Raw genomic sequence first — 280,561 nt, 5'->3', positions numbered from 1 at the left:
ATTTACTGATAGGGAAATGAGCTTCTTCAGAATTTACTTCAGCACTGAAGGGTTACTAAACCTTGTAGGTAAGACATGTCCAAGTCAACATCCCTCAAGCATTGGTCCTATAGTTTCCTTCACATAAGGGCTGGAGCCATAGCACAGTGGTCGGGCATTTGCCTTGCGCACTGCCAGCCCAGCCGACCCGGGTTCAATTCCTCCGCCCCTCTCGAAGAGCCTGGCAAGCTACCAAGAGTATCTCGCCCGCCTGGCAAAGCCTGGCAAGCTCCCCATGGCGTATTTGATATGACAAACACAGTAACAAGTCTCACAATGGAGACATGACTTGGCAGCTCGAGCACATCGATGAGCAATGGGAAGGCAGTGTGACATTGTGATATTAATAAGATGCAAAGAGAAATATTTCTTAGAATCCCAGAGAATGAGAGATAGGAAGGAAAAAAAAGCTTTATTGACAGTACAAAGGGTTAGGGAAACTTTATTTCTGTTTTTGGCAGGGCTGGGGCCACGCCCTGCGGTGCTCAGGACTTACTCCTGGCTCTGTGCACGGCATCACTCCTGGCAGTGCCAGGGATTCTGAGCAGGGTCGGCCACGGCCACGGCAAGTGCCTGGCCTCTGGTGCTTGCTTTCCGGTGCAAGGGAGATCTTTGTTTCATCAGCTCTTCACCTGCAGTCCCTTGGGCTAGAGCAGATGTTAAATTTATCTTTATTAGCTTCATTAGAAGAAAAAGCAGTGAGCGAACAGCAGCCCCTTGGTTGGTCTGTCCAGCTATTATAGAACAGGACTACTTTTGGGGGGCGGTCACCCCCGTGTGTGCAGGACTTCCTCCTGGCTGCACGCTCAGAGACCAGTCCTGGCAAGGCTCTGTGGGGGCCCTCTGGGGTGCTGTCACATTTCCACATTTCTGTATTTTCTTTAGAAATACAATTGTATTTGTTAATTCTCTTCTTAGTTGTTTTCTCATCATTTTCAATGTTTTTTTACTCTGTTCCCAGAGTAATTTTCAGATATGTCACTACACTTGCTTTACTTCCGTGAAAACCCGCTTTCGAATGCCTCCGACTTCCTGGCTACTATATTTAGGTCTACAATGCACTCAGGTTGTTGGGGGGAGGGGCAAGGGGTGGTTGGGTGACACCTGGCAGTGCTCAGGGCTAGCTCAGGGCTCTCTGCTCGAGGATCATTCTTGATGGGGCTTCGGGACACTAAAGTATAGTACTGGGGTGCCAGGGATGGAACCCGGGCTGGCCACATGATGGGTGAGCCCTCACCTGCTGTGCAGTCTCTGGCCCCAACATTGAATTCTTGAAACTCTTCCTGGTCACATCAGGGTTTGTTTAATGAAATAAAATCATGGGGGCTGGGGCCGTAGCACAGTGGGGAGGGTGCTTGCCAGGCATGCGGCCCATCTGGGTTCAATCTCCGGCATCCCATATGGCTTCCTGAGCACTGCCAGGAGTAATTCCTGAGTGCGTGAGCCAGGAGGAACCCCTGAGCATCACCAGGTGTGACCCAAAAGCTGAAAAAAAAAATACACTGTGACTTTCTCTTTTTTTTTCTAACTTCTGAATTTTTTTGTTTATTTTTGTTGCAAAGCCTGGCAAACTCCCCGTAAAATATTCTATATGCCAAAAACAGTAACAAGTCTCACAATTTGATGTGAGACGTTACTGGTGCCCGCTGGAGCAAATCGATGAACAATGGGAGGGCAGTGAGTGTTTTTGTTTGGGGGGCCACACCCAGCTGTGCTCAGGGCTGGACTTGGGTTACCATGTGGAATGCTGGGGCTTAACCCTCTTGACCATCCCTCTGGCCCCCTTTTTCATTTTTAGTTGCAGTTCTCTTTTATGAGCAAAACACATTGATTCCTGATAGATTGGGAAGAAGAAAAGGAAGAAAATGTAACTAATCCACCTCTCAGGAATGAACATAATTCACATTTTGGGAGGTTTTGCTTGTGTTTTGTCTTAGTGAAGTAAGATAGTTTGTATTGAACGAAACTTATTTATGTAGATTTTTTTTTTCTTTTTTGGGTCACAGCAATGCTCAGGGGTTACCCCTGGCTCTGCGCTCAGGAATTACACCTGGCGGTGCTTGGAGGACCATATGGGATGCCGGGGATCAAATCCAGGTCGGCCACGTGCAAGGCAAACGCCCTACCCGCTGTACCAACGCTCCGACCCCTGAACGAAATTTACTGAGATGTGAGGGGGCAGAAGTAAAAGGAATGTATGTTCAAAAGAGAAAAACAGAGGAACTTATCAAGCCAGATCCGGGTTGACAGAGAAGGAAGCGACTCGAGAGGGCCAGACTGTTCTGGTGCTGGGCGCAGAGAACTCAGGACCTGCGCATCAAAGCACGTTTGGTGCCCTGAGTTATGAGGCCTGTGTCTTGCCGCAGTTAAGATCTGATGGACAGACCTCAAACCCTCTCTTGAGTACCAGGGCTGTGGCTTAAAAGGGAGAGCCTGTTCCTCCCACGCGTGAGGCCTGGAGTCGGGCCCCAGCACTGTCCGGCCAGGCTGTAGTGTGACTGTAGCTATAACTGACACCTGGAGGAACAGCCTTCCCTAAAGGGGGCCGGGGGCCTCCCCTTCCGACGGCCTCACTCTACAGCCTCCCATTTACCCAGTTTCCCCAGCTGCCTCCAGTTGCAAGTCTGCTGCGAGGCTGCCGGTGAAGGCGTCCTCCCGTTCTCACCGCAGCCTTGGTTTGCGCCTCCGCAGCCTCCTTTCTTTCGGGCCCAGCTGAGTTAGTGGCCTCAGTTTCCAGGTCTCAGTGGGTCCCTCTGCCACCCTGGGGGCCCCCAGCGCTTTGGGCCAGGCTGGCTGGGGTCAGGGTCGCCTGCCTGCTGGAATATGACTCAGTCTGGGCCCTTCTCGGTGTCTGGGCGCAGTTTTCGCAATGCCTCAGGGAATATCATTACTTGTTTGGGCCCTCTGCAAGTGATCCTCCAACTTCTCTTAACTGAAATAGCAATGGAGGAGTGGCCAGAGGACCCCTGCCCAGCCCCTGGCACTGCATCTGGTCCTCTGAACACTGCCTGGGGGGTTCTGATTATCGTTCCTCCACCAGGAGTTCTCCAGCAGGGAGCAATTTAAATCACCCTTTAAACTAATGAATCCTCGGTTCCTGAGGCAGGCTCAAGAGAAAGTGGCGTATGTAGGGCCCAGGGGGCTTCTCAGTGGCAGCGACTGAGGAGCTGCGGGTCTGCCCAGAGACCACTGGGCCCAGGTGACCAGCGTTGCCACAGTGGGTCCCTTTTCGCAGTCACCTGTGGCCACCAAGTATCACTGCAAAGGGGCAGGGCTCACTCCCAGACCCGCCTGGCCAGCTGGAACCCACAACTGATTCTTCTCTGCCTGCCCTGTGCCGTGACCTTTCCTCTCACGAGTGAAGTTACTGGATCAGAGGTTAGGAACGTTTTCCTCTCCAGCTGCGACTGCGTGCCAGTCTGGCGCCCGGGGCCTTGCCACAGTCCCTCTGACCAGCCAGAGGGCTTCATGGGAACTGAGACACAGGGGGGTCCTGAGCTTTTGCCTGCCTGGACAGAGCAGGACGCGGCTTCATTCTGGGTGACTTCCCCCCGCCACCATTCTAACACGTAACCCACACCAGAAATTCTAACCTCTTAATTGCAAATGAATCATCACACAGATGGTTTCTATTCATAATTCGGAGTCTTCTTGTGAAGGCGATTTCCCTCTCTAAGTGTTGCTGGGAAGTAGCAATCACTTTTTTTTTGGCTTTTTTGGGTCACACCCGGCGATGCACAGGAGTTACTCCTGGTTCATGCACTCAGGAATTACTCCTGGCGGTGCTCTGGGGACCATATGGGATGCTGGGAATCGAACCTAGGTCGGCTTCGTGCAAGGCAAACGCTCTACCCGCTGTGCTATTGCTCCAGCCCCAGCAAATCACTTTTATGTCACTTACAGCGTGGCAGAGTTTAGGAGACCGACTTGGGGCCCGAGCGATAGCACAGTGGGGAGGGTGTTTGCCTTGTGTGCGGCTGACCGGGTTTGATCCCCATCATCCCCCAGCACCTTCAAGAGTAATTCCTGAATGCAGAGCCAAGAGGAACCCCTGAGCATCGCCGGGGATGGCCCCAAGCCAAAATCAAAACAAGAGACTGTCTTGCTCCTTGAAGGGGTCGTGAGAGCAGGTGTCATGGCCTGAACCCCAGTCCTGAGCGCAGCCCCTACACCGTTCACCCCACCCCACCCCCCACCACCAAATGCTCAGGATAGAAATTTTCAGGTTGAACTTTTTGAGGGAACTTTTCAGTGGAAAGACGACAGACGTGGTGGGAGGAGCCTCCCCCTGCCAGCCGCTGACCTGCCCTGGGGGCTCCCTGCTATCCCCAACACCCAACCTGGGAGGAAGAGTCACCCCGTTTTAAAAGCCCCCGCTCATCCAGGAGCGCGAGCTAACTCCAAGCACACAGGTATGGTTTTTGTGGTGGTTTGGTGTGCGGGCGTCGCCCGGCAGTGCTTGGGGCTACTCCTGGCTCTGTGCTCAGGGATCACTCCAGGTCATGCTTGCCAGGAACCCGACCGAGTCTGCAGTGGTCAGGGCACGTGTCAATCCCTGGACTTTCTGATCATTTCAAATAGTAGCAGCCGGGTCTGGCCGTCTCCCGGGTCTGCCCCTCTGACCTCCCCCGAGCCTGTCCCTTCCGTGCGGACACTAGACTCTCGTTCTCGCTGTGCCGTGGTCGGCCCCCGTTTGCTGCCCCTAGACGGAATGATTTTGCTAATAAATAGGTCAGTCCTGAACACGACCGTGCAGACTTCAGCCCTCCATCTGACTGAGCAGGCATGTGGCTGGGCCATGCCTGAATTCGTAAAACCTACATCAGACAGTTTCACCCCGTCAGGTCATCTTTCTCCCAGGACAGAATGCAGGCGGCTCGATTGTGTCAATTTGAGAGGAGAAATGGGAGCACAGAATCGAAGAGTTGATGGTGCTGCATGGTGATGGCTACTCTTGCCTCTTGGTTCAGTCCTTCACCAGTTCACTAGAAAAAGTCGCGGTGCCTCCCAGGTACCCCTGGGGAAGCAGCTGTACAGGGGTGGGGGCCCTGCTGGCGGGGGCCTCCAGCTCACAGCCCCAGCCAGGGCTAGAGCACAGTCCGTCGCAACACCTCCCCCCACACACCCGCCCGCGGGAGGCTTGCAGGCAGTTCCTGGGGTCAGCCCTCTTGGCCATCCTCATCACCTTGGCCTCCATCCTAACGTACTGCCCTGTGGTCCTGAGACAGGCCATGCCCCCAAGACAGAGGGAAACCCAGCATGCCTCAGCTTTTAAAATCCCAAGGGACCGGGGTTTTGTTTTTTGTTTTTCACTTTTTTATTTTTTATTTTTTGGACAAACTGGCCGGCTACCGAATGTAACCCGCCCACACAGCAGAGTCTGGCAAACTCCCCGTGGCTTACCCAATATGCCAAATACCAGTAACAATGATGGGTCTCATTCTCCTAACTCTGAAAGAGCCTTGAATATGGCACTTTTTAAAAAAGTTCAGGGCTAGGATGAAGGAGACATTTCTAGGGCCTGCTCGAGGCAATCGACGAATAACTTTTTTATTGAATCACAGTGAGATAGACCCTTACAAAGCTGTTCATGATTGGATTTAAGTCATACCGTGTTCCAACGCCCATCCCTCCACCAATGTATATTTCCCAGCACCAGTGTCCCCAGGTTCCCTCTCGTCACCCCCCAGCCCCCAGTCTGCCTCCATGGCATAAGGTTTTCTTCTCTCTGTCTCTGTCTCTGTCTCTCTGTCTGTCTCTCCTTTAGTGGTTTGCAATATTGATACTGAAAGGTTATGAAAAAAAAATATCCCTTTACCTACTTTTAACACTCAGATCTTGTCCAGATGATCATTCCCAGCTATTATTGTCATACTGGTCCCTTCTCTATCCTACCTGTCCTCCATTCCACACACTTGTGGTCGATTCCAACCATCGACCAGTTCTAGAAGGGGCCGTATTTTAAAGCAGGGAGAGTCACCGACACCACATCTGGTCCTCCAGGAGTGGTCTCTGAGCACAGAGCCGGGAGTAAGCCCTGAGCCCTGCCAGGTGGGGCCCAAACCTAAATAAAGGTAAAGGCCCTCCCGTTGATCGTCGATTTGCTCGAGCGGGCCCAGTAACATCTCCATTGGAGACTTTGTTGTTACTGTGTCTGGCATATCGAATACGTCACGGGGAGCTTGCCAGGCTCTGCCGTGCGGGCGAGATACTCTCGGTAGCTTGCCGGGCTCTCCGAGAGGGATGGAGGAATCGAACTCGGGTCGGCCATGTTGGCTGCGTGCAAGGCAAACGCCCTACCGCTGTGCCAACATGGCCTACTGCAGCCAACATGGCCGACCCGAGTTCGATTCCTCCGCCCCTCTCGGAGAGCCCAGCAAGCTACCAAGAGTATCTCGCCCGCACGGCAGAGCCTGGCAAGCTCCCCGTGACGTATTCGATATGCCAGACACAGTAACAACAAAGTCTCCAATGGAGACGTTACTGGGCCCGCTCGAGCAAATCGATATAGATATTAATCTGCTGAAAATTTCGGTATGCAGGTTTTGTGACTGAAATCTCCAGGCTTTTTTAGGGTCAGAATAGGTTACCTCCCCCCACCTCTCTGTACTTCTGGAAGCCTCGGCAGTCACATCTACCCCCCCAAAGCTGCCACACAATAGAAAAGCTACTTAGAACTGCCTTAAACCTCACAGGCGAGGTGACACCGCACTCGGGCAAGGGACTGAGGAGGGTCACGTGGGAGCAGCAGCGCGGCCGTAAGAGAAAAGAGGGCAGGCATCCTGCAGGACGGAGATCAGGCACAAGAATACTGACGTGCAGACCAGGACCCCAGGATTATGGTGAGGGGACTTACCTTGCACACAGCAACTGGGGTTCAGTCCCCAGCACTCCATAGCCCCCTGAGCACCACCAGGAGTGATCCCTGACCAATGCCAGGTGTGGCCCCTAAACCAAAAACATGCTAACAAACTATTACCTTATGGATATATATGGCTACAGAGCAAGGATATATGTGTATGTATGTATGTATGTATGTATGGAGAGAGAGGAATGAAATTAGCAATATCTAACAAGGTTAATCAAACACTCAAAACTTCGATCAATTTAAGTCACCGTAGGAACAGACTAGAAGAGAGAAACATCAAACAGGTGTGCAGAAAATTGTTGGGCAGATTTGAATACACAGTCACCATAAAACTCTCCACAAACCAGAAAAATACAGACAATCCTTCTACAATGAGCACAGACTTGCAGGTCAGGCGTGTACACGCATCACACACATGAGGCCCCAGGCACGAACATCTCAACCAAAGAGAAATATAAGGATGTAGAAGTAGAGAGACTAGCAAAATGTACTGCCCTCTCCCCACTCGCCCACCAAAAAGTTGGGGACGAGGGCTAGGAAGATATCTCAACTCAAGTGGATATCTTAGCGCATACGCCTGACACATACTAAACCCCAAGTTTGATCCCCTGCACTTCAGAGACTGACAGGGACTGGATGTAGCCCGAGAGTCCCCTAGGTACGAATAAAACAAAATTGGGAACAAGGAGAGAATATCCATTTGGGGGCTGGACAGATGATAAGGCACTTGCCTTTACAGACTGTGGACCCAGGTTCTGTCCTCAGCACCACGCATGGACCCCTGATCCCTGAGCACAGTCAGGAGTAAGCCCTGAGTACTGCTGGATGTGCCCCCCCACCCGCAAGAAGAAGAAGAAGAGGAGGAGGAGGAGGAGCAGGAAGAGGAGCAGGAAGAGTAGGGAAAGGAACATACACTTTTAGTTTTCTGTTTTAGTCCTGTGCATTACTCTCAGGAGTGTGTCAGGCGTGGCGTCTGATGGTGTTTGGGGGACCAAGTGTGGTGCCGGGATTCTAACCAGGGTCTCGGCCACTGCAGGGACTTCCTGCATCGTTGTTCCTGCCCTACCAATCCTGGCCGATATTTCCTTCATGGTGCACTAAGAAAAATAGTAGGCATAAAGGAAGAAGTAAAATGATTGCATTTAAGACACCGTGACTGTGTACATAAAAAAAAAAAAAACCTCATGCAGTCTTAAAACACACAACTATTGATTTCCACCAAGGTATAGGAAATATATCAAGCAACTCACATTTTTGTCCATAAAAATCAATTTTTAGGGATTGGAGAGATAGTATGGGGTGAAATCACCTCCCTAGCGTGCTACTGACCCTGGTTTGAGTCCCCTGAATCACTTGGTTTTCCCTCTTCTCCCAGAGCAAGGAGGAAGCTCTGAACAGTGTTAGGTGTGACCCCCCCCCCCCAAACCAATACATTGATTAATTTAAAACTCAAGCAGTTGGGGGCCAGAGAGATAGTGCAGTGGGTAGGGCACTTGCCTTGCACAAGGTCTATCTGGCATCTCCTGTGGTCCTCTGAGCCAGCCAGGAGTGAACCGTGAGTGCAGAGCCAGGAGTAAGCCCTGAGCACCTCCTGGGGTGGAGGTGCTCAGGGCTTACTAAAACAAAAGAAAAACTAAGAAGAACTAAGTCCTTCATGTGAAGTCCTCCCCCACACTCCTCCCCCCCCCCCCGCAACCCCCCAAGAATAATCTGAATTACGCCACAGGGTTATTATTCCTTAGGTAAAGGTAAAGGTAAAGGCCCTCCCGTCGTTCATCGATTTGCTCGAGCGGGCCCAGTAACGTCTCCATTGGAGACTTTGTTGTTACTGTGTTTGGCATATCGAATACTCTCGGTAGCTTGCCGGGCTCTCTCTTCCTTATCCATTAAAAATCTGACAGGACTCTGTGGTCCTAACTACATTATTCCAGGAGGTGGTGCTCTGACCAAGAGTTTTTCTAGCGCAGTTCTCAACGTCTCAGCGTGAGGCCTCGCTCTGGAACTTGTCCTGTTTGTTCCTGGTGCCACGTTAGTTAAATAAAACGCCGCTGGAAACTACATGTTTTATGATTAAAGTATTAATTAGAATAATTGAACTTCATTTGGGTTTCAGAAGTATTTTATATCAAATACATTCAGTTTGTATTGGCAAAAACGTGTGATTTCCTGTTTCATAAATGTCTACACTTAAGGTTTACACTGAGTATCTTTAGATGCTCTCTTTTAGATATCGCTGAGTATAAGAATTCACAAAGCTTTATAATGGATCTAGGGGCTGGAGAGATAGCACAGCCGGTCAGGCACTTGCCCTACACACGACTGTCCTGGTTCAATCTCCAGTACCCCAGATGGACTCCCGAGCCTGTCAAGGAGTGACCCCTGAGTGTAGTGCCAGGAGTAAGACCTGAACCCTGCCAGGTGTGGGTCCCAACATTAAACAAAAATATATCATAACATCTTTATTTTCAAAATCCTTTTGTGTGATTTGGGGCCACACCTGATGGTGCTCAGGGCTGACTCCCGGCTCTGTGCTCAGGGATCACTCCTGGTGGTGCTTGGGGGACCGTAGTGGGTGCTGGGGACAGAACGTGGGTCAGTCGCATGACAGGCAAGTGCCCCGCCTGCTGCACTCTTAGAACCAAAGTACAGCCATTTTTGACGTGAGCCAAAGTGCATCCATTTTAAGGGCTGGAGCAATAGCACCGCGGTTAGGGCGTTTGCCTTGCAACCCGGGTTTGATTCTCAGCATCCTGTATGGTCCCTTGAGCACTGCCAGGGGTAATTCCTGAGTGCAGAGCGAGGAGTAACCCCTGTGCATCTCCAGGTGTGACCCAAAAAGCCCCCCCCCCCAAAAAAAACCCAAGGTGCATCCATTTTAGTTTTTAGAAGCTGTTTTGTGCTTTATATGTTTAGTAACTGACAGCTGAACTGGGCATGAACCCTAGACCATGTCCTGGGACACACCCTGGAAAGAGGGGTAGGAACAGAGGAAGACCAGGTAGGGTAACTCCTTGCAAGACTGATAAGGGGTAGCAGCCAATCAGAATAGGAGTGGAAGTAACCTGCTAGTCAGCCAAGGTTGCGGTTTTGGGGTGCTTAAACCCTTCCCCACGGTTGGAGGGGGTCGTACCCCCAACTGCCTTTCTATGGGATCGGGCCTGGCTCATCCGCGTGTAACAACTCTCCTTAATTAAAATCTTTCAACTTTTTCCAGGTGTCCCATATTTGAATCATGGACCCTAACAATACTACCTCTCTGGCCCCTAAAATATATAAGATCTAAAATTAACCCTTAGCTCCATGACCTTTTGCCATGTATATATTTTAAGGGCCATGCACAGATACTCTGGAAAAGCGTCTTCAAAAGCAAAACCCAGCGTCTTCTTTCACTGTACTTTAATTTTGTTTTGTTTTGTTTTTTTAGCCACACCCACTGGTTCTCTGGGGCTCCTCCTGGCTCTGTGTTCTGGGATTGCTCCCACGGTGTTCTGGGGACCACGCAATAGGGGGTGTCCTACAAGCAGAGCTTGGGGTGCAGTGTTTTGAGATTTTTCCAAGGCCTCTACTTGCTTTTTTTTTTAATTAAATACATTTTTCTTCTTATTTTGATGTGTTATTTTACTGTGTAGTTCTGTGCGGTTTTTTTTTTTTGGATTTGATATAAGATATATTTGATAATTAAAAATTGTATACATGGCCAGAGAGATAGTTCAGTGTTGTGGCCCAAAACCCAAAAATTTAAAAAAAATTAAAATTGTATAGTTTGATGCATTTCATAGGCATACACACTGTTATCACTATATAATAAACATTAATAATGTTTAATAATTAATAGAGAATTTATTGAGAAGGTAATAAACATTACCTTCTCTTCAGAGAATTACTTCAGATAATTACTATTTTTGTTTGTTGGGGCTACACCCGGTGGTGCTCTGGGCTTACTTCTGGCCTGTACTCGGAATCACTCATGACAATGCTGGAGGGACCATGTGGGACTGGAAATCCAACCTGGGTCAGCTACATGCAAGAAAAGCGCCCCCCCTGCCCCCCCCCCCCCCGCACTGTATATCACTCGGGCTCTAATTACCATTCTAGCAAGAGTCATTTTAAATAGATCTAATCATTCCTGGGGTGAAAAATAAGATTATTTGAGGTTACAATGAATATTTCCCAAGCCTCAGTTTTCTACTCTGTGGACCACATAGGTAACGGGTTCTGTTTGATGTTGTTCTTTTTGATGTTGGGGAGGAGGGGGAGCACAAGCAGAAGTGCTCCCGGACCATGTGGTGCTGGGGATTGAGTCCTGGGCTCCCTCGTGCAGAGCACACGCCTCAGACTTGGAGCTGCCTCGCCAGCCTGTCCTATTCTTTAGGCTCATTGTATGCTGCCAGCATTCAGAGGTTTTTGCCTTTTGTCATTGATCTCACAGGTGCCCTTGAAGAGCTTGATGCAGAATCAAGTCAATGAAAGGGGACATCTCTCACTCATTTCAGGTTGCTAGGCAACCGGTCTGTCTGCCTCAGCACCTCTTTCGTTGCTCAGGAAATACGAGGGGATACAACGCTCGCGGTACAACGTGAAAATACACTCCACGAAATCTTTCCTGGGAAAGTGTCCAGTTTGTGAAGCTTGTATTGTCTTATTCTTCCAAGCCAAATTTCTATTCCATCTTTCTGTCTTACTAAGACAAATAAAGTTGGAATTCTACCTTAAGTGAATGACAATCTGTGTTTTCTTTCATCTGAAATTTTTCATACATAATCTGATTTTAAAACTCATATCAAAATGAAAAGATTTTTGATTAAGAACTGTTTTGAATTGTAAACGTAACAGTAAAAAAAAAACATGAAAAAATGTTATCAAAGGATTTATGGGCCTGAGTGATAGTACAGCGGGGAGGGCATTTGCCTTGTGGGCAGCCAACCTCTGTTCGATCCCCAGCATCCCATCTGGTCCCCAGTGCACTGCCAGAGTAATTTCTAAATGCAGAGCCAGGAGTAACGCTGAGCATCACTGGGTGTGGCCAAAAAAAGATCAAAGAATAAAAAGAAAGACAATTTAAGTCTCATGTTCCTATTTGGGTTTAGCTTTTGCTGCAAGGAGTATGAATTTCTAACAGATTTGGGTGGATCAGTGGTGACATGAAGGGGCCAGCGGCTGGTATATCGTACTCATCCTCGCTATTCTTGTGACAGCTCCAGCACCAATGGCCGCACATGGTGCTCCAGCTTCCGCTTGGACATAAGGTTCACTGTTCTGTCACTGGTTGGTCCTAGCGTTCCTTAAGCGTTGTGGCTGGCATGAAAATGGAGAAGAGCATCGACACAACTCAGGTCAACTTGGGGATCTCTGATCTGTGCTCTGTCTTGAAGTAGTTGAGTCATTTGTTTTGTTTTGTTTGCTTTTTGGGTCACACCCGGTGATACTCAGGGGTTACTTGCTCAGGGGACCATATAGGTATTGGGAATCGAACCTGGGTCAGCCTTGTGCAAGACAAATGCCCTCCCCACTGTACTATTGCCCCAAGTTGAGTCATTTTTTCACTATTAGGCTGCAGTCCCTGTATCTCACAGTGACCCCCACAGTGTCCGTTCCTGGCTAGCACACTGAGAGAGCAGGGCGAGGGGTTCAGAGAGGCCGGAGAGAGGAAGCGCTAGTTCTATGAAGCTCTTCTTACATGATTCTGGCTTTTGGTGTTCCTGAACCCCCTTGCACAGCTGCAGACTCGCTGGGCTGTTGCTGCTGTTATCGTGACCATGGCTGGGATGATCTCCCTACTGTCAGGTTGCTCTTAGGCCGGTCTGCAGGGCAATGTTGAAATTCTCTGCACGAAGGCTGCGTGCGGCCACAATGAAATCACAAGACAGTTGCTGTCACCCTCCTTTTCAAAGCAGGTGGGGTCCATATTAAACTCAAGGCACTTCTCTGGACGGGGCAGTGTAACCTGGAGGTCCAGCCGGCTGCTGTTGTGAGAAAGAGAGATGGAGTGGAGTTGAGAGATGCTTAGAGGGAGATGTGCGGAGAAGTACGTGCAGTAGTGAGTGCCAACGTGTACGCAAGAGAAGGGAAGTGAACCAACTCACTTGGTGAAAAACACCCTTAGCATGTGGAAAGCACCGAGTTTTGTTTCATGACTCACCAGAGTGCTGGCTGCGGCTCCGGCGGCCCTTGACCACCGCTACGTGTTATCATAGTGGCTTCCACTACCACTGGGCCCAACTGCCTCATTACGCCATACTGCTGGGCTGAGCATTGAGCTATCCAGCCCATACTACTGCCAATGGAACTGGGTGTGCATCTGGGTCGCAGGGGAGTGGAGGAATAAGGCTCCTGTCAAAGCAGTGTTTGCAAATAGAAGGAGACAGAAGAAAATTAGGGGTATAAACAAGAAGGGGGAAAGGCGGCAAAAAAGAACCAAGGAGCAAATTAAGACAGAGTGAATGCTAATGTTTTCTACCCCAGATAAATGGATCTGGCAGAAAACAGAAAATAATAAAAAAATAATTGTTTTTTTCAACCTGAGTGCCCGAGAACAGATGATTGGTTAAAAAAAAAACTTTGGTACATTTACACAATGGAGTACTACGTAACCGTTAGAAAAGATGAAGTCATGAAATTTATATACACGTGGTACTACATGGAAAGTATCATGTTAAGCGAAATGAGTCAGAAAGAAAGGGATAGACATAGAAAGATTGCATTCATCTGGGGGACATAAAGTAACAAAATAGGAGACTAACACCCAAGAATGGCCGAGATTAGTACCAGGAATTTTACTCCATGGCTAGGAGGCCAACCACACATGCTAGGGGAAAAGGCAGCTCAGATAGAGAAGGGAGCACCAAATAAAGGGTGTTGGGAAGATCCGCCCAGGATGGGAGATGCATGCTGAAAGTAGACTACAGACCGAACATGATTGCCATTCAATGCCTATTTTGCAAACCACAGCACCCAAAAGGAGAGAGAGAGAGCGCAAAAGGGAATGCCCTGCCACAGAGGCAGGGTGAGATGGGGGGGGAAATAGGGGGTGGGAGGGATACTGGGATCCGTGGTGGTGGGAAATGGGCACTGGTGGAGGGATGAATATTTGATCATTGTATAACTGAAACCCAAGCACAAAAATTTGTAAATCTACAACTGTACCTCAGGATGTCTCACTAATAAAAATTTAAAACATTTTTTAAAAAATAATTGCTTTTTCTTCTTGCCAAAGCAATTGGTATTCATTATTTTGTGTTTAGGGCGGCAAGGTCAGAGTTCCAGAAGCTGCTATTCTCTGATGGGGTCTGTTGTCTAAGATCCTACATACCGATTTGTCAGTTTGTTTTGTTTCATCGTGTTTTGCTTTGGGCCACATACGATGATGCTCGGAGGACATGAGGCTTTGGGGATGGGACCCGGACTGCCACACGGGAAGCCTGTTTTTCCAGCCCTCTGAGCAGTTTCCCTCTCTACTGATTTGAGAATTGGTTCCTTTGATGTGTGGTCTGAAAGCCACCGAGAAGTAAGAATTTCCAATTTCACAAATTTTTGCTTCCAAATATAATTCAAAACCCTTTTAAAGTACTCATTATTGACACTGCTACATACGACACCCTCAGCCACTGGCTCTAATGACTTTAGAAGGTCAGAGAAGAGGTGGCTGGAGAGACGGACACTTGCCTTGCAGGCTTGCTGGTCCGGATCGGAACCCCGGCCCCTCTTGGTCCCCTGAGCACCATGGGAGCAATCCCCAAGCACAGAGCTGGGAGGAACCTCTGAGCCTCACTGGGTGCGGCCCCGCCCCCTAAATTATGTAAATAAATAAAGAAGAAGAGCCCCGATGTGGGTCAGTGCTAAATCACAAGCTTTTAAACAAGAAGCCTGGGTTGAGTCGCCACAACCTCACACCCTCCACACACACTCAAATCCGGGAGGGGGTCTGGGGATGGCAGAGTTGCAGCCTTCCAGGTCCTGAGTTTCATCCCCAGACCCCGGCAAAGTCTGGTGTGAGCCCCCATCACAGCCAAGTGTGTGGCCCCCAACACTAAAAACAGCAAAGGAAGTGGGGATTGAAAGAGAACAGGGCGAAGAGTCCAATTTCCTCCCTCTCTCCTCCCTCCCTCCGTCCCTCCCTCCCTCCCTCCCTCCCTCCCTCCCTCCCTTCTTCCCTTCCTCCCTCCCATCCTCCCTCCCATCCTTCTATCCTCTCTCCCTTCCTCCTTCCCATCCTCCCTCCCATTCTTCTATCCTCCCTCCCTCCCTCCCTCCCCCCTCCCGTTTCCATCCCTTTCTTCCATCTTCCCGCCCTTCCTACCTCCCATTCCATCCTCCCTTACATTTATTTTTTGGGCCACACTTAACTATATTCAGGCCATATTCTAGACTGTGCTCAGGGGTCATTTCTGGCGGGTCCCAAGAGACCTTCTTGGGTGCCGTGGGAAAGCAAGCACCCTGTCCGCTGTGCTAACGCTCTGAATCCTCACCTATCCAAGCTGAACCTTCCCCATCACATCTGTCATCTAAGGGAACAGGGGTCAGATGTGGACCTCCCGGGAATCCATAATGTGATCGGTCCCCCAAGACCTTCCTGCCCACGCGGCTGCAGGTGTCTCCCTACCTGGTCACCAGGGGGCAGCAGCGCGCCGCCTCCGCGTCCTGCCCGCCCGCAGGAGCCGCTCCAGGTCCTGCCAAAGGCTTCCCGGGACTCTGCACCGTGAAGATCCCAAGGAGGTCCCCCTCCCCGGGTCAGCCCCCGCTTGCTTGTTTGTTTGTTTGGCTATTAAAGAACTGTGATTTACAAAGTTATTGATGAGTTATTAACGAAGTTGAGTTTTAGGCATGCAATATTTCAACCAAACAAAATTTCAACACGCAGTTGCTATTTCAGTGTCCTCTTGGCTCCACCAGTGTTCCCACATTCCCTCCCGCCCCATCCCCGCCTGTCACTTCGACAGGCACATCACAGAGTTCCAGTGGCTGCCGCTTAGAGCTCACGTTTTCCGTGTTGCAGAGTCTGTGTTTGGATATACGAAGGTACCGCTCACCCACATCACCAGTCTAATGAAACCCTGATGCCTGAACCCATTACTTCCCTTCTCTTCTTCCCCCTTGATTTCTTTCCTTCGCTGTCCTTCTCTTCTTTAAACACTGGGTCGAGGGTGATCTACGCATGCCCCCTTGACTACATTTTCACATCCAGTAGTCTATAGGCCACAGAGAAGTGAGATCATCCCGTGTTTATCTTTTCTTCTGGTTTACTCCACTCAACACAATATCTGCCAGTTCCAACTACGTTGCAGCGAATTTCATCATTCGTTGCAGCTGCATAGTATTCCACTGTGCATATATACCGCATCTTTATGATTCATTCCTCTGTGTTGGACACCTAGGTTGATTCCATATCTTAGCCATTGTTGGGAGTGTAGCAGTGAATAATGGTGTGTGTATGTCCTTTTGAGAGAGTGTTTTTATGTCCTTTCCCAGGAGGTTTTTTTTTTTTTAATTTTAGCGTGATCACATCTTTTCTTATAACCCTTATAAAAGTTAAAAACAGAAAATATGCTTTTTGCTTTGGGATCACCCCCACTGTGCTCAGAGATTACTCTGGCTTTGTGCTCAGGAATCATGCCTGGTGGTGCTCGAGGGAATGTTTGTGATGCCAAGGAAGCTGAACCGGGGTTCCTGCATGCAAGGCAAGCGCTCTACCCCTGAATTTTCTCTCTAGCCGGCCTTGTGGTTTGCCTGGGGTCAGACCCCTTAGCGAGGCTGGGGCAGGCCCCCTGTGGCCTGGAGCATGGTCTGCCCCACGAGCTCTCCTCTAGTCCCTCTGTGTTTCCTTTTCTTTTTTGTGCCACGCCTGGTGGTGCCCAGGACTTACTCTGGACTCTGCACTCAGCATCTCTGCTGGCGATGCTGAGGGGCCCAGATGTGGTGCTGGGGATTCAAACCAGGGTCAGCAGCATGCAAGGCAAGAGCCTTAACCCCTGTTATATCTCTCTGGTCCTCTTTGTGGCTTTCATTTTTTTTTTTTTTAGAGCTAAGAAGTCATTGTGAAAAGTTTCCCTTGAAAACTGCCCTTTTCAGCTGGACTAGACAGGGGGTCACTAAGGAAATGATAGTTGGAGGGATCGGTCAGGATGGGAGATGTGTGCTGAAAGTAGATAAAGGACCAAATATGATAATCTCTCAGTATCTGCATTGCAAAAAATAATGCCCCAAAGTAGAGAGAGAGAGAGTAGGAGGGAAATTTTCTGCCATGGAGGCAGTGGGAGGGTGGGAAAGGAGGGGCATACTGGGGACAAGGGTGGTGAGGAATGTGCACTGGTGGAGGGATGGGTGTTTGATCGTTGTATGATTGTAACTCAAACATGAAAGCTTGTAACTGTATTAAAAAAAAAACTGACCCTTCCATTTGACTGGTGGGGATCCCGTATTTCCTTTTGGGGGTGGTGGGTATTTTTTTATTTTTATTTTTATTAGTGAGACATCATGAGGTACAGTTGTAAACTTAGAAATTTTTGTGCTTGAGTTTCCGTTGGGCTGGAGCGATAGCACAGCGGTAGGGCGTTTGCCTTGCACGCAGCCAACATGGCCGACCCGAGTTCGATTCCTCTGCCCCTCTCGGAGAGCCCGGCAAGCTACCGAGAGTATCTCGCCTGCACAGCAGAGCCTGGCAAGCTCCCCATGACGTATTTGATATGCCAAACACGGTAACAACAAAGTCTCCAATGGAGACGTTACTGGGCCCGCTCGAGCAAATCGAGTTTCCGTTATACAATGATCAAATACCCATCCCTCCACCAGTGCCCATTTCCCACCACCACGGGTCCCAGTATCCCTCCCACCCCCCATCCCCCCATCCCACCCTGTCTCTGTGGCAGGGCATTCCCCTCTGTTCTCTCTCTCTCTCCTTTTGGGTGTTGTGGTTTGCAAAAGAGGCAATGGGTGACAATCATGTTTGGTCTATAGTCTACTTTCAGCATGCTTCTCCCATCCTGGGAGAATTCTCGGGTGGTGGGTATTTGGACCATAGCTAGGGGTGTTTTTCTAGATTATTGAGTTTTTTGGATTTATTTGGGGGGGAATTCTTGTTTGATATTTATTTTGCTCTGCTTTGGGGCCATACCCTGTGTTGTTCAGGGCTTACTCCTTGCTTTGTGCACAAGGGTGAAACCTGGTGAGGTACGAGGGGCCTTATGGGTCCACATGAGCACAGAGACAATCACACGTGTGTGTGCATGCACTCACGCACACATGCACACACATGCACAGAGTAAAGGCAGTGCTTAGTGCACAGCTGAACAACATCTCTGCTGCTTAGTCTTTTTTTAAATTTAATTGCTTTGGGGCCTCACTGGGCTATGCTCAGGGGTTACTCCTGAGTAATTTTTCCTGGTGGTGCTCCGGGGACCCTATGAGATGACTGAGCTCGAGCCCAGGCTGGCCACTAGCAAGACAAGACCCTCCGCGCTGTCCCATTGCTCTGGCTCAATGCTGCTTTGTCTTGCCTGTGTTGGCTCAGTCATTTGGGGGGTTTGTATTATTTCAGGGGGCAGACCACACCCTGTGTGCTTAGGGGCTCAGGGCTACTCTCAGCTCTGTACTCGGGCTTGAGGTGCCAGGGAATGAACCCAGGCCTCTGGCATGCAAAGCACATGCCCCGGCCCTTTGAGCTCTCTCTTTCTGGCCCTTGCTTAAATCATTTTTATAGGTTGTACTTGTTAGGTCAAGAAGTTCTTCCTCTGCATGTTTTTATCTTTAATCCTTTCCCTAACCCTTTAAAGTCTGACCATAAGGGTCTGAATTTCCAGCTTGTTCCAGTTTTTATCGCAGTTCAGTGTGTGTGTGTGTGTGTGTGTGTGTGTGTGTGTGTGTGATGGGGGGGGGAGAGAGGAAAGAGACAGAGGAGAGAGAGAGAGATTTCATTGAGGGGCAGAAGGATGTAGAACAGAGGTTAAGATGCGGGCCTTGCAAACAGGTTTGATTCCACAGCACTGATGGGTGTGGTGCAAAGTCCAATTCTGTGGGCCTGGGAGTGACAATGGGCATCATCCTCCGTCTTGCAAGGCTGAGTTTGATCCCAGGCAGGAGTGTGACACTGGGTTCGTTGGCCTGTTCTGGCACCAGTCGAGTGTATGGTTCCTTCCTTGGTTATCGCCATGACAGCCAGAAAACCAAGGGAAGGGGGAACAGTATCATGCCGTGTTACAGACCAGTTGTGCTTCCAAGGGTGTCAACTTTTAAGGCAAGAGCCACGGTTCCCATTTGAGCGCCTAATATTGGGCCTCGGCTGATGCAGAATACTTCTTACACCGACTCAGCCGGGGCGATCTTTGTGTTAGGGTACTCTGAGCCCGCGACTTGCGACCTTGCCCAGCGACATCCACCGGTCCAAACAAGCCGCCCTGGGCAAGACCGGATTGTCGTTTCATTTGCAAAAAGCAAGTTTCAAGATTCATGTTAGGGACGCCTATGCGACAGTAGAGCCGCTACGTCAGTGCTTCTGCTTCCTCGACGGCACGCACGTGATTTCCAGGGCACCCGCACGGGAGGCAAACGGCGTGCCAGGAGGGCAAAAAAAAAAAAATCACCTGTTGGCACCAACGCTTTCGGACAGGGGCAGATACGCTGGAGCGGGGCTGCGCGGCCGCGAGCGGCGCCAGCGGGCCGCAGGCGGCGTCCCGACCCCCGGGGCGGCCGCGGGGACCCCGGGGAGGCCGGCGCCGTCGGTGCCGCGGACGACACACGTGTCGGCGGCGGCGCCGGCGGCCTCGTCGCCGCGGGCAGGGCCGGCGACGCCCGCGGGCCCCGAGCGGCCCCGAGCGGGCCCCGAGCGGGCGAGCGTCCCGGGCGGCCGCGGGCTCCGAGCCCCGCGGGCCGGGGGCGGCGGCGGCGGCGGCAGCTCCGGGGCGCGGGCGGGCGCGGGCGCGGCGGGCGGGCGGGCGTTAACGGGCGGGGGGCGGGGCCTGCGGCGCCGGGTCACGTGGCGCGGTCACGTGGCGCGGAGCCGGGCCCGGCGGCGGCGGCGGCGGCGGCGGCGGCGGCGGGAGGCGGAGACTCGGCGGGGACGCGGCTGGGGGGCGGCGGCGGGGCGGCCGGAGGCGGAGGCGGAGGCGCGGGGGAGCCGCCGCCACGGCCGCGCGGAGGTGAGGCGGGCGCGGGCGGCGCGGGCGGCGGGGGCGGCGGGCCCGGGCGGGGCGGCGCGGCGCGGGGCCCCGGGCGGGCGGCGGCGGCGGCGGCCACCGGGGGCGGCGAAGGCGGCGGCGGAGGCGGCGGGGGCGGCGCGGGCCGCTCGGAGCCTTTGTCTGCGCCGGGAGCAAACGGGCCGGCTGCGCGCGCGTGAGTGTGAGTGTGTGTGTGAGTGTGTGTCTCTGTGTGTATCTGTCCCTGGGTGTGTGTGTGTCTCTGTGGTGAGTGTGCGTGTCTGTGTGGTGAGTGTGTGTCTGTGGTGAGTGTGTGTGTCTGTGTGTGTCTGTGTGGCGAGTGTGTGTCTGTGGTGAGTGTGTGTGTCTCTGTGTGTCTCTGTGTGGCGAGTGTGTGTATCTGTGGTGCGTGTCTGTGTGGTGAGTGTGACCGTGTCTGTGGTGCGTGTGTGTCTGTGTGTGTCTGTGGTGAGTGTGTGTGTGGTGAGCGTGTGTGTGTGTGTCTGGTGAGAGTGTGTGTGTGTCAGTGTGTCAGTCATTGTGCGTCTGTGCGTCTGTGTGTGTGTGTGTGGAGAAGCAAGCAGGAGGCGTTTGGCTCGGAGCCATTTTCCCCCTTCCCTGTGGGGCCGGAGAAGCCCCCGCGGGCCGTGTCCCCGGGGCGCCCCCCGCTGCCCCCCGGCGGCCTCGCCGCGCCCCTGGGCCGCCCGCCCGCCGCCCGCGCGCGCGGTCACCTGTCGTGGCAGCTGCGGGCCGCCCCGGGCTGTCCCGGGGGAGGGGACGGGAGGGGAGGGCAGGGGAGGGGGCGGCTTCCCAAGTTTGGCCGGCGGGGCACCCCCGCCTGGCGCGCCGCCCCAAGGTTGGCGAGGGGAGGCCGCGGGGGGTCACCCTGCCCGGGCGGGACCGCTGTGTGTGTGTGTGTGTGTGTGTGTGTGTGTGTGCGTGTGTGAGGGGGGCTTCCCGCAGGGGCTGGGGCCTCCCTCCCGCCGCCCGCGTTCTGCGCGGGGCCACCATCAGGCGGATTATTATTTTTTTTTTTTAAGAATCGGAGAATGTAATGTCCGGGGGTCGGGTGTAGACGTGCCTCTTCGCGGGGTCCCGAACCCAGCGCCGCCGTGGGAGTGGGCTGGGCCCGCAGAGTCGCGGGGGGAAGTGGAGGCAGGCGGTGGTGACCGGCACCTTACGCGACCCTCTCGGGTCCTCGCCTCCCGCGCCTCCCAGGGCCCCACGCTGGGTGGCGACCGCCGCTCTCGGACAGGGAAGGAGCCCGGGGGACCCCTCTTGGCCCTGGTCAGCTTGTGGCCCCCGGAGGAGTCTGGGGCGAAACCGTGTGGTTCCTCAATTTCACGAGGAGCACCTGACTTTGTGGCCCCCGGGCTCCTCGAGACTCCAGCGTGAATTTCCTTGGGGAAATTGCAGAGCTCAGTTTCGGGGGCGGGGCTGGGGGCTTGGAAGTGGCGAGCGCTTTGCGGCGAGTGGAAAGGCGGTGCCGACCCCCCAGGATTTAGACACCGAGTTGGGGACTTAGAAAAAGGGTCAGCGCAGTGGAGTTTTCCGACAGGGGAGTTGAGTGGAAAGCCAGAGTGACTTCCTGTTACTAATATCTCGCATTTGCTACTGTACATTATTAAACAATGACTTCTGGGTTTAGAAACGACATGCATCATATTCCATTTGTAGTTCTTATGTCAGTCTCTAAGTGGCAGTTTGCTTATTCACAATCTCGCACTCCCAACCAAAATTTTGAATAGAAAAAAAATTATTTTAGCCCATGAAAAGATGCTTCAGTTGATGCTGAGAAGGCAAGTGATGAAAGAACGCTTAAAAAAAAAAACTGGCCTTCTTCAGGCCAGATTTCGCCTCTTTCACTACCTGGTATTAGGACAGAACTTTTGCTTTTTGGCCACTCTAGGCAGTGCTCAGGGCTTCTGGCTCTGCATTCAGGGATCAGTCCTGGGCCGGGCTCTGAGGACTGTATGTGGTGTCCGAGATAGAACCTGGGTCAGAAGTGTGCAAGGCAAGCCCCCTGCACTATCTCTCTGGCCCTGGAACAGACATTTAGCACGGATTGATAGGCTGTCCAACTTCAGGTGAATTCATTGAATGCCTAAGGTGTTCACAGCCCAGCAGGGACATTGTTTCCTCTCTTCACTGAAGTTACCATGTCAGTTGCAGTCTCTCCCCTGTTTTCTGTGGATGGAGAAAAGATTGAAGATTAAAAGATTGAGTAGCTCAACTATGTGTGTTGTCATAAAATGCATCAGAAAATTGAGTAAAACTTCTGAAATGTGTCCTGTGACTGCATTGGTTATTATTTAGGATTCTGTGAAGTATTTTCAGTATTTCCAAAAGCTTAACAAATTGTATGTTTGCCCTTAGACTGAAGGTAATATGTATTTATTTTGATTTAGCAGGGATAGCACTAATCTAGTCACTAAATTTCAACATGTTAATTATATTGTTTTTGTGATAACATAACCATAATATAAAATCTACCATTTTAAGTGATAGTTCAGAGATGTTAAGTACATTCACATCCACATCTCCAGAACTCTTTATCTCCCTAAACCGAAATTTTGTATCCATAAAACAATTTTTCATTCGCTCTATCCTTATCCCCATTCTGCCAGCCACACTTCTACTTTTTGTTTTAAGATTTGATTAATCTAGGTCCCATGTATAAGGTGAATTATAAATTTGTTTGGGGGCCACACTCAGCAGTGCTCAGGGCCAACTCCTGGCAGGGCTCTGGGGACCATATGGGATGCCGGTGATTAAACCTTGGTGGGCCACGTGCAAGGCTCCCTGTTTTTACTATCTCTCCGGCTCCAGTGTTTGTACTTATGCCTGTTTTATTTTAGCATGTTTTTAGGAGTCATCCATTTATGTTAACATATGTTTGCATTACCTTCGTATTAAGACTGAATAATATCCTGTTATATGTATATACTACCTTTTGTTGTAAACATCCAACTTTCTGGTGGTTGTTTTTGGGCCACATGCAACTGTGCTTTGGGCTTACACCTGGCTCTGGCTCTGTATTTAAAGATCACTCCTGGTGGGATTCGGGAAACTAAGTGGTGCTGGAGATTGAACCCCGGTCAGCTTTGTGCAAGACAAGTGCCCTTCCCACTGTGCTCTCTCTAAATTTAGGTCCCACCTAAATTTTATTTTGTTTTAGATTTTGAGCACAGCTGGCTGTGCTTGGGGCTTTACTCTGGCTTCGCTGAGACATCACTCCTGGTGGGCTCCAGGGACCATATGTGGTGCAAAGCATCTTATCACCTGTATTCTCTCTGACCTCCATCTACATTTTAATGTTAACAACCTTGGAAATTTCCAGGAATTCTCACTGGAAATTACAGGTTACAGAAAAAAGAATCGTTTCTATTTAGTGCATAGTAGCTTCTTAATCCGTTCAGTGCACATTAGTCTTAACTGTGGGAGGTGAGACTGATGCAGTCTCAGGTGGTAAAGTTCATGCCTGCATGTATGAGACATTTGATCAGTTTTGATCCTCAGCATTGTAGCCCCTGGAGCTATGCTCTGTATAGCTCTGGTGATTGGTGGTGGTGGGTGAGAAGGGGGCGGCACCTCCATTCCAAGCCCCTAACAAACCAACTCTCAGGCTCTGATTTGCATTCTGGATGTGGCCCTATCCCTTACCACTGCAAACAGAAACAAAAACCCTCGAGCCCCCAACTTAAATAGTATAGAACCTACGCATCCCACCTGACAGTGCGCCACTCTCTTCAGTGCTTGTGGGACCAAGCAGTGCTGGGGTGCTGTTAGTCAACTGGAATGCACCACTTACAAGGCAAGTGCCTAAGTCCCTGTAATATCTCTTCCTCCTTACATGCTAGTTGTTTTTCCTCATTTATGACAATACTATAATGGTATAATTTGTACGTTTGACAATGGAAGGTTAGCAATAATACTTGTAATAATATACTTTAATAAAAGTTACTGTGAATGTACACTCTCAAAATTTAGCACACAGTATTTATTGGTCCATGATTGACGTACAGTAACAAAGGAGAGTGTAGTCACAGATAAGGGGACTCCTGTATGTCCTTGTCTGTGTCCTTGCTGCGTCCTCATTTTCCTCCTATGTAGATGGTGACCCCAGTGCAGCTTCCTGACAGTTGCAGCAGCTGTTGCGGCTATGGTGTTTCCCAGTGCATGCTGTACTGCGATGTATTTTGCTGCATGAAGAGTTCATAGGACTCACCCTGAGGTACAGATTGTCTAGGAGGGGTGAGAAAAATACCTGATTATTTCACTTTGGCACTTCACACAATCTTGTGCAAGTTCCCTAGCTTCCTCTTCACAATGATAAAGGTTCTTTTTTCTTTTTTGAGTATCACTAACTCATACGACACGTATCAGTCCATTCCAGTTTCTATCCATTGGATGTCCAGGTTGCTCCACCTTTGTGCAGAGAGGCTTATTCAGTTTTGCTCCAAGTCCTTCTGACATGGGATGGATTTACAACAGCTTTCTGGCCCTCTCGTCTGAAAAGATGTTCTTGGCTTATCCTGTATCCTTTCTCTCCCAGATTTGGGTTCAAAGTAGACTTTTTGTTTTGTTTAGTTTTTGGTGGTTGTACCTGCCAGTAGTTAGGGGCCACTCTTAGATCTTGTGCTGGGGACTCCCATTGGTGCTTAGGGGGCTGTGTGTTGTGAGGAATAGAACTGTGGTTGGCTACATGCAGGGTGAATGCCTTATATCTCGCTCTCCCCAGTAGACCACTTATTTCTTTTGCTTATTTTTTGTTTTGGGCCACACCTGGCATTGTTCAGGGCTTACTCCTGGCTCTGCACTCAGAGATCACTCCTGGCAGGCTCACAGGACCATATGGGATGCCAGGTATTGAATCTGGGTTGGCTGTGTGCAAGATAAATGCCTTACCCACTGTACTATCACTCCCCCTTTTCAAAAAAAGGGCAAAATAAACAATGAATAAACACCAAAATCTATTTTTCTAATGAAATTAAGGCAAAAATGAGATGTCATTTGTTCTGGACTAAACGTGCTGCTCCGGTGAGATGGTATTTTGAGATAGGGCTTTTGGAATATAATCAGAGTTCATCAGAGTGGAGACACATTGCTGGATGAGTGTCCTGATGAGTTTGGCTGCCAGTGGGTAAGGCGTTTGCTTGCTTGCAGCCGACCTGGCCGACCCAGGTCCGATTTCTCCACCCCTCTCGGAGAGCCCGGCAAGTATACCGGGAGTATCACGCCCGCACGGCAAAGTCTGGCAAGCTATCCGTGACGTATTCAATATGCCAAACACAGTAACAAGTGTCACAATAGAGACATTACTGGGCCCGCTCGAGTAAATTGATGAACAATGGGGGGACAGTGACAGTGACCCTTCTCCCCAAGGACTGCATTAGAAGAAGAGACTGAAGGCGGCACTCCATCTGAGACAGGAGGTCTCACAATTAGCCTGTCTTGCTGCCCTCTCAACTTTAGACTTCTCTGCCTCCATACTTGTAAGAAATTAATTTCTGTTATTTTTTGAACCAGTGCCTCTGAATGTGGGGGAGCCATATTCTCTCCTGTGGGCTCCCAGGATATTCCACCGGAGCCACAAGTGAGAAGTGTATAAAAGGGGTGGGTATGGCTCTCAGGACAGAGACCACAGGAATGAAACAAGGTTGAAAGGAGGACTTGTATCAGTTGTATCACTTGTCATCCCTTTGCTCATTGATTTGCTCGAGCGGGCGCCAGTAACATCTTCGTTCGTTCCCATCGCATGCTAGTGTAGCCCAATGGTGTCTGCTCGCTCCAGGAACACGAAGAGCATCAACCCGTTCGTTCAGGGTCTTGACGAAGAAGTCTGACTATCTTGTAGATGGGCAGCCAGGCATTTTTGAAAGAGTGCACAATTGGAAAAAGGTTGAAAAGCGTTGGCTTAAACCTCACAGTGGTTTGTTACTGCACTGGAGACCAATAAGCCACCGATTTTCAGTTACTGGTAATGTAATTTAGATCTTATTAAAGGTAAAGTTTGCTAAAGCTTAAGATTGCATATTAATACAACAACACACTATTCCTTCTCTTGGTAGTTTTATTTGGGCATCTCTTAGTTGGGAATGGAAGTTAGATTTATTTATTCATTTATTTATTCCCAGTGCTCATGAATATAAAGGGAGTTGTATACTTGGCCTCTTTGATGCACTCATATATATATATATTTTTTCTGGGTCATGGATTGAACACAGGGCCTTAACACATGCTGGGCAAGTGCTCCACTGCTGAACTGTAACCCGGGTCCATTGCACTCAATTCTAAATAGCTGCTATTGTATCAGAATGTGAAATCCTTGTAACCTTTCATTAGCAAGTGCATTTATAGATTTACCCTAAAGAAATAGTAGGGGGGCTAGAGAGATAGCCCAGCAGGTAGGGTGCTTGCTTTGTATGCTTATGACTTGGGTTTGATCCCTGGTACCCATATGGTCCCTTAAGCAATGCCAGGGTATTCCTGAGTGCAGAGCCAGGAGTAATTACTGAGCATCTTCAGGTGCACCCCTTCCCTTCCCCCCTGCCAAAAACATTTAGGAACTGAGGAGCAGAGAGCAGTCAGGGTGTATGCCATGCATGTGTGGAAACTTTGATCCCCTTCCCCAGCACTACATCCCGGCATAGCTGGCTGTGACCCTGGTAGTGTCTGATGCCCCACACCCGGAGCACCACTGCATCTTTGGACCCTACCATTGAACCACCTGGCCCAGTTCGCCAAGTATTGCCAGGAATGGTCTTGGGACCCTATGAGCAGAGCTTGTGAAATTCTTCCCTGCTCCCTAAAGATTGGAAAATATTAGTAAAGAAAATGTATGAGAACTTACTTTATGCATTTACAGGGTACATAATCTTAAGTAAGGAATTGATGAAATAGGTTATGATGGTGTGCCTTCATTGCATTCAACCACTGAAAATAGTGATAGGAATAAAAATCAATCAATCTGGAGAGATACCTGCAAGGTATTACTGAGTGAAAAGGAAGTTAACAAAGTTATACTTTGGTAACAAAGGACCACCTAAAGTGTAATCTGTTGTAGGAGTGCCATGATCTTGGATAAGCCTTTACTTGGAAGGTGGAGTAGGGTGGAGGGTGTTGATGTTCTTGACCTTCCATATTATTCCTCAGTAAAAGGGAGAATATGGAAGGTACTCTTTCTTGGGGATGGGGGCACACCAAACTGTGCTCCTGGCTCTGCGCCCATGATCACTCCTGGTGGAGTTCTGGGGATCAAATGGGGTTCCAGGGATCAAACAGGTCACCTAAGTGGGGAGTGAGTTCCCATGCCCACTGTACTATAGCTCTGTTCCCCGAAGGTAACTTTTGAGTGACAAATAGATGACTATTGCCTATTTATATTCTTGGCTCAGAAATGTTGAAGAATCATTTCATTTTCAGAAATGAGTGCAAATTCTAAATGCTTTCCCCCCACCCTTTTTTTTTTGCAAGATAGAACTTTTGCCAGTAGTTTTACTCTGTTTTCATTTCTTGTTTTCATAGAAAACCAAGGGTCGTAATGGTAAAGGTAAAGGTAAAGGCCCTCCCGTTGATCGTCGATTTGCTCGAGCGGGCCCAGTAACGTCTCCATTGGAGACTTTGTTGTTACTGTGTCTGGCATATCGAATACTCTCGGTAGCTTGCCGGGCTCTCTGAGAGGGGCGGAGGAATCGAACTCGGGTCGTCCATGTTGGCCGCTTGTAAGGCGAACGCCCTACTGCTGTGCTATCGCTCCAGTTCACAAGGGTTGTAATGAAAAATATGAATTATTCATGAATTTAAACATTTTTGTTGTAGGAGGGTGTGGTGGATAGGATGTTTTTGGATCCTCAGCATCCTTTTGATCCTCCAAGCACTGCCAGAAGTAATCTCTGTGCTGGGACCAGAGAGTACCAAATCCCTGGATCCATGTGTGGTGGTGCCCTGAGCTCTGCCATAGGTCACTTCTGAGTACAAAGTCAGGAATAATTCCTAGCACTGGCAAGTATGGCCCAACATCCCCAGTTCCCTCCCTCCTAGTAAAGAAAAAAATTTTGCTCTTTCCCCTTTAAAAGTGATTAGTGTGTTTTACTTTTTAATTTTTGGGCCATACCCTGCAGTTTTCTGGGCTAACTCTTGACTTTGTGCTCAGGAATCGCTTCTGGAGGTGCTTAGGGAACTATATGGGGTGCCAGGCATTGAACTGGCTACATGCAAGGGGAAGCACTCTACCTGTTGTACTATCCTTCTGGCCCCCAAAAGGGAATAGTGTATTTTTCTGATGTCAGAAATGAGGAATGAAAATCTTTGTACTTGTGTAGTATCAAGGAAACAAACCCTTGAGAGGAAGAATGGAACTGAAAAGTGTTTGTGGAACCCTTTAATGGTGTAATGGGTGGTAGGCTGCAGAGTGTAGAAAATGATTCTGTAGGTGTAGAGAGGTGCTATGCAGAAAATATAGACTTATTTGAACATCTTTCTTACTGCTGTTATTTTAGTCAAAAGCACAGTCAAAATGTATGTGAAAGAGCTTTGAGAAGGATAGCATACACTACAATTTAAGATATTAATTTTACTTTCTTAAAATCAAAGGTTCAATTTAGACTGTAATGAATATGAAAGGAATTGGAAAGGTTTAGTAATGTAAGATATTATGTTGTTAGAAGTTTATGTGCTTTTCCTTCTTTCCATAATCTTAAGACCTGAACATCTTTCAGTTTGAAATGGCACTCTAGAGCCAGTGGGTTCAGGTTTTTGTATTGCAAATAAATATATATATATATATACACACACATATACACATACACACACACACACACACACACACACACACATATATATTATTTTTTCTTTGTGTTTGAGCAACACTTGGCAGTACTCCTGATGGTGCTCGGAGGACCATATGGGATGCTGGGGATTGAACCAGGGTCAGCTGAATGCAAGGCAAGTACCCTGGCAGCTGTACTATTGCTCAGACCCACCCCCCGTCTATTAATGAATATTTAAAACTTGTGTTTGTTTCAACCTTTCCTTCTGGGTCTCAGTTGTTTATCCGTCTCTTTTATAACTGGTGCCGAGTTTTTTTTTTCCCCAGCTACCCTGGACCTTGCTCAGGGCGTCCTCAGAACATTTCACTCAGGGGTTGCTCCTGGTCTGCATGGACGGTTGGAGCCAGGGGGTGTGGTACGGGGATGGAGATAGGACAAGGACACCACGCAGTGCTGGGAATTGAACTCAGCCCTCATACATATGTTCAGCATGTGTAGTTTCTCTTTGATCCTTGATAAATTTTGTTGAGGGCTTGAGGCTACACCCAGCAACACTCAGGGCTTACTCCTGACTCTGTGCTCAGGGATCACTCCTGGTGGGTCTTTGTGGGGATCATATGGAGACCATTTGGGGTGCCAGATATCAAACCAGGGTCTCCCGTGTACAAAGCAAACACATTATCTGCTATGCTATCTTTCCAGCCCCTAAAATTTACTTCTTAAGGATGTTGTGTATGGAAGTTCCCCAGTTCAGGGTTTTACTTTTTTCATTCTACAAAATACTTCTTTTACCAGTATTTTAAAAAAGATTATTTTAAACAAGTGATAAAAGGACATTTGGTTCAAACTTCTGAGGTAGTGACGTATAATTTGTGATATGCTATGATAATGTAGCAGTATCCAGGTTCTCAGTGAGTGGCAGACAGCTGTTATTGGGTCAGTTTTAATATTCCTGAAAAGTTGATCTGTGGTGATGTACCATATGTGGGGAACATACAGGATTACATTTGTACACAACTAATTTCTTAAGCTTTAGCTAGCCCTTTTGGCTACAAAAGAAGAAATTCAACTCCAAGACTAGAATATAAAAGTATTCATTTTGAAGAAGTTAGGCCTGTGCTCTGTATATAAAACTATAGAGTTCCTGTTTAAAATTTTGAATGGAAAGTTCTTATATTAACATTTGTCACATTTAGACAAGGATAGAGTAGAAAGTGACACCAGATCTGAATTTATCTGAAAGAATTTTGAGGAGGTTTTGTCACAGGAACTCAGACAAATGGACGAATGTGGCTCAAATTCAAGGCACCATTTTCTAAGTTCTTACAGAGTAATTCGAAATTTTTTTTTTCATTTTTAAGCCTTTCATCTCATAAAATAAGAAAGCCAGTTTTGTGTATTTCATATATAGAAAATTAATTTTCTGAATTAATTTTCTGATTGTTGAATAGTAAAATTTGGTAATATTTGAAATGCTTGTAATAATTCAATAAAACATAGAAAACTCACTGTTAAGATTCTTAACTTGTTCCTTACTAATGATTTTTAATACTGTAACAGTGAAAGAAAGCATTGCAGTGTGCTGTTCTCTTATCAAGTCTTAATTCTTTTTTTTTTTTTTTTTTTGCTTTTTGGGTCACACCCAGCAATGCTCAGGGGTTACTCCTGGCTTTGCACTCAGAAATTACTCCTGGCGGTGCTTGGGGGACCATATGGGATGCCGGGGATCGAACCCTGTTGGGCTGCGTGCAAGGCAAATGCCCTACCTGCTATGCTATCACTCCGGCCCCTCAAGTCTTAATTCTAAGGGTACTTGGAATAAGTGTTGGATTGGGTGCTGCCCAGGACCTATTCATTATTGCTTGCTAAAGCATCAGCTCCTAGGCCCCCCATTTTTTTTTAATATATATAATGGGATCCTGTTAGTGTTTCATTTTTGTATCTCCCTTTTCTAAGATCTTCATCAATTAGTTCCTTGTAAACAGTGGAAAGTGCTGATATATGAATTCTACAAAGTATAGCCATAATTCTGTTATCTAATTATTTCATCCTATAATCTATCTTAACTAATCACAGCCAAAACTCTTTCTGGACCATTAACAAGCTGGTATGTGAAATTGTCTTATTTAAGTTTTGGATTAATTAAAATGCTTTGAGTTATTTTTGAGTATAGTGTGTAGTGAATTTATATCTTATATGAATTTTTGTGTAAGAAATGATAGAGAAGCAATACCTAATTATAGCTTCTTCCTAGGAAAGGAGGGAGTGAGGGAGGCAGGGGGAGAGAGAGAAGGAGAGAGAGAATGAATTTGAGTTTCATGTAGCCACTTCACCCATGACCCGGCACTATATATGGTTCCTGAGCCCCATCAGGAATGACCCCAGCACAGAATCAGAAGTAAACCCTTAATACCCCTGGGTGTAACCCCAAACTCAAAATAAACACGAAACACAGAAACAAAAAAGAAATGTCATATGTGTAAGTTTTAATTCTGAGGGCCACGTGGAATATCATGTTGTCTTTACTTTCTTGCACACGACTGACCCAGGCTTGATTCCTCCATCCCTCTCGGAGAGCCTGGCAAGCTACTGAGAGTATCTTGCCCGCACGACAGAGCCTGGCAAGCTCCCCGTGGCGTATTCAATATGCCAAGCACAGTAACAACGAGTTTCATAATGGAGACATTACTGGTGCCCGCTCAAGCAAATCAATGAACAATGGGAGGACAGTGCTACAGTGCGTACTTTCTTAGCTCACTGTGTTTTGCAGGTGGTCTCCCTTAACTGACTTACTGGTCATATAAACGGTATCTTGTTTTTGTGGGGGGGGCAGGGGACGGATACACCCAGCAGTGCTCAAGGCTTAATCCTGGCTCTGCCATCAGGGATCACTCCTGCTGAGGCTCGGGAACCATATAGGGTGTCAGAGGTAGAGCCACGGTCTGCTGTGGGCGAGGCAAGTGCCCTATCTGCTATGCTATCTCTCCAGCCCAGAAATGAATCTTTTTGGCTCCCAGGTGAACCTCTTTTTTCTCCCTTCTTTTTTCCAGTGACAGAAGCGTGTCATGTTCTTGGCTTTTGGGGAGTCTCTGTATGTGTACAAGACAGCCAGAATGTTTTGTGAAAGACAAGGGAAGAAGCACTGTCACACGGAGCATCTACCCGTAATCTCTGGAGGTCCATTTAAGCGAATTACTTCCACCTTTTAATTTTAGTTATTACCAAACGTTTTACTAGACTGTTAATGACTAGAAAAATTGGTTTGAGTTGAACCTCCTTTGGTGCTAATGAGCAGTAAGTGGACCCAAGGTGAATTGTCTAAAGGAGGAGTGTGCTGGGAAGTCAGGAATCACTCACAAATTAGATCATAAATGAGCTTTTAGAAATTAAGATTTGGTTTCATTTCTTTCCGCTTCATTTTTATGTCTACCTGACCTTCAGTACTTTCTCTCACCACATCATGTATTTTTTGAGAAGTGAACTGTCTCCTGATTTAGAAAGTCCCCGACAAATAGGGCAACAGAAATATGTCTAGGCTGTCGGATGATTTCTAATCAGCTTGATGCCATTTTTTAGTTACTGAGTTTTAATTTATTTATAGTTATTTTCTGATAAATATTTTGTTTCTTAGCACTGATAACAATTTATGTATGGAACTTAAGCATGGCATGGGATCCATAACCCTCTGCTTTTGACCTTTTAACATACGACTAGTCTCAATTTGGTTTTAGCTCTGTACAGTGTAAAACTAGGGACCTGGAGCCATAGTACAGCAGGTAGAGTGCTGACTTGGGTTCAATCCCCGATACCACATATAGTTCCCTGAACCTGCCAAGAGTGATCTTGAGTGCAGAGCCAGGAGTAAGCCCTGAGCAGGGCTGGGTGTGGCCCCAGCACAAAAACCTAAAACAAGCTTTACTTACTTACTTAATTTATTTATTTATCTTTTAGCCACATCTGACAGTATTGAGGGGCTACTCCTTGCTCTGGTCAGGAGTAATTGTTGGTGATGCTTTGCTGACAATGCCGTGATGGCTATTGAACCAGTGTCTCCTGCATGCAGAGCATATGCTGCACCTATCGTGCTAACTCTACAGCCCGGAAACTATTCCTGGTTTGTTGTTGTTGTTGTTTGTTTGAGAACAGATGGCTTGTGTAAGATTGCCCAAGACAAAACACTGCCTGCTGCACTACTGAATGGAAGGCTGGAGGGAGAGAGAAAGGCTTGAGAGGGAAAGAAAAAGAGATAGAAACGGAATTAACCCCGTTTGCCTTGGTGGATGATGATGACAAAAATGGCAAACTCCTGGCTGTCTTTCCCCAGTGTTGTAGTGGGTTCTTGTTCTCAAGCAGACAAAATTGAAAGCCAGGGACCAGAGCAAAATGGAAGAATCCAGAAGATTTTTACTGGAAATAGGAAGGGAGTAAGACAGGGAAGCTCCCAGACAATGGGGGACGGGGTCTTCTAAAGCTGTACTTCTTACTCTGTTTTGTTTTTCCTTTTTTAAAATGTTTTTGGTGGGGGCATACCTGGCAGTGCCCAGGGCTTATTTTTTTTCTTGATTTTTATTCAATTTATCTGTGCATTATTTTAGCATAAACAGATACATTTTCCCCCCTAATTTTTATTAGTGAAACAGCATGAGGTACAGTTGTGGACTTAGAAATTTTTGTGCTTGGGTTTCAGTTATACAGTGATCAAGTACCCATCCCTCCACCAGTGACCATTCTCTACCACCAGTGATCCCAGTATCCCTCCCAGCCCCCTCCCCCCCATCCCTCCCCGCCTCTGTGGCAGGGCATTCCCTTTTGTTCTCTCTCTCCTTTTGGTTACTGAGGTTTGCAAAAGAGGCATTGACTGGCAATCATGTTCGGACTGTAGTCTACTTTCAGCATGCATCTCCCATCCTGGGAGGATCCTCCCACCACCCTTTACATGGTGCTCCCTGCTCTATCTGAGCTGCCTAGGGGAAAGGGGCTTAGTCTTGATTGTTGGTTTTCAGACACATTTGCTTTGGTATTTTGACAGTGGCATTGTGCGTGCGGGACTCCAGGGAACTTGGGACTTAGATAGACTTCTTAGATTGTCAATCCAGCCTGTTGGTGCTTCGGTTTCCTCTTCATTGTAGATCCTTAAGACATCTTTGCTCCTTCATTGTTAAAAATTATGTCTGGACCATAGTGAAAAAACAGAATAATTTTGGTGACTAATTTTTCTTTTTGTTTGATTGGTTGGTTTTTGGCCACACCTGGTGGTGCTCAGGGCTTACTCCTCCTGGTTCTGCACTCAGGGATCACTCCTAGCAGGTTTGGGGGGTATCATACAGAGTGCCTGGGAATCAAACCTGGGTTGACTGCATGCAAAGCAAGCACCCTACCTGCTGCACTATTGCTCTGGCCCCTAGTGACTGATTTTTAAGTTAAGAGAAGGGTACCCTATTCTAAGGGTGCCTGTGTGTGTGTGTGTGTGTGTGTTGGCGGTGGGGGAGGGGTGGTTTGGATCACACCTGACTGTGATCAGGATTTGGTCCTGACTGTGCTTGAAGATTACTCTTGGTGGTTCTTGGGGAAACTTATGTGGTGTCAGGGATCAAGTCTGGGCCTGCAGAAAGCAGTGCAGCTGTACACCTGTGGTACTGTATCTCTCTAATCTCTGTGAGGAAGTTTTCCTAATCAAAGTAAAGTTAAAATATCACTACTTTTGCCCTTTAGAATCTTGGTGGTGGTTATGCCTGTTTTGTAACTTTTATTTTTTAGGTGAAGTATTTTGTAAAGTGTCTTGCATTGATAAATGGTTATGTGTCTTTAGATAGGCTTGAAAATTTCTGCAGCTTTGTTAGCCTGTGGTTAGCCCTGCTTTATGTGAAGATCCATGAATGAAACTTGGTGGAAGAGGTGGCACAGTTATATAGAACAGAAGCCATGTTGGGTGGTTTTACATGTAGATAACCTGGTAAAAATTCCAGCTTTGGGTGAGGGCAGGAGGCATGGTTGTTGCTTAGTGGTAAAACACATACTTGGTGTGTATGAGAACCTGCATTTGATCCTGCAGGTTCTCCCAAGCACTGAGTTAGATAGAATTATTAGCCCTTCGGTGCCAAGCCTGGTATGGCCCTCAAACCAAAACCCTGTTCCCTCAAAAATGCCAGCCCAACTCAGCAAGAGTCCTTAGTGCCTTGGTGCCTACTATCTATAATAACACACTATCTATGGCAGCTCACTCATTAATGTGGGTTGCACCGAGCTTACTCATAGGCACACATTGCTTCTTGTGCGTTGAAATCTGCCTTCTTTTCCCAACCAAAAATACTTGAATCTTTAACCTTTTCTGACTTGCATAGCACTTTCAGATTGCCTTCCATGTAGAAAATAGAATGTGATTGCATTGCAACGTCTGACTGAGACAGTATCTGGAGTTGCTGTGTGTAGTCCATCCCAACTCTTAGAAACTGTAGCTCATTGGAAAGCCTCCAGCTACTGTGACTTTTAAAGCAGCTAGATGTCCATTTATAGATTGTATCTGGTATCTGATTTAGTTTGGTCAGAATAGGAGTCAGTCTTTTTTCTTTTTAATTCCCCGAAGGAATTTTTCTCTGTAGCTTGTGACTTTTCCCTTGTAAGTACTAATCATTGGTTACACATCCCTAACATTTAGTTTACAAAGTATATTCTCCTAAATGCCATTTTATTTGGTCTTAAACATTGTATCAAGCACATACTCTTGCTTTCCAGCTTAACAAATTTGATAGTTGGTTCTTGAACACTATGACCTTTTAAAGTGAAACAATGTATAATAAAAGCAGGTTTTTGAATAAAATAGTTTCATTTCATTCAGTTTTAACTGAAATTTTACTTTTTCCTTACCACCAATGACTGAATGATACAATACTATTTTTTGTTTTGTTTTGGGCCAGACCCAGTGGTACTCAGGGCTTACTCCTGACTGTTCACTCAGGGATCACTCCTGCTGGTGTTCAGGGAACCATAATGGGTGCCAAGGATTCTATCCAGCTCAGCCGTGTCCAAGGCAAGCACCCTACCCGCTGACTATTGCCCCTTTCCCAAGAAACTATGTTATTTGGGACATGCTGTGTAATCTTAAAAGAGAAAACCAAAGTCAAAGGATTTGCTTATAGTTCTTTCACTCTGAAGCAGAGTGTTGTGGAAATAGTACAGATGTCAAGGCACTTACTTTGCTGCTGACTCGGTTCAGTCCTAGCCGTCTGATTCCCCAGTACCTGAGGGAGCCACCCCGAGCACTCTGAAGCATTGCTGGGATGTAGTTTTTTTTTTCTCTGTTTGCTCAGTAAAACTTTATTTGTGGGCTAAATATATATTAATATTTACATATTACGTATTTCAAAAAATTTTCCCCAACTATTAACACATGTAAATGCCTTTTTTTCCAACTACATTTAGCAATTCTTTTTTAAATAAAGAACTTGATTTGTGAAGTATTTGATAGTTGAATTTTAGGCATACAATATTTTAACACCAGTCCCACCACTAGTGTCAACTTTCTAGTGTCCCCCATATTCCCTCCCCACTTTAACCCCTGCCCCATCCCTTACTGTCAACTTGACAGGTACATTACCAAGTTCCAGTGCCATAACTGCAGCTTAGCTCTCATGTTTCCAGAGTTGCGGAGTCTGTTTTTTGAATATGGAGGTACCACTCTCCCATATTATCAGTATACTGAAGCCCTGATGCCTGTTCACCCATTACTACATTCTCTTTTCCACCTGCTTGATTTCTTTCTTTCCCTGTCTTTCTCCTCTCTAAACACTGGGGTCAAGGGTGATTTAGGCATCTCCCTCCAACCCCCCTCAACTGCAGATCACAATCGAGTTAGAACCTGCAGATTTAAAGCCTTGTGTTTCTTATCCCTTTGGCCTTACTGCTGAACTGTTTTTTTTTTTTCCAGACTTGCTGGAGGTTTTCTTCTGTAGACGTAGGTAGTGTTGAATGTCCGTGGAGAGATCCCAAGCGGATAGCTGGGTCAACCTTTGGAGTGCATGGCTAATGTCTTTTTCCTTTTCTCATAATTGAACTGGGATTATGTTTACATATCCCTCTGGTCTCCATATAACTCCAGAGAAGGTAACTTATGCCAGGCTAAGGGTAAATCCTGATTTGTTTCAGCCAGTCATCCCTTATGTAGATGGTTGTTGGAGGGGTAGGTTAAGACCGAGTTTTGGCTATGAGGTTGTGAGGAAGGAGTGTAGCAGGTTTTAGAAAAATTCTCAATTGTAAAAGGATAATACTGGGAAAGAAAGTTTTTGTCTTGAGCCCATTCCCACCAGGGAGATGGCTCAAAGGACGGGAGCACCTTCTTTGCACATGGAAATGCACTAGATTCAGTCCAAGACTCTGTGTGGTCCTCTTGTGTACTGAGATGAAGGAAGCCCCTAAGCACCACCAGGTTTGCTGCCCCCGCAAAGAAATAGAAATCCTTTCCCTCTGGAAACTAACACGCGTGGATGTGGTACCTAAAATTGTTCTAGCCATTTCTACACTTGATCACAAAGCCAAAGCAGGAGACAGGAAATGACTAAAAAAACTCCGTAGAGCTTAGCACCCATGCTGCTCTTAGATTTGTTCTGTGAAGCAGCTTTCTTATTACTTTAAAGCAGTTTGAGTTTGAGTTATTTTGCTATTTGCATTTAAGGAAAGGCATGCTAGGTGATGCAGTAGCTGTCAAATTCATTCACACACAGCACATACAGCACACATGCAGACATATATACAGTGAAAGGTGATTATCATCTGTCTAGTCAGACTTGGCTCAGAGACGGCTTTCCGAAAGAAACCTAAGGGCTTAGTGAGGAAAGTGCCTCTTTATGCTTAGTCTTATGTCTCACACAGAAGGATTTTGGTGTTTCCTAGACAAGTAGTAAAGCTACTACACTTCCTTTTGGTGCTAGCAGTGAGGGCGGGGGAGGTGGATACCCAATGGTTCTCAGGGGCTGACTCCTGACTTTGCGCCCAGGAATCAGTTCTGGCAGACTCCAGGGACCAAAAGGGATGTCAGGGATCAAACCCAGGCTGGCCACATGCAAGCAAATGCCCCACCTGCTGTCCTCTATTCAGTTCTGTCACTACTCGAAAAGGATCAAAAACGGAGTATGGCAGGAGGACAGTTAGTTTTAGCCGCACCTGTTAAAGAATACTTTGGCTGATGTTCCAAAGAGTTGAATTTGACTTCTTGAGCAGGCCAGGAGTGTGGTAAGGCCCTGGTGTTCAGTAAGTATGTCTAGAAAGCACAAAAGAGCATTTCATCTTGGAATCTGATGAAGTAAACAATGTAGATTCTTTCCTTCCTCGTTGTATATACACACACACAGCGCTTTCATGCTTTTTAACAGTCATGATAAATAAATACTTCATCTTTTTAGAGTTTGATCATTTAAATTAAAAAAATTTGCATCCAGGAAATCTAGGTTGGGGTAATAGAAACAGCATAGATAGTCATAAATAAAATTTCCAGGATGTATTAGTGTGTCTAAAGTGGAACTTTTAGCATCTTTAAAGATTTTCCTGCAGGTTTGTAATAAGAAAACCTGCTCTGATTCTCATACATATGGATGTATTAGCAGAGCTGGATAGCATCCCAGTATAACTAGGTGGGGAGCCTGCTCGCACACCTCTGAGTGGAACTGCAATGAAAGCTGCAGTATTCCTGTGATTATATTAGGACGTGATGTGGTCCCTCCTGTGTTTATTAATTAGTGGAGTTGTAATGAGACTTCTCCCCCAGGCGTTTAAGGATGCTGATCAGTGGGCACCTGGGCAGGAGTTTAGTTATGTTTGGGAGCCTTCTGTATACAGGTGGGAAAGGATCCATGTTTTAGGTGGCAGCAGGTGAGCCTCCTGCCAAGTTGGCACAAAGGGAACAGGACTCTTCTGGGCTGCCATCTGTTTGTATCTGATAGGAAACCGGCAGTACTTCTGAAGAAATTTGTTAAAATACTCAGGAATTAGTAGTGCTAAGACCATGCTGATTGAGTGTTAGGAGGTAGTGAGAAATAGATTGTGTGGAATGAGTTTTCATTATTACTGATTTTAGGAGACTTGCCTGGATTCAACTGTCCTGTTCCCGTTCCCACCAAAATAGCACTTCTTTTTTTGCCCACCCAAACTCCCATTTCCATTAGCCCAGTTCTCTGCTGAATTTCCCATGGCCAGGGGAACTCATTATTTACAAGTTAGTCCCCTGGAACCCTGGTTGGTGCCTGGTATTTGCTGCCGGGGAGGTTCAGGCTTGTGTCTATTTTATGTGTCTTTCTTTTTGTTACATTAAAACTGGTAAAAGGGGCTAAAGACAGTATAGCAGGTAGGGCACATATCTTGAAAGTGGCTTTGATCCCCGAAACCATAGATGATCCACTAGGTACCTCTGGGTGTAGCCCGAAAATAAAAAGTAAAACATAGGCCTACTAAAAAATATATATATACAATAAGAGCTGCTTTATTAGTGATTTATGAAATTTCATTTTAGGGTTAGGGACATAGTACAGTCTAGCACATGTTAGTGTGTTTGTTTTCTCTGAAAATAGTGAATGCTGAGGCCCATGAGAAGTACAGTGGGCAGGGCACTTGCCTCACACACTGCTGGCCCAGCATCGATTCCTGGAACCCTGAATGCAGAGCCAAGATGTAAGTAGTAAGCACTGTGAGATGTCGCCCCCAGACAAAAATAATGTGTAGTATTTGTACCTGGGGCTGGAGCAATAGCACAGCGGGTAGGCATTTGCCTTGTAAGCGGCCAACATGGCCGACCTGAGTTTGATTTCTCCGCCCCTCTCGGAGAGCCTGGCAAGCTACCGAGAGTATCTCGCCCACATGACAAAGCCTGGCAAGCTACCGGTGACGTATTCAGTATGCCAAACACAGTAACAAGTCTCAAAATGGAGACGTTACTGGGCCCGCTCGAGCAAATCTATGAACAACGGGAGGACAGTGACAATGACAGTGATTTATACATACCTTCTGTGTACTGAGTGTGTTTAAAAAATAAACATACTATGTCTAATGTTCCCTTTATTATTTTGGGAGGTTACACCCTGCTGTGCTCAGTGATCACTCCTTGTTCAGTGCTCAGGGTATCTTATGGATGCCCGGGATTGATCCCAGTTCAGCTTACAAGCCTTATCTGCTGAACTATCTTTTCTGCCCTTTCCTTTTTTTTTTCCAGGCCTGAATTTACTTTTTTTCTGTATTGGAATTGACTTGGTGAAATGGGCATTGCTCTGCCCCCATTTTCTGGGTTTGCTTCATTTCTCTCCCACCTGGGAAACTGTTCTTTAGTCATAAAGTAATTTTTGATGGTGTCCTGGGAACTTTGTTGTATGTCCTACGTTGTATTTTAAACAACAGTGTGAAACAACTGCCCATTTCCTCTTTAACGTGGCATGACTAGAGACAACTAGAGTTGTGGCCCTGTGGGGGCCTTTTGAGAGTGCCTGTGGTTGGATTTCTCCTGCTCAACCCTTTCTCTGTGTTACTGCACATAGATTTCTGTCTTGCTGTTTTCAATCTGCAGAAAGAATTGAATAGCCTTTGGTTCCAAGTGAAAGAGACACATTGGATGACTTAGACAGAAAGGGAGTTCATTGAAAAGATTCAAGGGTGCCTACCAGAACTCTTCAGGGATGTAGCTCCCCTCAGGCCAGGCCTTAGAGATAGATTACTTCACAGATGGGACTTCTCTTTGCCCATCTTCCCATCTTTTGGTGTACAAAAAAATCAGTATCCTCTACTCCTCAGCCTTTGGGTCAGGCATTTGTGCCAACACACAGTATGTCTTGTATCTAGGGAAGAGTCTATTTTCTATTGGCTAAGAATTTCCGGGATGAATGGTTTCAGAACATGGTGACTCCCCTGGTAACTGGAGAGGATGGAGAGTACTGTGATTCAGAAAAGACGTCTTTACTGTAATTTACAAGTGTTAGGTTCTCCCCACTCAAAGGTTAAGTAGTATGAAAATTTCTAGGATGCACCTACATTTTGCATTACAAATTAAAACAAAGGCTAGAGAGATAAGTCAGTGGGCTGGGAGCACATGCTTCGCATCCAGGAGGCCTGGGTTTGAGACCTGGATTCCATCTCGGGCACTGCATGTCCCTCAAGTACAGCAGAAGTGTGTATCCTAGCACTGTGCCAGGATAAGCCTCTGAGCACTGCTAGGTATGGCCTCCAAGCAAAAAGCAAAAAAAAGCAAAGCAATAGAAAAAACAAAAGGGTGTCCTACTATCAAAAAAAAAAAAAAAACCAGTAAGTTGATGGGATAAGCCTGGTAAATTCTGTATTTTTTCTAAATTTTCTTTTAAAATAAAAATAATTATAGCCTATTTTCACATCAACATTATTTCAGCTTGGAGAAATTGTGACCGGATTCTAAGCAGGGCAGCTTGTGAGATAGATCCCTGAGGACCTGAGGATAAATAATGATTTTAAGTTGAACTTTATATATCTTTTTGGCCTCTCAGGCAATGCTCAAGGGTTTGGATAGTTGCAGGCCTCATAGTATGATACTCCTTGGGCCAAGAGGTGATGAGGACTTCCAGAGCCACCTTTGTAATGCTTGGGGGTTACTCCGACTATACCCTGCTGTGCTCTGGGGCCAGAGGTGCTTGGCATTCAACTTGGGCCTAGTGCTTACCAGGCACGTACATTAAGCCTTTGAATTTTCTCTCTGACCCTTAAGTTGAATGATTATTTAAAATGATCATGCAGTGCTGGGAATTGAATCCAGGGCCTCACAAGGTAAGCGCTCTGCCACTTGAGCTCCCTCCCTGGCCAAAATAGGACTGTTTTTCTTTCTTGCTGTGGGGGCAGTGCAGAGACCTCCCTCCCCATCTGTGCTTGTGATACTGGAGGCCTCTCCTGGTGACACTTGGCCTGGCTCTGGGGGCCTGAAGACTCTGCACTTGAGTCTCATGGTATGCTGTCACTCGGGGCCAGTTGGCCACTGCAGTCATGCTTCATACAGTTATAGAAATTGAATTTGGGGGCCTCATATGTATGCTAGGCCTAGTATTTGGGGCCTAGGCCTATATACTCTTTAATCATCTCCCTGGCTCAGGGTTCAATTAACATTATTATTATTATTATTATTATTATTATTATTTTGGTGGTGGGGAGATGGGTGCCTACACCTAGCAGTACTAAGGGGTTACTCCTGGCTGTGCACTCAGGAATTACTTTCTGATGGTGCTAAGTGGACCATATGGGATGCTGGGGCTCGAACCCAGGTTGACCAAGTACAAGGCAAACACCCTACCCACTGTACTACTGCTCTGGCCCCCCAGTTCAGTTACTTTTAAATAAGCAAAGAGTTTGGCTGTTTTTGTAAAGTTTTCCACAACCTGCTAATTTAACTTTGCAAGCTTGAGTCTTCCAGTGGCACATTCACTTAATTCTAGATTATAGTGGGAGATTTTTTCTCTCTATACATATCTACGAGATGGTCAGACTTCGTCAAGACCTTGAATGATCGGTTTGAGGCTCTTCATGTTCCTGGAGCGAGGAGACACCATTGGGCTACACTTGCACAAGACAGGGACGAATGGAGACATTACTGGTGTCCGCTTGAGCAAATCGATAAGTAACGAGATGTCAAGTGATCAAGTGATAGTGGGAGATTGTTCTTTCTTGTCATTATCTTGGTTCATGGCACATGGCAGAACTCACAGATTTCTTAGGTTATGGAAATTACCATTCCTTTATTCTTTTTTTCTATTTGGTTTTTGGGCCACATCCAACTGTCCTCAGGTTTTACTTACTCATGACTCTGCTCAGGAATACTCCTGTGGGCTTGAGGGACCACCCAGGACTGTATGGGGTGTTAGGGATAGATCCTAGGTCAACCACTTGCAAGCTGACTACCTGCCATACTATCTTCTGTTCCTTTTGTTGTTTGGTTACACACACGAATAATCTGTATGGTTTTGTGAACCCTTTACGATTTATGATTGGGATCAAATAGTCTAGATGAATTGTGAATCTGTGCAATAATCTAAGGGGATTTAAATATGCCCCTGGATTGCAAGGTGAAGAAAGTATAGCTTAATGGTTCTGGGAGTTAGTGCCACTTAATTTGAGAATTTATAAATTTGATTTTTTTTTTTTTTCTTTTTGGGTCACACCTGGTGATGCACAGGAGTTACTTCTGGCTCATGCACCCAGGAATTACTCCTAGTGGTACTCTGGAGACTATATGGGATGCTAGGAATCGAACCTGGGTCGGCCGCGTGCAAGGCAAACACCCTATCTGCTGTACTATCACTCCAGACCCTATAAATTTGTTTTTTGTCTTCTCAAATGATCTACTTTATTTTCAAATTATTTGTAAAAGTGAATTATTGTCCTTTTGACCTATTTCTATTTTTAAGCTTAAAACAGACAGTTTCCCTCTTCTCCTTCTCATAACATGTAGATCTGTGGAGTTTGACTTACTGCTTGAGTTGAGGTGAAAGGCACCATCAGCACCTGTATAAACATTGCTTCAATGGCAGGCACTCTGAAGATTGTGGGGCATGCTCAGTGCTCTACTCAGTTTCCTACCTTCAAACTGTTGGAAGCATTTATTGCTACTTTAAAGGATTTGGAAACCAAGTGCTATTTTAAAATAGTGCTGGAAGAACCCTGCTGTTGAATGAAAATCAGGAGTGCTGCGTGTGGGTTATGGGAATCCCTTTATCCTATATGACCTTACTCGTTCTCTGGGCCTCTTTCTGCACCACCCACCCCCAAACTGGGATGCCCTGAAATGCCACATCTTCAATAAAATACCTTGAACTATACTTCACTCATAAAAATTGCAGAGCCAGGGAACTCTGAGAACTGGGACGGTTGATGCTCGCCTGCTAGAAGGAAGACTGGAAGTCAAAGCATAGCTGAACTAATTGCAGGTGGTAGCTTATAAGAAAATAGAAAATCCAATTAATACTATAAATTTGACAAGTCATGTTCTTCTAGCTCATAAAGTATATTACATTTATTCAGGGATTTTGTAAATAGAGGTGGTCTTGGTGGTGATACTAACGAAGGTTACCCAGGCTTGAGTGTGTCATCTTTCCAGTTTAGGGTGGAGCAAGGGAGTTTAGGTGCAGCTGTGCGTGGCTGCACACTTGGAGCTTCCAGAATGGTTTGCTGAAAGGACTTTTTCCTGTTGTACTTTTTATTTATTTTTTTTTTTAGGGGGGAGTACTTCCTTCTGAAAAGAATTTTTTTGGAGGGCGGGCACATTGGGCAGTGCTCAGGGGTTACTCCTAGCACTCTGAAGTTACTCCTGGGCATTCTCAGGGACGATGTGGGATACCTGAGATTGAATCCAGGTCACCAGTGTGCAAGGCAAATGCCTGCTCAGTACTATTGCTCTGGCCAATGTTCTTTTAGTTTTATTATGCCAATTTTGGAAATAATCACAAGTGCATTTGTAAAATGCAAAAATTACTTGATTGTCCCACTATTTGAACATTTATTGTTACTGTTGTTAATCCCCTTTCCTTCATTGTTACTGTTGATGTTGTGATGACTGGGGATCCCACATATGGGAAGGCACACATCAGGTGGTGGTGCTCACTAAGATTTGTGCTTTTTATTTGTGTTACTTGCAGACCTGCTTACCATGCAAACTCTTACTTTTGATGCGGTGCTCACACATGTGCTCACGAGGGCTGGTACTTCCTGGCTGTGGCACTTGCACATCTTTTTAATTTTTTTGATTTCAAACACTCTTGTTTACAGTACAATTAATGATAATGGCTTCATGAAATCACTGTTCTCAGACCTCACCCTCCACCAAGTGCCCACTTCTTTTTTTTTTTTTTTTGCTTTTTGGGTGATACCCGGTGATGCGCAGGGGTTACTCCTTACTCCTGGCTCATGCACTCAGGAATTACTTCTGGCGGTGCTCAGGGGAACCATATGGGATGCTGGGAATCGCACTCGGGTCAGCAGCGTGCAAGGCAAACGCCCTACCTGCTGTGCTGTTGCTCCAGCCCCATGCCTACTTCTTTCTGCACATCTCTCTAGTTGTCCTCGTTGAGGGTTTCACCCCTTCTGTGGTTCTGGCACATACCTGACTGTAGTGTGACTGGAAGTCATTTGCTGCACCAGGGGACTGGTGGTAGCAGAGCTACTAGACCTCGACAGCAGAGCTACTGAGATCATATTTGGCACATGTGGGACATCGGGGATTTAAACTCAACCATATGCTTGCTAGACATGTGCTTTAAGCCACTACACTGATCTTCTGGACCCCCAGTAGTGTAACTGTCAAACTCAGCTTTCTTTTGAATTCTTTTCTTGTACCTTTTTTTTCCATTGTCAGACTACAAAACAACTGTGTTCTTTCAGGAACTTCACATTACAGAAAACAAAAGAACTTGTGCTTCTGGAAAAGATAATACAGGGGTTAAAGTGCTTGCTTTGCATGTGACTAATTCTTTGCATGTGACCAGTTCCCTTCTCCACCCCCCTTCCCCTTATTAAATTCCCAGTAACTACAAAGTTCTAGAAACCATGCGATTGTAAGGATAGAATCTCGGGTTCCCTTGTGCAAAGCATGTATTTCATGCAGCCTTTTGAGTTACTCGAGCACACCTGCTGGGTGTGACCCCAAACCCAAAAATAATCAAGTAAGCAGTTCATTGACATTAAGAACACTAACATGTTTTGTAACATTTAACATAATCCACTGCCAGTTTCCCCAAACTAATATACTATTAAACCAGAATAAAAGTGATTTGAAGGCTTTTTCTGGTCCTTTTTTTTTTTTTAAAGTAATTTTAACCTTAAATTTGTGTTTGGTCATTTGTTTCTCATAGAAATTTTGGCGTTCAGAGTTGGCCTTCATGCATACATCATCTTGATTTCATTAAATCATTTTACACAGCTTTCCCTCCCTTCCAAAGCAGCATGGGTGAGGAGTAGAAATTTTTATTGTTAATCCTGGCAACTATTTGGTGAAAAAAGTTGGGTCCTTGTAGTTAGATATCAAATTAGCTCTGCCACAGATAGCAAGGTGAATTTTGGCCAGCACTTTGAGCCTTAGTTTAATCATTTGTAAAAATGGGACTTTTGCTATATGCTTGGGAGGCTGTGCATGTGAAATAGATGTAGAGTGCGACCCCGAGAGAGGCAACAGTCATTAGTTTTTTCTCCAAATCGCATTTCTCCACAGGGCCCATTTTCACTAAGGCCAGTTAGCCAAAATTGTGGAAGATTTTTGTGGACTTTCATTTTTTAATTTATTTTAAACATTTAAATATTGCCTTTCTCTCTGATTATTTGTTCATTATACTTTTCAAGTCAAAAATCAGTGTCCGGCCCCGGGAGGGAAAGGGTGTTGCTCCCTTCTGCCTTTTTCCCCCCTGGCAGCAAGGTGGCCACTGCCTCAGAGCTTATAGAAAGCCAGGTACTCCTTCACACCCTACAGAGGTCACGAGTTACCCCCCCATGAGCGGCTCTCCAGCACGGCCATAACACCAGACACAGAGAAACCAATCTCATAGTTATCTGGCTCTTTGCAGAAATTCAAAATCGTGGCCACGTGACATTATATGATTCTCATAACCAGCTATAGAAAACAAAATATTTCACAATGCCTTTTCAGCAATTCTGATTGTTTGGGGAGAAATTCTAAACAATAATGGTGCATCTTTTGTCGAAATAATGAATGTAATCAATGTAGAGAAGAGTTAAGTAGAAATCATCTGCCTCACAGGCATTTGGAGTTTGGGGAGGGGGGGTATACTGGGGTTCTTGGTGGTGAAAAATGAGTACTGGTGAAAGGAAAGGTGTTTAATCATTGTATGACTGAGACTTAAACCTGAAAGCTTAGTAACTTTTCCCACAGTGATTTAATAAATAAATATGGCCCTCCCGTTGATCGTCGATTTGCTCGAGCGGGCCCAGTAACGTCTCCATTGGAGACTTTGTTGTTACTGTGTCTGGCATATCGAATACTCTCGGTAGCTTGCCGGGCTCTCCGAGAGGGGCGGAGGAATCGAACTCGGGTCGGCCATATAAAAAGAAAAAAAAATTAAAAAAAATTAAGGTGGAGTTCATGCCCAATTCAATCAGCTAATCAATGGCTGAATAAATAGCAGTACTCCTACAAAAAAAAAAATCAGTGTCCGGGAACCAGAGTGATGATACAGTGAGTAGGGCATTTGCCTTGCATGTGGCTGACTCGGGTTCAATCTCTGGCATCCCATATGGTCCCCCAAGCACCACCAGAAGTAATTTCTGAGTGCAGAGCTAAGAGTAACCCCTGAACATCACCAGGTATGACCCAAAAAGTAAAAACAAAAAATCAGTGTATAATTATATTTACATGTCCTTTCAATAATTTGCTATACCACATTTTAAAAATGGACTGATGGGTAGATTATAAATAAAATTACAACAGCAATGTGTAACATTTACTGAACAGTTATAACTATTTGATAGGTAATTAAGATACTTAGCATAAATTTATTTAATCTTCCTGCAGTCCTGCTTCAGAGGGAACTGAAACACAGGAGTTTTCCTCAGGAGTGAGACTGAGGCATGACTCATCCTGGCAGCCTGATCAGAGCTGCTGCTGCCCCCATGCTCAGGTGACTGTCCCAGATCAGAGGGCTTTGTTCTCAGTGTAGATAATATGTGTGTGCGTGTTTGTTTATGTGTATATATAGCTGCCAGGGAAAGATGATCTTGTTTTTAAAAAATGAATTATCATTACATTAGATAGCAAGTGTCAGCTGCAGACCATGTATATATATTATATATATATAACATATATATTGTATATATATATATAGAGAGAGAGAGAGAGAGAGAGTGTGTGTGTGTGTGTGTGTGTGTGTGTGTGTGTGTGTGTGTTTGTTCATTATAATCTGTAACCAGGCTACTGAATGTAACCTGCCCACATGGCAGAGTCTGGCAAACTCCCCGTGGTGTACCCAATATGCCAAATACCAGTAACAATGATGGGTCTTATTCTCCTAACTCTGAAAGAGCCTTGAATATGGCACTTTTTAAAAAATCTCAGGGCTAGGAATGAAGGAGACGTTACTGGGGCCTGCTCGAGGCAATCGACGAATAACAGGATGGTCGTGATTGTGATCGTGGAACCATTGAGACTTTCCCTTATTCAGGCAATGTAATTTAATTTTTCTTCACTGGAATTGCATTCCAGGTCAGATACCCCCTACTAAAGTATTTTGTAACCATCTTCCAACTCTGGTCTCCCTTCTGGCCTTTTTCCTTCTTCTGGCCCTCTTGTTTACTCCAAATCATGAATAAAGGGCCACTGATTACGAACTTTTAATTTGGGGCTGGAGTGATAGCACAGTGGTAGGGCGTTTGCCTTGTACACAGCTGACCGTGCCGACCCAGTTTCGATTCCCCCTCCCCTCTCGGAGAGCCCGACAAGCTACTGAGAGTATCTTGCCCACGCAGCAAAAGCCTGACAAGCTCCCCTTGATTTATTCGATATGCCAAACACTAACAACAAGTCTCACAATGGAGACATTACTGGGCCCGCTCAAGCAAATCGATGACCAACGGGAGGACAGTGAACAGTGACGGTAAAATATATTTCATTTCATTTCATTTCATTTCATTTCATTTCATTTCATCATCCTGTTATTCGTCAATTGCCTCGAGCAGGCCCCAGTAACGTCTCTTTCATCCTAACCCTGAGATTATATTCAAGGCTCTTTAGGAGAATGAGAACCATCATTGTTACTGGTATTTGGCATATTTGGTACGCCACGGGGAGTTTGCCAGACTCTGCCCTGTGAGCAGGCTACATTTGATAGCCTGCAAGTTTGTCCAAAGTAGGAAGGAGATAATAAGATGTCATAAAAAGATGTCCTGATAAGATGTTGCGCGGCCCCGGAACCCGCGTGGATTCGTCCCTCTGCCAGTACCTTCATGTGTGTGGAGAGTGGTCTCAGCATGGTGGTGGCTGGTCCTGGAGGTCTTCGGCTGCCGGAGCTCTGGTCAGGGCGGGGAGGAAAGCTCAACCCGCTCCCCTCCAACGGGCCCCGGTGAGGAACAGCCAGGCGCGGGGGCAGACTGCACTGTTCTCGTCCGGGAGCTGGATTTTATAGTCTCTGAGTCTTGGCCGTTGATGGGATTACACGGCGCCAGGGGGCCAGGTGGTGGGTGTGACCCCCGCCTACTGGAATTTGGAGGATCTGGGTGGAGGATGCTCGGCCCAAATCCGAGTAGGCTTGGAGATCTCGACCCCAGAACCCGCGTGGATTTGTCCCTCTGCCAGTACCTTCATGTGTGCGGAGAGTGGTCTCAGCATGGTAAAATATATATGCCTAATAAAAAAATTTACCATATTAACTGTTTTGAAAAAATACTGCTCAGAGGTACTAGATGCATCTGTGATATTGTTTTGCTATCACCACTATCCTATTTAAACAAGACCCTGGGGCCAGAGCAATAGTCCAGTGGGTTGAGAGTTTGCCTAGCATGTGGCCAACCTGAGTTCGATCCCCAACACCTCATGTGTTCAGTCCCCTGTGCACCACCAGAAGTAATTACTGAGTGCAGAGCCAGGAGCAACCCCTTAATGTTGCTCCTATGTGGCTCTAAAATCAAAACCAAAAGAAAAACCAAAAACCAAACAAAAATACCCAATTGAAATAACTTTAGAGGCTTAAGATGGAGCTGCTCCTGTCTGATTGGGAGAGATGGACATGCACATCAGCAAATGGACACTTCTCTACCTTCCATGTGATCCCATCCCCAAGTAGCAGGCCAGCTCTGGGTCTTCTCAGCCCATGTAGGGTGGATTGTTCGCAGCTAATCAAATATTTCTTCCTTTATTGCTCTCTATTCTTTATCCTATAAAAGCTTCTTCCCTTTGGTCCCATTTTGCAGATCTGCAGAGAGACTGTTCACTTCAGAAAGAGTTAAAGTTTGTATCATCTAAATTGACGTCTTTCATAATTATTAACACCTCTCTGCCCGACCTCTTTTTATATATATATTTTTTCCTTTTTTTGTAGGAGTACTGCTATTTTATTCAGCCACTGATTAGCTGATTGAATTGTGCATGAACTCCACCTTACTTTTTTTTTCTTTTTCCATTTTTTATAATTTTATTTATTGAATCACCGTGAGAGCAGTTACAAAGCTTTTGGGTCTAAGTCTCAGTCATACAATGAAACACCCGTACCTTCACCAGTGCCCATTCTCCACCACCAAAAATCCCAGTATACCCCCATCCCACACCCTCCCCCTGCCTGTGCGGCAGATGATTTCTATATTACTCTCTCTCTACATTGATCACATTCATTATTTCTACACCAGACCCACCATTATCTAAGATTTTACCCCAACACTCAGATCTGCTGAAAAGGCAACAATAGACAATTTGTGTTCTATTGCTGGTTATGAATAACATATGATGTCGTGTGGCTGCAGTAGGGCCATGTGGTTTTGAAGTTCTGAAATTTTAACACTTAAATCTGGAGGGATTTCTGCCCAAATCCACTGGGTTTAGAGATCTGCTCCTGAGTCTCTGGGATCATGGCCATTGAGCAGCTTGATGAGGAGCCAAAGAGGCCATTCGTGGGCGATGACTTGGGGTCTCATTGGGGTGGGGAAGACAGGCCCGGCTCTACCTCCCCCCCCATCCCGTGAGACCCAACAAGTTTTGTCACTGCGGGCCCAAGCCTGACTGTCCAATGGCCTCTGGAGGATGACAGCCACCAAGTCGCCAAGAGGGAGCAGGCGGAGGGACAGCACCCATTCCCCCCTGGGGTGGCCCGGCGTCAGTATCCTACTGCAGGGTCCGGACACATTTCTGCCAAAAGCCGCTGGGTTTCGAGATCTGTTTCTGAGTCTCTGGGGTCAAGGCCGTTGAGCAGCTTGATGAGGAGCCAGAGAGGCCGTTTGTGGGCGATGACTTGGGGTCTCGTTAGGGTGGGGAGGACAGGCCCGGCTCCACCTCCCCCCCCCATCCCATGAGACCCAACAAGTTTCGTCACTGCGGGCCCAAGCCTGACTGTCCAATGGCCTCTGGAGGATGACAGCCATCAAGTCGCCAAGAGGGAGCAGGCGGAGGGACAACACCCTTTCCTCCCTGGGGTGGCCTGGCGACAGTAACGTACTGTGGAGTCCGGATGCATTTCTGCCAAACGCCACTGGGTTTTGAGATTTGTTTCTGAGTCTCTGGGATCATGACCGTTAAGCAGCTTGATCAGGAGCAGAGAGGCCATTCGTGGGCGATGACTTGGGGTCTCGTTGGGGTGGGGAGGACAAGCCTGGCTCCACCCTCATCCCGTGAGGCCCTGTGTGTCTCGTCACTGGGGGCCCAAATGTGACTATCCAGTGACCTCAGATGGATGGCGGCCACTGGGCCGCCAGGGGGAGTAGGCCAAGGCACGAAACCTATTCCCACCTGGGTTGGCCCAGCACCGGTAGCCTACTGCAGAGACCAGACGCATTTCTACCTAAAGCCACTGGGTTCTGAGATTCGTTTCTGAGTCTCTGGGATCATGTCCATTAAGCAGTTCAATCAGGAACCAAAGAGGCCTTGCCTCCAATTATATAGCTGAGCCGGAGGTGGTTTGTGGGTGTGTTTCCCACATACCTAACTTTTGGCCGTTTACTTTCTTGGTAAACTTTGCCCCAGGTTTTTGGGGTCTGGCCAAAGGCACAGTAGCAATTTTGGGGTATCTGGAAGTCTGAAGGCACCATGAAGCTGCTGATGCACTCGCCTCACAGGTACAGATTGACCTGCTGGTGGCACCATATCCCCCTTTTTATATTTTTAATTTATTTATTTTTCAATTTTATTTTCATAAAGTTGTTCACAATAATTTATTACATTTAATATTTCAACACCAATCCCACCACCATTATTTCAAATATTCCCAACATCGCTCAAGCCTGCCTCACGGGCAGATGCTAAATAATTTGTTTTGTATTGCTTGTTATGAATAGTATGAGATGTTCCTGGAATTCTAAAGTTTTATATAAATGGGGTCTGGAGAAATCTCTGCAGCATGCTGCTCTCTTCCAAGATTCATTTGTGAGTGTCTGGATCATGGCTTTTAACATGCTTAGATGGCGTCTAGAGGGAGTTTTTGGGTGTGACTGCCAGGATACCAGAAGGGCAGGGAGATGGGAGAAGGCGACCCATTCCCGACTCTGTGAAGCCTGGAGTTTTCAGTCATGGGTATTTCCCGCACACCTGGGTATTTCAGCAGTTCCATTTTCATGCATGGGGGCCCGGGATGAACCTGTGAAGATTGGCCATGAGCATGACAGCAATTGGGTTCTGGAGGTTTGTGGCTACCACCACCCAGTCTCTTAACCTGTTGGTCTAGGTGGGTCACTGACCCACCCATGATGACCTGAAGGTCCCTGGGTACGTTTGGGGCCGATCACCATTCCCCAACCCCAGCTGGCTGATGATGACTGATGAACGAAGGAGGGAATGGGGGCCACCAGGCTGGTTGGTCATCAGTGGCCCTTCATTCAAGTCTCACAGCATTATAAAGAAATCATGAAGGGTTGGGGGTGGCAGTTACACATACGTATGGTTGAACATTATCATACACAATGAACAGATGTAAAGCCTTTCCTTCAGGGAAATTTCTAGGAGATACTCAACGACAAAAATCACATTGTAAGTGTTCTGCACTCTTGATTCCAGCTAGGAGATCCACCTAGTTCCATACAAGGGTGTATTGCTTTCCCCTTTCCTTAATATCCATTTAAACTGTCATCTTAAATTCACTTAATATTTCTAGTCATTTTGTATGGACACAGTAAGAGATACGTTAAGCGTAAAGGGTGGCTCTTCCTGGGGACCCCTTGCTATATATTCGAGACTATTGTCCTCAGGCCAGGTTCGTCTTTCCTAACCCCAGCAGGCTCCTTATTCAGTTACTTCTTTTTGGCTCATGACAGAGTTTGTTCCATGACTGTGCTCTTTAACTTATTATACTTTTTTTTATAGTGCTTAACCTGTCTTTTTTTTTTTTAAATTTTTTTATTAGTGAAACACCATGAGGTACAGTTGTAGGCTTATGAACTTTCATGCTTGGGTTTCAGTTATACAATGATCGAGTACTCATCCCTTCACCAGTGCCCATTCTCCACCGCCAATGAACCCAGTAGCCCTCCCACCCACCTATCGGACCTCCCCCACCCTGCCCCATCTCCGTGGCAGGGCATTCCCTTTTGCTCTCTCTTTTCTTTATGGTGTTGTGATTTACAATTAGAGGTATTGAGTGGCCATCATGTTTGGTCTATAGTCTACTTTCAGCACGCATCTTGCATCTCGAGCACGTCCTCCAAACACCCTTTACTTGGTGTTTCCTTCTCTATCTGAGCTGTCTTTCCCCTCAGCATCTGCTTCCAGATTCCACGTCATGGAGCAGACCTCCTGGTACTTATCTCAACTATTCTTGGGTGTTCGTCTCCCATTCTGTTACTTTATATTCCCCAGATGAGTGCAGACTTTCTACGTCTGTCCCTCTCTTTTCTGACTCATTTCATTTAGCATGATACTTTCCATGTAGAACCACTTGTATGCAAATTTCATGACTTCATCTTTTCTAACAGCTGCATAGTATTCCATTGTGTGGATATACCAAATTTTCTTTAACCAGTCATCTGTTCTCGGACACTCGGGTTTTTTTTCCAGATTTTGGCTATTGTGAACAGTGCAGCAATGAACATAGATGTGTAGATGTCATTTCGACTGCACTTTTTTGCCTCTCTGGAATATATTCCCAGGAGTGGTATTGCTGGATCAAATGGGAGCTCAATTTCTATTTTTTTAAAAAAATTTTTATTAGTGAAACACCATGAGGTACAGTTGTAGACTTACAAATTTTTGTGCTTGGGTTTCAGTTATACAATGATCAAGTACCCATCCCTTCACCAGTGCCCATTTTTCACCACCATGGGTCCTAGTATCCCTCCCACCCCCATCCCCCCATCCCACCCTGCCTCTGTGGCAGGACATTCCCTTTTGTTCTCTCTCTCCTTTTGGTGTTGTGGTTTGCAAAAGAGACATTGAGTGGCAATCATGTTTGGTCTGTAGTCTACTTTCAGCATGCTTCTCCCATACTGGGAGGATCCTCCCAACGCCCTTTATTTGGTGCTCCCTTCTCTCTCTGAGCTCCCTTTTCCCCCCAGCATGTGTGGCTGGCCTCCAAGCCATGGAGCAAAATTCCTGGTACTCATCTCGGCCACTCTTGGGTGTTAGTCTCCTATTTTGTTACTTTATGTTCCCCAGATGAATGCAATCTTTCTAGTCTATCCCTCTCTTTCTGACTCATTTCACTTAACATGATACTTTCCATATAGTACCACTTGTATATAAATTTCATGACTTCATCTTTTCTAATAGCTACATAGTACTCCATTGTGTAAATGTACCAAAGTTTCTTTAACCAGTCATTTGTTCTCAGGCACTCAGTTTTTTCCCAGATTCTGGCTATTGCAAAGAGTGCTGCAATGAACAAACAAGTGCAGATGTCACTTCGACTATACTTTTTTGCCTCTCTGGGATATATTCCCAGGAGTGGTATTGCTGGGTCAAATGGGAGCTCAATTTCTAATTTTTTTTTTTTTTTTTTTTGCTTTTTGGTTACACCTGGCGATGCACAGGGGTTACTCCTGGCTCTGCACTCAGGAATTACCCCCTGGTGGTGGTCAGGGGACCATATGGGATGCTGGGAATCGAACTCAGGTGGGCCGTGTGCAAGGAAAGCACCCTACCCACTGTGCTATCGCTCCAGCCCCTCAATTTCTAATTTTTTGAGAATCGTCCACACTGTTTTCCAAAAGGGCTGAACCAGTCGGCATTCCCACCAGCAGTGAAGGAGGGTCCCTTTCTCGGCTCATCTGCACCAGCACCGGTTGCTTTTGTTCTTGTGGATGTGGGCCAGTCTCTGTGGTGTGAAATGATACCTTATTGTTGTTTTGATCTGCAACTCCCTAATGATTAATGATGTAGAGCATTTTCTCATGTGCCTTTTAGCCATTCAGATTTCTTCTTTGAGAAAGTTTCTGTTCATTTCATCACCCCATTTTTTTTTATGGGGTTGGATGTTTTCTTCTTGTGGAGTTCAACCAGTGCTTTGTATATCCTTGATGTCAACCCCTTATCGTATGGATATTGGGGGAATATCCTTTCCCATTCTGTAGATTGTGTTTGTATTCTCATCACTGTATCTTTTAAGGTGCAGAAGCTTCTAAATTTAAGATAGTCCCATTTGTTTTTCTCTGTTTCCACTTGGTTGGTCAGGAGAGTGTTTTCTTTGAAGATACCATTTGCTTCAATATCGGGGAGGGTTTTGCTGACCTTGTCTTCAATGCACCTCATGGATTTTGGCCTGATGTTGAGATCTGTCGGAGATGGACCATCTCCGAATGCAACAGCTATGTGTACCTAGGTCGAGAGGTCAACATGACAAATGACCTGGCACCCGAGCTGCGCAGGAGGAAGAGAGCGGCTTGGAACGCCTTCAAGAACGTCGAAGAAATAGCTAAGAGGACGAAGAACCTCCGGCTCCGGGCACATCTCTTTGATTCCACTGTTCTTCCTGCATTAACATATGCCTCAGAGACCTGGGCCCTACGCAAACAAGATGAGAACGCCATTCAGGTCTCCCAAAGAAGAATAGAAAGAGCTATGCTTGGAATATCACGTTTCACTCAAATGAGAGAACGAATCCGGAGTTCTGACATCCGTCGACGATCAAGGATCAGGGACGCTGTCTCATTTGCCAAGGTGTCTAAAATCAGATGGGCTGGTCACGTAATGAGATTTAAAGACGACCGTTGGACTAGAGCTGTTACTGATTGGATTCCACGGGATGTCAAGAGACCGCGTGGCCGCCCACCTACCAGATGGTCAGACTTCTTTGTCAAGGTCATGAACGATCGGTTTGAGGCCCTCCATGTTCCCGGAGCGAAAAGATGCCATTGGGCTACACTAGCACGCGACAGGGACAAATGGAGACGTTACTGGCGCCCGCTCGAGCAAATCGACGACTAACGGGAAGTTAAGTGATTAAGTGAAGTTGAGATCTGTAATCCATTTTGATCTGACTTTTGTGCATGGTGTTAGATGGAGGTCTAAGCCCATTTTTTTCTTTGCATGTGGTTGTCTAGTTTTGCCAGCACCTTTTGTTAAAGAGGATTACCTTGCTCCACTTCACATTTCTTGCTCCCTTATCAAAGATTAGATGTTTATACATTTGGGGTTGTGTGTAGGGATATTCCACCCTGTTCCATTGGTCTGCAGCTCTGCCTTTGTTCCAGTACCATGCTGTTTTAATTGTTACCACTTTGTAGTAGAGTTTGATTAACCTGTCCCTTTTCGATGCCAGGGTAGCTTATGGCTTTCTTGGTCCATCCTTGTCCCTCAGAAGGACCCTCAATTTGCAGAGTTAGGAACTAAGGACAACTGAGGCTTAAGTCAAGTAAATATGATGGATGCCGAGGAGTAAATACTATTTGGAGTCAGTTGACTCCCGTGTTATAAAAACATAGCATTAACTGTCTTCTTGTGTCTATACAAGAAGGACATTGCACTAAAATAAACTATGCAAAGGACATAAAGGAAGGAAAAGCAATATTTCACTTTCATATGCAAAATCCAGACTCCTCAGAAGAATTAGACTTTACAAGCCACAGGGTCTGACTTGGGGATAAAAGTGATTAACAGAGGGGAAGAAGAGCACAAAGGAGAGGTTAAACGTAAACACAGAGGATTGGGTGCGCCTGGGAAACACTGTGGTGGGAGTTACTCAGTAAACCTAAGCTTCCTGGTGGGGGAGCAAGGACAAACCAGTGTTATCCAACAGAACAGTCAGTCACCATTCTACATTCTGACTGTCTTGACTGTGACTGTTGTAATCATGTGGTATGTTATTTTGGCATCTGACTTTTAAAAAAAATATTTTTTTTAACGATTGAAACAAAACATTTAAAACTGCAGCTTCGGGGCTGGAGCCATAGCACAATGGGTAGGGCGTTTGCCTTGCACGTGGCTGATGGGGGTTTGTTTCCCAGCATCCCATATGGTCCCCCGAGCACCACCAGGAGTGATTCCTGAGTGAAGAGCCAGGAGTAACCCCTGTGCATCGCCGGGTGTAGGGGTTTGTTTCCCAGCATCCCATATGGTCCCCTGAGCACCACCAGGAATAATTCCTGCATGAAGAGCCAGGAGTAACCCCTGTGCATCACCGGGTGTGACCCAAAAAAGCAAAAAATAAAAAAACTGCATCTCCTGGAAGAATCATTTGTTCTTGACAGTCTTTTTTTTTTTTTGAAATTTTTATTAGTGAAACACCATGAGGTACAGTTGTAGACATATAAATTTTTGTGCGTGGGTTTCAGTTATACAATGATTGAGTACCTGTCCTTCCACCAGTGCCCTTTCTCCACCTCCAATGCTTCCAGTATCCCTCCCACCCTCCCATCTCCCATCCCATCTAACCCCTATGGCAGGGCATTCCCTTTTGTTTTTTCTCTCCTTTTGTATGCTGTGGTTTGCAAAAGAGGCATTGAGTGGCAGTCATGTTCGGTCTATAGTCCACTTTCTGCATGCATCTCTCATCCTGGGAAGATCCTCCCAATACCCTTTATTTGGTGCTCCCTTCTCTATTTGAGCTGCCTTTTCCTCCAGCATGTGCAGCTGGTCTCCAAGCCAGGGAGTGAACCTCCTGGTACTTATCTCGGCTGTTCTTAGGTGTTAGTCTCCTATTTTGTTACTTTATATACCCCAGATGAATGCAATCTTTCTATGTCTGTCCCTCTCTTTCTGACTCATTTCATTCAGCATGATACTTTCCATGTAGTACCATTTCATGAAATTTACATACAAGTGGTACTACATGTTCTTGCCAGTCTTTTATCTCTTCTTTGAACTTGACCTTGGCCTCTCCGGGCCTTCTGTTAAAGAGTTGGGTCTCTGAAGACATCTTTTTTATTTATTTATTTTTTTCTTTTTGGGTCACACTAGCGATGCACAGGGGTTACTCCTGGCTCATGCACCCAGGAATTCTGGCGTTGCTTGGGGGGACCATATAGGATACTGGGAATCGAACCTGGGTTGGCCGCGTGCAAGTCAAACGCCCTACCTGCTGTGCTATTGCTCCAGCCCTGAAGACATCTTTTTTGAGGATGGTTTTGTTAAGGGGATGTCTATGAATTACCTTGTGGGCATGAGGTGATTATAGTTATGAACTTCCACAAAGGACTTGATCTTGGACTTTTTGGCGGTTTTCTTTTTGCCCTTGGCAGCTGTCAAATTGCAGGCATAGTGGTCAGTCCAGTCACCAGGGCATGACTATAGGGGCAGTCTTGAGTTGCTGTCCTTAGTGTTCTTTATGATGACTGCTTTGTGTCTTGAGTAGTGTCCAGCCAGGACCAGCACCACCTTCCTGAATTTCATGAACTTGTTCATTTTGACAGGCAACCACTCAGTCTTACAGCAGAAAGCTTAATACAGAGTCCTCAAAGTACATCTAAGTTGTACCTTGTGTCAGAATTTCCTTCATTTTTGTGAATGCATAACATTTCTTTGCATGTGCATACTGTATTTATACAAGTAGTGAACTAATAATGATCACTCAAAATAGGAGCTGAGCCTGAAAGTTGTGGGCAGTGCCCTCACATAAGACCATTAAATAAGATGAAATTTAAGGCCCTACTTGTGTTCTGGCACCAATTTTCAGTGAGTGTGTGAGTTTCTTCTGCTGGTAAGCAGTTTTCAGATACCAGCAAGTTGTTTCAACTCTGCTCCATATAATCTGATGTTACTGAGCATTCATTTCCACAGGGAAAGAAATGACTCAATTCTGAAAGTCTCCAATTCAGATGCCTGGTGTAAACCCAGGTTCTTCCTTTTAGAAATTGGAGGTTCCTACCGCCTGCTTGAACTTGGATGTCAATCTCAAGTCCAGGTTCAGAAGTTCACACATCCTCCTCTTTAGGGTAGATTAATTTGTTAAGAAAGTTCCCTGTAGGGGCTGGGTTGATAGTACAGTGCATAGGGTGCTTGCCTGGTGTATGGTGGACCTGGGTTCGATTCCATTTGGTTTCCTGAGCCCACCATGAATGATTTCTGACTACAGGGTCAGGCATAACCCCTGAGCACTGCGAGGTGTGGCCCTAAAATGGAAACAAACAAAAGGGAAATATTGGTTTTACTTACAAAATATAGATGATGGGTAAGTATCTTTTAATAAGAAGAGAATTTGATGTAAAAAATCAACTGAGTAGACATAGAATGAACAGTCAAAATAAAACACAAACTCATTATTTAAAAAGTATTGAAACTCTTAGCAAGCTAGGAATAAACGAACCTCTCTTAATCTAGTAGAGGGCGGCCATATGCCCATGAGCAAATGACGAAGCATTGAGAAGTTTGTCTTTTATTTCACTTTATTTATTGTTACTTGAAACACACCTGGCAGTGCCCAGGGCTTACTCCTGGCTCTGTGCTCAGGGTCTGCTCCTGGCAAGGTGGTGGGCCTATTGTACCATCTCTCCAACCTCTTGTCTTTTAAAGTAACTTCTTTAATTTTGTTTTTCTTTCTTTCTTTTTGGTCTTTGGGCCACACCCAACAATGCTCCAAGATTACTTCTAGATCTGCACTCAGGAATTGCTCCTGGTGGCACTTGTGGGACCCTGTGGGATGTTAGGGATCAGACTCAGGCTGGCCGAGTGCAAGGCAAATGCCCTACACTCTGTACTATTGCTCTGACCCCTATTTTTTTTTTTTCCTTTTCGCAAAACTGGATTCAAGGCTATGAAGTACCTGAGTTCTTGCTCGTCTCCGTGAAGCTTTGTATCATTTTAAATATGGCCATGTCAGCTTTTTAAAGAGAATCGTTTGTCCCTAAGATTGTTTTCCAGCCTTTAACTTTGAGCCTATATTAAGCCTGCCTGTGCAGATGTGTCTTTTGTAGGCAGCAGAAAGTTAGGTTCAGTTTTCTCACCCCTCCTGCCAACTCTGTGTCTCTCGTGGCTCAGGAGCTGTGAAGCTGCGCCTGTTGATTGGCAGAGTTGGGTTTTGGAGGCTTCCTGGCCTCTCCAGAAGGGAGGGCCTGGAGTCTTTTAAATGCACAATGAGCCAGCTTTTGAGCTTACATTTCCAAAAGATGTTTTTATTGTTAGAACTGAGTGTTTATGTTTAAGTTGATTGAATTGATTGAAATGCAGTCAATTTATGCTTAGCTCTTTTCTAGGAAAATGGATTTGTGCTTTGATAACATGTTTTTTGTCTGATTTAATTGGAGAAAAATTTTATATCATGAGTTTAAAAGAACAATTACTTGAATCCTTGAGATTTTTCTTCTTAACTAATTTTCCTGTTTTGCTATTTTTGTTACTTATAAAAACTGGTTTATGGGTACAGTAGTACTACACCTTTCCCATTACCAGAGTGTCAATATTCCTCTATCATGGGCCAATGAATTTCCTTCCCCACCTTTAAAATAGATGCCAAAAAGTACCTCTTTGATCCTGATTATCTTTCCACTTAATTATCTAATTAATACTTCTAAAACTGCATTTCTCAGCCAAGGGCCATATGGATCCCTGTGAACTTCCAGCATATTCCAAGAATGCCACAGGTTGAAAAATAAGATAATTCAGGCCAGTGGGAAGGATGGGGGTGGGAGGGTACAAGAAAGAAAGAAGGTCAGAAGAGGACCATGGTCAGAAAAAGATTGAAACACTATTCAAGAGCAGAGGAGTACAAACTGTCCTTCTTATTTGAATCACCTCGAGAACTTATAAAATTCCTAATGTCTTTCTAATATTCCGAGTAACATGTTTGAGAGCCAGACTAATTATGTTAGAATCAACTCTGAACCAGGCTTTAGTATAGAGAGTTTGTATGAAGAATTTGTTGAGAGCACTCCAGTGTGCAGTTCACTTTGAGATACACTCTTTCAGAAGACCTGCTCTCTGCAGTGTACTGTTTGAAAGTGAGACCTAAGTCATGGTCTTTGTATTCCATGTCATGTGGGTAGGGGTATAGCTTCCTATGGGAAGGGTCCAGAAAACTGGACTTGGATTTTGTTAATGTCACTGTCACTGTCCTCCCATTATTCATCAATTTGCTCGAGTGGCTCAGTAATGTCTCCATTGGAGACTTTGTTGTTACTGTGTTTGGCATATCGAATACGTCACGGGTAGCTTGCCAGGCTCTCCGAGAGGGGCGGAGGAATCGAACTCGGGTCGGCCAAGTTGGCTGCATGCAAGGCAAATGCCCTACCGCTGTGCTATCGCTCCAGCCCTTGTTAATGTAGAACAATTAATAATTGTCAGAAGTTCTGTTCGCTGTCAGCTAATTGGAATTTGTTAAAGATATTACTAAATTTATATATAGCCTACCTTATAATTTACAACCTACCTTGTAGTTATAATGCCTTATAATTTATAACCTACCTTGTAGTAGTTATAATTTAACTTAGGTATATCAGAAAAGTATTCTCTTTTTCTTTTCTGCTATGTTTTGATATTAATGTTTAGGGAAAATAATAATACAGAGTTTAGTACTGATTTATTTGGTATGAGGGACATACCTGATGGCATACATGGCTTACTTCTGGTTCTGGCCTCCAGAGATCACTCAGGAGAGTTCAAGAGATATATGTTGTGCCAGGGATTGAACATACTCAGCCACGTGCAAGGCAAATGCCTTAACCCTGTACTTTTTCTCTAGCCCAACTAATATTTTTAGGAAATAGTTGCTAGCTGAGGAGATGATATATACATATATAAAACATATATAATATGACTTATTTTAATTGAATCATCTTGAGATACACAGTTACAAATATTTTTTGTAAAGGGGAAGACAATCAGGATCAAAGAACTCATCTAGTTTTCATGGCTGGATTTTAGTCATACTATATTCCAACACCAATCCCTCCGCTAGTGTATATTTCCCACCACCAGGGAATATCCCCAGTTTCCCTTCTGCCACCCCACCTCCTCTAGTCTGGCAGGTACTCCCCCACCCTTTTTTCCTTTGCCATTATGGTTTGCAGTATAGGTACTGAGAGGTTATCATGCTTGTTTCTTTGCCTACTTTTTTTTTCTTTTTGTGTCACACTCAGCAATGCACAGGGGTTACTCCTGGGTCTGCACTCAGGAGTTACTTCTGGTGGTGCTCAGGGGACCATATGGATGCTGGGCATCGAACCTGGGTCGGCCGCGTACAAGGCAAACACCTTACCCCCTGTGCTGTCGCTCCAACCCCACTTTACCTGCTTTCAACATGCAGTTTATTATTATACTAATTAATTAATTAATTAAATTATTTTTGGGCTAGAGCCATAGCCCAGCGGATAGAGCGTTTGCCTTACATGCCGTAGACCCGGCCGACCCAGGTTTGATTCCTCCACCCCTCTCGGAGAGCCCGGCAAGCTACCGAGAGTATCTTGCCCACACGGCAAAGCCTAGCAAACTACCCGTGATGTATTCAATATGCCAAATACAGTAACAAGTCTCACAATGGAGACATTACTGGGCTTGCTCGAGCAAATCGATGAACAACAGGAGGACAGTGTTACAGTGCTTATTTTTTTTTATCGAATTACTGTGAGATTCCTCCGCCCCTCTCGGAGAGCCCGGCAAGCTACCGAGAGTATTCGATATGCCAGACACAGTAACAACAAAGTCTCCAATGGAGACGTTACTGGGCCCGCTCGAGCAAATCGACGATCAACGGGAGGGCCTTTACCTTACCTTTTACTGTGAGATAGACCATTGCAAACTGTGATTTGGTTTCAGTCATAAAAGGATCCAACACTCATCCCTCCACCAGCATACATTTTCTACCATCAATGTCCCTAGTTTTCCTCTCACCAACCCCCAACTCCCTCACCCCCAGCAGGCACTTCCCTTTCCCTAATCCTCTCTTCTCTGTTCTTTTGTGCATTGTGGTTTGCAATGCAGGTACCAAGAGGTCAGTGTGTTTATTTAGGAAGTTTAGTATTTTTATCGGTAAGGTACAGCTGGAGTAGCTTTTTTAACTGGATGGCAACTTTGGGGTGCGGACATGACTGCCAGGGCTTCCAGAAGTACAGGGAGGTGGAGGAGGTAGCCCATCCTGACTCAAATTGAAGCCTGGAGATTTCAGTCACAAAACCCAGATACCTGCATTTTCAGCTGATGTCTCCGTGAGATCTGTCATGAAATGGTGAGTCTGGTCAGGGGCATGGCAGCGATTTTGGATTGTGGAAGCAAGTGGCTGCTGGGGTTTCTGGGTGGACACTGGGGTAACTTGCTCCCCTCCACTGTGCCCCAGGTTATTCAGTCTGTGCAGGTCCAAGATTTACTGTGGCTTTTGATCCCTTTTGAGATTTATTTATGGGTTTCTGGTGGAAAAGCTTACATGATAGTGCTGCAGTTGGTTTGTGGGAGTGACTGCCAGTGCTTCTGGGAGTATAGGGAAGTAGGGGTAGGTATCCTGTCCTGACTCCGAGGAAGCCTGGAGATTTTAGTCATACCCTGACTTCTGGTAGGTTAATTTCTCTGTGAAGTCTGTCTCCAGACAGTGGGGTTCAGTCAGGAACATGACAGTGATTTTGGGTTTTTGGAGCAAGTAGCTGCTGGGAGCTCTATTTGGGTGGGCACTGGTCTAACCCGTCCTCTTAGATATGCCCCAGATTATTTAGCCATGTACATGTCTGAGAAGATGTACTGCATCTTTTTTATCTCCTGAGTCTCTGGAGCATGACAAATATATGAGCTTATATGACAGAGCCCAGAGGTGCATTGTGGGTGTCTCTCCTGTGTACCTAAATATTGGTGGTTTAATTTCTCAAAAAATTTGGTCCCAAGTTTTGTTAAAGTCCTGTCAGAGGCATTGAGGTGACTTTGAGGTGTCTGGAAGCCCATGGGCACCGTCAAGCTGCTGATGCTCTTACCTGTCGGGTCCAGGTTGACCTGCTGGCCATGTGGCACCCTCTGGGCCTCAGTGGTGATGGCAGCAGCGGCCCAGCAGGGACTAGGGTCAGGGTCAGGGTGGCTGCATGCACAGCTCTGGCCAGGTAGCAACCACCAGTCCAGCAGAACCTGATGGGGAGTGGGGGGGTACACACCCGGGCCCTGGGGTCCAGTCTCCAGCCAGTTGGTGCTCAGGGAGGTTATCCTCCAATATAGACTGTTAGCAGAGCAGCACTCTTTGTGAGATGTGCTTGGAGCGCCACAAGTGCTCTGAGCCGCGGGCACAGCCGCGGGCTTTCTCAGTCTTGGCATGGCTTCTTCTGGGCCCAGCGTGGTTGCCTAGCTGTGGCAAATTTCTGGAGCTGCTCAGCCACCCAAGCTGGCTGCTCATGGCGGGTACTTGAGGTCCCGTGGGAGCCAGGGCTGAGGTGTTTTAGTCTGGGTGCGGGGTCTGGGACTGCCCAGCTGCCCAAGCTGGTTGCTCATGGTGGAAAATGGGCACCACAGCAGTTCCAGACGTATGGCTGGTCTTGACAAGTGCCTTTTAAAAAGAAATCACACATTAATTCCTGCGAAATGATGCAGAGTTCTCAGCTGTTGTGTCCTGCAGTTCAGAGTTCCAGAGCTGCCACCTCTCCACTCATCACGGTACCTGCAGCTCACCACCGCCCTTGACTCTCCTCAACATGCAGTTCTTATCCAAAGTGATCATTTCCAACTATCATTGTTGTAGTGGTCCCTTCTCTGTCCCGAATGACTCAGTCAATATTAACTTCAGATAACTGAAAAACAAAAAATCAAAATGAAAGAAATAGTATCTTCTTCCAGTTGTCATTTCACACTAATGTGGTAGGGATTGAGCCTGACATATGGTCCTCTGAGCATAGAGTTAGGAGAAAGCCCGGAGTACTGCCAGGTGTGGCCCCAAAACCAAAATAAACAAAAGCAGAAACAGTCCTACTAAATGGAGACTTGACTTAATCCTCAAACTCAGATCTACCTTCATTTTGAGTAATCTGGAAAGAGTTTACTAATTTTTAAGTCTCTTTGTCAGAGGCAGCTCCAGGAAGCCTATTATGAAGATGGTTCTTCGTAAGGTATTTCTTGGTAAGATAGCTCTCACATCTTTTAGAAAACAACTCTGATTTTAATTCCTTTTTTGTTTGTTTTTGTTTTGGGATCACACCTGGTGGGGCTCAGACCATATGGGATCCTGCTCACTTTATTATCTCTGCCCCCTGTGATTTTGTTCTTGAAGTGTTTAATGTGAATAATGTTCCTGAGATTTCCAGGTTTTCCATGACTAACCTTTTTCCATAGAAACCTCAAAGTTTTGAGTCAGAAAATTCCATCTTCAGGGCTTGAGAGATAATACAGTGGGTAGAACACTTGGCTTGTACTCTGCTGGCCTGAAGTTGATCCCTGGTACCCCATGTAATTTCCTGAGCCCTGCCAGGAGTGATTCCTAAGCACAGAGCCACGAGTAAGTCCTCAGCACTGCTGTGTGGGGGCCAAAAACCAGAAAAAAAAATTTCTATCTTCTATAGGATGAGTAAGATGCCAATTAGATTTCCAGGTTGCTCTTTTAGGCTTCTTGTCTTTTTGCAGTGCCATGTTGGAGTCTCAGCATCAGAAAGATTGAGCCAGTAGAGTTACCAGAATGCCAGTCTCCTGCCACTCTCCTGTTTTGACCCTCTACCCCAGCTCCAGTCTCAACCTCACCTAGCAAACTCAGTTCTCTTGGCAAAATCTATTTGTTTTCATTGGCTATTGTTGGCTTCTTCCTTTACTGTGTTTCCTTATACTCCATTTATTGAGAGATCATCCAGTAGTTGTTTTTCTCTTTCTGACTTACTTTGCTTATTTTCTGATTCCATTCAAGTTGTGGCAAAACATGAGATTTCATTTTTTCTTATGTCCATATTTCACACAGGCAGTATTTTTATCTACTCCCCTGTTAATGGGCACTGGTTGTTTCCAGATTTTGGCTGTTGTAAATAGTGCTGCAGTGGGTATTGATCGCATGTTACCTTTTTGGAAGTAGGCCATTCTCACTGATAGGACGTGATTTGTACTTGGCAACAGTTAATGATTATGAACACATTTTTTTGCTTTTTGGGCCACACCCAGTGTTGCTCAGGGGTTACTCTCTGGCTCAGCACTCAGGAATTACTCCTGATGGGCTTGGCGACCATATTGGAATGCTGGGGATTGAACTCGGGTCTGCTGCATGTGAGGCAAGTACCCTACCCATTGTACTTTCTCTCTGGCCCCTGATTATGAACACTTTAATATGCTTGTTGACCGTCTGCATTTTCCCTTTGGGGAAAGTAATTTCCCCAAATAATTCAGCTCCTCTCTCCAGTTTTGATGATGGTTGTTTCTGTTGTTGATATCAGATTGACTTTCCTTTTCCTGCAAAGAGAAAATTCTCCAGCCTGGGACCATAGCCATAGCTCCCAGAGAACAGGGATGATGGGGACTAGTTCTACGTTGTGAAGATCCAGTGGGCCTCTGGTGCAGCTTGAGAACTCCCATTGGGGCTAGTCGGATTCTCACGTCCATGCCAGGTAGGTGCTTGTTGCACTTTGCCATATCAGCCCACCAGACACTTCCCTAGGGAGACGAGGTGGGTTGAGCAGGAACGTAGTAGTACTATCTTGAGACGATTCACCCCCTTGCTCCCCATTTCACCGAAGTCACCTACAGCATTAGGCATGACAGCCAGGACTCAGATGAACATATGAGTCATAAGGCCCTCCTTGTACTTTTGCTTCCCTCCCCCCTGCCTTTTTTTTGGTGGTGAGGGGAGGTAGGGTGGGGCACAACTAGCAGTGCATAGGGCTTACTCCTGGCTGCACTCAACTATCACTCTTTTTTTTTTTTTTTTAATGTAGGAGTACTGCTATTTATTTCAACTATCACTCTTGGCAGGGTTTCGGGTACCATAGGAGGTGCTGGGAATTGAACCCAGGGGTTTGGGCACCATATGAGGTGCCGGGAATTGAACCTGAATTGAACATACAAGGCAAACACTCTGTCTTCTCTACTGACTCCAGCCTCTGTTTTATTCTTGTGATATTTTTAAAAACATTTTCTCAAGTTACAACATTAGTTTATTTGATATTTTAAATTTGTTTTTTTTTTTTTTTTTTTGCTTTTTGGGTCACACCCGGTGATGCTCAGGGATTGCTCCTGGCTCATGCACTCAGGAATTCCTCCTGGCGGTGCTCGGGGGATCATATGGGATGCTGGGAATCAAACCTGTGTCGGCCATGTTGACTGTGTGCAAGGCAAACGCCCTACTTGCTGTACTATTGCTCCAGCCCCTTAAATTTGTTTTTGTTGTTGTGTTTGGGTCACGCTTGGTAATGCTCAGAGGTTACTTCTTGCTCTGCACTCAGGAATTACTCTTGACAGTGCTCTAGGGACTATATGGGTTGCTGGGGATCAAACCTGGGTCATCTGTGTGCAAGGCAAGTGTCCTACCTGTTGTACTATCGCTCTAGTTCAAGACGTTTTACTGATATAAGATTGCATAGCTATTAACTTCGTTGTTAGAATAGTGTTAGCTGTGTCCTATATGATCTTTTGATTTTCATTTGTTTGAAGAATCTTTTTATTTATTTATTTCCTCTTTTGACCAACTGGTTGTTCAATAGTGAGTTTGTTTGTTTTTAGTAGTATGTTGTTTAGTTTCAAGTGTTTCATTTTGCCCAGCGTTTTTTTTTTTTTTTTAATAATTTATTTCTTTATTGAATCACTGTGGGAAAAGTTACAGAGCTTTCGGGTTTAGGTCTCAGTCATGTAAGTATCAAACACATTTCCCTTTACCAATACTTATTTTTAACCGCGAACCCCAATAGAACCCCACCTCCCACCCCTCCCAATTCCTGTGAGGCAGATAGATGAGTTCTAGTTAATACTCTATCTACTTTGACTAGATACATTGTTTCGATAGAAGATGCACAATTATTGTTTAGAGTTTACGACCCCCCCCCCCCCCCCAATCAGATATGCTGAAACAGCGTTGTGAAATGATTTGCTTTCTACAGCTGGGTTTAAGAATAAAATGATGTTGCGCGGCCACATCATTTTGGATTTCTGCTGTTTCACTTATTAACCCTGGAAGTATTTCTATTAAAAGTTAGATAGTTAAGAGATTGGTTTCTGTGCTCTGGAGTCGTGGCCGTGCCAGAGAGCCGCTCGTGGGGGGCAGCTGGTGACCTCGGTCGGGCGTGAAGGACGGCCCAGAACGCCCCCCTTCCCATGAGGCCCCTGCCGCCCCCCACCCCCGGCTCAAACCTGCTGTCCACAAGGCTCCCGTGTGGCCGCCATCTTTCTTTCCAGAGAGGAGCGGGCGAGTGGGTCAATACCCTTTCCCCTCCGGGCAGGCATGCTGGCGCGGTTTAACATATAGTCCATTTGCTTTTCTGCTCCAAGCGGGTGGCTCTCTGTGCTAAGTCCTTGTGCCTCCGGGACCGTGGCCGTGCCGGAGAGTCGTGGGGGGCAGCTGGTTTGCCCAGCTTTTGTTTGTAATTTCCACTTTCAAATCATTGTGGTCTGACAAGACAACTGATTTGATTTCTATCATCTTGATATTAGGGACACTTGTTTTGTGTCTAGCATGTGATCTGTCTCTCTGGCCCCTGATCATATTTTATTTTTGACCCCTGTACTTGGATATCTGCCTGTTATGAAGCGTACAAATTCGACTTGTCTCTTCTGGATTATATCCTCTAAGTATATTTTTTGCCTTGAAATTACTGTGTAATTTTCCTCTGTAGTTTTAGGTTTGTATTTTCTCCTAAATTCAAAGAAAACTTTGTGAGTGTGTGTGTGTGTGTGTGTGTGTGTGTGTGTTTACAAGACTGTTATTTTTCTCTGCTTTCTCCTTCTGTGTTTTTAGTATCATATTACTTGTAAGTTATGTTTCTTTGCTTCTCAAGGAGAACCATTTTGTGCTTGTTGTAAAGCTGGTTTAATGACTATTAACTTACTTAGCTGTTCTCCCCGCCCCGCCCCCTCCAATGCTTTATGCCACTCCTTCAACTTGGAATAGAGTGTTCTTGTTGAGATGCTTAATTTCATCCAAAATGTTTGCTATGACCAACCACTCTCTCTTCTAGCCTGTAGAGTTTTATTTGATGTGATGTGAGTGCTGTGGAGTTTCTTTATGTTTAAGTTCCTGTTTTGCTCTTGCATCTCTGAGATCTGTCTTTGTCTTTTGTCATTTTAAGTAGAGTGTCTTGGAGTTCTTCTCTTGGGTTTATTTTGTTTGGAACGCTAAGTTTCTTGAATCTGGATATATGACTTTATCTTCAGACTGAGAAAGTTCTCAACTATACTTCTAAAAAATTTTATTATTTTTATGTTTTAATCACCGTGAGATATAGTTACAAAGCTTTCCTGTTTGAGTTTCAGTCATATAATGATCGATCACCCAACCCACCACCAAATGCACATCTTCCACCACCAAGGTCCCAAGTATTCCCCCTCATCTCTTCCCCTCCCCCTGCCTCTATAGCAGACAATTTCTCCCATACTCTTTTGTATTGATTGTTATGAGTAGCATAAGATGCACATGCTCCTGGAATTCTACAATTTTAGATAATTAGGGTCTAGAGAAATCTCTGCTGTGACTTGCTTGGTTCTGAGATTCTTTTGTGTGTCTCTGTCTCTGCCGGAGGCAGTTTGTGGGCATGACCTCCAGGGTCACATGGGGATGGGGTGCGGGGGGGGAAGGACCAGCCCATCCCCTCTCCCTTGAGGCCTGGGGTTTGCTGTCACTGAACCCACATGCCTGCACTTCTCATTGGATTCTGCAAGTTGGCGGCCGACAACTATACTTTTGACCAACTTTGTTTCCCTGCTTTCAGGGACTCATGCAATTCAGATTTTTTCCTCTTGAAATTATACTATAATTTCTGATGTTACCTTTATTATTTTCCCTTCATCTGCTCTTTATCTTATCCTCTACCTTACCTTCCAGGACAGAGATTTGTTCCCCTGGTCCATCCAGTGAGTTTCCTAATTCTCCTGTTATTCTTGCACTTTTGTTCATGACCCTTTTTAATACATTCTTTGTTGCAGATCTGTTCTGTTGTTTCCTTCAAGTCATTAAATAATTGACCTCCCATCATTTCAAGTCCCCATCTGAGAGGTCACATGGCTCTTAACCTGTAGGGTTTTGTCTTCACCCATTAGTTTGGGTGGGCTCCTCTACTTCTCATTGTATCTGCTGCACTGTGAGGGTTAGGGGTGGTGAGGGTTGGTTTGGCGCAGACTTGGATAGCAAGCTGAAGTTCCCATTCACTAGTTGTAGACATAACTTGTGGGGCTGAGTTTGTTTTATTCAGCAGCTGTAAAACCACCCAGTGCTGCCTCCCTCAGTCCTTGAGTTGGGGCAACCACACCATAATTCAAATAATAAACCTACCTTATTATTTGAATTAAAATTTCCTCTGTCAGGCTGGAGTGATAGTACAGCGCTTGTCTTGCACATGACTGACCCATGTTTGATCCTTGGTACCCCCTATGGTCTTCTGAGCCCCACCGGGAGTGATCCCTGAGTGCAGAGCAAGGAGTAAACTCTGACCACCACCAGGTGTGGCCCCCAAACAAAAAAATCCTCTATGGGTCTGAGTGAATGGCATGGGAAAGGGGACAGTTTTGTTGTCAACTCCTCTGGCAGCTGTCTTTTGTCATTTCAGATTTGAATGATGGGTTTGGTTTTTTGGGTTACAGATGCTTACCACTGCACATACCAGCCTGGGACCCAGTCAGACTAGTACCTTTTCCTCCCCCACCCCCCCACCCCCCTTTGCCCGTTGTCAACCGTGGGCCATACCACTCCAGTGTGAAAAACTCCCAGAGCCATTTGCATTTCCTCTGTGACAGCACTTGCAGAATTCTTTGGTCACTACTCTGCTGTATTGCAGCTTAGACCTGACTGTGAATCACAGGTCACCCTTCATTTTGGCCCCAGAATGCTTTGCTTATTAAAAGTGCAATTTATCAGACTGGAGTGAGAGTACAGCAGTTAGGGTGTTTGCTTTGCATGTGAACAGCCAGGGTTTAATCCCCGACACCATATGTAGTCCCCCAAGCCAGCCAGGAGTGATCCCTGAGCACAGAGTGGGGAGTAAGCACTGCCAGGTGTGGTTTCCAAACCAACTAAATAAATAAAAGTGAATTTATATTTTGGACTGGAGTGATAGCACTGTGGGTAGGGCGTTTCCCTTGCACGCAGCCAACACGGCCGACCCGCGTTTGATTCCTCCACCCCTTTGGGAGAGCCTGGCAAGCTACTGAGAGTATCTTGCCCGCACGGCAAAGTCTGGCAAGCTACGTATTCAGTATGCTAAACACAGTAACAAGTTTCACAATGGAGACGTTACTGGGCCTGCTCGAGCAAATCGATGAACAATAGGAGGACAGTGACAGTGACAGTGAATTTGTATTTTGAGGATTTGGGTAAAATGGCCAAAATATGCAATGGAAAGAGGAGAAACAAGTTTTTTCCATTTTTTCTGAAAAGGTTGATTCTGGGGTTGGAGCAGTATTACAATGTGAAGGGCATCTGCCTATGTGTGCAGCCAACCAGGGTTTGATCCCTGGCATCCCATATGGTCTCCCAAGCATAGCCAGGAGTAATTTCTGAGTGCAGAGCCAGGAGGAATTCCTGAGCATCATCAGGTTGTCCAAAAACAAAAACTCCATCAATGCTGGGTAAATAACTAGGCAAACATTTTACAAGGAAACAGTGGCCTTGATGGAAGAGATTGGTCTAACAGGCATAAAAGTTGAGTACACATTCTTTAGTGCTGAGACGTTCTCAAAGTTACATAACATGCTGGATCACAAAATATAATACATAATAGAAATCATAGCAACTATCCTCAGACCTTTAAATCACAAACCAAAATGGGGAAAAAACTTAAACACTTGACAATCAAAAAAATTAAAAAATATTTTCTTATTCAAAAAAAGAAAAACCCAATACACATTATGATTGCACCCGATTTAAAAAAAAGAGAAACATGGTAAAGAAGCAACAAATGGTTCGAGGCAACATAACTAGAGAATTGGTCTAGGGAAACAAGCTTTCTAGGGTAAGGACGTGGGTGGGTGAAAGTGGTCCTAGGAACCTGGGCGGGGGTGGGGGTGGAGGGTGGAGGAGGGGCAGTAGACATTCTGGTGGGTGTGATTTTTAAACCATGTATGCACGAAAGTCTCATTAAAAATAATGTAAATCACACGGTATCTTAATAAAAACCGGAAAAAGTAACATATTACTTGGTGTTGGCTATAGGAAAAGATTGTCACTCTTGTTACAAATTTGTGTGATAGTTTTGGCATCTTTTTCTGGGCTGCGGATGACATACCTAGCAGTGCTGAGGGCTTATTCCTTGTGGAGCTTGAGGGATGACCAGCTCACCCACTCATAAGTGCCATACCTGCTGTACTAGCTCTCAGTCCCTTGACTTTATCCTAAATTTAGAGCATAAAATTTCTGTTTTGTAGTGTTTCAATGTAGTAATTATTTCAGAATTCATTTTTAAGAAACTAATCTTTCCCTGGATAATGTAACAACTTTCGCATTTCTGATAATGAAATTTACCTTAGCTGTTCTGTTTGCATCTCCTTCTGCCTGGATTGCAGATGTTAAAATTTTACTGCCTTTTTTCTTAACTTTTATTTTAAGAAACACACACATATCTTCCTTGATGAATCTTATTCCATATCAACTCTTAACCACTTTTTAATTTTTTTTTTTAATTTAGTTTTTAGGGGCTGGAGAGATAGCACAGTGGGTAGGGTGTTTGCCTTGCATGCGGCTGACCCGGGTTCGATTCCCAGCATCCCATCTGGTCCCCTGAGCGCTGCCAGGAGTAACTCCTGAGTGCAGAGCCAGGAGTAACCCCTGTGCATCGCCAGGTGTGACCCCCCCCAAAATTTTTTTTTAACTTTTTAAAGAAAATTGCTTACCAGTCTGTTCAGGGCCACACCTGGTGGTGCTCAGGGCTTACTCAGGCTATACACTCAGGGATCACTCTTGGCTGGGCTCAGGAGACCTTCTGTGTTGGCAGGGATCAAACGTGGGTCGCTTGCATCCAGGGTAAGTGCCCTACCTTCTATGCTATTGCTCTGGCCCCTCAGTTTTGAATTCTTTTAGTGATGTTAGCATTGTAGACCCTGACAGTCTACCTCAGAGGGGTGCATCCTTCAGTGCTGAGGCTTGGGAGGTACTATGCCTTTTGTGCCAACTTCTCAGAGCATCAGTTGTCCTAGGTGAAACTATCTCCCATCTATTGCTATTGTTGCAAGATGAGGAAACTTCTGTAATAAATCGAACCCTAGTAATCAGTGTTTCCAAAGCTTTGTTGTTGCCTCTTTATTCCCCAGCATGTAGAACCAAATTCCACTGTAAAACAGTTCCTTGATACAGACTGGGATAAAGTTGGACTCATTCCCTGAATCTTAATAGCTTCACAGGAACACAGCACGATTGATAGTCTGTTTTCAAAGTGAAATGCCCATTTCCTTTTCTTGTTCCTTATACATGGCGTTCTCTAAGTGATATTTATTACTGGGATTTGGTTATGTTTTTCATCTGAAGACTTGGGGGTGGAGTAAGTTATATATACAACAATGATGTCCCCTAATTATCCTCTTAATTGGTAGCACTCATAAAGGTGAGCATTCTGTTCTTCATCATCATCCTTTACAACTAGTTTCTGAAGTTATTATCAGTGTTCTTCTTTTTAAAATCTTATTTTTAACTTTATTAAATCATCAGTTTAGTTACATTCAATATTCCAAAATCAGTCCCACCATCATAGCACCTTCCCACCACCATTGCTTTCAAATTTTTCAACCACCCCTTAAACCTGTCCCCATAGCAGACTTTCAGTAATTTATTTTATATTGCTTGTTATAAATGATTGGCTAAAAGGATGATCAAAAAATATTTCTTTAGAAGAAAGTCAGTGAAGACAGTTGTATCTCACCGTGGAGTTATTAAGCCCTTGTATGAGAGATACTAAGATGTTACTACCTGTTAAGCTTTCAGTGTTGATCAAGATTGGTTGGCTTCTACATTCCATTCTATCCAACCTGATGTGCTACTTCTGGTTTATTAGTGTTATAGAGCTTGAGATGTCACTTTGGAAGTCCAAAATTTTTAATGGGGTTACAGAACATTACATTTTTAACTGGGTAGTGGTTTGGGGGTATAAGCATGACTGGCAGAGCTTCCAGAAGTATAGGAAGATGGGGGAGGTGGCCCATCCCTGATTCCATGAACTCTTGGAGATTTCAGTCACAAAACCCACATACTTAAGTTTTTCAACAGATTTCTGCATGAGGTTTTGACCCCTGCCTTTGTGGGATCTCAGTTTTCCCACCTTGAAGTTTGAGCAGAGTTGGGCTCTCTGGTAGGTAGAGTGACCAGCTTGCTCAGAGTGAGTGAGGTGCTGCTTTGAATGTGGGATGGGATTTCTGAGACTGAGAAAGGTCTGGGCACACTGGCATGACTATGCCTTTTCATTCTGATTTCTGTGCATCTGTCAGTATTTTGTCAAGACACTTCTGAACAAATGTGATCTTACCATCAGTATTTGATAGATAATGTCAGCTTTTTCCTTTGTTTATTTGTATGTATATGCTTCTTGGAAATTTCTGTTCCTGCAAGTCCAGCTAAAATCGTATTTGTTGACATTTACCCTAAGTTTCCTTACATAGTAATGTGATGCCCTCCAGAGCATTCTGGAAATATAATCCATAATTTCACTTTGTACTTAAGGTATTGATCACTCCAAAGTGACCAATGGTACCATGTCACTCCAAAGTTTACAATGTAATTACTAGTGGTTGCATAACTAAGACATATATATATATATATATATATATATATATATCTCCACATCAGCATTTACTGAACTGATATTCCATTTTAGACATAAAGGTTATATCCTATTTTTTATTTATAAAACTGTGGTGGAAATTTTTTAATTGATTCACTGTGAGGTACAGTAACAAAACTTTCATGTTTCAACTTCGACCATACAATCATCAAACACCCATCCCTTCACCAGTGCAAGGGTTTTCGTTTTCCACCACCAAAATCCCCAGTATCCCATCCCCTCGTTCCACACCTCTCCCTGCCTGTGTGGCAGACAATTTTCCCAGTACTCTCTTTCTCTAGTTACCTTTGAAATTTCGAGACCAGTCCCATTACCACTCATACCTGCCGAAAAGGCAATGCTAGACAATGTGTTTTGTATTGCTTGTTATGGATACAATATAATGTTGCATGCCACAAGAGCAGCCGCGCACTCTAGGAATTCTACAAGTTTTAATAATTAGGGTCTGAAGAGATTGCTGCAACAAGTTGCTCAGGTCTGAAATTTGTTTGTGTGTCTCTGGATTGTGGCTGTGTGAGAGCTTAAGTAGATGGTGGCTGGATGTAGCGTCATCCTGGAGTTCCATCAGGGTGGCGGGGGGAAGGAGAAGGCCCATTCCTCCCCTGTCCCCCAAGTCCTGCCGTTTGCCGCCACCGCCACTCATACTTGGAGCTCGTTGCTGACTTCTAGAAAATCGTGGCTGCCGGGACTCCTAGAGGGCAGGTGGAGGGACGGCACCTGCCCCCGTCTGGAGTAGCCCAGCAGAAATAGCCTGTTGCAAAGTCCAGAGCCATCTCTGCAGCAAGTTGCTTGGGTCCGAGATTTCTTTCTCTCATTTGAGTGAAGCGTGATACTCCAAGCATAGCTCTTTCAATTCCTCTTTGGGAGACCCGAATAGCATTCTCATCCCTGTTTTTGTAGGACCCAGGTCTCTGAGGTGTATGTTAATGCAGAAAGAACAGTGGAACCGAAGAGAGTCGGAGGTTCTTCATCCTTTTAGGTATTTCTTTGACGCTCTTGAAGGCATTCCAAGCTGCTCTCTTCTCCCGTGCAATTCAGGTGCCAGGTCATTCATCATGTTGACTTCTCAACCTAGGTACACATAACTGTTGCATTCAGAGATGTTCGTTCCGTTGAGAGCGAATGGAATTTCAGGAACAAGACCGTTTCTCATAAACATTGTCTTCGTAAGATTCAGCTGTAGTCCGACCTTTCCACACTCATGGTCGAAGTCTGCCAGCATTTGTGCCACTTGCAAGGGCGATTAGAGTTGTCCTAAAAGCCTCTATTCCTCTTGGAGAGCCTGGCAAGCTACCAAGAGTATCCCGCCCACACGGCAGAGGCTGGCAAGCTATCTGTGGCGTATTCGATATGCCAAAACCAGTAAATACAATGGGTCTCATTCCTCTAACCCTGAAAGAGCCACCAATATGGCAGCATTAACAAGGATGAGGAAGGAGAGGTTGATAAAATCTCAAGGCCTAACTAGGCTGCCAAAACATAGAAGGACAAAAATGACTGTACTTTCAATGCACCATATTTTCATAGTCCATTTTTTTATTGTTGGACACCTAGGTTGAATTCCATATCTTAGCTATTGTATGAAGTACAGCAGTGAGTAAGGGTGGATATATGTCCTTTTGAATGAATGGTTTTAACTCCTGGGTATAGCCCAAAAGTGGAATCGATGGGTCATATAGTAGCTCATTTCTAAGTTTACTGAAACCTCTTCAAACTGTTTTCCACAGGGGCTGAACCAGAGGCAGTGGAAGTTCTTTTAGTTAAAATGAAGCAATCTCAGATGATTCCTTCATAGTCATTTTCAGAAATAGAATTGCTAGATCAAAAGTTTGCAGTCATTTTTAAGTCTTTTGAAGTATATTACCAAATTGGTATCTTATTTCTTCACACTCTGCATGACATGGCAAATTATCAGTCCTATCTGTCTTTCTACTTTGAAGATAAAATGCTCTCTCCCTCTATAATCAAGGCACATGATTTGGTACTAGAGATTCCTTCCCATAGTACCATAGAATTTTAACTTCTAAATTTCAGGTGTAAATTCAATCTTAGTCTTTATTTAGTTTAGTTTCTGTCTCTGGGATATTTTAGATTTTGGAGCCCTATCTGGCAGTGCTCAGGCAGCTATATGCAGTGCTGGAGATTCAGCTGGGATCAGCTGAAAGCCCTCTGTACAATATTTCTGGTCCAGGATCTCACACTTTCAACCTAGTAATTAAGCTGCCTATTTTGTAGCATCCATGATCTCTCTTTATAAAGATAATTAGGTATTCAAAATATTTTTTGGTGAGGGGATGGCCCACACCCAGTGCTGTTCAGGGGTTACTCCTGGTTCTGCAGTCAGGAATTATTCCAGTGGTGCTCCGGGGACAATATGTGATGCCTGGGATCCAACTCAGGGTGACTGCATGCAATGCAGTCTCCCTACCTGCTGTACTGTCACTCCATCTCCTAGATGCTCAATTTCTTAGCTCTTAACTGTTGAAATCAGGTACAGAAAATTAATAGGGGTGCAGGAGAGATATTATAGAGGCTAAGGCACTTACCTTGTACATGACAGAGCCCTGTTTGATCCCTAGCACCACATATGGTCCCCGAATACCACCGGGTGTGGTCCATACCCTTCTCTCTCCAAGGATAAAACCCCCAAAAATAAATAGGGAATACATTTCTCTCTAAATGTGTCTTCTTTTTTTGTTTCTGAACACAGCAGTGGATGTTGGTTTTTCTTGGCTGCAGTGCCTTATCAGACTTGGCTTTTAAGGAGACCTGATTCTGAGTGGTTGGTGTTAACCTGGGCGTTTCAAAAACCTCATTCCATTAGTATTTCTTGTTTCCCATTTTCTTAGAGGGTCACATGGTGTTTTGTACTAAACTTAATATGTTATTGAAAACTTAATTAAATGTACTCTTGGAGGGTACTGCAAGTTTGATAAAAAAAATTAGTAATCATGTTGAATTAAACAGAAAAATGGCTCTTCCTCAAACCAAAGAGAACCTTGCTTTGTGAACTGGTGTTCACTGCTCGACACCTGAAGGAGCTGGTAATATTTGGAAGAGTTTTTCTGTGGAATGCACTTCTAAAATTCATAGTGCAAGTCATTGAAAAATGGTTTGAAACAAACATAATTGCTGTCAGGATGCATCTTTTGAGTGATCCTGGGTGCCATCCATCCATTCTCTTTGCAGTGTCATTTAAAATTTTCAAGGCTATAGTTGTTTCCATGTGTAGTGACAGGTGATTGTCAAAGAGTATCCCTACATTATGGGCAGTCTAAAGTAAGGAAAAGTAAAGGCCCTCCCGTTGATCATCGATTTGCTCAAGCGGGCCCAGTAACGTCTCCATTGGAGACTTTGTTGTTACTGTGTTTGGCATATCGAATACGTCACGGGGAGCTTGCCAGGCTCTGCCGTGCGGGCGAGATACTCTCGGTAGCTTGCCGGGCTCTCCGAGAGGGGCGGAGGAATCGAACTCGGGTCGGCCGTGTTGGCTGCGTGCAAGGCAAATGCCCTACCGCTGTGCTATCGCTCCAAAGGCAAATTTATTGAAGTTCTTTTTTTTCCATTTGTTTTGGTTTGGTTTTGGGCTACACCAGCTGTGCTCAGAGCTTATTACTAGCTCTGCACTCAGAAATTATTCCTGGAGGTACTTAGGGGACCATATAGGATGCCAGGGATCAAACCCAGATCAACCATGTGCAAAGAAAGCACCCTAACCTCTGTATTCTCTCTCCAGACCCTAAAAAATTTCTATATTAATATGTTGCTATGCTTTTGTTTACAAGCCACTTCCAGTTGTGCTCAGGGCCTACTCCTGGGTCTGTACTCAGGGATCACTACTGGTGGGTTTTGTGGGGCATATGGGGTGTCAGGGATCAAAACTGTCAGCTGCATGCAAGGCAGGCACCCTACCCTCTGTTCGATGTCTCTGGCCCTAAGGCAAATTTGAAGTCATCTCTAGGCAGCAGTAGAAATGAACCACCTTTATGCTCCTTGGGTATTTTCTGGTTGTAGAAAAGATTCGTTATATCAAGAGGCAGGCCATTGCAGCTTAGTTAAAAAGGGATGCTAGGGCAAGGGACATGACTCAGGAGTGGAGCAAATGCTTTGCACACAGGCAGGATTCCTAGGTTTGATCCCTGGCATTGCATTCATCCCTGAACACTGCCAGGAATGACTCCCTATGCATCTATCTGGGAGTAGCTCTCAGCACCACCAGGTGTGGTCAAACCCTCCTTTCACCCCCAACCCCCCAAGACAAAAGAGGATAGATAAAAGGATGGTTGACATTCCATAGAAAGGTTGGTGGGAGGGCAGCCATCCAGGGAGCTATACTGCGCAGTACAGTAGCCAGTCAAGGCAGTAGTCGTTGTATGTAATTTGTCACCAGTTAGGAAAAACTCATCTTTCTTTCCCTTCTTTCTACCTTCCTAAGAAAGTCTATAGTCAAATGTTCAAATAACTTGCATCAAATGTTCTGCTTTGTGTCCTTCACCATCTGCTGTTTTCCCTCTCCACTGCCTTTATTTTCATTGTTGAAATGTCTGGGGGTTTGCACATTTGATTCTGGAGCCCAGGGCTCCCTGCAGTAGTGCTGCTGGGACTGCATTCAGCATGCAGGGTGGAACTAGGGATTGAACTTCTGGCCTCAGGCCTGTACGTCAGGTCCTCTGCTCTTAGACACACTACTGTAGCCCCCAAGCCTACTTTTTAAATCTTCTCTCTCTCTCTCTCTCTCTCTCTCTCTCTCTCTCTCGACCCAGAAGTGGTCAGGGGTTATTTTTGGCTCTGGGCTAAGGGATCACTCCAGGTAGACTCAGGAATTGAACCAGGGTCTGCTGCATGCAAGGCAAGTAAGTGTCTTGCCCTTCTGTACTCTTCCTGAACTGGCCTCCACTTTAGATGTATTTTTAAATTTTATTTTCCCATTTAAACACCATGATTTAAAAAGTTGTTCATGTTCATACAGACATTCAGTATTCCAGCAACAATCCCATCACTGCTGTGACCTTCCCATCACCACTGTTAGATATATATATATATATATATATTTTTTTTTTTTTTTCTTTTTGGGTCACACCCAGTGATGCTCAGGGGTTACTCCTGGCTCTGCATTCAGGAATTACTCCTGGTGGTGCTCAAGGGACCATATAGGATGCTGGGAATCAAACTTGGGTTGTGTGTGTGCAAGGCAAACGCCTTACCTGCTGTGCTATCTATTGCTCCAGCCCCAGATATATTTCTTATGTACACTTTTTTTTTGTTGTCAGGGCTGGGACTTGAACCCATGATTTACATATGCAAGGCAGGTGCTCTGCATTCCAGGCTCTGTAGTTTTTCTTTTTCAAGTTTGGGCTCTGCAGGAATGCTTAGGGCACCTAGGGACTATTTGTAATGATTTCTGGTGGCCTGGATCTGACATTTCCTATGGGGCCCAAGCCATGCTGGGGAACCTCCAAGGCACCCAGAGCATCATCAGGAGTCAGTCCTAAGCACTGCTGGATGTGTCCCTAAAACAAAAGCAAACACACAAAAGAATATAGAAAATGCATCTGGATGTCTTTGCACAGTAGGTATTCAATGAAGATGTGTGCTAGAATATCTACATGAATGAATGAATCTCATCCATGAATATCTACATTTTTAATAGGAATTTCTTTTTTCACTCTACAAATTTGTCCTTACATGATACTTTTCTAAATTCCGTTCCTTCTTATTTGCCACTAAACTCAGCAGTGTAGAAAGTCTGACAAGCATCTTAGAAGTTTGCTTGTTCCTAGACTACTGTCATACTTGATCTTTCGCGCTTGTACTATCAGGTCCTCGATGGATGCATCGGATGCCAGTGTACGTGCATTGAAAGTACAGACAGTCATTTTTGTCCTTCTTTGTTTTGGCAGCCTAGTTTGGCCTTGAGGTTTTATCAGCCTCTCCTTCCTCATCTTTCTTAACACTGCCATATTGGTGGCTCTTTCAGGGTCAGGGGAATGAGACCCATTGTATTTAATGGTTCTAGCATATTGAATATGCCCCGGATAGCTTGCCAGGCTCTGCTGTGTGAGCGGGATACTCTTCGTAGCTTGCCAGGCTCTCCAAGAGGGATAGAGGCTTTTAGGGCGGCCTCTGATTGCCCTTACAGGTGTTCCCATGGTTCAAACCATATTTGAACCCTATCAAATATGGTGCGGTAATCTTGGAAGATGGGTATTAAGTGTCTTATGATGTGTCACGGCTGTGTGGTCCAGAAAGCGACCTGGAGCATGGCGGTGGCTGGGTAGTGGAGGTAGTGGAGGTCTGCCAATGAGATATTTATCTGGTACTGGTAGGGTGCCCTCTTCTGTGTGTAATCCCTGGGTGGCTGGAGGTTGGTGGAAGCAGACAGGGCAGGGTAGGGTGGGGCTTCTGATTTTAATCCCTTGGCCTCCAGAGATTGGTAGGAACAGGCAGAGTTTCTCTGTTGGAATGGGAAGGAATGGGAGTGAAGATAGATGGTCCGCAACTACACCACCTCTGCTTTGCTGATGACATCATTCTAATAACACCAAACATTAGCCAGGCGGCACAAATGCTGGCCAACTTCAACCGTGAGTGTGGGAAAGTCGAACTACAGCTGAATCTCACGAAGACAATGTTTATGAGAAATGATCTCGTTCCTGACGTTCCATTCACTGTCAATGGAACAAACATCTCCGAATGCAACAGTTATGTGTACCTAAGTCAGAAGTCAACATGATGAATGACCTGGCTCCTGACTTGTGCAGGAGGAAGAGAGCGGCTTGAAACGCCTTCAAGAGCGTCGAAGAAATAGCTAAAAGGATGAAGAACCTCCAGCTCCCAGCACATCTCTTCAACTCCACCGTTCTTCCTGCGTTAACATACGTCTCAGAGACCTGGGCCCTACGAAAACAGGATGAGGACACTATTCAGTTCTCCCAAAGAGGAATCAAAAGAGCTATGCTTGGAGTATCACGTTTCACTCAAATGAGAGAAAGAATCTGGATTTCTGACCTTGGTTGACGGTCAGGAATCAGGGATGTTGTCTTGTTTGCCAAGGTGTGGAAAATCAGATGGGCTGGACCCGTAATGAGATTTAGAAACAACCTCTGGACTAGAGCCGTTACCAACTGGATTCCACGGGACGTCAAAAGACCGCATGGCTGCCCACCTACAAGATGGTCAGACTTCTTCCTCAAGACCCTGAACAATCGGTTTGAGGCTCTTTGTGTTCCTAGAACAAACAGATGCCATTGGACTACACTAGCATGCGACAGGGATGAATGGAGGCGTTACTGGCGCCGGCTCAAGCAAATTGATGAGTAACGGGCTGTCAAGTGTCAAGTGCGTCAAGACTACTCTCGGGTTAATTCATTAGTCACACGTATTATTAATTTCAAGATGTTACTATCTTACATGAAGGAAATGAATTGTTTCAGTGACTTGGAAGAATAATTTGAAAATTAGCTGTGCCTAGTGGTACCAGGGTCAGGCCAGAACTGAGAGCTTAGCATTGTTACTCTTAATGCAAAGCTCCAGGGATCATTCATGGGCCGATTCCTAGAGGGTGGCACTGTAGTCTCATTGTTCATATATTTGCTTGAGCAGACACCAGTAATGTCTCCATTGTGAGACTTGTTACTCTTTTTTGGCATATCAAATATGCCACAGGGAGCTTGCCAGGCTCTGCCATGCGGGCAGGATACTCTTGGTAGCTTGCTGGGCTCTCTGAGAGGGACAGAAGAATCGAATCCGGGATAAAAACTAAAATGCAAGAATGAGGATTATTTACCCTCTTTGTTTGCTGGGTCGTACTCTACAGTCTTCATTGGTGACTCCTGGCCCTTGGCTAGGGGAATCACTCTAAGCATACCATGCCATGCCAGGGCCAATCTGGACTTGGTACATGTGAAGTATGTGGTCAGCCTATTGAACTATTGAACTATCTCCCTGGCCCAGGAATATTTGCTTCCCATTGTTAAGAAGGCTCTGTATGAACAGTGGCTTTTCTTAATTTAACTAATTTTTAAAATTGAATTGAGGCATACAAAATAAAACTTTTTTTTATTATTTTAACTATAGTTAATTGCCTTAAATTGCATACAATATTTTGCAGCTCTCATGACATTTTTAAAAATCATCCCAAACTGAAACTCTACATGTTAAATAATAACTATATATTTTGAGCCTAGGAAACCTTAATTTTCATTTTTGCAAAATACCTTTATGTCCGACTTACCGAAAGTTAAATCAATCTGAGTCAGTTTCTGTGCATTCATTATGTTGGAATACACCCAAGACCTTTGGCTTGCTGCTCCACCATCCTGTGTGAAGCTTGCCTTTTCCTGACGTCCCTGTACCTATTCCGGATCTGGAGGCAGAGCCCTTCCCTACCCAGTGTGTCTCAGCAACTTCCATATTTGACCTGCACTGTATTAAGCACCCACACCACATAAGCATAAGCATAAGCGACTGTGCAATGGTTCTACTCAACAAATTGCATGCTGCTCAAAGTTAATTCTTCCTGTTTTTCTGTTAGTGTGGGCAGAGAAGACATAGAAACCTCTAACTTAATCCCTCAGAACCACGAAGACTCATCCCCAGCAATGGGGGAAAGATGTAGAAGCCCACCAAGCTTAATGAAGAAAAAACAGTATCACTGAAAACATAAGCATTGCCAGTAAATCCTCAATATCTTTAATGACACTATAAACAGGATTTAAAGACGACCGCTGGACTAGAGCTGTTACCGACTGGATTCCACGGGATGTCAAAAGACCGCGTGGCCACCCACCTACCAGATGGTCAGACTTCTTCGTCAAGATCATGAACGATCGGTTTGAGGCTTTTCATGTTCCCAGAGCGAACAGATGCCATTGGGCTACACTAGCACGCGACAGGGACAAATGGAGACGTTACTGGCGCCCGGTCGAGCAAATCGACGATTAACGGGAAGTTAAGTGATTAAGTGATGAACAGGATGTTCAATTAGTTCAAAGAAATAATAGTGTAGGTAGTCAGCAAAGCACAAGAAAGTATGAGAGTCAAAATGAAAAAGTTATTACAGTCAGATGGGAGTGGAGGAATAGCACAGCGGGTAGGGTGTTTGCCTTGCACGCATGCAACCCAGGTTTGATTCCCAGCATCCCATATGGTCTCCTGAGCACCGTCAGGGGTAATTCCTGAGTGCAGAGCTAGGAGTAACCCCTCTGCATTGCCAGGTGTGACCCAAAAAGCAAAAAAAAAAAGTTATTGCAGTCAGAAATTGAAATGAAGAACATAGACGATGATATTAAACTCAATAGAAGCTTTGAACAGCAAAATAACAGAAGCTGAGCAAAAGATTGAGAAGCTTCAAGATAAGAAGGGGAAAATTTCTAGGAAGCAGTAGAAGGTGGAAAATCATCTGAAATGAAATGAAGAGCATACCAGAGAACTATGAGGTGAGTTAAAGGCGAACAGTAGAGGAGTCATCGGAGTCCCTGAAAAATCGGAAGGCAAACGTGGGAGAGAAACAGTAGTTAGGAGCTCGAAAGTCCCAGAAGAAGCTCACCAAATGCTGAGCCACGCTGGGGAAGCTGGCTCCATCCAAAGGTCAAAAAGCAGTGCTGTGGTCACCTGTGGCAGGGGCCACTAATGAACCTCAGGTTAATCTTCCCACTTCAGTAGAGCTCCTCCAGAGATCATCCTGGCAGTGGCCCCGTGAGAGTGAAATGGGAAAGGAGCACCCCCAGACTACAAAAGGAACCATGGTAAAGCAGCTCGGCACAGTGTGCAAAGATTGTAATCCTGAGGACTCAGTCAGTATTATCCACTTATATAAGCTCTTTGAAAAGGAATTCAGAGTAGAAATAGTAGAAATACTTAGGATATTTAATGAACTCAAACAATGGAAAGGGCAACCAACAAAACACAAGGGATATGATAGCAGAAATGAGAAAACTACAAACAGAAATGACAAAACTGAAAAACTTGGTAGTTGAAATGAAAAACTCACTGGGAGGCCTCAGAAGCAGAGTAACAGCTGCTTAGGACAGAATCAGTGAGCTCTGATCAAGAGTAAGTACCAAAAAACCTCCAGAAAATAGCAAAATGGTTTTCCTCTACTTGATTAAGAAAAGTTTAAAACACATAGCAATTATTTACCACAAATTTTTATTGATTTATTTTCTGATAATTCTGTTTGTCAGTTCTTAAAGTTTTATTGGACCAAGGGGGGGTCCAGTATGAAATTTGTTATATTCCTGCCCAGGACACAGGCTGGAGGATGAGAGGGAACCTAAGGATATTGTTGGAGGGAAGAGAACATTGGTGATGGGATTGGTGCTGGAACATTGTATGCCTGAAACAAGTCTATTATAAACAACTTTGTAAATCAGAAGGTCTCAATAAACACTTCTTAAAAAAAACTGATTTTATATAGATAATATATTTGGGAAAAAAAGGAGGTGTATTTTAATTACATTTAATTAATCATGAATATTTCCTTTGATACTGTGTCAAAATAAAACAAGTAACAGTAAATGTTAGTAATGTAGAACTTAGAATACATTGACTAATGCATGGTGATACAAAGCTTTTTTACTTGGTTATGTTAAAACATTGCTCACTTTCTGGCACTTTAGATAGATTTTCACTCAAGTATAATGCATTTGTCATTTAGAAAACTGGTTCATCTGTCAAATACCCAGGTTTAAATTACTATAATCTTTTTAATTTTTCCAGCATATTTGGTGTTTCATGAAAAAGGCAATGTAAATTATCACAAATTTATTGTTTTTCTTAGATTTGTCTTACTAATAGAAGTATTTTGGGCTTTTGCTCTTCAAAATGCAGAATATTAAGCAGCTTTCTGAGTAGGGTTGCGATTTAGTAAAAATTGTTTTTTTTCTTCTATCAAGGGCAATATATTTCTGTTTCAGTGACCACACCTGGCAATGTTTTGAGGCTCACACCTCTGTGCTTGGGGTTGGCTCCTGGCAGTTGTGGGAGGCAGTTGTGGAAAGTGTATACTCAGCTCATTGAGCTATTAGACCCAAGAGTAGTTCTTTTGGGGAGAAATAGGGGCTTGGGTCACACCCAGTGATGTTCACTCAGGACTTACTAAGGGATCACTCCTGGGGACGCTTGGGGGACCAAATGTTGGTGCCAGGGATTAAACCATGGTTGGCCTCTTAGAGGGTAAGTGCCTTACTCCCTGTACCATCTCCCTAGCTCTATTTTGCAAATAATTGGAGCCATATTAACTTACTGTGAAGGCTTCAGAGAATTGATAGCTTATTTTTTTGTTTTTATTTTTTAATTTAATTTTTATAAAGTAGTTCACAATATTCGATTCCTTTTAATATTCGAACACCAATTCACCACCATTACACCTTCCCACCACCAAATTTAGAATGTGTCCATCCTGAACCCCAACTCCTGCCCCAAAACAGAACCAAAATAATATATGTTGTATTGTTTGTTATAAATAAACCACTGAAAATGCTCCAAAATTTTTTTCTTAGAGGAAATTGTGTGAAGATTTTTGTTACACCCTGAGGCTATTGAGCCCTTCTATAAGAGATTAGTAACATGTTAAAGATTGAGCCTTGTTTGCTTATCTGTATAGATATCTGTAAAAATATATTTTCCCCTAAGATTGGTTGTCATCTGCTTTAAACCCCATCAAATGTACTACTCTTCGTATCTTAGTGGTGTAAAGCATGAGATGCAGCCTCGAGGTCAAGGAATACATTCAGTCGTGGCTGGATCTGTGTGGAGAGTGGCTGTGAGCATGGCTGCTGTTGAGTTCTGGAGGTTTTTGACTGCTGGGGCTGGGTCCTTTGGGGCAGGGAGAGGCCTCACCCCTCGCCTCCCTCCCAGGTGCCTCGAATGAAACAGCCTGGTGAATTGTCCAGTGGCATGGCAATCGTGAGTCATTTTATGCTTTCTTCCAAGAGGAGAATCAGTAGTTTATATGATTAATGTGCATGCTTTAATCATGGATAATGATTATTAAATAATTCAAAATTCTTCTCTAAATGGCTGTCTCTTGTAGTAGGCTTTTGAGAATTCGTTGCTACTTTTTTGTCTTTGATATTACCTGCAACCCTGGGTAGGAACAAAAATAATGTTCCAGAGTGAAATTCAGAGAGAAATCTTTATGGTCTTTTCAACTTGCCCTCTCCTTCACCACTGTCTCCATCTCCAGACTGTTTCACAATAAGTCTGGAGAAAGAATATAGTTGAATTTTATGGCTTTAGTTTTAAGGGTTTTGTTTTATTTATTTATTTTTCAGGGATTGATCAGCTACTAGTGCTTTTTGAGTGAATTTAGAGTTTAGATTCCTAAGTACATTGTGTTTTTATATATCATGACTCGTCAGAATGATCAGAATGAGGGCATCTCATGGAAATCATGGATAGCTGATTTGCTCTGGTCTGCCTCCTCATACAACTTTGATGGAGTACTTAGCAAATGCTCAGTTTTCAGCAGGAATGAGGAACTGGGTTCCCAGTCAGTGACTGTTGTGAGGAGCCTTCCATAAAACGCAGTATGATGAAGACTGTTAGAGACATTAGCATCGAGTCTGGGAAATTTTACTGGAGAGGTGCCCTGTGGGTGGGTTTCTTTTTTTCTTTTTCTTTTTTTTGTGAATGGGTTTCTAAGGAAATCTTGGTGCCTGGTTTGGGAAGGGAGCCGCACAGTGGAAATCAGGCAGTTCTTTAGGGGTCAGAGAGAAACTTACTGTGAAACAGTAAGGACATGGGGGAGGAGAAGGCAAGTTGAATCAGCCCATAAAAGGTCTTTACTGCCACTCTCGCCCATAGACCAGGTCTTCTGAAAGACTGGTGCCCGGTGAGTGCTGTTAACATTCACTGAAAACTCGTTAGAAAGGCAAGTATCTGGACCTTGCCTTAGACCTTCCTCTCTGGAGGGAACTGGGAGAGTTGTTATCCAGCTAGGAGGGGGAGTGGACTGGAGGACAATCCAGGCTCTTTTGCAGCCTTGATTTTTTTCAGAAGGTTGCTTTGAGGATCCTCTGGAAATTGGGGTAATGTGAGGCAGCAAGGGGCTTCGTTGTACAGTGTTTTTGTGAATGTGGCAGGCGGAGTGGATTTGCTGGAGATAAGTTTTCTGAGACTTTAGGTGACTAGAAAACTAGAAGATAAGCTGAGAAAACAGCTGTGCTTTGCTCTGTGCTCTTCAGTAATCGGGATGGTGGAGGATTGTGCTGTCTTCTGTCTTCAAGGAATACCTTCTGCCACCAGCAAACTTAATTTCGTGAACTTGCCTGAGCCTTTCCGGTCTCCCTTTTGAGAAACTTTCCTATCTCCCTCGAATGATAGCCTTGGAAGGGGAGGTGGTGCACCCAGAGCCCAGAGTCTTAGATACAAGGCGGGTCTTAGACATAACCATGTGGGGGAGCAGAGCCAGGAATTTCATCTGCATGTACCCAGCTACTGGCAGGTTGAATCAAGTGTGGTGAATTCCAGCGCCATATGTGGTATGTTGTGTGTAAGTGGGCGAGCTGCACCCTTTGACTGTTTGAATTTTCAAGTTTTTATTTTTTATTATTATTATTTTTTATCCTGTTTTGTCTTACAGATTTGTAGGACTCCTGGGCCTTCAAGCTGTGATTAATCAGATGGTTCCTGAAATCACTGGTAAAACAGACACTTTGCATGCCAGTTGAAGAGTGTATATCTGTGTTCTTCAAACTTTTTTAATAGAAACACATTTACACATTTCTGTGCATACTTGGAGAGGTTTACAACTGATGAAAATTAATTTGAGAATCAGATGGAGCAGCTTGACACCACTGGGCTCAGGAGCCCTGGAAGGAAAATGCATCACTAATGGCCAACTCTCCATACGGTCTTCACGGGTAAAGAAAGTTTGCAAAAAGAAGAAAAAAAAATCACATAGATCAAGCCTCAAAAGTACCTTTCCAGTTTAAAGAAGGAACCTAGAAGGTGTCAGAGGAAGAAGTGTGATTTTGAGCACTGCTCCTGGGGGATCATGCAGTGTTTTGCACTTTATTTTTCAGTGGGATCAGTGATTTGAATAGATTATAAGTTTCTCCTGAAAAGGAACTCTCGCTCTGTGGTTAAGACTGGGAAAAGCAGGTGTGATGGAACTTGTTTGAACAGTGAACTGATTCCTTTACCTTTTTTGGTTAACTATTCAAGAACTTTTAATTTATTTATTTTTTTCTGTAACTGTAGGCTAATATATTAAGGTGGTAATTGAAAAGGATAATTTACAAAATACAGATCCAGGAGAAGCCAAGCAAAGAAGCTTTTCCTTGGGCCTTAGGTGTGACTATTGGAAAGTTTCTGAATGTGAAACAAGAAAGCACCCGGGAGCCAGACATGCCAATTCTTTACTGACTGCTGGGAAGAATTCAACTCTTGCCTCTGGTGTTTTCACTTTAAAGGATTCTCTTTGTTGGGTCCATGAAGACTTACATGTGAGAGAAGAATTACTTAATGAACTTAACTGAGGTTAATTTTTTCCTTCAAGATGAAAAAAACAGGTGATTATTAGGAACAGGAAAGGAACGAGTGACTAGGGAGAAAGAAGACATAGAATTCTACAGTGTGACTTCATTTGTCAGAAGAGGATTTAGGATTTACTCAAGGCAAACACTTGGACCACTTTCAGAGCTTTAGGACATCCTGGCGTTGTGTGGTGAAAGGGCTTTCTCTCTGCCTCTATGGCACTGAGGGGAGCAAGAGCCTGTGGAGGGGCAGTCAGATGGGGCCTGGTTCTCCCTGGGGACAAAGCGATCTGCTGGGAAACCAGGTCAGGCTCTGACGGGGGAATTTTCTGATTTTGAAGGGTAGGGACCATCTTTTTTTAATTATTATTTTTCTTCTAAAATTTGACTGCTGTTTGCACAAACTCTGGTCTCTTTTGCACAGTTTGTGTGCCTTTTTTCCCTTTATGCAATCTTTCTCAGCTTTAGTGTAGAGATTTGTCTAGTTGAGAAAACATGCCAGAGGGTAGCTTCAAAGGGAAGATGTTCCTATGTATTCTGTCTCTGCATCTGAACTTTTGAAGAGAAATGTCCAGCTTGAGGGAGTCTTAAAGCCTTAAGTTACTTGAAATCTATGTATTTGCAACTATTTGTCTCTGGAATCATATCAACTAAACTGGAATCTCAGGCTGAATGAGAATAACCAAGTTGAATAAAAAGAAGAAAACTCCTGTGTTGTGATGGCCACTTATTAACAAGTCTCTTTCTCAAAGGGTCAGCCCGTTCTTCCTCTAAGGACTTGAAAATAAAAATGGACCCCACGTGTTTTTTTAAAGCAGTACCTTTTCTTAGCAGCCTGCCATCGTCTTTTATAGAGGAATTTTTTCACTATGCATTTGGTGGATCTTTATAAAATACTGACCTTCTAATTAAAGTTAGGTCAGTCTTAAGTAGAGGGAATTGGGGAAGAACGCAAGCCAACGGCAAAAATAAGATCAATCAGTGAGAGAAATTGGTTTAAACTTTCCAACATTCAACATTACCATTTAAGTCAAACAGTTCATTGGAGAAAAGTATGTTTGCAGCGGTGGAGCATGGGCCGGTTCTTTGCAGTGACTCCAACATCCTCTGCCTGTCCTGGAAGGGACGCGTTCCCAAGAGTGAGAAGGAGAAGCCGGTGTGCCGCAGGCGCTACTATGAGGAGGGCTGGCTGGCCACAGGCAATGGTCGAGGGGTCGTGGGAGTGACTTTCACCTCCAGCCACTGCCGTCGGGACAGGAACACGCCCCAGAGAATAAACTTCAACCTGCGGGGCCATAACAGTGAGGTGAGTTGGGGTCCTCTCTTTCGTCTCTGGTCACTGCTTCAAAGGGCAGTTGGAGTGTGCAGCACCTCTCCTCCTCCAGTCTTTCCCCTCCATGGACTCAGTTTCTTAGACTTGATGCTAATTGAGTCTTTGCAAACTATTAATATTGTCTTGTGTGTTCCAGCAGGAAAGTGTGCCCAGTGGCAGGTGTCCTCGGGTGTTGTTTTAGGTGTCCCTGGTCCGCCTTTTCTAATATAGAACTGTCCTTGGCAGGGACACCATGGCAGCTTTCTGACCAGAGTGGGAGTTGGGATCATACGTCCTCTCACCAGCTTGTCACATACTGAGCCTTTGTGGTCACCCTGTCTCCATCACCTCGGGTGATTACCCTGTGTCATAGTGGCAGTGAAAACTGTGACGAAGGTGTTATCTTCCCTTCACAATTACAGCTCCCTTGCAATGGTGAGATGCACCCTGGAGTGTATTTCTTGTACTTAGAGGAGGACAGAGCAATTAATTGGACAGAGGTGACAGAAGTAACTGTGTGAACAGGAGTTTTCTAATTGGTATCTGTTGGGTATACTTTATTGAGACTATTATGGTTACATGAAGGTTTCTCTGGGCTTCTAAAATTTGAATAGTGTGATTGCCTGTGAAATTGATTCAACCAAAATTTACTAAGCAGTGCTTACATGATGGGTGTTTGAAAAGAGAATTGCCTCTATCCTCTATGCTCCTACAGCTGTGATTTTTAGACTTATGAATGCTTGCTTGTTTGCTTTCTTTAGGAGGAATCACTTTTTTGGGGGGAGGGGGTGGTGGTGAGGGTTTGGTTTAGAGGGAGTGAAGTTGAGTCAAGCTGGGGTTGAATGTGTACAAAGCAGAAGCCTTAACTCCTGTACTGTCTCTCTGTCCTCTCTGTTCTTTTGCTTTTTTGTTTTGTTTTGTTTTCCCCTTCTGTTTTTTGACTCAAATCCAGCAATTCTTGAGGGTTCCCCCAAGAAATTCTTGAGTGCTTGGGGGTAGTTTCTGGTGGTGCTTGAGAGATCATGAGTTGCTGGGGATAGAACTTACACCTCTTGCATTAAAACATGCATGCAGCCCATCAAGCTCTCTCCCCAACCCTGGAATCAGCCCTTTAGAAATGGTTCTTTTGATCATTGTATAATCGAAATCCAAGCACAAAAATTTGTAAGTCTACAACTGAACCTCATGGTGTTTCACTAATAAAAATTAAAAAAAAAAGAAATGGTTCTTAAAAATCATTGAGATGATAGTTTACAAAACTGTGTATGTTTTAGGGATGCAGTTTCACACCTCTTCTAAATATATGCCAGGTCACATGAAGAATGTTATACATGGTTATTGAGTAGCTGTTGTAAAGTAGCAAGAATGTATTTAAAATATAACAATAAAATGCATTCATCATAAATCCAGTGACCCAGTTTACTGTGTGATCACCCATGTAATCTATGAGATTAGGACATGGAACTTTCTCAACATCACTCACAGATATTGGGTGTGCCTCTGAAGGTTCTGCTCCCCACTAAAACTGACATCTGTCACCACAGGTACTCATTTTATACTGTTCTGGCTTCTTTCACTCAGCAGACTCCCAGTGACGTTCTGCTGGTCAGGGTTTACTCCTGGCTTTGCACTTAGAAATTAATCCTGCTCGGGCTCTGGGACCATATGTGGTACAGGGAATTGAATCTGGTTGGCCATGTGCAAGGCAAGCACCCTAACGTGCTGTACTATCTTATACCCACTCCCCCACTTCGTTCTTTTTAATTCATGTCCCTTTTCCGTTAAAGGGAAAAACAGCTCTTCCATTGTCCTATGATTGGACATTTGAATTGCTTCCCATTGAGTGTTATTATAGCTTTGTTTGCTATGGAGAGTCAAGTGCATATTTTTTGGTGGCTCTTTCTTTGTACTCCAAATAAGACTTCCCAGTAGACCAGTGAGTAGAAATTGCATTTTCCAAAGTGATTATACTATTATATACTCCCCCTATGATCAATATATGAGAGTTGGGTTGTTTTTTAAGAAACTTTATTTAAATTTGAATATTTAATATAAAAAGTAATTTTGTGCAAGGAATTGTGTTTATAAATACTTATATGCCAACTGCAAGGTTCCGTCCCAATGGAAAACCAGCAGGACCGTACTACTGTTCAAGAAGGGAGACATCCATGACATTGGCAACTATCGCCCGATCTGCCTATTGTCTGTCATCTACAAGTTGTTCATTCGAGTCATCCTAAATAGGATTGGCAGAACACTAGATGAAGGACAACCATGCAAGCAATCCGGGTTCCGCAAAGGATTCAGCATCATCGACCATATCCACACGATAACCAAGCTCATTGAGGTTTCTCGGGAGTTCAAGATGCCACTCTGTTTAACGTTCATTGATTTAAAGAAGGCCTTTGATTCTGTTGAGACGGAAGCGGTCATTGAAGCCCTAGCCAATCAGGGCATTCAAGCCCAATACATCAGGATCCTCCGTGAGCTGTATTGCGGATTCACTACCAGGATCTCACCATTCTACAAAGAAGTGATCGTTGATGTCAAGAGAGGGGTGCGGCAGGGTGATACCATTTCACCGAAACTCTTCAGTGCCACCCTCGAGAACGTCATGCGACGACTGGAATGGGAAGGAATGGGAGTGAAGATAGATGGTCGGCAACTATACCACCTCCGCTTTGCTGATGACATTGTTTTAATAACACCAAACATCAGCCAAGCGGCACAAATGCTGGCCGACTTTGACCGTGAGTGTGGAAAGGTAGGACTACAGCTGAATCTTACGAAGACAATGTTTATGAGAAACAGCCTCGTTCCTGACGCCCCATTCGTTCTCAATGGAACGACCATCTCTGAATGCAACAGCTATGTGTACCTAGGTCGAGAGGTCAACATGACAAATGACCTGGCACCCGAGCTGTGCAGGAGGAAGAGAGCGGCTTGGAACGCCTTCAAGAACGTCGAAGAAATAGCTAAGAGGACGAAGAACCTCCGGCTCCGGGCACATCTCTTTGATTCCACTGTTCTTCCTGCATTAACATATGCCTCAGAGACCTGGGCCCTACGCAAACAAGATGAGAACGCTATTCAGGTCTCCCAAAGAAGAATAGAAAGAGCTATGCTTGGAATGTCACGTTTCACTCAAATGAGAGAAAGAATCCGGAGTTCTGACATCCGTCGACGATCAAGAATCAGGGATGCTGTCTCATTTGCCAAGGAGTCGAAAATCAGATGGGCTGGTCACGTAATGAGATTTAAAGACGACTGCTGGACTAGAGCTGTTACCGACTGGATTCCACGGGATGTCAAAAGACTGCGTGGCCGCCCACCTACCAGATGGTCAGACTTCTTCGTCAAGATCATGAACGATCGGTTTGAGGCCCTTCATGTTCCCAGAGCGAACAGATGCCATTGGGCTACACTAGCACGCGACAGGGACAAATGGAGACATTACTGGCGCCCGCTCGAGCAAATCGACGACTAACGGGAAGTTAAATGATTAAGTGATTAAGTGATATGCCAACTGCACACAAACATAGGCACATGCATTATGTATTCAGATACAGCTTATATTTTGAGGGGAGGAGGGCCACGTCTGGTGGTACTCAGGTTTACTCCAGGCTTTGTGCTCAGGAATTAGTCCTGGCAGGCTCAGGGGTCCATATGGGGTGCTGTGGATCGAACCCTGGTGGACCATGTACAAGGCAAATGCCCTCTACTATTGCTCCAGATCTCTACTTTTATTTTTTACTAAAACTTTTGGGGACTCATCAGGCGATGTCCTGGAGACTTGAAGTAACTTGAGGGGAGACTTGGAGGCCCCTCTCCAGCGGCCCTCAGAAACTGCACCCAGTGGTGCTGCAGGGCCACATCTGACATTGTTCGGGGGAGACAGGTGGTGCTGGAGTTTGACCCCAGGTAGTTGCACTCAAGACAAGTGCCTTCACCCTTCTGCTATCTCTCTGGATTCTCTCTCTTACAGTTTTGAAATAGGAACTCTTTTGAAGATAGGTTTTTTAATGCTATATAACAAACTCCTTCAGACTCAGTGGCTTAGAACAATACCCACTTCCTATCTATCTCACAGTTCTCTTGGTCTCACGTTCTCGCTTCGGATAACGTGATTTTTTTGGTTGGGACCAAGTCTAGGAAATGGGATCAGTATGTTCAGGTCTCATCTAAGACTTGGGTTATTCCTCTGACTTTTCACATTGTTAGAAGAATTTAGTAGCTGCTGGTCGTAGAACTGCCCTTGCCCATCACAACTCCCACAGTCCACCCACAGCTTGCCATGGAGCAGGAACAGATTTCTGCAGTTGTTGTAGTTTATGTCACCCTCGACTTGTGTAGGGTGGTAAAGCTCACAGAAGATGCTCTTTTCTTGTTTTTAACTTTCTTTTCTCTCACAGTTGAAAGCATTCCTTATTTACTAGAATTTTCTTGTTGGTTCACTTCAGCGTGGTATCTTTTTTCTGTGACTCTGCTAAAGTAGTCATTTTGCAGTGACCTCCTATTGCTCAGCTTATAGGTTAGCTGTCTTCCTTTTCAGGGTCTGTGCTTTTCAGGCTTTCTTCTCACTTGTTGGCCTCTATTTACCACTGTTTTATTTTTTTTCGTTTCTTTTCCTTATTTATTTATTTTTGGAGGGCACGCCTGGCAATGCTCAAGGTTTACTTCTTGCTCTGCACTAGGAATTACTCCTGGCAGTGCTCAGGAGACCATATGGGGTGTCAGGGATTGAACCCAGGTTGGCTGTATGCAAGGCAGATACCCTACTTTCTATATCTCTAGCACTGTTTGTATTTATTTTTATTTTATTTTTTTACCTCATCTTTAAATGTTGGAAGACCCAGATTGAATCTTTTCCTAGATTATCTCAAGATTGGCTTTAAGTTCATCTATATGCTGAGGACTTTCAAATTTCACCTCCTGCCTGCCATCTTTCTGTGTTTCAATTGCTATTTATTCTTTGATTTGGGGTGGAGTTAGTGACCCTGGGACAGTGATGAGGAAAGTGGACACGTGGGTGAGAGGGTGTGGTGCTGAAATAGTTCATGTATAAAATTGTACTAATAACAGTTTGAAAACCCAAAATGTTGCCCAAAATACATATATATATTTTTTGCTTTTTGGGTCACACCTGGCGATGCACAGGGGTTTACTCCTGGTTTTGCACTCAGTAATTACTCCTGATGGTGCTCAGTGGACCATATGGGATGCGAACCTGGGTCAGTCACATGCACGGCAAACACCCTACCTGCTGTGTTATCTCTTCAGTCTCTCAAAACAAAAAATTTGAAAAATATATAAAATTAGATGTCAATCTCTGTGTATCTCAGACTGTAAGACACTCCAAGAGAATGCATTTTCCTCTGCTTCATTAGTCACCAAACTTTTTCTTTCCTTTTCACTCAGTCGATTACCCCAAGACCAGACACTCAGGATTTCAGAAATCTGCACTCACGAGACCACCCCCCGCCCGTTTGATTTCCAAATGATGACTGAAATATGTTTCTGCGCATTCAAGCCTCCAAACTTGTCTTTGTGCATTCTGCTCTATGAACCACTGTGAGAGTTCCGTAGCAAGGTTTTTTTAGCTTCTCAAGAGTTGCCGAAATGTTGTTAAAAATTTATATCATATGCATATATGTATGTACATGTATGTGTGTATGTATGTCTTTGGGTCACAGCCAGTGGTGTTTAGGGCTTACTCTTGGTTCTGTGCTCTGGGATGACTCCTCATTGCAGGGCTGGGACCATATGGGATGTCAGGGGTCAAATCTGGATCAGCTGTATGCAAGGCAGGCACTTTACCAGCTGTACTCTCACTCTGGTCCAGATATTTAATATATTTTGGTGATCTTTTACCCTACCCGCTGTGCTATAGCTGCCTTGCACGCAGCCGGCCTGGGTTCGATTCCTCCACCCCTCTCAGAGAGCCCGGCAAGCTACCAAGAGTATCTTGCCCGCACAGCAAAGCCTGGCAAGCTACCCGTGACATATTTGATATGCCAAAAACAGTAGCAACAAGTCTCACAATTTGTTGTGAGACATTACCGGTGCCCACTCGAGCAAAATCGATAAACAACGGGAGGACAGTGACAGTGACAGATCTTTTGCCATTCCTGAAACATTGGCTGACCTAAGTCAGAATTCCAGAAGGAAAAGGACTCTCAGAATCGGTGGCACTGTTGTAAATGATTCTAGTGATCTTGCAGTTGAATCCTAGGTTTCCATTGCATAGCTCTATGGAGAGTCAAAAGGTAGACTTCACCCTGTTTTCTTGAGTTCCCCTTTCTGGAAGATCCTCTCTACTGGGTCACTACTGAGTCTGGGTGTATCATTGCATTACTGAACATGATGTTGATTAACTTTCTTCAGCTTTGGAGAGATGGGAAAACCCTTTTAATTTCAAATGAATATAGGATTTAACATTTACAGATTTATACCTGTTTTAGTGAAAAACTTTGGCGAAGTTTGAATTAAATTCAGGGAAAAGTGATTATACATCTTTTGTCTGCCTCATAAATTATTGATAGAAAGAATTTGGTAGGTTTGTGTAGGTTTATGTTTGCTAGGTTTGTGATCTCTGTGATAGCACCATGATAAACGGAATGAAAAGGCGGACTGAGTTTTACTTTTATTCCTTTGGTGATGGTTTGTTTCTTTACTCTCTCTGCTGCTGTGTTTTCATAGCTCCGTTCCAAAAAGTTTGAGCTACAACTCACATAACTAGCTGGTGTGGTCCTCTCCAAGTCATTCAGTTCATTAGTTTATTCACAATCTAATTGAAATAGCTCCTTTCTTCTGGATTTATTGTAAGAATCTATGAGAATATATTTTGGAAAGGACTTTGGAAATGAACGCATATATATAGATGGGTGATGTGAATTCCTCATACCCTCTTTACACAACTGTGTTCTTTCTAATTCTTAGAGTATCAAATTCAGTTCTCATTCTAAGTCATGAGACCAGAGACTGTCTTTTAAAATGCCTATTTCCACAATTAAGACATAAAACCTATATGCAATCAGCAGAAGGATTGCTTCTCTGTCCTGTGCCAGGCATCTAGAATTTAATCTGCAATGTGAGATTTGTATCTCTACCTTTTTTTTGTCTTTTCAATAGTTTACTTTATTATTTTTTATTTTTTTATTTCGAATACCCCTCCCTCTACCAGTGCCCATTTCCCACCACCACGGATCCCAGTATCCCTCCCTACCCCCAACCCCCATCCCACCCTGCCTCTGTGGCAGGGCATTCCCCTCTGTTCTCTCTCTCCTTTTGAGTGTTGTGGTTTGCAAAAGAGTGAAGCCTGATTTTCAGGAAGAAACGTTGGATGATTTATTTTCCATTGATCACTTTATATATATAAGGAGATGTCGCGCGGCCACTTATGCAGCCGCGTGGTTTGGAAAAAATGTCCTGGTTCCCACGTGCCCAAGCTATGCTTGTAGAGACTCATGGTCACTGGGCTTCCATCTGGAGAAGGCAGGTTGCGGCACCTACCCCATCTGGGACATCCCGGTGAGATTGGCTCTGTTTGGGACTTGGAGCATTCTCTGCGAGCTGTGGTGCCCTCCAGCAGTGTTCTTTGCTGCTGTGTCTGTATCTCTACCTTTTGTTGACCATTTGTATTTTCTTGGTAAACTTGGCCCCAAGTTATTGGGGTCTGGCCAAAGGCACAGCAGCAATTTTGGGATATCTGAAAGTCTGACGGCGCCATCAGGCTGCTGATGCACTTGCCTCAGAGGTACAGATTGACCTGCTGGTGGCAAACTCTTCTAAGTTCTAACAAACTCTTTAAACTGGATTTTATTATCTATGCTATCACGATCACGATCACGATCATCCTGTTATTCGTCGATTGCTTCGAGCAGGCCCCAGTAACGTCTCCTTCGTCCTAGCCCTGAGATTTCTAAAAAAGTGCCATATTCAAGGCTCTTTAGGAGAATGAGACCCATCATTGTTACTGGTATTTGGTATATTGGGTACGCCACGGGGAGTTTGCCAGACTCTGCCATGTGGGCAGGTTACATTCGGTAGCTTGCCAGTTTGTCCAAAGTAGGAATGAGATAATAAAATGTCGCACGGATTTGAATGCAGCCGCGCTGTTCTCTTCCGGAAGCTGGGTTTTATAGTCTCGGAGTCTTGGCCGTTGATGGGATTACACGGTGCCAGGGGGCCAGTTGGTGGGTGTGACCCCCCCTGCCTCCTGGAATTTGGAGGATCTGGGTGGAGGATGTTTAGCCCTGATCCGAGTCGGCTTGGAGATCTCAGCCCCGGGACCCGCATGCCTTTGTTCCTCTGCCGGTACCTTCATGTGTGTGGAGAGCGGTCTCAGCATGGTGGTGTCTATGCTATACAGTTGAAGAACCTCAAAGTTACAGAAATTTGAAAGTTGGAGCTAGATGATGATGCTAGAAAACCTTGAGTCTGAATTCATGTCCCATGTGATTTTTCTTCTGTAAGATTATATATAGAGTGAACAAATGAACACTCATAATGTGTGTTTTGGACACTGAAGAGATGTTGGAAATTGTTTTTTTAAATTTATTTTAAAAAATTAGTTAAGACCTTTATTAACAGGTGCTTGCAGTTTGTAGAGTTTTTTTTAAACTCAACTTGTAAAATTTTTATTACAAATTAAAAATAAGATTCTTAAAAATCTCAACTTGACTAGCTATAAAACAATTTAAAAAGCCTTTAAAGGCATATTGAAAAAAAAATAGGCTTCTTTTTTTAAAAATTTTTTTCTTAAAACATGTTTGTCATTACCAAAAAGAAACATCTTTCAGTAAAATAATAAAAATCCCATGCTGCACAGATAATGCAGAGTTCTGTTTATCTGGCTAATGGGCACAAAGGAAGCACTTAAGATCTTCAGCTCCAATCTTTTGTTTGTTTCTTATTGCTGAAATTTCATGTTCGTTTCTTCTTGTTGAGAGACTAAACCCGAATTGGTAAGGGTGAACTGGCATTTGCTCAGCCCCGCCCTGCTCAACCTCAGGAGTGGAAGGATTCTTGGCTGGTGGATCAGCTGCTTTTGTCTCTTTGCCATCGTGTGATTTAGGGTTTTCTGGGCATCGTGCAGTGGCACCGACTTTGAGGTGGCTGCTGACTTTGGGTCTCATGACTTCCCTTGTCTACATTGCCATCTTTAGGCGAGGAGGCCCCTGTGGAATCCTGGTGTATAACCTTGATACATATGTTGCCTCACTGCCTTGTCTGCCTTGTTCTCCTGCACCTGACTTGTTAGCACTCTCCATCTCTTCTCTGTACAGGAGGGTTGGAAGACTGTGGTCGACAACCATAGGGTCTCAGTAAAGTGAGACCATCACCTGCGAGATGGTCTGTGCTGTTGTGCCTGGCCTTTGGGAGCACTTTCAGTTCCCTTGCTCTTTTCCCCGTTCTCAATATTATGGTAATTGCGTGGAGGACCCCTGCAACGTGGATAGCGTCTATAACGGGTACTGCCTGCTGCAGATTTCCTGTCTTGCTCTGGAACTCCACCAGCGCCTACAACGTTTACTGTCTCTGCACCCTTTTCTCCTTCAACAACATCCAACCCTCGTCTTCTACAGCACGAAGCTACTTCCTGGGGTTATTCTTTATAGCAATGTGGTGTAAAATACATCTAACTCGCTGTCATTCCTGTTGATGAAATCATATCTATTCCTTACATGGAACCATTTTTCTGTTCCAAAACCATCATTGTGTTGGCTTGGTGTTGGCAGCACTAAGGGGGCAGGCAGGGAGCAGGGAGAGGATGGAATGGGGGGTGCAGCTGGCAGCTGCTGGGTCTCAGCCTCATGGTTGCAATGATGGTGACTGGGGTCGGCTGTGGCATCTTTGGCTCCTCCCAGGTGTGATGGTAACTAGGCCAGCGGTGGTGGGACTGCTTTATGCTCTCTGGGGTCTGCTCTCCACTTCCACTACCGATTGAACTCTGGAAATTATTGGGAATGTGAAATTTCTTGGGACTGCTGGGACCAAAAGTTAAGTCATGATTAAAAATAAATAAATAAAGGTTCAAAGTCATGGAGAGTTCTGCCTGCATTTTTCTGTTTACCTTATGGATTCAGGTCTGATATCAAGCTCTTAAGTCCATTTCTATTTGATTTTTGTGCATGCCATTAGAAAGAGGTCTGAGTTGATTTTTCTTTTGAATGTGGCTGACCAGTTTTTCGAGCACTTGTTGAAGATGCCTTTCTTGCTCCACTTAATATTTTTTGCTCCTAAAAATAAAAAACTTCATGCCAAAGGCCTCTTCAAGGATAAAACAGTTCTGACCAAGCAAGTGGAAGCAAAGATAAACAATTGAGACTACATTTAACTAAGAAGCTTCTGCACTTGAAAGGAAACAGTTATCAGAATACACACTAGTCCAGGAATGGGAAGAATAATTTATACTTATCTGAAAAGGGGTTAATACCTAACATATATAAGGCACTGGTAGAACTTTACAAGAAAAAAACATACAACCTATCAAAAAATGGGGTAAAGAAGTGAATAGAAAGTTTCTTGCAGAAGAAATATGAATGGCCAAAAGGCACACGAACAAGTGCTCTATATCACTGATTATCAGGGAGATACAAATCAAAACAATGACATACCATCTCATGCCACAGAGATTGGCACACATCAAAGAGAACAAACCAGTGCTAGCACTGATGCAGAGAGAAAGGGACTTTAATTCATTGCTGATGGAAATGCCGATTGGTCCAGTCTTTCTGAAAACAATATGGAGATTTATTAAAAAAAAAAACCCTAAAAATTGAGTTTTTGTTTCACCCAGAAAGCCTACTCTTGAGAATGTACCCTAGTGACCCCCCATAATATCTGCACGCCTATGTTCATTGCAGCACTATCTACAATAGCAAAGACAATGAGAGCTGTCAGCCAGCTCAGTGGGCTGAGCACATGCTTTGCTTGCAGTAGCTCCAGATTCTGTCCCTGCCACCACATACTGCCACCAAATTGTGTCCCAGTAGGGTTTAGCTCTTGAGCACAAAGCTAGAAGCAGTCACCAAGCACCACTAGGCATGACCCAATCCTTCCTTTCCTCTTCTGCCCCCTTCCTTCTTCCAAAAGAGACAATTTTTTGGATTTGATTAACACACTGTCCTCCCGTTGTTCATCGATTTTCTCAAGCGGGCCCAGTAACGTCTCCATTTTGAGACTTGTTACTGTGTTTGGCATATTGAATACGTCACGGGTAGCTTGCCAGGCTTTGCTGCACAGGCGAGATACTCTTGGTAGCTTGCCGGGCTCTCCGAGAGGGGCGGAGGAATCGAGCCCGGCTTAGCTGGGCTGGCTGTGCGCAAGGCAAATGCCCTACCGCTGGGATTTGATTGTACTACAAAATTAGAAGAGTGTCATATTCAAATAGAAGTGTTGGGGTGGGGGGAATGTGAGTATAAACATTGTTACTCAGTTTAGTGCTTTTCCCTACCAATGGGAGTTACAGAGTCCACAGCATTGATCATAATTAATTTTATGGAAATAAAGGGGCTGGAGTGATAGTAGATAGGTAGGTTTTTGCCTTATATCTGACTGACCTGGGTTTGCTCCCTAACATCCCATGTGGTCCCCTGAGCACCTCCAGGAGTATAAGTTTATGAGTGCAAAGCCAGGAGTAAGCCCTTAGCAGGCCTGTGTGTGACCCCCAAACAAAGAAAAACCAAAAAAAAAAAAAGGTAGTGTCTGAGCATCAGCCACCATAATGCTGTGTGTATGAATGAACTGGCCTCACTCCTTGGTTCAGAAATATAGTTAAATGTAGCACTGTAGCACTGTTTTCCCGTTGTTCATCGATTTGCTCAAGTGGGCACCAGTAATGTCTCCATGTGAGACTTGTTAACTGTTTTTGGCATATCGAATACTTTACGGGTAGCTTGCCAGACTCTGTCGTGCGGGCGGGATACTCTCGGTAGCTTGCTGGGCTCTCCGAGAGGGGCGGAGGAACGGATCCCGGGTTGGCCACGTGCAAGGCAAACGCCTTACCTGCAGTGCTGTGGCTCTGCCTAATTAAATGTAGACTGAGGTATTTGAAAAAAAAGCTCTTTAAAATACGTCTTAAGGCCCCGAGTGATAGTCCAGCAGGTAGAGAGTTGCCTTGCATGTAGACAACTGAGGTTTGATCCTGGCATCCCATATGAAGCACCATCAGGAGTAATTAATTACTGTGTGCAGTAACCCATGAGCATCACTGCGTGTGTCTCCAACCCCTTCCTCCACACCCCAAAATATCTTAAGCCAGGGCTTCTTAAACTTTTCCCACTCTTATCTCTTTTTCTTTAAGAATGCAATTTGGGGGCTGAAGAGAGAGTACAATGGGGAGGCCACTTGCTTTATATATAGCTGATCCGGGTTCGACTCTGTCATCCCATATGGTCCCTCAAAGCACCACCAGGAGTAATTTCCTGAGTGCAGTATCAGGAGTAAGCCCTGAGCATTTCCATGCGTGGTCCCCCAAACCAAAGAGAGGGGTGGGAGGAAGAAATACAATACAAGTGACATCTGCCAAACACCTAGGATTCATTATGTAGTTGGTCTCTGAATTAATTTTTGGGTCTTGCATGTTTGGAAATCTTTTGCTGTTGCCAGATTCCTCATGACCTCGACAGTTAGTTCTCTGATCCACATGGGATCCACAGTTTAAGAAACTAGAAGTTATGGGACTGGGAATTTGCAAGGCCCTGATTCCACATGCCCCACTCTAGGGCTGTTGGGTGTAGCTCTGGTTGCTCCCCCCACTCCCTGATCCATTCACTGCTAATAGTGGTTTCTGCAAAATAATGTGTCTTATGAGTTCTTACCTTGAACAGAAGATTGTTTGAGCAAAGAGGAAGAAAGTGGAGGGTTTTTTTTTTTAAAATCACGTTATTGTCAGATTTTTCATTTCATTTAAATTCACACTTGTTTTTATACAAGCTTAGTATTTAGGTATTAGTTATATCAGGGTAATATTTTATACATGGTAAGTACTAATAAGGAATAATAGCAATGATACAGTTCCTTTCTCCTTCCCATCAGCGGAGGCTTATATTAACATCTGTTTGATGAATCTGTTTTGTTTTGAATCCTATTGTTTCTTTCCTCTTGGTGTAGGTGGAGATGTAGCGTTCTTCTTCGCCCTGCTATCTAGTCATCTCAGTGTTTCTGGATCAGCGTAATTGCTTCACTCATTATTCAGTGTTTATGTTACTTAAACCGTGTTAGTGTTGTGCCCAGATGAGTCATGGAGGGTAATATGATTATGCTCTCTTAGTTATCCAGTCTTTTTCCCCTCATGATAAAAAATTTTCTCTTTTGGAGGGGACAAAATTCTATCTTCCTCACATTTCTACACATTTATTTGCTTGATTTTTATTGGGTATCATGTTTGTATAGTTAGTATTGTTTTAGGAACCCGCTGTTGCTATACCTACATGCAGTAAGATGATTTTTCAGTTCTTCTTGTTATTTTCTTCCACCTGTAGGTTTTCTGTCCTCTGGGTTCTTTCTGACTCAGTGGCTTAGTGGCTGTGCTTCCCAGCTGCCCTCCTGGACTTCCCTTTACCCACTGCGTCTTAGAAATTCCCTTTGTCCCTTATTTTGCTGATCTTTTGTCTTGTGTATCTTTGTCTTTCTGTATTTAACTCTTTTTATATTTGAGTATAATCTCCAGTATCTTCCTAAGAAAGAATTTGTAAATTGTGAAATTTAAGACTTGTTTGTCTTAAAATGCCTTAATTCTCCCCTCACTCTTGATAATTTATATCTGTATAATTTCTACATTGGTTCTTTCAGAATTTGAAGACATTTTTGTATTTTTAAAATTTCTCTCTGCAGCATTTATTTTATCTTTCTGCAATTTTATTTTAAATAAAGTTGTTCACAATAATTTATTACGTTCAATGCTCTAACCCCAGTCCCACCACCATAACACCTTCCCACCACCATTATTTTGACTTTTCCTCTCACCACCTAAGCCTCCCCCAAAAGCAAGTCCTAAATAATTTATTTTGTATAGCTTGTTACAGGTAATGAATTAAAAATGATCCCAAAAAATTTCCTTAGAGGAAAATCTGTGAAGCGATAGCACAGCGGTAGGGCGTTTGCCTTGCACGCAGCCAACATGGCCGACCCGAGTTCGATTCCTCCGCCCCTCTCGGAGAGCCTGGCAAGCTACCAAGAGTATCTCGCCCGCACGGCAGAGCCTGGCAAGCTCCCCGTGACGTATTCGATATGCCAGACACAGTAACAACAAAGTCTCCAATGGAGACGTTACTGGGCCCGCTCGAGCAAATCGGCGATCAACGGGAGGGCCTTTACCTTTACCTTTATTGTATCTCACCCTAGAGCCATTAAGTCTTTGTATAAGAGATTACTAACATGTTGAGCCTTGTGTACTAATGTTTATTTATTTTTGGATCGAGATTGGTTGCTTTCTACTTTAATCCCAACAAATGTGGTGTGCTACTCTTGGTACATCAGTGGAGTGGAGTATGAAATTTCCAGGGATTCTAAAATTTTAAATAAGGTGATACAACTGGAGATTACTTTGGGGTCCAGAAGCATATCTGCTTCTTGTTGCTCTCTTCTGAGTTTTTATTCTTGAGTCTCAAGATTATGCTGTTAATGAGCTTATATGGCTCCAGGGGTAGTTTGTGTGCGTGACTGCCAGGCTCCCAGAAAGATAGGGAATTGGGGGAAGTCTCCCCTTTCCAGTTCTGCTGGAGCCTGGAGATTTCGGTCACAAAAGCTGAATACCTGAGTTTTTCAGCTGATTCATTGTCACGCGTGAGGGGCTCGTCTTGAGCCTGTGGAGATTGGCCATGAACATGGCAGCGATTGGATTCTGGAGGTTTTTGGTTGCTCGGACTCTACTGGGACTGGTGCTGGACTTACCCGCCCTGTTCCGGGTGCCCCAGGAATGAGGTGGCATGTCTGGTGTCTGGAGACATCTCTACAGCTTGTGTCTCTCTCTGCCTTTACTGCTTTTACTCCTCTCACATGAGTAGTAGTTCCCTCATGATGCTTGTTAGAATTAAATTGTTGACATTTGGTTTTCATACACACACATATATATAAATATGTAAAATATATGCATACATATTTTACTGTAGCAATGTTGTCTGCTCTATCTACCTCCTGTTTTCCTCTCCTGTTATTATTTGTGAAGCAAAATAATTGCTTGGTACATCATGAAGCCTTTGTATAATTAGCCAGATTTAAAAATTATTGATAATCTTTATATATAACATTTTATAGAATATGGAAGTTTGGCAGCTGATTTATCTTAGATATCTGAAATTTCATTATGATGCTTAAAAATATTGTACCATAGAACTATTGGAAACTTCTGTTTGCAAGTGTGTACTGATGGTTACATTTCAATTAATAGGTTTTGTTGTGGAATAATTGGGGAAGAATTGTTTTGTTGTCAGTGCTCAGATGTTCATACCCAAACATATTCCTCTTGGTTGTTCAGATATTTTTTTAACTTTTTCTATTGGTTGATGTTACTCTTTTACAGTACTGTTAATATGGTCTCCCATGCATATAACTCCAACACTGCACCCATCATCAGTACACCCACCTCTCCCCTAAGGATCCCAGCACCCTTTCCTGTCCGCCATCCTTCCCCTCAGCTCAGGTGTATGGGTCAGTTGTGTTGCCTTTGTGCCTTTCTACTATCTTAAAGTCCCAAGTCTGAAGATCATTCATTGCTGTAGATATGGTGGTTCCAGTTGGATGCCTGAGAGATTATTCCTGCTGCTAGCATTCCTAGAGCAGAGAACGTGAGAGGGTTCATACTGTACTCCACAGAGTAGTGTACCACACTTGGTGGGATTAAGGTAGAAGGCAACCAATCTCGATCCAAAAATAAATGTAAGTGCTGGGCAATATAGGTAATGGTAGTAGAGGGGGAGGAGGAGGAAAAACAGGTGTTTTGGAATGATTACTCTGTGCTAGACAGCATCTTTAGAGTGTTAACTCATTTAATCCTGACATCTGCTCTGTGACTTTGAGCCTATTTTTATCTTCACCTTATAGATGACTTAACTGAGGTACAGAGATGTTAAGTAACTTAATCAAGGTAACATATCTCAGGCTGGAGCAATAGCACAGTGGGTAGGGCATTTGCCTTGCATGCAGCCAAGCATTCCACATGGTTCCCTGAGCACTGCCAGGGGTAATTCCTGAGTGCAGAGCCAGAAGTAACCCCTGAGCATTGCCGGGTGTGACCCAAAAAGAAAAACAAACAAAAAAAAGATAACATGTCTCTGCTAGACAGACCTGCACCCGAATCCAGAATCCCTCAGATTACATGTAACTTCTCAGAAAATCTCCCACTGGTCTTGTCACCTTCTTCACTGTGCTTAGTGTTTCCAGGGCTGGCTCTTAGCTTCACACTGCCATGCTTCAGTGTCTGGTACCGTGGGGAAGGAGTACTTGGTACCAGCTCCTTAGTCTCTAAAGGCAGCGTGCTCTGGGGTGTGGGTAGATGTGCGGGTCCTGCGTGACTGGACTGACCTGTCACCTGTGACTTTTTTCACCTAAGCCCTGGTTTTAGCCAAATTCTGCGCCTCTCCCAGAACCTGGAGCCTCATTCCTTAGCTTCCCCAGCCTTCTCCCCAGCTTGGAAATTCATCTGGACATCTCCTCTGTGAAATCAGTTGCCTTCTGTCCATTTTCTTTCTTCTTGTGCTCTTCATCGAATGTGCTTGTATTTATGCGCCTTGTGAAGGGTGACCGCTAAGAAAAGGATCATTTTTATGTAGACATTTAACATTAGAAATCTTGAGATTGAAGTAATACCACAGTGGGTAAGATGCTTGCCTTGCATGCGGTCAGTTCTGGTTCAATCCCCAGCATCCCATCAGTGCCCTGAACATTGCCGGGAGTGATTCCTGAGTGCAAAGCTAGTAGTAAATCCTTAGTATCATAGGGTGAAAACCCCACATGGCCCCCAAACCAATAAATAGCTAAATTAAATAAAATCTGAAATCTCAAGATAATTTAATTAATTTAATGTCTTTTTTGTATCTGGGCTATACCTGGCTGTGCTTAGGGCTAACTCCTGACTCTGCTGTCAAGAATTACTCCTGGTGGACTCAAGGGACCATATTTGGTCCCAGGGGTTGTACCCACATCAGACACTTTCAAACAAACTCCCTTCTGTTGTACTCTCTTTCCAGCCCCTCAAGATATATATTTCTTTTACTTTTATTTATTTATTTTTTAATTTTTATTTTTTATTTTTTTATTAGTGAAACACCATGAGGTACAGTTATAGACTTATAAATTTTTGTGCTTGGGTTTCAGTTATACAATGATCAAGTACCCATTTCTCCACCAGTGCCCATCCTCCACCACCACGGGTCCCAGCATCCCTCCCATCCCCCATCCCCCCCATCCCACCCTGCCTCTGTGGCAGGGCATTCCCCCTTGTTCTCTCTCTCTTCTTTTGGGTACTGTGTTTTGTAAGAGAGGCATTGAGTGGCAATCATGTTTGGTGTATAGATTACTTTTAGCAGCATGCTTCTCCCACCCTGGGAGGGTCCTCACAACACCCTTTATTTGGTGCTCTCTTCTCTGTCTGAGCTTCCCTTTCACCTAGCACGTGTGGCTGGCCTTCAAGTCACCCTCAAGATATTTTTGAAGGACTTTGAAAGCATTAAGTGTAGATTTATTTTCCCTATGCAAACTCAGAACATAATAGAATTATCTTTTATTAAGAAAATGGGATTTACCAAAAAATAATAGCATTGCTAGTGTTTGTCTTCTAAGAATTTATTTAAAATTTTTTTTCTTCTAATAGGAATATTATTTATAGGAATATTATTTTCCTGTGTGAAAGTAACTTAGACCTCTGGGAAAAGATTATCTTTCAGGGCGTGTTTTTGCCACAGAAAAAGAAGGATGTAGCTACAAGGCAGTGTATATATATATATATAATTATTTATTTTTGGTAATAGCAGCTTCAAGGGAAGCAGCCTCAAGCTGTATCATGTCAAAATGAGAGCAAAAAAGATTATTCCTGTAGTCCTCGGAAAATAAATATTCCCCTCACTCTGGAATCAGTGCTCCTGATTTATTATTAGGCGAATCTGTGGATTCTCGAGCCCCTTCCTCTGTGATGCGGACCTCATTGCTTGTCTTGCAGTGACTTTATCTGTCAGGGAGCATTTGCTATCTGCCTCCTGCGCACTGTGTGCATCAGAGGTCTCTCCAAGTGGCCTTTTGTCTTCATCATTCCACACAGCAGCATCCTGGAGGGGATTCAGCCGCCTTCTCAGGCAGGCCCCTTGAGTCCTGGGGCCTCTGCTGCAGGTAGCAGGAGTACATCATGGGGGAAAGGAAGGCAGGATGACTTAAAGGCAGGGTGGGAGTGGCTTAACTGTGAGGGAGACCAGCCTTGGGCCGCAAGTGCTCTGATAGGTTTGTAGTTCTGGGCTGGTCGGCGCTGAATCTGTGTTGATTCCATACCAAAACAGAGCTCCTCATTCTGCCCACAGTCATGGAGCCCAGGACCTGCCTTCTGGCCTGAGGTGTGCATGCAGGCCGTGGGTGGTCCTTCTGCTGGGAGACTCTGGAGTCTTCGAAGGAATCTGTAGTGTACTGGGCAGTGGACATCACACTCTAGTAGGATGTTTTTATCTGAAGTCAGTCTAAGTCATAGCTGGGATAAAGATTTGGGAGAGAGAGTAGGAAAATCTGTGTGCAACGGTTTGGTATTTCTATGGGGGAGCCACCCACATGCTTGATTCCAAACTTCCAAAACAAATAATCCTGTGACTTTTGCCCAAGTTTAATTGTACCTCTGGCAACTTTCATTTTATTTGATTCTTTTTTGTTGGTTATGTTTTTGAAGTGTTACTGGCATTTTGTGTTTTTTTCTACTTGGCTTAGTTATATGTGGTCTACTAATATGCAGTATCTATCCTAGAAATCTTCCTTGTTCAAGTGTAGATTTCTGTCACATTTCCAGCCTTGCTTTCTCTTCCCTGTAGGTAATCCATAAGGTACTGAATTGAACAAAAGCCGAGTTTGTCTGTTTTAGCTACATTCTTTTTTTCTATTTAGATTTTAAGAATTGTAGGAAGAGTTTGTTAATCAGAATATTAAAATAGAAAAATAACTTTGGAAAAACCATTTTGGGTAAAATCTCTTTTGTAAGTTTTTTGGCAGCAGAAATAAATAATTGGTAGTTTTGTTTAAAAGTTTCTATAAGTAAAACCTAGGAATCTGATTTTATTCACGTAGAATTTGAAAACAATGTCGTAAAAATGACCTATTTCCTTCGATTCACTTGCTATTTTCACAATTTTAAGTTTTAGATTTTCCCCCTTTCAGAAAATTTTACTACAGATGGCACTTGGGCTAATTAGGGAATCAATTAAACAACATGAACAAAGAGCTCTTTCTTGTCTTCTAGGCGCCTTAAATTTTAATTTTCCTTAACTATGTCTTAAAAAAACCCTAATTACATAGTTTACTTCCAAGTTGAAATTACCTTAGGGGAGTCAGATTCTGTCTATTATGTAAATTGACATTTTCCCCTAAAAAAGTAGTACTTGTTTAAGGAATCAGCCACTCTTAAAAAGCCTTTATTATATTTTAGATAACCACTGTATAATAAAATAGAATATGAGCTACATATTATTAAATAATTTCTAGAATCTACAACAAAAACAGATGAGCTTTTAAAATTTTTTTTTTATATAATCAGTGTATCATTTCAGCCTGTCATCAGTACAAAAAACTACTACTGTTATCATTTATACATTTGTCAGATTAAGTGTTTGGAACAAAGATTGACTTAACCACATCACAAGTGCTCAGTTGTTACACGTGGCAGCTTTGGTAACTTGTGACATTTTGACACTGTACAGGTTACTGTGTTGAACTGTATAGTTTGGACAACTTTCTTTTTGAGATTGTGGGTGAGGTGCCTGCTTACCCACAGAGGGTTTGTCATTGTGTGTTTTAGAACATTTCAAAATATTTTAAGCATTTTAAAATGTTTTTGTTTGGGAGTAACTTTAAGTATACATTAAACTTGCAAGGGTAAAAAGACAGTAAGACTACGTAAATCACTCTGATGTTGACATGGGCTTGCTTTCCCTCCTCTTTTTACATTACGTATCTTCTTCGTTCAGATGATTTGAAATGATCACCACTTGGTCTTTGAATACTTCGGTGTGTTTCCCTGAGTTGGAGACGTCCTTCCCACATGCCGCAGCAGTATGGTTCCAGCTGTAGGAAATCTTATGTGATTTCAATACTTAGGGTCCACATTCCACTTTGGTTAGGCTTCTTTTTCTGTAGTTCAGGATCGCATTGTGCATTTAGTTGTTATCTTACACAGAGGTGACATTTGGGGAGAATGCCCCTTCCCCTCTTCAATATGGTATTCACATGGGAATTGTGTGACCGTTATTATTGGGATGATGTTATTAATAACTTATTAATAACATTATTAATAAGTTCAGGCTTCTCATCCCCATTTGAATGCTCCCTGAGTGGGGTGTGTGCTGGCATCCTGTTAAGGTAGTCTGTGGCAGCAGTGTTCATCTGTCCCAAATGGTGCCTTTCTCTGCCCTTGAGTCACTGTCTTCCCCTTGGTTATTACAAGCAGCTAGTGGAAGGGAACTTTAGTTTTTAGTCACTGTGAAATTACAAAGTTACTTGTGATTAGGTTTTAGGCAACTCCGATCCCTTTGCCAGTGTTCACTTCCTTCCACCAGTGCCACCACACCCATATTTGCCTCCCATTCACCTGTCTGCTTCTCCCATTCTATGGACTGTCTTTGTATCCTGGTCATCATTTCCTTTGAGACGTAGAAGCTTCTCAATGTAGTTCTATTTTTTAATCTTTGCTTCCACTCGCTTGGTCAGTGATGTTTCCTGCTTTAAGATGCCTTTAGCTTCAATGTCATGGAAAGTTTTTTCCTGTGCCTTATGGATTCAGGGCTGTTGTCAAGGTCTTTAATCCATTTTGATTTGACGTTTGTGCATGGCATTAGAAACAGGTCTGAGTTCATTTCGTTGTATGTCGCTGACCTGTTTTCCTAACAACACTTTATCCACTCCATGTTTTTTGCCCGTTTATCTAAGAGCAACTGATTCTATACCTGAGGTCCTATCTTAGGATATTTAACTCCGTTCCATTGATTTGAGCTGGAAAGGAACTTTACAACTATGCAGTTTTCTCTTCCTTACCTTTACTTGAACCACTCTTTACTGCAATAGTTACAAAATGGTGATTTTTTTTAAAACTATTCAGAACTCCCTGCACAACGTCAGCTGACATTGTATGTAATAAGAACTCCCATTCTTACGGGGGTGTTCCCGGCTTGTCCTTCATGCCCTACCAAGGTCACGAGTTGCCCCCCCACGAGCGGCTTTTCAGCACGGCCACGGCTCCAGAAGCACAAGGACTTAAGGCAGAGCCTGGCAGCTTGCGGCAGAAAAGTGAATGGACTATGCGTTAATCCACGCCACCATGCCTGCCCGGAGGGGAAAGGGTGTTGCTCCCTTCTGCCGTTTTCCCTCTGGAAAGCAAGATGGCGGCTGCCTTGGAGCTTTTTGGAGAGCCAGGTATGAGCCGGTCATGACGGGGTGACTGAAACCTCATGGGAAGGGGGGGCGTTCCTGGCTCGTCCTTCACGCCCTATCGAAGTCACAAGTTGCCTCTCACAAGCCACTCTCCTGCACGGCCATGGCTCCAGAGCCACAGAAACCAATCTCATAATTATCTGACTCTCAGCAGAAATACTTCCAGGCTTAATAAGTAAAATATCAGAAATCCAGAACCCCACGGCCACTATTGCGGCCACTCGACATCATTTGGTTCTTGTAACCAGCTGTAGAAAACAAATTATTGCACATTGCCTTTTCAGCAGATCGGATTTTGGGGTGTAAACTCTAAATAATAATGGTGCATCTTTTGTTGAAACTGAATCTAATCAAAGTAGATAGAGTGTTAACTAGAATTCATCTGCCTCACTGGCATTGGGAGGGTTGGAAGGGGGGGTAGATTGCGGTTCTTGGTGGTGAAAAATAAGTACTGGTGAAGGGAAATGTGTTTGATGATTGCATGACCGAGACTTAAACCTGAAAGCTTTGTAACTTTTCCCACAGTGATTCAATAAAAAAAAAAGAACTCCCATTCTTCCCTGTTCATTTTTATGTTAATTGATCCATTACCTATCTATAAAATGTGCTATATTAGTTTTAGATGTGTATTTGTGTGTCTATTGTACGCGCACGTGTGCACACACATATGAACACAGTCTCTCTCTCTCTCTCTCTCTCTCTCTCTCTCTCTCTGCTTTTCTGTTTTGTTTTGGGGCTACCACAGTGTACAGGGCTTATTCCTTGCTCTGTGTTTGGGGATCACTCCTGGTGGTGCTCAGCAGACCACCTTGGGTGCTGGGGGTTAAACCTTGTTGGCTACATAATACTGTACTATCACACTTCGGCCCCACAAAATGATTTTTTTGCACTTTAGCATTTAACATTTAGAAGGGAGTCCATGTGAGCTCCTGCAGATGATCCTCATCCTTTGTTATAGTACACAGTTTGTTCAAGCTTTATTTAAATACTCTAAAGCTTCAATATACAGGGAGCTAATTTTTTCATATTATATATAATGCTGCAATGAATAATATATGCAGATGTATTTTTGCATTGGTGGAAATATATCTTCAGGGTAAGTTCTTAAATGTGGGGTTTCTGTTTTCAGTGAGAAAACATATATAATTTTGTTAGATATTATTGCCAGACTGCTCTGTTCATAATGATTGAACCATTTTGCACTTCCATTAGAAATGCATAAAAATACATTTTCCTCCCACAGCTTCTCTAATAGAGTATTATGAAGCATTTGGATTTTTGCCAATGTGCTAGATGAAAAATGACACTGGTGTTCTAGTTCTGATATAAAAGTGTATTTTATTTAGAATGGAACATCTTTCTAAGTACTAAAGGGGGCTTTTTTGTGTGTGGGGGTGGAGGTGTGGGTGTGGGCCAAGGCCTCTCCTGTAGCCTTGGTTTTATTTTATTAATTTCTTTTTTTTTATGTAAAAGTATTGCTATGTATTCAGCCATTGATTAGGCTGATGGAATTGGGCATGAACTCCACTTTACTTTTTTTTTTTTAAATAAATTTATTTATTGAATCACCATGAGAGCAGTTACAAAGCTTTCTGGTTTAAGTCTCAGTCATGCAATGCTGAAACACCTGTCCCCTGACCAGTGCCCATTTTCCACCACCAAAAATCTTAGTATACACCCTATCCCACACCCTCCCCCTACCTGTGGGGCAGATGATTTCCACATTACTCCTTCTCTCTGGTTTCATTCAATATTTCGACCCCAGACCCACCATTATTATTTGGGATTTAGATCTGCCCAAAAGGCAACCGTAGACAATGTTTTCTATTGCTGGTTATGAATAGAACAACATATGATGTGCAGCCACAGTAGTGGCTGCACGGTTAAGGAATTCCAAAATTTTAACAATTAAATCTGGAGGAACTTCTGCCCAAACCTGCTGGGTTCTGAGATTTGTTCCTAAGACTCTGGAATCATGGTCTAATGTTAAGCAGCTTGATCAGTAGCCAAAGAGGCCGTTCCTGGGTGGCGACTTGGGGTCTCGTTGGGGCGGGGAGGAAAGGGCTGGCTTCACCCCCATCCCAGGAGGCCCCATGTGTATCGTCACTGTGGGCCCAAACCTGACTGTCCAGTGGCCTCTAGAGGATAACGGCCACTGAGCTGCCAGGGGGAACAGGCCAAGGCATGAAACCTATTCCCACCTGGAGTGACCTGGTGCTGGTAACCTACTGTGGGGACCGGACACATTTTTGCCAAAAGCCGCTGGGTTTCGAGATTTGTTTCTGAGTCTCTGGGATCATGGCCGTTAAGCAGTTTGATCAGGAACCAGAGAGGCCTTGCCTCCAATTACATAGCTGAGCTGAAGGTGGTTTGTGGGTGTGTCTCCCGCATACCTAACTTTTGGCCGTTTACTTTCTTGGTAAACTTGGCCCCAACTTGTTGGGGTCTGGCCATAGGCACAGCAGCAATTTTGGGCTATTTAGAAGTCACCATTTATTTTAGAAGGCACCGTCAGGCTGCTGATGCACTTGCCTCACAGGTACAGATTGACGTGCTGGTGGCACCATACCCCCTGTAACCTTGGTTTTAAACTCGCCTGCATATTGATAAACTGAAGAATCAAAGGGATTACTTTCAGGAAAAAAATTTTTTAGTTAGTGACTCTTATTTTTATTTTGGTTCGGGGACCACACCCGGTGGTGATCAAACTCAGTGATCACTCCTGGCAGTGCGTGGGGATGGTGCTGGGCATCTAAGCTAGGTCGGCCACATGCAAAGCAAGAACCCTGCTCACTGTACTATCACTCTGGCCCGTATAACTCTTCCTTTAAGCATAGTGAGCTAACCCTTAAGACTGATGCTCTAATATCGAACATGATTGCCACTCAATGCCTCTTTTGCAAACCACAGCACCCAAAAGGAGAGAAAGAACAAAAGGGAATGCCCTGCCACAGATGCAGGGTGGAAGGGGGTATGGGGGGGGGGGGGAGGGATACTGGGATCAGTGGTGTTGGAGAATGGGCACTGGTGAAGGGATGGGTACTCGATCATTGTATAACTAAAACCCAAGCACAAAAATTTGTAAGTCTACAACTGTACCTCATAGTGTTTTACTAATAAAAATTAAAAAAAAAAAGACTGATGCTCTATTGATTCTTTTGTTTGTGTTGCTTTCTTGTTGATTACAAAGCATTTACAAGGAATTGGAGAAATGTGCCTTATGCACAGCCAGGAGAGTGATCCCTGAGCACAGAGCCAGGAGTAAGCCCTGAACACTGCAGACTGCAGCCTCTCACTCCCACTCCCCACCCCACCCCGACAAAACAAAGCATAGCATTTGCCAAATCTCGTCAATATTTTGGCGCTCTTCTATTTCACCACAAGGCCTCGGGTTTCTAGAACGAGATTATAGTCAGGGACATTTTTTATCCTGTTCTCACTGACCCTGACTGAGGAGAGACTTCATATAGTGATGACATCTATGTGTGGAACAGGCAGAGAGGATTGAAAAATAGCTCCCCAGGCCCTTGTCTGTGCCAGAGATTTGTGTGAAAGGGCCCCTCCACTAAGGAGCTAAACATGCGAGAGGCTGGGAGTTGGCAGCTACCCTCCAGTATTAAATAATTGAAAATAATGTAGTGGTTCCTTTTCATGCAGTGAAGAATGACAATGGGGCCTGCGAGCTCTGAGCTGATGCTGAGCAATGTCTCTGAAACTCCCAGTGGGTAACGAGCTGAAGTGGGCGAAGGTTCCCGGGTTCTCTTGCAGATTGAGCCAAAGCTTTCCTGACCTTTGTTTCTCTTTGTTTATCTCAGTGTTCAGGTGGTCTCAAACATCTTTTCCAGTTCTAAGACTCCAAATTCCTCTACTTTGTTTTCTTTATTACTTGTAATGTTTTTTACATTCCTCAAATTACTAAGCATTTTGGGTCTTTTTTTTTTTATCTAAACATCCACTGAAAATTTTAAATAAAGTTTCACAATCATGATCATCCTGTTGTTCGTCAATTGCCTCGAGCAAGCACCAGTAATGTCTCCTTTGTCCTAGCCCTGAGATTTTAAAAAGTGCCATAATCAAGGTTCTTCCAGGTTTAGGAGAATGAGACCTATCATTGTTACTGGTATTTGGCATATTGGGCACACCACAGGGAGTTTGTCAGACTCTGCCGTGTGGGCAGGTTAAATTCGGTAGCCTGCCAGGTTGTCCAAAGTAAGAATGAGATGATAGGATGTCTTATAATTTGTGGCCGCGCGCTTCCGGGAGCTGGGTTTATAGTCTAAAATAAAATAAAATAAAATTTTAAAATTTCATTTAACAGTAAAATGATTTTGTTACTAAATGGATATTTAATGACATTAAAGCTTTTTATTTTTGGCTTTTGGGTCACACCTGGCGATGCACAGGGGTTACTCCTGGCTCTGCACTCAGGAATTACCCCTGGCGGTGCTCACGGGACCATATGGGATGCTGGGAATTGAACCCAGGTTGGCCGCGTGAAAGGCGAACGCCCTACCCGCTGTGCTATTGCTCCAGCCCCAATGACATTAAAACTTAATTCAAATTATTAAGGTAACATAGTTTACATTAGTGTTAGTTTATGCTTTTGACATTCAGGGTTACTGCATCATCATCACCAGAGCATAGTGACCCTCCACCACAGTTCTTAGGGCCATCCATTCATCCACCATGCATACCAATTCCTGCTCCCCAATCCCTGCTCCCCAATCCCTCATGTCTCTTATGAGAGTCCACATGTTTATTTTTGTTGAATGCTGACCATTGCTTTCTTTGTTTCTTTACATACAACACATCCTTTGGTATTTGTCCTCCTTCCTCTAGCTTATTTTCCTTAACATGACACCTTTCAATTTTATTCAAGTTGTAGCAATATCAAAATTTAAACCTTTCTTTATAGCTGAGAGTTTCTTTTTCCACACATCTGTTGTGGGCATTTGAGTTGTTTCTATCTTGGCTGTTGTTAGTACTGAAAGGAACATGAGTGTGCATATATCTTCTCCAACTTAATGCTTTTGTATCCTGAGCATCGATACCAAGGAGCAGAATCACTGGATCAGATGATTTGGTTTCATCTCCTGAGTGGTGCTCAGAAGGCCCAGGGGATCCCCTGAAGGTTCTGAGCCACCCAGGCCTGAGGATGTGATACTGCCTGGGACCTGCAGTGTTGGCAGTGTTTGGGGGCTTCCAGGGTTGCGCCTAGCAATTAAATGTCATTTGTAATATTTTTGGAAATGTTCATAATGTTTTCCATTGAGGCTGAACTAGACATTCCCAGCAGCAGTAAATGAGGGTTCCTTTTCACTGTAGTCCCACCAATAATGCTTGCTTCTGGACTTTTGGAAACCATTCTCCCCATTGCTTTGATTTGCATTTTTCCCTCCAGTCAGTAATAAAGAATGCTTTTCCATATGCTTGTTGACCATCTGCATTTCTTCTTTGTGACATGTTGTTTGATAAATAACACTCTCCCCATTTTCTGATGATGGTGCCTTTTTTTTTTTTGGCTGTGAACTGTTATATACCCAAGTTACACATCTTGGGTATTAGTTCTTTGTGAGATATATGGTGAGTGAATCTTTTTTCTCAGTAGGGTGTCGAAGGTGTTTTATTTAGCTGTGCAAAGAGGTTTCAGTTTCATGTAGTCCATTTTACTTTTGCCAGTGGAGTTGAATCATTGCCGACAAATCTGAAGTCAGTATCATTAAGAGTTCTGTTTTCCTTGGTAAATTTATGGATCCAGATAAATTATTGAGGACTTTGATCAGTTTTGAATTATTTTTTGTGTATGGTGTGAGTTAGGGTGTGTGTGTGTGTGTGTGTGTGTGTGTGTGTTTGTGTGTGTATTTTTTGTGACTAACCAGTTTCCCAATACCATTTGTTGAAGAGACTTTCCTTCTGTCACTTAATTTCCTTCTTCCACTTAGTTATTTTGTCATAATTTAATTTGTGCATACATTAGAGGGTTTAATTCCAGGTTCTCATTTCTGTCCCATAGGTCTGAGTATATGATTTTATTCCAGCACCATATTCTTTTGATTACTATTAATTTATAGTATAAAGTCAGAGAATGCAGTGTCTCTCATATTCTTTGTCTTCAGAATTGCTTTGGGTATTCAGGGAGTTTTATGGTCCTATACAAATTTCAATAGTTTTCCTTCTTTGTCCTTGAAATGTAACATCTCCATTGTGAGACTTTTTGTTACTGTGTTTGGCATATCAAATACATCATGGATAGCTTGCCCGGCTTTGCCATGTGTTTGAGATACTTTCCGTAGCTTGCCGGGCTCTCCAAGAGGGACGGAGGAATCAAACCTGGGCCGACCAGGTCAGCTGCGTGCAAGGCAAATGCCCTACCCGCTGTACTATCGCTCCGGCCCCATTTTTTTTTTTATGAATATGTGTTTTTACCTCTTTTGTTGTTAAGTCAGTACCTAGGTACTTATTTTTTCTGGACACAATTGTAAATGAATTGTTTTCTTGATTTCTTTCTTTTCGAATCCATTATTTACACGTAGAAATTAAACAAATTATTGTCTTTATATTTTGCAGTGCCAAGCTATCCTTGGTCTTGAGTTTGATTTGCTATTTTGCTGTATAGACTTTTTGTTTCTAAAAGTTTTGGTGGAGATTTTATAGTTTTCTACATATATTATATCATCAGCAAATGTGATAATTTAACTCTTTCTAATTTATTTTTATTTTATTTAAAAATTTATTGCAATAGTCTAGCCTCACATATGAGTAAACATATTCCTGGATTACAAAAGTGGCCATGCTACACATCATAAGACACTCCCTACCCATTTTCCATAATTACCAAACCATATTTTTTATTATTTATTTATTGAATCACTGTCAGAACAGTCACAAAGCCTTTCAGTTCAAGTCTCAGTCAGTCATACAATGATCAAACACCCGTCCGTTCACCAGTGCACATTTTCCACCACCAAGAACCCCAGTATACCCCCCACCCCCACCTGTGTGGCAGATTTCCACTTCACTCTCTCTCTCTATGTTGATCACATTCAGTATTACGACAAAGGACCCAACATTGTTATTTTGAATTTTCCCCAACTTTCAGACCTGCTACAAAGACATCATTAGATAATTTGTTTTCTATTGCTGATAATGAAGATCATATGATGTTGTGTGGCCACAGTAGTGGCCACATGAATTTGGATTTCTGATATTTTAGTAATAAACCTAGAGGGATTACTGCCAGAAGCCCCAGTGTTCCGAGATTGGTATGTGTCCCTCTGGGTTCATGGTCGGTCAGAAGCCGGAGGAGGCGTTTGAGGGTGGCAACCCGGAGCATTGTCATGGTGGGGAGCAGGGGCGGCCGATTCCACCCCCCATCCCATGAAGCCCCACGTGCCTCGTCAATGCTGTCTCATACCTGGCTGTTCATTAGGCTCTAAAAGATGCAGGCCACTATGCCACCACTGCAAAGGGGGACAGGTGGAGGAACAGACACCCTTTCCCTCCCAGGGCAGCATAGCACCATAGTTAAATACATAGTCCAGATGCATTTCCGTTGGGCATTATATTTTGCTCAGATTTTCCCACAACCATTCAAACCTGTTTTTCAGAGACAAATGCTAGATCATTTACTATCCATTGATCACTTTGCATATCAGGTTCAAAAAATAGTCCTGGCACCCGCATGCCAGAGCCATGCTTGTAGAAGCTCACTGGGATTCCATCTGGAGAAGGGGGGCAGACAGCACCTACCCCATCTGGGACCTCCCAGTGATATTGGCTCTGTATGGGGGCCCTGAGAATTCTCCGGGAGTTGTGGAGCCCTCCAGCTGGTTTTCTTCTTTGCTGCTGTGTGGTGTAAGATGGCGCCGGGGGCGGGTTGTGGGTGTGACTTCCAGAATCAGAGGTTGCCTGGGAGCTGGGGCAGCCCCATTGCGGTTCAGAAAATTGTTTTGCATGGCAAAACCTGGCAAGCTCCTTGTGGCGTATTTGATATGCCAAAAATAGTAACAATAACCAGTCTCATTCCCTGACCCTGAAAGAGCCTCCAGTACATTGGGGAAGATGAGTACGGAGAGGCTGCTAAAATCGCAGGACTGGGATGAATGGAGATGTTACTGGCTCCCACTCAAGTAAATCAATGAACAATGGGATGACAGTGACAGTGATACAGTGATTACAATACTTTGATATGCAAAGTTGTTCATAATACAATTGTTTCAGACATTTAGTGTTTTAATCTCAACAGTGTGACCTTCCAGTTTCCCTCCCAGCTCCAACCTGCCCCCTTAGATGCATAAGAAATTTACTTTATATTGCTTTGTTCCAGCAAATCTTAGAGATGTAGCAAATAAAATGATCAGAAAATATATCAGTAAGAGCCAATTTGTGATTGTTATGTGCTTTTAACCCATGTAAATAAGAAAATTAAAACCATTTAATACAGTAGAATAAAATGCCAATTCTCATTTACATAAGTAAATTTTAAACTCTGGAATTTATAGTATATTGCATTAAATTTTCTTCTTAGATTTCAGTATGGTAATAATTATGCCTAACCTGTCATTCATAAATTTTTAAAACGATTCTTTTCTAATAGATTTTTTGAATTTACATGAAATAGTAGGGCCTACATATGTAAATCCCCTCCCCCCACATACTTTATTTAAACACGGTGGTTTAAAAAATTGTTCATGTTGATTTGTTGCAGGTATTCAATATTCTAACACTAATCCCACCTTCACCATCACCTTCCCTCCACCATTATCTCCAATTTCCCCAATCACCCCTCAAGCCTGTCTCCCTAGCAGTGCACAATAATTTATTTTATATTACTTGTTACCAATAAAGACTGGAGCGATAGCACAGCAGGTAGGGCATTTGCGTTGCATAGAGCCAATCCAGGGACCCGGGTTCGATTCCTCTGTCCCTCTTGGACAGCCCAGCAAGCTACCGAGAGTATTCTGCCCACATGGCAAAGCCTGGCAAGCTACCAGTGACGTATTCGATAAGCCAAAAACAGTAACAACAAGTCTCACAATAGAGATGTTACTGGTGCCTGCTCCAGCAAATTGGTGAACAATGGGAGGACAGTGCAGTGCTACAGTTACCAATAAATTGCTAATCACGAATTACGAATCACGACCATCCTGTTATTCGTCGATTGCCTCGAGCAGGCCCCAGTAACATCTCCTTCATCCTAGCCCTGAGATTACATTCAAGGCTCTTTAGGAGAATGAGACCCATCATTGTTACTGGTATTTGGCATATTTGGTACGCCACGGGGAGTTTGCCAGACTCTGCCCTGTGGGCAGGCTACATTCTGTAGCCTGCAAGTTTGTCCAAAGTAGGAATGAGATAATAAGATGTCATAATAAGATGTTCCGGTTCCGGGAGCTGGTTTTTATAGTCTCTGAGTCTTGGCCGTTGATGGGATTACACGGCGCCAGGGGGCCAGTTGGTGGGTGTGACCCCCGCCTACTGGAATTCGGAGGATCTGGGTGGAGGATGATCAGCCCCGATCTGAGTAGTCTTGGAGATCTCAGCCCCCGGGGCTTTCTTGCCTTTGTCCCTCTGCCAGTACCTTCATGTGTGCGGAGAGTGGTCTCAGCATGGTGGTAGCTGGTCCTGGAGGTCTTCGGCTGCCGGAGCCCTGGTCGGGGCGGGGAGGAAAGCTCAACCCACTCCCCTCCAAGGGGCCCCGGCGAGGACAGCCAGGCGTGGGGGCAGGAGAAAATTGCTAATGAATGACCAAAAATATTTTCTTAGAAGAAAATTAGTGTTAAATTCTTGTATCTCACAATGGGACATTTAGTCCTTATATAGGTAAACATTACTAAGATGTTATTACAAGTTAAGCCTTCTGTGTTAGTGTGTTTTAGTTGAGATTGGTTACATCTCAACCAGTCTGGTGTGCTTTTACTGCATTATCAGTGTTGTAGAGTTTGGAGATGTCACACTGCTGCAAATGTGACAATACACTTCAGAAAGCCCAGAGTTTTTTATTTTTATATTTTTTATAAAGTAGTTCACAGTATTTGCTTACATTTATTTTTCAAATACCAACCCCTCCACCATTACACCTTCCCACCACCATATTTCAGATGTAAATATACTGAACCCCAATCCCTGCCCCAAAGCAGAACCAAAATAATATATATTTTTTGTTATGAAAAAATGCTGAAAATGCTACCAAAAAGTAAGTATCCTTAGAGGAAAGGGTGTGAAGATTGTTGTATTTCACCCAGGAGCCATTAAGTCCTTCTATTAGAGATCACTGACATGTTAGAGGTTGAGCCTTGTGTGCTTTCATGTATATATGTATGTGTGCGTGTGTGTGTGTGGGGGGGGGGGGACTGGAGTGATAGCACAGCAGGTAGGGTGTTTTCCTTGCACGCAGCCAACATGGCTGACCCGAGTTCGATTTTCCACCCCTCTTGGAGAGCCCAGCAAGCTACCAAGAGTATCTTGCCTGCACAGCAAAGCCTGGCAAGCTACCCATGACGTATTCGATATGCCAAACACAGTAACAACAAAGTCTTACTCACAATGGAGACATTACTGGGCCCACTCGAGCAAATCGATGAACAACAGGAGGACAGTGACTCTGTGTGTGTGTGTGTATAAAATATATATTTATGTGTATATATACATTTGTAAAAAATATATATTTCCCTCTAAGATTGGTTCCCTCCTACTTTGAACCCCATCAAGTGTGGTGCTATACTCTTGGAATATGGCTAGGGTGTGTGTGTGGTATGAAGTGTCCAGGAATGGGTTCACTTGTGGTTGAGGCTTGGCTTGAGTGTGTGGAGAGCAGCCATGACCATAGTGGCAGTTGAGTTCTGGAGGTTTTCGGCTGCCAGGGCTGGGTCTCACCTGCCCCCCTCCGGGGCACCCTGAGTGAAACAGCTTGGCATGGGGTCCAGTGGCATGGTTATGGCAAGTGTCATGCTATGCTCCTTCCCAGAGAGAAGGACATGTGATCTGAATGGTGGCAGATAATCTGGCACTAGCCAGAGGTGGAAGCCCAGAATTTTTAACTGGGCATTACAGCTGGAGTTTAATCTTTAACTGGACTGTGGCTTTAGGATGTGGATTTGACTACTTGGGCTTTTGAAAGTACGGGGAGGTAGTGGGAAGTAGCCCAGCCTGACTCCAAGAAAGCTTGGAGATTTCAGTCACGGAAACTTGGCTATCTGAGCATATTTTAGTTCTCTGTGGGTTAATTTCTCTGTGAGACAGTGGAATCTGGTGAGAGGCATGGGGTGGCTTTGGTGTGTGGGAGTGAGTGGCTGCCAGGGCTTTGTTTGGGTGGTCCACCCCTCTCTGATGTGCCCCAGATGTCTCAGCCATGAATGTGTGTCTGAAAAGAGATTTTGAGATTTTTTTATGAGTCTCTGGAGCAAGGCCAGTAGATGAGCTTGCATGGCACTGGGGTGGTTCGTGGACCATTTTTCCTGTTTTAATCCTGGGTTTGCTTGCCTAAAGGCAAGGACTTTCAATACTAGATTAAGTAATCACTTGATCACTTGACTTCCCGTTATTCATCGATTTGTTCGAGTGGGTGCCAGTAACGTCTCCATTTGTCCCTGTCGCATGCTAGTGTAGCCCAGTGGCGTCTGTTCATTCTAGGAACACAAAGAGCTTCAAAATGATCATTCAGGGTCTTGATGAAGAAGTCTGACCATCCGGTAGATGGGCGGCCACACGGTCTTTTGACATCCCGTGGAATCCAGTCGGTAACAGCTCTAGTCCAGCGGTTGTCTCCAAATCTCATTACGTGTCCAGCCCTTCTGATTTTTGATGCCTTGGCAAACGAGACAGTGTTCCTGATTTTTGACCGTCGATGGAGGTTGGAACTCTGGATTCTTTTTCTCATTTGAGTGAAATGTGATACTCCAAGCATAACTCCTTTGATTCCTCTTTGGAGACCTGAATAGCATTCTCATCCTATTTTCATAGGGCCCAGGTCTCTGAGGTGTATGTTAATGCAGGAAGAACAGTGGAATCAAAGAGATGTGCCCGGAGCCAGAGGTTCTTTGTCCTCTTAGCTATTTCTTTGACGCTCTTGAAGGCATTCCAAGCCACTCTCTTTCTCCTGTGCAACTCCGGTGCCAGATCATTTGTCATGTTGACTTCTCAACCTAGGTACACATAACTGTTGCATTCGGAGATGTTCATTCCGTTGAGAGCAAATGGAAAGTCAGGAACGAGATTGTTTCTCATAAACATTGTCTTCGTGAGATTCAGCTGTAGTTCGACCTTTCCATACTCACAGTCGAAGTCGGACAGCATTTTTGCTGCTTGGCTGATGTTTGGTGTTATTAGAACGATGTCATCAGCAAAGCGGAGGTGGTGTAATTGCCGACCGTCTATCTTCAATCCCATTCTTTCCCATTCCAGTCGTCGCATGATGTTCTTGTGGGTGGCACTGAAGAGTTTTGGTGAAATGATATCATCCTGCCGAATGCCTGTCTTGACATGGATGATCACTTACTTCTTTGTAGAATGGTGAGATCCTGGTAGTGAATCCATAATACAGTTCACGGAGGATCCTAATGTATTGAGTTTGAATGCCCTGATTGGCTTGGGCTTCAATGACTGCTTCCGTCTCAACTGAATCAAAGGGCCTTTTTTAAATCAATGAACGTTAGACAGAGCGTCATCTTGAATTCCTGAGAAACCTCAATGAGCTTGGTTATCGTGTGGATATGGTCGATGGTGCTGAATCCTTTGTGGAACCCAGCTTGCTCGCATGGTTGTCCTTCATCTAGTGTTCTGCCAGTCCTATTCAGGATGACTCGAGTGAACAGCTTGTAGATGACAGACAATAGGCAGATCGGGTGATAGTTGCCAATGTCGTGGATATCTCTCTTCTTGTGCAGTAGTACAGTCCTGCTGGTTTTCCATTGGGACGGAACCTTGCATTCAGACAGGTAGCATTTGAAGAGCCGAGCCAGCGTATTGATTAGTACTGATGGCAGGTTCTTCAGGTGTTCAGGTCTGACCTTGTCTGGGCCAGGTGCTGTTCGTTTCTTTTCTGACGAAATGGCGTGTCGGATTTTGGAAGGGAGAACATTGGGAATGACATATCCATCCTGCGGAATTTGATATGCGGGCAGGTGGACGTGGCTATCAGAGAGATCTGAGTAGAAGTCATGGATAATCTTCTCCATTGCCCATCTGGAAGATGTGATCCATCACAACGTCGGAGGGCAGTCATCTTGGTCTTGTAGTTAGTGAAGGACAGGCGGGCGTTATGAATGCTTTTCCTGGCTTCTGCTGCATCTACCAGCACTGCTGCTCTTCTCTCTTTGAGGTCTTCCTTTATCCCATCTCTGCACTGCTTTGCGAGCTCGGACATTCGCTTGTGGTTGCCTGAGACATGTGCCAAAACACATTGGCGAATAAGCTCAAGGGTTTTCAAATACAGGCTTTTTTTTTTTTGTGGCTATCTCTTGGTGTTCCTCGCATAATCATGGAGGTGCTGAACCAGTCGATCGTATTCTTCGTTAATGTTGTCAGTGACGGCATCTTCCCATATTGTAGCAAAAGTGCCAAAGAGCTCCCAGTTGGTGGTCGTTCTGGGAGTTCTCTTCTTAAACTCTGCAGCCCTTTCTCCCCGCTCTGTGAAGAAGTTTGCACAAAGGAGACAGTGGTCTGATCCTGTTTGGAATTTTGGGACAACAGTGACATTGGTCAGGCAAAACCGTCAATTGAATATGATGTGGTCAATTTCGTTGTGGAACCGTCAACCAGGAGACTCCCATGTCCAACGTTTAGATTCGGCCTTCTGGAATCTTGAGTTACCATGGATGGTCTTGGTCGACATGATGAACTCAGACAGTCTCTCACCCTGTTCGTTCCATTGTAGGCCATGGGTCCCGATGTGTAGTTCCTTGGCTGTACTTCTTGGTCCTATCTTGGCATTAAAATCACCAACAATCATCTTGTAGAAGGTGTGGTCTTCTTTTATAGAACTTTATAGATTAATAGTTGGGAAAATGGGTATCTTTGCCTTCTGCTTCATCCTAGAGGAAAGGCATTTCTATATTGGATGAGTTTCTTTATACACATTTTGATCATGAATAGATGCTAAATCTTGTTTAAAGTTTTCCTTATGTTTGTTGATAAAATCATATGAATTTTTTTCCTTTTGTTGATGTGTCTATAAAGTTAGTTGTCTTGCACATATGGAACTATCCTTCCATTCTTGAAATGAATACCACTAGATCATGGTTATCATCCTTCTGATGTATTGCTGAATTCTGTTTACTAAAATTTGTATTCAACAATGATATTATTGAACAAGGATATTGTTCTATAGATTTTTTTAAAAGTCGTGTCTATTTTAGGTATTAGAATACAGTTCACTTTACAGACACTTTTAGGAGAAATTTCTTAGTTTTTGATAGTTTGATCTTTCTTGATGAGAATGGATTGTTAAAATCTGCTGTTATGGGTAGGGGTTTGAATAAAAAAACTACTGTTGCTATTTTATTAATCAGTGTTTCTCCTCAGATCTATTATTAGTTGTTTTAATAACTTTAATTCCCTGGGGCTGGAGCCATAGCACAGCAGATGGGGCATTTGCCTTGCACATGGCCGACCCAGGTTCAATTCCCAGCATTCCATATGGTCCCCCAAGCACCGCCAGGATTAATTCCTGAGTGTAGAGCCCATGTGCAACGCCGGTGTGACCCAAAAAGCAAAAAAAGAAAAAAAATCTTCCCCTTCATTTCGTACATATATGTTGATAAGAACTAAGTCCCCTTGATGTATTTATCTCTTCCTGTCCTGTCCTGTCCTCCTGTTGTTCATCGATTTGCTCGAGCGGGCCCAGTAACATCTCCATTGGAGACTTTGTTGTTACTGTGTTTGGCATATCGAATACATCACGGGGAGCTTGCCAGGCTCAGCCTTGGGGGCGAGATACTCTCGGTAGCTTGCCGGGCTCTCTGAGAGGGGTGGAGGAATCAAACTCGGGTTGGCCATGTTGGCTGCGTGCAAGGAAAATGCCCTACTGCTGTGCTGTCGCTCCAGCCCATTTATCTCTTAATATATAATATTCATCCCTACTTGTCTGATCTTTTTAGTCAGTTCCTAGTGATAGAGGATTTGGCATGATAGAGGATTCTTGATTGAATGTTCTCTTCATTTAGGACATCAGGTAGGGCTGGAGAGATTGTACAGTGGTAAGGTGCTTGCCTTATACTTGGCCAATTGGGTTCAATCCCCAATACTCCAGATGGTCTCCTGAGCCCTACCAAAAGTGATCCGTGAACAAAGAGCAAGAACTAAGCCCTGAACATTGCCAAGTATGGCCACCAAGCAAAATAAACCAATCCCAAGTCATAAGATATACCTTTCCTTTGAACTGTGGCATATCATTTGACAAAACTGATGTCTTTGCTTTTCTCTTGCTTCCTCATGTAATGTCTCTCTTTAGTTCTTGCTTTTTTTTTTTTTTTTTTTGCTTTTTGGGTCACACCTGGCAATGCACAGGGGTTACTCCTGGCTCATGCACTCAGGAATTACTCCTGGCAGTGCTCAGGGGACCATATGGGATGCTGGGAATTGAACCCGGGTCGGCTGCGTGCAAGGCAAACTCCCTACCCGCTGTGCTATCACTCCAGCCCCAGTTCTTGGCATTTTAATTACAGTGTGTCTTGGTGTTTATTTTGGGTTTATTTTTGTTAGAACATTTTGGGCTTCCTGAATCAGGATACATGTCTTTGTTCTCAAATTGAAGTTCTTTTTTGTTTTGTTTTGAGTCACACCTAGTGAGGCTCAGGGCTTACTCCTGCCTCTGCACTCAGGAATCCTGCCTGGAGGTCCTTGGGGGACCATATGGGATGCCAGGGATTGAACTAGGGTAAGCTTTGTGCAAGGCAAGAACCCTACCCTCTTTACCATTTCCTAGATCAGATTGTTGAAGTTCTTGACTGTTATTTTTACCACCAGCAATTTGTCTCCTTTTTCTTTCCCTCGGGAACTCCTATGATGCCAGCGCTATTCTCAAATATATTTTCTTCACTTTAAAAAATGCTCCACTTAAAAGAAAAGAACACAAGTTCCTTGTATCAGAGAGAGTACAAAGATTAAACTGCTTGCCTGGCATTTCTTCAACTCCAGCCAACCCCTGTTCTGATAATCCCTGGCATCCCCTCAAGCACTGCCTGGGTTTGCTTCTGATCACCACCTGGTGTGGCCCAAATCCATCTCCACGTACCTCCAGTCCACCCCCAAAATTATTTTGTCTGTTCTCTTGCCTCTTGATGATTTTCTCTGATTTCTTCTTCAAGTCACTGCTTCAGTTTTCAGTTTCTTCCATTTTGTTGTTGATTCCTATAAAATTGTGTGTGTGTGTGTGTGTATGTGTATTTTTGTCATCTGCTCTTCTTATTGGTTCATTTACATCTTATTGGTGGTCTCATACTGATTTCTTCATTTCATTGAACATTGAGACTGCTGTTGTTTGGAACAACTGTGGACAACTGTGGATGTTTAGAATGTTCTAGAGTATTTGAGGAACTTCCTGGGTGTTTGTCCCCATCTACTGATAAGACTGATTTTTTTTTCCAGTTTCTGGATTGTACTGTTTGGTCATTCGGGATGGAGATTTGAGGAAGAGCTGACCCGAGCAATAATCAGGCACTCGTGCTCACAAATAAGTCAGTGTCTGTGACCATGAGATAGTGGGGGTCTGGAAGCCCATTGGGTATTTGTGGTCACATGTACTCTGTAACAAAATGCTGTTGTATAGAAGGCCTGGGCTCTGACACAGTTGCCACTGTTTAATTTCGGATATGAAGTGGAAGTTTTGCCCACCCAAGCAATGACCTGGACTTCTGGCCATGTATACCTTGGGTGACTGGGTTCAGATCATATTAGCCTCACAGTCAACCCATAAGCACTTGGATTGCGAGGTCCTGAGTGGCCGTTAGGTCTCTGAATTGCCACGACCTGCCAGGAGCTGTGTTCTCACAGGTCAGTTTGTGGGCAGATAACTTCTGTGGGGACATAACTGGCAACTGGCGCCATCATCACTGCTTTTGGCTTTTAAATCTCAGCTCTTGCTCCCTGCCTTCTGAAGATGCTGTGGCTCTAGCATCTGAGAGTGGCTTAAGCAGGTCTGAGGCTGTTGGCTTGGCCAAGCAAGTGTCAGCTGAAATTCTGCTCTGCTCCTGGCTTTCGATGTGTGAGTTGGCCTCAGGAATGCTGACCCCCAGCAGACTGCCAGCAACAACAGAGACCGTGCCCAGCTCTGTCTCTAACTAAAGCTTCTAGTTCTCACCCACTTGCTTCCCAGTTCAGTAGAAGCAGAGCTGAAACGATGGTCCCGGTACTTTAGCATCTTGCAGCTGAAGTCTGTTTCCTGGCCATTGGGGTACATTTTCCCTCCTGTACTTCTGTTGCCACCACCACACTCTCTGTCTTATATTTACTATTGTAGTCACTTGTAACTCTGTAGTGAAGTCCCTCTCATAAGGTGCTACCTGTATGCAGTGGTGGTCTCTGCTGGAACTCTGGCAGGACTCACTAAGCTGTCAGAGTAACACTGCTTCTTATTCCGCTGTGGGCTCTCTGCTAGAGATGGTGACGCTTCTTTAGTGAGCGCGCTCAGTTGGGCCTGATAGAATTCTGAAATTGTCGAAGATCTGGCATGGGCCTCAGCATCCCTCTCAGTTCCCTCTCCTACCAATCTTCACCTTGATTTTTATCCTTGAAACTCCTCTCCTCCTTTTTTGATTATTACTTGCCACATTGTCGTTTCTGTTAAGTATAAAGTTAGCCAAAGGAAAGCCGAAGGAAAGGAAAAAGGTAAGTAGTTGTCTTACCTCTCTTCTTGCTTCTAGAAGGAATGTTATTCTGTTTAAGGATGTTAGTGACATTGAAGTAGGTCTTAATGATTCGAGTTTGAGTAGATAGGTCAGTATTTTGACTTAATTTTATGGTCATAACTAGTGCTATTTGGTTACTATTGGCCAGAGAGCTTAAAAATTTATTGTTGTGTGCAGAAAGGATTGGGTGCAGTATGGCTTGATCCTTATAGATGCACCTCAGAGACCTGGAAGTGAACTCAAGCAACAATGATAACGAAACCTGTTGAGTATTAGCCCCAGCATTTTACTCAGCTGTTTTACATCTATAATGGGATTTCATTCATGTCTGAAGAATGGAGAATTTAATTTTTTAAAGGAAAATGAGTCCACAGCTGATAAACATTTTCCCCTGTTGTTGAACAGGTATTTTAGTCTGTGTATGTCTGTCTGTCTCTCTGGTTTTGGACCACACCCAGAGTACTTGGAGTCCTGTGTTTAGGGGTTAATCCTGGTGGTTTTTGGGAGACGAGGTAGAGCTCCAGCCCATAGTGCTGGTTCTCTCGAGCCAATTCATGTTCCTTTTTGTATTGATCCAGACTACAAAACAGTCAGTGGTTGAAGATTTAGCTTAATCTGAAAGAAATGTTGAAGTGAATTTCCTATGTATAAGAATTAGTATATGAAATTCATTTAAGTTTTATGGGTTTATGATGATTGCTATAAATGTAAGATGACTTTGCTGGAGTAGATTTATGTTTGGAAACTTAACATTTCCTATCTTTTTCCTAGAGAAGATGGATTATGGTGTTTATTGTTGACTTTTTAAAAAATATTATTTAAGTAAAAAATATACCATATATTTCTGGTGAAGCAAGAACTTTTTTTGAAATTTATTTACAAAGATGTGAGGGGAGAGGGAGGGAGAAGTGAATATTTGAGAGGGAACACAAGCTTCTTTAGAATGGAAACAGGCAAAGAGACATGAGACAGGTAAGTGAGATACATGTACAAGGGAGAACATGAACTTGAAGAGCAAGCTTTAAGTGAGCTATCACTGTATCACTGTCATCCTGTTGTTCATCGATTTCCTCGAGCAGGCACCAGTAACATCTCCTTCATCCTAGCCCTGAGATTTTAAAAAGTACCACATTCGAGGCTCTTTCAGGGTCAGGAGAATGAGACCCATCATTGTTGCTGGGTTTTGGCATATTGAATACGCCACGGGGAGTTTGCCAGACTCTGTCGTGCAGGCAGGATACTTTCGCTACCCTGCCAGGTTCTCTAGAGTAAGAACTAGATAATAAGATGCTGTGCAGCTGCAATACGGCCGGGCACTCCAAAGAGCTGGGTTTTATAGTCTCTGGGTCTTGGCCATTGATGGGATTACACAGCGCTTGGGGCAGTTGGTGGGTATAACGCCTACCTACTGAAAGATGGAGGATCTGGGTGGAGGAGGCCCAGTCTCAATCCGAGCAGGCTTGGAGATCTCAGCCCCAGGTCCCATATGCCTGGGTTCCTCTGCCAGTTCCTTCATGCACGAAGCTCTTCCGAACGTGGGGAGAGTGGTCTCAGCATGGCTGTGGCTGGTTCCGGAGGTCTTTGGCTGCTAGCGCTCTGCTCGGGACGGGGAGGGAAACTCAACCCGCCCCCCTCCAAGGGGCCTGGTGAGGACAGCCAGGTGCAGGGGCAGGAGACTCTTCATGTGTGTGGAGCTATATCAACCCTAAAGTTTTTGTTCAGTTTATTTGAAAATGTATTAAGCACAGTGCATATAGGGGAAGTCAAGATGAGGTATATTTTAAACTTTTTATTGAGGCACAATGATTTACAAAGTTATTCACGATTGAGATTGAGATATCACTTGATCACTTGATCCCCCGTTATTCATCGAATTACTTGAGCAGGTGCCAGTAATGTCTCCATTCATCCCTGTTGCGTGCTAGCGTAGCCCAATGGCATCTGTTCATTCTAGGAACATGCAGAGCCTCAAACCGATCATTCAGGGTCTTGACGAAGAAGTCTGACCATCTTGTAGGTGGGCATCCACGCGATCTTTTGACGTCCTGTGGAATCCAGTCACTAATGGCTCTAGTCCAGCGGTTGTCTGTAAACCTCATTATGTGTCCGGCCCATCTGATTTTTGGTGCCATGGCAAATGAGACAGCGTCCCTGATTCTTGAGCGTTGACGGAGATCAGAACTCCGGATTCTATCTCTCATTTGAGTGAATCGTGATATTCCAAGCATAGCTCTTTCTATTCCTCTTTGAAAGACCTGAATAGCATTCTCATCCTGTTTTTGTAGGGTCCAGGTCTCTGAGGCATATGTTAATGCAGGAAGAACAGTGGAATCGAAGAGATGTGCTCGTAACTGGAGGTTCTTTGTCCTCTTAGTTATTTCTTCAATGTTCTTGAAGGCATTTCAAGCCGCTCTCTTCCTCCTGCACAACTCAGGTGCCAGGTCATTCATCATGTTGATTTCTTGACCTAGGTATATATAACTGTTGCATTAAGAGATGGTGGTTCCGTTGAGAGCGAATGGAGCGTCTGGAACGAGGCTGTTTATGAGAAACATTGTCTTCGTAAGATTCAGCTATAGTCCGACCTCTCCACTCTCATGGTTGAAGTCGGTCAGCATTTGTGCCGCTTGGCTGATGTTTGGTGTTACTAGAACAATGTCATCAGCAAAGCGGAGGTGGTGTAGTTGCTGACCATCTATCTTCACTCCCATTCTTTCCCATTCCAGTCGTCGCATGATGTTCTCGAGGGTGGCATTGAAGAGTTTCGGTGAAATGGTATCACCCTGCCGAACCTCACCCATACTGCAGAGCCTGGCAAGCTATCCGTGGTCTATTTGATATGCCATATCCAGTAAAAAAATTGGATCTCATTCCCTTGACCCTGAATACGGCAGAGTCGAGAAGGATGTGGAAGGAGAGGCTGATAAAATCCCAAGGCAGAAATAGGCTGCCAAAACGAAGAAATACAAAATTGATTGTCTGTACTTTTAATACACATACGCTGGCATCTGATGCATCCATCGAGGACCTGATGGTACAAGTGCGAAAGATCAAGTACGACATCATTGGTCTGACCGAAATGAGAAGACATCAATCACATCACGCCATTTTCGACACTGGAGAAGAACTGTTCCTTGGAACATGTGAAAAAAGAGGCGTCGGTGGTGTCGGTATCCTTGTCAACACAAACAGCCATGAGCATTGATTCATTCGAATGCCTAACAACCGGAATCGGACGATTACACTTGAATAGATGTGGCTCACTGCCGGCAGTTTCTATTTGTTGTCTATGCACCAACATCCAATTATGGTGAAAGAGAAATTGAGAAGTTCTACATGGAGCTGGAGAAGTTCTATAAAGAAGATCACACCTTCTACAAGATCATTGTGATTTTAATGCCAAGATAGGACCAAGAAGCTCAGCCGATGAACTCCACATCGGGACCCGTGGCCTAGAATGGAATGAACAGGGTGACAGACTGTCTTGAGTTCATCATGTCAACCAAGACTTTCCATGGTAACTCACAGTTCCAGAAGGCTGAATCTAAACGTTGGACGTGGGAGTCTCCCGGTGGGCGGTTCCACAATGAGATAGACCACATCATATTCAATCGGCGGTTTTGCCTAACCGATGTTGCTGTTGTCCCAAAATTCCAAACGGGATCAGACCACCGTCTCCTTCGTGCAAAATTCTACCTCACAGAACAAGGAGAAAAGATTGCAAAGTTTAAGAAGAGAACTCCCAGAACTACCACCAACTGGGAGCCCTTTGGCTCTGTTGCGGCAACATGGGAAGATGCCGTCATTGACAACATTGATGAGGAATACGATCGAATGATTCAGCACCTCCATGATTGTGCGAGGAATGCCAAGAGAGAGATAACCACAAAAAACCGCCTTTCTTCGAACACTCTTGAACTTATTCACCAACGTGGCTTGGCACATGCCTCAGGCAACCACAAGCGAACATCCGAGCTGGCAAAACAATGCAGAGAAGCCATCAAGGATGACCTCAAAGACAGAAGAGCAGCGGTGCTGGTAGATGCGGCAGAAGCCGGGAAAAGCATTTGTAATGCCCGCCTGTCCTTCACCAACTACAAGACCAAGATGACTGCCCTCCGACATCCTGATGGATCTATCACATCTTCCAGAAGGGCAATGGAGAAGATTATTCATGACTTCTACTCAGATCTCTTTAATAGCCATGTCCACTTGCCCACATACCACATTCTGCATGATGGATATGTCATTCCCAATGTCCTCCCTTCCGAAATCCAACATGCCATCTCGTCAGTAAAGAAACAAAGAGCATCTGACCCAGACAAGGTCAGACCTGAACACCTGAAGAACTTACCATCAGTACTCATCAATACACTGGCTCGGCTCTTCACCCACTACCTGTCTGAATGCAAGGTTCCATCCCAGTGGAAAACCAGCAGGACTGTACTTCTGTACAAGAAGGGAGACATCCACAACATTGGCAACTATCGCCCAATCTGCCTATTGTCTGTCATCTACAAACTGTTCACTCAAGTCATCCTGAATAGGATTAGTAGAACACTTGATGAAGGACAACCATGTGAACAAGCTGGATTCCGAAAAGGATTCAGCACCATCGACCATATCCACACGATTACTAAGCTCATTGAGGTTTCTCAGGAGTTCACGATGCCGCTCTGTCTAACATTCATTGATTTAAAGAAGGCCTTTGATTCTGTTGAGACAGAAGCGGTCATTGAAGCCCTAGCCAATCAGGGCATTCAAGCCCAATACATCAGGATCCTCCGTGAGCTGTATTGCGGATTCACTACCAGGATCTCACCATTCTACAAAGAAATAATTATCCATGTCAAGAGATTGAGATATATATTATTCTAACCCCAATCCCTTTGCCGGTGTCCATTTCCCTCCACCAGTGTCCCCAGGTTCCTGCCTCCCCCCCCCCCCCCCCCGGCTGCTTCTATAACAGTCACTTTCCTCCTCTTTTTAGGCTCTGTGGTTTATAGTACAGTATTGATAGGGTTTAAGGCATAACATTTTACCCCCTTCCAGCACCATCTTCTCCAGAATGACCATTCCCCCACTATTGTTGCAGTGTCCCCTCCCTGTTTCATTCTCCCCAAACTTCCTACCGAAGACCAGTTTTCAGGTTCTTGGCTATTGTTGCCTTTGTAATTCCCCTATTATGTTTCTTCATATCCTGCATATGAGAGATCATTCTGTGTCTGTCCCTTTCCTGATTGACTTCACTCAGCATGATACTCTATAGCTGTATCCATGTGATAGCAAATTTTGTGATTTCATTTTTTTTCTTAAAGCTGCATAATATTCCATTGTGTATATGTACCACAGTTCACCCCTTTTACTAATTTTTTCCTAGGTTCTTATATTCAGTAGGACAATTGTGACACAGATTTTTTAAATTATATAGTTGTTAGAAGGGCTGGAGCGATAGCACAGCGGGTAAGGCATTTGCCTTGCAAGCGACCAATATGACCGACCCGAGTTCAATTCTTCCGCCCCTCTCAGAGAGCCCGGCAAGCTACCGAGAGTATCTCGCCCACACGGCAAAGCCTGGCAAGCTCCCCGTGATGTATTCAGTATGCCAAACACAGTAACAACAAGTCTCACGATAGAGATGTTACTGGGCCCACTCGAGCAAATTGATGAATAACGGGAGGACCGTGATAGTTGTTAGTAAGCACAGAAATCTTACTCACATTGACTTAGACAATACTGGCTTCTTCTGGAACTGAAAACATGAGGGAAAGCAGGTTTGCGTCATGGCTGGACCTAGTGGGACCTGGTGCCTCTCCCTCTCTCCACTGCTATCTGTTGATTTCACAAGCAGGAGTGTAGCTTCATTGCCATTGGTAACCTGAGTCTCAAATCTCCCCATCTCACTCCAGCAACAAGAGGCTGCTCTTCTGAATAGAAGGGCTGGTCTTAATATATATGCGAACTTAGTCATGTGTCCAAATCTGAACTGGTCGCTAGGGGATGGGAGACAAGGTGCTGACAGGCCAGGCCTGTGTCTGAGCCACTTGCACCAAGTGGAAGAGGTGTGAGAGGAGGAGGTAGGGGGGTAATCCCACCAGAATGTGGGGGCTGTGTCCCAGAGGCAGGGGATGAACTGCCGTCCTCCTCTGCTTTAGTAGCCCGTGGCCTGGGGGAGGAAAATAAAGATCTTCCAACAGTTTTTGAAAGAAGTGATTGAAGAGAAATAAATGCAAGTCGCTCTGGGCACGCTGGTCCTGACATTTCACTGGAGATCCACAGCAGCCTTCCAGACAGACACTTGGAGCAGACATACCTAAAGGAAAGCTCATTTGGTGAGGGAACATGGGAAGTCGCCTTATTTTGGACATTTATCAGGGAGCAGCCCTGTTGAGTCAGCGCCTGTCAGCTTTTTTGGGGCCAGGCCTGTGCTGGCAGAAACTGGGGGCCTGGGAATGGCTCCAAGGTGACACAGTCCATTGCTCTGTTGTGTTCATCCTGTGTGGGAAGAAGCAGCTCTCTGTACAGGGGCCTTGACCGCTCTCTGCACACGGAGGGAGTGACGAGGAGTGATTGGTTGGAAGAGGAGCAGAGAGGTCCTCACAGAACAGGTTCTGGACAGGTTACTCCTGGCCATGTGCTCAGGAATTACTTCTGGCAGTGCTTGGGGAACCAAATGGATGCTAGGGATCCAACTAAGGTCGTCGGCTGCATGCAAAGCTAGTGTCCTCCAGCTGTACTGTCTCTAGCCCCAGGGAGAGTGATTCTTGGGGCTGGAAATACTGCCTCACTTCATCTGTGACCTCCCTGTAGGAGTCCCCAAGGTGGCTTCCCTCATGTGGGTACCCCCTTTCATCACCTGCCAGGATGGGTTGAGAGGAACCACTGAGCTCAGAGGCCAGTGATTCAGGGCCAGGTCAGCTAATTGAGCTCTCAGTGTGAGCAGCAGGAGTGGTCCTTTGCATACAGTCGGCCCAGCAGTCAATTGTAGGAGGGGCTGAGCTGCCCTTTCCTTGGGTGAGTGTCACATAATCTTGGTAATCTGGTGATCTGTGAAAAATGACATTTTCTGGGGGGAAAAGTGTCTGTGTGGGGCCATACCAAAGAGTGCTCAGGGCTTACTCCTGTGTGCTCAGCAGTCACTCCTGGTGAAGCTCTGTGAAGTATCTGGGTGCCAGGGATAGAAGCCAGGCAAAAGTGCTTTACTTGCTGTGCTGTCTCTCCAGCCCCTGGAAGGAATTTTATCAGAATTGTTTGGTATGTAGGCATTAGATTCAACAAACTTTTAACGGACGTGTAAACATAATTTATAGGCTCATTGTTGAGTGCAAATCATTATTTGCTGACTTATGTCTCATTAATTTCATTTTAAGTTTTCTCTGGAGTCACTGAGTTTCCTTTTCCTCTACACTGACCCATGTGAGCACACCTCCTTTGAGTGCACATGTAGCCCAGAACCAGGTAGGATGCGTTGTGGTCACGTTACCCTCATAGCTGAAGACCTGGACTCTGGCCACAGTTGCATTGACCCTGCATGCTTGGCACTAACTGCTCAAATGCTCCTTCCTTCTAGCCCTCCCCAGGGCACCAGCTCTCCTAGACTACCAATTCAGGGCTCCTTGCCACCTCTCCATGTCCTTCCAGCCCCACAGCCATTGGCTTTGTGGCTCAGGGTATACTCTATACCCCGAGAGCCCTCCCCTCCTGCCGGGCCCACAAGACATTGCTTTTTTATTTTTGGGGGGTGTATGGACAGTATTCTTTTCTCCTTCATGCTTTGGGAGTTAGAGTGTTTGAGAGACTACTGAGTTACCAGAGATGGCTATGATGAAGTTCGACTGCAGAGTTCAAGAATTTTAAGGGTATCTATTTTGAAAGCATGCTTCAGAAACTGCTGCACTTTAAAAGATCAATTTACATAAACTTGTATTATTTATCAACATGAGTCACCTTAATGTCACCATTCATTTGAAGACAAGTGCTTTAGATTGGAATCCTAAAAGCTGTGTATTGTTTATATAGTGGGTTCACTGTGGCGGCAGATATCTCCATGTGGCTAATTCATTCAAGGGAGTAGTTGCATAGCTAACTTGGTGTCTTGAATGTTCCTAGAATAATGAGGCAAATAATTATATAATAAGAATTTTAGATTTTATAGTTGATTCAGGTGAAGCCAACATAATCGGGTCCCCACATTACTGACCTTATGAAAAGGTGGAGTAAAGACCTTTTTGCTATTAAAAAGAGAGTGTTTGGTGTCAGACATACTGTATGTGAACTCTGGTTCTATCATTGTATACTATATATTTATCAGTGGTAGGGCGTTTGCCTTACAAGCGACCAACGTGGCCGACCCGAGTTCGATTCCTCCACCCTGCTCGGAGAGCCCGGCAAGCTACCGAGAGTATCTCGCCCACACGGCAGAGCCTGGCAAGCTACCTGTGACGTATTCGATAATCCAGATACAGTAATAACAAGTCTCACGATGGAGACGTTACTGGGCCCGCTCGAGCAAATCGATGAACAACAGGAGAACCGTGACCGTGACATGTAAAATAGGGGATACAGTGTTCTCAGTACTCATTGTTACAGGCCACAGAGATAGTACAGGGGTGATAGCCCTTGCCATATATGCTACCGACCCACGTTTGATCCCTAGCACTGCAGCTGATCCCCGGAGCATAGAGTCAGAAGACGGCCCTGAGTACCACTGGGTATGGCAGAAAAAGATATGAATCTAAATTTAAAAATATTAGTCATTGTTAGATTTCTTGTAGTAGACACTGAGATTTAAAATAAGGCTTTTGGCGGGGGTGTGGGGTGGTTCAGACTTTTAAACTTGGGCTTACTTTACAGTTATTCAATCTGTCATCAAAATAGTAGTTTGCTATGGAGATCACAGATCTCTGTATATCTGCCAGGACCAGCTCCAGATGTTGGGGAGTCAAACCCACAGAACAGGGGAAAAAAAAAGGGTGAGGAGTAACGCTGGGTGTGTTCAGGTGACCTGAGACTCTAAGCTGCTGACTTCAGAAGGGGCAGAGTTATGCAGAATTCTGCTCCAACACATGAGCTTTAACTTGAAGCTGCTTAGGAGTGAACTTGGGCTTTGGAAAGAGAGAAACTCAGAACTGCTGACGTTTGCTCCAGTTCCTCTCTGACGGAATTCAGGTTCTGGTTGAAAGGGGATCCAAATGATACTGTGATACAGCTTCTCTGAACTTCAGTAAGCTGTGTCACTCTTGCCCTGCTGCCCTGTGTGGTCTTTCCTGTCCCCTCCTGCCCTGTCCTTCCTGGTCCCTGGATTGGTTCTGATTCCAAAATTCTCTGATCTGTACCATATGCTAATTTGGCATTGGACTTTAATGTGTGTGCTTATTTTTTTAGTACTTTAGGTGTAAAATATGATCACAGCTATAGTAAACATACAAAGTTTATTATAAAATCACCAAGTCTAGAAATAACAGGGTTTTTTTTTCATTTTTTCCCAAATATAGGAGTGCCACTATTTACTCAGCCACTGATTAAGCGGATTGAAGCAGGCATGAACTCTGCATTACTTTCGTTTTAATTAAAAATTAAAAAAAAATTTTTCTTAAAGTTGTTCACAGTAATTGTTTTCATTTAGTATTTCAACACCAATCCCACCACCATTACACCTTCTCACTACCACTACTTTGGTTCTTCCCACCACCACCCCAGCCTTCCCCGCGGATACCAAATAATTTATTTCATATTGCTTGCCATGAATAGTATGAGGGGTCATACGGTTGTGGAAGTGGCCGCATGCTCCTGGAATTCTAAAATTTTTAAATATTTGTGGTTTGGAGGCAGAGAATCTCTATAGCGTGCTCCTCTCTTCTGAGATTCATTTGTGAGTCTCTGGGTCATGGCAGTTAATATACTTAAATGGCGCCCAGAGGCAGTTCTTGGGTGTGACTGCCAGGAAACCGGGAGGGTGGGGAGATGGGGGGAGGCTTCCCATCCTCAACTCTGTGAAGCCTGAAGTTTTTAGTCACTGGTCCCACATACCTGGGTTTTTTAGCGATCCATTCTTATGCGTGGGAGGCTCCGGATGAGCCTATGAAGGTTGGCTGTGGGTTCTGGAGGTTTGCGGCTGCCGGGGTTCTTTTGGGGCAGGTGGTGGGCCACACCTGCCTCCCTCCAAGGTACCCTGGTGAAATCAGCCTGGCATGGAGGGGGAGGCATCTCTGGGGTGTGCTGCATTCCTCTGAGATTCTTTATGAGTCTCTGAATCATGGCCATTAATATGCTTTAATGGTCTGCTTTTGTTCTCTCTCAAGATTTATTTATGGGTCTCTGAAGCAAGGCTGATAAATGAACTTGTATAGCTGAGCTGGTGGTGGTTTGTGGTCATGACTCCCACATACCTGACTTTTGGCTGTTTAATTTCCTGAGAAACTTATTCCCAAGTTGTTGGGGTTCGGCCAGAGGCACAGTGACAATTTTGGGGTATCAGGAAGCGTGAAAGCACCATCAGGCTGCTGATGTACTTGCCCTGTAGGCACAAGTTGACCTGCTGGGCAGCACCATACCCCTCAGGCCTTCTTTCTTACCAAAAAATCTTTTTGTCGTAGGACAAGCCATGATAGGGGATCATTTAGAGATAGTACAAAAGTTAAGGTGCTTGTCTTGTATCCTGCTGACCTCAGTTCAATCCCTAGCACTGATTATGGTCCCTGACTACCACCAGGAGAGATCTCTGAGCATAGAGCTAGGAGTAAGTCCTAGCACTGTCAGATGTACCCCCATCCCGACCCCAACCCCCAAAATACAAGCCATTTCAATAAAATATTCTATATGGCTTTCATGCTATTGGATTCCTGCTCTGTCAGGGCAATTAATAATGAAGCCAAGTCACTATGTATTTCAGAGTGTTTTTGAGTTTTAAGTTTATTCTCTGTGCTTAGACCTGTGTTGTTCAGCAATGAAGAAACGCCAGTGTTACTAAGTCTATGTTTGTCAGCATGGACAAAATTTAATTGTATCAATAGGATTAACACAAGTAAAACATTTTGTTGTCCAGATATCCACCCCCCCAACCTTCCAGGATTGCTGAAATGATGAACACCAGATTTTTTGCAGATATACAGAATCTAGAAATTCTAGGTCATATAGAGTCTTAATTTTTTGCATGTGAGAGTTATTAGTGGGTCCAAAGTGGTAAATCATGGTTTTCTTTGTTTTTCCCTCACTCACAGTTTGACTGAACTGATACTTTAGCAAAAATTTATTATATGAATTCTGTGGCACCTTTAGATTTGGGGTTACAGTAAATTTCTATATATTATATTTATTCATGTATTCCCCCCTTACTAAATCGTTGGTTTTCTAAATGTAAAAAATTATTTTATAGGGGCAGGGGCATTGGTGGAAGGAAGCAGACATGGGTAAAGGGATCGGTATTGAAACATCATATTTCTGAAACCCAGTCATGAATAATTTTATGATTTCATGGCAACAAAAAATTTAAAACAAAAAAATTAAAAATTTTATCTTTTCTGGCATCCTTTGTATCTCTAACAATCATATCTGCTTTATAGTATAAATAAATGGGCCCAGGCATAGCTCAGGCATAGAATGTCACTTTGTTAATTATGAGGCCTTGTTGAGTCCCTGGCATCACTGTTAAGAATTCCCTATAACAAGACTATGATTGCCAGCACACCACGGCTGGGAGTGTGTTTGTGCTGCAGTTAGTGTGTGACTGAGTGTGGGAGCACTGCAGCCCAGAGCACCACCAGCAGTGGCGCAGCAGCAAAAGTGGGAAAGGAATGGGAAAACAATCAATCTAGAAACTCCTTCAATCTCAAATTGTAACTTAAGGATAATAACATATTTTTCTTTTTGAGATTTTGTTTTTTGTGCTTTGTTGACTGTGTTTTTTTGCTTTTGGGGTCACATCCAGCAATGCTCAAGGGGTTACTCCTGGCTATGCACTCAGGAATTACTCCTGGCAGTGCTTGGGGGACCATATGGGATGCCGGGGATTGAACCCAGGTCGACCACATGCAAGGCAAACGCCTTCCCAGCTGTGCTATTGCTTGGCTCTTTGTTGACTTTTTAAAGTAAGTATTAGTGCCTTTTTATCTAGCCTAAAAGCCGAAGTTGCAAAGAGGAGGTGCTAGCTGATGGATCAGGGATGGGGGTGGGGGCTACCTCACCTGATCCTGCTGTCTCGTGGATCCCCATAAAAGATTATGTCTTTTGGGGGGATGGGGGGAGGAGGGGTGCATGCCTGGCAGTGCTCAGGGCTTCTTTCTGGATATGAACTCAGGGATCACTCATGGCAGGGCTCAGGGGACCAGATGTGCTGGGGATTGAACTGGGATGGTTACATGTAAGGCAAGCACAGTACTACTGTCTCTGGCTCCTCCAGTACAATGTCTTCTCCCATTGCTGCTCCTTGTGACTCTCAATAATTTTGATTATGCTTCGGACCTACATATAACTGCACACAAATATCCTTTGCTGCATTTAGCATTTCAGACAGAAATGTTGTAAATCTCTCACTTCTCTTTCTTTACCCGTTGGCTTTTATCATTTTCTTCAAATAGTTGACTTGTAGTATACTCTTCATGAAACCCTAAGTTACTTTTACTGCAGATATGATTACATTACAGGGTAGTTCCAGGTCCTTTAGCTGTGTATAATTTTGAAATTTTAAGTAGCTATTATCTTGAAGTTTTGAAGGTATAACACAATAATCATATACAGTGTGTATATTTCTTGGTAATTCAGAAGCAGTGCACTTAGTAAAATTCCATTGTGTTTTCTATTCTACCTGAAACTGATTTTCCAACTTTCAGCTGTCAGTCTCTTTAATTAGTTCTGGCATCTCTTTATTGAGTGCTAATGGTGACAGCAAAACCAGAGTGTGAAAAGACTGAATTCTCATTAATTGGCATGTGCAGATAGAGTGGTAGTGTATTTTCTCTTTATATTTTAGATCTCTGTGAACAGATCATTCTTAAAGCCCCTAAAAGCACTAAAATTTCTTCCTGGAGATTGAAACAGTGTGAATGCTCTGACAATAAAGATGTTCTAAGTTTGGCTTTGAGATTCTCTGGAGTGGTTTTATGTGGGCACTTGGTTGGCAGCGTCAGAACAGATCCACTCTGGGCAAGCTGCAGTGGTTACTGTGGAAATTGGTCCCAGAGGCATCAGGAAGTGCTGTATCTTAAAGGCCTTTCAGTGCTCTCTCCTCCTGCTGATCCTCAGGTGCTCCTCTAGAAATTATTATTTTAAAAGTACTATACCTTAGGGACTTTATAACAGTTACTTGCTTTATTTTTCCCACTCTTTGCACTTCTTAAAGAAAAGTCTTCAATAATTGCTAGTTGACAAAGAATGAGTGAACTAGTGAGCACAGAAGAATGTTCAAGTGTGAGTAGCTTTTTATATGTCTAACTTCTTTTAGTTCATCTCTAAGGCATTTGGAGAGTGTCCAGCCTCATGACATCATTCTAAGCAGTGGGGCTGTGGGTGCATTCTAGGGCACTCATAGACCAACATTTTCCATTCTCTGTCACCGTATTTGCTGACTGCTATCACTGTGAACAAATATAAAACTGTATTCAGACAAACTTGGAATGTGGGTAATAGGGAGAATTGGCAGGGTGTCAGTTTTCTTTTAGTTCAATGCTTTAAAAAAGCCAAAAGACTTGTGGAAGTGGCTTGTCAACAGATGTGAGTAAAGGAGAAAATATTTGTCCTTAAGTTCTCGTTGGCAAGCATAAGAAATTGCTGTCGGGTGAAACCGTAGTTAGGTAGTGGTGTGTTGGAAGGGACACTGAGAGGGAGTTCTTCAGGGGTGCGTCAGACCAGCAGAATGAGGGGCAGGGTTGAAGGGTGGTAAGAAGGTTGTGAGGAGACTGATTTGTTCTGGAGTCATTAACTATAGATGTGTCGTTAGGTAGCAGTAAAGGAAGCAGAAGAGTAGGTTGGGCCCTAGTGCTACGAGTAAGGGATGATACACTATGCCGTGATGGGAAGGTGCCAAAGGAAAGAGTGGCAGCAGGGATGAGCTGAATTCTTTTCTATACACCAAAGCTCTGTTGTAGTGTAGACTCTGAACTGAAGGAGAGGAACAGCTGGAGGCTGGGACTTTGCATAAAGGTTTATGTAGGAATCTGGGGACAAGAGCTCTGGAATTCCAGGAGCCCATTAGAAAGATGCAGAGGAGGAAGGTACAATTCTAGGGTTGCTGACAGGTTTGTTGTGAGTGACAGTAATGAAGGTGGAACCCGAATAACGTCCAGATTTATGAATGGATTTGATTAACTGTGGACTTCTGTTGACAGTCAAGTGAGATATCTGTTAACAGTTCGGATTCAAGATTGGAGAAATAGTACAGGGTTGAGGTATTTGCCTTCAGGTCCCAGACTCGGCTTTGATCCCCAGTACCACATAGGGTCACCTGAGTTAGCCAGTAATAAGCAAGCTCTGAGCACCGCTGGGTAGAGCCCTATCCCCCCTCTCCCTCATGAAAATAAAAATAAGGAAACTTTGAAGACATTTTCAGATTCAAGTTTATGCATGCAACTACGTGGACAAAACTCAAGAACATTAGAACTGAGTGACATAAATACTGGATACAATCACATATGCAGAGGCTGGTTCTGTTTGTATGATACTGTAGAAAAGGCGATCATAAGGCCAGAGAGAAAATATAGTAGGTAGGGTATTCGCCTAGTATGCAGCCCACCAGGGTTCATTCCCAGGCACTGCATATGGTCCTCTGAGTCCTTCCAGGAGTGATAGTTGACCAAGGAGCCAAGAGTGACATGTGCCCACTCCCCACCCCCAAACAAAAAGAAGAAAAAGGAAGTTATATCTGTAGTGTGAGAAAACAAATCTGTGATTCTCTGTCATAACAGAGACTGTGGGGTTATATTTGTATATGTGAGGTGGCGAACTCCTGATTGTGAACAGAATTAATTGAAAAGTATACCTTAACATGTGCATTTTTATATATGTAAATTAAACTACAGTAAAATTTACAAATTTAGTTTCTTTGGGCCAGATAGCAATGAAAATTTGTTTATTTGTGGGGTTTAGGCCACAGTTGAAATTTCAGAAGTAGTTGGTGGATCTGTGTTATGTTTTATTTACTTGAAAGTGAACCTCTGGCTTATACCTTGTTCTTCAATTCATTTCTCATTTAAGTTTCCTTTTTTAGAGATGTAATCTGTGTATATTCTGCTTGAAATTAATACATGTACATTCTCATTGCAAAGGCTTGGACTCTAGAAATGTGTGAAGTATAATATGTTTTCCTCTTGAATCAAAACATGTTAGAGAACTCCCTTGGCATAAAAAGAAATTGGTGCTCTAATATTATTTCCTCGTTTATTTCATCTTTTCTTTCTAATAAAGAAATGTATACTTCTACAAATTATATTGACTTACTCCTGATTTTTGAGGCAAATTAATAGATGAATTTGTTTCTTTCATCTACTTTTCTCGCTAGATTAGAACAATTACCAACACAAAAATTTTAAGGGGCATTCATTTTTTTCAAGAATATCAAGCTCTGAGGCTTTAACAACGTCTCCAGTTGTTGAAAGACCGGTTTGAAATTACTTGGAGTTTAGCAGACAGTCCCACAGTCCCGTTGAAACAGCTGTGTTGCATAACTGTCCTGTGTCTAAAAATAGCCCTGGAGTAATATCAGCTCTTGCTCAGGGATATGAACTTGCACTCTGGGTGTTTGTACTGACTCTGACCACAGACGGACTTCCAGCCTGTCCTGCCAAGTGATCCTTTATAGAAAACACCAAGCTTGTCTGGCCTGGAGTGTTCCTAACAGCACAAAGACAGACTGCATTTGGTGTCTGCCACGTCTGACTGCCAACACTTCGGGATTTTTATAATTGTATTTGTGCTTCTCGGATTTATTTTTCATGTGTGTAAGGTGGAAGGGGGCAGGGGGGCAGGGGCAGGAAGGAGTGGTTTGGCCACACCTCAGGCGCTCAGGTTCAGCTCTGTACTCAGGTTTTACTAGTGGTGGTACTTGGAGGTGGGGGAGGGGCATATGCAGTGCCTGAGATCTAACAGGGTTGACAGCATGCGAGACAAGCACTTGCCTGCTGCACTGTCTCTCCAGCCTCTTCTCTGAGATCTTTAGTCTAGAGTTAAAGATTGTGTCTGTCTGCATGTGTCTGTCTGCACATAACATGTTGTTACCAGTTGCATACACAACTGGTGGCGCACACTTGGGTGTTCCACATATGGTATATACAATGTTGGCTCACACATGGATGTCGTGTGTACCGTGTGTACGACCAGTGACTTACACTTTGATGTTACACGAGGCAGACGTCTACCAAATATGTACAATACTTTGTTAACATTGGTTTGGTAAATAGAAAAAAACTGCCATGTGCTTGAAAATTGATTTTTTGATAATTTCAGTTTTTAATTTATATTATTAAAACAAAGGATTTAATGTAAATAATTACAAAAATTATTTTATTTATTTAATGTAAATATTACAACCAAAAGCCACGCGGGTTCCGGGGCCGAGACCTCCAAGCCTACTCGATTTGGAGTCGAGCATCTTCCACCCAGATCCTCCAAATTCCAGTAGGCGGGGGTCACACCCACCACCTGGCCCCCTGGCGCCGTGTAATCCCATCAGCGGCCAAGACTCAGAGACTATAAAATCCAGATCCCGGACGAGAAAAGTGCAGTCTCTGCCCCCGCGCCTGGGTGTTCCTTCCCGGAGTCCCTTGGAGGGGAGCGGGTTGAGCTTTCCTCCCCGCCCCGACCAGGGCTCCGGCAGCCGAAGACCTCCAGGACCAGCCACCACCATGCTGAGACCACTCTCCGCACACATGAAGGTACTGGCAGAGGGACAAAGCCACGCGGGTTCCGGGGCCGAGACCTCCAAGCCTACTCGATTTGGAGTCGAGCATCTTCCACCCAGATCCTCCAAATTCCAGTAGGCGGGGGTCACACCCACCACCTGGCCCCCTGGCGCCGTGTAATCCCATCAGCGGCCAAGACTCAGAGACTATAAAATCCAGATCCCGGACGAGAAAAGTGCAGTCTCTGCCCCCGCGCCTGGGTGTTCCTTCCCGGAGTCCCTTGGAGGGGAGCGGGTTGAGCTTTCCTCCCCGCCCCGACCAGGGCTCCGGCAGCCGAAGACCTCCAGGACCAGCCACCACCATGCTGAGACCACTCTCCGCACACATGAAGGTACTGGCAGAGGGACAAAGCCACGCGGGTTCCGGGGCCGAGACCTCCAAGCCTACTCGATTTGGAGTCGAGCATCTTCCACCCAGATCCTCCAAATTCCAGTAGGCGGGGGTCACACCCACCACCTGGCCCCCTGGCGCCGTGTAATCCCATCAGCGGCCAAGACTCAGAGACTATAAAATCCAGATCCTGGAACCGCGCGGCCGCATTCGCGGCCGCGCGACATCTTATTATCTCATTCCTACTTTGGACAAACTTGCAGGCTATCGAATGTAGCCTGCCCACAGGGCAGAGTCTGGCAAACTCCCCGTGGCCTACCAAGTATGCCAAATACCAGTAACAATGATGGGTCTCATTCTCCTAAAGAGCCGTGAATATAATCTCAGGGCTAGGATGAAAGAGACGTTACTGGGGCCTGCTCGAGGCAATCGACGATTAACAGGATGATGAAATGAAAAATGAAAATTACAACCATGCTGAGACCACTCTCCACACGCATGAAGGTACCGTCCGAGGAACAAAGGCATGCGGGTCCTGGGGCTGAGATCTCCAAGCCTCATCGGATCGGGGCTGAGTATCCTCCACCCAGATCCTCCATCCTGCAGTAGGCAGGGGTCACACCCACCAACTGACCCCCAGCGCCATTGTAATCCCATCAACGGCCAAGACCCAGAGACTATAAAACCCAGCTCCTGTAAGCGCGGCCGCATTTGCGGCTGCGCAACATCTTATTATGTCATTCTTACTTTGGACAACCTGGCACGCTACCAAATGTAACCTGCCCACACGGCAGAGTCTGGCAAACTCCCCGTGGCATACCCAATATGCCAAGTACCAGTAACAATGATGGGTCTCAGTCTCCTAACCCTGAAAGAGCCTTGAATATGGCACTTTTTAAAATCTCAGGGCTATCGGCATCTTGCGGCAGAAAAGTGAATGGACTATGTGTTAATCCACACCACCATGCCTGCCAGAAGGGAAAGGGTGTTGCTCCCTTCTGCCTTTTTCCCCTCTGGACAGCAAGATGGCGGCCACCTCGGAGCTTTTTGGAAAGCCAGGTATGAACTGGTCATGACAGGGCAACTGAAATCTCATGGGAAGAGGGGCATTCCCGGCTCGTCCTTCAAGCCCTACCGAGTTCATGAGTTGCCCCCACGAGCTGCTCTCCGGCACAGCCATGGCTTCAGAGCCACAGAAACCAATCTTATAATTATCTGACTCTCGGCAGAAATACTTCCAGGCTTAATAAGTAAAATATCAGAAATCCAAAATTGCACGGCCACTATTGCGGCCGCGCAACATCATTTGGTTCTTGTAACCAGCTGTAGAAAACATCATTTCACAATGCCTTTTCAGCAGGTCTGATTTGGGGGTATACACTCTAAACAATAATGGTGCATCTTTTGTCGAAACAATGAAATCAAAGTAGATAGAGCGCTAATTAGAATTCATCTGCCTCACAGGCATTGGGAGGGGTGAGAGGGGGGGTGTATTGGGGTTCTTGGTGGTGAAAAATAAGTACTGGTGAAGGGAAATGTATTTGATGATTGCATGACCGAGACTTAAACCTGAAAGCTTTGTAACTTTTCCCACAGTGATTCAATAAATAAATCTAAATAAATAAACAAAAAAAGAAATGATTGAAAAAAAATAAAATAAAATCTCAGGGCTAGGATGAAGGAGACGTTACTGGTGCCTGCTCGAGGCAATCAACGAACAACAGGATGATTGTGATCATGATTGTGAATTACAAAAATAAATTATGATACTAAGTGGTAATTTTTGTTTATAAGTATTTGTTTTTATGCAATTTTAAAAAACATTTTAGATAGTGCTGGCTGACCTCACAAAGGCAGTAAATTTTATTTACCTTTTCAGCAACATTTCTACTTTTATTTTCAGATAAAGATTTATAACTTTCATATGTTGTTTTTGTAGTATTCTTGTAGATTTATTTTTAAGATAATGAGAAATTTTTTTAAAAGATATTTGTCTGCCAGTAGCCATTTTTTCAGTATGGAGATTATTGACCAGGAGCTTATCAATAACCCTTTATCTAAATTTTAAAATAATTTGCTTACCCCGTTGTTGTACACCACACATTAATAGGGAAGTTCTTTTATTGTTTTTTTTTCTTTCTCTTTGGGTCACACCCGGTGATGCACAGGGGTTACTCCTGGCTCTTCACTCAGGAATTACTCCTGGTGATGCTTGGGGGACCATATGGGATGCTGGGAATCAAACCCAGGTTGGCCGCCTGCAAGGCAAACACCCTACCTGCTGTGCTATCACTCCAGTCCCCAATAGGGAACTTCTGCATACTGATTGTGTTACAATTTTTCTATACCACACGGTGGGTTTTTATGAACAATTGTAGTATGATACCATTCGGTCTAATATGTTTATACCTTTCCTCCCAGTATTATAATAAAACAACATCAGGCCTTAGCTTCCCTTTTTTAGTTTCAATAATGGTGCACATATGATTCTTAGAAGTAGTTTTTACACCATTTGGTCTTTTATTGGTCCATTTCAAAAAATTGACACCACTATAATTTTCAAAACTCATAATGTCATCTTATGTGTTTCTTCATATACATGTCCTTTTTGCTTTAATATAACCTAATTTCCGATATTATATTACACCCATAATAAGCATTATACCAATAAAACTCCATTTTTCCTATCATATCAGGCTTTCAACTGTTGGTGTTTGCTGCTGTTAGATCTGCAGAATTATTTTCTTATTGTGTAGTATTTTTGTGATTTCTTCAATGATCATTTATAGTATATAATTTGTCAAGAATAATTTGTACAACAAAAATGACCATTTTTTATTCATGTTGTCTATAAAAAAACTTCTCTTTTCACAAATGCTCATGTACCACTGTACCTCTTCCTCTTATTTGCTGCTATTCTTGTGGCCGACTTGGCCTACCCAGGTTCGATTTCTCCACCCCTCTCGGAGAGGCTGGCAAGCTACCAAGAGTATCTCGCCTGCACGGCAAAGCCTGGCAAGCTACCCGTGATGTTTGGCATATATTTGATATGCCAAACACAGTAACAACAAGTCTCACAATGGAGACATTACTGGGCCCGCTTGAGCAAATCAGTGAACAACGGGAGGACAGTGCTACAGTTCTATTCTTCATTCTGACTATCACCTAAATCAGATTTGACATATTCTTCCTCCATGATGTTATTCATTATCAGTATCACTATCACCCCGTTGTTCATCAATTTGCTCAAGCGGGCACCAGTAATGTCTCCATTCATCCCTGTCATGTGCTAGTGTAGCCCTATAGTGTACTGGGGGCTCTTTCAGGGTCAGGGGAATGAGGACCATCATTGTTACTGTTTTTGGCATATTGAGTACACCACGGGTAGCTTGCCAGCCTCTGTCGTGCGGGCGGGATACTCTTGGTAGCTTGCTGGGCTATCTGAGAGGGATGGAGGCCTTTGGGGCAGCCTCTAATAACCTTTACAGGTGTTCCCAGTCAGGCATATATGCGGACAGGATACTCTTGGTAGCCTGCTGGGTTCTCTGAGAGTGAGAATTAGACAATAATAGTCGCACTTTCTGGAGCTTGGTTTTGTAGTCTCTGAATCTTGGCCATTGACGGGGTTACACAGCAGTTGGTGGGTGTAACTGTCTAGCCACTGGAAGATGGGGGATCTGGGTGGAGGAGGCCCAGTCCCGATCCAAGCAGGCTTGGAGATCTCAGCCCCGGGTCCCGCACACCTGGGTTCCTCTGCCGGTTCCTTCATGTGTGAGGCTCGTCCTAGCGTGTGGAGAGTGGTCTCAGCATGGCTGTGACTGGGTCCTAGAGGTCTTCATTTGTCAGGGCTCTGCTCAGGGCAGAGAGGGAAACTCAACCTGCCCCCTCCAAGGGGCCCCGGTGAGGACAGCCAGGCGCGGGGGCAGGAGACTCATATATATTATGAGTTATATTTGCTCGAGGCCCTCCCGTTGATCGTCGATTTGCTTGAGCGGGCCCAGGAACGTCTCCATTGGAGACTTTGTTGTTACTGTGTCTGGCATATTGAATACTCTCGGTAGCTTGCCGGGCTCTCCGAGAGGGGTGGAGGAATCGAACTCGGGTCGGCCATGTTGGCCGCTTGTAAGGCGAACGCCCTACCGCTGTGCTATCGCTCCGGCCCATGAGTTATACTATATCATTATTATATATTTTATATTATATGCAGTAATGGTATATATCATTAATATATAATAATGATATAGTATAATATATCATTTAATATCATAGTAATGATAATATTAATAACATTCAATATATAAAGGTTCACATTCATTCTTCCTATCAGATGCATTAAAAAAATCTCATTTGAAGAGGGTAGGCGTATTATTGGTCTTGTTTTTTTCTCTTTGGCTTGCATTTATAAATTTATCAGATGACTTTTTTTTTTTTTAGTGAAACACCATGAGGTACAGTTGTAGACTTACAAACTTTTGTGCTTGGGTTTCAGTCACACAATGATCGAGTACCCATCCCTCCACCAGTGCCCATTCTCTACCACCAGTGATCCTAGTAGCCCTCCCACCCCCACACCCCATCCCCCCACCTCACCCCGCCTCTGTGGTAGGGCATTCCCTTTTGCTCACTCTTTCCTTTAGGGTGTTGTAGTTTGCAATAGAGGTTTTGAGTGGCCATCGTGTTCAATCTACTTTCAGCATGCATCTCACATCCCGAGCGAGTCCTCCAAACATCCTTTACTTGGCATTCCCTTCTCTATCTGAGCTACCTTTCCCCCCAGCATGTGAGGCCAGCTTCCAAGCCCTGGAGCAGGCCTCCTGGTACTTATCTCAATTATTCTTGGGTGTTCGACTCCCATTCTGTTACTTTATATTCCCCAGATGAATGCAATCTTTCTTTCTATGTCTGTCCCTCTCTTTCTGGCTCATTTCACTTAGCATGATACTTTCCATGTAGAATCACTTGTATTCAAATTTCATGACTTCATCTTTTCTAACAGCTGCGTAATATTCTATTGTGTAGATGTACCAAAATTTCTTTAACCAGTAATCTGTTCTTGGACACTTGAGTTTTTTCAAAATTTTATTTGAACAGTGCAGCAATGAACATAGAAGTGCAGATGTCATTTCGACTGTACTTTTTTGCCTCTCTGGGGTATATTCCCAGGAGTAGTATTGCTGGGTCAAATGGGAGCTCAATTTCTAATTTTTTGAGAATCGTCCATACTGTTTTCCAAAAGGTCTGAACCAGTCGGCATTCCCATCAGCAATGAAGGAGAGTCCCCACATCCGTGCCAACATCGGTTGCTTTTGTTCTTTTGGATGTAGGCCAGTCTCTGTGGTGTGAGATGATATCTCATTGTTGTTTTGATCTGCATCTCCCTGATGTTTAGTCATGTAGAGCATTTTCTCATGTGCCTTTTTGCCATTTGAATTTCTTCTTTAAAAAAAGTGTCTGTTCATTTCATCACCCCATTTTTTGATGGGGTTGGTTATTTTCTTCTTGTGGAGTTCAATCAGTACTTTGTATATCCTTGATATCAACCCCTTGTCAGATGGGTATTGGGCGAATATCCTTTCCCATTCTGTAGACTGTCTTTGTATTTTGGACACTGTTTCTTTTGAGGTGCAGAAGCTTCTTAGTTTAAGATAATCCCATTTGTCTATCTCTGTTTTCACTTTCTTGGCCAGTGGCGTGTCATCTTTGAAGATACCGTTAGCTTCAATGTCGTGGAGGGTTTTGCCAACCTTGTCTTCAATGTACCTTATGGATTCCAGTCTGATGTTGAGGTCTTTAATCCATTTTGATCTTACTTTTGTGCATGGTGTTAGGTAGAGATCTGAGCCCATTTTTTTTGCTGATGACTCAATTTTTTTATTTCTATTTCATCTGTACTCTGATGGGTAAACTTTTCTTAAAAATTACAAAATGATACTGGAGAGATAGTACTGGGGGTAAAGTGCTTGCTGGGTTTGATCCCGGGGACCACGTATGGTCCTTTGAGTACCTTTACTGAGTGCAGAGACAGGAATAAGCTCTGAGCACTGTGTGTGAGGATGTGGCCCAGCGCCTCCCCTCCCAATAAATAAGTATGTTAAAAACAAAAATACATATAGTTGTTCAAAATAGCAGTGGCTTTTATTTATACCTTGCTTGCTACTCTGCATTGCAATAGTATTGTTATAATTATTTAAATATGTGTATTATGCATATTATAAATAATATAATAAGGTCTGGAGTGATACTAGAGTGGTTAGGGTACAGGCCTTGCATGTGACCAGCCTGGGTTCCATCCCTGACATCCCATGTGGTCCCCTGGGCCTGCCAGGAGTGATCTGTGAGCACAGAGCCAGGAGTAAGTCCTAAGAATCACTAGGTGTGAACCCCAAACCGAAATATAAAATAATAATATAATAAACTAAGTCAATGATCAGCAAAAGTAGCAACAGAAATGGTTATTGTTGCCAAAATTTCTTGTGAAACTTTAGTTTGGCACCATCCAACAGAGTGTACCATTTATTAATGAAACTACCAGATGGTGAGAAACACAGATTGCTGTATCAATGTCAGCATGTTAAACCATAATCCGAAAATAAGTGTTATGTGTGGAAGGCACTTGCCTTACACCCCTGAGCACAGAGCCAGCATAAGCCCTGAGCACAGCCAGATGTGCCCCCTCCCCCGAAAAAAGTGTCGAATAGTAAAATCTGTGTTGGAAAAAGTCTGCTTCAGAGTCACCGTTTGTGTTGGGGCCAGGGAGCGTTTTCCAGCTAAATGTCATTTGAATTTAATGTTCTTTTTTTGGCTGATTTATTGCTTGAAAAGCTGTCGACGCTCCTTGCTGGCTCTCCAACTATCCGAGGTCACAGAGAGTTCGCAGCTCAACTTTACCTGTGTTCTGTGGAGCAGTGCCTTGGCTCACCTGATGTCGCACTAGCTCAAAATTGGAATTTTATAACTTTGGATTTTATAAGTAAAACTCTGTCTACATTGTTTATTTCTGTGTTATCCAACAGCCAGTTCACAGAATATTTTTCCTATTTTCCACAGTCTGAAAGTGCGGGCGGGCAAAGTGCGGGGGGCTGGAGTGATAGCACAGCAGTAGGGCGTTTGCCTTGCACGCAGCCAGCCTGGCCGAGCCAGGTTCGATTCCTCCGCCCCTCTCAGAGAGCCTGGCAAGCTACCGAGAGTATTCAGTATGCCAAACACAGTAACAAGAAGTCTCACAATGGAGACGTTACTGGGCCAGCTCGAGCAAATCGATGAACAACGGAAGGACAGTGTGAAAGTGCGGGAAGGTTGAAGAGCAGACTTTAAAGAGGGGCAGGTGATGTGGAGCTGCTCAGACGCCTTCTTCAGGGAGCCTGCTGGGGTGAGCAGCTCGGACTCACCTAGCAGGGTTGTGGCGAGGCATCATCGGTTGTTACCTCGGCCTTTTCTTGTACTTATCACATAGAAACCATATTTAATTGTGTTCTTTTGGGGTTAAATAAATGGTACTCACATGTATTTTGTTGTTTTCAACATCTTTCCCAGTTGCATATTAAAATAGTGAAAAGGTAATTTTCACAAAAAGAAAAGTAATTTTTTGTTAAAAGCTGCATTTTAAAATTTAGGTAGAAAATCAGAGCTAATTATGAGTCACAGTTTTTGAAAAAAAATTATCAACTTAGCATTTATCTACAATTTTGTAGCATATTAGAAGTTCCGTTTTCTTTATCCGTATATGTGTGTCACCCATCGCCACACCATCTCCACAGCTTTCTCATATACAGGCTCTAATGATACTTGGAAAGAGACCAAGCTGACAGAGTATGGGAGCTGGTGATCTTGGATAGAGCTGAGCTTCCATGGTGGGCGGAGCAGGTGGGAGAGGTCCTTGAGACACTGTGTGACGGGTGTGGTGCTGGGATTCTGTGTGCAGGAAAAGTATAATTAACAGTATTTTAAATCTCAGTGCCGCAATAAAAATGGTAAGGGGAAAAACCTGAATGCTACTAAAAATATACAGGATATTTAAAAGCTGTTGACTTGTACTTTTATGTCTAACTGGAAGTTAAAATAAAACTGTAAAGTTGAGATGCAGAGAATTTAGAGGAAAGTATAGTAAAACTGAGGTCAAAACACTTGGTTGGTTACTTATCTCAAGCCTTAGTTACTGATGAAATCTAAACTCTTTTATTCTCAGCTTCTTTTATATCATTTTCTCTCTTGAAGATATAAAAATTATTATCCACTGTAGCACTGTCCTCACATTGTTCATCGATTTGCTCGAGCGGGCACCAGTAACGTCTCCATTGTGATGTTTGTTGTTACTGTTTTTGGCATATCAGATATGCCATGGGGAGCTTGCCAGGTTCTGCTGTGCAGGTGGGATACTCTCAGTAGCTTGCTGGGCTCTCCGAGAGAGACGGAGGAATTGAACCTGGGTCAGCTGCATGTAATGCAAACACCCTACCCGCTGTGCTATTGCTCCAGTCCAAAAATTATTACATATAAAACATATATAACATACAGTTTATAATTTATACTATTTGCTCGAGCCCGAGCTTGAGCAGACAGACAGACAGCAGTATTTGCTCGAGCTCTCCCGTTGATCATCGATTTGCTCGAGCGGGCCCAGTAACGTCTCCATTGGAGACTTTGTTGTTACTGTGTCTGGCATATCGAATACTCTCGGTAGCTTGCCGGGCTCTCCGAGAGGGGCGGAGGAATCGAACTCGGGTCGGCCATGTTGGCTGCGTGCAAGGCAGACGCCCTACCCGCTGTATTATATAAAATAATGATTTTATAATTTTATATAATTTATACATATATAAAATATTTTGTTGAAATTTATCATTTGCTAGTTTTTACAGTGAAGAAGGTAAGCTCAGTTTTATAGTTTAGAAAATATCTTACTCTCTGCTCTTCTTTGATATCAAATTTTGTATTAACTGTGATTTTCTCTGAAAACTTTGGAACTATGATTTTATGGCCTCTGGTACTTATTGTTGCCATTGAAAAGTCTGCCAATCCTTTCAGTTTTGTTTTTTGTTTTATTCAAGGATTCTTCTTTATTCTTCACAGTTTGCATCCTTACTACTATTTCAGAGGAGGATTTTTTAAAATCTCATCAGCTTGGCTTGGCCTACTGCAACTTTCAGTGTCAAGAATGCGTCTTCAGTTCTGGCAGATTTCAGCATGGGCTCTAACATTACCTCCCTCCCTTTCCTGCTATTGTGGATTTTGCAGATACTACTAGAAGTCTGTTGCTTTTCACACTACTTTCTGTTTCTTACCGTCTCCGGACATTTTTTCCTCTCTTACTCTGTGCTCTGATTGAGCCTCAGCTCACTATTTTATTTTTCTCGTTGTGAAGATGTTGAATTTCACCTTTTGAGCTTGGTTTTTAGGTTTTATTTCCCTTTGGTTTTGGTGCCACACACAGCAGTGCTCACTTAGGTCTGACTGCTGGCTCTGCACTCAGAGATCACTCCTGGTGGGGTGCAGAGGGCCATATGAGATGTCAGAGATTGAACTTAGATCAGCTGTGTGCAAAGCAAACACCTTACCTACTGTACAGTATTTCCAGCCCCCCATCATCTTTTCAGTGTTTAACCAGTTATCTTATTTTCTGTTTCCAAGATTTTAAGTAGGTTTTTGTTTTCAAATATCCTCTTCTTGTTTCCTTATCTGATTGCAGTATGATTTTTTTCATTTCCCTGAAGGTTTTTTTTTTAATATTTATGGTAAATACCCTGTGCCTGACTGTCCTCACCAGGGCCCAACAGCTGAAGACCTCCGGGCCCCAGCCAAGGCCATGCTGGGACCACTCTCCACACATTTGGATGAGCCTCACGCATAAAAGAACTGGCAGAGGAACCCAGGTGTGTGGGACCCGGGGCTGAGATCTCCAAGCCTGCATGGTTTTGGACTGGACCTGCCAGTAGCTAGACAGTTACACCCACCAACTGCCGTGTAACCCCAACAATGGCCAGGATCCAAAGATTACCACACTCAGCTCCCAGAAGCGTGCGGCCGCTTATCATATCATCTCATTCCTACTTTGGACAAACTGGCAGGCTGCCGAATGTAGCCTGCCCACACGGCAGAGTCTGGCAAACTCCCCGTGGCGTACCCAATATGCCAAATACCAGTCACAAGGATGGGTCTCATTCTCCTAACTCTAAAAGAGCCTTGAATATGGCACTTTCTTAAAAATCTCAGGGCTAGGACGAAGGAGACGTTACTGGGGCCTGCTTGAGGCAATCGACGAATAACAGGATGGTCGTGATCGTGATGGTAAATATTTCCCTCCACCCATGCACATTTTTCACTACCAATGAATGTCCCCAGTACCCTCCCCCATCCCAACCCACCCCCTGCCTCTATGGCTGACAGTTTCCCCCATACTCTCTACTTTTGGGCGTTATAATTTGCTTGAATTTTCCCACCATCATTCAAGCCTGCCTGCCAGGGGCAGATGCTTGATAATTTATTTTCTATTGCTCAGTTTGAATATCATGAGAGGTCATGCGGCCGCTTTTGCGGCCATGTGCTCTGGATTCTAAAATTGTAAATGGTTGGAGTCCAGAGACATCTCTGGAGGGTGCTAATTCATTTGGGAGTCTCTGGGCCAGGGCCGTAGGTTGCTGAGAATGTGCCTGGAGGCAGATTGTGGGCAGACAGCCAGGACTCCAAGCAGGCAGGGAGACTGGGAGGGATGGCTGGACTACTCTGCCACAGCCGTGAGATCTGGAGTCTTAGTCCTGGAACCCGCATATCTGGACCTTGCTTCTGGAAGGTCGTGGCCACCAGGGTTTCATCTGGAGCAGGTAGAGAGGGCACACCTGCTCCATCTGAGGTGCCCAGGTAGAATTGGCTCGGTACAGAGTCTGGAGAGATCTCCAGAGATCTGCTGTCTTCCAGGACTCACTGCTGTGTCTGTGGACGGAGGCCTTAGGTGTGCTGAGATGGGCCCAGAGGCAGATTGTGGACATGACAGCCATGACCCCAAGTGGGCGGGGAGACGTGGAGAGATGGCCAAACCCCTCTGCTGCTGTGCGCTGCCATATTTTTATTACCAGCAAATATAATTCCTAATATATGGTTTTTTTTCCTGCTTTGTTGCTTTCTTGCTCTAAAAAGTAGCATACGTTATAATCAGTCAGAAAACATTTTATACACACACACACACAAGTAGGAAATCAAGTGGAGCCTTTGGTTTTCTTTGGGAATTACGAGTGTGAGCTGTCAACTGCATTGTGTGTTGCCATGTCCACTAATCTCCAACAAGGCCTGACCCACTAGACCTTGCTCACAGAGAAAAAACCTGAAGTCTGAAGCAGTAATGAGTGCTGTGGGGACTGGACTGTAGTGGTGGTGGGGCTTTTACAGAGACAGCTCTTCTGAGAACTCAGAACAGTGTGAGCAAAAGCCTTTCCTCTGGCTCAGAGAAATTCGAATAGTAGTTTCTATCTATACATCTCTCACTGCAGTGCAGACAGGTGTGGAACACTTTCCTCAGGCTGATTTTTGAGTTCTCTTAGCAGCCTGAGTCAGGTGTGGGGGATCCCTGGGGAGCCAGGCCTGGGGCGGGGACTTGCCCTGTGCTCCCCAGGGCGCTGGTGCTCTCCGCCATATCCTTCCTGGTTTCTCAGACGAAACTTTGCTTTTATGTTCTCCGCATGAGCTGTCGTGTTCATCATGGAAGGGAGAGGGTAACATGGCAGACTTTTCAGACTTGAGTGCTGTATCCAGCTCGACAGTAAGGGAAAGGCCTGGGTTTCCCCCCTACATAGAGCTACTGTCTTCGTGAAATGATAGCTTCTCAAGGAAGGGCATTAGGCCTAACGAGGTTAAGCAGCCCCAGCCCCAGCCTCAGCCCCAGCTTGAGGTTATTTCCTCTAAGAAGACGCTTTAAAATTTATCTATAGATAAATTTTGGTGTTTCACTAATAAAAAATTTTTTTAAGTATCTGGCTGGAGCAATAGCACAGCGGGTAGGGTGTTCGCCTTACACGCCGCCAACATGGCCAACCCGAGTTCGATTCCTCCGCCCCTCTCGGAGAGCCCGGCAAGCTACCGAGAGTATTCGATATGCCAGACACAGTAACAACAAAGTCTCCAATGGAGACGTTACTGGGCCCGCTCGAGCAAATCGACGATCAACGGGAGGGCCTTTACCTTTTACCTTTACCTTTAAGTATCTGTAGAATTTTTCTTTTAAGGAATTACTCAATACTTGTATGCAAGCTTCCTTGTAATGGAGCATGTTTTTAGTTGTTTATCATGTTGATACATTCTACAGATCTTTATGGAGAACCTATCAATTGTAGTCATTGAAGATAAGGATTTAGGACCAAAGTGGTCCTTTATGACAGAAAGACTAGAGGACCCTACAAAAGAGAAGGTAAGGTGTCACTTAGAGAGGACGAAGGCTACTGTCCTATATATGCTGAGGCATATCAAACTGGGGAGCTGGGAAACACGCTCCGCTTTGGGGAACTTTGTGTGGATATTTTCTGGACTTGTAATAATGTCATTTGGGTACTATTAATAACCTATAGTGCAAAGGCCTAATTCATTGCAAATGCTGATTGAGTAAGTGTAAATCACAGACTTTATTCGGACATGAATTGATGCTAAGTATAATGCAAATCACTTGATCACTTGACATCCTGTTACTCATCGATTTGCTCGAGCAGGCACCAGTAATGCCTCCATTTGTCCCCGTCGCATGCTAGTGTAGCCCAATGGCATCTGCTCGTTCTAGGAACACGAAGAACCTCAAACCGATCGTTCAGGGTCTTGATGAAGAAGTCTGACCATCTCATAGGTGGGCTGCCACGTGATCTTTTGATGTCCTGTGGAATCCAGTGGGTAATGGCTCTAGTCCAGCAGTCGTCTCCAAATATCATTATGTGTCCAGTCCATCTGATTTTCAACGCCTTGGCAAACAAGACAGCATCCCTGATTCTTGATCATCGATGGAGGTCGGAACTCCGGATTCTTTCTCTCATATAATGCAAATATGGGTGATATTTTCTGGTTACATCGATTTTCCAAAAGCTAAAGGAAATCAAGAGTTTGAATTCAAGAATGATAACTACTTTTTCTGTCTTCTAGATCAGCATTTAATTTTGGTTCTCTCATGGGAACACTGCCAGCAGGATTGGTTACATAGACCTGAAGTCAGCTGGCGTGTCCCTCTCAGCTTGTTACTGGTTTAAGCCCCAAACTTCCCTCATGTAATTTAATATTCAAGAATTCACTGTTTCACTTTTCACAACCTTAGAAGTGGCCATGCTGTAGAAGAATATTACTGTTTCCTAGCCATAGCAATAGAGCAAACATAGATAATACCATACTGTATTTGCCATTGTACAAATTTATGGTTTAGGCTTTCCAACAGTGAATTTATTCAAGAATATTACATCCCAGGGCTTATATTTTTGTTAAAAAAAAAAAACAGGCCTGGAGGGCTGGAGAGGTAGTACAGCAGGTCGGGTGCTACACTTGCATATGGCCTAACCAGGTTTGATTCCTGGTACTGTGTATAGGGTCTCCCAAGTGACACCAGGTGTAATTCCTGAGTGCAGAGCCAACATTAACCCCTTTGCCTTGCTGGGTATGTCCCCCCCCCCCCCAAAAAAAAAAGTGGTGCTGGGGGTGGGGTGGGGAAGATAGGTCCATTGGACCTAGAAAGAGAGCTCAGAATCAGCAGTGTACACCTTGCATGCTCAAAATCCTGATTTCGATCTTGGCCAGCTGCACTGTTTCCTCCCCTAGTCCAGCACTACAGGGGCTGACCCCATGGCACCAGCACCCCTGGGCCTAACCAGCAGCATTGCATGGCCTCAGCATTTACACTTTGGCTAAGTACTGCTGAGCATACCCACCAGGCACCCTGGAAGTGTTTTTACCCCCACCCCCAAAGAAGCAAAAAACCCAATAGTTCTGAAATGTAACACTTCAAAATAGCTTGTTAACAACATATTTTTTGCTCCCAGTGTGTTTCTTCTGTCTGCAAACTTGTGGCCTTGTTACCTAAACTACATGTTTAAAGACTCAGGCTCCCAGTCATAAGTAATTCAATGGGAGTGTTTATTTTGAGGGGGCGCTGCCCCTGCAGTTCTCAAGGGGTTCAGGGCCACTCCTGGTGCACGGTTCAGTGCTCAAGTGTGGTACTTGGAGGCAGCCAGGGCCATGCCCAATTGTGGCCACATGAGATCACATCTGCTGTCTGTACAAGTCCACTCAGATTTAGGAGGAAGGATCTTAGATCCTAGCTCTCAGGGAGGAAGTCTCTGTTCCTGTAAGAAAAGCATTTGTATGGCCATCTGAGGTTGCCAGAGTGCACTGCTTGCTCTCTTGGCCTCTTATGAGGTTGAGTTAGGACACTAGCTGGCTGGCAACCCTGGAGAAACTTGCTTCCCACAGAAGAGGAGCAGACATGGCTTCTGCTCTTTCCCCCCTCCCGCGCCCCCTCCCCCCCCTCCCCCCGTTCTCCTGAACTGGGCTCTTACACCAGGTACTGTAGTATCCATTATGTGGCTCTGAGAGAAAAGCCAGGAGAATGGTGACCTACTAGCACTTTAGTCTGTTGGGCTACAACAACAAAGCTCTCTAGCTTGAATGGCTTATAAACAATGGAAACGTGTTTCTCACTGAAAACAAAGGCTAGAAGCTCAGCAGCAGAGTGTCAACATGTCGATTTCTGTTCTTGGCCTTCTTCCAGGCTAGAGACTATTGGGTTCTAATGACCTCACGTGCAAGAAATAAGACACTAAAACACGTTGGGATCCTTTCATTAGAAATTAAATTTAACTTAATTTTTAAGTTTTTGTTTTAGTATTTTGGGCTCTTCTGGCCTTACTCAGGGCTTAGTCCTGGCTCTGTGCTCAGGGATCACTCCTGGTGGGCCTCAGGGGGACTAGCAGGCACCCTACCTGCTGTACAATTGCTCTACCCCCCTGAAATTCATCTTCTCTTTGGAAACCTTTCTCCTGCTGAATACCCTTGGCTAATTCCATCAGCTCTGCAGCCATCCTCCCCTCAGCCCCCTGGTGAATCCAAGGCTTCTCTCAGGCATCCCCAGGCTTTTCTCCTCCAACTGGTCTCCTCCTGAGAGTACAAAGCATGCAGCCCACCAATCTCTAATACAGTGTTTCGGAGAAAGGCATCACGTTTCTGCCAGCCACATTAAATGATTTTTAAAAAGTGGGGGATGTGGGCCAGGGCAACAGTACAGCTGGAGCAGAAAGGGTGCTTGCAAGCAGCCAACCTGGGTCCTATCCCTGGCATCCCATACGGTCTCCCAAGCACTGCCAAAGAGTAATCTCTTGAGCACAGAGCCAGGAGTAACCCCTGCGCACCGTTGGGTGTGAGCCCAAAGTAAAAAAAAAAAAAAAAAAACTGGGCCAGAGCAATAGAACAATGGATAGGAATGATTACCTTGCAGAAGGTTGACCTGGATTTGATCCCTAGGCATCACACATGGTCCCCTGAGCCCCACCAGGGATGATTCCTGAGTGCAGAGCCAGGAGTTAGTCCTAAGCACCTCTGGGTGTGGCCCCCAAATCAAAAGGACTTAAGAACACATATGCACTGCATAAAGGTGCAGTGAAGTTTGTAAAGTGACTGCTGATAGAGCTGAGGGGATAAATCAGTGGCAGCACAGTAGTAGTGGGAGATTTCAGTACCATGCTGTCACCATTGAACACATCATCCAGACAACATCAGAAAACAAGAGCCCTCAGTGAGGAACTGGAAGACCTGGGAGTTGTAGACAGAAATCTCTGTCCTACGCCACCCCTCAAAAGTTGAATACACATTTTTCCACCAGTGAACATGGAGCACTCTCTAGGAAAAATCACAGGTTGGGGCACAGTTTGAATATAAAATCACAAAAATAGAAATCATGTCAAGTATCATTTCAGACTAAGGTAGAAGTCAACTATTAAAAAATCTGGGGAAAATTTCAGTGTTTGGATACTGAACAATATTCTGTTAATTATCAATTGGATCAAGGAGGAAATCAAAGAAGTAAAAATATTTTTGAAAACAAATGAAGAACGTGCAATCTATCAGAACCTATGGGACACAGCAAAAGGTGTACCATGGTAGGAGTTCATAGCACTACAGGCTTACATCAGGGAAGAAAGGAAAGCTCAGATCAATGACCTTACCTCACAGCTTGGTAAACTAAAACAAGAACAATAATTGGATCCCTAAGTGAGTATCACTTGTATCACTTGTCATCCCATTGATCGTAGAGTTGCTCGAGCAGGCGCCAATACTAACTCCATTCGTCCCTGTTATGTGCTAGTGTAGCCCAATGGCATCTGCTCACTCCAGGAACACGAAGAGCCTCAAACCATTTGTTCAGGGTTTTGATGAAGACCATCTCGTAGGTGGGCAGCCATGCGTCCTTTTGATGTCCTGTGGAATTCAGTCAGTAACAACTGTAGTCTAGCAGTCATCTCTAAAATGCATTACATGTCTAGCCCATCTGATTTTCGATGTCTGGGCCAACAAGACAGCATCCTTGATTCTTGATCATCGACAGAAGTCGGAACTCCTGATTCCTTCTCTCACTTGAGTGAAGCATGTTACTCCAAGCATAGCTCTTTCCAGTCCTCTTTGGGATACCCAAATAGCGTTCTCTTTCTGTTCTCATAGGGCCCAGGTCTCTGAGGCATATGTTAGTGCAGGAAGAAAGGTAGAGTTGAAGAGATGTGCCTGGAGTCGGAGGTTATTCGTCCTCTTAACAACCTCAACACTCTTGAAGGCGCACCATGCCGCTCTCTTCCTCCTGCACAGTTCTGGCTCCAAGTCGTTCCGCACGTTGAGTCCTCGACCCATGTACACATAGCTGCTGCATTCGGAGATGTTTGTTCCATTGAGAGCAAATAGAACGTCAGGGACTAGTTTATTTTTCATGAGCATTGTCTTGGTGAGATTCAGCTGCAGTCTGACCTTTCCACACTCATGGTTGAAGTCGGCTAGTATTTGTGCCGCTTGGCTAATGTTTGGTGTTAGTAGAATGATCTCATCAGCAAAGCGGAGGTGGTGTAGTTGCTGACCGTCTATCTTCATTCCCATTCCTTCCCATTCCAGTCGTCACATGACATTCTCGAGGGTGGCACTGAAGAGTTTCAGTGGAATGATATCACCCTGCCGAACCCCTCTCTTTACAAGTGATCAGTGATCACTTCCTTGTACAATGGTGAGATACTGGTGGTGAAACCGGAATACGCTCACGGAGGATCCTGATGTACTGAGTTTGAACACCCTGTTTGACTAGGGCTTCGATGACTGCTTCAGTCCCAACAGAATCAAAGGCCTTCTTTAAATCAGTGAACAGCACCTTGAACTCTAGTGAAACCTCAATGAGCTTGGTTAGTGGATATGGTAACATAGCCACAGTAGTGCCAAAGAGATCTTTGCCACAGTAGTGCCAAAGAGCTCCCAGTTGGTGGTCATTCTGGGAGTTCTCTTCTTAAACTTTGCAGTCTTTCTCACCGCTCCACAAAGTAGAATTTTGAACAAAGGAGACAGTGGTTTGATCCCGTTTGGAATTTTGGGACAACAGTGACATTGGTCAGGCAAAACTGAGGATTGAATATGATGTGGTCAGTTTTGTTGTAGAACTTTCCACCAGGAGACTCCCATGTCCAACGTTTAGATTCGGCCTTCTGGAACTGTGAATTACCATGGATGGTCGTGGTTGACATGATGAACTCAGACTGTTTCTCACCCTGTTCGTTCCATTCCAGGCCATGGGTCCCTATGTGGAGTTCTTCGGGCGACCTTCTCGGTCCTATCTTGGCATTAAAATCACCAAGAGTGATCTTGTAGAAGGTGTGATCTTCTTTATAGAACTTCTCCAGCTCCATGTAGAACTTCTCAATTTTTTCTTCATTGTAGTAGGATGTTGGTGCGTAGACAATGAAGTTAGAAACTGCCACATCTATTTGAGTGTAATCATCCAATTAAGGTTGTTAGGCATTTAAATGAATCAATCAATGCTCATGGCCAAATTTATGTTGACAAGGACACCACCACCATCGACGCCTCTATTGTTACATGTTCCGAAGACGGTTCTTCTCCAGTGTCGAAAATGGTGTGATGTGATTGATTCCTTCTCATCTCAGTCAGACTAATGATGTCATACTTGATCTTCTGCACTTGCACCATCAGATCCTCGATGGATGCTTCCTATGCCAGGATCCTCCACTACCCAGCTGCGGCCAGGCTCCAGGCCACTTTACGGATGCTCCGGCCGAGCCTCATTCATGAGTGAAGCCCCACAGAACCGGTTAAAGTTGAACTTTGTGACCTTGGACTCCAGGCTCAACGGAACCCGGAAACAGAGATCCTCTGCCTGCTTCCACCAATCCCCAGTGACCCAGAGTCCATACCCAGGAGACCCACCTTGCCAGTGCCAGATAAATACTTCATCAGCCGACCTCCTCTACCTCTACTACCCAGCCGCTGCCAAGCTCCAGGCCACTTTCTGGACGCTCAGGCCGAGCCTCATGCATGAGTGAAGCCTTACAGAACCAGATAAAGCAGAACTTTATGACCTTGGACTCCAGGCTCAACGGGACTCCGAAACAGAGATCCTCTGCCTGCTTCCACCAATTCCTGGCGACCCAGATACCACACCCAGAAGACCCACTCTGCCAGTGCCAGATAAATACCTCATCGGCCGACCTCCACTACTTCCACTACCCAACTGCTGCCATGCTCCAGGCCGCTTTGCAGAGCGTGCCGCGCGACACATCATAAGACACTTAACACCCATTTTCAGTACCATATTTATGGGGTTCAAGTATGGTGTGAACCATGGAATCACCTGTAAGGGCAATTAGAGGCCACCCTAGAAGCCTCTATCCCTCTTTGATAGCCTGGCAAGCTATCCATGATGTATTCTATATGCCAAAGACAGTAAAAACAATTGTCCTCATTCCCCCTGACCCCGAAAGAGCCCCCAATGCAACAGCATTAAGAAGGATGAGCAAGGAGAGGCTGATAAAATCTCAGGGCCAAACTAGGCTGCCAAAATGAAGAAGGACTAAAATGACTGTCTGTACTTTCAACCTAAGTGAGTAGATAGAAGAAAATAGTTAAAATTAGAGCAGATGACAGTGATATCAAGAAAACAATACGAGGGGTCTATGAAAGCAGGACCTGGGTTTTCAAAAGAATAAACAAGATTGACAGACCCTTAGCTAGAGACATGAAGCTTAAGAAGAAGAAAGAGAGCCCAGGTAAGCAATCAGATGAAGGGGAGGTTTCACATCAGATACTTCAGTAACACAAAGAATCTTAAGAGGTTAGTATGAATAGCTCTGTACCACTAAGCTGGAGAACATAAAAGAATGGGTGAATTCTTGGACTCATACAACCTCCCAAGATTGAATCAGAAGGAAGTAGAAAACTGAATAGTCCAATCACAAGTAAGAAAATTGAAGCAGTAATTAAAAATCTCCCAAAGTCCAGCCTCTAGATGAACTCTACCAAATCTTCAAAGAAAACATTGCCCTTGCTCTTGATGCTCTTCCAGACTGTTGAAGAAATAGGAATCTTTGTTAAAAGTGTCTGGTTTTTAAACCAGATCCCGGAAGAGAAGAGTGCAGTCTTCTGCCCCCGCGCCTGACTGTCCTCGCTCGCCGGGACCCCTTGGAGGGGAGCGGGTTGAGCTTTCCTCCCCGCCCTGACCAGGGCTCCGGCAGCCAGAGATCTCCAGGACCAGCCACCACCATGCTGAGACCACTCTCCGCACACATGAAGGTACTGGCAGAGGGACAAAGGCAAGAAAGCCCCGGGGCCGAGATCTCCAAGCCTACTCGGATTTGGGCCGAGCATCCTCCACCCAGATCCTCCAAATTCTAGTGGGGGGGGTCACACCCACCAACTGGCCCCCTGACGCCGTGTAATCCCATCAGCGGCCAAGACTCAGAGACTATAAAAACCAGCTCCCAGAACCGGAACATCTTATTATGACATCTTATTATCTCATTCCTACTTTGGACAAACCGGCAGGTTACCGAATGTAGCCTGCCCACAGGGCAGAGTCTGGCAAACTCCCCTTGGCGTACCCAATATGCCAAATACCAGTAACAATGATGGGTCTCATTCTCCTAAAGAGCCTTGAATATAATCTCAGGGCTAGGATGAAGGAGACGTTACTGGGGCCTGCTCGAGGTAATCGACGAATAACAGGATGATTTGTGATTGTGTGATTGTTAAAAGTGTCTGTATAAAGTCAAAATTACTTGAATACCAAAAGCAGACAAATATCATTAAAAAAGAAAATTATAGACCAATATCCCTGATAAACACCAACACAAATACTCTCAGCAGAATCTTAGTGAACAGAACCCAGCAACATATCTAAAGGATCACACACCATGATCAAGTGAGATTTATTCTAGTGATACAAGGATAAATTAATAAGATGAATTAATATGTGCAAATCAATTAATGTAATGCTCCATATCAACAAAGGGGAAGATAAAAATCGCATTAATTGATGCAGAGAAAAGTTTTGAAACCATAGTATCTATTCATGATAACCCTCAACAAAATAAGGGTAGAAGAAATGCACCTCAAGATAACAGAAATTTACAACAAAACTCTGACCAATATCACACTCAAAAGCCTTCCCTTCGAGATCAGGCATAAGATAAGAATGGCCAATTTTCTCTTTTTTTTAATAGTTTTTTTTTTCAATAGTCCAGGAGTCTCTTGAGTCTCTTTATATTTAAACAAACACCTCTCTTGTCATGAATCCTAGGGAATGGACTCCAGCAGCTCCAACTCCTTTTCGTTGGTTCTTACAAAGTGTGTTTCTCTGGTTGGAGCAGGTTGGCGCTTCAGTTGACCCAAGTCCCTTTCTCTTTGACTTCCTCCTCCTTATTCTGATCATTTTGCTTCACCCGTTTCAGGAAGTTGTCTCGACTTTTAGAATGCTTATAATATACTCAGTATGAACATTAATTCTCTTGGCAAGAATCTTGCCCTTGACCTGTTTGTTAATAGCAATGCCAATAGCCTGCTGACTAACATTGTAGACTCTTCTAGTTCTGCCATGGTAACATTTGTGGGGCATTCCTTTTTTAACAGTGCCCATTCCCTTTATGTCTACCATATCACCTTCCTTGTATACATGCATGTATGTGGCCAAAGGAATGACTCCATGTTTTCTGAAAGATCTAGAGAACATAGAGTGGTTGCCCCTCCTCTATCTTTCCCTTTGTGTAGGTTGGTCATTTTTGCATTTTACTGGAAGCCGGCGATTCTGGTCAAAAGCTTCAATATAGTTTTGGGAGTCCTTGACATACCCATCAGCAACAAAAGAAAGAAGCCAAAGGTATCTCCAAATTGCGGAAGTTAAACTCTAATGCTTTTCAGATATGATAATATAAATAGAAGACACTGAAGACTCTTAAGACATTATTTAATCTATTAGAAACAGTACAGTAAAGTAGTGGGTTACAGAATCAATACACAAAAAATCTACCGTGTTCCTGTATGCAAATAATGAACTAAAGAGAAAGAAAGTCTTGTTTAAAATAGGGTCCAAAAACATAATCTAGGAATCAACAAAGGATGTGAAGTAAAGTAAAAGTAAAGTAAAGGCCCTCCCATTGATCTTCGATTTGCTCGAGCGGGCCCAGTAACGTCTCCATTGGAGACTTTGTTGTTACTGTGTTTGGCATATCGAATACATCACGGGGAGCTTGCCAGGCTCTGCCATGCGGGCGAGATACTCTCAGTAGCTTGCCGGGCTCTCCGAGAGGGGCGGAGGAATTGAACTCGGATCGGCCATGTTGGCTGCGTGCAAGGCAAACGCCCTACCGCTGTGCTATCGCTCCAGCCCAAAGGATGTGAAAGACTTACAAAATCATAAGGTATAAGTCACTGTTCAAAGAAACAGAAGAGAACATCAGGACATGGTAAAAATATTCCACGTCCATAGATGGAAAGAATCAACATTGTCAAAATGACTTTTTCTCCTGTCCTCAAAACATTCTACAGACGTAACATAATACCCACCAAAATGTCAGTGACATTCTCCAAAGACAATTCTCCGAAATAAAGCTCCACTAAAACTTGTGTGGAATCATAAATCACTCTCGCCACTAAAGAACCAGAGCAAGTCAGAGAATAAAGAGGATATATTTTGTACTTCTTAATTTTAAATTAACCTATAAAGCTACAGTAATTAAAACAGTGGTACTGAAATAAAAGTAGATGCTTAATTGAGACATCATTGAGACACCTTCAAATTTTGCGCGGTTTGTGACAAAGAAACAGTGCAAGAAATGAAACAAGGAAACTTCATCAGATGGTGCTATGAAAACTGGATGGTTACATGTAAAAGACTACAATGAAATATATGTCACGGCATTCACAGTTGATAAAAACCTAAGATAAGACCAGAAGTCATAAAATATTGAGGCTAAAATAAAAGAACTCTGGGATCAATAAAGAAAATATATGTACACAATACAATAAAGGGTAATATCCAAGATATAAATCATTCACAAAGCTTAACGATGAAAAAATACTGTGCCCATCAGAAAATGGAGTGAGGGATGAGCATACACTTTCCTGAAGAAGACATACAGATTGCCAGTAGGCATATGAATAAAAGTGTTCATGTCACTTATTAATGTGCGAAGTGTAGTCCAAAGTGACAGTGATATATCATCTCTCACCAGTGTGAGATTTCAAAAATATACCATTGGTATATTTCAAAAAGATTAAAGCCATCCCTGTTGGCAGGATGGAGTATAAAGGAACCCTCACTCACTTTTGGTGGGGTTGTTGTCTGCTTTATTCTTTATGGAAAGTAGAATGGAGATTTCTCATAAAAGTAAGACTAGAGCTTCCACATAGCCCAGAAATCCACCATTCAGTTTGCTGCAACTTGGATAGAACTGGAGGATATGTTAATCAGAATAATAGTTGGTTAAAAGGAAAAAGATAGGATATGGTAAATAAAATAAGACCTTAAAGAAAATCAGGATTCAAAGGTGCTTCTAGATGTTCAGAGGAATGAAGATGAAAATGACACAGTCTTCTGGGTTTTATTTCCTCTAGGTCTTGTTGGTGGACAGATTTGTAAAATTTTAATCATTTTATTGTGTGTTAAAAATGTGATCAGTTGATATGAGTCCTCAGCAAGCTTGTTGGCACACCTCTCACCAGTGCACTGAGCTTTTATAGTTACAAGGAGTTAGAGAGCCGTAATGCTGAACAAGGGCTTCTCAGTCCTTGATAGGCCTGTGCTTAGCACCCAGCCTTAAATAGCTCATTCGGTTCTAGCTCATGACCTCAAGTGAAAGTCTATCTTTCACTCATAGGTCTGTTACTTGCTACTCTGCAGGGCAGGAAATGATTGTCTGTATATTGTTGGGTTAACTGAGGAAGAACCTGGGGACTGCCCAAGTGATTTTCTGTGTGCCTGCCACTTAGGCATTATACCAGGCCCCAGGCAAAAAGGCAGGGCTCTTGTCTGATGTGGAGAGCAGATGTCCGTGAGCAGTGGCATGGTGGTTGCCTTCTAAGGCCGTGGATTGGCACCAGGGCTGAGTCAGGCAGGACTTCTTAAAGGTGGCATATCCTAATTCATTTTGTTCTACTACTCCAGTTTACTGTGCTCCTTGGTGACGGGGATACTGCTGCGGCCAGTATGATGGACACACTATATTTTTATTTGATAATGAGCATTCTCTGTCATAGTGTTTTTTTTTTATTTCTGACTTCCTCTAACCCCCTAACTCCCCAGTTCAGCATCACGGTTTAGCCTGAGATTGTTCTTAAATTCTGGGTATTTGAAGCGTGCTTTGTAACTGTGTGACATGCAGTACGAAGACTGCTGCTGGGGTGGTCTGTCACTGGAAGCAACAATCTCTGCAGTTAACTGAGTGGTTTGATTAAAGACTCAAGTGGTTCAGGGTATATTTTTGTAACCAAATAAGAGACTTCGGGGTTCTTTTAATGGAGTGGGATCCCTCTCCAGCAGGCCACCTCCAGAAAGACCTGACTCAGAGGTTTGGGCTGATGGCTCTGTCTCAGATCCCGTAGATCCACTCGAGCCACCCCCTATGGTGCTCAGAGCAAATTCAGGTTTTGTATAAAACAGAATTTTCAGAGGTTTTAGAGTTCAAAATCCCACTGTGGATACATACTTGAAATATCAAATTTTTCTTTTTATTGTCTTCTCTAATGATAATCATTGGAATTGCAGGTCATATTTTAGAACGTGGGAATGAGTTGACTGAATTTGTGACTCACTGAGTAGAATAGAAACATTGCTATCATGACCAGTTCAGGTATTTATTGTTCAATAATAGCAATAATGTCATTTCATTCCTCTTTCTGCATGCTCAGATTGTGCTTATTTGACTTCTCCGTGAAACTACAGGTAGAATGAATTATCTGTAATAGATTTGTGTTTGTTTGAATTTAGTCTGCTGCAGTTAATTATGTGCAGTGGAATTGTTTGTCCATGTGCCTCCCAGCAGTGAGGATGGCAGGTGGAGCTCTGAGTAACCAGGATGGGACACTCAGTCAGCCTGGGCGAGGCCTCATCAGTGACTCCGTAAGTGCTGGGACCTTTGCTACTTATGCCGGCCTTGGTTGGAGAGGTTGAGATGTCGGTACAGAGAGGTTGACGTGTTAATCAGACCATTGTCCTTTCAAGTGAGTGAATCATATCCATAATAAATAGCATAATAAATTTTGAGGAGTCAAACAGTATATCCCTAGAGGTGAATCAGGGCACTGCTGTGATGGAATGAGAACTTGGGTTCAAGAGTTAAGAGAGTCAAGGTCACAGAAAAATTCGCCCCCAATGGGTCCAAGGGATCACTTGGCATAGATTGTTTGGTGTATATTGTTGACTCTAAGCCTAAATTTAAAACATTTTACTCTAGGCCACAGGTTCCCAAACTTTCCTGACCTGTCGTCCTTTTACCAGGAAAAAATAAATGAACTCAGCCACCTATGAAAATCACCTTTGAGTGAGTGAACAAATGGTTTCTCAGTGGCACCAGAGGTTGCTACTGTCCCTTCCCCATAGCCTTTAAGCATAGCCCCTCCCCGGACAGGGCCAGTGGGGTGCCCACATTGGGAAACAATGCCTGTGTGCCACCCACCTTGGAATGAAGAGACGTTAAGGTCTGCCCTGGGCCCTCTCTCAATAGAGGTCAGTAATGAATCATCACAGTATTCCTTTGTGAATTCTAAAATCCACACCTAGTCTCTGTCCTGTAACACAGGGATGGTTTTGGTACTCATAGTGTACTGTTGTACAGTACACTTCATAGTGTACTGTTGTACAGTACACTAAGGGTGGCAGTGGGGTGACTGAGAGAGTGTGGGGTTTACCGAGGACCGTGTCTTCATCAAGTCCAGGCCTGGCAGTTGTCTGCTTTCAGAACCCTGAGTAAATGTTGTGGAGATGAACCCTATGGAGTGGTGACGGCAGGCTATCAGGTGGGCAGCTGACCTGGGGGGACTGGCACCCCTGTCCTGGGAGCTCCTGAGCCATGGAAGTGTGAGATTGGGAGGGAAGAACTGGGGAATTGGGGTGGCGGTTGTGGAACGGAGGCTGGTCAAAGAGAACTGAAATGATGACCTTTACCAGCACTGATTGGTAATCACAGTTGGTGAACCCTCCCCCCACACCCCCACCACTTCTTTTCCTAAGCATTTCTATTTTTTCCATTTAAAAAACATGTTTTTAGTATATCTGCTTTCCCCTGCCTTTTGCTGTTGTCGCCATGACTAGGGTCACACACACACACACACACACACACACACACACCCCTCCCTTCTGTTATTGTCTCCCTGACTGGGGTCACACACACACCCCTCCCTTCTGCTATTGTCGCCCTGACTGGGGTCACACACACACACACACACACACACACACACACACACCCCTCCCTTCTGCTGTTGTCACCCTGACTGGGGTCTCTCTCTCTCTCTCTCTCTCTCTCTCACACACACACACACACACACACACACACACACCTGTGGTGGTGCTCACACTCTGCTCATGGTGCTGGCCAGGGCTTGATTTCTCCCACTGTGGTGCACTTAAACATTCCGGTGGCACTGCTCCCCAGGCCTCATTTCCTGGCCATGCTGCTCACACACAGCTGACTACTATGCAGCCAGACATTGCTTGCGACACTAAAGGACACATACCACACAGCTCATCAGGATGTGCTCAGCACCTGCGGCATCCCTGGTGACTGAACTGGAGGCCTTAAGCTTCCCGGACAGGTGCTGTTAGCCGCTGGATTTGCCTAGACTCCACTGACTCTGGAAGGAGGCAACTGTCTTCTCAGAGTTGAATGTGGCCTGAGTAAGGCTTTGAAAGTTACGAGGTAAAAGACATTGGCCCTCTAGGCCGGTGGTTCAGTGCAAGGGCCGAAGGTGCTGGGACTCCCCCCACTCCCCTCGTGATGGGAGGCCTCCAGGGCTGCAGCTGGCTTGCTCAGGGACTGTGTGGTGCTGGGGGTCAGACTATGGTCAGCCGCATGCGAGGCGTGCCTTAACCGCCATACTATCTCAGTAGCCTGTTGGGGGTTTTCCTCTAAGCAACCTGGCCAAGACGTATTGGCATATGTATGAGTGACCTACTCCGGCTTTGCATGGAGGGCTTAATGGTTACACCTTACGAGCAGGGCTTGGAAAGGAAAGCTAACATTGTGCACCCTCTCTCTGTAATGTTCTGTCATCTTTTTGAGGGTGGTCACACCCTCACTGAATTCAACCAGAATCCTGTTTAATGACCTGCCGTTATAGTTTATGAAAATTTATCTTAGTTTTCATGTTAAATTCATTCTTGTGAATGTGTGTGTGAACTGTCAGGCTCATTCCCCCAACAAGTGAATTTTATAGATGAACAGCTCTGCTGTCTTATTTAGTATCCATTGCATATGTACTCATTAACAATTACTTGGAGAATTACAGCTTTTAAGAGTTTCAAATATAAAATGGTTTGGAGTACCCATCTTTCATTTTTTCTTAGAGAAAATTGCCAAGCTCTGTTTGATCATACACTATAGAACTTAGTAATTCTGTGGTTAACTGGCACATAATTAGCCCATAACCTTCATTTATACCAAAGTCTAGCAATAAAATCAGCTGTGAGACTGGAGAGACAGCACAGCACACTGGGTGCTTGCCTGGGTGCTTGCCCTGAACACAGCCAAACCAGGTTCCAACCCAGGTGCCACATGCGGTCTCTCAGGCTGTGTCAGGAGTGATTCCTGGGCACAGAACCAGGAGTAAGCCCTGAGCACCTCTAGATGTGGCCCCTTATCTGCCCCCCACCCCTCCAAAAAAGCGAGCCTTATCAGTTATATAAGATGTTTATAAAAAAGGTATATATTATTCTATATAAAAAATGTAATATATTCTCCTGCCCCCGCGCCTGGCTGTCCTCACCGGGGCCCCTTAGAGGGGAGTGGGTTGAGTTTTCCTCCCCGCCCCGACCACGACTCCAGCAGCCGAAGACCTCCAGAACCAGCCACCACCATGCTGAGACCACTCTCTGCACACATGAAGGTACAGGCAGTGGAACAAAGGCATGCGGGTCCCGGGGCTGAGATCTCCAAGCCTACTCGGATTGGGGCTGAGCATCCTCCACCCAGATCCTCCGAATTCCAGTAGGTGGGGGTCACACCCACCAACTGGCCCCCTGGCCGTATTCGCGGCCGCGTGACATTTTACTATGACATCTTATTATCTCATTCCTACTTTGGACAAACTGGCAGGCTACGGAATGTAGCCTGCCCACACGGCAGAGTCTGGCAAACTCCCCGTGGCGTACCCAATATGCCAAATACCAGTAACAATGATGGGTCTCATTCTCCTAAAGAGCCTGGAATATAATCTCAGGGCTAGGATGAAGGAGACGTTACTGGGGCCTGCTCGAGGCAATCGACGAACAACAGGATGGTCGTGATTTGTGATTCTCTAATGAATCAAATAGCGGCTTCATAGGCATAATTTTTCTGTACGGGTGTGTTATCACTAAATCAGATAGCCACATGAAAAATTAAATTCCTGGAGCCGAAGAGATAGCTCAGAGGGCTGGACCTGGGTTTACTCGCCAGCACCACCTGGTCCCAAAGCTCCACCAGGATGACCCCTGAGCCGGGAATAAATTCTCAAGAACATCAGGTGCGGCCCCAAAACATAAAGTAAAATTTCTTGCTTGGAAGTTTCTTTTTAGAGTAATGGAAGTAAATTATCTCTGTAAACTATAATTAGTACCTTCATTGAAATCTTACCAAAAATTCTGTGACTCAGAGCAGCCTAGACTGAGTTACAGTGTTTCTGAGTTCAGGATGAAATAAAAGGTGAACCTTCTCACCACTGAGCAGGAGGACATCCTGGAGGAAGCCAGCATTCACGGCAGAGCACTCAAGCCAGTCGTCTCTGATCCATTATTTGGGGGTTGAAAAGGACTGTCCCAACTCAAGATGATATGGTTTTCCAAGTGTTCCCACCTCATATGAGCAGATTGACCCCAAGGATTAGGACTACCAATCTTCTAATTCCATCAAATACAGTTGTAACTCCAGAGACTTTCTGTAGGGAGGAGTAACAGTGTCTAGATAAGGAAAAGTCATTACTATGCCCAACAGATAGGAAAATCAAATCACAGCAGGGAAAGAAGCAAATAGAAAGCTAAAACTGCCGTCTGTGTACCAAGTAATTGAAAAGCCACATAGAGAGTTGAAACATACCTTTTATGGAATAGTTTCATGGAGATTGAAAGCTTGAGTGAAGAATTTCAATCAACCAGCACATTCATTTTATTTTGAATGGGTACTATGTTAGTTTTAAAATAGGAAAAATTGAGATACTTGAAATAAATGGCATATCTGCAATTTTAATATCCTGAGGATTTCTTCCTTAGTGTAGTGTCTGTGTATATTTATGTCTGGGTAGAAGATGAAAGTGTTGCTGTGTATTTCCTTTTATAAGCTTTCAAATAAAACCCATATGTAAGGCCACAAACTTAGTAGAAGCAATAAGGTGCTTGCCTTGCATATGACTGACCCTGGTTTATTCCCCAGTCCCATACCACTGAGCATAGCTTGGTGTGACTCAACAACCAAAACAAAAAAACCAAAAAGTAAATATTTTATTACGAAGTGGAATAATATGAAAATCTATTGAAAACTGAATGGCCAACCTATATATAGTATGATTATTAGCTCCGTTTCTGTCTCCTCTTAAATAACTGCACATGAGAGAGCATCAGGTCAATCAAGGGGAACAAGGAGCCAAGTAATCCTTAGGAACTGTTAGACTCAGCTTTAATTTATAAGGATTTCCTCAGAAAAATTAAACATGCGAAGGATGTTTAATTTGATGACATTTTAAAGGAAGATTTTCCTCTTGGCAATGGAATGTTTAGCCATGTTAGGGCCAGGGAGAAAGCTCAGGCACCAGGCCACATGCCATGATTTGCAGGAACCTGATTTTGATCCTGTCTTTGATCCCCTTAGCATGCACCAGGTTTGCCCCTGGTGGCTCCCTGCACATGTGGGTGCGAGCATGTCCAGGCCCTCATGCCCAGCCGTCCATATCAGTTGGCTGAGTCTAGCAAGGAGCGACCTCTGCACCCCACCCCAAGAAATGTTCCAACGTTCCTTGCAAGAAAATAAAATTAAATTATTAACATTGGCTTCCAGTGACTTCCAGTTTCTGTAGCAGATTAAAAACCATGTAATTTCCAGGTTAAGGAGAATCAGAGTGGGAATGAGATGCCGTGATCTATGTAACCCAGCTTGTTTGTTTCCCAGTAGATACTGTCATGGATGAGGGTAACTTTCATTGTGTGTCTGCCTATGTTTCATGTTCTCTTTGATGTCCTGACTTGTTGTGGAGTATCTGGCTTGTTTCTCAGTAGGTCATCTGTGGGGGTTGGGCAGGCAGGCAGGTACACTTCTTTTGTGGTATCAGGAAGTCCCAGGAGAGCAGGGCTTCTCTGTTGCCATCACTTTGTAAAGCCTAGAACTGCCTGGAATGTGGCACACACTTCGTACGTCTCATCAAGTGAAGTAAGAGCCTGTTGGTCTGGAATTTGAGTCTTGTGGAAAGCTCAGAGGCCAGGGTTGGCTGCCTCTGTTCAGAAGCTCGGGCAGCTTCTTTGCATTCTCTTTGCCTTTTCCTCTTGAGCTTAGAGTGGTTACTGATCCTCCACCTCACTGGAGTTCAGGACAGGCTCAGACAACTTCTAACACATATCATATGTCATGTGTACAGTCATTTCTTTTCTCCCTAGGGAAGTAAACTCTTTTTCTCATCTCTTTAATGTTTTTTTCTTAATCTTTTGTTGTATTTTAAAGACATTACCTTTGACTTCTTTTGACCTTTTATTTTTTGTTGTTGTTTGTTTTGTGATTTCACTTAGCATTAACTATATCAACCTCCAGCAAAAGCATTTACTTCAACAACAATTTTTTTTTCTGGAAACAACAGAAGAGAAATTTGGAAAGTGTGTTCATGGCAAAATGCCCGCACTCCTACCAAATCTTCGGCCGACCAGCCTTCAAGTTCTCTACAGGACTTTCCCTTGTCACAGAAAGGGAGCTGGCAGCCCCTCCCAGGGCAGTGCGTGGCCTGGGGGTTCCTGTGATTGCTGATTTTCATGTGTTGGCTCTCGGGCCTCTCGACCTTACTGAAGTGGGTTCTCTACCTCTATAGTCCTGACTGCAGGTCAGACAGATCTACTTTGTCCAGTGGCAGGTAATGGACTGCCCCTTGTTAGCAAAATGTCCAGGTTGGCCTGACATGAGGACGTTTTAGTTCATGTACAACACACACATGGGGTGGCTTCAGGTCTCCTCTGTCACACACACACACACACACACACACACACACACACACACACACGGTGGCTTCAGATCAGCTCTGTATCTGCACCTTGCCTGTATTCTTGTTTGACTGATGGTTTTTGGCAGCTCCAGGATTCGACCTCATCGACTCAGAACCCGTGAGAAGAGACCTCTGCCCGCTTCAAACTCCCCTTGAAGATCACCCTGCCCTCTTTCAGAAGGCAGCTTGTAGCGAAGCAAGCAGAGGCACAGTGGTGGATGGTCCTGGCCGGCTGGCACAGGCACAGTCCCTGCCCTGTGGAAGCCACACATGTTGGCCATGGAGAGCTGGGGTGTCCACCCAGACCTTCTAGCTTCTAGCTGTGTGTGTTCTGTTTCTCCTGGATTTCTTCTGTTGCCACCAGTGTCGAAACTTGACACTTCGGGATGTGTATGATTTCATTTTGTTTGGCATGTGCCGTGCGTGAATGTTTTTGTACTTAATTCGTTACTTCTACAGACCTTGAGCAAGTGATGATTCTTGCTGTGCTTCCATCCTCTTTGCCCCCAGCTAGGAATAGAGTGGTTCTTAAAATCAAGCAGAGATTACCAAATTGAGTTGGCCTGACACCTTTTTCTCGGGCATGGGGGCTACCAAAACACCCGCCCTACTCCCCCCAAGGGAATCTAAGCAAACAGACAGAATTCCTCTAGTTATACCCAAGGTGACTGCCAATCTTCTGAATTATTCAACATGCCTCTCCCCCGGGTGGAGGGGTGGGCCACTTACTTTGAGAATTCCTGCTCTGAAAGGATATGTGTGTGAGACAGCTGCAAGCCAGGCAGGGCAGGGCACCCGCTGAATGGCAGCTGCTCTCAAGGTGCCCGTGCTTGACATTGCCTTCCATCCTGTCTTTCTGTTGTGCCCATGGGCCCATTGCAGAGCCCAGTTCTCTCTCGCCTTCCGTTTTCCTCTCAGCTGCCTTCATCACTTTCACGTGCCTGGTCACGGTCATTGCCACTGCTGGGCGATCCAGGTAGGTGCTTAGGATTCACTTACAGAAGCGTAACAGTGCTCGCCTTCTCTGAGACCCAGCTGGTGTTTACAGGTCAAGTAGCACTTTACTGTAGGAAGGAGACCGCTATCTTTACAGTAGATGCAGTACTTGAAAGATGAGTAGATTCACTCATGCGGGTTTTGAAGAAACAACATGGGAACACAAATGCCCAGAGACAACAGAAACTGAGAATTTGTCTTCAGTAGGAAGCTTACCACAGGGAGGGTGTGTGTGTGAGGGACTCTAGATAGCAGTGGAGGGAAGCAGACACCAGGAGGAGGGTGCTTGTGTATAAAATCCTACAAATAGTTTATAAGCCACAGTGTTCCAGATTAAGAAATATTTTAATTTTTTGAAATTGTCATGAAATAGAGCCTTTGAAAATAGGCAAAAGGAACCAGATTTTCATAGATTTGCCAGTTTTTATGTAGTCATGTGTGATTTAATGTCAGATTTGTTTTATGAAAAAATGTACAGTGGGTTGAATATAGAAACCATTTGTAAGCTCCCCGCTTCTACCTGGATAATCATTGTTTACATTATAGTATTGTCCTACAGCTTTTTTTTCTCTAGATACTTAAGATGTTTCACTTTATTTTTTAATTAATTACTTTTAAGTTTTATTTTATTTTTATAAAGAAGTTCACAATATTTGATTACATTTAATATTCAGATACCCAATCCACCGTATTTTGGATGTTTCCACTCTGAACCCCAACTCCTGCTCCAAAGCAGAACTGAAATAATTTATTTTGTATTTGTTATGAATAAACCACTGAAAATGCTCCAAAAAAGTTTTCTTATAGGAAAGTGTGTGAAGGTTATTGTATTTCACCCAGGGACATAAAGCCCTTCTATAACAGATTACTAACATGTTGTTAAAGGTTGAGCCTTGTGTGCCTATATATATAGCACTGTAGCACTATTCTCCCGTTGTTCATTGATTTGCTCAAGAGGGCCCAGTAACGTCTCCATTGTGAGACTTGTTGTTACTGTGTTTGGCATATCAAATACGTCCTGGGCAGCTTGCCAGGCTTTACCATGTAGACAAGATACTCTCGGTAGCTTGCTGGGTTCTCCAAGAGGGATGGAGGAATCGAACCTGGGTCGGCCGTGTTGGCCACGGGCAAGGCAAAAACGCTCTACCCGCTGTGCTGTTGCTATATATATTTGTAAAAATATATTTCCCTCTAAGGTTGGTTTTCTCCTACTTTAAGCCCCATCAAATGTGGTGCAGTACTCTTGGAATATGAGTGGTGTGAGGTCTGAGATGTCTCACGGTCCAGGAATAGGTTCACTCGTGGGCTTGTCTAAGTGTGTGGAGAGCGGCCGTGAGCAAGTCAGTGGTTGAGTTCTTGAGGTTTTCAGCTGCCGGGGCTGACTCCATTGGAGTGGGGAGGGAAACTCACCCACCCACCTCTGAGCTGTCCCGACTGAAACAGCCTGGTGTGGGTTCTGGAGGGAGGTCTATGGTGTATCGTTCTGTGCTCTCTTCTTAGAGATTTATATTGAGTCTCTGGATCGTGGCTGTTGATGAGATTATATGGCGCCAGAGGTGGCTTGTGAGGGTGACTGTCAAGCTGCCAGTAATAGGGGGAGATGGGGGAAGGTCACCCATTCCTCATTCCATTGAGCCCTGCATACCTAGGCTTTCTGCGGATTCACTCATGGGTACGGCTTGTTTGAGTGTATGGAGAGTGGCCGAATTAGGAAATTTTTAAGGGGAAAATCTGAGTTGGCCATAAAAATGTAAAAGTGTGTTTTATCCTAAGAAGCGGAGTGTTGGCTTTATGTTAGAAAATATTACAGATGTTGCCTAAGTGCCATTTATATATAAAGGATGGTTATAAAAATCTATGAATTCAAAAACTGATTTCTGGGGACTCTTATTCTTATGCTGTTCCTCCTGAGTGCATGCCGTAGTTCATCTGGTTTGCTGTTCTTTTCTTTTCAGACTTTTTTCCATCTTTTGTTTTCTAGAGGTTCCCTCCGTCTCATACTGAAGCGTCTCAGTCTTTCCCTCTGCTGCGATTACTCTGCTTCTCAGAGCATCCAAAGAGATTTTGTAAAATATCACCTACCAGACTCTTCATTTCTGCCTCTAGTTTTCTTATTTCAGCTCTCATGCTTTCTTGTCCTTTGCTACTGGTGCCGTTGTTTCTTTGAGTTCAATAAACATCGTCACCATGGTGTCAGCTGAATCATTCTTGGAGGATTTCCGGAACTGTCAGGTGCTGGCCGAGCCTTCTGGGTGACTGTTTTGCTCATTGAACTCTATGGGCTTCTCCTTGTCTGCCCCGTTGGCTTTGCTGTGCTCTTGCTGTACTGACGGTGGATCTTTGTAGTTTACCGTCACCCACGCCCCCGTGAGAGACTCCGGGATGAGGCTGGCTGTTGCTCTTTTCCTTCCCAGCTGAGCGTGTGGGATCTGAGGTGTAGCGCTGCGGCCGTGGAGCTGGTAGAGGCCAGGCGTGGAGGCTCTTGCCACCAAGCTGGCAAGGAGAGGAATTCGCCTGAGCTGGAAAAAGGCCCTGGAGGTGTTAGGAGGCGGAATTCTGTGGCCATCCAAGTTGCTTCCAGTAATTCCCTCCAAAAGGAACATTTGTTTGCCTTGGTCAGCAGGCTACAACTGTGTGTGATAATGGATCCTTAGTCAAGGGGGTAGTAGCACATGCTCAATGCAGATCCAGAGAGGCTAAGATGGAATTCAGGGTAAAAAACGAACTCAGAGTACATTTTAGGTCATTCACTTATCGACTGAGAGGCAGCAGCGCAGACATCACACAGAAAATGGAGCTCTAAAAGGGAGGAAGGAAATCCGAAGTGCTAAATAGTTGGGAATGTGCAGTTACAGTTTCCTGCATTCAGCTGCTAATAAGCCCACCCCGGTTTGCACTCTGCAAGGGAGTGCTGGGGGGAGGGAGATCTCTGAGCTGCCCAGGCAGGACTCTTGGTGACATGTGTTTTTGTGGGCTCTGGCTGTTCACAGGCACTGGAGAGACCTGACCGAGGAGTCCCACGCTTCTGCCCGCTTAGCTGTGCCTGGCGGGGGAGCAGCACCTACTGCCTAACCCAAGCCGAGCCTGCTCCTCAGGTCTCTTAGCAGTTGCCCTGGAGTGATGCGCCAGGCATCTGCCTATTAATTCCCCAACCCAGTGCTTTTGGGTTTTTTTTCCCCTTCTTTATAAAGGACTGTCTTGTTGGATGTGACTTCAGTTATACTGACAGTAGTTCTAATAATGCAAACCTGTCTATTTCTAGCCTTTCCAAGTGTGATTGAGTCATAATCAAATTTGATAAGAAGCACAGCTGGCTTTTCTCCCCCAGTCTGTATTTTGTGTTTTCTGTATATAATGAAAAGAAAAGAGTGACACAGCCATGGACAGGACAGCGTGGTGCTGCCAGCTGGGTCGAAGTATGTGAAAACTGGGTCCCTTCTCCTTAAGGAGAAAAGCCCCCAGGCAACCAGGCAGTGCCAGTTGGCCGTGTGTCACCCTCTGCACGCACTGCACTCCTGGCTCCTGTCTAGAGCAGCCTCCAGTGGTCAGTGGAAAGTCCCACATCCCAAGACATAACAAGTACCCAGTGTCTCTTTCACTGTCCACACTTGCCCTGCAACTGGCAGTGATCATAGGCTTCTCCCACGACAGACAGCTGGCCCAGGTGGTGCCCATTTGACAATGCCACTCGCCATGAGAAATGGCAGTGTTGCAGAGGCACACACCATACATGGGGCAGTGCTGGTGATCAGACTCACACCCTCTAGCTTGCAAGGCAGCTTTGTCACTGGGCTAAATCTCTAGGCTTCTCTTTTTTTTTGGGGGGGGGGGCGGGGGGGTCAGGGGATTTGTAGAACTTTCCTTGTTTGCTTCTTAGAGCATCACTTTTGCTCTCCTCTCTTTGAATCAGGAGTGTTGCTCCCATATTCGTGGCGCTCCCGCTCCCTCCTTCATTCCCACTCCCCTCTGCTCCCACATTGATATGATATGCATGTGCAGCTTTTCTCCTGGTGGGGAGTATTTAGATCTTGTAGGTGGCGAGTATTCAGATCTTGTAGGTAATTGTAGTTGAGAATGAGCCTTGTGCGTTGCTTGGTACCCGACCCAAGAGACTTCAGTACATCAGATTGTTCCAGGTGAATGGAGCCTTCAGAGTTCTCTAGGCCAACTTTATTTTTCATATTTCGTTTTGAGGACACACCCAGCAGTGCTCTGCACTCGGGATCACTCCTGACAATGCTTGGGGGACCAAATTGAACCTGCCAGGGATTGAACCTGCATCAGCCACATGCAAGGCAGGTGCCCTGTCTCTGTCCCTCAATTTGGTTGTTTATTCAAAATAAAGATACAAAATGCTGGAATAGATTTTCTTTTGCCAGCCGAGGACAGCGTGGGCACTCTATTCTGGGATCACAGTCGGGGTCTTGGAGGGTGAGCTAAGATTCTCTCTTCATTTGGGTGGGGAGCAAACAGAGTTGTCTCAGGATGAGTTCGAGCAGACTGTATCGTGCACCCAAGCTGTGTGTCTGGCTGGAGTGTAGGTTAGAGAGCAGGAAATGGAGGATCCTGCTGACTTAATTGTACTAAGAACTATAGAGGACGCTTTTGAACATTAATATAACAGATTAAATGTAAATGAGGAGGAAGGTTCACATCCGTAGGCCAGATTATTGTATTTGAAGGACAGATTTATGATAGTGATAGCCAAGTTAACTACTTTTAAAGCTTTTTTTTTCTTTTAGCAAATTTACTAGAGGCTTAGCAGTAAATTAATGGTTTTAATGAAAGATCAGCTGACTCTGTAACCAGCAGGGCCTCTAGCTCAAGGCCAGCCAACCTCCCTAGGCCCAGCACTGCTGGCCACTGGCTGTGAGGCCCTGCAGAGGCTCTTCTTTGAAGACCACCCTTGCCCTTGTTCGGTGGCATCCTTTATTACAAGGCTCTTGCACAGGAAGCATTGGTCTGCTTAGAATCTGTGCATATATCTCTACTTCTGCCCCAAGATTTACTTCAGTATCTCACATTCCCTAGCTCGTTTTGGAGAGCTGAAAGTTCCAGACTAGAAATTTCAGCTATCCAGTGAACATTCTTCAGAAGTGCAGTTATTTTCCAGGGATTAAGAGGTGGTTATAAATAATGGGATCATTAAATAATGTTCCCTGCCTCCCCCCCTCGACTTTTTTTCTTTTTTGGCCCCTTGGGTGGCAGGGGCTTCCCAAGTGGTGCTTGGGGAGTCAAGACTAGAGGGTGGGGGTGGGGTTCCTGGCAGCTGAGCCAACAGACCAGTGAGTCATTTCGAGGGCCTGAGGATGTGGTGCGGCTCAGGCCTTGTGGCTCCGGGGTCTCCAAGGAGCAAACGAGTCAGCTGCATGCAAAGTGCCTTAACCCCTGTATTACCTCTCAACGCCCATTGGGCCAGGACAGGAAATGACTGTTTGAATGATTTGTTGTGGCCTGTGGTCTACCTCCTGCTGAGTGGGGACTTTGGACCACATAACCCAAGGTGCGCAGATCCAGTCTCCTCATCCGAAAAAATGGAGAGATTCTAACATCTAACTGAAGGGGTTAAAGAGTGAATGAAGGTGTGGCAGAAAAGTGCTTCCATAGTCCATGCCCTCAGCAAAAGTTGCTAACTTAGCTTCTTGTTCTCTGGCCTTGGGAAATACGAGAGCAGCTTTATAGCACTTTATTCTCTGATTTATAGTCCTTTGGGGAGGTGTGGGGGGATGGGGACTTCCAAGTGGTGCTCAGGGGGCCCAGGGCCACTGCAGCTGTTCAGTGCCCGGGCCCAAGGATGTGGTGCTACCTGGGTCCTGTAGTGCCTGGAAACTACCCTGGCTGTGTTCAGAGAACTGCGTGGTGCCAGGCTCAGGCCAGGCATGCACCTTCACTGTGTACTATTGCTCTGGCCCTAACTGTGAGAATATTAACCACGTAAAAATTACAGGAGGTACACTGGGGACGTTGGTGGCGGGAAATGTACACCAGTGAAGGGACGCGTGTTGGAACATTATTGAAATGAAACCCAGTCATGAACATCCTTGTATCTGTGTAAATCGTTGTGATTGAATCTTTTAAAAACTTTTTTTTTTTTAGAAAAACACAGTCTTAAAAAAAAATTGTGTTTGTTGTAAAGCATGAATGTTTAGTTAGTGGTTATATTTCACAACTTCTGAATTCCAAGTTGAAGTCAAAATCTGATGAATTTGAATGGAATTTGCTTCTCAGCTCTTAGTTTCTAGTTCACTTTTTGTTAATGTTGGATTTTACTAGATTCTGTTCCTTGTAATAAACTTCACCAAGTGGACCTACTTTTTTTTTTTATTTCATCACAGACAAGGTGTATGTATGGAACAATTTGTGAAGTAACAGAAGAACTCTGCAACATGTGAAACATGACTGCATTTTTGATTTCTGTAGACCTGGTTTTTGTAATTATTAGAGGAGGAAATATATATGTTTATAAATCCAGCCACTGTACTCTTTATATTTAGATGGTGTGAATTCTCATACTTGTGCATTATTGGGTCTTTGGTGAAATTGATTTTTATTCCATTAATAATAATGCCTTCCATTACAGTGTTCATAAAAAATGAAAGAACTAATTTCAATACACGCTACCATTAAAACTCTATTATAATGAAGCTGTTTTCTTCCTTAAATCAGTAGTTGATGTGTTACTTGTAGGAAAGAGAAAACAAAGCCTTGTAACATGTATCACAAATTATCTTTTCTATATGAAGTGCACATATTTTTAGAAGAATACAGCTTTGTGTCAGGGACATGATAAAAGTCCAATACTTTGAGTCTCTCTATTACAAGACACCGTTGAACTTGATTTTACACCAGGAGCCCAAGAATGACATTTTTCTTTGTTTTTCTCAGAAAAGTTGTAAAGAGCAATTAAGGAAGTGTCTTTTATCCCTCCCCTTTTCTCCCTCCTTCCTTCCCTTTTTCCTGCCCTCCTTCCTTCCATCCTTTCCTTCCTTCTTTCTTTTCTTTCTTTCTTTTTTTCTTTTCCTTCCTTCCTTCCTTCCTTCCTTCCTTCCTTCCTTCCTTCCTTCCTTTATAATCACCATGTGACAGTTACAAAGCTGTTCATGATCAGGTTTCAGTCATACAGTGTTTCAACGCCTGTTCCTCCATTAGTGTACATTTTTCACCATCTCCACCTGCCCAGGAAAGTGTCTCAATTGCTTAATCCGTGCCTGCTCCCCAAGAGATGTAGCCAGGAATACCCAGCAAACATGGGCCTGAGTGAGCAGCACCTGGGTCAAACTTCCCTCAGTTCTTCTGGGGGGTATCCACCCAAAATAAGAAAGAAAGGACCAGGGGCATAACTCAGAAACTAGGAGCAGCCCCAGCCCATCCCAGCTCAGAAACTAGGAGCAGCCCCAGCCCATCCCAGCTCGGCGTACTTAACCTCTACCCCCCCCCCCCCCCCCCCCCAGCACCACCGCCACCAAAAAAAAGAGAAAGGATAGAAGAAAAGCTGGGACCAGAACACACTGGGCCGAGTATTCCTAGTTAACCGTCTGTTCTGGTCAGTGTTTGTCTTGCTGAGTTGCAGTCAGCATTTTCCTCCCAAAGTTGAATTTACTTAGCATTCAGACTTGGGAGATTTCTCCATCTTAATATCTTCATTCTCAATGAAATGATACACCATGTGTGACATTGGAGGGGGTGACGGACTCACCATGTTCTGTTTTTCAGTGAAGTAATCAGCGATTTGACCCACACTCAGTTGTCTTCCGTCCTTGTGAATAGAAGAATGTGTCCTTGGCTCACCCTGGGCACAGCCATTCTCATTATCCAGAGGGTAGGGTCCCCGTTCTCTAACGGGGGCGGGGGGCAGGCAGGCAGAGACAGCGCCACAGAACTGAGGTGGCTGCGGGTCCAGCTGGCCCTGGTTGGTAATTCCTCAGCACTCTGCTATGTCCTCACCTTGCCAAATAAACTGGATAGATTGGAGAACAGGAAATAGCTGCTGGGAGATAAGGCAGGCAGCTTTGCTCTAGGGACAAGAGGAAATGAAAATTCTAACCCAGAGAAACACTGTCCGCACGTTGACTTTATTTTTATACTAGAAATCATTGAAAATCTCTTTTCTTGATTTTAGGGGAGTTACCCGCCTATTTATTCTATTGTAGCAGTTAGAACTCTATATTTAGACTGTATACAAGGCCCACACACATATTTTGGCATCTCACCCGATGAAGAATTGTAAAAAGATGAAACTGAGTCTGTGAAACTTGCTTGTCCAATAAACAACTTCTGTGTTGTCCTGTTACTAAGAAATCGTTGTGGGGGTTGGGTTTAGGCCATACCCAGTAATGCTCAGGGGCTCCTCCTGGCTCTGTGCTCAGAGGTGACTCCTGGTGGTGGCAACGTCGTACCAGGGATCAGATGGAACCGCCATTGATTCTCCCTAAAGCAGGTGCCTTAACTCTGAGTAATGGATGGCGGCCAGGTGTCGGGTTCCTTATGTGCAGTGGGAGGAGAGAGACAGCAGCCCGGAGAAGGGGATCTGATCTTTCTCCTCTGCCACCGGAGCATGGCAGGGGAAATCTCAGACTAATGAGAATCCACCATGAGCCTTGCTCTTTGCAGGAAAGGGGTCGTCACTTAGCCCAGGGCTTTGCGGTTCTTCGCCTTTCTCTCAGGAAAGAATTTCAGAAGATGAGCAGTGGAATGGAAAAAACAAAACCCGACCTTATTAGCAAGTTTTGAGGAGTCGGGCGGGGTGAGTGCTCAAGAGAGAATGCTGGCTTCTCCCCAGTGGAGAGAGGCCCAGTACACACCCCGCGTTAGAGATGAAAGCCCACGTCTCAGGAGGGAACATGCGCGCAACACATGTGCTCAGGCAACACATGGCGCCGACAGCGTATGTCCACGCCTCCTTGTCCAAGTTGGCTTTTATGGAGTTTGTCCCAGGCTGCCCAAGTGGGGTTTTGCGCAGGTAGGTAAGAGTTCTTTTGCCAGCACTCCAGCAAAGGTGTAGAGTTGGGAGTCGTTGGTGGTCTTTGATATCCCTTTCCTGGCCTTTGCTCCTACTGGAGTTTCTCTCAGAGGGGGTCCAACCTTCTCTGGGTCTGTGCTGGAGCCAGCTAAAGATCTTATCAGGTCTTACTTCTTGTGTCCACAGGTGGGGCTTTGCAGCCTTGGGGCTTCCCGTCTTATTCCTTCCCAAGAACTCATTGCCGTGGGGCCCTTCCCTATCTACCTGCCTGCCTGCTTCACGATCCCTTCAACCTCTGACCAGAAAATCTTTACCATTACGAATATTAAAATATTTCCTTCCTCTGCGTGTGTATGATGCGGACCATAGCTAAGCAGGCCGTTTTCTTGGAAAGAGAATTAATCTTGGGCCCCGAATTATAGCAAGGAGAATGCGAAGACGGAGGGAGTGGATGAGATAGAAGGAGGAAGACTGCTCATAACAGTCGGGCTTTCGTCAAGGATCTTGAACATTTTGGTGATGTAGAGGGGAGTCACTATGTACATCAAAATCGTAAGATTCAACACTAGTGTAAGCATGTGACCCACCCAGAAGAAATTTTTGTTTTGTTTTATTTGGGGGCCAGACCCGGGGGTGCTCAGGACTTACTCCTGGTTCTGCAGGGCTCCGGGGACCATGTGTGGTGCCGGGAATTAAACCAGGTCGGCCACATGCACAGCCAATGCTCTGGCCACTCTTCTATCTCTGCAGCCCCCCATTTTTAAAAAATGTGTTTGCAGAGTGGGAAAGTCTTGGGTCATTGATGGATGGATGCTGACACTTCTGGTGAGTTTGGAATTAGGACGTTGAATGTCTGAAGTTTTATAATCGGCAACTTTAATCACAGTGTTTATAATTAATAAGTAGGTTAACATATAAATAAATATGAAGGTTTTGTCACTGATGTGACCCAATTCTGCAGCCATCCATACATAGCTGGGTGGGGACAACAGAAGTATCTGAGGTGGGACTCCCTCCAGTTCTTCCCTAGTGGGAAGGGGTCCCGGGGAATTGGGTGTGCTCTCGAGAAAGTCATTGACAGGCTGGCTTTTGGGGATCGCAGGCTCTTGGGGGGGGCATTCTGAAGTCTGTGCGTGGTTGGGGAGTTCAATAACATGTGTCCTCAGGGACCAAATTGTAGCCACCTGCATGTCTGTGCCTGCCTGTGTGCAGGACAATCATGAAATCTGAATGGAGTTTGGGAATTTGGCTTTCATTGACTACTTGAAAATTCTTGATTATTTAGTATTATTTAAAGATTTGTGTGGTTTTACTACTTTAAAAATTAAGTCACTAATTTGAGCATAACAATTAAAAATTTAGATTTTTTTCTCTTTGTTTGGGGTGGGGGGCAGAGAGGTGGGGTCACACCCTGTATGTTCAGGGTTTACTCCTGGCTCTGCACTCAGGAATTACTCTGCTCAGGGGACTAAATGGGATGCCGGGGATCAAACCCCAGTTGGTCTCATGAAAGGCAAGTGCTTATCCGCTGTACTCACTCGGGCCTCTAAAACCTGGTTTTAAAGAGTGAACCTGGACTTGCTGCCTCTACCCGTGTGGGCTGGCATGCTCTCCCGGCCGCTGACTGCGACTTTGCAGGGCCTCCAGTATTGGCGGGAGTGAGACTGAAACAAAGCAAGGGAGGAGACCCTGCTCAATGGCCACAGGTCTCAAGAGTTCAGGGTACCAGAGAGGGGATGCGGGAGCATGTTGTGGGGAAGGAAGAGGCAGTCCAAAGGGACATAGGGACAGTGGGGGAGGGTCTTGGGCACACTGGCAATTGCGAAGATGCAGTGACTTTGTACGGTCAACACCATGAATGTTAACTCTACTACAACCATGTTACCTTAATTGCAGTTTTTAATGTGCCACGGGGAGTTGAAAATGACCCATTTGAAATAGTTTTCGGTAACTGTTTATAGCCAAAAGACTAAATTGAGCAACAGTCATTAGCTGTCATCATAAGGAGCACTCTGTTACAGTCTGTTCCGATAACCAGGTGTCAGTGCCCTGGGTGACATGTGTCTGTCCCTGCCCTCGGTGGTCCAGCACAGGGAGGGGCCATGCCAGAAGGATTAGATTTGACTAGTGGCTGCCAGGGGACAATGTTGAATGGCAGCTGTTCCTGGCCTTGGATCACAGAACTCAGGTTAGCAGACAGTACCTAGTACGGGCAGGTTAAAATCAGGCAGTTGCAGTTCACAACTCTCTGACTTCTGCAGTATTTGAAAGGAATTAGAGCCATACAATTTTGCGGAATAATAAATTTCCTCCTTTAAATAAAAGAAAAATTGAGAATTTTTTACACATCTTTTAAAAAGTGTCTAGTGCCAGTCAGATTGGCACCTTCAACCCCCATCCAGCAGGGGTCAGTTGCAGAGGATGAAACAAACACTTGTAGACTGGGTCACTTGGGCCTATAGCACTGGTTTCCTAGGCAAGCCATTTGTTTAATACAATATGCCCCTTCCACACGGTACTGCTGTTCCAGAGATACTAAGGGCAGTTAGGAAGCACATCCATGTTCACTGGGAAAGAGCAGAAACTGGAGCATCTCACGTATCGGACAGCGCCCTGAAAGGTAGAAAGTCCTGACAGTTCTCTGTTCTGCCTTGTCCATGCTGTCCTCTCGATCTGAAAGACTGAATAGTCTTTGTCTGTGCACATTTGCAGCCAGCAGATATTTTGTGTTCTATTTTATTCTTCTCTGCGATTCTGTTCTTTCCTTCTGCACATTTGCAAACGCTTTGCATTCTGGAGCCTAAACTACTTACGTAGGGGCATACCCCATACTTGGGGGGGGGGGTTGTTTTTGTTTTTTTAAGGGGAGGGGAATTCACACTGAAAGTGACATAGCACCAGTAGGCTGGGTTGTCGCCTAGTTCTCTGGTGTGCGGGTCACAACCCCAGAGCCAGATGCCAACCGTACCGTTGGCACGACTCTCAGCAGCGACAGGGCTTCCGTGCTGGTCTGTGATTTGAGGGTATGAGAAGTAGTCTGGGCATTGGGGCCTTAATAGTCCTCGCCTCATTTGCATGTGTGTATTGCCACGGGTCCAACGTAGGGCTCCACACATGCTCTACCACTGAACTCCATCCATTGTGACTTTTAGAATACATGATGGAGTTTAGAAGCCATTCACACCAGGGCCACAGTTCACAAGGGTTAGTGGGATAATTGGCACAGTTCCCGGAGACCAAAGAGGAAATCTTTGATGACCAGCCAGCTGGCCCTGCAGATGAATGGTGGGCTTCATTAGATTGACGCAGCAGTGGACAGCTGGGTGTCTGGGGCATGGTCGGGGTGGATAACTCCACCTGCACTTTCACTCCCAAGAGGGCCTCTCCCCCATCTCCATATTAATCACCTGGCATCCTATTCCTGGAAGGATTCATCATGGCCACTAGCCTAGGCCAGTCAGGGAACATTTGCCACAGTGCACCCCAGGGTGTTGACTTGGGCACCACGTCATAGTTCTTTATCCACACAGGTTACTGGGCTTTGGTCGTCCCTCAGGTTTTTGGGCATTTTCTGAATCCCATAAAGTGCTTTCAGGCGAGGGAGTGAATAATAGCACTTTCTTCTCTTTACCCCTCCTCCCATGTGTTGTCGGAGTAACAGAGGGGTTGGTCTGCTGTGATACGGTTACGTTTCACTGTGGTGTCGCCAGCCTCTTTGGGGCCACGGTGCTCGCTCATGTTCCAGTGATGCCAGCTGGACCATGAGAGCTACTCACTGTGGGGGTCGCTGCTGACGGGCATGGTACTCACACACTCCTGCAAGTGGCGTGCAGAGCCAGAGCTCCCAGACACAACTTGTGGCCTTGCAAGCAGTTGTTTGAGTCGTCCCAGCTAGCCACGTGCTGTTCTTCCCGGTATCCATGTATTCTTACTTTGAAACATATAGTTTCTTCATGTTGATTCTGTGATAAATCTTAACGTGTTGATGCTGGCTTTGTGCCATGGAGGGCATGTGGGGGGAGGGAGGGGGGTGCACACCTGAATATGGTTTAATGAGCTCAGGTCACAGTTCTGCTATCATTGTGTTAAGCTTAGATATTTCAACTCTGCGTGGTTTTGGTTTTTTGGTGGTTTTTGTTTTGTTTTGTTTTTCAGAATTGGTCAGGTATAGATCCTGAATCATTTGGAAATAAAGTTTAAAAAAGATAAACTTCACTTTATGAAAAAAAATTTAAATAGGCCCCCATTCCGCTTTTGGCACTAAATGAATTCCCTGATTCCAGTCACGACAGATTCCGCAAATGGTTGTCGCAGCGCATGGGACTGGCAGATGGTAGATCCTCTCACTTGTGCTAGGCAGGCCTGGAACCCAGGGCTCTGGCCCTTTCTTTCTTCCTTGCAGTAGGTCAAGGGTCTCTTTGGAAGCTGGGGGGCCGGGCCCTGTCCTCTCTGTGAGTCACCCCCTTCTCACCCAGTCCTCTTCCTTGGCCATGAGTGGTATTTAGTTTTGGGGCTTGATCACATTGGAGAAGTAACCCTGGCCCACTGGCTTGTTCTTGGTGGTGAGTTTCTTCTCGCTTATTTTCTAGGTAGTGCTGGTGAGGTGGAACGAGCCGTACCAGAAACTGGCCACGTGTGATGCAGATGGAGGCATATTTGTGTGGATTCAGTACGAAGGAAGGTGGTCTGTAGAGCTGGTCAACGACCGAGGGGCCCAGGTAAGAGGAGAACAACCTTCTGTAGTCCCAGTGCTGGGTGATGCACACAGACAAAAGGAGACCCCTGCCCTCTCCTCTCCACACTCCTCTCTCATGCATACACTCAGATAGACCACAGGACCTGGTAGCGCTGCGCACCCGGACAGATGGCTGTGTACAGGCAGGCTCAGACACCCAGATAGGGACAGAATACAGGCAGAGCTCAAGCACATGCACTAAGGCCAAGGAGAACTTTCCAGAAAGAGGTGACATGGACATGAACAAAATTAGAGTCCTGTTTTGTATTTCTTTTGTTTGTGTTTTCCTGGCCACACCTGGCAATGCTCAGGGGTTACTCCTGGCTCAGCACTCAGGAGTCACTCCTGATGGTATGTGGAAGATCATATGGGATGCTGGGGATCAAACCCCGGTTAGATCACATACAAAGCAAGCTCCCTACTCGCTGTACTATCTCTCCAGCCCCCTGTTTTTTTTTTTATTTCTCCTGAATATATCAGTCAGTAAGAGAAAGATTGTACTTCTCTTCAACTATGTATTTTGGTGATCCCGCTCCAAATTTTAAGCCTTAATTAAATCTGTGAAGTTGTTTTCATTGTTGTGATTACATGTTAAATTTGGATCCTCTCAAATGCTTCTGGCATATCACTTTTTTACTCCCCTTCAAAGGAATTTTCCCTGTATTGTCGTCTTCATAGTTCTCTCCCAGGGAGCTCTGCAGGACTGTTTCTCACCACACTGGACTTCTAACACTGTCTCCTGGCAGGCCTCAATTAGCGCGGCCACCTGTTGTCATCCCAAAGCACTTCGGTCCTGGGACAGATGGGTCTTCACTGGGCGGAAAACAGTCCTGCCTGAGGCACCCTGCCAGGCTGAGCTATTTTTAACACTGCCCCATCAGTCCTTTGGACTTGGGCCAGATCAAGCTCTTCCTCCCACTTGAGGGGCCCTATGGGGATTCTCTGCACTCTGATGAGGACCCTGCCCGGAGAGCCCGGGCCCACAGGAGACCTCGCTGAGGAGGCCTTTTCTGACCTTCTCAACTCTGCAGGAGTGAATTCCTGCTGATGATAAATTTCTGAGGGACCAGAATCTCTCCTCCCGCCTCTGTTGCTTAAATGAGCTCTGAATTTCCCAAATTTGGAAGATACAAACCAGTGAGGTGACAGAAAATTACAGGGTGTGATCCTCAGCAATTATTATGAAAAGGTTAAGGATTTTGTGAGTGAGCCGCCCTGTTATCTGGAGAGTAAATGTGACATTTGGACTGACTCTGACAAGGCCCCATGAGTTTCCTTTAAGCAGGGCTGATGACACAGTGCCAGATGAATTCAGTCCATCACTTTAAGTCTCTCCCATGGAACAGGCAGCCCATTGGACAGGTAGCCAGTCAGAACAGATAATGGGATGGTTGGGGTGGGAGATGGCTGCAGATCAAAGGAGACCCCTGACCCGACCCTCCCGTCTCCCACACTCCTCTCTCTCGCATACACCCAGGTGGACCGCAGGACCCGGTAGGACTGTGTACAGGCAGGCCCAGACAGGCGGGGCTCAGATGCCCACGAAAGCTCAGATTTAGGCTCAGACGCCCAGGCAGGGGCAGATCCTGAGCACAGGATTCTCACCCACGTGCATGTGGCCGTGATTGGAGACTAGGAAAGCTGGGACAGTACTGTCGGAACTTCTGGGGTACAACTGGGAGGCCCAGTGACAAGTTCCGAGCACAGGGTTCTCCCCCCGTGCGTGTGGTGACAGGCTGGACAGGACGTCAGGGAACACTGTGGTATATCAGGAGTGGCCCAGGAGTGGCATTCCAGACCAGAAAGAGCACGCAAGAGGGAGAGCAGACGGGGCTGGGGCTGGGCCATTGGACACTGGAGGGGCGTGCAACGAGTGGGACAGGACCAGGAACATGGGACACGGGACAAGGCAGTGCCAGGGATGGGATGAGTAACATCAGACACAGGTAAAGGAGAGGCCTGGACATTTGGACAGGGACTCAGACCCATCTGCTTAAACTGCACAATAAACTATAACTTTCGGCCTTCCGAGTTTTGTGTGCAACTCTTTCATACAATCCTCAAGAACCCTCCAGCGCAGGCGATGCCTCCTGTCCCCCGAGCACTAACTCATCTCTGAAATGGTGCTGCCAGTGTGCAGACCTCTGCCCTCTGAGCACCTCTGCACCTCAGGTGGGAATGTGGTGATCAAGAGCAGGAGCTCTGGGCCAAGAAGGTGACTTTGCATGTGGGAGCCCCGGCTTTGATCCCCAGCCCTGGCCACGAAGCTGGCTCCAAAGAAAAGAGAGAAAAGAGCTGAACTCTGAACAACAGACCGAGACTTGCTCTGTGACTTCTTTTTTTTTTTAATTTTTATTAGTGAAACACCATGAGGTACAGTTGTAGACTTACAATTTTTTGTGCTTGGATTTCAGTTATACAATGATCGAGTCCCCATCCCTCCACCAGTGCCCATTCTCCACCACCACTGATCCCAGTATGCCTCCCACCCCCCACCCCCCCAATCCCACCCTGCCTCTGTGGCAGGGCATTCCCTTTTGTTCTCTCTCTCCTTTGTGGCGACTTCTTAAAGGGAAAGACTTGACCTCCTTGTGCCCCACTTACCTCTGCTGTAATCTTGGGTGCCAGGTGGTACCTGCTTCTGAGGACCAGCCAGAGGGTGGAGTGGATGAAATATAATATGGGTGCTTCTAGCTCCGTCTGCACAGTGCAGGTTTACAGCTCCTGGCTGTGGTGCTGGGACTAGCCACCTCAGCACCAGAGGCCCCTGCCCTTGTGGGTGTGTCACCCAGCAGCTCTGCAGGGCTTTCTGTAAAGTGGACCCTTCTCTGAATTGGCCCAGAGGATCTTTAAAGGAGGTGAATCTCCCATCTCCCAGACTGTAGAGCCTCTTCCCTCCTGAGACCCAGTGGGTGGGACAGTGAGTGATCTTTCAAGCTTCCCGTGGAGAAAGAAAGGGCAGGGGAACAAGGACACTGGCAGAGAAGTATTTGACTTCCTGAGTCGGGTGCTCTCTTCAGAGCCATGGTCAGGGGACAGCTGACCGAGAACATTCATGGAGAGTGGAACCAGAATCGGACCCCAGTCTGAGTTCGGCCAAAATGAACTGATATCGCCCGTCACACTCTCTTCTTCTCAGACAAGAAGCTGTTTTCGCTTCTGTGGAGACAGGCGGCTTCATGGCACATCCAAGACTGTGTTGCAGTTAGAGACGGGCTCTCCCTGCCAGGCAGTGCTGCAGCCACGCTGCTTTCTTCCCACTCCGCCGCGCTGAGGAGCAACCTTCTGCCTTCTGCAGATCACAGCGCAGCGGGTAGAATCACGCCACCTCACGCTCTCCTTTTCACCAAGCGTGTGATGCAAACAGGAATGTTGGAAGTAAGACAAGAGGGTGAAATCAGGCCTGGTGATGCATGAGCCTGCATGGAACATCTGGAAGCACCTAGAATCTCACAGATGGCTGTCTGCCAAGTCACCTCTGCAGTTCATGCTGATTGTAAACCACAGAGATCTGGAACTCTGCTTCTCCCTGCCACGGTGTAGTTATCATTGGTGGCTTGTAACACTGTGTCAGAGTCTGAGCTCATCTGAGTGAGAAGATGTTATACCCACACTCCTGCCTGAAGCCACAGTGGCTTGTGCCCTGCACCAGTGTCCAGTGGGAGGAGGGGGGATCATTCTGGCCTGGGAGGAAGAACAGTCTTGCAGTTCTCTCACAGAAGAACACCATCAGAGAAGCCACAGGGTTTCATAGTATAACTTTCATTGTCATGGAGTAATCAGACATTTGGCAATAGCTGAGTAATACTTTGTACATTTTTTCCCAAAAAAATTAATAGCAGCCAGGGACAGTACATACATTATTTTACGATGTTGGTTACCAGGAAGGGCTGTGCCAGGCACGTGCTCCTCAGATGGGCTAGAGAGAAGCGGCTGTGGGCAGCAGGCTGGCCAGGCTGCTCACCCTCTCACTTGATCCGTGTCTGAGAACTCCCATTAGTGGGCAAGAGCATCACAGCCCTACACCTCACACAGCCAGGAAGAAGGAGCTTCCTGCTTAACTTCTTTTGGGCGTTGGGGAGTCACACCCAGCAGTACTCAGGGCTTCCCACTGGCTCTGTGCTCAGGAATTACCTCCGGTAGTGCTCAGAGGATCAAATAGGATCTTGGGGATCGAATCAGTGTCCGTGCAAAGCAAGCTCCCTACCTGTTGTACTATCTCTCCAGCCCCTCTGCTTAACTCTTCAGAGCATTTGGTACTTGGCTTCCCAGTTTTACTTTTAGCACTGTAGCACTGTCCTCCCATTGTTCATCTATTTGTTCGAGTGGACCCAGTAATGTCTCCATTGTGAGACTTGTTGTTACTGTGTTTGGCATATCGAATACGTCACAGGGAGCTTGCCAGGCTTTGCCATGTGGGCGAGATACTCTCGGTAGCTTGCCGGGCTCTCCGAGAGGGGCGGAGGAATCGAACTCAGGTCGGCCAAGTTGGCCACGTGCAAGGCAAACCCCCTACCACTGTGCTATCACTCCAGTATCTCAAAGTTTTACTTTTCTGGCTGTATTATATAACCCTTCGTGCTCTCCCGAACCCGACTCACCATCTTGCTCTGAATGATACGCAACTCAGCATGCCAAGCATAGAATTCTGTGTGTGATCCCTGCTGGAACTCTGCGCATGATTCCTGCTGGACATCACCGACTGCTTTGTGGGATTAAGACAGAATGGCATTGGCGGGGCGAGGAGGGACCGTGGCAGTGGCTGCAGCATCACTGGCCTCCGCGGCTTGGCCGAGTCACAACACCATCGAGCACGAAGGAGTGACAGTGGCCCACACAGTGATTTGTCCACTGCAAGATGCTGTCCACCAACTACCGAGTGACTTGGGACTCGGGTGTTTGACCTGGCACAAATCCTATGCGATGGAGTCTTGCTCTGCCAGCTATTCAACAACCTCTAGGTGCACTCCCTCCATCTCAAGATCAACCTGAGGCTGCAGATGCCCCAGGTGTTGCCCAGAGACGCAGGCAGGCGGGTGTTGTCAGTGTACAAATTGTTACAGCAGACCAGTCACCAGGAGCTTACATCTGGTAGACTGGGAACACCTGCAGGGATGATTAGAGATTGCCCACAAAGCCTCCATCTCCCGCCCCTCCCCCAGAGCCCGGCAAGCTACCGAGGGTATCCAACCCACACGGCAGAGCCTGGCAAGCCATGCGTGACGTACCAAAGAGGCCAACAACAGTAGCTAAAATGGGTCTCATTTCCCTAACCCTGAAGGAGTCTCCAGCTGAGTTGGGAAGAACGAGAGGGCTCGTACTAATAAGATGGCGTGCAAGTTAACAGGCAGGAAGGTGCCCCGCAAGCAGCTGGCCACCAAAGCGGCCCACAAGAGCGCACCAGCCACCGGAGGCACGAAGAAGCCACACCGCTACCAGCCCGACGCCATGGCACTACTCGAGATCTGCTACCTGCCGTTCCAGCGACTGGTGCGCGTGATCACGTAGGACTTCAAGACTGACCTGAACTCCCAGAGCTCAGCCGTCACAGCGCTGCAGGAGGAGTGCGAGGCCTACCTAGTGGGGCTCTTCCAGGACACCAACCTCTGTGCATTCCTTGAGAAGCGCATCACCGTTATGCCCAACGACATCCAGCGGCATACTTCTTCCACGGAGAGAGCATAAAGTTTACGATGCTAAAATCTCAGGGCTGGGACAAATGGAGACACTACTGGCGCCTGCTCAAGTAATCAGTGATTAATGGGATGACAGTGACACAGACAATATATTCTTATCACTATTCTTACCTAATCTAATCTGTAGCACTGCAGCACTGTCCTCACATTGTTCATCAATTTTCTCGACCAGGCACCAGTGATGTCTCCATTGTGAGACTTCTTGTTACTGTTTTTGGCATATTGATTATGTCACGGGTAGCTTGCCAGGCTTTGCCATACGGGAGAGATACTCTCGGTAGCTTGCCGGACTTTCTGAAAGGGGCGGAGGAATTGAACCCGGGTTGGCAAATGCCATACCTTTTGTGCTATCACTCCAGCCCCAGTCTAATCTAGTAAGCCCAGTTTCTTCATATGAACATTCTATATTGTTTTTGTGCCCATAAGATTGCTAATGTCTCAGACAAACTTTTCACTGTATATTCTATCTTTATTTATTTATTTATTGTTTTTTGAGTCCCACTCAGCGATGCACAGGGGTTAGTCCTGGCTTTGCACTCAAGAATTACTCCTGGCGGTGCTCGGGGGAACATATGGGATGCTGGGAGCTGAACCAAGGTCAGTCACGTGCAAGGCAGACACCCTCCCCGCTGTGCTGTCGCTCCAGCCCCTAAGGAAACATTTCTGAGTGACCTCAGACCAGCTGTTCCAGAGCAGCCTCGCAAGTCCGTGCTCCATCAGGATGGAACTGAACATAAAGCCCTAATTCCCCTGGGGAAATGGCAAAAAGGTCCTGTTCTTTTGGAGTTTGTTCATTTATTCTGTTACCTGAAAAGTGACATATTCTGTAATGTCACAAATGTTAAAGTTGAACATTTCTGTATATAGCAGTAGTGAAGGTTATAGAGAAAGGATATTTTTTTGCTCCATGTGTTGAAAAACAGGGCTTACTGAAAATAAATTAATATGATGTAAATAGACTCACATAGATCAATAATGAGAATTGATGTAAATAAACTGGGGCCAGGGCGATAGTACAGTGGGTAGGGCACTTGCCTTGCATGTGGCTGACATGGGTTCAATCTCAGCATCCCATATGGTTCCCAGCACTACCAGAAGTCACCCCTGAGTAGAGAGCCGGGAGTAAGCCCTGAGCATCACTGGGTGTGGCCCACCGCCCAGAAAAAGAAAAATAAAAAGTATTTGTCATACCACTTAATGCATACCAAATAGTAGAAAGAAAGTAGACTGACAATACCACGTGTTGCTGAAGCCTGACTCTGCTTGGCTTCTTCACTGCTGACGCCCAGGTCAGATGCCAGAAACACTTTAGGAAACCAGTTGGTAATTTCCTATGCACTTATACATATGTATACCATTTGACCCAGAAATTGATTTTTCTACATTTTTTTACCAAAAGAAATGAGAACTGTGTGCCCACATTTCGGCACATAAATATTCCTAGAAGTTTCCTAATACTAGAAGCATTGTATCCCAATGTCCATAAGCTTGGATGGATAAATAAATATGGGATACTTATACAATGTAATATTACTAATCTGTGAAAAAGAATTAACTGATGCACACAGGGATTCAGAATAATCTCATAATGCATTATGAGAGGAAAGCAGCAGTATGTAAAACTGAGTAAACTCTATAGTTCCGGTCAGTTTTCTTGGAAAATAAGCAGTTATTGTCAGAAATGAGACCATTTCTGCCTTAGACCAAGTGTGATGGTAATTCATTTGACTGTCAGGGGAAACTTGAGAGTTATCTCAGAGTTAATTTTTTAAAGATTTAAAATTTTATCAACAACTATCTGCCAGCAGTTTTGAAAATTTCTATGAACCGGATCAGTTAAGAAAAAAATAGCATCGGGGTGATAGTACAGCTAGTAGGGCACTTGCTTTCCACGCGGCTGAGCTTGGTTCAATCCCCCACATTCCTAAGGGTCCTCCGAGCTTGCCTGGAGTGATTCCTGAGTGCAGGAGTAACACCTGAGCACCACTGGGTGTGCTCCCAAACCAACCAGAAATAACTCAATGAAATACTTCAAAGGTTGTTACTATTCATATTATTAAATAAATCAGAGATGTTGTTCAAAATTTTACTCAAAAGCATAAAACCAACTTGTTTTCAGGTGTTTTCTGCCAAAATTTCAAGCAGCAGGTAATGCAAATTTATACAATTTCTTTCAGGTAATGGATAAAGAGGCCTTTTTCTTCATCTCATTCAGAGAGAGAGAAGTGGAGGGAGGGAGTAGAGAGATGTAACAGTGAAAAATTAAATGTGTTTTACTCATGAAAGGAGATGCAGAATTTTTGTACACTTAGCAAATCAGCCTCTGTGTCTGGAAAATAGGGCTCCCCCTCCAACTTGAGCTCCCTCTAGATTTACAAGGGGAATTCATAGACAAGAGAGCAATAATAGATTTAAGAGAAAAATAATCTTTGGTCGTTTGAATATATATAATAAAACTCAGCACCTTCAGTATGTTATTTTTTTCCTAGATAATGTTTTTCACATTTCATTAAATCTGTTAGTGAGACCAAGGAAGATACATAGTCAGAAACAGAGGACGTTCCTATTTTGATAAATAACCAAGAAATGTTGATAGAGAATGTCACGTAAGTGGAATACCCCATAACTGGAAAGCTGCAGGACAGCAGCAAAAAGCAGGGACAGCGAAGCAACATAAGCCAGGTCATTCTCAGCCCTGACGTTCACCACTACGTGTCATCCGGGATATTGCCATTCACTCTATGCCTTCTTTCTTTCATTAAATGGGTTTGGTAATTGCCTCTTACAGGCAAGACTCAATGAATCCACTTTTGTGAAACTCTTGGCATAACCACATTGACATACACATTTCAAATAATGCCTCATATGAAACATGCCATTGTTCTAATCTGTGTGGTATGGATTTGTTGTTCTCTTGAAGCCTGTCTAGGTTGAAATCCAAGCTAAGTTAGTGATCAGACTTCATGCTTGATGAAAGCCTTTCCCTTTTGGAGGGTAAATCGACTCCTTTTGTTTCAAAGGTGAGTGATTTCACTTGGAGCCACGATGGGACTCAAGCACTTATTTCCTATCGAGATGGGTTTGTCCTGGTTGGTTCTGTTAGTGGACAAAGACACTGGTCATCCGAGATCAACTTGGAAAGTCAAATCACATGTGGCATCTGGACGCCTGATGACCAGCAGGTAATGTCACTCTTCCCCCTCCCCTTCTTTCTGTATTCTTTGTGGGGGCCAGGGCTTGGAGGGTGGGATTTGAACCATACCCGGCAGTGCTCAGAGCTTGCTCCTCACTCTGTGCTCAGGACTGACCCATGTCCATGCTTGAGAGACCCTATGCAGTGCCTGGGTTCAAATGGAGATGAGCCACAGACAAGGCAAGCAAGCACCTTGACACACTGTCACTCTGCCTTTTTAAAAATGAGGTCACATTTGTACACAGCACTGTGTAGATTTTAGGTGTCAGGTTTCTCACATCCCCAACTACGTATATATATTGCCCACCATGCCCACCACCCTCTGTTACATCCCTGCTACCCACCATACCCTCTGACCGTCTCCCATTCCATTGTCAGCAGCCTACAGGTTGTTTTCTGTTTCTTTGCTTGATTTCTTTGCTTCCACAAGTGCACAGTTAGTGGGTATTTGTCCTCCCTTTTTTGTTTTGTTTTTGGGGCACACTCTGTTGCTTGCGGGACCCTGCAGTCCTGGAGGTGAAACCTAAACCTGGGCCCCCCATATTCTGAACTTGTGCTCCGACCCGACAAGCCACGTGCCAGCCCCTGTGAGCCTGGTACCCTCCTGGTGCACACCCAGTGGCACGGACAGCAAGGTTTCTAGATAACTAGCTGTCTTATCCACTCATCCTTTGTGAGGTACTTGGTTGTTTCTGTATCTTGATTCACAGCATCTGCATGAATAGTACGGCACTGAACGTCTGGGTCCATCTCTTTGTTTGAATAAGTGTTTTTATGTTTTTCATGAAATCCCCAGATGTAGGCCAAAGGGTCAGGTGGTAGCTCTAATGTCTGTCTGAGGTCCCCCTGTGCTTTGTCTCACAGCAGCCCCTAACCTCCCGCCAGCACTGCACCCCCTCCTGACACTTCCTGTGGTTTGGCTTGTATGTGCCTACCACTCTTGCCACCATGAGGTGGTACCTCATTCTGCTTTCACATGCATTTTCCTGATGATAAGTGATCTTTTCTTTGTTATCCATCTGTCTTCTAGGTGATGTTTCTTACACACGTGGGTGTGTAAAGTGATAGAGTGGAAACAATATAGAGGAAAACAAAGCAGGTACCACTATATTGGGAAGATGTGGGAAAGGGAAATTGGCCCAAACTCTCTTAGCAAAATCACAGGGGAAAGCGATAATATATGTTAAATGTTATTAGACATTCAAACATTTAATGTTTTATTAGAAAATGTTAAATAAAACATATTAAATGCACCAAGAATTGGAGAAATATTTCCTACCAGCATAGTAAAGATTGAGTTAACATTTTGCTTCTTTGGGGGCTCAGCCGCATTTCTGGAGATGACTTCCAGCTCTGTGCATGGAGGCCACGTGCAGTGGTGCTCAGGGGGCACAGAGTGCCGGGGATTGCCAGGTCTCCCGCCTGTGAAGCATGGGTTAACATCGAGTGTCCATACAAAGTGACTTTTTAAGTCTACAGAGAGAGCCAGTTGATAAATGTTAATGAGCATTGTATTCACAAAAGAACTCTGCGCAGTTATCATCTAATGGAAAAGCATGAGTTCTCAGGGGGGAGTGCAAGATAAAAATAGGAGGGTATATTTTCACTTGCCAGCAAAAACTAGTGAAATGATGGAGGTAGTTTCACGGATTATTGATGAGTACAGACAGATATTCTCACTCATTATCAGCAATAATGCGATTCCCTTTGCTTGAAAGAGTGTCAGAAGTCTTAAAAATTATCATCTGCTTTGACCTTATAATATACTTGAGAGCAATTAATCTAAAGGAGGTAAAAGGGAAGTAAAGTTGTATTCAGTTAAAGCATTATTATATTATAGTATGAATTTGGCAACAGCCTACTTTATTAGGAAGGGAAAAATAGTTAGGAAAACTGAGATAGACTCCCTTAAAAGACTGTTTCTGGACTGTGGTTCGGGGGGGGGGGGCGCAGAGAGCAAGTCACAGTTCCACATGCAGGGGACGGGTTACTGAGGAGCGACGTGCCTGGGCTCCTTTTTAAGACCTACTTTCAAAACTTCCCCTAATGTGCCTGTTTGCTTTCATGAGAAAGTTATAATTAATAAAATAATCTATTGATAATTCATTTTTGAAATAGAAAAGTTAACTTAGTTAAAACATTGATAAATAAGGTTTTTTAGGTACAGCAGAATCCAAAAGTACCAAAACATTTCACACCAGGGATCTGAGTTTAATATTGGTAAAGGAAAGCAACCAGAAACTTTATTTGTAAGTTCCTGTTTAAAAAAAAAAACAAACTAAATTGCTTTCCTCTGGTTATTATATATTTTGTTTTTATTTAGAGTAAAAAATGCCGGTGTTTTTCTTTTAAGGTGAACTTTATGAGAATTATAAAACAGCATTCTGTTTCTTCCCTCACCATTTCTCAGGTTTCGAGTTTCTCTTAGTGTATGTGTTAACTAAGAAGCATTGGGGTGTGTTTATTAAGAAGATTTTGTCCGTGGGCTTTTACTGCCCCTAGAGTCTCCTTGAAGAGAAGTGTTCCCTGCCTTGATTTCCTCTCTGTGCGCAAGGGTATGAATTCCAGCCTAATTCCCAGGCTTTTGTGAGGACCCGATGGGAAAATCTATGTGAAGGTATTGACAGATATGTGAGTGGAAGTCTTGGCTTCCTCTTTTTCCCTTGCCTCCATGATGGGGCCTGTGCGGTTCATGTCACGGTTCCCTGAGGTGATAGTCGGTGACCCCAGGAGGCTGACTGTCTGGTTGACGCTGAGATGTGGTGATCACGCGCCCTGCCTGTTGCTGCAGACTTCCGAGCATTCTCAGTGCTGCCAGCGTTTCTGGATGTTCTGGAGAACACAGACTTGACAAGGAGATGTTCGGCACAGGAGTGTCTCAGTCCCTTTCTCTCAGGCACCACATCCTGCAGCTTCCCACACAGCTACCAGATCGAACACTAGGGTGTTGGCTCTGTCTGGGTGAGCCCCCAAGCCCATGTTACTAACCTCAGGCCTCAGGCCTCGCTTGTTGGCCCTTCTTGCCAATTCCAACGGTGATGCTGTTTCTCCCCGGCTTCCTGTGCTAGGCCCGGGGTGGCACCTGCCCCTTCAGTACCCTCTTGGCAGGCCGGCCTATGCCCACTGCGGCTGCTGCCATGTAGACAGCCCCTCCTCTGTCCCGTGCCGTTGTTCCCTGGAGTCCAGCCTGGTGCCTTCCCTCCATTCTGAGCCTTTAGGTGATTTTCCTTTGGCGTCTCCTCAGGGCTCATGGGACGCACTAGACCCCCGGGCTCAGCTGGACTCTTCCCCTTTCCTTTGAGCCTGGGACTGGCCGCCTCGGACTTGGCTCACGTCACCGTGGCACCTCTCTGGTGATGGTCCAGGCTTAGACGAGGCCTCGACTTTCCTCTCTGGCCTCACCATCTCTTCAGTCACCAGGTCTGTCCATCACACATCCGAAACATTGCTGGCCAGGTTATTCCTACCTGAAAACTACGCCAGGCTCTGGGATGGGCTGCAATGGAAGAAGTAGGCCCGAGGCTCCATTCCAGGCCCCCTGCCCACCCCAGTACTCGGGTGTGGCCCTGGGCATCACCCCAAGCACTGCTCAGTGCAACCCCACAATAGTAATCAAAAAGTTACCCATGGTTGTGTTGAAACTAGCCTCAGTGAGAACTAAGAAGCCACTCCCCGGTGTTAGGTGGGGGAGCACTGGGCTCAGCTCCCCTCTCCTCACCCACAGCTCCTTCCTCCCACTGCTGTCTTCCGTGACAGCCCCTGCCGTGCTGGGCTGCCCGCATGCCAGCGTGTGTTCAGTGAGGGAACACGTGGCTCTTGGCATCCGTGATGTGATTCCCTGGTTCCCCCCGGCTGGCCGGAGGGCAGCGATGGAGGCACTTCTGGGCAGAGGGCCCAGAGCCCAGGGCTGTCCTGCTGGCCACCCACTGGCGGAACCGTCTCCTCAACTTGTGTGATCCCCTCTGGGCAGTGCTGCTGGGGGCCCAGGGCCCAGGAATCAAAGCCAGCACCTCACATAAGCCAGACATGAGTCCCACCCCCGCAACCCCCTCTCTGACCCTCACGTACAATTTGAGGCTTGACTGCTTTGGTGCCTTTCTACATTCTTTCCTGCTGACTTTCTGTTATTGTTGTGTACACATTGTTTGTAAAAGTCAAGTAGTGCCCCCTCGACTTTGGAAACTCCCTTCCTCCCCACTAGGCTGCTAAGGGTCCCTGCACCCACCCACTGGCATCCGCTTTACCTGCTGTTTTTCTAGGTCTTTCTTTCCTGACCCTCTGAGTGGCAGGCTTGCCATGCTGGATTTTGTTTCAGTCTCCTGTGTTAGCCTTAGAAGCCAGGAGAACTGCACTGACTCTTGACAGCGCCCCTTCCTTCTCCCCCTGCCCTCCCCGTCTTCTCCCCTTCATACGGGGCTCAGGCATCTGTACTCAAGCAGCCCACTTTAGAGACTACTGCACGCACAGCCAGGCCCGCACAGCCTCTCGCATGCCTGCTCTTGCCTGAGTCAGTGAGGCAGCCTCCAAAGTCACCACTTCCTGAGAAGCTGAGCAGCCTCGGGCCTCCCGCAGGTGGGCGCCTGCTCTGAACCTCCTGCCCTCACACGCCAGCGCTGGTTGTGGCTCCCTCCCTTGTGTCTGGAGTCACACCCCTTCATTTCTGTGCTGTACCTCACATCGGGGGCGCTCACTGACAGGCTATGGCTCTCCAGGTAACGTATCCTGTGTGTCTCCTGCCCCACTGGGCTGAAGCGGTCACTTGCACCCTCCGCTCTGCCCGGTAGCCAAAGGATGAGACGGTGGGTCAGTATTTTCTTTTCCACAGTGTTTCTTTATTCTCTCTGGAAATCTGTTATTCAGCTGTAATCTCCGAGGTTAACCATCTAAATCATCTTTTCTCTCCCAACTCTTCCTCTGCTCACTTATCCTATTTTCTGGGGACTGTCATGTGCTATATTTTCTGAGTCTTCTTTGACGATAAGAAAGAGTCCTGCTATGTCATTTCTCAGATTTTTTTTCTTGATCTTCTGACTGTTCCTGTAAAAATAATGTTGCTTTCTCTTTTCAGGGAGAACAGACAATATGAGAATATTAAGTGAAAGTCTTGCAGTGTCTGTTCCTGTTCTTTATTGTCTTTTCCCTCCATATTCTTTCTGGCAGAACTCGTTTTTCTCTTTTTAATATTAGATGCTTTTCCACTAGGCTTGTAGTTCCCTGCTCATATTTGAGAGGTGGTTACTGAAAATCCCCTTGATGCTAATGCAGGGGCATTTCAGGGCAGCCTACACCGCCCTGTGGGAACCTTCCAGAAAATGAAAGTCTCTCTGTGCTCCCCCATGGCCAGCCCAGTGGCGGGGCTGTGCCTCGTGGCTGAAGCGGCCTTGTTTGTGACCCGCCATTGCTGAGGTGGTGTGGTGAGCACCTCTGCGTGCTCTCTGCTCCTGGAAGGGCCTTTGTGCCACACACAGAGGCCCGACTCCCCTCTCTGCTGAGGGTTGGGGCTTCCATGTGCTCTGACCGATGTGCTCAGGAGCCACATGACCGTCTGCTGCCCAGTTTCTTGTTGAGACCCCCTCTCTGCTGAGCTCGGCGCTCCAGTTTAGGTGGATTTCATCGAGCGGGCTTTGGGAAGGTGTCCATGTGCAAACCCTGCTCAGTGCTGCTGTCTCACCAGAGCACTGCGCTCTGTGCATCTGCCCTGACTGCTTGGCTATCCATTTCCACTCGTCCTGGAGGGCTGAACTCAGACATCACCAGACATCACTTTTTTCACTTCTCAGGTGCTCAGGGCTCACTCCTGGCTCTGAGCTTGGGGTACCATGTAGTATGCTGGGGATCGAACCCAGGTCAAGCACGTGCAAGGCAAGTGCTTTAACCACTGTACTATCTCTCGGCCCCTCAGACATCTCTGCTTCTACTCAGTCTTTCCGGGGCCACTTTCCTCTACTCCCAGCCCAGGCAGAGATGACCGGACCCCCAACCCTACCCCCCAGCACCAGGAGAACATTTTGTGACACTTGGCACATTATACTTTTCTCTTGGTCATGTTTCCTTCCTTGCCAAATGTGAGGGCAGGGGCCACATTCTTTGTCGCCCAGACTATACACAGCGATGGTGCAGGCCTGTAGTGACCACTGCCCTCCCAGGTCCACTGTGCCTGCGACTCAGCCTGTGACCCCACCCAGGCAATGCCGTCCTCCCTGTCCTATTCCCTGGGACCAAAGACCACAAGAGGGACTCTTGGCTCACCCTACAGATCCTGCCTGGGAAAGCTGAGAATCGGTTTTTAGGCAGAAATGTATATTTGGAGCTTTTTATACCTGCCAGCACAAGTGTGGAATCTTTTATTTGTTGAAGTCAATCAAATTCAGTCTGCTTAGTTTTTAATCCTGGGAACTGTGTAGTTCTCTACTCCTCAGAAGGCAGCTTGACTAGAGTTGCTGCTGCTTGAGTTCTCCTTTATCCAGTTTCTGATGTGAGCCATCGTCACATCAGTCCTAATCCGTAATAGATAAAAGCTGTGTCAGAGCGTTCCTGCACTCGAAGATGCCCTGCCAGCCGAGGGCGCCAGCTTCCCTGGGCGGCGCTTTGGCAAGGCCGCAGGCCCCATGTGCTGAACAGCAGGGTGAGCCCAGTGGTGCCTTCACACACCCGCCCGCCAAGACTTCATCTTTTCTCCTGTGTCAGGCCCCTCCCCACCCTCTCCACATCTCATCTTTACTCTGCAGCAGCGAGAATTTCTATTTACTGTGAATTAATGAGCTTTCCTAGCAGATATTCTGAAATTTTCTTCCCCGTATCCCATGACACATACTCACGATCAACGTCCTAAAATTAAGATCAGGGAGTTTACGACCAAGGTAGGAAATTTCCAACTTCATTTTATTTAGTGAGGAGAGTCAGTATTTAAAAAGTTTGAAGATGAATATTTGTTCTTAAATTTTGGAAGCATTGATAATTCACTATTGAGTAGAGCTTACCCAGGCAGTGGAAAATACCAACTTGATTAAATTATACAGCAGAGGATATTATGTGATGAATTTAGAAAATATATCAGGAAGATATTCCTGTACAGTAGAAGAGAAATACTGAGCTGTAGAACAGATTTTCTTCTCTGAAGTATTTATAGATACACTCTTACCAGTAAAAACTGCGATTTCAGCAGATACATATTATGCTTGACCTTCAGTTATATTAAGTAACCAGTGTTTTCCCCTTTGGAGTGTTCTGTTAGGGGAAAAAATGTGACATACTTGGATAGTTAAGTGTTTTCTACAGCAGTTGATCGCCTAATGATATAGAGGTATGCATCACTTTATGTAGTAAACAGAGTAAGGTGGGTGGACTGGCCTGTGTCCTGATATGTCAAATGCACTTTCCACTGTAGCACTGTCCTTTCGTTGTTCATTGATTTGCTCGGGCGGGCACCAGTAATATCTCCATTGTGAGACTTGTTGTTACTGTTTTTGGCATATCGAATACGCCATGGGGAGCTTGCCAGGCTCTGCTGTGCGGGCAGGACACTCTCGATAACTTACCGGGCTCTCTGAGAGGGGCAGAGGAATTGAACCCAGGTCAGCCTCGTGCGAGGCAAATGCCCTACCTGCTGTGCTATCGCTCTAGCCCCACAGAAGTTAATCTGCTATTAGACTCTAAAGAAACTTCATATTTAAAGGCATATTCTATAGAAATTGTTCTTGTCCAGAGACAGTTGTTTGATACGAAATGAGAGCTCTTCACCTAATATATCTCCTTGGTCAATGGCTACACTTTAATTTTTAGTGAGTAGAGATATTGTATTTTATAGTATATCTTACACATACACTTTTTAAAAGAAGCTTTTAAGAACTTAGTAGATCATATATTTTATTAAATACTTTAATAAGTGGTTAAGAAGTGATCTCCCCCAAAATAGAAAATGTTTGGTTTGGTAGAAACCTAAACAGCATCAAGACTTTCCATTTTGGTGTGTTGACACCCACATATATAAGGGAATGACATCCCCAGCTTTTGTACTGATGCTTTATTTTTTGTTTTTAACTTATGCAAAAGTTTTATTTTTGCTTTTGAATACAAAAGGTCGGCCCCAACATTCTTTTCAGCTGAAAGGAATTTTTCAAGGTTTTTTTTTTCTGTTGTTATTTTTGTCTGTTTTCCATCCACACCCAGTGTTTTTCATGGCTTACTCCTGGCTCTGTGCTCAGGGTTCACTCCCCTACTGTTCTTAGTTATCCATTTTTGGTCAGAGATTGAATGGGACTGGCAGCATGCAAGGCAGGCACTTTGCACCTGTACTATCTCTCCAGCCCCTGAAATGATGTTTGGTTCAGTTTTGTTTCATTTTTCACAGAGTGCTCCCTCCCCCAACCTGGTGTCTGTGTCTGCTGATGTGAGTGGTTATCCTCCGTACACTGTTTATACAATAACACTGAAACCCTGTTCGTGCCATATTGGGTACATAAACAAGAAAAAATATCACTGAAAATACCAGTGGCACTTCTGAGAATCTACAGATTTAATCTATTTTTATATAATGTTTAGTAGGATATATGATCCTATTTCATGTTTGAAGCCAGAACTTAAATAGCGTAGCAGGCAAAGCGCCAAATGATTGGGGTACAGGAGACAGATTCCCCCAACTCCCAGCTTCTTCCTGGGATAAGAAAGAACTAGAGCTACCAGAATTATCGTGTTCTGGGGTTTTGACACTGACTTCTATCTCACCTGTCTCAAAGGATTGTCAGGTCACTGGGCCCTAAACCACAAAACCATTAGTTCAAACTGTTAGCTCAAAAGTGGTATTTTGAACTAATATGATAACATTCACCACAGCCTCTCATCTTGTCCCAAATGCAACAAGAATTTGTAAAATCACCCAAAATTCCAGCTGTAACCTGGAAAGGAAAAGATGTGAGCCATTTTATCCAGTGTACCAAATTTTTTAGGACCAGACTAAAGGCCCAATTTAGTGTGTGGATGCTAACAGGGTCCAGCATAATTTAGACATCTGAGGACTATAAATAGAGAGGGTGATTTAGATTAACAGTGGTTTGAGAGGCCCCCAGGTCCTCTAAGTAGGCTAGTAAGCTGATTGGTGAGAGTCTTCTTAGCTGTATTACTAGTTCACGAAGACTGAGAGAGGAGGATGTTTCTCTAATGCACAGATACATCAAGGAAAGTCAAGGAAAATGAAGAAACAGTTTTATGTCTCCCCCAAAAATATAAATATAAAATACTGATATCAATGACACATGGTTTACCTGAGAACTGAAAATAGTAATCATAAAGATGTTAATGTTTCTTAACAATATTAAGGAAAAAATTCATAAAATGAGAACTTCAATAGAGGAATAATAATTGAACTGGAGAATGTAATAACTGAAATTAAAAGTTCATAGAGGGTATCAGTAGCAAATTAGATTAAGTGTGAGGGAGAACCAGAAAATATGAAGTAATATAGCTCTTTGGAAATTATCCAGTCAGAGGAATAAAGAGAAAAAAGACGATGAAGAAAACTTAATGGCACCATGGAATGAGACAGACAGAGAGGGTGGGGTGTGGGAGACAGGAGTGAGAAATGCGGGAAGAAGAGAAAAAAGAAGAAAGGAGAGATTTCTCTTTTTAATAACCATAAAGCCCCAATGGGTGACAGATAAGATAAAGAAATACACACTGGAGATACATAAAAATCAAATCGTCAAATGGCAAAGACAGAGAGAATTTTGAAAGAAGATATTCCCTAACACTGAAAATTATTTTCAACAGAAACCTTGCAGTTCAGCAAGGTGTGTGCTCAAATTGCTGAATGAAAATTTAGTTCAATCAAGAATGCTGTATCTGGCAAAACATTCCTTCAAAAGAGGGGCGGGGGAGAAGAAAGAGAGAAGAGAGAAATATATCAGTATTAACATTAGGAAGATCAGGTGTTGGCAGCAGAGAAGTAAAACTGAAGTTCTGTGAGTCAGGACTGTGTCTTGGCACTTGGACATGTGTCACATGTAGAGCCTGGGCACTATCCTTGGTAACCCTTTCTCCCAAAAGGAGTACAGTGTTTTTCAAAAGCCATCAAAATCAAGTTGAGTTTAAAATACACTGGTATAACTATGTTATTATATGTAATAAAGATGAAATGCCACTGACCGAGCAAGTGGAAGCAAAAATAAATGGGGTTACATTAAGAAACTTGCTTCTCAAAGGAAACGATGACCATAATTCAAAGATAGCTCACAGGGTGGGAGAATTTATTTGTCCACCACTTATCCATTAAAAGGCCAATATTCTAGATATATAAAGCACTGTCAGAGCTCTACAAGAAAAATCAATCCTATTAAAAATGGGGAGAAGAGATATACAGAAACTTATTCAAAAGGCCAAAGGTTATATGAGAAAATGGTCTGTATCCCTAATCATCAGGGAAGTGCACAACACAACAATGAGATACTACCTCACAACAGAGAGACTGGCACGCATCAAAAAGGGTAATAATAATCAGTATTGGCGAGGATATGGGGAAAAAGAACATTGATTCACCGCTGGTAGGAATGTCAACTGGCCCAGACTTTTTGGAAGACAATGTGGTCATTCCTCAAAAAAAAAAAAGAAAAGAAAGAAAGAAAGAAATTAAACTTCAAGTATTCTAAGCAACCCAGCAATTCCACTCCTTGTGTATAACCCAAGGACCCAAAAGCACATTGCAGGAAAAACATCCTCACTCCTATGTTAACTCCAGCTTTCTATACAGTAGCCAAACTATAGAAGCAAACTGAGTACACAAGAACAGATGACTCTTTAGAGAAACTGTGGAACATGTATGCGATGGAATACTATTTGGCCATAAGAAAAGATAAAATCATGCAATTTTCTGCTACATGGATAGATCTGGAAAATAATCATGTTGAGTAAAGTCATCAGTGGGAGAGGGACAGGCATAGAATCATTTCTCTCATATGAGGGTCAGAAAGAACGCTGTAGGGGAATAATAAAGGCAAAGAATTGAAGAGCAGGAGAACTTGTCTTTAGTAAGATGCTGTCCTGTGGGCTTGGAGGGAAGAAGAGTTAGGGAAGGAAACACAAGGGAAATAGTGGAAGGGAAAAGTGCTTACCACAGAGGCAGGCCGACTGGGGGACAGGAGGGACTTTGAAGCTATTGGTGGAAAGAGGTGGACGCTGGTGAAGGGATTGGTGTTGGATCATTGTATGCTTGAGAATTAGACTAATCAAACAGAAAATTTAAAAAATGAATTTTAACAGCACTTTAGTCCAAGTAAATTTAACAGAGAGATATAAAATATTCCACCTGAATGCAAAACAATATGCATTCTTCTCAAGAAAATTGGAGAGTTCATAAATATTTGGAAATTAAGACATACATGCCTGATTAAACAATGTACCACAGAAGAATTCAAATGGAAAATTAGCAAATACCTTGAGATGGATGAAAACGAAAACTCAACAAGCCGAATACTTAAAGGATACAGCAAACTATATTAATGAGGAAATTTATATAGTCATGAATACCCACAATTTTAAAAAGGATGGTCTGAAATAATCCAACTTTATATATCCCAAGGAACTAGAAGAACAAATTTAGCAGTTATCAGAAGGAAATCAATAAAATTTAAAATGAAATGGAAAAAAATAGCTGAAATTTGGCTTTCTTAATGATAAAATTGAAGCTTCTATGTGGACTAATAAAAGAGATGTCTCAAAATCACAAATGAAAGAGGAGCTATTATAACTGTTACAAAGATCATTAGAGATCACTATGGATAGTTCTATGCCAACAAATCGGACAATCCAGAAGACATTGATTAATACAGTGCACCAAGATTGAGAAATGAAGAAATAGAAATTATGGAAAGAGGGCTGGAGAGATAGTACAGCAAGTAAGATGCCTTCCTTACATGAAGTCGACTCAGGTTAGATCTCTGGCACCACCTATGGTCCTGTGTCCCGTCCCATCCCTCACCCAGAGTGTCATCACAAGTGTTCCCTGAGTGCAGAGCCAGGACTGAGCCCTGAGTACCTCCAAGTAAGGCTCTAAAAATCAATCAAAGAAGCAAAAAAACAAAAAATTACATTGAAAGAAGATTGGAGATTGGACCAGTAAATCCAAAATCTCCCAATAAAGGAAATGTCAGAGCCAGGTAATTTAGCTGATGAATTCTGCCAAATATTTTTTTAAAATATTAATACCACTTCTCACTCATGAAGAAGAGATAAAATTTCCCAACTGATTCATGACACCATAAATAATAAGCCAGACAAAAGCACTGTAAGAAAATTATAGACCAGTGTCCCAGATGAACCTAGATACAAACTTCTTCAGCAGAAGTCTAGCAAAGTCAATATCAAAGGGATTGTATATAGTTATCCAGTTATTTAATAAGTCTGGATTATCTGTGGGCTGTAAGGATGTTTAGCATATGAAAACCAGCTAATAGGATCTACCATATTTGCAGAATCTAACATAGAACTACAGAATCCTCTCAAGAGATGCAGGACAAGCTTTTGACAGAGTCTGCCGTTCCCCTTTTTCATAATTCAGAATAACCCTCTCAGGGAACCTCGTGGTAACTGTAAGGAAGTAGCTCCTGCTAGTGGTTTGCATGCATGAGATTCTGGGCTAGTCTCTGGCACCACAGGCAGGCAAATCGAAGGACACACCTCCTCCCTCCTCTAAACCCTGGTCATTTATCTCCCCCCAAAATGCATTTGAATTCTCAACTAGGAGTAGAAGGAAATTCCTTCTGCAAAATAAAGGCCAATATAGGAAAATGACACAGCTAATAAACTTAGTGGTGAAAAGTCACTCTTAAAAGAGTGGATAAGGATAAGTGGATAAGTGGATAAGGATGTCCACTCTTTAGAGTTTGCAGTGTACCGCTGGAAGTCTTAGCCAAAGCAATTAGTCAAGAAAAATAAATAAAAGCCATATTAGAAAGTCACCCCATGTTTGCAAATTTGATGATCTTTTTTGTTGAAAACCCTAAAGAAAACCCATTCATGCACTTAGAGAATAAATAAGTGTAGAAAAACTGGAGACTTGAAACCAATATCCAAAAACTAGTGGAGCAATAGCACAACGGGTAGGGTGTTTTCCTTGCACCTGGTCGACCCAGGTTCGATTCTTCCATCCCTCTCAGAGAGCCCGGCAAGCTACGAAGAGTATCCTGCCCACACGGCAGAGCCTGGCAAGCTCCCCATGGTGTATTGGATATGCCAAGAACAGTAACAAGAAGTCTCACAATCGATACATTACTGATGCCCGCTCGAGCAAATCGATGAACAACAGGAGGACAGTACAGTGCAGTGCAGTTAGGTGGCTAAATATAAACATGAATCTGATACATAAATCGGAGGACTCAGCCTTTACAAAGGAAGGCTTGAGGGTCTAAATCAGTAGTACAGTGGGTAGGGTGCTTGCCATTCACACACAAACCCAGTTTTAATCCTTAGCACCTCAAGCCTGTGATCCCGGAGTACCACCAGGTGTGACCCAAAATCCAAATAAATTAATAATTGTTTAAGAAAATTAAAAAGGAAGACTGAAATATAATACATGGGCAAACCTTAGGACATTCTGCTAAGTTGCTAAAGACCAGTTCTCACTTCCATAGGGATCTAAAAGAGAAGCAGACTCTGATGGTGAGGGGGAGATGGGTTGCCACGACTGGGTGAGGGGGAGGCCGATTGCCGTTCAACGGTGATTCAGGCTTTAGTTACACAGATGATTAAGTTCTAAAGACGACAAGTTGACTGCTTGTCCGAGGTTAATGATCCTTTATCGCTTACTTAAAAGGACTCTTAATGTAAGCCTCAAGTGGTCTTAGCACATGTATCCCCAGAGTGTCTAAATTTATTTTGAAGTTAGTTTCTTGTGAATTTGGTGGCATTTTTTACATGCCTTTATTTACTTTCACGGCATTCTATTGGTTTTAACAAAGAACCCTTGCGTGAAAGCCTGTGTTTGTGCAGGTGGTGGGGCTGGTGGAACCGCGCTTCCCAGGGGTCCGGCATCACTCCTGAGCCCTCAGTGGTTTGCTGTACTAGGAACACCAGCCTTGCTTTGAGTGTGCTGCTCTCCCGGGACAGACAACCACTATGTTGTCACCTGTCTCCCAGGCCTCCACCCGGGCTGTGAAATGATGTGTGCATTGCAGGGGATCCTTACACAAACACCCGGGTAGTCTCTTTCCACCCAAGACTGTCCCTGAGAGGAAAACTCCAGCCCCTTTAGGTTCTTGCCTGAGAAGGCTCCAGGCTGCCTCAAGAATCTGCTGTTGGTTCCAAACGGCAATTGGAAGCAGAGTCTGTGCTTCCCACCTCTGCAGGAGGGTAGGACGCTAGCACGAATCAGCAGCAGTTAGCAGCTAGATTAGATGGACGCCTAATCACAGTAGCAAATTCCCCCTCCTGCTTTAGGTGCTGCCGTTGCCCAAACCCTAGTCCCTTCCTCCTGCCTCGGTCTCCCCATCCAGCTCCCTTTTCCCTCTGCACTGAAGCTCACTCAAGCTGGACTCTCCCATCTTCATTTAGAGTTGTTCATGATTGGGGTTCAGTCATACAGTGTTCCAACACCCTTCCCTTCACCAATGTACATTTCCCATCACCAATGTCTTTCTCTCTCTCTCTTCCCTCCCCCTTCTCCCCTCACCTCCCTTGGGAGTACATTCTCACTCTGTTTCTTTTTCCTTTTGGGCATTATGGTTTGCAGTAAAAGGTAAGGTAAAAAGGTAAAGGCCCTCCCGTTGATCGTCGATTTGCTCGAGCGGGCCCAGTAACGTCTCCATTGGAGACTTTGTTGTTACTGTGTCTGGCATATCCAATACTCTCGGTAGCTTGCCGGGCTCTCCGAGAGGGGCGGAGGAATCGAACTCGGGTCGGCCATGTTGGCCACTTGTAAGGCGAACGCCCTACCCGCTGTGCTATCGCTCCAGCCCTATGGAGCGATAGCGCAGCGGGTAGGGCGTTTGCCTTGCACGCAGCCAACATGGCCGACCCGAGTTCGATTCCTCCGCCCCTCTCAGAGAGCCCGGCAAGCTACCGAGAGTATTTGATATGCCAGACATACTAACAGCAAATAAATAAATAAATATGAAAAATGGTTTGCAGTACAGGTATTAAAAAGTTTTTCATGTTTGTCCCTTTACCTACTTTCAGTGCTCAGTTCTTGTTTAGAGGTTTCACTTCATGAGCCAATAACCTAAATTTTGGGCAGGTTAATTTCTTGGTGATCTCAGTCCCAATATGCTGGAATCTGGCCAGAGGCGTGGAATGAACATGGAAAGAAGGCATGGAATGTGGGAGCAAGCAGGCAACTACCCAGGTTCTGTTTGGGTAGACACAGGTGGACCTGCCCCCCTCAAGGGTGACCCGAACGTATCAGCCATAAGTGGGTGTCTAGAAACTGTTGGCAACTGAATGATCTCTTTTGAGATTTATTTATGAATCTCGGGGGCACAGCCTGTAGATGAGCTTAGCTGGCAGTTCCGGAGGTGGTTCATGGGTGTGACTTCTGGGGCTTCTGGAATTGCAAAGAGGTTGGGGGAGATAGCCCATCACGACTTCCAGGAAGCCTGGAAATTTCGTCACAAAGACCCACATATCTAAATTTTTGGCTGGTTAGTTTCTTGGTGAACTCAGTCCCAAGTCCTGCCAGAGACATGGCAGTGACTTTGGGGTGTCAGGAAGCCCGAGGGTACCGTCAGATGATGCTGATGCTTTTACCCAGCGAGTCCAGGTTTACCTGCCAGGTAGCATTGTGCCCTCTGGGCCCTGGTGTGGCGGTGACAGCAGCAGACATGGCCGGGATCGTGCAAGGCTAGGGCGCTCCAGTCAGGCTGCTGCTGCTGTTCCAGTAGAGCCTGGCCAGGGGGCTCTCACCCTCGTGCTCGGGTTTAGTCTCCAGAAAGAGCCCAGGGAACTGAAGGGCTCCTCGAAAGATACATTCCTCCAGCGGTGGCAGGGGCTGCCCTGGTTATTCCTGATTGAAAATCTGAGTCTGGCATGGCTTATCCTTGACAAAGGTCAGAGGCGCTTCAGGTCCTCTCCCACCAGGTAACTCCGAATCAGACTCCCTCTCCTCACCCTCACTTTCTCACTCCTGCACCTCCCCCTCTTCCCTTCCCCACTCCTTAGCCTCTCTTCTCTTCTTTATCTCTCTTGTCCTACACACACACACACACACACACACACACACACACACACACACACACACACCCCATCTCAGCAAATCCCAATCCTGAATCCTCTGCCCCAAATAAGCCAAGCAAATGACGCCACCACTTGTCATTTTCCCCTAAATTAAAGACACTTTCACCTCTGGGGATCATCTCATAAAAAGCCCCTTCAGCATTTTCTTTCTGTCTTGTTCAAACTTACTTCAATACATATTTTTAATAATTGTGCATTCACATGCTTTAACATTCTAAGTGTTCGAAGGGATAGGTAAGATGAAAGATCCTTTCTTCCCTCTGCCCCGGCCTTGCAATTCCATTCCCCACTTCTGTTTTCAGAGCTCTTTGCACACTTCTGCAGAGATGCTAGTTAAATGTGTGTTTAATTAGGCCTGGAGTCAGACCACTCTCTTCCACCCCAAATAGCAGTGTATGGGTTTCTTAGAAGAGTGAGTACATTTTAAAATGGTGCCTGGAAGATTTGAGATAGAATGCTCTACAAATGAAAATTATTTAGCATTAAATTTAATTCCTGGGACAAACAGTCCATCTCCTCTGAAAAATGAGAAGCAGAAGCATAGGATAGTCCTTCCGCTGTATAGATTAGTTTGTGTGTCCTTTTCAGCTGTGCAGAGAGGAAATTACTTCATAATTATATGTTTAGCCCAAAGATACAAATTTTTAATTATAGATATTTTGGGTGAGATTTCTTTCCCGTGTTTCTATAGTCAACTGTGAAATTATGTTTCCTTTAAAAAAACAAAACAGGAAATATTCTGCTAATCAGTTGAGCAGTTCTGTCTGATTTTAGTGGCTATTTCTTTAGTTGCAAAACCTTCAAGTCTGTTTTTGAAGCACATTGGAAAACTAATATTCTGAAATTCAACAGGAAGCTCTTTTGTTCTTGCTTTTGTTTGGGGGCCACACCTGGCAGTAGTAGGGGCTTACTCGTGGCTCTGCACTCAGGGATCACTGAGGGTAGGACCAGGGGACCTCATTGGATGCCAAGGTTGAACCCAGGTCAGCTGCCTTCAAGGCGGGCACCCTACCCGCTGTACTATCTCTGAACTTTGAAAGGGAGCTCCTTAAGGAAAGCTGTACTTCAGTGATCTGAGCACAAATGGTCTCTCCCAAAGAGTAAGGGGACATCACAGCTTGTCCCTTAATTAATTCTCCACGGAGACCTGTGTCAACATTGACCACAATGGGGCTTTTTATCTGCTCCCCCAGTTTTAAATCACAAAAACAAATAACTGAGTGGTAAGTCAGTTCCTTCCAGAAATCCTACTGTTTGCTCATTAAAGTGCACCACAGAGGTGAACATTTATGTTGGCATCTGTTTTTATAGTAGAAATTTCCTAATATGGTCTTTATTCTTAGTTTCCAAAGATAAAGATACTGATGAGGTCTCACTTACTGCGTGTTCCAGGGCATAACTCTCGTGAATGATTCTGCGTCCTCTTCCACTCCCTTTGGTGTGTAGCTTAGTTCATTTTAAATTACTGGTAATAGTTAATTTTTGTAATTGAGCCTGAAAAAAATAGAATGTAGCATACTGAAACAAAGATATTATATAGGAGTTCTGTAACTATTTGAAATTGCATTGATATTAAAAACTTTCCACAATGAGAGACAGCCACTGGGGAGGCCTGGCTCCCGCTGCCTTCTTTGGCTCTTGGCATAGCCAGTACAGAGGGAGCATTGTCCCTGCCCCGATGGGAAGCCTCCGACCCAGCACAGGAAACAGCAGGCAGAGTAGAGACAGAAACTGACATCATCCATATTTGGCCTGTCCTCTGAAGAAGAAAAGAAAGAAGTGTTGGTTTGTAGTAAACCAACTTATTAATGGTCACCGAACATGTAGGCGACATGTGTGACCTGGGGGTTAAGATCTGCCCCTGAAAATGGTCCAAGTGGAGTGGCACCCAGAGGTGTGCTAGGAACTAGAAGTCCTCGCTCCAAGTCTGACCACCTGGACTGGCCACACCAATGGAGCCAGACCTGAAAGAGGGTCTGGTCGTGGGTATTTTTGGGGACAGATGGGATCAGGTCTGTCATCTGGAAAGGTGGCTGCAGGGCCTTTACACATCCAGGATTGATGGCCCATAGGCAGTTGGGTCTGGGCATCTGGGGGTTGAGGAGAGCCGGGCAGTAGTGAAGTTCGTGAGTCCATGCATGACCCTGCAGAGGGGCCAGCTCTGCTGAGGGCACACTGAAGGCTTGACCAGGAGGGTGCCCCTGCTGGATGCATCTCACCCTTCACTTCGCAGACTAGTCGACCTTTCTTTATTCTTAGTTATTATTTGCAGATGACAGTCTATAGCATGTTACAGAATTATTTTACATTGCGTATTTTTAAGAGTATATAGCACTGTAGCACTGTCCTCCAGTTGTTCATCGATTTGCTCGAGCGGGCACCAGTAATGTCTCACAACAAATTGGGGGACTTCTTGTTACTGTTTTTGGCTTTTCGAATGCATCACGGGGAGCTTGCCAGGCTTTGCCAAGCGGGCGAGATACTCTCGGTAGCTCTCCAAGAGGGGCAGAGGAATCGAACCAGGTTGGCCACATGCAAGGCAAACCCCCTAGCTGCTATAATTTTATTCTTTTTTCTTGAAGCCCTGCTCACGTAAGCTTTATCTTGTTGGAAGTAATTAGCATGAAAAGAGCTCGTAGTTGAGGAACTTTGGGGGCCTTGGCACAATAGCACAGCGGGGAAGGTGCTTGCCTTGCATGTGGCCCGCCTGCATTCAGTTTCCAACACCCCATGATCTTTGATCACAGAGCCAGGAGTAAGTCCCGAGAAGACGGAAGGTCCAGGAGGGAGAACTCCCGGAGCGGGCGGGGCTCTCTCCAGGCTTTGCTTCTGAAATGCGTCCAGAGAAAGAGCATTTCAGCTAAGAGTGTAAGAAGTGACATTCTGCATGTCATTGAAAACTGTTGGTCAAGCGAGTTCGCTCAGCCTCAGCCGAGAGGTGAGCAGCTGGGCCCCACTCTTCCACTGTCCCTGCCCATTGCCCGTGGACACGTATGGTCCCTGCCCACGGCGCAGTTTGTACTGTGCTTCTCAGAGTTCCACGCGCTTTGCCTCTCTCTAGGCCGGGTGCACGGAGAATTCATGTCTGCACAAAAAGACATTTTTTGCCTTTAAAATTTTATTTTACTGTGGCTGGAGCAATAGCACAGCGGGTAAGGCGTTTGCCTTGCACGCGGCCAACCCGGGTTCGATTCCCAGCATCCTATATGGCCCCCTGAGCACTGCCAGGGGTAATTCCTGAGTGCAGAGCCAGGAGGAACCCCTGCGCATCGCCAGGTGTGACCCACAAAACCAAAAATTTTTTTTTCATTTTATTTATTTCAGTTTTTAATAATTGAAATCTAGATGATGTTCAGAGGGATATTTAATGAGAAATTAATTATTCTAAGACAGCTTAGTAAGTTCAGTGCCTATTACTGAACCAACGAAGTGAACTGTGTTTTACCTCACAATTAATCTACCTTAATCATCAGCATTCATGTCCTAAAATTGCTTTTCGGTTATCACCGACTTTAATGTGTTCATTGAGCATTAAATATTCATAATCCCCCTGTGTGCCCGAAGCTCTTGTAGGTGCCAAAATCATAAAAAGTGGAAGGAGGCAAGAACCTTCGGGACCTCCAATAACCTTTCCTTTGTGGAAATTCTAGTCTTGGTAGCCAGGTGGCCTTGGCATGGCCGTTTCTGCGGGGCTCTGTCAATGCGGCTTTTGTTGTGTGCTTCAGAACCTGGGCGGCTCGTCACAGGCTCGTCACAGGTGTCAGTAGCTGAGCAGAAGATACAAAGTACCTGCTTCCTGGGCCCCAGGGTTCCTGCTGGAAACACTGCTACCAGGGCGGCTTCGTTCTGCTCAAGGGAGGGTTTGCCCACACCCAGCCTTCCTCCGCCTCACTGGTTTTGGTGTGGCCTAAACTAAAGTGTGGGCCCTGATTTGCTCAGGAAGCGCCGAAGTCTTCTGCCAGCACAGCCGAGTACTGAGACCAGATAATTTTGGCAGAGAGGTAAAGCTTTAAGGACAGGACTAGCATGTACAATGCACTCCATGAGCGGATGCATGTCACTAGTGTGGGACCGACCGCTTTGATTATTGGCCGTTTCTGTGCTTATTCACTATGTAATAACAAACCACCTCAGAAGCCTCTCTTTAAAATACGTTTTGATAGTGCCATGCATAACCAAATGGTTTTGGTCAGACATACACACCAGTGTTTCTTCTCATTTCATTTCATCATCCTGTTATTCATCGATTGCCTCGAGCAGGCCCCAGTAACGTCTCTTTCATCCTAGCCCTGAGATTATATTCAAGGCTATTTAGGAGAATGAGACCCATCATTGTTACTGGTATTTGGCATATTTGGTACGCCACGGGGAGTTTGCCAGACTCTGCCCTGCAGGCAGGCTACATTCGATAGCCTGCAAGTTTGTCCAAAGTAGGAATAAGACAATAAGATGTCATAAAAAAAGTTCTGATAAGATGTTGCGCGGCCGCAAATGCGGCCGCGCGGTTCCTGGATCTGGATATTATAGTCTCTGAGTCTTGGCCGCTGATGGGATTACACGGCACCAGGGGGCCAGGTGGTGGGTGTGACCCCCGCCTACTGGAATTTGGAGGATCTGGGTGGAAGATGCTCGACTCCCAATTCGAGTAGGCTTGGAGGTCTCGGCCCCGGAACCCGCATGGCTTTGTCCCTCTGCCAGTACCTTCATGTGTGCGGAGAGTGGTCTCAGCATGGTGGTGGCTGGTCCTGGAGGTCTTCGGCTGCCGGAGCTCAACCCGCTCCCCTCCAAGGGGCTCCGGGAAGGAACACCCAGGCGCGGGGGCAGAAGACTGCACTGTTCTCATCCTGTTTCTTCTACACTTGAGAAATGATTTTTTTATTTGTGGATGTGGAATTGAACCCAGGATCTCACAAATTTGCTCAAATTCCAAACTACATTCCTAGTCCTATAAATTTGAGTAGTCCCTAATAATGGCCCTCTGCCTTTTCTTGACACCTCCCCTTCCAACCAAAAATTAAAGGCAGGAAATAATCCCAAAATTCCAAAATTTGATTGTGATTTTTTTTTTTGCCAGTCAGAAGTGCCTATCTAGTAGAACAAATGCTTTACTGTGCTATTTTCTTATTCAGAGAACTGATAACTTGTCTGTGTGGCTCAGTGGCACACGTGATGCTTTGTGTTGCTGTCAGTTAACTGCTTCAAGTGTCCTCATTCCCAGTGGATTCGGGCTTCCTATACCATGTGATGGCAAGTTCACGTGGCCCGAACCCCGCCTTTGCTCCTTGGTTGCAGGTGCTGTTCGGCACGGCGGACGGCCAGGTGATCGTCATGGACTGCCACGGCAGGATGCTGGCCCATGTGCTGCTGCACGAGTCCGACGGCATCCTCAGCATGTCCTGGAACTACCCCGCCTTCCTGGTGGAGGACAGCAGCGAGAGCGACACCGACTCTGACGACTACTCGCCCCCGCAAGGTAGCGTGCCCCGGGCTCTTGCTCTCCGCCTGGGTCCGGCCACCCTCGCTGTGCTCTGCTCTCACTGGCTGAGCTTTTCCAGGCTCTGAAGAGACTCTGAGCCTTTCTGGATCCCTGTGGTGGTATTGTGGGGCTTAGCTGCTTAATGAGAGGAGAACTGAAGATGGAAAATGCGGGGCTGTTACTGTCACTTAATGTGTGGCCATCCAGGTCCCTGAGTATGCCAGGGAGGATGGCGCTCAAGGGGACGGGCAACTGCAGGGCTCACCACCACTTCCTGGCTCCTGAGTTGTTCGGCCAGAGGCTCTTTTCCTCAGGGCAGAAGCTATGAGCCTCCCAGAGAGGTTAGATAGACCGGGATTAGCGGACACCCAAGTTACCCTGGAATAAAGGGTTGTGTCAGACTTGGCGGGGACGGTTGAACATGCCAGCCTCCTTCAGCCCTGCAGGAAAGAAATGTTGATGCTGGTCCTTGCCCGTGTCAGTGTTTGTCTGGCCTGCTCCGGGCTTTGGTGCCTCCCACAGCCCATCCCTGCACCTGCCTCTTTCTTCAGACAGACACGACACCTGAAGGAGCGAGAGAGATGTCCAGTGACCACACTGCACGGGACACCTGCCCTTGGCCTGCACGGCCAGGCTCATACTGGGTCCTTTCACCCTTTCCTAGAGGACTCATCCGGGAGCAAGATTGAGAATGCTCTTCCCAGCGGGACTTTTTTGCGGGGGTCTGGGGGTGGGGGGCACAGCTGGCAGAGCTCAGGGCTTCCTCTTATCGCTGCAGCCAGGGATCACTCCCAGCTGTGCTCGGGGAGAACGTGTGGTGTCAGGGATGGAATTGGGCTGTGCCGCGTGCCAGCAAATTCCCATTGCCCTGCCTGTCACAGTCACCCCACCCCCACCCATCGGACTTAGAGATACTCTGTTCTGCTTTCTCCTGCTGTCTCAGACGTGCTAGTGGGTGATGTGGGGGTGTGTGTTTAGTTTTTATTTTGTTTTGGACTGGGGAGGGACACAGGGATCAAGGCAGGGCCTCCTACCTGTGAGTTCTGTGCTGCCATTTACTCCTGGGGTCATGTACTCGAATAATTATTTATTATACTGTACGCTCTGGAGCTTTAGAGCAGACAATGAACATGTTTCTGGGCAGTTGGGCCTGACACCCCAGAGTTCATTTGGGGCCATTTCTGGTTGCCTTTAGGGACTCTGGGTCCATTGAGGACCTTTCTGAGCAAGGCCCAGATCATTTCTCCAGCTGAGGAGTGACAGCAGCATCTTAGGTTATTAGAAGGCTCAGCATACTCTTAAAGCAGAACTTAGTTGAACTTGGCCCCCCTCTGTCGCAAAGAGCAGCCTGCGATCCAGAGACCAAGTTACCGAGCACATCCCCAGTGAGCCCCCATGTACTGCAAAGGCAGCAAAGATTTCATTGGTGTCCTGGGAAATTGGAGCACAGAGAGCGACAGCGAAGAGCCTGCACCTAGGGTCTGTGGCAGGCTGACTCGGGGTCTTCGGCCAGTGTTGGGCAGGCCCACCCAGCTGGCTGCCAGAGATGAGCTCGGCATGTGTGGGAAACGGCCCCAGGAGCCCTGACAGAGTACCCTGATTCACCGCAACTTGGGTCAAGAATGACTTCCTGCTGTTTGAATCCTGGGGAAGAATCTAGAACATCACCCATCATGGCTCTTCCATAATATCTGATGGGATCTCCTGGAAGAATGACCAAGGAAACTCCCAGAGCTTGATTCTTTCTGCCACACTGCCGGTGACAAGCAGAGTTGCTTCATGAGCCACATAGACTCCGAGCTTGTCTCCAGCCCAGGGCCTCTTACACTCGAACCTTCTCCAAAAGCCAGTGGGGGTGGAAAGCATTTGGCTGTGGGTATTCACTTCTGGAACATTCACTGAGAACAATTTTCTCTTTATGGAGGACCAGGATTAATAAAGCATTTTCATCCCCCTTTCCACTATCCTCACACACTAGAAATACACTAGACTGACTTACTTGTGTGCAGTATCAGAAACATATAACATATCGCCCTGCATGCATGTCAACTCTTCGCATGACCTGTCCAGCTGCAGCAGAGCCTGGGCGCCCAGCTCTTGCCCCCCGAGCCGTCTGTCCTGCTTCTGCTCCCCTTTCCACCATGAGCTGGCAGCTTCTGAGGCTGTCAGGCCAGGCTACTTCAACTCTGTCCTCCATGAGCTATTTCTGCCCAAGAAATTTTCTATGGCTTTGGGTATATTGTATATGGAGTCATCATACAAGTAAAACATTTACTTAATAAATTATAATTTATACTACAGCAGGTAGGACACTTGCCTTGCATGCAGCCAACCCAGGCTTGATCCCTGGTGCCCCAGAGGGTCTCTGAAGCCCCACCAAGAGTGACCCTTGATCGCAGAGCCAAGAGTAATCCCTGAGTACCACCTGGTGTGGCTCAAAACAAACAAAACATTTTTTCAAGAAATTTTTTAGTTTTTTTTAAGATCCCTCTCGGAGAGCCCGGCAAGCTACCGAGAGTATTCGATATGCCAGACACAGTAACAACAAAGTCTCCAATGGAGACGTTACTGGGCCCGCTCGAGCAAATCGACGATCAACGGGAGGGCCTTTACTTTTACTTTTAAGATCCCTACATTCAGCTACGTGTCCCCATGTAGAGTCAGACCCCGCAGATTAGGAAACTGGGATATAGTGTTCTTGTTTTGCCCACTCAGAGTCTGGTTGGCATTGTCAGGGAATTTAGGGTGTGGGGGGTGTGTGGTTGGGGCTGCCCTCAGCGCTGCCCGCGGGCTGCTCCCTGCATGCAAGCTCAGCATGATACAGCCCTTGGGTTCTCTCCCCAGCCCCTCGGAATTTCTCTGACGCTGCAAGATTGTGGCCTTGGGTTTGGCTGTGTGCGTGGGGCTCATTCTCACTCGGCGCTTTTCTTCCTGCAGATGGTCCGGCAGCGTATCCCATCCCGGTGCAGAACATCAAGCCGCTGCTCACTGTCAGCTTCACCTCAGGAGACATCAGTTTAATGAGTAACTACGACGACTTGTCTCCTACCGTCATCCGCTCAGGGCTGAAAGGTATGGAGCCCCGCAGGGCTGCTTCCAGGGCGGGGACTGGCTGTCTTCTTGCGGACACTTCCGGGCCTGCTGAGTCTGCTGGGGAAGGCCATTCTGTTGCTGTGCTGAGCTCACCGGTCTCCACCTTGCCTTCCCCTGGGGAGAGTCTTTTCCTGCTCCTTCCCACTGGGACAGGAATGGGCCTCTCGCAGGCCCACACAGCAGCGGAGACAGCAGCCGCTGGATGCTTCTAAGAACTGCTGTGTGGTAAAGCCACCTTGACAGACTGGTGGGCGTTCCACGGTCACTTGACTGGGCTGTCAAGGTGAAGGTCAGCGGCCAAATCTGCTGCCTTCCTGACAGACTGTCTGAGATGCTATTAGCCCTGAGAGGCACCTGACCTGCGTGTTGAGGTCCTGGGTTGTCTCCTTGGCATCTGTTGGTCCCCCCTTCCCCCAAACACAGTGAGTGCTCCCCACTCCTAAAGCAAAGTCTGTCCGGTGTTGTGGCCCAAGGGGCTCCTGGGGAAAACAGTTCTTCGTCTACAGGCTTCAGGCCTAATGCAGACATTTCTCTCAATGGGCAGGAGAGGGGAACCAGAACCTTCTATCATCTTGTTCCTGTCCTTCAGAACTAACTGACCCTCAGTCCCAAGGCCTGGCCACGCACAACTGTGAATTACAGGCATAGCACAACTCGCGCCGAGAGCCTGCGCTGCTCTACTGGAGGGGACCGTACCTGTGAGGTCCTGATCCCACCCCAGCCCACCCCCAGCCCTCTCCCAGCACGTACTCAGTCTGTTTTTAAACGCTTGATTATTTTTAGAAGGTTGTTATACTCCATTTTGTTAATCAAAACTCAGATGGTAAGGAATTATTTGGCCTCAACTCCTAAGGGATATGAAATCTGTTTTAGTCCTTTATCTCAAAAAACAGCCCTGTTAGGAGCTGAGTAAGTATGTTTTTGTGATGATGCGGAATTTAAATCTCTGGGTTTTTTGAAAGTTCTTTTCTGGATTTTCTATCTTTTACAGAATAAAATAGCCATAAGGGAGCCGGAACGATAGCACAGCGGGTAGGGCGTTTGCCTTGCACGCGGCCACCCGTGGCCAACCCGGGTTCAATCGCTGGCATCCTATATGGTGCCCCAAGCACCACCAGGGGTAATTCCTGAGTGCAGAGCCAGGAGCAATCCCTGAGCATTGGTGGGTATGGCCCAAAAACCATAAGAAATTCTCCTGTAGAGTGTTCAGTAATTCAAGCTCTACTGTTTTTCTTAAAAATTTCTTTGTCAAAACTCTAAACCCAAGTATGTTAATTTCACCAGAAGCTTTCTCTCCCTCCTTATAGTCCCCAATTTTTTCTCTAGCAAATATCTGATCAGGACTGAAAATAATGCCATTGCTCAGTTCTCCCTTGTTTTTTGTAGGTAAATTTTTCCATTTGCTGCTGGAAGCCTTTTTCCAAACAATAAAGGCATCCTGGGCTGTTTTCGTTTGCCTCTGGCAAGCAGGGGTTGCATGGGAGCAGCTCCTGGAACAGAGCATGGGACACATGAGGGACCATGTGTAGCAGGGGCCCACGGTAGCACCCCCAGAAGTGAAGGCTTGTCAACTGGAGTCTGAGCCCTGAAGAACAGACAGTTCAGCTGTTCATAGCCTGAGGAGAGATGGAAAACTCTGTTACGGTGCTTTGGGTGGCCTTCGGCAAGGAGGTGCTGGGCTCCATCTTCCACATTTCTAGAAGGGCCACAATTGAGGTGAACTGGTATCATGCAGGACCTACTGCTGGCAGGTGTTTCTGTGCTGTCTAAACTCCAGGGTTTGAAAGAGTCGGTCTTTCCCCTGGTGTGACAAGCAGTCATTTCTTCCCCACTACTGGTTTTATTTGGGTTTTTATTGAATCGCTGTGAGATAGACCCTTACAATGGTGTTCGTGATTAGGTTTCAGTCATACAATGTACTAACACCCATCCCTCCACCTGTGTACATCCCCCAGCACCAGTGTCCCCAGTTTCCCTCCCATCACCCCCAATCCCATCCCTGGCCTGCCTCTATAATAGACACTCTTTCTCTCTCTCTCTCTCTCTCTCTCTCTCTCTCTCTCTCTCTCTCTCTCTCTCTCTCTCTTTCTCCCTCTCCGTCCCTCTCTCCCTCTCTCCCTCTTTCTCTTCCTCTCTCCCTCCCCTTTTCTGGAGCAATTAGGTGACTCACAGGAAACATCATTTCTGTCATAATCTATGTCCTGTTGCTCTGGTGGCCCGGGCCTTCTGTCCCGCTACCCATCCCCTCCATTGAGGGGGCTTTGCTGAGGAAGTTCTACCTTGCACAAAAGTCAGCAGAGGAGAAGTCTAGCTTCAGGGACTTCCTTTTATCACTTTCTCTTGGGTTTTACTGACAGCACCCTGGAAGACTTCAGAGCACACTGAGGAGAGGAAAGCAGAAGTTTCTTGGCGTGTGTGTGGTGCTGCCCTGTTGGGGCACTCGAGGAGCAGCCCAAAGGGTTGCGTTAAGCCTGGCATATTGTATAGTGTCTGCTCAGAAGAACAAAGTGCTTCAGAGAAGGGACAAAGCAAGGAACAAGTCTCGAGGTTTCCAGGGCAGCAGATTGTGAGGGACTCGAAAACACCCAGACTACTCAAGGTTATGATGTGACCATACCCATGTCCTTTCCCTGGACACAGGCCTAGAAGGGCCTCCTCCGGTGACAGTGGCTGTTGTCCCATATAGAGCGCCTTCAAGAAGGGCCGCCGGCTCACAGGTCAGTGCAGGCAGAGGGAGCCTCTGTGTCTGCCCTCAGCTCATGGAGACCCAAGGCCTAAGAGGCACCTTCGCTGCTCGGCAGGGCAAGGAATTCCTGCCAAGCCCCCAAACCCCAGAGTCCTCTGGGAGCAAAGCAGGCGCTCGTGTTCACTTCTCCTTTAACTCCGCACTGAAAAAGCCAGCCCCTGGGTTTTATTTCTTGTTTTTACAGAATTTTACGGGATTTCCCTTTTGCCATTTCACGAGCACACTGAGCAGGGGACTCCTGAGGACGGGGGTCGTGCTCAGTGGACTCTTCTGGGGTGGGTGGCGGGCTCGGTGGTTCTCTCCAGTGGACTCCTGAGGGAGGGTGACGGGTTCGGTGGACGCTCCTGAGGAAGGGTGGCAGGCTTAGTTGTTCTCCCTCATTGAGTATGTGCTTAGGCATTGGGGCCTTTATTCTGGTCACCAAAAGCATTGTTGTTTAAGAGAAAAACAATTGTACCGTCACACGCTTTGCTGCTTCTGTTTGTCCCTGTCTCCCTCGCCGCCTCTCTCACTTCCTCTGTCTTCCCACTTCTGACGAGAAGCCCACTGGCCATTACAGCTTTCCCTTCCCACCCTTCCCATCTTCCCCCGTGAGACCTGGGTGAGCCTCAGACTTCCTGGGGTTTGGGTGCTTGGCCAGGTTCTTGCTGTTCCTTCTCCACTCACACGTGTGTGCCTCTTTGTAACCAGCTCTGATACCACACAGGGCTCTTATTGACACGGAAGAACCATGTTGGCTCATTCAGACTCCCTGTAAAAGCAGAACTCTCCAGGCTTTCCCCCCAAAAAAAAATCCCTACATCTTTCCTGACTGTAAAGGTAGCATTGTTCTGCTGAGACTGACTTTTTGTGAAATGAGTAAGACTTCACACATGCCTCAGAATCATCCAGAAAGAGCTGTACTCAGGAGCATGGGCCTCTTGGTTGTGCTCTAGAACTCTCCATTTCTCCTTTCGAGGCTCCTGATCACCGTGTGAAGAGCATCGGGAAATGTGGAAAGAGGCGATTTCTGATTTGGAGGGTTCTTTGGATGTTTTTATTGGGCCACACTGACTTACTCCTGGCTCTGTGCTGAGGGGTACACAGGAAACAATACGGTACAATGGACTAAACCTGGGACAGCTGCTTGCAAGGCAAGAGTCTTACACATGTACATCTCTCTGGCCCCTATTCCTTGTTGTATTTTATGTAAAAATCACAGAAATAGTCCTAGAGATAGTCCAGTGGTTAAGGCCTGGCATATGGCCAAGTAGCAAGTTCCCCAACCAGGATTTTTGTTTCAGAGATTCTAACGAATAAAAGAAACTGTTACTAAAGTATTGAACAGCAAAAGTAGAGAGAGAGTATGGGGACTATTGTCTGCCATGGAGGCAGGGGGAGGGTGGGAAAGGGGGAGTATACCGGGGATATTGGTGGTGGGGAATGTGCGCTGGTGGAGGGATGGGTGTTTGATCATTGTGTGATTGGAACCCAAACATGAAAGCTTGTAACTATCTCACGGTGATTCAATAAAATTTGAAAAATAAATAAATATAAAGTATTGGGCAGAGCTATTTAGGATTGTTCCCTAAGAGGAGGTGGCCTCGCAGCCAGAATTCCTGGGCCAGAACTTCTACCCTGCCCATGTCAGGCCTTGCATTGTGAGGCCTCGTCCCGGTGAAGCCCCGTACACTGGGGGCCTCGCTCAGCACACAGCTGCTCGGAAACGTGGCTTTGAAGGAAGCACCTGGAGCAGTGGCCTGTCCTTTAGGTCGGCGGGGTTTGGTCTCTTCTGTGCGTTCCTTAAGTCAGCGTCAAAGGAAATAACGGTCCCTGAAGAAAATGCTGCTCAAGCACTCGGCTCTTCTTCCCGCGTCCCACGCTGGAATTCATTGCTGTTCCTCTTACCGTGCAACTGTCGTGGGGTCGTCGGGAACCTTGTGCGTGCGCCACTCCTGAATGCCCTGTGAGCAGGGGGCAGAACAGGAAGCCGTATTGTTCTCTGAGGCTTCCTCTGCACGTTGGGTGTGGGCCTCCCGTCTGCATCACAGAAATGCAGCCTGTTGTGACCGAGCACTTCCAGGCCGGGCAGCCTCTGGCAGGCGGGTGGAGTCCGGGTTTCAGGGCTTTCTGATCAGAGAGATGCTGTTGTACCGTCTTGGCAGGAATCTCTGAGTCCTCTTAGTACTCACAGCTTGTGTAACCCGCAAGAGGCGAGTGCATTGTTCGCTGTGGCGCGGGACCCCCATTCTCTTGCTGCAGCTTCTGGGTCTGAGTGGCCTCATGTCTCCGCGGGAACCCTCCTCTGACAGCATGGCCACCCAACAAAAGTGCTCCTCTCGCCCCAAGGACGTCATAGCAAGCTGGATAAGAATGAGGGCCTTCTGGTCTGACCTTGTTGTGAGATCGGACCTTGTTCGGAGCCCTGCCTGCCATGCACGAAATCACATGAATGTACTCCGGGGCCGTGCTCAGTTGGTGTTTTCCTCTTAACATTTATAAGCTCTTTGGTTCACCTGGATGGGGTGGGGTCCGTGTTCCTGCAGAGGAACTTGGGATGGAGAGTCGTGGGCTTTGCTGTTCTGCCTGTTGTCGCGGGGCTCTGGAAGTGCTGTGCGGGCTCTGCGTATCAGGCGTTGGCACCCCGCTCTGTCGGCTGACCTTCCCACTGCTCTGGATGCTTGCAGGGGCGCCGCAGTGCCCGTCGCTAGTGGAAACCCCTCTTTCCAGTAGAGAATATCTTCTTTGGAGAAGTGGCTCATTGCCGTCTTCACGGGACATGAGGAGGAGCCCCAATAGCTTTGTGCAGCATCTCTGGGGGGGCCCTTGTGCTCATCGTTTCTTCTTTGTGATTTCAGAGGTAGTGGCCCAGTGGTGCACACAAGGGGACCTCCTGGCAGTTGCTGGCATGGAGAAGCAAACCCAGCTGGGCGACCTTCCCAACGGCCCTCTCCTGAAGAGCGCCATGGTCAAGTTCTACAATGTCCGCGGGGAGCACATCTTCACTCTGGACACGCTCGTTCAAGTAAGGGTGTGTGTAAACCGTCTCTGTGTTAGTGTGTCCAGTTTCCGTTGGCAGACGGGGGGGAGCTCATGCCCACACTCGCTAGCTTTGCCAGGTAGTGCTCATTTGCTGATCTTCTCTGAAGCATGGGGCATCAACCAGGAGCTGTAAGTATGCGGGACTCTGCCGTGTAACCAGAATGATTCCTCCGCGAGTGGAGGGAGCTGGTGCCCAGCAGCTCCAGGTAGAAAACAGAAGGCTACAGAGCCTTTGCTTATTCATGCTCCATGCTGACCGTGCATGCCAGTCATGAAGTTTGATGCTTCAGCCGAGTTATTGTTCAACAGTATGTTTAAAAAACTGCCAGGAGTGAGATGGGCACAATTGGCGCCTTCCTGCAGGCTTTTATCTCGAAGTCTCTCTGAACCAGTCTGTATCTGGTGTGAGTCCATCGGGGAGAGAGGACTCGGAGCGACCGGAGAAGGCAGGCCGGGAATCAGCCGGCAGTTGGCATGGCAGCAAACAGCTCCCGCTGACCAGCTCACTAGAGAGGCGAGGGGAGCAGTGGGGGGAAGGCTGCATGGGGACGTGGATGTTGATTAAATGTCCCTTTTTGATTTGCTAAACATGCCATCTTAACCATCGGTTTTGGTTATTTTTTTCATTGTGATTTAAAAGTATGGGGCCGCACCTGGTGGTGCTCAGGGCTTACTCCTGGCTCTGTGCTCGGGGATCCCTCCTGGTGAGGCTTGAGGGACTGTGTGGGGTGCCAACGATCAAACCTGGGTCAGCCTCATGCCTGTACAATTACTCCAGGCCACCCCCACATGCACACACACACAACCCATTAAAGTGTACGATTCAGTAGTGTTACACATGTTCGTTGTTGTGTAACTCATCTCCAGCACTTTTCACCTTCAGAAATGGAGCTCTGCACCCACTTACCAACTTCCGCCAGCCCCTGGACGTGCCCTCTAGCTTCTTTGCGCCTGTACTTCTCCTCCGGGTTCCTTTACTGTCGTGGGCTTCATATTGCCCTTCCTTTCCAAAGCTCCTACACCCCCGTGCCCTCCTTACCTGTGGTCACTTGGGTTGCTTTCGCCTTTTGGTGTCTGTGCCTGACAGGCACTGAGTGTGAGTGTCACACTCACAGCCCCTTCCTCTGCCTCTGTGTGTCTTCCCAGGGGGGATACACGCACGCAGTGTTGCTGCACCTGCCCTTGAGGAAGTGCCATGCTGTTGCCCAGGGCTGCTGCACTGTTTCTCCTCCCCAGCGCGCCTGGTCCTGAGCCTGTCACCCGGGACGGGGCACATACCTTGCTGTGTTCGATGGCAGCCCTCTTGCTGAGGTGGGGGGAGGGGGAGGCATCTCTCCCCCTGGTTTCCCTGTGGCTGAGTAATGTGAGCATTCCTTCGTAGTTTTATGAACCGTTTGTAGTGTCCTTTGGAGAAACACCTATTTAAGAACTCATACCTATTTCTTTTCCTTTGGTGTTCAGCTATGGGATTTAATGCATCTTTTTACGTGAACATATTAGTTCTAGGACAAGTGAGCTTGTTTTGCTCCTTTTCAAACACCCTGCTCTGTGGGAGGACTGTGCAGACAGAACTGAGCTCCAGTGGGCAGAGCATCATTTGCCTTGCATGTGTCTGACCCGGGTTCAATCCCAGCATCATATATGATCACACCAGGAGTGATTCCTGAGTGCAGAGTCAGGAGTCATTCCCGAGCACCACCAAGTGTGGCCCAAAAACTGAGAATTGAGCCGTGTGCTGGTTATAGGGATGTGACAGGCTGAAAGGAATTCTCCACTGAAGCTGGCTCCGTGCTTGTGAGTTGAAAGTCTTGCTGTCCGTGAAGGCAGTCCGTGAAGGCAGGCATAGTACAGTTTGCCCCAGCTGAGGAGGAAGTGCAAAGGTTTTGTAGTAAAGTCACAAAACGGGAGAAACTTAATAAACTAGTCAAGACATCCTAGAAGTGAGGGATCATAAGCTGGGTGTGCGGATGACTAATGCCCTGGGCCTGGGAAGTGACCAGCCATGCTCCGTGTGCTCTGGGGCAGTGCCAGGGATTGAACCAGGATCGGCCTCAGGCAAGGCAGGCACCTTCCCCCATCAGCTCTCTGGTCCAGATTCCCACTTTGAATAGAAGGAAGTGGTCGAAGCCGAGTGGCTGAGCCTCGGGGAAAGCTGAAGTTGAGTACAGCTGATGCCGTCAGTGTCAGCTTAAGACCAAGGTGTGTAGCAAATGAACATAGATCTCGGGTTCCCCCGGGAGTGGGATCTGAAGGAGGGTGGCCCGTGTGACACCACGGCCATTCTGCCTGCCAGTTTGCCCAGAGCGCGGTAGGAGCCCAGCCTCCTTCGTTCAGCAGGTTGATGGGCTTTCAGGCCCTGTGCCCTTCTCACTGTGGCCACATGCCAGCTCTAACCCAACAAACGGAAAGACAAGTGCAAGGACAGGAATGGCCATCTTGGTGTTGGGAAGACTTTTGTTGTCAAAATATGTGAGAATCGAAGCAGAGTCCTCGTGTCACTCAGCATTGTCCTCTCTTTGGTACACTGCTCTGTCTGTGGCACGTCCCTCCCCGCCACCTCAGCCTGAGGGAATCAGTCCTCAGTGCCAGCTCTGCCCTGTCTTTCCGGAACCTGCCCCCAGCTGCAGCCTCCTCTCTCTGACCCTCGGTGCTGGACGCTGCACTGCTTCCTTCTCGGTTTGCCTGTCTCCTCTCGCACAGCAGAGCCCATGCTTTCTTGCTTCCTCATCTGTGTCTAATGGAGTGGAAGCTCTCAGCCTCGCCAGTGTGGCTTTCTCCTCAGCTCTCTCCCCTTGCAGAGCTTGGGTCTGAATTCTCTTTGGAGAAAAATAGCCCTCCAGCATCCCCACATTTCCATAAGTCGTTGACTCCTTTTCCATATGAGGGTTTGTTTCAACCACTTGAAACAGTGCCTCTGTAACACAAAGTTTAAAAAAATAATAATGCTGTTAAAAATCAAGCAAAATATTATATGTAGCACCATTCTTATCTAATGATTCTAAAAGCATGTTATCTGTGCTATGCTAGTCAAAGAGGCCACGGGCGGAGAAAATTTTTATAGCAGGAAGGAAGTTAGGCAATTGATTGGACTGTTTATAAAAAGAACTAAATGCAGTTTAGATTGGATAATTTATTTCCAAGTTAATTAGATTGCCGGCTCTTGCATGCAGGCCATTGCCCAGCGCTCAACTTGCAGCAGCCTCAGCTTTAAGTTGATTCTCCTGATTTATGTATGAGAGCAGTGTCTGCAGCTGAACCGCTTTGAAAGAAGTATACTGCGTGTTTCCCTTCCCATATAATTTCAAGTCCCGTGGTTTATCTCATTAACCATTATCTTTGGCTGTCCAACTATAATCAAGTAGCTGATCCTCTGACAGCAGATTGTTAGTTAATGCCTCTGACTGCAATTTGCAGGCTTTGGTACTTTTGGTCTGGGCTTTGGTGGTGTTTGTGACTGTTTTAGACTCATGAGCTTTTTTGTAACAAGGGCAAGTTGGAGAAGACAGCATAGAGTCTGTGGTTCCGGTGTTAGAGTGAGACTTTGGGGTAAAAGATTGAGAGGAGTAAAAGGAAGAGGATGGGTGTGAACATTTAAAAATCAAGTAGGAGATTGTGGTATGGTCATTGACTGTGCTCTTGAAGGGAAACCCGTTAGTCCCAGAAACCCGGGGCCCTCAGGGTTGCGGCTCACAGCCTGGAGGGGCCCTTGCTGTGTTTTGGCTGTCAGTCTCCAAGGAAAGTTCTTCCCGGGCTTGTCTGCTGATGGACAAACCTCCGGAGCTTTCCTTTGGCCCACTGACACTTCCCGAAGTGGACTCTCTGCTTGCCGGTTTGCCTCAGATTCAGATGGAGACATATGTGACCGTCCCTACGCAAATGAAGATTAGAACGCTGATTGACTTCACAGTGGCAGCCCGCCTTCTAAAAATAGAGCCTGTGTGATTTGAGAAGAGATTAAGTCCAGGGATTTACAGCTGGGCTTGTCCTGCGCAGACAGCAGCTGCTTGGACAGAAGCGTTCATCTGTGCAGCTGCTGTGCTCCTGGGGTTATTGTACACGTGCGTCCTCCTCTGCAGCTCCCAGGAGCACAGGCAGTGTTGACCGTGAGCCTGAGGAATGAGAGGCCACTTGGAACAGAGGCTGTGGGGGGAAAGAGTGACAGAAATGAGCCTGTATAAAAGTAGGAAGGACCGGAGTGATAGCAGGTTGGGGGCTTGCCTTGTACGCTGCTGGCCCAGGTCCAGTTCCTGACCTGGTCCTCTGAGCCCCACCAGGAGTAGGTCCTAAGCACGGCTGGGTGTGGTCCCAAAACAAAACCAAACCAAAAAGGGTGGGAAGACCAGGATGAAGGGACATGAGAGAGGATTTTTGTGTGTGAATTTCTCTCTCGTTCTGTCGAAATGTAGGCGACCATAGGGCATTGTGCGGACTGTCGAGTTACACCCCCTGGATTTGGTGTATTTGGTGCAGTACACTTACCGCACCTGCATCGCTTCACATAATGACCTTTTCTTTTTTGTGGTCCCAACGCTTACCTACCCTCTGTTCTTCCAGGAGCGTTTCAGGTGGCTAAGCCAGACTGCTGACTCTTGTGCCCTAGCGGAGAGTCAAATCCCACATCAAAGCGCTTCCTGCAGACCGCTGGGGCTTGTCAGGACACTGAGGGCAACGTTCGGCCCACCTTGAACTCAAGCAGTAATTACAGTAATTAATTTCCCTGCTCTCAGTGAGAGAAGCAGTGCTCACTATTGCGAAATCCGCCCCGATTTTTCCAGTACAACCTGAAACAGTAGTAATTCCGAGGCGCCCGTATGAGTTGGCTGCTTTATCTTTTCTGGAGTATGTGCTATAAAAGTGAAATAAATGTGGGGCTGGCAAGACCCTTGCCTTGCGCATTGCAGGGTTCAGTTCCCGGCACCGCTCTGGTTGCCTGAGCTGGCCAGGAGTGGCCTCTGTGCACGGCCTGGTGTGGCTCCAAAACAAAAGGGGAAAAAGAAAGAAAGAAGCGAGTGTGGAATAGCAGGTCACCTGCCGGAGTAGCGGTCACCAGCTCCATGAGGTTGGTGAGTGCTGCTCACCAGTGAGCTGCAGGGAGACGTGGGGTTTCTGAAAGAGGGCCTTTCCCGAGGGTTTCTGGACACCCCGCAGGCCTCTGCACTTCTCCAGGCTCCCTGCTCTCGGCCCTCTAGTCTTCCGGGTCCTTTTAGGCCTCCTTGGTGTGGGACCGCCTGGGAGTGCTAGCCCTCTGCTCTTGGGAACTGGCGGGCCAGAGCCATAGCACTGCAGGGAGGGCGCCTGTCGTGCACACGGCCAACCCGGGTTCAATCCCCAGCATCCCATATGGTCCCCCAAGCACTGCCAAGAGTAATTCCTGAGCGCAGAGGCAGGAGTCACCCCTGAGCGTCCCCAGGTGTTGCCTCGGGCTTTCTCCATGTGCTGTGCTCAGGGCTTCTGTTTGTGGCTGAGGAGTGGGCTGAGGAGAAAGCTGAGAGGGAGCATTGTATGCGCTATTTCTCTTTGTGACAGGCCGGCAGATAGTGTTTGATGGGACACCCGTGCTCCCCAGGTGGCCAGTCACTGTCTTGATGTTCAGAGAGGCAGCGCCCTGTGGGAGATGAGCAGCGGTCACTTGTCACATGTCACCTCCTACTCCGCCTCTCCGCCTGCGTTTGCAGGTGTGTGGAGTGCAGATGGGGCCCCTGAGACCATGTGTGCTACCAGCTGCAGCACTACTGGAGCTCAGGGGATTCTTAAAACATGACTTTTAGGATGATTTTTAGGAACAGACGTGAGGATGCATCAGATTCCCATCCAGCTTGGCGGGCCTGTGTCTGTTTTGGGGCCCTTTGTAACAGATTAGATGCATGACTACCAAGTGATAGCTTCACATCTTCCCCCCAAACTGGTACCCAGTGTTAAGGAGACTCACTTTGGAAAGCAGATCTAGAAGGAGGGATGGGGACAAGGTGGGGGACATATACGCACTGGAACCATGGGCGATGGGCTGCAGAGGAATGGGACGGCAGGAGAGAATCAGCTCCTCTTTCTCAGGCTCTCGTGCCCCCTGAAACTCCCTCCTCAGCTCTGGGCTGAGAATAGCGTCGTAGGAGGCCTTGGGCCAAGGTGTATTTTTAAGTTCGCTGCAAGTCCAAAAGGAACTTGTATACCGGCCTACGCAGCAGGGCGAGCCCTTTACTGTATCTCGAACATGCTCTTTCTTCTCTCTGGGAAGTGCTCTGAATCTCCAGACCCCCCCAAAGAGGTGCCCCTGTACCCTAACACGGGACCCTGTGTTCTCGCTCTGCAAATGGAGGGAGAGAAGTTCTCTTCACTTCTGCTTTTTTGTCTTGAAGTTGAAACGAGGCTTAGGTGACCCTGGGGACCACTCGAAGTGAATGTCTCATGTCCTTTGATCTTGATGTCCGTCACTGAGGTGTTGGGGAAACTCTGCTTCTGGCAGTCTCATGAGCCCTGCCCACCTCGTCTGATCTCTGAAGCTCCTCAGCCCTCCCTAAGTCAGCGCCCGCCTGTCGGGGGGGAAGGAGCAGCCCTGCCCTTCTCTCCCTTCTCCCTGTCACGGCACCCCGGGTAGCTTGCACGGGTAGCGACCATTAGAGAAGCTGGCACAGGCCCTGTGTTCCCCTGCTCCCTGCCACCATCTCTGTCCCAGAACCGCAGTGAATGACAGTGACTTTGTTCATGGCAGTGAGTCACACCAGTGCTCTTCCTTCGACTTCACTGAGGACTTGACCCCTCCCTGCTCTGGTTTTCCTCATGAGAGCGGAGAAGACCGCCAGGGTTCACACCAGGGCTCCAGCCACCCCACTTGTGGCCCCCGATTCCAGCCCGTGGGGGGTGGCTGCCTGCTCTCAGCCCAGACCACAAGCCCCTGCTGCTTCTTTGGGGGTCAGGATAAGGAACACGGGTGCCGGTAGCCTGCACTGAGGGAACTTGCCTGCAGAGACACCAGAGCTGGGTTAGCTTCCGTGGCCCCCAGAGAAAGGAGGTTCCTGTTGCGGGGAGTGGGAGGGGAAAAGGGCTTTTGGAAACCAGCGTTCCTGGAGCCAGAAGCTCTCCTATTTTGCTTGCTTCGGCACACGTGATTTTCTCGTGTCTCAGGCACAGACTCCTGAGCATTTCTCCTCCCACCCCGCAGCGCCCCATCATCTCCATCTGCTGGGGCCACCGGGACTCGCGGCTGCTCATGGCCTCGGGCCCAGCCCTCTACGTGGTCCGGGTGGAGCACCGGGTGTCCAGCCTGCAGCTGCTGTGCCAGCAGGCCATCGCCAGCGCCCTGCGCGAGGACAAGGACGTCAGCAAGCTGGCACTGCCGCCCCGCCTCTGCTCCTACCTCTCCACAGCCTTCATCCCCACCATCAAGGTATGTCTTCCTCCCGCCCTTCCTTCAGGGAGAGCTCGGAGCGCGGAACACGGCCTCGAGCCCTCTGCTCGCCGGTGAGCGTGGGCTGAGGAGGGGGGAGCTGTGAGTCTGCCAGTCTTTTCTGTCCACCGCCGCCTTGGTGTCCCCACGGCCCTCGTCCCGCTGGGGGGAGCAGGACACACGTTGCCAGCAGCTGAGTGAGGTGCCGGGCCCAGCCGGGCAGGCGCTGCTTCTCCTGGAGAGCCGGCTTGGGAACCGGCCCCAGCCGCGGTCCTGAGCCGGCTCCCCAACCCGCAGGGGGGTTTCTCAGGGCGGAGAGTGGGAAGTTGGAAGACACAGTGCTCAGAGACGGGGCTTGGGTGATGGAGGTGCGACCGTGGCTCGGGCCCTGAGATTCGGGCGCGCACCCTGCCTGTGAGCCCCACCGCTTCTCCCCCAGCCGCAGCCCTGCTCGTCCCCAGCACCAGCCACGACGCCCGTGTCTTGATTGCCTCTTTGCTCTCGGTCCTGCCTCCAGCCTCCCATCCCAGACCCCAACAACATGCGCGACTTCGTCAGCTACCCCTCGGCCGGCAACGAGCGTCTGCACTGCACCATGAAGCGCACCGAGGATGACCCCGAGGTGGGCGGCCCGTGCTACACGCTCTACCTGGAGTACCTCGGCGGGCTGGTGCCCATCCTCAAGGGGCGGCGCATTAGCAAGCTGCGGCCGGAGTTCGTCATCATGGACCCCCGGACGGATAGCAAGTCAGGTGAGCCCTGGCAGAGCTACTCAGACCTTGCTCTCAGTTGTGGCGGTTGAGGCGGGGATCAGGCCCAGCGGTCTGCTGGTCGGGGTCGCAGCTCAGTCTCGATGCTGGGCCTGACTCTCTCCGACCGCCCTGGCAGGCGTTTGGGGAGGGGGGGGGGGGCCGGGGCGGGGCTGTGTGATTCCCGGACAGGACAGCCTGGAGATAACTAAGGTAGTGCATTTTTAGGTGTGGGGTCTAGGTTTAGTGGTGGGGTTGGAGAGCAGGGGGCCACACCCGGCACACGCCCTACCCGCTGTACTGTCTCTTCTTCCCTAAAGTGGTGGTTTTAGATAAGAACCCTTAAAAAGAGAAGGGCGGGGCTGGAGCAATAGCATAGCAGGTAGGGCATTGCACGTGGCTGACCCGGATTCGATCCCCAGCATCATATATGGTCCCCTGAGCACTGCCAGGAGTAATTCCTGATTGCAGAGCCAGGAGTAACCTGGGCTTCACCAGATGTGACCCAAAAAAGCAAGAGAGAGAGAGAGAGAGAGAGAGAGAGAGCGCAAAGGGCTGGTATGTGGGGAGGTGCTGAGTATGCATGGTGTGAGGCCCGGCTGAGGGATGTCTGTGGCTCTCTCTGTGGTGGCACCACATCCTCGTGCCCCCATGCTCGGTTGACTAAGCCACCAAGAAGGACCCCAGGCTCTTAGGCATCACTTGGGAACATTACCTGTACACACTCACATGCCCGCGCACGTGCGCACACACACACACGCACACACGCACTCACACTCACACACTGGGTGAAAAACTGATGCTAATAATACAGGGAGAGGGATCGAATCTGTAGGGGTGAGAGGAAACAGATAGAAAGGGGAGAGGACGGCTAGGAAGGAAAGAAAGGAAGGAAAAAGAAGAATGAGGAAAAGGCTGGAATTGAGACGAGTTTCCACGAAAGGGCAAAAGAGAAAGAAACTCTGGTGCGGTCACAATCCCTCTCAAGTGTCGTCCTTAGTGTTCTGCCCAGGTATGCAGTTGTCCAGACCCTGTTCCCACATACGGGGTCCCCAGCAGAGAATCAAATGGGAGAAAAAGACTGGGGTGGAGCTTGGCATGCCCATACCTCGCTGCCACCCCTCGGTCATGTGCAGACCCCGCCGCTGATGAGATGCGGATTCCTGAAATGAGGATGAGAGCATCATGGAGACCGTGTATGGCGTGCCTACTAGGCGGGGCCTTGAGACTCCCGAGGTTCTCGGGATCTGTTAAAGGCAACTCTGCCATTGTGGAGTTCGTAATCCCTTTGGATTATACCTTAAATGCTTGGAAAGTTCAAAGAATCAAGTCAAAATTTAAATAGCCTAAGGTAAAGGTAAAGGTAAAGGCCCTCCCGTTGATCGTCGATTTGCTCGAGCGGGCCCAGTAACGTCTCCATTGGAGACTTTGTTGTTACTGTGTCTGGCATATCGAATACTCTCGGTAGCTTGCCGGGCTCTCCGAGAGGGGCGGAGGAATCGAACTCGGGTCGGCCATGTTGGCCGCGTGTAAGGCGAACGCCCTACCCGCTGTGCTATCGCTCCAGCCCAAATAGCCTAAGATAAAAATAGAAAATGTTCCAGAGACGGCAGGTGCTGACTGAGAGGCTCTGTTAACCGGTGAGGTCCCTGAGACCCCAAGAGTGCTCGCTCACACTCACTGACTCCTCTCCCTACCCCCAACACACACACACACGTATGTATGTATGTTTTCCCTCTATGCAGTCCTGTGTATTCCTTCCTCTCCATGACCCAGCAAATGACTTAAGTCTCAGAAGTCTGCCCCCTGAGCTACCTAGGAATTAATGCACAAAAGTTTGTATGCCACATTAGAAATGTTCTCTAAGAAATAAGAAATGTGTTCCTCAAAATTGCCACTGATTTTTAATACATAGTATGAGTTTGCATAATTTTTTTAAAATCAAGATCCACAAACTTTCAAAAGGCATTTTAAGTAAAATTTTCAGTAGCTTCTGTCTCCCGCTCCTCCCACCCCCCATTCGTGTACTGATGCCCTGATCCCTTACTGCGTTTGAAAGGGCTTTGAGAGAATAATATGAATAGAGTCCTAACTCAGTAATGATGGCCCAGCCCTTCTCAGCCTAGTTGGTTTCAAAATAGTTTGCTAGTCACTCAGCCCAGAAAACACTACAAAAGGATGCAAATTAAGAGGCCCAAATCTTCAGGTTCACTCTGAAAACACTTAGCATGGAACTGCCCATGGAGGCCTGCGGGTGAGAAAGGCCGCCCAGTGTCCAAAGTCTGGTCCTCTCTAGAGGCAATCATGTCCATTCTGTCGTTTAAACGGGGCCGTTAAACGGGGCAGCATGGTGGGGCTGGACACAGGCTTGGTGGGTCAAAAGGAGGACTGATTGTTTTGTGGGGGAGGGGGTGTTGAAGCCACACCCGGCAGTGCTCAGGGGTTTTTCAGGGATCACTCCTGGCAGAGCTTTGGGAACCTGCATGTGGTGCTAGGGATTGAGCCCAGGTCTCCTGTGTGCAAAACAAATGCCCAGCCTACTGTCTATCGCTCCACCCCTCTCCATTTTGTAATCAGATTTTTTTTTTGTATTGTGTTGATTCAGTTCTTCATTTAGGATATTAACTGCTCATCAGATTTTTGCAGAAATGTTCTCCCCCTCAGTAGGCTGCCTTTTCTTTCTGTCAGTTGGTTCATGTGCTGGGCAGAAGCTCTTGTTTGGTTTAGTCCCATTTGTTGATTTTTGCTGCAGGGGTTTGTGCCCCAGAATCCTTTTTCCCTGAGTGTCTACCACAGTGAGCCCTAGTGCCCCAAACAGCAGGAGCTGGAATGGCCCAGGGACAGCAGTAGCCTCAGGGCACTTGTGGGTGATTCCTGTCTGTTCACACAAGGTCGGTCTCCAGAGTCCACTGAGCTCTCTCTGCAAAGAGATAAGCCAGAAAAGCTTGGGGACCTCTGGTCCTGACCAATACTGAGGTGTTTCTTCCCTGCATTTTCTCGTATTGAAGGCTTTGACCCATTTGAGTTTATTTCTATGAATGGAATAATGGGCTGGAGCGATAGCACAGCGGTAGGGCATTTGCCTTGCACGCAGCCAACATGGCCGACCCGAGTTCGATTCCTCCGGCCCTCTCAGAGAGCCCGGCAAGCTACCGAGAGTATCTCGCCCGCACGGCAGAGCCTGGCAAGCTCCCCGTGACGTATTCGATATGCCAGACACAGTAACAACAAAGTCTCCAATGGAGACGTTACTGGGCCCGCTCGAGCAAATCGATGAACAACGGGAGGACCGTGACCGTGACTGTGAATGGAATAAGACTTGGGTCCAATTTAAACTGTATGTGTTTATCCAGTTTTCATAGCATTTTTAAAGTATTAAGTGCATATATATATATATATATATATATATACAAAACTCTTAAGATTTTTTTAAAATTTAAGTATCAATGCTTGCAATATTATTATTACTGTTTTGTGCTCACAGTGCTGCTATACCACACCTACCACCTGCGTCGTTTGTTCGGTTTCATTCTGCACTGTGGTAGGAATGGAACCCAAGGTTTCCCAGAACAAGTGTTCTGCTGAGCTTCACCCATGGCCTGATGGTCATTTGTTGAAGAGACTGCCCCTTGCTCATTGGCTGTTCTTGGTACTTGATTGTTAGTTGACTCTCTATGTAGAACTAACATTTTTGGGTGCTTGTTACAGAATTTCCATTCTAATTTAATGATCCGAGACTCTCTAGCAGTGTGAAGTGTCTCTGGCTGCTGGCCCTGCCTCTTGATTTGATACAGGGGCCTGAATGTCTGGTTGTATCGATGCAGGTGGCAGACGTAGTGCCTCGGCTATGTAATTACAACCACAGTAGCTGGGCCCTGGGCGCTGGACCCCGAAAGCGTTTCCTACTCGTGCACCCTCTCCAGAACCTTCCTCGGTCCTTCCTGAGTGTTCTCATCTGGTCCAGGGAGCTTTCCAACTATTTAGTGCCCATGCTCCACCCCATCCTACCCCCCAGATTCTGTTAGAGTTGATGTGAGATGTGACCAGACAGCAGGAGAGACCTCAGCATTCTTCAGGAAGTACGCATGCACCCCTCAGATTGTTCCAGAATCTGGGCTGTGCAAGGGGCAGGACTGGCCGTTCTTCTTCTCTCATGAAAGAGAAACCGGTTGGCGAAACAGGCAACGCTGATGGATTCTTCTCTTCTCTGGTGTTTGATTTGGGGGTTACCACCAGCACGATTCTCTGAGAGTTATTCCTGGTGGTTTCTGAAAGCACTCCCAGTGGTACTTAGAGGATCATGTGGTGCCAAGGATCAAACCTGGAGCTCCTGCATGCTTTACGTTTGCTCCAGCCCTGACAAAAGTCACTGTGAGGAAGCAGGGGTGTGACCCAGAGGAGCCTGAGGCACTGCCAAGCATAGTCCTGACATCCCAAGATGGGAGCAGCACCACGTCGTCAGCCTAGTATCGAGCAGACAGACCTGCTTGGAGGTGCTTGGGTCTCCTGAACACACAACATAAAGCAAAGTAGCTTTGAATGTGCACTCCCTCCTCCTCCCGGACTCATGAGACCTTTGGGAGATTGTTAGGGCATACGGACTCAGTGTCTTTATAAAAAGGTCCTAGAAAAATTCCAAGCTGCTGCTTTCAGACCAAAGAGATGGCTCAGCAAGATGAGCTCATGCCTTATGCCCTGGAGGCCTGGGTTTCATCCCTGCCGTGGCATGGTCCCCAGAGCACCGCTTGGTGTCATCCAAACCTGAACACCAATGGGTGTGACCCAGAAACCAACCAGAAAAACCTACTTTGCAAACAGAACAGGAAGTCAGCAGCCTATACCCCTCCAGAGGGACTCTGGCTGCACTGTACTGGCACCGACCTCAGGTCCATCCCCAGACCATGGTGAATGGGTTTCTGTGGCTTTCAAGGCAGTTAGCACCATTGATACAAACTAAGAATCAAAGCAGGTGGTGTGTGGGGCCCCGCATTTGGGAGATCTTTGCATCAACAGTTAGTAGAGATGGTGGGGACAGCTCAAAGGGCTGAGCACATCCTTTGCATGCAGGGGCCCAGGTTTCTTCCCCACATCATGTCCCCTAAATACTGTTGGGAGTCACCCCCAGGCAGCGTTCTGGGTGTAGTCCCTGAGCACAGCCGGCGGAGTAGAGTGAAACCTGAGCAGTGGCAAGTTAGCAGTCAGGGTAGCAGCTTGGCCGTGAGGTCATGATGTCTGGGAACTCTCCTGTGAACTTTCTGTATGTCTGAAGTGTGGCCAAGCTATGGTTAACAGTATGAAGCATGTGTGTCCATGTGCCTGTGTTTGTGGTCAGACTTGAACATGCCCACTCTGTAGAGTTCACAGGGGGTCGGTATGGGGGACAGACGGGCATCGGCCTCTCCAGGTAGCAGCCAGGTTGTCGTCATCTCCATGCTCTCAGAAATCTAGAGACTAGATTAGTACATCCCCTCAAAATGAGCATGCACCTTTTGGGAAAAATTTTCGTACTTCCCATATATTGTTTTATTCACTGTGATGGAATGATTAGGCCTTTTTATCATCTGGCATTTGTAATATGTGATAGGTATGGACATTATGTACTCCATATAAGGGATCAGTACATCAAGAAAGCGTAATGCTTATCAACACATATGCACCAAATGAAAGGACTGAAAAGTTTATAAGCAACTGCTAATAGACCTGAGCAGAGACACTGATGACAACACAGTAGTACTAGGCCCATTCCACTCTCACCATTGGACAGATTAGCTGCAGAATATCAACATGAAAATGAGCCCTACACAAGAAATTACAAGAACAGGATTAATTAAATATGTGCAGGACCTTCCACCCCGCAAAAAGCCAGATACACATTTCGTCTCCAGTGTGCGTGAACACTCACCAGAATAACCGTGTGCTGGGACACATTTCAGGAGTACACTGTAGCACTGTCATCCCGTTGTTCATTGATTTGCTCGAGCAGGCATCAGTAACTCCTCCATTTGTCCCTGTCACATGCTTGTGTAGCTCTATGGCGTCTGCTCGCTTCAGGAACATGAAGTGAGACTTGTTACTGTTTTTGGCATATCAAATAGGCTATGGTAGCTTGCCAGGCTCTGCCGTGCGGGCGGAATACTCTCAGTAGCTTGCCGGGCTCTCCAAGAGGGATGGAGGAATAGAACCCAGGTTGGCCACGTGCAAGGCAAACGCCCTACCTGCTGTGCTATCGCTCCAACCCTCAGAAGTACATAGTCACAAACATAGAAGTTACATCAGGAATCATTTCAGACCACAGTGACATGAAGAAAGAAATTAGTCATAAAAAGAATGTTGGGGAAAACACCAACATTTGGAAACTGAACAACACATTACTAAATAATTATTGGGTCGGAGAAGAAATCAAAAGATTCCTCAACACGGTCAGAGTCAGTGGGACACAAAAGTAATATAGGGGGAAGAGGGGCATACGGGGGAGTTGTGGAGTTTGTAAATCTGGATATAAATACAGATTTACATTCAGAAACAGGAAATGGCTAAAATCCATAACCTAACCTCATAGCTGAGGACCGAGAAAAAGAACAAGTGAGTCCTAAAGTAGAAGGAGGGCAACAAAAAGAGCTGGATTTGCAAAACAATAAAGAAGAATCTGGAGTTCAAAAAGAGAAAAGCCCCAGATATATTGGATCGTAAATGAATGGGAAGAAATTACAACAGATAACTCAGTGGAGAAGATCATCTCAGGTTACTGTAAGCAGCTCTGTGCCACTAAGATAGCGATCTTACAAGAAATGGATGTATTCTTAGACTCATCCAATTTTCCTAAATTGAATCAGGCGGAAGTAAAAACCTGAGCATGCCAATCATGTGTAAGGACTTTGAAATAATAATATAAAATCTCCCCAAGAACAAAATCCAGGTCAGTATAGGTTTACTTGTGACTTCTACCAAACCTTCAAAGAAGATTTGTTGCCTGTAAAAAAAGCTTTTTCAAAATATTGAGGAAACAGGAGGTCTTCCTAACTACTTCTTTGAAGCCAACACTTCCTAATACCAAAAACAGATAGACATCACTAAAAAAGAAAATCATAGACCAATACCCCTGATGAACATTGACACAAAGATCCTCAACAAAATCCTAGGGAACCAAATCCAACAATGAATCAAAAGAAACACACACCATCGTCAAGGGGATTCAACTCTGTTATTGCAAGGATGATTTTGTACGTTCAAATCAATAAGTATATTTTCCCGTATTAACAAAAGGAAAGACAAACCCTGTGATCATGTCAGATATATGAGGAGGAAGCTTTTAATAAGCTTTAACATGCATTCATAGTAAAAAGGAAAAACAGAAAACTTCAAAATAGGACCTCAAAGTAGCAATGACCATTTACAACAAACCCACATCCAGCATCATACCCATTGATGAAAAACAGAAAGTTTTCCCCAACATGAGGCACAAGGCAAAGGTAGCCACTATCTCCACTATTAGTTAATACAGTTTGGAAGTTCTCACAACAGCAATCGGGCAAGAAAAGAAATCAATGACAGCCAGATTGTAATGAAGGAAGTTGAACCATCACTTTTGTGGATGACATGATTTACATATACATGCATATATGCATATATACTTCACTAAAAAAGCAATTAGAAACAGTACAACAAAGTATTCCAAGTAACAAAATACATGAAAGGCTTTCCTCTAATAGACTTACATGCCAATAGCAAACTAGAAAAGAAATGAAACATCAATTTAAAGTATCCGTAAATATAAAATACTTAGGAATCAACAAAAGATTCAGAAGATTGGGATCAGAGTGATAGTACAGCAGGTTGGGCATTTGTCTTGCAAGTGGCCAACCTTGATTCAATTTCCAGCATCACATATGGTTCCCCAAGCACCGCCAGGAGTAATTCTTGAGTGCCTGAGAATCGAGCCAGGAGTAACCCCTGAGCATCGCCAAATGCGACCCCCAAAATTGTTTTAAATGCAGACAAAAAAAAAAGGACAGTAGCATAGGACCTTGATTCTCCAGTGGGGAATCAAGACTTGGCTTGGGTTTGGGTTCGGTTTAGTTTTAGAATTTGTTTTTATAATTTTCTATTTGACCATGGCTTATAGAGTTATTGCTAGCTCCTTGTGCTTTATGAACCCCCCCCCCCCCCCCCGCACTCCTTTTGTGCCGCTTCTCCCTTGAGGTCTCCGTTCCGCTGCCCAGTGACTGCTGCTAACCCAGCAGTTGCCAGGCAGGCCTCCAGGGTCCTGGCAGCCTTTGGGGGTTACTCAGCAGCATCGCCTCCCACAGAGACTGGAGGCGGGGCCCAGTTCCCAGTTCTGCTGGCCTCTTGTCTGTCCAGAGCTGGCCCAGCGCCCACCAGGCTTCCCAGGTGCCAGCTGAGAGCATGGTCTTCAGGGTGTGAGTAAGCGACTGTGCGCCTGCCGTTGCCCATCCGTTGGCATCACCAGAGGCACCATGGCGCAGCCATTTTGGCCAGTTGGCACAGCAAATAGCACCAGACTGTTATGTATTCCTAGAGGCATTAAATGGCCACCTCAGTTATGGTAGAAGTAGTTGCCTTGTGTTGAGGCCACTCTCAGCCCTGTGCTTCTGGAGCACTCTCCGAGCTTGGACTTTGTTGACATGCAAAGCAGCACTTCTCTGTTTAAGCCACGTCTCTGCCCCAAGTAACCGCCTTCTTATTGCTCACGAAACATCTGTCTATCCCCCCGTTGTTTATTGATTTGCTCAAGCGGACCCAGTAACATCTCCATTATGAGGCTTGTTGTCACCGTGTTTGGCATATCGAATATGTCACGGGTAGCTTGCCAGGCTTTGCCATGCAGGCAAGATACTCTCAGTAGCTTGCCGGGCTCTCCGAGAGGGGCGGAGGAATTGAACCTGGGCTGACTGGGTCGGCCGCATGCAAGGCAAATGCCCTACCCGCTGTGCTATTCCTCCACACTTACCTGGCAGGGGAGATACCATGATCAGGAAACATAGAGGCAGAGAAATACTGAAGGGGAAACAATCCCATTGAGCCTATGAGTGAAAATGATCGCCCCAGCGTTGTCTGTCAGTCTGGAGAATGACTGTTGTACCACTCTCACACTTGCCGCTTGGTTTCTCAGCAGATGAAATCTACGGTAACAGCTTAATCTCCACTGTCGTGGACAGCTGCAACTGCTCCGACTCCAGTGACATTGAGCTGAGTGATGACTGGGCCGCCAAGAAGTCTCCCAAAGTCTCCCGCGCTAGCAAGTCTCCCAAACTCCCAAGGTAAACTCTGTCTTCAGGGGCTCTGCCTGTTCTGTGCCTCCGGAAATGTGCTTTGCTGTGCAGGTAAGGACCTCCCGGCCCGGCCTGCATGGCGAAGATTCCCTCCTCCTGCAGTATAAAAACTGCCCCTAGAAAGGAGTTCGCTCACCCCTTCTTCTCCAGGATGATGAGAGAGACTGCTAGAATATATGATATGTTGAAGAAAATGCCGTACTTAATGCCTCTAGTATTGTAGCAGGGGGAAAACTATACTTAAAAAAAAAAAGTCTGTTCTAGAAAATGGCCAAAACCCACGGGTAGATAGAGCCAGCACAGGGTGGCCCTGCCACCACTGCTGAGTAACTTGGAATCACAGTTGGCCTTGAACAGCTCCGTAACCTGGACAGTCTCCTGTCTGGAGACAATAGGGGGGAGGCCAGATCTTCTCAAAGATCCTCCAACTCTAAAATTCTGTGCTGTCATGCAAAATTAAGGTATGAGTTATGTACAGCTGCCTACCTGCTGGAATTCAAACACGCCACTTACCGCCCACTAATCGTGTCATTATCGGGCATCTAAGAATCGGTGTATTCTCCGTCCAGTTGAGATATGAAAATGTTTACTAAAACGTCCCCTACTCCTTTGTCCCTTCCATCTGCTACCTGAAGTACTCACTGTTCCAGCTTGTATCTGCATAGCCTGATTGGTTTTTCTTATTCTTGAATGTCACATGAATAGTGTTTGGCAATACATGCTTTTTACCTGGATTTTTTCCCCCCTCAACTTAGGTGATTTTTGAGATCCATAGATGTTGTGTCCATGCACATGCAGCATTTTTTTTTTTTGCTGCTGTGTAAAATTTCATTGTAATGAAAATATTGTGATGTGTTCGTTCCATTTTCAAATGAATGGATGTTTGCTAATGTCCTGTTTGGAGCCATCATGAATGAAAACACTACAGACACTCTTATGCAAGTCTGTTTATGTACCTCAGGAAGAAATTTTCTTTATGGGAAACTGCCAAATTGCCAAACAGTATTCCACAGTGCCTACACCAGTTTTAGTTCTCACCAGCAGGGTTTGAGAGTTCCAGTTTTTTCCGTGGTTCCCTCCAATTACATTGTCTTTTTCTTGCTGTGTCTTTGGACCATACCTAGTGGTGTTAGGGGCTCCTCCTGGCTCGATTGCTCAGGGTCACTCCCAGCCATGCAAGGCCTGTGTCCAGCCCTGTCAGGCCTTTTCCCTGACCACTGCATTATCTTTTAAGGAAATAACTTTACCAGGTCTCTTGGATTCTTGGATGTGTTGTGGTGTCTCATTGTAGTGTAATCCTCCTAATATCTCTAATAATTGATGATGCTATGCATCTTTTAATATTTTTGGCCATTTGGATATAGAACCCAGGTGAGCCTTTTGTGAAGCTAGCACTGTACTATCTGTTCAGCCCCTTTTGCCCATTGCTATTGGATTCTTTCTGAGTCTTGAGAGTCCGTTATATGGCAAAAGACTAACTCTAGTTCTTTGCTATAAAGATTGCCATGTCATCTAATTAAGAAATTTCTTTCATGGTGTTTTTTTATTTTTTGCTTAGGTAATCTTTTTCTTTGTTTCTTTTTGGTTTTTGAGCCACACCTGGCAACACTCTAGTCTTACTTCTGGTTCTGTGCTCAGAAATTAAACCTAGGTCAGCCATATGCAAGGCCGTCATCCTACACACATGATTTCCGCCGATTTGGGAAATCTTTGCCTACTCCAAGGTTATGAAAACATTCTTTTTTCCTCTTCCAAAATATTTACAGTTCTAGTTTTCAGACATAGGTCACAAGTTAATACAGTAGTTAGTGTAGGGATTTTTGTCTAGGGTCCACATCCTGCCATGTCCATGGCTTTCTTCTGGCTCTGTGCTCGGGTCACTCATGCCAGGACCATACGTGGTGCCAGGGATAAAACCCAGAGTGGCTGTATACAAGGCAAGCACCTTACCCCGTACTCTGGCTCCACTTCTGGTTAATTTTTATACTTAGTATGAGTTAGGAGTAAGCGTTCAATTTCCACATACTGTTACTCCAACAGTAACAGTTGATGGGTCTCATTCTCCTAAAGAGCCTTGAATATAATCTCAGGGCTCGGATGAAGGAGACGTTACTGGGGCCTGCTCGAGGCAATCAACGAATAACAGGATGGTCGTGATTCGTGATTCGTTGCTCCAACAGTGTGACTTTTTTCGTATTTACTCTAAACTTGTTAAAAGTACAAATAAACTGTGCACTCTCGTTCTCATCTATAGTTTTTGTTTTCTTCCTTAGATGAGATATTTGACACATAAGCAACTTCATGTCAGGTCATTTAAAGTTCTCAAACACTTCTGTTACTAATTGGCCTTCCTTCCCTGTGTTGCCTTGCACTGAGTTCCAGTCAGGCTTATTGTCCTTGCAGGGGGCTCTCCCAACCCTGTCCCCCAACCCCTTCTCCAGTCTTTGAGAGCACTAGATACTTGATCAAACCTTCAAACAATATATGTGAATTTGACATACTAAGTTTTATAACTATTCTGGAGTTGGTTATCATCAAAACCATGCCCCCATGTTACAAACAAAACATCTAAGGACCAGAAATACGTCATCAAAGCAGGAGGAAAACTTTGGAATCACTTATTTGATTAACTTCTCGCAGGTTTTATGATGCTAGATAAATAAGTCTGTTGAAATACAAATGTTATATTAAGAATTTCTAAGTCACTGACCTTAAGATGAAATTGACTCTTCAGCAGACTCCCCAAGATGGATTTTGTAAATGCTGGCAAAGGGTTTTACAGAAGCACATCACTTACCTTGCTCTATGTTCAGAGAATGTGAAAAACAGCTAATTCTTTGGAGTTCCTTTTAAATGAATCACTTACCCTCTCCTGAGTCTATTTGAAACATTTTATTTAGCGTGTAATTCCAATTTGCTGCAGTTCAGAAAGTGAAGACGATGTGGGCATCAGTCAAGCTGTGGGGTCCCAAGAAGGTGGTACCCAGGGGTGGTGCTGAGAAGTGAAGCCCCGGGCCGACAGGCCTCTGTGTCCTCCCTGCGGGTGGGCCTGACCCTCCCGGCCTTGTCTTCGTAGGATCAACATCGAGGCTCGGAAGTCTCCCAAGCTGTCGCGGGCGGCCCAGGAGCTGTCCCGGTCCCCTCGGCTGCCCATGCGCAAGCCCTCCATTGGCTCGCCCAGCCTGACGCGCAGAGAGTTTCCCTTTGAAGACATCACTCAGGTAGAGTCTGTCTCGGGCCCTTCCTGCGCCGCTCACCACAGCCTGTTGGCGCCCCTCTCCCTCTCCTCGCCACTGCTCCACGGCCCCGGGCCACCTCCCCGGTGACTCAGGTTCAGCCCTCCCCCGCTTTTCTCCCCTCTGCCCCCTCAAGCCTCTTCAGGCCCCTGACACCCCCAGGTCTGCAGAAGCCAGTCCCCGGGGGTCGCCCCAGTCTGGCCTTGCCTGGATCTCCTGGTGCCTCCTGAGGGCCCCTCAGCCATGGGCACCATGCCACTTCCTGTTGGACTGGCCTCCCTGGGGCTCACAGGGCCTCTGCTCCTGTGTGGGTGAGCCGGTGCCTGAAGTCTGGCCTGGCCCTGTTCTGAGGGCTTCCTTCCCCGCGCAGCCTCGGCGGTCTTCCTCGCGCCTCATCTGTCACAGCCTGTCAGCCCTCTGAGGAAAGGTGCTGAGCCTCTGCCGGTGTCTTGGCACGAAGATGTGCCCCATGCAACCAGGGGATTGTGAGAGCTTGGACGTCTTAAAAACTGCAGTTACCCGCAGTGGTCGCTCAGTGATAGAACACTGGTCTGCATGTGTGTGGCCTGGGTTAGATCTCAACCCCCATCCCCCCGAAAAACCTTAGGAATCGGGTCATTGGGTTGTTTCCGATATAATGGTATGGAGACAGTTGATGTTTCCAAAAGAAATACCCAGAATCAAAATGGACCCAGGGTCAGTCACACCTGCCTCAGCCGCGGCTGGTGGGGAGGGCTGGTGAAAAGTGCCTGAATCATGGAATCACGTGTGTGATCTCTGGCGTGCTGGGCTTCCGCCACCAGTTTACAGCCAGCGAGGCCCCTCTCTGAGCACTAAGTTGCAGTGGCTCCGTGATGCTGTAGATGGCGTCTGTCTCAGACGAGGAGAGTTCCTGCAGGACTCATCAACAGCTTTATTCTTAATTTTTTTTTTTCTCCTTGGGGCCATACCCAGTGGTGCTCAGTGGTTACTCCTGGCTTTGTACTCGGGAATGGCTCTTGGTAGTGCACACGGACCATATGGGATGCCGAGAATCTAGCTAGGGTCAGCCACATGCAAGGCCAGTGCCCTAACCACTGCTCTGCCACTCTGGACTTCCAAAAACGTTTTTCAAAAAGTTCTTACTTAAGTAACTGATTGTGATCTCTTTCTTTTCCCCTCCTACAGCACAACTATCTTGCTCAGGTCACGTCTAATATCTGGGGAACCAAATTTAAGATTGTGGGCTTGGCTGCTTTCCTGCCAACCAACCTCGGTGCAGGTAAAACCATACCCAGTTCCCCCTCTCACTTGCATAGTTAGAGCCACACGGAGCAAACTGGCTGTCAGAGCCTGAGGCAGGAAAGGAGCTCTCGGCACCTCACAGGGCCAGGGCACGTTCTGCCCAGATGACGCCCGCCATGCCAAGTTCACAGAAACTTCAATTAGCGTCCAGGTTGATTCTGGCCCGCGTGCTCTTGTTTCCTAAGACCCTTTCACTGGGGGCTGATTTGGGTGCCAGAAGTGGGCTGACTGCTTGGCAGAGGTCTGAGCACTCAGTCAAGAGCTTTCATCTCCACACAGCAGGCAGATATCGTGAGACTGGGATGTTGAGGAAAAGGCACCATGTCCAAAGCGGGGCTCAAACTCGGAATTCTGTTTCCTATCTGCTCTCCCATCTGACGAGTCATGTCTACTTGGACTGTGAGGGAGGGAAATGGCAGCTGGAGCCGCGGGCCCCGGGAGGCTGGTGGTGCCCCTTCTTCCTCGGCAGCTGCTACATTTCTTTCCTCTAGAGGGCCGGGTTAGCCAGCAGGATGCCCCATCTTCAGTATCATGTACAAATAAGGTTTTGAAAAATTTCTGAGCCTGCTTATTATTTTCAGCACAGATTCTTTCAGGGACTTCTGGGGCTACAGAGATAATCCCTAGAGCAAGTACCTTATACATGGCCGACCCAGGTTCTATCCCTGGCACCCCATACGGTCACCCAAGCCCCAAGTAAGCTCTGAGCACTCCTGGGTGTAGCCCCCAAACAAAATACTAACAAATTATTTAAATGAAAACATCCTGCAAAGTGTATATTAAGATCTATTGCTGTGTTTACATATGCAGAAATGTTATAAATAGGGTTGCATTTGTAGCATTTGTTTGGACATTTTTTCAGCTGAAAATGAGGAATAAACGTAAAATATAAAACTGACTGAAGGAAATAACAATAAACCATTCCTGCACATAGTACACAGAAATCTCTTCCAGTATGATCAGCAGCCTAGAGACCTGGCAGCCAGGACCCCACAGAACTCTGTGGCTATCCCCTCATGATTCACTGAGCTCCTGCAGGGCTCATCAGTAAGCCGGAACTTTGCTCTCAGCCACTGGAAACAGGGAGAAAAGGAATGGAAAGGGGAATTTAGCCCATGTGTGTTTTTCATGTTGCCCTTATTTTATGTTTTTATTTTTTTCAGCCACACCCAGAAATGCTCAGAAATTACTCCTGGCAGTGCTTGGGGGACCATATGGGTTGCCAGGGATCGAACCTCAGACACGTGCAAGACAAGCGCTCCACCTGCTGTACTATCTTTCCAGCCCCTGCCCTTTCTTGGATGTTGAGTAGATCCTCAAATAGGGCTCTAGAGTGGGGAGAATGGAACTGCCCCTTGGCCCAGGCTGCTAACTGGGACAAATGCTTGGGACTGCCATGAAGGCGTTGTGCTGAGCCCGGGGTCTCTAAAGAACATTCGCCAGTGCAGGTCATTGGCCCTCACAGAGTCTTCCACTTCCACGACTAGAGGGAAGAAATGAACTCTTGGCGTCTAAAAGGAATGTCATAAATAGTGCCCTAGTAGCTTTGATTATTAATTAAATAACCTGAAAAGAAGGGACTATTCCTGTATTAGATCATCATCTTCCCCCACCCCTTCGATTAGAATGATTTGGCCCATGAAATTTTTTCATTTTGGAATTTTTGAATTTCTAACTTTTAAAAACATAGAATTCAAAATTCAAATGATTTAAAAATGTAAACAAGGGCTGGAGCGATAGCACAGCGTGTGGGGCATTTGCCTTGCACGCGGCCGACCTGGGTTCAATTCCCAGCATTTCATTTGGTCCTCTGAGCACCGCCAGTGGTAATTCCTGAGCGCAGAGCCAGGAGTGACCCCTGAGTATCGCCAGGTATGACCCAGAAAGAAAAAAAAAAAAGTAAACATCAAAAATCTCTCATCTCTAGTTTTCACCCCTTAGAGGCACTGTCTGTAGCACTGTCCTCCCGTTCTTCATCCATTTGTTCAAGTGGGCCCAGTAACATCTCCATTTTGAGACATTGTTACTGTGATTGGCATATCGAATACATGTCACGGGGAGCTTGCCAGGCTTTGCCGAGTGGGAGAGATACTCTCGGTAGCTTGCCAGGCTCTCCAGGAGGGGCAGAGGAATCAAACCCAGCTCCGCCGGGCTGGCTGCACACAAGGCAAACGCCCTACTGCTGTGCTATCACTCCAGCCCCTTAGAGGCAACTGATGATATTTTTTTCATCTCTCCTGAGATTTGAAGTTTTTCTGTTTTGTCAGAATGACAAAGAGCACTTTGCTTATTTAATTTTTAGTGAAGTAATACAGTTTCATTTAAAGGAATTTTAGAGAAACGTGAGAGGAGAGAAAGATGTGTTCAAGGGAGAAAATGGGTTTCTCCAGAATAGAACCTTGAATGAATTGATTCTTTTTGTTTGTTTGGGGTTTTTTTTGGAGGGGTCACTCCTGGCTCTGCACTCAGGAATTACTCCTGGCGGTGCTCAGGGGACCATACAGGAAGTTGGGGATCAAACCGAGGCTGGCTGCATGCAAGGCAAAACCCTCCTCTCTGTACTATTGTTCCAGCCCCTAATGCATAGATTCTTACATTTTTCTGGAACCAGCTAGGATTTTTAAGCCGAAATTTCCATTTTTTTGTGGGTGTAAGAAAAAAAAGATGAATAAGGTCTACAGCGGGTGTTCATATGACATCGGCTGGCCTGAGCAGCCAATCAGAGCAAAATAGTAATAAAGAGACACTTTGTAACAGGAAAAGTATTAAGCATGACAGAACGGGAGACTTCCATCTTGATTTTTAATGTACTGTGAAATTTAAAGTCATATGGATTAATTGCACAGTCTCCTGTTTTTGTTGTTGTTTGGGGACTACACCCAACAGTGCTCAGGGATCGCTCCTGGGGAGGCTCAGGGAACCCCAAGTGGCGCTGGGGATCATGGACAAGCCAAGTGCTTTGACCTCTGTCTGTTTCTCCTGCCTCTTCTCAAGTATCTTTGTTGTATGAAAGATACTTGATACAAAGACCTTCCCTTGTTTAGCTTTCAGGATCAAATCAAATCTCGACATTGTGACGCACCATGTGCGACTTCCCTTAGCATGCCCTGTGTCCTGCAGCTGGCGGTCGGAGCAGTAGAGAAGTCAGCCCTGAGGAAAGGCGGCATTTCCTTCCATCCCAGAAGCCAAGTCCAGAGCACAGGGCACTCAGGCTACTCATGAAGCGGTCATGAAATTGTTATTCTGGTTACCAGAGAAATCTTTAAAAATACATTGATCATACATGACTCATTCAGAAGATGTGGTTGGCCAGACTCTAGCTTCTTGTATCGGATTGCAGCCCTATTCGGGTCATGTAACTTCTGAACATTTCTCTTTGAAGTAAATTTATTGAAGTAAATTTATTATCAGCAAATGTTTGATCAGCATATCTGTATCTGGGGTCACAAGTGGGAAAAGCATAAGAAGCCCTTGTAGATAAGTCCCTCAAAGTGGCAGGCTAGACTGAGATGGAGCCATTACTGAACCCAGACTGTGCCCGCGGAGAGGGTCTGCTGGCCCGGCTCTCTCTGACTGTCTCTGCTCTCCTCTCCCTCAGTAATCTACAAAACCAGCCTCCTGCATCTCCAGCCGCGCCAGATGACCATCTATCTCCCAGAGGTGCGGAAGATTTCCATGGACTATGTAAATTTACCTGTCTTCAACCCGAATGTGTTCAGCGAAGATGAAGATGATCTACCAGGTGTGTTCACACAGCAGCTGGCTCACAGGCTGCCCTCGGCCCTCAGCCAGGCGACAGAGCGGTCAGGCATCAAGGGTCACAACTCGGTAGTCCCATCTGCCATCACTTCTGGGGTCTCACACAGGGATTGCAGAGGGGCAGGAGAAGCTAGCAGAGCAAGGCTGACGAGGGACACGTGGCCTCCTGTTCACAGGGCACAGTGACCAGCTTCCACACCCCCACGGTAATCCTTTCATTCAGGGCCACAGCCCACGAGACTTTGGTGTAAGACTAACTAGGACTCGAATTGCCAGCCAGCACCTCTCGGCCCAGCTTAGAGCTATCCTCACACTCTCCCAGAGGAGCTGTGGTGACCCAGCACTTTCTTGGCAAACCTGCCTAGCTTCAGAGCTTGGTGGGGCCTGCCTGCCTACCCATCATCTACACACACACACACACACACACACACACACACACACACACACACACACACACACGAGGCCTGTCAGCTTACCCACCATCTACTCACTCACTCTCTCACTCTCTCCTCTCTCTCTCTCTCTTTCTAGTGCAGAGAAACCTTGTCTCAGTTACAGATAAAATCTGATACCCATTCCTGGTTGTTTTTTTTCTGTAGAGAGGGTTTGGGGGGGTGCCCATGCCCAGCAGTGCTCAGATATTACTCCTGGCTCTGTGCTCAGGGATCACTCCTGGCGAGCTCAGGGGACCATGTGGGTGCCAGGGATCGAACATGGGTCAAAACATGCAAACAAGTGCCCTACCTACTGTACTATTGCTCCAGCCCTGGTACCAATATTTTAAATGCCAATTTATACATGTTCAAATACTGAACATCTTCAGTAAATTCTAGTGAGGGAGGGTCCTGTTTTGATTAATAGTAACCTTCCTGATTAATCGGCCAATTGTTCTACATAATCATTCTCTGAAAATTCTACCTGCAGTTTTATAATGATAGTCCCCTGCTGTTTCTCAGCTGAGCACCACTCTGTAAGTCTGGTTGTGGGCACGGGGTCCCTGGTTCCTCACTGGAGGACACAGCCAAACTTGGGCTCTCTGGACAGGATTTGCTCCAGGCATGCCTCTCCTCAGCAGTGGGGGTAGGGGGGGGTAATCTGGGTATCTGAGACTGCTCCCGCCTTAATAGCTTGGTCTCACGGTCACAGAAACCTGCATTTTGGTGATGCCTCCTACTTGAGCTGTGGCACCTCCCCCGGCCTCTCAGAGCCTTGGACTGGGAAGTCTCTTGAACACTTTCCCTTTAGGCCCTCTCTCTTCTCCCAGAATGCAGCTCCTTCTCACTCCCCCCTGCTGGGCTGACAGCGCTTCATATCGAGAAGAGAGAACGGGTGACTCAACAAAAGCCTCCTTTTCCGTAGGCACTGCCTGCCATTAGCATGGCACGCGGGACACAGCCAGCTGCATCATCTGTGCAGGAGAGACAGAAAGCATGAGGCAGGAGCCAGCTTCCTGCAGCCTGTCCGCTCGGGGGACCCAGGGAAGGGGAAGGAAAGTCCGTTAGACCGGGGGTAGTGCTCCTGGTGGAAGGGCAGGTCTTGCCCTTGCCGTGAATTGACCTGGCCAAGCCTCTTCCCCAGCCACCCCTAGCTGCCAGCGCGTCCGTGGGTGCAGTTCCAGGCAGTGGCCCCGCTGCCGCTGGACATGCTGCAGAGGTAATATAGGAAAGGGTTCTTTGATGGGTCTTTCTGCCCCGTTGTATCTGGTTCTATTCACAGAAATTTATATGAACTTTTCAGATCCCTATCTGCCACATGACACTGCATGACAGTTCCAACACTAAGCAGCCCATAGCCGCGGATAAGCCTACTCAGAAGACTAGTTATCATGAGTCTCATACTGTGCCGTTGCCCTCTTCCTGCCCAAGAGTGGACTGTGCGGGGACTATCGTCAGTAAGAAAGCATCTTTAAACACTCCCCGAGATATTTGAGATATTTGCTATGGCACCATTTGGGCACACGGTCCCAAACCCAGAAGGTTTAGCAGCATTCCACTGGCCCTTAGCTAACGAGCACTGCAGGCTGCCCTGCAGAGCCCACCAGTTACCTGTGGCCCTTCCAGAACCGTCCGAGAAGCTCTGTGCCGTGTGCGAACAGCCCAGGTTTCCCCCAGCAGACCTCCCGCCTGTAGCGGTTACGCTTTCTGTGCCACGGGACAGGCTGATTGAGATGGTATTGCTTGTTCCCTCCGCTGTCGTGGCCCCGTTTGTAAGCAGTTCGTTTCTCTAATTTCCTCCCAGTGACGGGAGCACCTGGCGTGCCCGAGAACAACCCGCCCTGTACGGTGAACATCCCTATCGCCCCCATCCACAGCTCGGCGCAGGCCATGTCCCCCACGCAGAGCATCGGGCTGGTGCAGTCCCTGCTGGCCAATCAGAACGTGCAGCTCGACGTCCTGACCAATCAGACCACGGCGGTGGGCGGCGCCGAGCACGCCGGCGACAGCGGCCCGCAGTACCCGGTGGCCAACCGTTACTCCAGCCCGGGCCAGGTGATCTTCGGAGGCATGGAGATGGGCCGCCTCATCCCGACGCCCCCGCAGCTGGCGCTGCCGCCGCCCGCGCCCGGGGCCCTGCAGCTCCCCGGGGCGGACCCGGGCGAGCGCGACCACCACGAGCACCTGCAGAAGCCGCCCAAGGCCCTGCGGCCCGCGCCGCCGCTGGCCGCCGAGGGCGACGCGCTGGTCTTCGGCGCCGCCCAGGACGTGCCGGTGGCCAAGATGAACCCCCCGCCCCCCTACCCGGGGACCATCCCCGCCGCGCCCACCACGGCCGCGCCGCCGCCCCCGCTGCCGCCGCCGCAGCCCCCCGTGGACGTGTGCCTGAAGAAGGGCGACTTCTCGCTGTACCCGGTGGCCGCGCACTACCAGCCGCCGCTGGGCTACGAGCGCATCACCACCTTCGACAGCAGCGGCAACGTGGAGGAGGTGTGCCGGCCGCGGACGCGGGTGCTGTGCGCGCAGAACGCCTACGGCCTGCAGGGCCCCGGCAGCTCGGCCACGCTGCGGCTCACGGGCACCGAGAAGAAGGCGGCGCCGCCGTGCGCCAGCGCCACCCTCAACCGCCTGACGGTGCCGCGCTACTCCATCCCGCCCGGGGACCCGCCGCCCTACCCCGACATCGCGGGCCCGCTGGCCGGCCGCGTGCCCCGGCCCGCGCCCGACAGCAGCCTCATCCACGCCACGCTGCGCCGCAACAACCGCGACGTGGCGCTCAAGGCGGCGCAGCTGGCCGAGCCCCCGCGGCCGCCGCTGCCCCTGGCCGCCAAGCCCAAGGGCGCGGGCCCCTTCCCGGCGCGGCCGCCGCCCGCCCTGTACACCTGCAGCCAGTGCAGCGGGGGCGCCGCCGCGCGCCCCGAGCCGGCCGCGGGGACCTGCGCGCCCCCGGGCGCCGCGCTGGCCCACGCCGCCAGCACCTCGCCCTTGACCTCGCAGTCGTCCTACAGCCTCCTGGGCCCGCCCGACGGTGCCCGCGAGCGCGCGGACTACGTCAACTCGGCCTTCACCGAGGACGAGGCGCTGGGCCAGCACTGTCCGGCGGCGGAGAAGCCCCTGCGGCACCCCGCGGGGCCCGACGCCGCCGCCGCCGCCGCCGCCGTGGCGGTGAAAAGGCCGCCCCCGTACCAGTGGGACCCTGTGCTGGGGGAGGACGTCTGGGTGCCCCAGGAGAGGACAGCACAGCCCGCGGTGGCCAACCCCCTGAAGCTGCCCCCGCTGGTGGTGGGGCAGAGCCAGCACCTGGACGTGGCCCGCGTGCCCTTCGTCTCCCCCAAGTCTCCTGCCAGCCCGACTGCCACTTTCCAGACAGGCTACGGGATGGGCCTGCCGTACCCCGGAAACTACGCGAACCCCCCTCTGCCGGGAGTGCAGGCCCCCTGCTCCCCGAAGGACCCGCTGACCCCGGCTCAGTTTGCACAGCAGGAGTCGGCCGTGGTCCTCCAGCCGGCCTACCCGCCCGCGCTCTCCTACTGCACCCTGCCCCCCATGTACCCGGGAAGCAGCACGTGCTCTAGTTTACAGCTGCCGCCTGTCGCCTTGCACCCCTGGAATTCCTACAACGCCTGCCCCCCTGTGCAGAACCCCCAGGGCACCCTCCCCCACAAGGCGCACTTGGTGGTGGAGAAGCCCCTGGTGTCCCCACCGCCCACCGACCTCCAGAGCCACCTGGGCACGGAAGTGATGGTGGAGACTGCGGACAACTTCCAGGAGGTGCTGTCCCTGACGGAAAGCCCAGTGCCCCAGCGGACGGAGAAATTCGGCAAGAAAAACCGGAAGCGCCTGGACAGCCGCGCCGAGGAAGGAAGCGTCCAGGCGGTCACGGAGGGCAAAGTGAAGAAGGAGGCTCGGACTCTGAGCGACTTCAATTCCCTGATCTCCAGCCCCCGCCTGGGGAGAGAGAAGAAGAAAGTGAAGAGTCAGAAGGACCAGCTCAAGTCCAAGAAGTTGAACAAGACCAGCGAGTTCCAGGACAGCTCGGAGAGCGAGCCCGAGCTCTTCATCAGCGGCGACGAGCTCATGAACCAGAGCCAGGGCAGCAAGAAGGGCTGGAAGAGCAAGCGGAGCCTGCGCGCCGCCAGTGAGCTGGAGGAGTTCAAGTGCCGGAAGGCCAGCGAGAAGGAGGACGGGCGGCTGGGCAGCCAGGGCTTCGTGTACGTCATGGCCAACAAGCAGCCCCTGTGGAACGAGGCCACGCAGGTGTACCAGCTGGACTTTGGGGGGCGGGTGACCCAGGAGTCGGCCAAGAACTTCCAGATCGAGCTGGAGGGACGGCAGGTAAGAAAGAGGGCCGGGGTGCCAGGGCTGGCCAGGGTCACTGCAGCCTTGTCCTGGTGGGCATGTGGCCGAGCCTTTGGAGGTGGGATCCTCGGGGATGCTGTGAGGTTCAGGCCCGTTGCTCTCGCTGGCTGGCGCATTTCTTATCTGGGAAAGCGTGCAGGGTTCTTTAAAGCCAACGAGGCCGGAAGGAGGCGGCTTCCCGTAGCTTTTGTGCCTCCAGCTCTGTTGCCTGGCTCCCTGGCTGGTGTCTGCCACCAGTCTAAAGAACGCCTTTATTTCCCCGTGTCCCCCCACACACCCCTTTTTGGCTTCCTGTGTCAGCTTCTTCTCACGAGGGTTTTTCATCCTTCGGCACTGCGGGGGGCCTCTCTGCCCGCTTCCTTCCTCCCCGCAGGCGGCAGCACTGCCCGCTGTGCCCGCAGAGACGCTGCCGCCAGGGGGCGCGTCTGCACCGCCTTCCCTTCCTCACCAGGGTCCCGAGACACATGTGGCCTACGGTTTGGTTTGCTGGTTCGCTTTTTTTTTTTCCCCCGTTAGCCTGTTTATTCCCTAATTCTCAAGCAAATTGTGAATCTCTCCGGCTACATGTGAACGCTTGCTTGTTCCTGCTCTAGCCTGGCATGGCCGCACCTGCCCTGCTGTATGGTCACTCTTCCGGGAATTTCCTTCACCTCCCAGATCTAAGATCTCAGTTTCACTTACTCACCTGACAGCTCCTGGCCGCCTGCCGTGTGTGCCTGGAAGCCTCCCGGCAGAGGGTGGCCAAGCGTGGCCACTCCAGAGCTCGCTGTGCACACAGCGTTGCCTTCTGCTTCGCCCTCCAACAGCCACATGGAGGGGGTGTGACGGCAGGGCAGCGTCAAAAGCCGCTTTCCCGTCTCGGCCGAGACTTGCTGAGTGCCCGACCGCGGTGTCCGGCCCGCAGAGCTCTCCCGTGCCCGCTGCCGCTTCCATCCCCGGTGCCGGGTAGTGTGTCCCTCATTCTCTCTGACAAGTGTGCAGTTAGACCGAGACCTTTGATGACACTAGCTTTGGGCCAGAATAGCTGATTGCCCACTGCTGCCCACTTCCACCAGGAGCCCTGCCGGCACGGCCCCGCTGCCACCCACCCGGTTTGCTTTAATGTCTTCGCTTCCTGCCCCCTCCCCAGGTGATGCAGTTTGGAAGGATCGATGGCAACGCCTACATCCTCGACTTCCAGTACCCCTTCTCAGCTGTGCAGGCCTTTGCGGTTGCGCTGGCCAACGTGACTCAGCGCCTCAAGTGAGGAGGTTGGATGCAGAAGCAGAGAGGCTGGGATCCTCCCCAAAGGGGCCTGACGGGAGACACCGCCCGCCCGCCGGGGCCTGGGACCCGAATACAAGAGCAAACTGGAAGTCTCTTGCGCCCAGGAGAGGCGTGGAGGGCACTGACCTTTATCCATTGTTGTTGGGGCGTTTATTCTCCTTTGTTGTCTTTCTTCTTTTTTAAACAAAAAAACACAGGAGGAGAGGGCTTTGCACGCAACAGGCGAGGCCCTGGGTCTTGGAGGAAGCGGCATCTGGTGTGCGGTGGTGCTGGGCTGCAGGGGGAGAGAGCCGGCCTTGGGGTCAGCCCTGCTGCGCGGCCAAGGGTGCTCCATGCCCCCACCCCTCCATCTAGCTCTTAAGACTTCTCAACATTGCCAGTAGTGGAGAAAGAACATCTTTTTTAAAGAAAACCCCAAAACCTAAAGCTGGTTTCTCTGGGGATACGACGTTTAGTTCACTCACAGTGAGCTGTTCCTCACAAGGGACTCGGTTGACGAAGGGTATTTGGGGGACGCACACGGTTTGCTTCATTAGAGTTGGCTTTCTGTGGGGGTGCTAGAACCAGGAGTCAGAAACTTCCCCACGGGGTGTGGGCAGGAGGGCTTAGAGGCCAGGAGCGAGGCAGGAGGTGGTGCAGGGGTCTGCCCCTCTCCAGAGGGGCCACAGGGACACACTCCCCAGCCCCAGACTCTGCCCATCCCGTGCTCAGCACGCGGCTGCAGAACGGAGCAGATAGCAGGCGGGCTGGCCGTTTCCCCTGTGTGCTGTCGCGCTAAACCACTGGCGACTCCTTGTCCGGAAGTGCCCTTTGTCCTCCCCTCAGTGCTTCTTCTGGAGAGGGTGGCAGTAAACATCCCCGTGGCTATTCGAGGACACTGCTCCATGTCCCCCTCCAGACGCCGGCGACTCTGGCTTGAAAGCTTCCCTCCTCTCGGCCACCTGCAGTTCCCCTGTTTCCCGGTAGCCTAGAAAGGTGAGCCGCAATGGGTTGGCACTTGCCGGTTAGGAAAAGGCAGAGTTAGAGACTTGACTCTGGCCCCGCCATCTTCTCTCGGCCAAAAGGGTTGTTTATTAACTGTACAGTCTGCTTACTGAGGAGATACACACTGGGCCCACTTTGTTCGAATGATAGTGCTAAGTCGGTTGCTTAGTCTTTGTTGATTACTAAAGGGGACTGAGGACACACTGAGCCCAGCACCCACGCCTCTCGGCTGCCAAACCGGAGATGTGGCCGAGAGCAGAAGCTCGGGCCTGCCGTGCGCGCGGGGTCCCAGCATAGTTCTGTTTGAAAGTGGAGTGATGGGAGATACTACCGAAAAAGTATCTCCCTAAAGGTGGCTTTTTTATTCCCGGTTTTGGTTTGGAAGTCACAAAAGAAACTGGCCTGTCTGCTCTTCAGAGCGAGGCGGCGCCCTCCCCGTCTCTCCAGGCCTGGCAGGGACGCTCTCAAGGTCTGCAGGAGAACGAAGGGCGTCTCCTGCTAACACCAGAGTTTTCCCGTTTTCTATTTTAAAATACCGAACCTGATATTTTTTGGTGGATGAATTCTTTCAGAAAGAATTCACCAGTGTATTCCTAAATATACAGTTTTTTTGGATGAGTTTCTGTAGCTTGATAAGATGTTTCTGTGCTTCTTATTAGTTGTGCAATAATGGTTATATCCTATTTCTGAAATAATTTAATGCCGTCCCCTTGTTTTACCGTTCGAGAGATTATTTATCTTGCTTTAATAGTGTTCTTAGGAATTATTTTGTTATTATGTATTGGTGAGTTATGCCCATTTTATTATTTATTTAGGAAAATAGTATGGTTTGTAATGACTTACTTGGTAGCAGTACATTTTGCTGCAAGAAATAAAGAGGATATGATAGAAGGCCTTTTGCTGGACAATTTGTAACATTTTCTAAATGGGAAAACATTCCTATTAGTCTCTAAAAGTAATTATTTTGCATTTTTTAAGTATTGATTATATACAAAGAAGAGTTCTTTGTGCTGACATCCAAAAATAACTCCCCTTCTTTTGAAAATTCTATTTTTAATTGAAAATAAAAGGTAATATGAAACGAGGAGAGTTATTTAAATGGGTCTCAAAGGAAGGAACCATCAGTAAGCTTCAGTTTTTAAAACTCTGGTTTTTGAAATATCGAGAGTATGGTAAGGGGGCCAGAATGATAGGACAGGCCTGGGCTGACCCAGGTTCGATCCCCCGGCATCTCATATGGTCTCCCAAGAATTACACTGGAAGTAATTCCTGAGTGCAGAGCCAGAAGTAACCTCTGAGCATCGCCGGGTGAGACCCACAAACAAAGACCTCGATAAGGGAACATTTTAGAACAAACACAAGGGGGAAATTCTTGAATACAAACTGCAAATACACATGTGAGGAGAGTGTATGTAGCAAGAATGAATGGAACTCGCTCGACTCTAAGCTTTCCCCCAAAAGCTCTTTCCCCGCTTGGAGTCAAAGGCCAGATGTCTGGGTGATTTGCAGGACCCCCCCCCACCACTGAGTGCGAGTGCCCAGCCTCACCCAACGCACCCGGGCGGGAGAGGGGGGCAGCACCATCTCGCTTTAACAGACGTCGTCGTTGGTGCTCTTAATGCGGTGTCTTTCAAGAAACCGGTGATCGGTTTACTTATTTGAAAACTTGTTTTCCTTCCGTCAGTTTCAGTTTGTTAAATATTACTAAGGTCAGTACTTTAAGCAGCGGGATTTTACATATTTCATGTCATTAGCAGTTTGTGAATATTAAGATACCTCATTGAACCCCTGAATATAAAAATAGTAACCCCGTGATTAGTCAAGTCCCAGGGAACCCTTGCCTTCTTGGAGGGACGCTGTATGGTAACAGGCACAGAACCCCTTTGAGCTCCTCAAACCAAAGGCACTGCTGTGTGTGGGCTCCCACTGCAGGTACATCCCAAGGAAGTTGGTACCTGGGAAGCAGGACTGCCAAATGTCCCACCAACAGTCGAGGCCAAGGATTCTGCAGCTAAGGAATCTTCCTCCTGCCCACTGTTCCCTCGCCTGCCATCCTGTGAGGACAAGTCCAACGGTACAGCCCTCTTGGAGGGTGGCCTTGTGCCTCATTGGTCCTCCTGTCAAACGAAAAGGATGGCTTGGAAGGCCTTCCCAAGCTGCCCACCCCCCACCTCCGGTCATCCTGGTCACTCAGCCTGGGGAAGCCTCCCAGTTCTCCTTTGCCTTGGAAGGCTTGTTGGGAGACAGCCCCTTTTCCTAGAGAAATGTTCCCTTCGTTAATGAGCTAGCTTCTAGATGTATAAAATGACATCCTTAGAAGTTCACCTCTAGAAGCCAATGCCATTGGAATCGCGTGTTCTCAGAAAACTTACACACGTGCACCAATTCCCAGTAACCAGAGGAGCCTGCTCCGTGTGGGCACTGTCCCCGCAGTCGTCTTGAAAGCTGACCTGTAGAGTGAGTCCTCACGGGTCTGGCCCCTGGAGTGAGTTCAGCAAAAAGCTAAGAAGTGGCATGTGCCCAGGCCGACATGCACTCTGGAGCCCACTGTGTGCCATCTGTCATCTGGTCAAGTCAATGGTTGCGAATGAAGTTAGCTGAAACAAAGCGTGTCGCAAACATTGAGTTCCTGGGATTTTGTAATCGCACACAACTCTTCACATCTGTGTATTTTCTTATCTCCAGCTGATGAAACTCTGAAGGGTTGTGGCTTCCATTGTTTTCATTTTTTTGGCTTTGTGCAATTTGTTTTGTCATTTTACTTGTACCTATATTTTCTGTTTACAAGTTCTTTTCACGGGGAGGGAGGGTTCTAAAATCTTTCGTGTTTATTATAGATAAATTTTTTTTTCATGTTGTTGAAAAGCATGGGTTATGCGTTTGACTGAGAAGACACTGTATTATTTACCAAAGGGGTATTGTTACTGCATTTGTTCCTAAATGCATTATTTTGGTACTGTAAATGTGGACATAACTCCCAAGTTTATTACTACTGGTGTTTTCCTTTTCCTGTGTGTGTGATTTTTGTAACCAAGTGCGCGACGCAGGTGCATGGTCCCAGACCAAACCCGACCACCAGCAGGTCCTTATCCAAACCTTGGCTCGGGCTCCTGTGCCTGCCCCGCCAGAGTTGGCGCCTTTGTTCTTTCACTTCAGCATCCTGCTTTTTTCCCCCCTTCCAAAGCGAAAATCTGTTGAGATTCCCAGTTGCATTCTAAGAGCTCAATCGGACTTGCCTCTCTTCTTAATGTACTTTGTGTATTAGATCGTGTGGAAGGTATTCTAGAAGGCACTCACGGTTTGCATCCAAAATGATGTGGTTTGTCAAAATTATTTTGTCTTTATTATTGAGATGAATTAATCTCCTTTCTCTTGATGATTTGAAGTGTAAGAGTTGTTCAGCTATTGCTTAATAAAATTTTGCAGATCCAAAAACCAACCAACCTACCAACCCAGTAACTTGTTTTGCAGAATTAGATGTGGGTTTTTCAAAAAGAAGTTGCTCTCATAGCTGTCCCCAGATGCTTCTCCCGGTCCCCGGGGAGATGGCGGTGTGCCGGGACTGCGGTGCCCGAGGAAGCTTGTTGGTGCTTCATTCCGCTCACAGGTTGGGCCGGGCTCTCCATAGTTGGCTTTCATGAGGGTTTTTTTTTTTCTTCTTTCCTATTTTGTTTAGTTCTGTTTTTATTTTGTTAGAAGACCTGAATCAGGAGGCACCTGTCATAGCACATCCGAGATCAGAGACACTAAGTACACTCACACCTCCTTTATTGCTTTGCAGGACACTTACAAACTAGGTTCTGAGCAAAGCCACTTACAAGTGCCAGGGGATCTGCTAATTGTTGATACTAATGAGGGCTCAGTACCCCTCCTTCCTCTGCACCCGTGTTCCCGCTGAGCACGGGAGGGAGGCTGTGATGAATGTGGTAGATTATAGCACCTTTCGGTTTCCCAGAGATAAAAATAAGACATGATGGCTCGGGTTCCAGGAGCCCAGGGGAGCCGCCACCCGCGTCAGCTCTAACGGGTGTGTGCGTGAATGGCAGAGGCGTCTCGGGACCATGAAACTGCACCCGAAACAGGAGCCATCGCACAAGGCCCACGGATCTGACTTGGAAGGAATCGAAGTAATTTTCATTTTATTATGAAAGTTTGTGAGTTTTCATTGTACACTTTAAAAACAAGTCTCCATCCTAGCAGAAAGTCCTGGCCAGAGCAATTCTGCCTTCCTCACTCCCCACCCCCTCCGCAAAGAGAGGAGCCAGCCAGGTGGTGTCCACGCTGTGCACAGACCGCCTGCCCAGTCTTCGGCTTGGACAGCACACCCTGGCACGGGGGTCTCCACAGTAGCCAGAAAGCCTAGCAACTTCTTTCCCCCTGCAAACCTCCTCTGGACACCTGTACGCTGCTTTCCTTTGAGTGCTTGGTATTTTCCTGACTGGGATCAAGTTCTCTCTCACACCCAGACCCCGGAATGATTGACAGGGGAGCGGTGGCTGTTGAGCCGACGCGTGTGGTTGGATCCCCATCGGTTCCCTTCTTACTGCCTTTCCTTTCAGAAGGCAACGGCAGCACCGAGGCACTGCACTGGTTTCTGGAATCCATAGACGAAAAACGGTCCTAAAATAGAAGTTGAAATTTCTGGGTCATGTCAGTGAAGCTGTCGCTGGTTCCCCGCCTCTCCTGGGCTTTCATAGTGATGTGCCTGGAATACGTAGCCATGTCCCCGGAGAGGGAGGGTCTCAAAGCTCACATCACTGCTGAGAGAGGTGCTCAAGTGCCCGGACACTGGGCATGGGATGACCAGGCCGATGACTCACCAGGTCTCAGTGCGGGGACGCTCCTGCTGCCTGTGACCCGAGGAACATGGAACCATCCTGTGAAGAATGGGCTCTGTCCCAGATACGCTTTAAATGCCCATGAACGACCATGGGGGCTGAGAGAGAGTATTGTGGTGTGGACACGGCTGACCGGGATTCAATCCTGGCACCTCATTGGGTCCCTGAGCACTGTGACCCCAAAACAGACAAAAATACCAGCAACATCAGCTTAGCCTAATGAGGGGCACAGGATACCAGGCCCCCAGCAGCCACTGTCCATGGCAGGCTTCCAGTTGCGCGCAGCCCTGCCCTCCAAAGGCAACTGCCCGCCTGAGTGTCTGTGACCTCAGAGCTATCTCCATGGACACAGAATCTTCCAGGCAGTGCAAGACTTTTCCCTGGAAACCTGCAGTTGAGGCCAAGTGGCAGCTCTTTGGAAAGTTCCAGAACTGCTAAGAGACGTGACTGCATATCTGGTAGGAGCAAACGGGGCGGAATCTGCAGGCACCGCTCAGGAGCACACAGGCCGGGCCTGTACTCTGCATGTCACCAGCACCCTTTCCAGCTGACATGACCCACAGCCCACTGGCCACTCCTGTTTGGGAGAGCCTGATCTGGAGCTTTTTTTTTTTAATTTTGTCATTAGTGAAACACCATGAGGTACAGTTGTAGACTTACAAACTTTTGTGCTTGGGTTTCAGTTATACAGTGATCGAGTACCCATCCCTTCACCAGTGCCCATTCTCCACCACCTATGAGCCCAGTAGCCCTCCCACCCACCCTCCCCATCCCCCACACCCCACCCCACCTCTGTGGCAGAGCATTCCCTTTTGCTCGCTCTCTCCTTCAGGGTGTTGTGGTTTGCAATAGAGGTATTGAGTGGCCATCATGTTCGGTCTATAGCCTACTTTCAGCACACATCTCGCATCCCGAGCAAGTCCTCCAAACATCCTTTACTTGGTGTTCCCTTCTCTATCCGAGCTGCCTTTTCCCCCCAGCATCTGCTGCCGGCTTCCAAGCTGTACCACTGACCAACCAAGTGAAAACAGAGATAAACAAATGGGACTATATTAGACTAAGAAGCTTCACCACCACAAAAGATACAGTGACCAAAATACAAAGACAATCTACAGAATGGGAAAGGATATTCTCCCAGTACCCATCTGATAAGGGGTTGATATCAAGGATATACAAAGCACTGGTTGAACTCCACAAGAAGAAAACATCCAACCCCATCAAAAAATGGGTGGATGAAATGAATAGAAACTTTGTCCATCTTGAGCTTTTTCACTGCATGCACTAGATAGCGCCTTCATGCTTTCATGCTTTCGTCGTCCCCCCCCCCCCCCCGCAATGGGAGCAGGGGACATGGATGATACTAACTGGCCACTAGTAATCACTGCCCGGTCGTCCTTGTTCCGGCCATCTCTACCATCTTCACAGACTCCCCTGAGCTCCAGCTCATTCGCAAGGTCTCAGGGGGTGGGGGGAGGGTCTTCCCCAGGAACAAACTGTCCCCAGCTTCCCAGGGTAACCTGGATGGCCGTCTACCAACCGCCCGTCAGACCTGGGCTTGCCTACCTGTGCCAGGGCTCATGGGAATCTCGCCTTTGCCCCCTGCCCCTCCTGCTTTGCCTGATGCTTGTAAGTGGCTCTGCTGTGCAGGGGCTCTTTTCTGCCCAGTGTCGTCCTGGAGCCGGGGGGCTATTACCCTGCCCGGGCCTGGCCCTGCTGCTCAGCCAGGAGGAGCCCACCTCCCTGACCCTGTAGGACTGTCACTCCCTGAACAGCCCACGGGCTCCCTTCCCAGGGAGAAGCCTAGGCTGGTTACTGGAGAGTTGGGCCAGAGTTCCTTTGCAGATGGGCTCCCTGTGGTCTGTTGGCACAGGAGATCTGGATTTTCATCCTGTCTCCAGCGCAGTTTACTCACCAACACCACTTAGACCACCTTGCACACTTGCACATAACCCGATACACAAGGTGCTCTGGTGTTCTGCAGGTGCGTTACCTGCTCAGTTCCTCATCTGCTTGGGCAGAAAGGGAGCGATCCTGCTGAGTGACGGGTGCATTCAGCAACGATCGTGAAGGAAGACACACGATGACTTGAAGTAATGTGAGGAGAGCTGATGGGATACTTGGGGTCCTATTCTAGTTCCCGTAACACATTATCTCCAGTCTCATTCTCCCAGGATGCTCTCCTTTTGTCCCTGGGCCCCAGACAGACACAGTTCTTTCAATGCTCAGAGTGAATTCTCCAGTGCCTCAAAGTGGAGCAGTGACTCCACCCCAGAGGAGACCGCAGGGAATTCTGCTCACCCCACAACAGGGCAGGGCTGTCAGTCACAGGCCCCTTACATTTGGGACATTGAGATAATTCTCCAACCCAAGTACTGATACACTCTGGGGAGGAGTTTGAACTCGAAACCTTCTGGAGAACATGGTTCAGAGGCTCAGGTGGCATCTCAGGTGTCATGCTCTGACAGCTGCTTAAACAAAAGACTGGCATTGTCTGCAGGGAGGTACTCTGGTGAGAAGCCAAGGAACCATCTGGGAACATTGCTGGAAGAAGGAAATAGGTTACCCGCTCTGCGCTCACATTATGGACTATCCACTTTCAGGAGGTGTGGATATTGGGGAATCCCCACTGGCTCCGTTCCTTCAAACACATCACTGACCCACACGATCTGATCCCCCAAACAGTGCCGACTGACTTTGTCCCCCTAAACAGAGTGATAACCGGGGGGCTTCATAAGATCAAACTTCTGAGTGGCTAGGAGCCACGCTTCTCTCTCTCTCTCTCTCTCTCTCTCTCTCTCTCTCTCTCTCTCTCTCTCTCTCTCATCTTCACTAGAGTGTTAACATCTAGCCTTGTTTTGTTGTCTGAAATAGGAGAAACCTCCTTGAGATCTCCTGTAAAGAATAGCTCTGTGGGGGTGCAGTGCCGCTGGCAGGTCAGCAGCCTGATTGTGCCTTCAGCCTTCCCCAAAATTGCCCCAAAAGTGCCTCTAGCCGGACCCCAACAACTTGGGATCAAGTTTCCTGAGAAATGGCCAAAAGTTAGGTATGTGGGAGCCACGCCCACAAATCACCCCTTGCTCAGCTATAAAAGCTCATTTACCAGCCTTGCTTCACAGACCCATAAATCTCGAAAGAGATCAAAAGCGGCAGTTAATCTTGGACCGGAGCAAAGCTGAACAGACCAAGGTAAATTGGAAGGGGTGGATCAGCCTGATACACCTGCCCAAGCAGAGCCCCTGGCAGCCACTTGCTCCCACAATCCAAAATTGCTACCATGCCCCCAGCCTGACTCCACCGTCTCAGGACAGACCTCACTGAGATGCTAACCCTTTGAAATTCAGGTGTGCGGTTTTTGTGACTAAAATCGGGCTTTCTTGGAGTTGGGATGGACTACCTCCCCCAACTTCCCTATACTCCTGGAAACACTGGCAGTCACCCCCCACGAACCAAGTCCAGTGCCATCCATCACATAAGCTTTTCTACTGGGCTTGCTTCAGAGACCCATAAATAAATCTCAAAAAGGGATCGAAAGCTGCAGTTAATCTCAGACCTTCACAAGGCTGAGCAGACTGGGGTGAATTGGACCGGGGGAGGGGGGGTAGGTAGCCTGGTGCCCACCCAAGCAGAGCCCCCAACAGCTGTTGCTTCCACAATCCAAAGTTGCCACCACGGCCCTGGCCAGATGCCACTGTCTCAGGACAGAACTCACCCAAGATATAACCTGCTGAAAATTTGGGTATGTGGGTTTTGTGACTGAAATATCCGGACTTCCTTGGGGTTGGGATGGGCTACTTCCCCACACCTCCCTGTACTTCTGGATGCCTTGCAGTCACCCCAAAGTTGCCACCCGGTTAAAAACAAAAGCTACTCTAGCGTTTCCTTCCCTTAATAAAAATCCTAAACACCCTGAACGGAGACAGGCTTGGAGGTGGGTGGAGTGTTGGCGGGTGGTGAGACGGAAATGGGGGACCTTGATGGTGGGGAATGTACAGTGGTGGAGGGATGGGTGTCGGACCACTGTAGGACTGAAACCCAATCTCGAACAGTTTTGTAAAGGTCTAAGGTCTATCTCAAGGCTATTCAATAAAAAATGTTCAAAAAGAAAAAAAAATAGCTCTGTGTGTGGCACGTACCCTGAGAAGCTGAGAGCAAGCCCGGAAGGAAGGTGGGTCACCTGGAGATCTGGCCTGCCCCTTATTAGGTTCACAGTGGTGCTTGGATAACAGCGTTAATGGAATCCCTCGGAGTTCGCTTTATAACAGTGTCAGCGGCTCCGGCTGGAACAGCGTGCTGGGAAGCAGGTGGCCTAGGAAGGAACCGGAGCTGGCACTGGCCCGTGAATGTAAGACGTGCCTTCCCAAGGCCGAGCCACGGACAGCGTACCCCATGACCCCACCTTCCTGCATCCCCACACTGGTGATCTGACCCTGCAGTGCCCTCACTGATATCTGGTCCCTCTTCACGTGATGACACGAGGCAGCCGCCTCTCCACATTTCATTGTAAGGCCCGTACGGCAGTATTGCCACAACTGTTATGTTGGGGTCTCTCTAAAGCACCCCAACAAGAACACTGGTAGCAATCACAAAATACCAGTCGCGGAAGCAAAGCTGGATCCTTGATGGGGCAGGGAAAGGGATTCAGTGGCCAAGACTCACTTCTGAGTGTGTGTGTCAATTTCCATAGAAAATTTTTACATAAAGCGAAAGGAGACAGATGGGCCCCGAGCCCAGCGCTGCGTGGAGACTCTCCTGTTCGCTTCTGGCAGCCGCAGAGCAAACCAGCCAGAGCGCGGCGCTGGGCACACAAAACTCTGCACCTCTCACCCAGGGAATTTCCAATATCTCAAAGAATTTGAACCATAAGTATTGTTTCTGGAATGCAATGCCGTTTGTGAACAGATAATCAGCAGTAAATATATTTACTATAAATAGTAAATAATTCCCGTTGTTTGTCGATTTTTGCTCGAGCGGGCCCAGTAACGTCTCCATTTTGAGACTTCTTGTTACTGTGTTTGGCATATCGAATACGTCACGGGGAGCTTGCCAGGCTCTGCCGTGTGGGCGAGATACTCTCGGTAACTTGCCGGGCTCTCCGAGAGGGGCGGAGGAATCGAACCTGGCTCGGCCAGGCTGGCTGCACACAAAGCAAATGTCCTACCGCTGTGCTATCACTCCAGCCCAGTAAATAATTACTGTATATAATACATATGGCCCCATTGGCAGCAGAGTGCTGGGACACCCGCCATGCATGGATGACCCTTCATCAGGGGGAGCCGGGGCCGGGGCGCGTGCTCTGTTGAATTCGCTCTTTTATCCTCGTGGCCACTACTTCACAGAGCCTCTGGTTCCAGCATCTGTCCATCTGGTCCTTCCACCGGGATCATCCTGTGGGCCCCTGTGGGTCTGACTTCGTTGGCACCTTTTCTTCTGCGGCAGCCGCTTCCGGGGCTCAGGTGGGGGTAAGACCCTGCTCCCTCCACCTCTTCATTTACCCTCTCTCTCCCTCTCTCCCTCTCCCTCTCCTCTCCTCCTCTCTCCCCCTCTCTCCTTCTTTCTCCCTCTCTACCCCTTTTCTGTCTCCCTCTCCCTCTCTGCCTCTCCCCCTCTTCCATCTTCCCTTCTCCTCTTTCTACCTGTATGTATCTATGTGTCATCTATCTACTATATATAATTATGTCTGTCTTCATATGTATCTCTGTAGATAGGTTTGTATCTGGATCATCTATATCTTATTGGTTCTTCTCTCTGGAGAGCCTCATAAACCATCTCATAAAATTATTGTGATTACTGAGAAAGACAAAGCTATCAAGTGCTTATCACAGCATCTGGCAGCCGGTCATTTTCCATAAAGCTGATGGATTGGGCCAGGAAGATTGCTCAATAGTCTGGAACACACGTTTTGCAAGCAGGAGCCCCGGCTCGGATCCCCAGCACCAAATGGGCTCCCAAGCACTGTTGGGAGGGACCCCTGAGCTCCACTAGATGTGGCCCAAACCCCTGTACACCAAATTGATCATGACTTTAGCTGCTGGTAATAAAACTCTTATGGGTCCTGTAGCAAGGAGTGGATCACTGAAGTGAGGAAAATAAGGCCTTTATGGTGCTGGGTTTAGTTTTGGTTTGACTTGCGGGCTACAACTGTGCTCAGGGATGACTCCTGGCAGGACTGGGTGGGTCATATGTGGTCCCGCAGGGAATTAAATCGGGGTCTGCTTCATGCAAGGCAGGTGGTTCACCCACTCTCCTCTCTCCCTGGCCTGGTGTGGTTCCTGGAAGAATAGAGATGGGATTGATGTCTGGCAGAGTCAGCGGTCAGGGCAGCCCCTCACTCCAGGCCTGTTTCTCCTCAGCCTCCACTGAGATGCTCTCATGCCCGTCCTGGATGGCATCCCGCTCAGAGACTGAAAAGATCTGAAAAGGATTTTTGATTTGATGTTTCTTTGCAGAATCTCTTGTGTTCTCAGAGGGAACAGTGCCCTTTAAAATCTAATCAGCAAACAATCAAGCCAGGACGGGCAGGGACCCCTGGGAGGAGTGTAGACATGTGACCAAGCCAAGGTCTCTGGTGGGCTCACATATCAAAGCAAAGGGAGGCAAGGATGAATTTTAAGTGCTCTTCTGTTTTGCTGGCAACATCATTTAAATAGACCTAAAGAGGATAAAAACCATCAGACTCTGTATTCAGTTCATTTTTATTTAGATGAAAAATATTTCACTGAGACTTTGTGTAAAAAGTTGTTCATCTCCAGTATTTTTCAAAACTTCATTAGCATGATCTTGATTTTTTTAACTTGAACATTGGGGCAGAAATTGGGCTCCTTAGCTTCATTTTAATGAACATTAAATTCCAATTATGTCCTGGACAATATTAGATACTGAAAATTCATACTTGAGTTAGTTCCTGCCTTCCAGGAGTTCCAAGCCAGGGAGGGATGTGTGGAGAGTAAACAGACCCTGAGAGTAACAAAGTCCAGGATATTTCAGCCATGCTCACGTCAGAAAAGGAACCCGTTTACCAGAGCTGGAGAGACAGTAGAGTGGGGAGGGCGCTTGCCTTGAACGGGCTGACCATGTTCAATCCCGGGACCTCATATACTTCCCTAAGCCTGCCAGGAGTGACCCCTGGGCGCATTATCAAAAGTAAGCCCTGACACCACTGGGTGTGGTCCCCAAAACAACTGAGGGGGGGAGGGTTGTGAAAGAGAAGGAGGCTATGACCCTCCCCAAGGCCCCCAGCAGCATTGGAACTGAGGACACACCTGAGCACCGCTGGGAGTGACCCCTGAGCACAGAAACGACTACATCTGAGGAATCGAAAGAACTATGCGTGGAGTATCACGTTTCACTCAAATGAGAGAAAGAATCCAGAGTTCCGACCTCTGTCGACGATCAAGAATCAGGAACGCTGTCTCGTTTGCCAAGGCATCAAAAATCAGATGGACTGGTCATGTAATGAGATTTAGAGACGACTGCTGGACTAGAACCATTAGCGACTGGATTCCACGGGACGTCAAAAGACCACGTGGCCGCCCACCTACCAGATGGTCAGACTTCTTCATCAAGATCCTGAAGGATCAGTTTGAGGCTCTTTGTGTTCCTAGAACAAACAGACGCCATTGGGTTACACTAGCATGCGACAGGGACAAATGGAGACGTTACTGGCGCCCCCTCGAGCAACTCGATGATTAATGGGAAGTCACATGATCAAGTGAAGTGATCTGAGCACTGTGAAGGAGGCAAAAAAACCTAGAAGCAAAAACAAGAATGCCGGTAGAGCTGTGCCCACAGCCTGAGGCTTGCTCTCTGTTGGAGGGTGGTGCTTCTCACTGAGGGAGAGAAAGGAGTCAGGAATACTTAGCCAAGAGGTGGCAAGTGCCTGTCTGGGCCGGGTTCCAAAGCTTACCTGTTTCGTAGGCTGTAGCAAAATGAGAGGACACTGAATACTTTTCACTCTTGCCAAGCAGATTTTCTCCTCCTCCAGACTAGGGAACAAAGGCAAACACTGAAGAAGGTGTTCTGTATGATTCTGTCCCCATAGCACTCAAACCAAGCCAAATGCAGTTATAGAACTTGATTTCACAGGTAACTTAGGGAAGGAGTTCTTGGAAAGCATTAATACTCTATTCATTTTGGTTCTGGTTATGGGCATGAACATATGTAAAACTTGGATCATATAAACAAACAAGGAAAGAGTAAAAGTCGGAGAAACAGATTTCCAAAGGAGCGATAGCACAGCAGTAGGGTGTTTGCCTTGCACGCAGCCAACCCGGCCGATCCAAGTTCGATTCCTCCACCCCTCTCGGAGAGCCCGGAAAGCCCGGCGAGCTACCAAGAGTATCTCACCCGCATGGCAAAGCCTGGCAAGCTACCTGTGATTATTTGATATGCCAAACACAGTAACAACAAATCTCACAATGGAGACATTACTGGGGAGCAAATCTATGAACAACGGGAGGACAGTGCAGTGCAGTGCAATGTTTCTGCTCTGGGGAAGCCGACATCCTGTGTTCCCTGTCTGTCAGGAAACAGGAAGTTGCCTGGAGGTGATGCAGTAGAAGGGGTCCTAGCTGGGAAGGGCTGGCACGATCACAGGTGATAAAGCAGGGGTAGAGAAGGCGCTTCAAAGACAGCACCCAGACCATTTGTCTCCTGTCCGAGGGCATGATGCTACAGCCATCCAGGTACGAGTCATATTAACCCATGGGTCCTGGGTGGGGCTTCTCCTGCTTTATCCTGAAAGATCTGGAGGAAGTGCTGCCCTAGTGTTACAGATGAAATGAGCAGGGAGGGATCAGAGAGGAGGAGGGAGTGGCAGGGACTCCGAGGGACCACCTTGCAATGTCTCAGTTTGCATCTGTGATCTGATTGGTCATTCTATAGACTTTATTTGCATGAAAGCATATGCAACAATCCTACAAAGCCATATAAGGACATGTGCACTCTCATTGGTTGTCCCAGGATCACCCAAATTCTCCTTTACATATACAACCAGATTGTGTTCCAATCAGATGATCTCACAGGAGAAAAAACAATCAGCAGAAACAACTCAGGGGAGAGGTTTATAATGTAACGGGATCCTGGCAGGAGTGGAGCTTCCTGTTTCTGCTGCTACCTACATAAGCCCTTAACGGTGAACTGTTAAAAGGGCTGTAAAGAAAAAAAAAAAGAGTGTACTGGTCCTCGTGCTAGTGGCTGTCTACAGAAGTCAAAGCAGGTCGCAACCCGCTGTAACTCTGGGACCTCCAAGCACCGTGTTAAGCCTGGCTGCTGCAGTCCCTCCTCAGAACCCTTCCTCATGCTATGAGGAAACCCAAGCAGCCCCTGAAGCAGCCTCACAGGGTGAGACCCTCTGCCCACCCAGCCAGCTGAGCTCCTGGGCTCACATGCCAGCCTCAGGGATGAGCTGTCAGGATGCACCAGTTCTAGCTGAGTGACCCCGATGACCTCCTATGAAGCACAAGTGGTCTCTGCTGCCCCAAATGCAGCTGCAGAATTATGGGGAAGTCTCTGAATGATTTTATTTAGTTTTGTTTGGGGGTTACCCTGGGCGATGCTCAGGATTTACTCCCAGCTTTTTGCTCAAAGTTCATTCCTGGGAGGACTCGAGACTGATTCTGAGGAATGAACCTGGGCCAACTGACTGCAAGGCAAGTCCCCAGCCTGCTGGACCATCTCTCTGACCACCATTTATTTTTTAATTTAAAAATATTTCTATTTGCAGCATTGTGATTGACAATACTGTTAATTACCAGGTTTCATGAATCCAGCATTCCGACATCACTCCCTTCACCAGATGTTCAATAGAGTGTGATTTTATTTACTATTACTTTTTAAATTGTTGTTTTAAGGCCATACCCTGTGGTATTCAGGGCTTACTTCTGGCTCTGTGCTCTGGGATCACTCCTAGAGGTGCTCAGGGGATCGTATGTGGTGCTGGGGGATCAAACCCAGTCAACCACATGCAAGGCATGTGTTTATATTATCTCTGTAGCCCAGGAAAAGTCACGGTCATGGTCCTCCCGTTGCTCATCGATTTGCTCGAGCGGGCCCAGTAACATCTCCATCGTTTGAACCACGCTAGGTGGTGCTTAGGGATGACTCCTAGCTCTGTGCTCAGAAATCACTCCTGGAGGTGCTCAGGGAACCATATGGGTTGCCAGGGATTGAATTCGGGTTGGTTGCATACAACGCAAGTGCCCTACCCTCTATACTAACACTTTGGCCCCTTGAGTGTTGATTTTATTATATTTATTTTTTTTGGGGGGGGGTCACACCTGGTGGTGCTCAGGGGTTACTCCTGGCTCTGCACTAAGGAATTACTACTGGCAGTACTTGGGGGACAATATGAAATGCCAGGGATTGAATCCGGGTCAAACACATGCAAGGCAAACACTGCACTATCGCTCTGACCCTAATTGAGTGTGATTTCAAATGGCTCCATTTGATCACACGGAAGTAGGCAGCCCAAACGAGCTGGATGAAATGTAACTATGAAACGCTGAAGTCCCATGATTCCCCTCTCCCGTTCTGCTCCAGAATGCTGATGAGTCTTGACCTTCCAGTGAGAAATGGATGAACTCTGCTCAACAGAATGGAACTAGTTGTGTCTCTTTCTTTCACTGGAGCAAAACAAACCATGTCAAAATATATTTGCTTTAAGCATCAGCACTCAGAATTCTGCGCAGTGCCAGGCAGAGAAAGGCATTTCTCGGCTCCAGAAGTTGTTCCTAGTGTCACAGGCTGTCTTCAGCTGAGAGCTGGGTCGTTAGCATCTCCACGTGGCCTGGCT

At 46.3% G+C, this 280,561-nt stretch overlaps 1 protein-coding gene and 2 pseudogenes across 2 annotated transcripts; 1 reads left to right on the top strand and 2 right to left on the bottom strand.

Annotated features, from left to right (window-relative positions):
- Positions 1 to 38,603: 38,603 nt before the first annotated feature.
- LOC130034685 (60S ribosomal protein L27-like) lies at positions 38,604 to 58,254 on the bottom strand (annotated as a pseudogene).
- Positions 58,255 to 89,130: 30,876 nt separating this feature from the next.
- TULP4 (TUB like protein 4) lies at positions 89,131 to 263,953 on the top strand. Of its 2 annotated transcripts, none has more exons than XM_056125865.1 (14): positions 89,131 to 90,470; positions 192,607 to 192,735; positions 201,469 to 201,630; positions 223,149 to 223,329; positions 226,270 to 226,404; positions 232,009 to 232,175; positions 239,349 to 239,573; positions 240,091 to 240,325; positions 249,456 to 249,600; positions 252,689 to 252,833; positions 254,016 to 254,109; positions 257,731 to 257,874; positions 260,130 to 262,660; positions 263,814 to 263,953. In XM_056125865.1, the coding sequence occupies exons 1-14, from the start codon at positions 90,219 to 90,221 to the stop codon at positions 263,928 to 263,930; spliced, it is 4,662 nt and encodes a 1,553-aa protein (XP_055981840.1). In that variant the 5' UTR covers positions 89,131 to 90,218; the 3' UTR covers positions 263,931 to 263,953. The 2 variants fall into 2 exon arrangements, with proteins under 2 accessions (XP_055981840.1, XP_055981839.1); XM_056125864.1 differs by having other exon boundaries at positions 89,132 to 90,470; positions 249,453 to 249,600.
- LOC130034499 (Y-box-binding protein 1-like) lies at positions 99,332 to 162,182 on the bottom strand (annotated as a pseudogene).
- Positions 263,954 to 280,561: the final 16,608 nt, after the last annotated feature.

This window comes from Sorex fumeus, unplaced genomic scaffold (genome assembly GCF_029834395.1).
Source record: "Sorex fumeus unplaced genomic scaffold, SorFum_2.1 ptg000061l, whole genome shotgun sequence".
In the NCBI taxonomy this organism is placed as follows: domain Eukaryota; kingdom Metazoa; phylum Chordata; class Mammalia; order Eulipotyphla; family Soricidae; genus Sorex; species Sorex fumeus.
This window is presented reverse-complemented; position numbering and strand designations above follow the sequence as displayed.

What these genes read in the sequence shown, in the direction of transcription:
- TULP4 (XM_056125864.1), top strand. Translation starts at nt 90,219, where the DNA reads ATGTTTGCAGCGGTGGAGCATGGGCCGGTTCTTTGCAGTGACTCCAAC. An exon ending in CATCCGCTCAGGGCTGAAAG is followed by an intron (nt 226,405 to 232,008) that starts GTATGGAGCCCC and finishes TTGTGATTTCAG; the next exon opens with AGGTAGTGGCCCAGTGGTGC. An exon ending in CCGGACGGATAGCAAGTCAG is followed by an intron (nt 240,326 to 249,452) that starts GTGAGCCCTGGC and finishes TTGGTTTCTCAG; the next exon opens with CAGATGAAATCTACGGTAAC.